The sequence below is a fragment of the Rhinolophus hipposideros genome (genome assembly GCF_964194185.1).
Source record: "Rhinolophus hipposideros genome assembly, chromosome: X".
In the NCBI taxonomy this organism is placed as follows: Eukaryota; Metazoa; Chordata; class Mammalia; order Chiroptera; family Rhinolophidae; genus Rhinolophus; species Rhinolophus hipposideros.
Genome location: NC_138046.1, coordinates 23,235,164 through 23,523,521, shown reverse-complemented (window position 1 = coordinate 23,523,521; position 288,358 = coordinate 23,235,164). Strand labels below are relative to the sequence as shown.

The following is a 288,358-nucleotide window of genomic DNA, read 5'->3' as shown; positions in this document are numbered from 1 at the left end:
TTGAAGAATGTCTCATCATGGCTGATGAGGTCCCGGTAGATAATCATGATGGTGGCTGGAAGGAGATGATGGCCGCACTGGCTTAGCAGGGGCTTGGAGCGAGTGCGATCAGTTGGAGTTGGCGCTTGAGGAGAGCGGGGAGCAGGTGAAAAAGATGGATTCTTTTTTGCTGTTCTGTTTGGGTGATTTCCGCTACCTTATCTTACAAATTGATGATTTGAACTTTTGCTTCATCTAATCAGTTGTCGATTCCCTTTAATGTATTCTTTATTTCACTTATCATATTCTTCATTTCTGACTCGTTCTTTTCTATGCTTTTTATCTCCATTTTTATGTTTTCTTTCTCTTTGTTGAAGTTCTCATTGAAATAATTGGGCATCCTTATGACCACTGTTTTGAACTCTGTGTCTGATAGATTGCTCATCTCCATTTTGTTTAGTTCTTTTTCTGGAGCTCTGTTCTGGCCTTTCATTTGGGACATGTTTCTTTATCTTCCCGTTTTGGCTGCCTCCCTGTGTTTGTTTCTATGCATTAAGGTAGAGCCAGCATGTCTTCTGGCCTCAGTAGCGTGGCCTTATATAGTAGGTGTCCTGCGGGGCCCAGAGGCACAGTCTCCCTTGTCACCTGAGCTGGGTGCTGCAAGTGTGTTCCTTGTGTAAGTTGTGTGTGCCCTTCTTTTGTAGTTGAGCCTTGATTGCTGTTTGCATGCTAATAGGAGGAATTGACCCTTGGGCTGATTGGTTATGAGAACTGGCCATGACTACAGTGGAGGAGCTGTTGTGCAGGGTCTAACCCTAGGGGGCAAGATTCAGTTTAGCAGGGCTCTGGTACCTGCCCAGTTGGCCCTTTGAGCATATTGTCTGTGGAGTTGGCCTAGTGATGCTCAGGTGCAGTTCGAAGTTGGCCACCAGGTGTGCCAGAGCTGGGGCCTCCTGGGAGGGTTTCTACCACAGGCCAAGTTCAGCCTCTGCTTCTGCTTTGTCTGGGGCCAATGGGCATGAGACACAAAACAATTTGCAGATGTCTTCCACCAACGCTGGGCTTGGAGGTGCCTGGAAGAGGCTAAGCTGCGAACCGAGGCTAGATTTCACTAGCACTGGACTTGGGGCTACTTAACAAGGAGTACAGGGAAGGCGGAGGCCAGGTGCTGCTTGTCTGTGGTTTGCGAACCTTTCAGAAATTTTAGGAAAGTCTTTAGCATGACCCAAGACAGGCCTTTTGTATAGAAAAACCACTGAAAGAGGCTTGGGTGGCCCCTTGCAAGTTGGGTGGGGCGAAGTCTCAGGGAATCACCAGGGTGAGGGTGAATGTTATTAGCTCAATTGATGGTGGTTGCCTGTGTCTCCATGCTGGAAGAGGGCTGGGCTCAACAAAGAAATAATGACTCTGTGGGAGAAAGCTGCCTCTCCAGCCCTTGACCTGAAGCCAGACAATTCAGTTCCTCCCTGTCACCTTTCAAGCTCTGCCCCAGTGAACCTGTCAGTAAGTAAATCCATGTGTGCTCCCTTTAAGAGAAGTGCCTAGGACTCCATCAGCCCTCCAGCTCACTCAGCCACAATCTGTGCTGTTTTTCACAACCAGAAGTTGTGGATGTGTCTCCTCCTGGCACTGGAACACTGGGCTGGGGAGCCTGGTATGGAGCTGGGACCAAGGGGTTCCTCCTCTGAGGAAACCTCTGAAGCTGAGATATCCCTCCTGATTATTAACTGCCATGCGTGAATGTGGGGCCAAACCATTCCATGTCTTTGCCCCTCCTACCATTCTCAACATTTTTTTTTACATTTCCTTAGTTATAGGGCTTCTGTTCAGCTAAACGTCAGGTGATTCTCGGGGATGGTTGTCTGTAGTTTAGATATACTTTTGATGTGGTTGTGAAAGGATGCAAGCACAGCATTTACCTACACTGCCATCTTGACCGCAAATTCCACAAGTTTTTTTAATTTTGATGAAGTCCAATTTATCTATGTTCATTTCTTTGTGTGCATTGTTTAAGTTCCATTTAAATAAAAATGGGTTATGCAAAACACTTAGAGAAGAATGATTACTGGTGGGAACAGGGAACAGCAGGGAACTGCATCCTGGGTATTGCATTAGAGGTTGTCTAGTCCTGACCTATGCCTGAGCTACAAATGAGACTTTCTTCTCTCAAGATGGATCCTTTGGCCTATTGCATCCGTTCATTCAACAAATATGCTCTAGTTACTACTACACACTCTGTGTTTTGCTAGGAGACGGGGCTGCAAAAAGGAAAGACAGTTCCTACCCTCCAGAAGTTAACAAAGTAAGAGATGTGTAACCTCATATCTGCAAAATTAGGTATCATGATGAGAACCATGTAAGGAGCTGTTGAGTTCAGATTATGGAGAGAACACATCTGGTTGGGGATTTTCATAAATGCTACTTTGGCTGAAAACATTTTATACTATGGGGAAAAAATAACCACCACTAAATCAAGAAAAATATCATAGCCACTGAATAAACAACAGTTAAAGGAATGCTGAAATGAAGGAAGGTGGGATTTCCTAGATTATCTGTCTAAATTCAAAAAATGCAGGGTTCTTTGATTCTTTCTTTCCTGAAACACACACTCTTCATTTTGATCCGTGTGGGGACAAAGTCCCAAAGGGCAGTTTCCAAGCTCTTGGCCTCGTGTGGGGAGGTCCTGGCTTAGGTAGTGAATGACCATCAACTTTGATTGGTTGGCCATCAGCTGTAATCGGTTAGCCAATTGGCTACTGATATAACTGTGGGGCTGCATTAATGGTTGGTTGGTTGGCAGGCAGAGAAGTGAATGGCGGACTGTGGATCGTGTGGTTACTACTACGTGTGTCTCGCCCTGGCGCCAGATAGAATATAGTGGTATGACTCCCCTATTTATGGCTCCGTGGGTGTTCCTTTTTGGCCTAGCCATATCCTGCGTTCTTATGTGGGGAGCGGGACCAGAGGCCCCGCAGGCCGCCCTGCACGACAAATGGTGTAGCGAGCAGGGTATGGTGCAGGCCAAAACCTACCGAAGCATGGTGGAGCAGTTTGTGCGTGTAAAAGTTCAGTTTCAGAAGGCCCCAGAGGAGTTGCGCCGGGAATGGGAGGCACGGTCTGCCTGGGAGATTCGAGCCTCCAGATGGTACACCTCTCTCCTGGCCATAGAAGGCGTCACCTTCCTTTTAGTAATGTGCTGCTGCTGTAGGCTCTGAGGATTGTGGACATTATACACAGAGGCCTCCACCCAATCGGATGCCTGGCATGGCGAGCAGGATTCCGACCAGGTAGGAATGGAGTCTGACTCCGGGCAGAAGGACATGTTGCCCCCACACAGTGTGTGGTGTACGGTGGCCACTGTTCTCAGGAGTTGGACCCCAAGGAGGGGTGGGAGGACATGGACGGCTCTCCGGCCAGCGTGGACAGGGCCCTGCAGGCTCTGGCTGAGCGGTTGCTGGAGGAGGTGAAGGCTACATCTGGTCGTGTGGGCTGGATGTTCCTCATGGCCTTGAGTCTCAACACGGAAAATGCGCCCAGTGAAATAGCCCAGGTGCCAGACCAGGTGTCCCAGTTGGAGGCGCTGGAAGCTCAGGTCCACCTGTTAGAAGAGGGGCCCCACAGTGGAGACTCTGAGGCAGAGGTGGAGGAAGCGAGTGGAGACAATGTAGCTCCCAACCCCCAAGCCCGGCCAATCTTGAAGCAAAAGGTAAAGCATGAGCAACATTTGGGCCCTGGGGGCGTTGCTGCCGGCAACCCAGCTGTGACTGAGTTCACAGCCTACACCCCATACACTCCCACTGAGTTGCAGGAGCTGAGGAGGCACTGCCGACAGCTCTCTGGAGAGCCAGTCTCGGCTTGGCTATTACGTTTATGGGATGAGGGAGCAGACAAAATTCTCTGCTCCCCAGGCGAGATGGAAAAGCTAGCCTTTGTGACAGTGCATCCGTCCCTGTGACAAAGGTTACAGAACTGCCATAGGTTGGCCCAAAACCAGGGCAACCATTCTCTAATGGAGTGGCTCACTGCTGCGGTACGCACAGTAGGGGGACAGGCTGGCGAGCTGCCAGAGACTGTGAGTCAATGGCAGTCATATACAGAACTTACTCAAATCATCCGTGAAATGGGTATGAAACATGCTATTTTCAACCCTAATATGCAGGGGCTGGATGATGAGCTTTTTACAGCCAGCATGAGAGATCTGGTTTTGGATACTGCACCTGCGAGTGCTTTTCGATCCTTGGTTGCCGTTCTTATGCCCTATATGGGGTGGCGGATCCATGAAGTTACAACTGCCATGGCCACCCTATGGGATGTTGAAAGCCAGAGGTGAAGGAAGTTAAGACAGGAGGTCCGCGCAGTTGAGACCTGGATGCCCAAATTAAAAGTAAAGGGGCAAGGTCGCAGGCCTCAGAGAGTAACATGCGCACAGATGTGGCGTGATCTCGTGGCAGCAGAGGTCGATTGGGAGAAAATAGACCGACAACCCAATGCACTCTTGTTGGAACTTTAGAAACAGTTGCGTACGGAACAGCAATTCTGGAGAAGCCGAAAGGAGAAGTCTGGGAAAGCACAACCTGTGTGCCTCCAGGACTTCATGCGGCTGCTTGAGGCTAACTCCTTTCAGCTTGATTAGGGATGGGGCCAAGGTACCCGGTCAAAGGGGACAAGCAGGGACCGGAGGCCCCAAGTGAAACTGTCCGTACATTGGTCTCCTTCTAATGTACAGAGGGTTTTAGCCCTAGTTGACACTGGCGCAGACTTCAGTCTTGTTTATGGGAACCCAGAACTGTACCCTGGACCAGCAATCTGCATTGATGGCTACGGGGGAAAGACTGTGACTGTGAAAGCTGTTTCCTTACCAATGGGTAAGGAAACATAGAAAGGCTTCCCCCTCGTACCTGCAAGGTTTATGTCTCCCCCGTTCCAGAGTATATTCTAAGGGTGGACGTGCTACATGGCCTCAGCTTACAGATGTCGGTAGGAGAGTTCCATCTCCGGATCCGGGTGGTGAAAGCAGTGACACGCAGGCATGCTCACCACCCTCCTCAAGTGTTGCCACAGCCCTGGCATGTGGTTACAGTGCGACAGTACCGCCTGCAAGGAGGGCAGGAGGAGATTGGTCGTACAATATTGGAATTGGAGAAGGCACATATTGTGAGGCCAACGCACAGTCCCTTTAACTCCCCAGTATGGCCTGTCAAGAAGCCAGATGGGACCTGGCGAATGACTGTGGACTATAGGGAGTTAAATAAGGTGACACCACTCTTGCATGCTGCAGTGCTTTCAATTCACGATTTTTTGTTATTATTTATTTATTTTTTTAATTGATTGGGGTGACAATTGTTAGTAAAATTACATAGATTTCAGGTGTACAATTCTGTATTACATCACCTATAAATCCCATTGAGTGTTCACCACCCAGAGTCAGTTCTTCTTCCATCACCATATATTTGATCCCCCTTACCCTCATCTCCCTCCCCCCAACCCCCTAACCCTCTGGTAACCACTAAACTATTGTCTGTGTCTATGAGTTTTTCTTTCTCATTTGTTTGTCTTGTTCTTTTGTTGCAGTGTGGAGGTTCCTCAAAAAATTACGAATAGAATTACCATATGACCCAGCAATCCCTCTCCTGGGTATCTACCCAAAAAATCTGAAAATATTTATACATAAAGACACATGTGCTCCAATGTTCATTGCAGCTTTGTTTATGGAGGCCAAGACATGGAAACAACCAAAATGTCCTTCGATGGATGAATGGATAAAGAAGTTGTGGTATATATACACAATGGAATACTATTCAGTGATAAGAAAAGATATTATAGGAACATTCGTGACAATATGGATGGATCTTGAGAGTATGATGCTAAGCGAAATAAGTCAGACAGAAAAAGCAGAGAACCGTATGATTTCACTGATCTGTGGTATGTAAACCAAAAACATCAATTCACTCTTTGATGCATCGTCTGACTGTCAGCCTGGGAACATATCACTGTGTAGTGGACTTGGCCAATGCTTTTTTCTATGCTTGTCACATAGATTGTGACGCAAGACCCTGGAGAGGTGGAGTGTGGGGACCGAGCCCCAGAGGGTAGTTTCCAGGCTCTCGGCCTCGTGTGGGGAAGTGCTGGCTCGGGTAGTGAATGACCATCAACTGTGATTCATTGGCCATCAGCTGTAATCGGTTAGCCAATTGGCTACTGATATAACTGCGGGGCTGCATTGATTGTTTGGTTGGTTGGCAGGCAGAGAAGTGAATGGCGGACTGCCAATCGTGTGGCTACTACTGCGTGTGTCTCGCCCGGCCGCCAGAGAGAGTATAGTGGTATGACTCCCCTATCTATGGTTCTGTGGGTGTTCCTTTTTGGCCTAGCCATATCCTGCATTCTTATGTGGGGAGCGGGATCAGAGGCCCTGCAGGCCGCTCTGCATGACATCTGTATATATGAATTGCTGTAGCTAGGTATACATCATTATACTCACTGATGAGAGTTCACAGTCTGGTGGAGGAGACAGAGATATAAACGGACAATTGCAATTTCTAAGAGAAGCATCTAGCCTGAACTTATGGTTGATTTAGGATACCGGAAAATGTAACATACAAACTAAGACCTGAAAAATGAATAAGAGTTATCCACTTATAGGCAGGAACTGACAGGAAGAAATTCTAAGCAGAAAGAAAGTATGAGAAAAGAGAGAGAATATAAGGTCCTTAAGGAAAGGAAAGATTAGGCACTGCAGAATAGGAAAGTGGGGTAGCGGGGAGTGAGAGATGAAACTGGAACAGAAACCGAACATGAAGTCATGGCAATGGGGTGTGACATGATCAGTTTTCTATTTTAGATTACATGGTAGCTGTGAGGAGACTATGTAGGAAGGAAGGAAGACAGGAGGCTGAGAAACTTTTTTTAAATTGAATTTCTATTGAATTCTAAGCAACATGACAATACTGTAGGGAGGCAGTCAGGGAAATAGAGAGAAATGGGTAGTAGATTAGAGAGGTTGTTTAAGAGGTAGAATCAACAAGACAGAGTGATTAATTAGACATGGTGGGTGAGAAAGTGTATTAGGCTTCTCCAGAGAAACAGAACCAATAGTATACACATAGATATATAAGAGGAGATTTATTATAGAAATTGGCTAACATGATTATGGAGGCTTAGATATGCTGTCTGCAAGCTAGAGAAACAGGAAAGCTGGTGGCGTAATTCAGTCAGAGTCTGAATGCCTAAGAATCAAGAGCTCTAATGTCTGAGGACAGGAGAAGATGGACATCATAGCTCAAGAAAAGAGAGAATTTGCCTTCCATCTGCCTTTTTATTCTGTTGGATTGGATGGATTGGATTGTATGGAACGGATTGGATGATCCCTGCTCACATTGGTGAGGATGGTTTTTCTTTACTCAGTCTACTGATTCTGTTGACTCTAAACAAACAGACAGCCAGATGTTTCTCCAACAAAATGAGTTTATTCTGGAAAACAAACAATTGCAATTCTGGATATGTGGTTTAATGAGAACTATGTGCAAGTCCAGAGAACAAAGAAGAGGGATGCTCTTTCATCGAGGAAAGGGGGAGTTCAGAGAGGTTGTTGTAAACAGTCCATTGGATGAAATTGGGAGTTTGAAATGTAGTGGTTTTTCATTGGCTGAATTATAACAGTCTTTCATTGACTGAGTGGTTGCTCGATGAGGAGATCTCCTTCCTGCTGGAGTAGCAGAATAGAAAAACATCTTCTTGCTAGTGGTGGAAAATATAGGTCTTTTCTTGTTTAGGGTAATTGATGATGAGTGGTAGGGTGTGTGAATTCCTCCTACAGACCCTCCCAACTCCAATGTAAATGATGTTTCTGTTTATTAATCTTCACAATTCAAATGGTAATCTCTTCCAGAAACACCCTCACTTGCCCCTGCCATTCTTCAGGTAAATCAGTTTGGTATTTCCACCCCAGTTTAGGGGCTGAAACAATTTGAAGAGTCATTTGGAAGGATGAGGACAGGGGGAGGGACTTGAAAGTGGAGATAATAAAAAACGCCTAACTTTAATTTCACTATCACACTTCCAAGTTGGTTTTCATATCATTCGTTATTGCAGCAGATGGAAAATTTGGCAATATTAAGAGTTCCCAATCAACGGCCTCAATCTTAGAAACAATTTTAGCCAAGATTAGACATGATAAAATGCAGATGATTTCCTAGGCCTTATCTTCTATCTCTAAAGGGTGATAAAGAATAATAAATACCATTTTTAACTGACAAGCCAATATAATAATAGTAACCTAATGAACACTTAATCTGGGTTCTTTTTCTTTTGGGGCTCCTATAGCTCTTACAGAGAAAAAGGTTCACCTGTTCGAAACTTACTATTTCTAGCATAGCTTTAATGTTATTTAGAATAATAACACCTCTTTAGTTCTATATACTGCTTTTCAGTTCACAAAGCACATTGATATACATTTATCACATTAAATTCAAAACACTTAATTTTTTTAAATTAAAGTTTATTGGGGTGACAATTGTTAGTAAAGTTACATAGATTTCAGGTGTACAGTTCTGTATTACATCATCTATAAATCCCATTGTGTGTTCACCACCCAGAGTCAGTTCTCCTTCCATCACCATATATTTGATCCCCCTTACCCTCATCTCCCACCTCCCACCCCCCTTACCCTCTGGTAACCCCTAAACTATTGTCTGTGTCTATGAGGTTTTGTTTCTCATTTGTTTGTCTTGTTCTTTTGTTGTTTTTGGCAAAACACTTAATTTTTCAGGTAATTTTAAAGTTTTTAATTATTATTATTAAGTTTAATTTTGAAGTTTTTAATTATTATTATTATTCCCATTTTAGGGTCGAGGAAACTGAGTCTCAGAAAGTTTAACTGACATTCCAAAGGCCACATAGCTAGTAAGCAGAAGTAGTATTCAACACCTGATTTTCTGGTTGTAAGTTGAATACCTGTTCCCTCAAACCCCAGACGCCTGTTCACATCTCCCTGCTTCCCTCTCCAACACATGCACAATGTCTGTAAACTTCTGAAGAGCGGGGGCTACATCTCATGCTTCCTGCTATTTCCAAAAATCACTAGTCAGTCATGAAATTCATTATACTGTATTATGAATATTTTAAATTTTGTGTATATTATGATGTTCTGACATTTTGAAAAACCTTTCCGGCTGGTGAGAATCTGCCCCTCCTGGGGCTAGCCAATTCTTAGAAATAGCAAAAGACCTTGCCAGGAGCGTGCCTTTGAAATATAAATTAAACAATCTAAAGCCATATCTCCTCTGTCTGGCCCCAATACCCCAGAAGTCAATATTCCTCTTCCTAAATTATCCCAGAGCCAGGTGCCAGACAACTAGGGACCACCAGTATAGCCCAAAGCCCATTCAAACTAGCCAATCTGAAATTCTTTACCCTATCCTGCCTTGCCTTTCCAGCCAAAAACCAAAATAAAGGCCACAGCCTAAACCTTTCCCTTGCTCCTGTTGTTTGCCTCCTGACCACCCTGGTCTCTTTCTCATGTGACCCTGTGGGGTGTGCAGTGCCTCCTGTACTCGTGAGCATAATAAACTTTGTTTTCCTCAGCCTCTCCTCTGCCTCTTCTTGTGACCACATATCACTAATCATCTCACAAAAGAATATAAAACATCTACATATATTTCTTGAGCAACTACTATATCCTAAACCATGTACTAGGGCCTGTGATTACGATGGTGAACAAGTCACACATAGCCCCTGCCCTCATAATATAATCAAGGAAAAAGACAAGTGAACAACCTATTACTTAGCACGGTATCTTACACATGCTAATAATAGTGGTTACCACTTATTACTCTATTAGTGTCTGTCAGATATTATGCTGAGCACTAGGTATTACCTCAGATAATACTCAAAACAACTCTATGAGGTAGGCTCTATTACTTTTCCCTTTTTACAGATGAGAATACTGAGGTATAGAAAGGTGAAGTAACTTGCCAAGGTCACACAGTTAGTAAATGTGGTACCAGGATAGAGGTTTGGTCTGTGTGACTCTTAGCCAATACATCATGCTAGGTCTAATGGTCGACCATATTTGTTGGATGAGAAATGAACCCTGAGCAAAAATGGTACCTCTGTACTGCTTATCTCAGACTTGAGGCAGTCCCATTAGTAAACAGGGATTGTGCCTCAAGAGCTTACCACACATCACACCAAGGTGACAGTATAATTGAAGTTTTGTTTGTGCAACTATGTCATCCCAACAACTTAAGATAAACAAAATCTTTTTCTCCTTCTCTTCCACATTTGTCTATCAGCAGCAGCCCATTATCAAAATCAAGACTTCAATTTATATTAATGTCATCACATAAATTAAAAAGAAATACACTCAGTATCTTACTTTGGTCCCAGGAGAAAGGCACTTTGAAAATAGAATGCCTGTCACTTGTTAGTTCTCTTATTCCAAATCCATGGCTTCATAAACATCAGCAAATATTTGACAGCAATGTGATTTCTGTTGTACCTCACGATGAAATCAAGACCGCTCAAACATGTGCAAAAAAAAAAAACAATTCTTAACTTACTTTCGTTACCCAGAGACTGATTCTGAGTTGGCTAAGACAGAATGGACCACACAATATTTTCCATATCCGATCCATTTTAAAAGGAATCTCAAATTTTCCAGTGAAAATGACTATTTGAAACAAGTAAAAGTTACTTTAAAACCAGGGGAAAAGGCTTGATGTTTCTTTTGAAATTTCCCTTTTTTACAGTAAAAAATAAAATAATATTAAATAACATTCTGAAAAAAAGAAAAATAAACTCTTGCCTTTGATTTCACAGCCTGAGCATGCTCTGCATAATTGCACTCAGAGTTAATATATAGCGTGGTATTTTGTTTTTATCACTTGGCATCATACCATATGTATTTTTGATGTTACTACATAGTCTTCTTAGTTATTATTTAAATTTTTTCAGTGGTTGCATTAATATTCTATAGAGTAAGAGACCATATTTTATTTAACCATTCACCTGTTTAAGGACTTTATATACATTATTTCATTTAATCAAGTTGTTAAACATATAGGTTGTTTCCAATTGTTCAGTATTATAAATAATAGAGAAATGAACACTCCCATTCATGCAGGTTTTTTAATTTCCTTATTTTGGATATTTCCTTGAGATAAATTCCCTCAAGTGGAGTTACTGGGTCAAATCATGGGGAAAAAATTTAAAGGTATAGAACCTAATGGATTGTTGTGGGGCATATCTCTTCCTCATCCTTCAAAATCCAGTTGTTTCCCTCCTCCTACCTGCACTCTAAGCATAGTGAATTACTCTCTTATTTGTACAAGAACTGTACCTTGTGGATACCTCAATTATGGCATTCGTGGTGCAACTTATTTAATTTATCAACATTTAATTTCTCTAAACTACAGCTTCCTTATCTGTTAAACGGGGATAACTATGCCTAACTCACAGGGCTATGGCAAGGATTAAATAAAATAATGTATATAAAATTCTTAGCACTGACAAGTCAGTGCTTAAAAAATGAAGACCATTAGTTTCATCACATCCTATTGCAACTTTGTGTTTACCCGGCTACGGGACTGTGAGATTTTGAGGGAAGGGGATCATGTCTTCATCATCTCTGTGTTCCCAGCACATAGCACATTGCCTGGCACACAGTAAGTATTCAACTAAAACATTTATTGAATAATATGGATAAATTAATGCTTGAATGAATGAATTTACGTTGCCACCACACTATTTGAAAATACTATTTTTTCACTAATCTTACCAGCATTGAGTATTTATGCTTGATATTTACAAAGAAAAGTAAATTCATTTTTTTGCATATACAAGGCTATTTCCCTTCACCAAAGTGAAAAATAAATACTATTATAACTGTGGTAGCCACCAGCCACATGTGGATATTCAAATTTAAATTTTATTTTTAATAAAAATTAATTAAAATTAAATTTAAAATTTATTTCCTCAGCCTCACTAGTCACATTTTAAGTGCTCAATAGTCACATGTGCCTAATGGCTACCATACTGGACAATGCCAAAAGTTCTGGTAGGTAATGTTGGTCTGTAATCTAAAAATAATTTCCTGTTTGATTTTGAAAACATTTCATGATCAATTTGCAGTAAAACTTGCTTGAAAAGTTGCATTCGATTAATTTTAGACTAAATAGACTAATTTTAAAACCAATTAATGTCCCCTGAATATCTACTAGCTGTGGAGTGGAAGAATATTGCCATGGAGATTGAGAAGTGGTCAAGAAATGTCAGGATATTAAAAATTTGTCACACAATACCTCAAAAATTTGAACAGAATTACCATATGACCCAGCAATTCCACTCCTAGATATATACTCCAAAGAAGTGAAAACAGGTACTTAAACACATGTACACACATCTTCATAAGCAGTACTATTTACAATAGTCAAAAGATGGAAATAGCCCAAAGGTCCATCAGTGTATGACTGACTAAACAAATTGTGGTACACCTAGGTACACCTAGGAAATATTATTCAGCCATAAAAAAGAATGAAGTACTGATATGTGCAACAACTTGGGTGAACCTTGAAGACTTTATGCTAAGTGAAAGACATCAGACACCAGAGGTCCCATATTGTATGATTCCATTTATATGAACTATCTAGAACAGGTAAATTAATAAAGAAGGAATGAAAATTGGTGGTTGCCAGGAGCTGGGAGGAATTGGGGATCAGGAATTACTTAATGTGTTTTGGGATGGTGAAACTGTTTTGTAACTATATAGACGTAGTGGTTACACGACATCATGTATGTACTAAATGACACTTCAGCTGTGGTTTTGCAGAGCAAGAAAGTTGCAGACTAGAGGAGGTGGTTCTTGGAGGGTCTCTGCATAATCTGTGGAAGACAGCACTCCCCAGGAGATATAGCCCAAGGTATTGCATATGGTTGGGCTGAGCTCGGCCCCTGGGTTCAAGGAAACCCATTCTCTCCCTCTCCCATTTCTCCTTTTCTTTCTCTACCCAGTTCACTCCAGGCATAACTTCTGTGAATTTCAGGGAACCAACATAGTGTCTGGTATAAAAGTTTAGAGGACTGAAAGCAATAATGGGAAGAGAGAGTAACAAGAGTTTTCCACAAGGGACTATCGTTTAGCTATAACCAAAGAGACCAGGTAGTAGGACTGAACCTGATTGGAACGAAGAGATCTTTTCTTGCTCGAGTTTCCTGTACCAGATGGGGCCCTTTAGAAGCTCAGATTAGAAAGCAATAATGAGATGTCCTTGGTCCTGGGTTTGATCTCTGTGTGAGCCAGTTAGCTTTATTTCATTGCCTTAATTTGTTCTCCAAAGCTCTTTACCCGGCACCCAGGCAGTCTGGAGGCTAGTCCTGGCCCTGTTAGTGATTTGTTAAATGACTTGGATAAGTTCCTTCCCTTATATTGGCCTCAGTTTCCTCATTTGCAAGAATATTGGTCTAAAAGGCCGAATTTTCAGGATTAGCTGAAAGTGCACCATATTCTTCATGAATTTGCGGAAGCTAAAACATTTAATCTTTTGCTCCTAAAAATTTTTTGAAAAGGCCGAAAGGCATATATGGCCATTCAAGACTCCTTCACAGAAGAAAGCCTTTCATATGATTGAGATACTTCCCTAATGCTTTTAGAGTGCCCTCCTTAAAGGACATGAATAAAGTTCTGCAAAGAAATTCTGTCTATTGAGACCTAAATATGCTACTTCATCAATAGGCGCGGGGCTCCTTGTTCCCCCAGAAGTAGCTCAATTTGCACTGAGCAGTCCAGACTTTCCCGCCTAGCCTTATCTGTAACCAACATTGCACTCACAGATAGAAGGCACAGCTTATCCTGCCAATCAATGATAAGCAAGGAGTATCTTTCAGATTTGAAAACCAGAACAGCGATTTGAGGGAGGAAAAAAAAGATTGGACCATGAAAAAGAGCTCTTCCCCTTTTGGGCTGGATAGGAAGATGAATGGGTGCTCATACTCTCTGGTAACCGCCGTGTGGAGACTAACAGGGAGCTAGCAGGACCAAAAAGCAGCTAAGATTCTGGTGAAACTAGACCAGTTATGTGGGACTACAAATAAATTATGGCAGCATCAGGAAAATATCTACTCAGGAAGACTATTTTGAGTGCTGCCTGTATTGTTTGTAAAGCATTTCCTTTTGGTTCTCAACCTTCATGTAGAGAAAAAATAATTTTGAAAAATATCTGCCTATTTCATTTAGATCTAGAGGAACTCCCCAAAGAAGTGCTCTGCTCACACTAGGCCCAGACCATTAAAGGAGGAACATGTATAGGGCTTGGGATGCTCACAGCAGTAAGATTTGAAGTGAGAGGCCCTCTGGGGAAAAAAACCCAAGGGGACTGACTCCATTCACTGGGGCAGCCTCCTTTGTTCCTTCCTAAAAGATCTGTCTGTACCTTGTTTTGCTTGCCTACAACCCTAGAGGAGTCTGTGCTTTGTTTTAATAAAAGTTCCCCACTCCCAGTGCCTTCCTGCCTCTTCTAACTACAAAGTCCTTTTCAGAAGTCAAGGAAGGCGTTGCATTTCTAGATGGAGTCAGACTTCCATAGGTTAATACCCTAAATAATGTCTCTCTTTATCTCTGGGTGCAATCTGCATTTACAAAGATGGCTCTATCTCTTTTAAAGACATATCATTCTTTGCTTTCAAATAATTCTTCCCTACGAATTCAAGTATTTCAGCCTTGCTCCCAATTGAAGTTATGTCTCTCTGCCCACCAACACCCCACTCCCCATCACCCGGAAACATATTCCTGGGCCTCGCCACCATGTAAACCTGTAATCTTTTTATGCCACTATCCATACTGGTTTATAAAACAGAGGTATGCAACACATTGGAAAGAAAAATGGCACCTGTCAAATACCAAACCCTATGAAATGCCTGTGCAATTTCACTTTTCAACTAATAAATTTCCAATTATTTTCCAGAATAGCTCTTTCCAGAATTCAAATCTGTTTCCATTAATATTAAAAGTTTAGAGGTCTGGGAGAACAGGAAGGGGCTGATTAAAAGCAGACGAGGTTCATTATCTGGTTAATCACAATCCAGCATTTCCCACCCCCACTTACCACTCTCCTTCCTCTGCCCCCCAACATAATGTTCTGTCTCAGAAAAGGTCACACTAAAATTCTGCAAATAAAATCTTATCCTACAATATATCCAAGGGTGGAGCTCTGTTTTGGAGGGTTTGAGACTGGTGTTATTCATTATAAAAGAAAATTTTTATATACCATTTCACCGGGGAAAGAAAATGCCTTGCAAAGTAATGCCTACCATTCTACTGCACACAGTCAATGTACAATATGTTAGAGCCAGCCTCTGTCTGAATGTTAATCGTAGACTATTTGGAGTTGGAAGGGCTACTTGGAGATTCCCTGCTTGTTTAGTACATAGGGAAACTAAGCAGAGAGAGGGGAAGGGATTTGCTAAAATTGCCCCTCCACTTAGTAGTAGAGTTGGAACTAGGACACATATCAGTGCAGGCAATGCTTGTGTGTGGGAAAAATTGCCAAAAGGCCCTGAATTGAATGAACTGTAATCATTTCTCAATTCACTACATCTCCATGGGACACATGTTAATGGCTCATCTTTTATTGCTCCCCTGAGAACTGACTCAGGCAAAGCCAAAATGAGCATGCTCTCACATAAAGCATATTAGGAATCCATATGGTAGGAAGAGGTGTCTTCTAGGGATACCTGACTGCTCTTGGCTGGGAAAGCTTTGCTTCGGGCCTTGGGAGACTGCTCATTCAGATGCTGTCACTGCCACTGCCAAGGGAAGTGAGGTGAAAGGCTGAACACACAGCAGTGCGTGCCCTTTCCTTGAGTCCAAGTGTAACAAGTAGGGTCAGTGGAGTTATGTGACATGGCCCCAGGAGGTGTGGAGCAGCTTCCTTCACACCATGAGATTCCTCAGAAATCTTTTAGGGATTGAATGGCTTCCAAGGTGGGGCCATCATGGTAAGATTTGATAAAAACATAAAAAGGAATTGTTGGGAGATCCATGATGGTGGAGTAGATAAACACTGTGTGTGCTTCCTTCCATTGACACATTAAAATTACAACTAAATTATAGAACAATCAATCTGGAGAACCACCTGAAGTCTAGCTGATCAGAAGTTTTATAACTAAGGATATAAAAAGAAGCCACATTGAGACTAGTAGGAGGGGGGGAGACATGAAACGGGCTGGCCCCAAACCTCTGTGTGGTGGTTGAGAATTAGGAGGGATATCTCAGCTGCAGAGGTTTGCCCCAAAGAAGTGAGGGACCGCAGTCCTACACCAGGCTCCCCAGTCCGAGTACGGGTGCCAGGAAGAGGAACCCCACAACGTCTGGCTGTGAAAAACAGTGGCTATTCTGACCATCCAGGTGGGATGGAAGGCTGCAACGTCCTTCCAGAGGAAACCCAAACGTCCTCTTAACGGGCCTGTACACAGACTCACTCACTTGCATGCACTCACCCTGGGCTCCAGTGGAGGGACAGTGACTCAGGGGGTGTCAGAGGCATACAAGGGACAGACTGAGGTGTGTGGTTTGGGGCAAGGGCTGGAGGACAATCATCATTTTCCCTGTGCGAGGTCCTCTTCTTGAGCAGCCGGAAAGTGGGCACCATCTATCCTATGTTATGCCCTCCCCCACATGGCCAAATCTGAATCTGAACTAGTCTGGTGAGTTCCGCAGGGACCTCAGTTCACCCAACCCTCCCCCAATGCCAGAGGCACTTTCTTGGCAAAGAGCCAGCCCAGCTCCCGCAGCACTCTTTCTTAGAAAATTATCGAAGTCCACAGGCCCCAGCCAAGTGTTAACTGGCCTCGGGGTGCTCTGAGACTTTTGCTGAATAGCTCCAGGCTCAGCACTGGCACCAAACCAGAATCTACATTAAGGTGGTGAGCATAACTCTTCCCACTCTAGTGACTTCCTGAGATTCTGCCTCGGCCAACTTGAGTACCACACAAGGTTTTCTTAGTGGTTGAACCTTAAGGGAGCTAGCAGGTGGCAGCAGGACTTATGGTGTCCTGGCTTTTTGTGGTGCTACCTCAGGCCCAGTAATGGTGGCAGCCATCCTCAGTTCACAGTGTGGCCTCTCCCATGCACCACCAATTTTAGCACAGGCAATGAACAACCACAAACTGTTTTGTAGCTCTGACCAGGTAGTCTACAGCCAGTCAGTGGGTAACCTGGGTCTACAACTGAGACCCTTTCAAGAGGCCCCAATCAGCATACTTGGAGGTTGGCTTCAGACCACAGCAAAGCACAGCCCAAGTAGCCTGACAAGCAGCACACAAAAAGTGTGGTCTAAACAGGCACCAAAACCCACTGGGGAAAATCCCAATCAGTGGGGTAAGCCCCCCACACAGCAACCCATAAGCTGTGGATGGCACAAACCTCACAACCAATCAGCCTGAGGGACAATCCCACCCACTGATATGCCAATAGCAGTCAAGGCTCACCTATAACAGGAGGGCACACACAACCCACAGAAAGGACACTCTTGGAGCACCCAGAGCAGGTAACCAGGGAGATTATGCCAGAGCCCCATGGGGCACCCACTACATAAGGATACCCAACCAAGACTGGGGGATATAGCAGATGTACCTAGTGCATAGAAACAAACACAGACAGATAGCCAAAATGAGGAAACAAGCAAATACATTCCAACTGAAAGAACAGAAGAAAACTCCAGAAAAGGAACTAAATGAAATGGAGGCAAGAAACTTACCAGATACAGAGTTTAAAACAATGATTATAAGGATGCTCAAGGAACTTACTGAGAACTTCAACAAAGAGATAGCAAGCATGAGAAAGAACATAGAAACCATAAAATAGAACTGAAGAATACAATAACTGAAATGAAGACTGCACTAGAAAGAATCACCAGCAGATTAGATGAAGCAGAGGATTGAATCAGTGATTTGGAAGACAGTGAAGCAGAAAGCACCCAAATGGAACAGCCAAAAGAAAAAAAGAAAATTGAAAAAAAATGAGGATAGTTTAAGAGACCTCTGGGATAACATCAAGCATAACAACATTCACATGATAAAGGTACCAGAAGGAGAAGAAAGAAATCAAGGGATTGAGAACCTATTTGAAGGAATAACGACTGAAAACTTTCTGAACCTGATGAAAGAAATAGACATACAAGTCCAGAAAGCACAGAAAATCCCAAACAAGATGAACCCAAACAGGCTCACACCAAGATACATTATAATTAGCATGGCAAAAGTTCAAGTCAAAAAGAGAATTCTGAAAGCAGCAAGAGAAAGGCTACTGGTAACTTATAAGGGAGTTCCCATAAGACTGTCAGCTAATTTCTCAACAGAAACTTTGCAGGACAGAAGGGATTGGCAAGAAATATTCGAAGTGATGTAAAGCAAGGACCTACAACAAAGATTACTCTACCCAGTAAGGCTATCATTTAAAATCTAAGGACAGATAAAGAGCTTCCCAGACAAGAAATAGCTAAAGGAGTTTATCATCACCAAACCAGTATTACAAATAATTTTATAGGGACTTCTTAAAGATGAAAAAAAGTCAAAATTATGAATAATAACATGGCAATATCCACATACATATCTATCAACAATCATTTTCAATGTAAATAGATTAAATACTCCAATCAAAAGACATAAGAATGTTGAATAGATAAGTAAACAACACTCTTACTCTTGCATATGCTGCCTACAAGAAACTCACTTCAGACTGAAAGACACACAGAAACAAAACGTAATGGGATGGAAAAAGATATTTCATGAAAATGGAAATGAAACAAAGAAAAAAAATCTGGGGTAGCAATACTTATACCAGACAAAATAGACTTTAAAACAAAGGCTATAACAGGAGACAAAGAAGGATCCAGCAATCCTACTTCTGGATATTTAACCAAGAAACCCAACACACTACTTCAAGGGGTCATGTGCATCCACATGTTTATTGCAGTATTGTTTACAATGGCCAAGATGTGGAGGCAGCCTGGGTATCCGTTGATGGATACATGGATAAAGAGGAGGTGGTACATATATACAATAGAATATTGTTTGGCCATGGAAGGGAATGGGTGCCTGCCATCTGTGGCAGCATGGATGGACCTATAGGGTACTTTGCTGAGTGGAGTGTAAGACAGAGCAAGATAGATGCAATGTGATTTTGCTTATATGTGGACTCTAAATAAAAAATGAACAAACAAAACAGAAACAAACTCATAGATACAGAAAACATTATGATGGTTGCCAGATGGGAGGGGGTTTGAGGTGTGGGTGAAAAAGGGGAAAGGATTAAGAAATACAAATTTGTTGTTACAAAGTAGTCATGGTGATGTAGAGTACAAAATACAGAATATAGTCAATAATATTGTAACAACTATGTATGGTGTCAGATGGGTCCTAGATTTGTTGGGGTGATAGATGGGAGAGGGTTGGGGGCAGGATAAAAATGGTGAAAGGATTCAGAGGTACAAATTGGTAGTTACAACATAGTCATGGGGATGTAAAGCATAAGGAATATAGTCAATAATATGGTAATAACTATGTATCTTGCCAGGTGGTTACTAGACTAGTCAGAGGGATTACTTCTTACATTATATAAACGTCTAACCATGATGCTGTACATCTGAAATTAATATAAAATAATACTGAATGTAAAAAAAAAAGGATTTGTTTTTCAGCACAATTCATAAAAACAGAACACAAGTGGAACAGGCTCAAAAATAAGTACCAGCCAGCACATTCCCTATCCACAGGTGACCTTGGTAGTGTCTCTTTTCCTCCCTGGAATAATCAAAGTCATCTTCTAGGCCCCTCATACATTACTGGTGAGACTGTTAAACGGTGCAACCTATGTGGAAAACAGCATGGTGGTTCCTCAAATAGTATAATGTAAAGTTACTATGTGAGTCAACAATTCCACTCAGATATATATCTAAAAGAATTAAAAGGAGACATGAACAGATATTTGTATGCCCATGTTCATTACAGCATTATTCACAATAGCCAAAATGTAGAAGCAATCCAAGTGTCCATTGATGGATAAATGGATAAAAATGTGGTACATTCATACAATAGAATATTATTTGATCATAAAAGGGAATGAAGAGCTGATACATGCTACAATGCAGATGAAGCTTGAAAATGTTTTGTTGAGTGAAATAAGCCAGACACAAAAGCAAAGATGTTATATGTTTCCACATATATGAAATATCTAGCATAGGCAAATTCAATAGAGACAGAAAGTAGAATGGTGGTTGTCAGGGACTGGGGGAAGGGATGAGTGGGGAGTTACTTCTGTTGGGTAACTCTAGGGGGTCTCCTTTTGGGGTGATGGAAAAGCTCTAGAACTAGATAGTTGGTGATAGTTCCACACACTGCAAATGTGCTTTGTGCCATTGAATTGTACACTTTAAAATTGTTTAAATGGTAAGTATTATGTACGGATAATTTGCCACAAAATATTTTCCTACACTTGCATGGGTCTGCAGAGAGTGTCTAAGGCACTGGCTCTCCATCCTGGCTGCACATGAGAATCACCTAGGAGGCTTTTAAAAGCATCAATATTCAGGTGGCCAAATCCAGAGATTCTGATTTAATAATCACTATTATTTTTAAAAGTTACACAGGTGATTATAATCAGGGTCCAACTCAGAGATTTCAGCAGTTTCTAACATTAAGAGAAGCCAGCTAAAGAATGTCGCATGGCATATGAAAAGGGCACTTTCCTCAGCTTGCCCACTTTTCCTTTAATTTTTTTAAAAAATTGTAGTAAAATATACGTAGCATAAATTTTTCTTAATTAAAATTTATAGAGACATCATCAAAATGGCAGCGTGAGGTGAGCCTCTGTAAATCTTCCCTGGAATTTACAACAAATCGAACAACTATAACTCCACAAAGGACTCCCTGCACAATAGACAGGCAAGATGAAGAGTCACACTACTGAATTCACATAAAGGTGGGTAAATTGCGCGAGCAGGGGAGGAGGGAAGGGAAAAGTGTGGAGACGGAGCTGCGCAGACTCAGTGCTCGGAGCTCGCTGCATCCCGGAACAACCGCAGCTGCAGGAGAGGAAAGAACTCGGACTGTTAGGGCTCTGTTTATGGCACACAGGGCTAAGGGGATAGCATATAACACGGCTGAACCCAACACTCACAGCAGAGACCTTGGAGCAATGACTGAGGGAAGAAGACTGAAAACGGTGGTTTAAGCCCTCACTGATGCAGAGAACAGAAGCCGTAGGCACTGAGACTAGCCGCCCTCTCCCTACCCTCCCAGAGCTCGACCCGCCCCCACCTGCCCAGTGCAAGAAGCAGAAGACTAGCAGTGTCAGATCAAAAGAACAGAATATTTGCTGTTCTGACAACTGTGGTCCACGAACACAGATTCGCAGCCCAACTAGTTCCGGCAAAACAGAGGGAGCTGTGGAAGCAGGACTGGCTGTGGTGGTGGTTGCAGCCATTGCTCTAGACCACTTCTCACAACTCACCCCGTCCCTGTTCCCACCTATCTGGATGGATCTCTGCAGGAGTACACAGAACTGCTGAAACACACAGGCTCTGAATCTGCCCCAGGAAGAGCTTTGGAACTTCAAAAGCTCTCAGCATCCCCACAGGGATGCGGTGTCCTATGACCCAGATGAACTGTTAACATAGGAGAAGCCCGTCTCCCAGGAAATCCCCCCATTGTGTGAGAAGCTGGAATAGTGCAGAGAAAACATAACACTACAGTGTGAGAGAGAAAAAAAGGCTGCAGTCGGAGAGAAAATGAAACTTTCTACAAACACGTACTGGAAAACAAAAGAAAGACCTCTTCCTATCAACCTGTAGCAGAAGCCACTCCTGTAGATATCTAGGAGATAAATAATAAATCAGTAATTGCGATGAATAACCAAGGCAACAAGACAGCTCAGAAAGAAAGTGAAAAGTCTCCAGAAAAGGAACTTAAAGATATGGAAATATATGACTTAAATGACAGAAAATTCAAGATTACAGTTCTGAAAAATCTCAACGACATGCAAGAAAACACAGAAAGTAGTTTAATGAACTAAGAAGCACAATCAAAGAACAACATGAACATTTTACCAAAGAGATTGAAATTTTAAAAAAGAACCAAATATGGGAATGCAGACTGGTGCAGCCGTTATGGAAGGCAGTGTGGAGGTTTCTCAAAAAACTATGAATAGAATTACCATATAACCCCGCAATCCCTCTCCTGGGTATCTACCCAAAAAATCTGAAAACATTTATACATAAAGACACATGTGCTCCAATGTTCTTTGCAGCTTTGTTTACGGTGGCCAAGACATGGAAACAACCAAAATGTCCTTCAATAGATGAATGGATAAAGAAGTTGTGGTATATATACACAATGGAATACTATTCGGCGTTAAGGAAAGATGATATAGGAACATTTGTGACAACATGGATGGATCTTGAGAGTATAATGCTAAGCGAAATAAGTCAGACAGAAAAAGCAGAGAACCCTATGATTTCACTGATATGTGGTATATAAACCAAAAACAACAAAAGAACAAGACAAACAAATGAGAAACAAAAACTCATAGACACAGACAATAGTTTAGTGGTTACCAGAGGGTAAGGGGTGTGGGAGGTGGAAGATGAGGGTAAGGGGGATCAAATATATGGTGATGGAAGGAGAACTGACTCTGGGTGGTGAACACACAATGGGATTTATAGATGATGTAATACAGAATTGTACACCTGAAATCTATGTTATTTTACTAACAATTGACACCCCAATACATTTTTTAACAAAGAGTATAAAACCATCACTTTACACATATTCATTGATTTTGTTGTTATACAGGTATAGTCATCAAAGTAGGAGATAGAACATATTTTAATAGTTTGTTGCCTTTGCTTGTAATTTCTTAAATTAAAGTTTATTGGGGGCACGCTCCCCCCCCAACGGCTGGCCGGCGACCGCCGCTGTGGCGCCCAGGACGGAGCGCAGACTCGTGGAAGATGCATCTGAGAGTTACCAAAAAAATGGCGGCGTGAGGTGAGCCTCTATAACGCTCCCCTGGAATTTACAACGAATCGGACAACAATAACTCCACAAAGGACTCCTTGCACAGCAGACAGGCAAGACGAAGAGGCCGACTACTGAATTCACCTCCAGGTGGGTGAAACTCGCGAGCGGGGGAGGAGGGAGAGGAGAAGTGCGGAGACGGAGCCACGCGGGCGCAGGACACAGACCTAGCTCAGTGCTCTGAGCCCGCTGATCTTCTGCAGCTGCGGGAGAGGGAAGGACTCGGACTACTAGAGCTCCGCTTACGGCCCACAGGGCTGACGGGGCAGCATATAGCACGGCTGAACGCAACGCTCCCGGCAGCAAAGACTGAGGGAAGAGGGCTGAAATCGGTGGTTTAAGCCCTCACTGCCGAGCGGAGAACAGAAGCCCTAGGCACGGAGACTAGCCACCCCCTCCCTACCCACCCAGAGCTCGCCCCGCCCCCACCTGCCCGGTGCTAGAAGCGATAAAATAGCAGTGTCGGATCAAAGGACAGAATATTTGCTGCTCTGAGAACTGTGGACCGCAGACACAGATTCGCAGCTCAACTAGTTCCGGCAAAGGGGAGGGAGCTGTGGAAGCAGGACTGGCTGTGGTGGTGATCGCCGCCATTGCTCTGGGCCACCTCTCACAACTCACCCCGCCCCTGGCCCCACCTATCTGGGCGGATCCCTGCAGGAGTAAACAGAACTGCTGAAACATAGGGGCTCTGAATCTGGTGCAGAAACAGCTTTGGAACTTCAAAAGCTCTTTGCATACCTATCAACCTGTTGCAGAAGCCACTCCTGTAGATGTCTAGGAAGAGAAATAGTAAATCAGTGATTGCCATGAATAACCAAGGCAACAAGATAGCTCAGAAAGAAAGTGAAAAGTCTCCAGAAAAGGAACTTAGAGATATGGACATTTGTGATTTAAATGACAGAGAATTCAAGCTTGTAATTCTGAAAAAAACTGAAAGAGATGCAAGAAAACACAGAAAGGCAGTTTAATGAACTCAGAAACACAATCAAAGAACACCATGAGCATTTTACAAAAGAGATTGAAATCTTGAAAAAGAACCAAATAGAATTTCTGGAGATTAAAAACTCAATAGAAGAAATTAACAATAAAATATCCAGCTTAGGTAGTAGAGTTGACCAGAAGGAGGAAAGAATCAGTGACATCGAAGATAGGATCCTGGAATTTACACAGATGGAAGAAGAAAGAGACTTGAGACTTAAACGAAATGAAAGAACTCTACAAGAACTTTCTGACTCTATCAGAAAGAGCAATATAAGAATAATGGGCATACCAGAAGGAGAAGAAAGAGGGAAGGGAACAGAGAATATATTCAAACAAATCGTCGATGAGAACTTCCCAAACTTGTGGAAAGAACTGGATCCTCGAATCCAAGAAGCAAATAGAACACCTAATTACCTCAATCCCAGCAGGCCTTCACCAAGGCACATTGTATTGAAGCTGTCTAAAATCAATGATAAAGAAAGAATCCTCAAGGCAGCCAGGGAAAAGAAGACGGTAACTTACAAAGGAAAGCCCATTAGATTATCATCAGATTTTTCAGCAGAAACTCTACAAGCTAGGAGGGAATGGAACCAAATATTCAAACTATTGAAAGAGAGAAATTATGAGCCAAGAATAATATATCCAGCAAAGATCTCCTTTAGATATGAAGGAGGAATAAAGACCTTTCCTGACATCCAGAAGCTGAGGGAATTTTCTAATACACGACCTGCACTACAACAACTACTAAAGGAGGCTATTAGACCACCATCAACAGGGACAACTTGTGGCAACCGAAACATAAAAAGGGGGAGCGTAAAGGCCTGAACTGGAATATGGGAATAGAGAAAGTAAGCGTACTGAAGAAACTGGAATACTCTAAATATCAAACTTTCTTTTACATAAACTCAAGGGTAACCACTCAAAAAACATCCACAACTAAAATATATACTGTAATAAAAAAAGAAACAGAGGAAAACATCATAGAATACCATCACACAGAAATAATAGACAACAACAAACAGACAAAGAAACAATGGAGACACAGCCTTACCAAAAAACTAAAGACAGAATGACAGGAAATCCTCACACATCAATAATCACCCTAAATGTAAATGGACTGAACTCACCAATAAAGAGACACAGAGTAGCAGATTGGATCAAAAAACTAAACCCAACCATATGCTGTCTACAAGAGACACATCTCAGCTACAAGGACAAGCATAGACTCAAAGTGAAAGGGTGGAAATTGACACTCCAAGCAAATGGTACCCAGAGATAATCAGGTGTAGCCATAATGATTTCCGATGAAACAGACTTCAGGATGAAAAAGATAACAAGAGACAAAGATGGACATTTCATAATGGTAAAGGGGACTATACAACAAGAAGACATAACAGTCATCAATATTTATGCCCCCAATCAGGGAGCATCGAAATATACCAAGCAACTACTAACAGAACTAAAGGGAGAAATTGACCAAAACACAATTATACTAGGGGACTTAAATACATCATTGACAGCTATGGATAGATCATCCAAACAGAAGATAAATAACGAAATAGCAGCCCTAAATGACACATTAGATGAAATGGACATAATTGACATATATAGAGCACTTCATCCTAAAACATCAGACTATACATTCTTTTCGAGTGTACATGGAACATTCTCAAGGATAGACCATATATTGGGACACAAAATCAGCCTCAGCAAATTTAAGAAGATTGAAATCATACCAAGTATATTCTCTGATCACAAAGCTTTGAAATTGGATATCAACTGCAAAAAGAAAGCAGGAAAAAACACAAATACATGGAGATTAAACAACATACTTTTAAAGAACGACTGGGTTAAAGAAGAAATTAGAGGAGAGCTCAAAAGATACATAGAAACAAATGACAATGAAAATACATCCTACCAAAATTTTTGGGATGCCGCGAAAGCAGTTTTAAGAGGGAAATTTATATCATTACAGGCCTATCTCAAGAAACAAGAAAAATCCCAAATAAATAACCTCATGTTACACCTTAAAAAACTAGAAAAAGAAGAACAAGCGAATCCGTCCCTCTCTTTCTCCCTCCCTCCCTTGTGAGGACAGTGTGAGAATGCACCTTGGTCTTGAACTTCCCAACCTCCAGAACTGTGAAAAAATAGCTTTTCGTTTTTTAAGCCACCCAGTCTATTGTGTTTTTTTTTTGTTATGGGAGCATAAGCTGACTAGGACAACCCTTCTGTTTGTGTGAGGCTGAGGTGTATGCACATGTGCACACATGCGTACATTGCCAGAGCTCAGATATTAGAGGAAGATGGTGCAGAGTAGAGGAGCAGGCCTGAAGAGTAAGAACCTGTACACATGATTATTAGATTATTACCACTCTGGGTGAGTGTGCGGAGTTGAGACTAGAGGTGGGAGGGAGAGAAGCTGACACTGAGCCTCTGCTAACTGCTTGGCTTTGTCTTGTTCTCTCTCTAGTTCTCTTTCTCACTGGCGATGTGTGTAGCCTCCAAAGTGAGGTGTCAATTGTGGCCTTAGTCTATTGATTGTCTTACAGCCCAACAAACAAATGATACTGTATGTTGTTAACTCCTTTTTCCCATCTCCACTCCATCCCTCCAGGAAGCCTTAGTACAGGTGTTTGGGGGCAGAGAGGAAAACTGGACTCCTCCAAAGAAAGCTTCATGACAAGAAGATGAAGAAAGAATCCTTGCAAGGAGTCCACATCCAGCTTTTACTTGTGGGACAATGGTTGTGAAGAAATGATAGATTGGCCTATGGGGCAAACACATCTGCCTCTCATCAGTTCCCTACAGATGGCTGGAGGCTCCTAGCTCCCAGTCAGGGCTTGTCTACAGAAACCATTTACTGCCTGGAAGAAAGAAGAATATGTTTGATTTTTTTCAAAGTAGTAGGAGAGAGCAATAATGGAGCCTATGCAGATGTAATGGTGTGGTGAGAAGAAAGTGGGTCAGAATCCATGTGGGGAGATCTTGGTTCATCAATAGGAGAAGGTTGCACCCAAAGTATGGCAGGGGGCAGCACAGGGAGCTGTTGCTTTCTTCAAGCACAGTCTCTCAAAGGGGCATCTCTCCAACCTTGTGTTGACTTGTCAGCAGTTAAAACTATGAGAAAGGACAATAATCAGTGTGAAAACAAGACCATGATACCCATAAGAAAGGGCAGGCAGGTAATCACAATGAACAATGACATACCACTTAATATCCAGTAAGACAGCAATTATCTAAATTAAAAAAAAAACAGAAAATAATACATGTTGACAATGATGTGTAGAAATTTTACAGTTGGCATGAATGTAAACTGGTGTAGATACTCTGGAAAACAGTATGGTGGTTCCTCAAAAACTTAAAATTAGAATTACCATATGATCCAAATGTTCAACTTCTGGGTATGTATCCGAAATAACTGAAAGCCAAGATTCAAATAGATATTTGTACAGCCATGTTCATAGCCTCATTACTCGCAACAGCCAAAAGGTGGAAGCAACCCAAGTATCTATCCACAAATGAATGGGTAAGCAAAATGTGGTATATGCATACACATACAATGGAATGTTATTCAGCCTTAAAAAGAAAGGAAATTCTGACATGCTACATAAGGATGAACCTTGGAGATATTATGTTAAGTAAAATAAGCCAGACACAAAAGGACAAACACTATGACTTTACTTATGTGAGATACCTAGAGTAGTGAAACGCATAGACACAGAAACTAGAATGGAGGCTGCCAGGGTCTGAGGGGAAAGTCAATGGGGAATTACTGTTAAGGGGTACAGAGTTTCAGTTTTACAAGATGGAAAATATTTTGTGAATGGATGATGGTGATGGCTGCACAACGATGTAAATGTACTCAATGCCACTGAACTGTATGCACTTTAAAATGATTAAAACCGTAAATTTTATATTACATCCTCATAAACTCTTGGTGGGAATGCAGATTGGTGCAGCCACTATGGAAGGCAGTGTGGAGGTTTCTCAAAAAATTACGAATAGAATTACCATATGACCCAGCAATCCCTCTTCTGTGTATATACTCCAAAAATCTGAAAACATGTATCTGTAAGATATATGTGCTCTGATGTTCATTGCAGCTTTATTTATAGTGGACAAAACACAGAAAAAGACAAAGTGTCCTTTGATAGGTGATTGGAAAAAGATGTGGTATACATACACAATGGAATACTATACTGCCATAAGAAAAGATGAAACACTGCCATTTGCAACAAAATAGATGGATCTTGAGAATATTATGCTAAGCGAAATAAGTCACATAGAAAAAATCCAGAACCACCTGATTTCAATGATAGTAGTATTTAAAACTAAAAGCAACAAAGGAACAACACAAAGAAACAAACAATAGTTTGTAAAAAATAATTTTTTTTTGGTTTTATTTTATTTTATTTTTTTAATTAAACTTTATTGGGGTAACAATTGTTAGTAAACTTACATAGATTTCAGGTGTACAATTCTGTATTACATCATCTATAAATCCCATTGTGTGCTCACCACCCAGAGTCAGTTCTTCTTCCATCACCATATATTTGATCCCCTTTACCCTCATCTACCGCCCCCCTCTCCTCTTACCCTCTGGTGAACACTAAACTAGTACCTGTGTCTATGAGTTTTTGTTTCTCATTTGTTTCTCTTGATTTCTGCTGTTTTTGGTTGATATACCACATATCAGTGAAATCACATGGTTCTCTCCTTTTTCTGTCTGACTTATTTCGCTTAACATTATACTATCAAGATACATCCATGTTGTCACAAATGTTCCTATCTCATCTTTTCTTACTGCCGAATAGTATTCCACTGTGTATATATAACACAACTTCTTTACCCATTAATCTATCGAAGGACATTTTGGTTGTTTCCATGTCTTGGCCACTGTAAAAAAAGCTGCAATGAACATTGGAGCACACGTGTCTTTATGGATAAATGTTTTCAGATTTTTTGGGTAGATACCCAGGAGAGAAATTGCTGGGTCATATGGTAATCTTATTCGTAATTTTTTGAGGAACCTCCACACTGCCTTCCATAGCAGCTGCACCAGTCTGCATTCCCACCAAGTGTATGAAGGTTCCTTTTTCTCCACAGCCTCTCCAACACTTGTTACTATTTGTCTTGTGGATGATATCCATTCTGACTGGGGTGAGGTGGTATCTCATGTGGTTTTTATTTGCATTTCTCTGATGATTAGTGATGTTTGGCATTTATTCATATGTCTATTTGCCATTTGTATGTCCTCTTTGGAGAAATGTCTCTTCAGGTCCTCTGCCCATTTTTCAATTGGGTTTTTTGTTTCTTGTTGTTGAGTTTCATGAGTTCCTTGTATATTTTGTATATTAGCCCCTTATCAGACAAACTGTTTGCAAAAATCTTCTCCCATTCAGCTGGTGGCCTCTTTATTTTGTCGATGGTTTCTTTTTCTGTGCAGAAGTTTTAAGTTTCACATAGTCCCATTTGTTTATTTTAGCTTTTACTTCCATTGCCTTAGGAGTCAAATTCATAAAATGCTCTTTGAACCCAAGGTCCATAAGTTTACTACCTATGTTTTCTTCTATGCAGTTTATTGTGTCAGGTCTTAGGCTTAAGTCTTTGATCCATTTTGAATTAATTTTGGTACATGGTGACAGATAACAGTTCAGTTTCATTTTTCTGCACGTGGCTATCCAATTCTCTCAGCACCATTTATTGAAGAGACTGTCTTTCCTCCATTGTATGTTTTTACCTTCTTTGTCAAGTATTATCTGTCCATATTAATGTGATTTTATTTCTGGTTTCTCAATTCTATTCCAATGGTCTATGTGTCTGTTTTTCTGCCAATACCAAGCTGTTTTGATTATTGTAGCCCTGTAGTACAAGCTAAAGTCAGGGAGTGTGATACCCCCAGTATTGTTCTTTTTTCTTAAGATTGCTTTGGCTATTCAGGGTCTTTTGTGTTTCCAAATAAATCTGATGATTTTTTGTTCTATTTCTTTAAAAAATGCCATTCAGATTTTGATGGGGATTGCATTAAATCTGTATATTGCTTTGGGTAATATGGCAATTTTAACTATGTTGATTCTTCCAATCCACGAGCACGGAATGTCTTTCCATTTCTTTGTGTCTTCTTCAATTTCTTTCAAAAATGTCTTATAGTTTTCAGCATATAGGTCTTTCACATCCTTGGTTAAGTTTATTCCTAGGTATTTTATTCTTTTTGCTGCAATTGCAAAAGGAATTGTTTTTCGTATTTCTTTTTCTGAGATTTCATTGTTAGTATATAGGAATGCTATGAACATATGTACGTTGATTTAGTAGCCAGCAATTTTACTTTATTCGTTGATTGTTTCTCATAGCTTTTTGGTGGAGTCTTTAGGGTTTTCTATGTATAGCATCGTGTCATCTGCAAAGACAGATAATTTAACTTCTTCATTCCCAATTGGGATGCCTCTTATTTCTTTCTCTTTTCTGATTGCTCTCGCAAGGACTTCCAACACTATGTTGGAAAGCAGAGGTGATAGGGGACAGCCCTGTCGTGTTCCTAAATGTAGAGCAAAGGGCTTGAGTTTTTCACCGTTAATTATGAGATTAGCTGAGGGCTTGTCATATAAGGCCTTTATTATGTTAAGGAGTTTTCCTTCTATACCAATTTTATTAAGTATTTTAATCATAAAAAGATGTTGTATCTTGTCAAATGCTTTTTCTGCATCAATTGATATAATCATATGATTTTTGTCCTTTATTTTGTTTATGTGATGTATCACATTGATGGATTTGCAGATGTTGGACCATTCTTGTGCCCCGGGGATAAACCCCACTTGGTCGTGATGAATAATCTTTTTAATGCATTGTTGTATTCGATTTGCTAGAATATTGTTTAGGATTTTTGCATCTGTATTCATCAGAGATATTGGTCTGTAGTTTTTCTTTTATTCTGTTGTCCTTACCACGTTTTGGTATCAGAGTAATGTTGGCCTCATAAAAAGAGTTAGGGAGTACTGTCTCTTCTTCAATTTTTGGAAAAGTTTGAGCAGGATTGGTATTAAATCCTATTTGAAGCTTTTGTAGAATTCACTGGTGAAGCCATATGGTCCAGGACTTTTGCTTTTGGGAAGGTTTTCGATGACTCATTCAATTTTATTACTGGTGATCAGTCTGTTTAGATTTTCCAGTTCTTAATGGTTAAGCCTTTGAAGGCTATATGTTTTTAAGAACTTGTCCATTTTTTCCAGGTTATTGAATTTGGTGGCTTATAGTCCTTCATAGTATTTTTGGATGATCCTTTGTATTTCTGTGGTGTCCGTGATAAATTCCCCTCTTTCATTTCTGATTTTGTTAATTTGTGTCTTCTCTCTTTTTATCTTAGTGAGTCTAGCCAAGGGTTTGGCAATTTTGTAAATCTTTTCAAATAACCAGCTCTTTGTCACATTAATTTTTTCTATTGTCTTTTTTTCTCTCTATTTCATTTAGTTCTGCTCTGATTTTTGTTATTTCCTTTCTTCCGCTGACCTTGGGTTTCATTTGTTCTTCTTTTTCTAGTTCTTTAAGGAGTAACATGAAGTTGCTTATTTGGGATTTTTCTTGTTTCTTGAGATAGGCCTGTAATGATATAAATTTCTCTCTTAAAACTGCTTTTGCTGAATCCCCCAAATTTTAGTAGGATGTATTTTCATTGTCATTTGTTTCTATGTATCTTTTGATCTCGCCTATAATTTCTTCTTTGACCCAGTCGTTCTTTAAAAGTATGTTGTTTAATCTCCATGTATTTGTGTTTTTCCTGCTTTCGTTTTGCAGTTGATATCCAATTTCAAAGCCTTGTGATCAGAGAATATGCTTGGTATGATTTCAATCTTCTTAAATTTGCTGAGGCTGATTTTATATCCCAATATATGGTCTATCCTTGAGAATGTTCCATGTATACTAGAAAAGAATGTATAATCTGATGTTTTAGGATGAAGTGCTCTATATATGTCAATTATGTCCATTTCATCTAATGTGTCATTTAGGGCTGTTATTTCGTTATTTATTTTCTGTTTTGATGATCTGTCCATAGCTGTCAATGATGTATTTAAGTCCCCTAGTATAATTGTATTTTGCTCAATTTCTCCCTTTAGTTCTGTTAGCAGTTGCTTGGTATATTTCCGTGCTCCCTGATTGGGGGCATAAATATTGATGACTGTTATGTCTTCTTGTTGTATAGTCTTTGTCTCTTGTTACCTTTTTCACCCTGAAGTCTGTTTTATCTGATATCAGTATAGCTACACCTGATTTTCTCTGGATACCATTTACTTAGAGAGTCAATTTCCAACCTTCCACTTTGAGTCTATGCTTATCCTTGTAGCTGAGATGTGTCTCTTGGAGACAGCATATTTTTGGGTTTAGTTTTTTGATCCAATCTGCTACTCTGTGCTGTTTTATTGGTGAGTGAAGTCCATTTACATTTATGGTGATCATTGATATGTGAGGATTTCCTGTCATTCTAAGTTTAGTTTTCTTTTAAGGCTGTGTCTCCATGGTTTCTTTCCTGTTTTGTTGTTTTCTATTATTTCTGTGTGGTCGTATTCTATGATGTTTCCCTCTGTTTCTTCTTTTATTACAGTATATATTTCAGTTCTGGATTTTATTTGAGTGGTTACCCTTAAGTTTATGTAAACGAAAGTTAGATATTTAGAGTATTCCATTTTCTTCAGCACACTTACTTTCTCCATTACCATATTCCATTTCAGGCCTTTACTCTCCCCCTTTTTATGTTTTGGTTGCCACAAATTGTCCCTTTTAAGAGTGGTCGAATAGCCTCCTTTAGTATTTCTTGTAGTGCAGGTCGTGTATTAGAAAATTCCCTCAGCTTCTGTATGTCTGGAAAGGTCATTATTCCTCCTTCATATCTAAAAGATATCTTTGCTGGATATATTATTCTTGGCTCATATTTTCTCTTTCAATAGCTTGAATATTTGGTTCCACTCCCTCCTGACTTGTGGATTTTCTGCTAAAAAATCTGATGATAATCTAATGAGCTTTCCTTTGTAGGTTACCGTCTTCTTTTCCCTGGCTACCTTGAGGATTCTTTCTTTGTCGTTGATTTTATATAACTTCAATACAGTGTGCCTTGGAGACGGCCTGTTGGGATTGAGGTAATTAGGTGTTCTATTTGCTTCTTGGATTCAAGGATCCAGTTCTGTCCACAAGTTTAGGAAGTTCTCATCGACAATTTGTTTGAATATATTCTCTGTTCCCTTCTCTCTTTCTTCTCCTTCTGGTATGCCCATTACTATTATATTGCTCTTTCTGATGGAGTCAGAAAGTTCTTGTAGAGTTCTTTCATTTCTTTGAAGTCTCAAGTCTCTCTCTTCTTCCATCTGTGTCATTTCCAGGTTTCTGTCTTTGACGTCACTGATTCTTTCCTCCATCTGGTCAACTCTACTACCTAAGCTGGCTATTTCATTCTTCATTTCTTCTATTGAGTTCTTAATCTCCAGAAATTCCATTTGGTTCTTTTTCGAAATTTCAATCTCTTTTGTAAAATGCTCATGTTGTTTTTTGATTTTGTTTCTGGGTTCATTAAACTGCCTTTTTTTGTTTTCTTGCATCTTGTTGAGTTTTGTCAGAACTGCAATCTTGAATTCTCTGTCATTTAAGTCACATATTTCCATATCTTTAAGTTTATTTTCCGGAGACTTTTCCCTTTCTTTCTGAGCTGTCTTGTTGCCTTGGTTATTCATGGCAATTACTGATTTATTATTTCTCTTCCTAGACATCTACAGGAGTGGCTTCTGTAACAGGTTGATAGGAAGAGGTTTTTCTTTTGTTTTCCAGTACTTGTTGCTAGAATGTTTTATTTTCTCTCCGACTGCAGCCTTTTTTTCACTCTCACACTATAGTGCTACGTTTTCTCTGCACTATTCTAGCTTCTCAACACAATGGGGGGATTCCCTGGGAGACAGGATTCTCCTCTATTAATAGTTCTCTTGGGTCACAGGGTGCAGTGTCCAGGTGGGTATGAGGAGATCTTTTGAAGTTCCACAGCTTTTCCTGCACCAGATTCAGAGCCCGTGTGTTTCAGCTGTTCTGTTTACTCCTGCAGGGATCCACCAAGATAGGTGGAGACAGGGGCAGGGTGAGTTGTGATAGGTGGCCCAGAGCAATGCTGGCACCCGCCACCACAGCCAGTCTTGCTTCCACAGCTCCCTCCCTTTTCCGGAACTAGTTGGGCTGCGAATCTGTGTCTGCAGTCCACAGTTCTCAGAACAGCAAATATTCTGTTTTATTGATCTGTCACTGCTACTGTTCCGCTTCTAGCACCGGGAAGGTGGGGGCGTGGCGATCTCTGGGAGGGTAGGGAGGAGGCGGCTAGTCTCAGTGCCTAAGGCTTCCGTTCTCTGCTGGGCAGTGAGGGCTGAAACCACCGTTTTCAGCTTTTTTTCCCTCAGTCTTTCGTCTGAGGTCTCTGCCGTGAGCCTTGGGTTCAACTTAGTTATATGTTGTCTTCTCAGCCTTGTGGGCGATAAATGGGGTCCTAGCAGTCAGAGTTCTTCCCTTTCCTGCAGCTGCGGTAGTTCCAGGATGCAGCGAGCTCGGAGCACTGAGCTAGGTCTGCGTCCTGGCCCCGGGGGGCTCCGTCTCCACACTTCTTCCTTCCCTCCTCCCCCACTCACACGATTCGCCCACATTTAGGTGAATTCAGTAGTGGGTCTCTTCTTCTTGCCTGTCTGTTGTGCAGGGAGTCCTGTGTGGAGTTATGGTTGTTCGATTTGTTTGAAATTCCAGGGGAGTTTACAGAGGCTCACTTCACATCGCCATTTTGATGACATCTCTTTTTTATACCCTTGAAAGTCAGCACAATATCAAAAATGACTATATTTAATTATGATTGTGGCTGTCTGGATGTTCTTTTGATGGGTCAACAATATTTGGATGAGTAATAACTTAAGGACATACATAATTCAGTAATTTTCTTGTTCTTATTCCACACAATTTATTTTTCTTGCCTTTATTGCAGCAAAATCATCATTTATATTATGTGTCATAATCAAGAATTTTTATATGACTTCTGGAATTTTCAGTTATGATGTAATGCAGGGGTCAGCAAAGATTTTCTGTTAAGTCTAGATAGCAAACATTTCAGGCTTTGCAGACTATAATGTGTGTGTCTTAACTGCTTACAAAAACAAGCAGCTTGGCCATGGGCAATAGTTTGCTAATCCCTGACAAAAGATTAAAAAATGAAATGTAATTGCACTAAATATATAAAATTTGAACTTTTTTATCAAAAACATAAAGGAAATATAAAAGTACTTTAAAACGTTTTAATATTTTCAAAAAAGCTATTGCTCTTAAATATTTTTTAAAAAATTAATTTAAAACAAAATATAAATGATAAATATCATATTTTAAATTAAAATTGTTTTACTAGAGCTGAGTTGTCATTTGATTCAATCTTATTACATATGCTTATAAAAATAAAACTCTTTGCAATCCTAGCATTCATTATCCATAGGAATTATGTTACACATTGCACCTAGACCTACATATGCACAAGTCCAAGAGAGATAGGAATTGTTTAATATTGCAAAGTGTTCCTCAGCCACCAAGTACAACTGTTGTCAGTTCAGTGCTAATTTGTGAACACCTTCAGAGGCCCAAACTGAAAGCAAGGAAATGCAGTACTGGGAAATGAAATTTGTTATTTAAGAATCTGTTACATTTATGCTATCAGAAAATAAATATTTGATATATTAATTTGTCTTTTTTTCAATCTTAGCACTCAAATTCTTTATGGATTCCAGAGTAGTGTTCATCTTGACATCAGCAGCTTCACAACCCAGAAACTTTCATGATATTCAGACATTTTGTTATTGGTGTTGGAGAGGGAAATGAGCCAAAACATATGAAGAAGTAGTTCCCTGAAATATGAACAGAGTTATTTATAAGAATAGATGTTTAGAGTTATAGGTCCCGAGTTACAAAAGCACCCATGTGTTCTTATATTTGCTTATTCATTCACTCACTCATGCATTCATTTGGTATTTTTTAGATATGTCATGGTGATGTACTAGAACTAGCTCATAAGGCTGTGAGAACCAATTGGGGGCATCTCTTCTTAACTGTGGGTTTGGTGACCTCATCACATTGGTAGGTTGAAATTAGCTGTGGTAGAATTATTTACAACATGGAAATCAACAAAGGCTACAAATCAAGGTTTTCCCTTGCCCACCATGACTGCCACTCCCTCACACACGAGACAGCCATTTGTCAAACTTTTACAATCCCACCTCTAGTTAGGTGGAGCCTTTTAAAGTATAAGGCCCATGGCAGAGCCCCTTCCTGCCCAAGTATATCATAGTGCCTTTATCAGGACTGACTACATAATTTGTGGGGCTTCTGCAAAAGAAAAATGTGGAGTCTTTTATTCAAATTTTCAAGAATTTTAAAGTGGTGTTAGTGGAGCATTAAAACTAGTGCTGGGGGAGCGAGGTGCGCCTGGATGGCTCAGTTGGTTAGAGCGCGAGCTCTCAACAACAAGGTTGCCAGTTCAATTCCTTCCATGGGATGGTGGGCTGTGCCCCCTGCAACTAAAGATTGAAAATGGCGACTGGACTTGGAGCTGAGCTGTGCCCTCCACAACTAGATTGAAGGAAAACAACTTGGAGCTGATGGGCCCCAGAAAAACACACTGTTCTCCAACATCCCTCCCCCCCCCAAAAAAAAAATCTAGTGCTGGGTCCTTCTGAGTGCAAGGACTTGTGAGCCATGGACCTCACCAATGGTTTTTAAAGTTCTGGTTGATACCCAAGCCCTCTCAAGAGATCCTGGCCCCTGTGTGTTTGTTTGCTTTGCTCAGGATGTAAGTGAAGCTTTCCAGTCCTTGGTGACATCTTGTTTCTCAGCATAAGGGGGCGGGGAGGCAGGTGTAGATTTCTGAGGGGATCCAGGAGTTTGCCCCGGGGCTCGGGAAAGTAAAGGTGCATCCAGGGCTTCTACAGAGCAAAGCAACATGGGATCGCCTGGAGGAAGAGGGGAGGACACTTAGGAAGAAGTTTTTCCTAACCTCTCACAGAAGAGAAGTCACACACATTTTAGCCACATAAGAGGGAAGGCTGCTTGGCCAAGTAGAGCAAATGGAGGTCTGGGAAACAGACAGGTTCCCGGTCCTTGCTACGTGACTTGAGGAAAGTCACTTAAGTTGTCTGTGCCTCAGTGTCTTCACTTAGAAAATGTTGAGCCTTGCAGGTGCTCAACAAATATCTACCCCGTCATTTGCATGAAAAGATTGGCCGTCATTTGGTTATCAATTTAGCTTTTGTTTTGTTTAATATCTGCTAATAACAGTTTCTCCTCAGAAGAACTTCAAGACCTCCCAGTAATCCACAGGATTCAAACAGAATGTAAGCTGTCAACACAAAACCCTCCTGGCCCTTCAGGGTACATGAGGGAGAACTGAAGGAAGTTCTGCAGGGTGGCTTATCTTCTGGTTCCCTTGGCTCAGGACTGTATATATGGGATTATTTGGATGACATTCCTGAGCTCCCCTTGGGTGATATCAGGGAACATGCCCAATGTCCCCCGAGTCTTACCATTATCCTCTCAGCAAGAGTTTCTGGGATGAGGGTAGAATTTGATGCTATGGAAAATAACTTTTATCTGGGGAAGAAGAGACATGATGAGAGCTGTCTTCAAATATCTGAAGAGCCAGACCGTGGAAGACGGCATAAACTTGATCTTTGTGACTTCAGAGGAAAGAATTAGGAGCAGCAGGCAGAAGTTACGCAGACATGTATTCCAGCTTAATTTAAGAAAGACATGGCTAATGATAAAGTGGTTCAACAAAGAAAAGCACCATTCAGGCAGTAAACAGCCTGAGCAGGTAGTATTCAAGCAGAGGCCTTGTGTCTATCTGTTAGGAGACTACTAAAAAAATTATTGTCCAGATGGACAGTTGGGATAGGTGGTCTGTCTAAAGATCCTTCTAATACCATAGGAGTCTATAAGAATGCATGGGACACAATCAAATTTAAGTAGGCTCAGTCTCATAGGGCCTAACTCACTTTATGGAATTAAAAAAAAAATCTTAATTACTGTCATGGTGTGCCACTTTCAAGTTATGTGATTCTCTTTCTTTCCCTCAGTAAGCTCAAAACATTTTGCACATTTCTATAATCTGATGTTGTCAGCAAGGCATGGTTCTCTACTGATGGTGAAACAAATGCTCCCCAAAAGTTGTGACTTCCCAGAGGTCATCCTGAGTGTGCAGGGGAATTAGAAGAAGAACATGAATTTCCTGACTCACAGCCCAGCTCCAGTGACAGCTAACACAATGCAAACCATGCTCCATTGCTCTGGGAGAGAAGGGGCTCACTTGACCAATTTGAAAATCCTCTCACTGTGTTGAGATGAGTAGAAAACAGAATATGAACTTTCCAAATTCAAAGTCTATTTCCTACTGGGAAAATGAGACATCTGGTTCAGAGTTAAATAAGATGGATCCTAAGGGATCTTTGACAATGAATTTCTTTTCTAAATCTGCCTTTTAGTAAATGCACATACATCAGAAACATGTGGATCAAATGTACTAAAGGCTAGGGATGCTGGGTTGGCAAACAATGAGAGAATCTTGGTATAATGAAGTAGAAGGGATTTCCAAAGGATTGACAGTCTATTGTGTTTTTCTCTTTGCCTAGATATTTTTGTCTCCACCAAGCAAGAAGTGTGTAGTGAGGGCCTACTGTGTTTTCAGCATCTATTGTTGGGTGGCCGTTAACAACAACAACAACAACCAAAAACAAACAAACAAACAAACAAAAAACAGGCCAGAAATGAGTAGGTTTTCAGTGAGATAGTCATATGATTCTGAAGTAGAAATTATCGTATGGGCTAACCCTGTTCTGGTGACATGCAATTATGAAGAGTATCAATGGACCAAAGCCTTACCTGTGAACCCAACTGTCTTCTGGGAAATGGAGGAAACTTCCATTGTGCACACTGAGGATTACAATATAGGGTTAGCATGGGGAAGGTAAGTGTGGGAGGTACACAAAATACAGAGCTAAGAACCCCTCAGTTAAATGGCTTGCCATTAATTGAATCTTCTGATTAAGCTTCTGTGGATAATCAATTTTTGCATTAAAGCTACCTGAAGCAAAGATGTTTCTGCACTGGAGGCCTCATAAGTTCAGGTTCAGTCTCTCTAAGTGTTTGTACATATATGCACTGTGTGTGTGCACATGCATGTGACGGTTGATCACTCATCAATGGATGTTTATAAACACAACCCTTTACCAACCGCAAGTTGTAGGTGTTGTAGCCACATTGTCAGTCCTTTCTGATGGCCCTGGCTGAGCAGAAACAGGCTTCGTAAAAATCAGACATTTTTTCTTACATTTCAATGGGGCAGAAAGTAGACTGGCTTTCAAAATCCAGGAGGAATGAAAGGAATTTCAATAAGAAAATTTGATTGGAAATGTAAGCGGTTATGTAACTGTTTCTTAAAAACAATGAAGCAATTGGGAATTATGAACCAAGATTTTAAAAGGCACTGATAAAATGTAAATCTGAAGTACGACTAGATCTTTTAATTCAAAGAAATAAATATAGATCACAGGTTAAGTATATATTTTGCTTAAATTTCTATAATAGAAAATAAATTAAACAGCTTTAAGTGTTTGGGGGAAATTAGAGGTAAATATTTTTTTAAATATTTATAATGGAATATTATATAGCTATTTTTTTAAAAAAAGAATGAAATCTGAGTGAAGAATATGCAGGAATGCTTTGAAATATTTTTGCATTCAAATCTGAAATCATTTCAAAATTTAAAAAAAATGTAAAGAATGATATAAATTCTCACCAAAATACATGAAAAAGTAAGTTCATAGCAGCACTACCTCATACTAGGCCCAAACTGAAAACAACCCAAATTTCCACTAACAGTAAAATGGATAAATAAAATGTTGTATTTTAATAACATGAAATGCTACACAGCAGTGAAAAAGAACAAACTACAGCTTCACAAAACAACATGGATGGATTTCACAGACATACTGTTGAGTGAAAAAACCCCAGACAAAGATACATATTGTATAATTGCATTTGTATGAGGTACAAAAAGAGACAGAACTAATTTACAGCCATAGAGATCAGAATGGTGGTTACCTTTGAGCAGGGGTTTTTGACTGGCAAGGGGCAGGGCATAAGCCTGTGTGCTAGAATTGTAACAATCCATGGAGCTGTAAAGTGGAATTTGAGCTCTCCTCTGATGTAAATTGCACCTCAATGAACAAAAGTTAAACATTTTTAAAAAGAAACAAAAGGCATGACATTTGATATCTCCCTCTGGCTCATCTTCCTCTATTTGCCACTCCTTAGATCCATTATCTACTGTATCCTTTTCTGTATTCCTGATTTCAGCAAACAGCATGTATTTATCCTACTACATTAGAGCAGTCTATGTACCTGTCTGTCTGTTTCACCAGGTTGTAAGTTCCTGGAGGACAAGGATTATATTTTAATCATCTTACCCCCAGTACATGTCAGGTACCTGATCTCACACTTTAGGATTCTTATTCTGGCCTTCCTCTGGCTGTACCCCTCCCAATAGCAAGAATCCAGTGGACCAAAGAAACGTGCCCAACCAGAGTCCATGTCCTTCCCTTCTAATCCATTCTATGGATACCCAGGGCCCAGAAATTTCCTGCCTATATGACCTTGTGCCTGCTTCCAGGACCTGTGCAGGCCTGTTCCCAGTCCATCCTCCTAAGGGTAGAACACACCACCAGTGTGCAAAACACTTAAACATTAGGGCCAGGAAGTCCACCCACATGTTTGAGGCCCCTCATGGTATAGGACGGAGATGGGGATGGAAGAGAAGGGAGTCAGGAGGTCAGACTATGGTTTGGGGGGACCACAACTGACCTATCTGTGATGTCATGTTTGGTGTAAAACACTGAAGAACTGAATAACTTTAAACTTGAAACTGAGCATCCAGATCATTATGAAGATATGCTTTAATTTTCAAGGTAAGTCAACAGAACACATTTTATTAAACAATGTTAGCTTAGTCTATAACTTGTAGCTCTTTAGACATCTGGAATGTGGGACATTTGTATACAAATTTGTACATTTGCCCTGGGCCCCACATGTTAGGGGCTGGCTTGTATGACATATAGTAGCTATTCAATACATAATTAGCTGAATAAATATCATGTGTTGTTGTTTTCTTTTTTTCCCAAATGTTTCCTTTTTTATTAGTTTCAGGTGTACAAAACAATGTAATAGTTAGACATTTACACCCCTCACAAAGTGGTAACCTCCCTCCCCCAATCTACTTACCCTCTGACATCATATATAGCTGTTACAATTCCATTGACTCTATTCCCTACGCTGTACTCCACATCCCATGACTGTACTGTATATATTAAATTATAGTCGACATTCAATATTATTCAGCTTCAGCTTCAGGTGTACAGTGCAGTGATCAGGGGTAGATGCCTGACATGTGCCCATCTGACACCATACAGAATCTTTACAACATTATTGATTATATTCCCCAAACTGTCTTTCATATCCCTATGGCAATATTGTGGCTACCAATTTTTGCTTTTTAATCCCCTCACTTTCTCCCTCATCCCCACCCCCTCCCATTTAGCAATCCACAGTTTTTTTCTCTATATCTCTGAGACGGTTTCTGATTAGTTTAGTCATTTATTCTGTTCTTTAGATTCCACATATAAGTGAGATCATATGGTATTTGTCTTTCTCCATCTGACTTATTTCACTTAGCTTAATGTTCTCTATGTCCATCCCTATTGTTGCAAATGGTAGGATTTCATTCTTCTCTACGGCCGAGTAACACTCCATTGTATAAATGTACCACAGTTTCTTAATATAGTCATCTACTGATGGGCATTTTGGTTGTTTCCATGTCTTGGCTATTGTAAATATCATGTGCTGTTGTTTTCATTTCAGGTTTAAATTTCTAAAACAGCCTAAATGTGATTACATTAATAAGTCTTAACCACTTATTCCAAAGCAATTCATGTCACTAATATGGCATACCAAAGATGGCTAAAGTTTTGGTGAACCAATCTAACTCACATATCCCTATTACTAACCCCAAAATATACACAAAACCCATCATAAAAAAATTTTGCAGTGCTTTCTGTCACCTTCAGTTATTGTTCTAGCTGAAACTGGGTTTCTCATCCCCACTTTATGACCCTTTACTAAATCAATTAGCACTTGTAATGTCTTTGAAAGTTTTTTTTTCTTTTACTTGCACACTAAAGTTTTAGACATATGGTTTGTGACTACAGATCTTTTAGCCTTCTGTGAAAGGCAGACCCTCCTGGGCTCCTGCTTTCTATTTCTAGGTGTGGGGCATGTGTGAGAAGCTAATAGAGGCATTCTAATAGAGGTTTTAGAGGTGGTGAGAAGCAGACATTGGCAGAGAGGAGAAGGGAAGACGTTTCTATAGAGTACCAGCAGTATGGACAACTGCAGTGGCAGAATGAGCAGGTACCGAGTGAAGGTCAAGAAGCAAAGAGCTTGATTATTAAAGCAGCAGGTCTGTGAGGACATCAGACTGGTTCACAAGCATGTCCCCAGCACCTATCTCAGTGCCAGGCACATAGTAGGTGCACAATAAATATGAACTGGATGGAAAAAATTAATGAATTAGTTGGTGAGGTCGGGAAGTACAGTTGTGAAAAAGAGACAGCCTAAGGTATTTGGACTTGGTGCTTAAGGCAACAGGGAGCCACTGAAAGTTCTTGAACAGAAGAGTGACTTGGTGAATGAAGAGTTTTAGGAAGATGTACCTGACATAAAGGAGAGACTAGTCAGAAGGAGGAAACAAGGAGTGGAAGGAGGTCATAAATGAAATGTTTCAATGATTCACTCTGCTTTGTCCAGTGTCATGTATCACTATAACGTTTTCCATCATGTGAAATCTTAATGCTGAATGGAAAGGTGTGACTGTGAGTCTTCATTCCATATTCCAAGTAGTTATACATGGAGTTTTTACTGCACAGGAGGTTGGCACCCCAATCCCCTCATTGTTCAAAGGTCAACTGTACTAGATTTTGCATTAGCTCCTCGTTGTATGTCCATACATACAACTGGAGACAAGCGATATAGGTCACATTACAGGTTTTTCATGATGGAGTGAGACATAGGCCTATTACTGTGGGGACCAGGAGCTGGCCATCAAAGCAACCAAACCTGTTATATAAAAAGGCATTTATGTTTGATTGCAAGGGACACTTTCTTGCCTGCAATCTGAATTACCAAATGCACTTTAGAGCCCAGTGTCTTTTGTAGCAACCATTGGATTCCTGAAGAAACAATATTCCCATAGGACCAATTTGCAAACATGCAACAAATTCCAATAGGAATATTACATGAATGCCTTGAATTGTCAAGAGCTCCCCAACCAATTTACCCAAGCTAATAGAATTGGCACACATACCAGTGTTTGCACTGGAGCATGCATACTGCTTGATCAAATGAAGGAGATACAAACAGATTTGCATTCCAGCAGCTCAGCGAAACCTGCAAGAGATCAGCATAGAAACAACTGCGACACTAGGTCTCTAAACCTGGGGGTCAGGTTCCTAATAAGAGCAGCTACCATTTACTAAGTACTTACTATATGCCAGGCTCCATGAGACACTTGGCAAATGTTCTCTAATTCCATCTTCATAGCCACTTTGTGAGGTAGGGGCTCTATTATGCAATTTTGCAGAAAAGGGGATGAAGCTGTTACGTAAATTGGAAAGACCGAGCTAAGACTCAGACCCAAAATGTGACCAACCACCAGAAGGACTGCTACTTACTAGCTATAAGAACTTCAGCAAGTAATCTAGCCTCCCTGACTCTAAGTTTCCCTACATATAAAAAGAGGATAATGATGGTACCTAGTTCACAGAGTTGTTCAAAAGGTCAGATTAGCTGACAGCCTGTCGCCATGTAAGCATTCAATAAGTGGTAGCTATCATTAGTTTATTAACATGACAGAACTCTCCACACTAGGCCTCATGGCTTCCACCTTCAGAAGTCATCAATAGATCCTGGCTTCCTTGTGCAGGTTGGATAGCTAAAAATCAATGGGCACAATCAGTAGATGAATGGATAAAGAAGGTGTGGTACATATATACAATCGAATATTACTCAGCCATAAAAAAGAATGAAATCTCACCATTTACAGCAATGTGGATGGACTTGGAAGGTATTATGGTAAGTGAGATAAATCATACTGAGAAAGACAAATACCACATCATCTCACTTATACGTGGAATTTGAAGGACAGAATAAATGAACAAACAAAACAGAAACAGACTCACAGATACAGAGAACAAACTAATGGTTGCTAGGTGGGTGGGGGTTGAGGGGCTAGGTGAAAAAGGTAAAGGGATTAAGAAGTAGAAATTGGTAGTTACTAAATATCAAGGGGATGTAAAGTACACCATAGGGAATATAGTCAATAATAGTGTAATAACTTTTATCATGCCAATAACTATTATTGTAATTATGTATAGTGCCAAGTGGGTACTAGACTAATCGGAGGGTAACACTTCGTAAATTATGTAAATGTGTAATCACTGTGTTGTACAACTGAAACTAATATAAAATAATATTGAATGTCAACTATAATTGAAAATACATACATACATACATACATACATACATACATACATACATACATAAAATTTAAAAAAAAAAACAGGCACAAATACTAACAGTACTTATACTGATGAGCTACCTCTACTCTCTTGACTTTGTTATCCTAGATACCATCCAGAGAACCTGGATTTCCAAAAGTATCTTCTAGGAAAGAACTAGGAAAGAAACTAAAGGAATGGTATCAGTTAACATAAGAATAGAAGTAGGAATCCTGTCCACTCTCAGTATCCTGTTCTAATTAAAAGCAAAGATCCAACCTAATCTGAGAGACTAGATTGCTGTTTTTTGTTGAAAAACAGCTATAGCTGAGCTCACCAGACACAGCCACTGTACCCACATAGCTTGGAATCCCACAGAGAAACAACTTTACCAAGCAAACTGAAGCCGTTTGCTCTAGGTGTCTGACCCTTGTAGATATTTTTCTGCTCAATCTTGAAAAAGGTGCTCTAGTCACCTATACCTTCATAGCCTATCCAAGCTGGAAAAGGCCATCCATCTTTCTATGGCAACTTGGAATCATTTACATAAAGTAGAAGCAAATTAGGATTCAGGCCAATTGCTACTTTAGACCTAGGTTTCTCAGGAAATAGGGGATACTATTATTTTGCAGATTAGAGTTCACTTATTACATAGAATGTATAAACATTTAAGATTGTTTTTTAAAATTTATTGGGGTGACAATTATTAGTAAAATTACGTAGATTTCAGGTGTACAATTCTGTATTACATCATCTATAAATCCCATTGTGTGTTCACCACCCAGAGTCAGTTCTCCTTCCATCACCATATATTTGATCTCCCTTACCCTCATCTCCCACCCCCCAAACCCCTTAGCCAATCTGGTAACCACTAAACTATTGTCTGTGTCTATGAGTTTTTCTTTCTCATTTGTTTGTCTTGTTCTTTTGTGTGTTTTTTTGGTTTATATACCACATATCAGTGAAATCATAGGGTTCTCTGCTTTTTCTGTTTGACTTATTTCTCTTAGTTTCATACTCTCAAGATCCATCCATGTTGTCACAAATGTCCCTATATCATCTTTTCTTACCGCCGAATAGTATTCCATTGTGTATATATACCACAAATTCTTTATCTATTCATCTATCAACGGACATTTTGGTTGTTTCCATGTCTTGGCCACCATAAACAAAGCTGCAATGAACATTGGAGCACATGTGTCTTTATGTATAAATATTTTCAGATTTTTTGGGTAGATACCCAGGAGAGGGACTGCTGGGTCATATGGTAATTCTATTCGTAATTTTTTGAGGAACCTCCACACTGCCTTCCATAATGGCTGCACCAGTCTGCATTCCCACCGACAGTTTATGAGGGTTCCTTCTTCTCCACAGCTTCTCCAACACTTGTTACTATTCGTCTTCTTGCTGATAGCCATTCTGACTGGGGTGAGGTGATATCTCATTGTGGTTTTTATTTGCATTTCTCTGATGATTAGTGATGTTGAGCATTTCTTCATATGTCTCTTTGCCATTTGCATGTCCTCTTTGGAGAAATGTCTCTTTAGGTCATCTGCCCATTTTTCAATTGGGTTGTTTGTTTTTTTGGTTGTTGAGTTTCATGATTCTATTCGTAATTTTTTGAGGAACCTCCACACTGCCTTCCATAATGGCTGCACCATTTTGGATATTAGCCCTTTATCAGAGGCACTCTTTACAAAAATTTTATCCCATTCAGTTGGTTGCCCCTTTATTTTGGCGATGGTTTCTTTTGCTGTGCAGAGGCTTTTAAGTTGTTGTTTTTTATTATTAAATTTATTGGGGTGACAATTGTTAGTAAATTTACATAGATTTCAGGTGTACAATTCTGTATTACATCGTCTATAAATCCCATTGTGTGTTCACCACCCAGAGTCAGTTCTCCTTCCATCACCATATATTTGATCCCCTTTACCCTCATCACCCACCCCCAACCCCATTACCCTCTGGTAACCACTAAATTATTGTCTGTGTCTATGAGTTTTTCTTTCTCATTTGTTTGTCTTGTTCTTTTTGGTTTATATACCACATATCAGTGAAATCATAGGGTTCTCTGCTTTGTCTGTCTGACTTATTTCACTTAGCATTATACTCTCAAGATCCATCCATGTTGTCACAAATGCTCCTATATAATCTTTTCTTAACGCGGAATAGTATTCCATTGTGTACATACAACTTCTTTATCCATTCATCTATTGAAGGACATTTTGGTTGTTTCCATGTCTTGGCCACCGTAAACAAAGCTGCAATGAACATTGGAGTACACGTGTCTCTATAGAGGAATGCTTTCATATTTTTTGGGTAGATACCCAGTAGAGCGATTGCTGGGTCATATGGTAATTCTATTCGTAATTTCTTGAGAAACCTCCACACTGCCTTCCATAACGGCTGCACCAGTCTGCACTCCCACCAACAGTGTATGAGAGTTCCTTTTTCTCCACAGTCTCTCCAACACTTGTTACTATTTGTCTTATTGATGAAAGCCATTCTGACTGGGGTGAGGTGATATCTCATTGTGGTTTTCATTTGCACATCTCTGATGATTAGCGATGTTGAGCATTTTTTCATATGTCTATTTGCCATTTGTATATCCTCTTTGGAGAAATGTCTCTTCAGATCCTCTGTCCATTTTTCAATTGGGTTGTTTGTTTTTTTGTTGTTGAGTTTCATGAGTTCCTTGTATATTTTGGATATTAGTCCCTTATCAGAGGCACTGTTTGCAAAAATCTTCTCCCATTCAGTTGGTTGCCTCATTATTTTGTCAATAGTTTTTTTTGCTGTGCAGAAGCTTTTCAGTTTCATATAATCCCATTCGTTTATGTTAGTTTTTACTTCCATTGCCTTTGGAGTCAAATTCATAAAATGCTCTTTGAACCCAAGGTCCATAAGTTTAGTACCTATGTTTTCTTCAATGCAGTTTATTGTGTCAGGTCTTATGCTTAAGTCTTTGATCCATTTTGAATTAATTTTGGTACATGGTGACAGATAGCAGTCCAGTTTCATTCTTTTGCACGTAGCTATCCAATTCTGCCAGCACCATTTATTGAAGAGGCTGTCTTTCCTCCATTGTATGTTTTTAGCTTCTTTGTCAAAAATTATCTGTCCATATTTATGTGGTTTTATTTCTGGGTTCTCAATTCTATTCCATTGGTCTATGTGTCTGTTTTTCCGCCAATACCAAGCTGTTTTGATTATTGTAGTCCTGTAGTACAAGCAAAAATCAGGGAGTGTGATACCTCCAGTATTGTTCTTTTCTTTTAATATTGCTTTGGCTATTCGGGGTCTTTTGTGGTTCCAAACAAATCTGATGATTTTGTGTTCTATTTCTTTAAAAACTGCCATTGGGATTTTAATGGGGATTGCATTAAATCTGTATATGGCTTTGAGTAATATGGCAATTTTAACTATGTTGATTCTTCCAATCCATGAGCACGGAATGTCTTTCCATTTCTTTGTGTCTTCTTCAATTTCTTTGAAAAATGTCTTATAGTTTTCAGCATATAAATCCTTCACATCCTTGGTTAAGTTTATTCCTAGGTATTTTATTCTTTTTGCTGCAATGGCAAAAGGAATTGTTTTTTCTATCTCTTTTTCTGAGATTTCATTGTTGGTATATAGGAAAGCAATGGATTTTGTACGTTGATTTTGTAGCCAGCAACTTTACTGTATTCATTGATTGTTTCTAATAGCTTTTTGGTGGAGTCTTTAGGGTTTTCTATATATAGCATCATGTCATCTGCAAAGAGTGACAATTTAACTTCTTCATTCCCAATTTGGATGCCTTTTATTTCTTTCTCTTGCCTGATATCTCTGGCGAGGACTTCCAACACTATGTTGAAAAGCAGAGGTGATTGGGGACAACCTTGTCGTGTTCCTGAGCGTAGAGCAAAGGGCTTCAGCTTTTCACCATTAATTATGAGATTAGCTGAGGGTTTGTTGTATATGGCCTTTATTATGTTGAGGTATTTTCCTTCAATACCAATTTTAGTAAGTGTTTTATCATAAATGGATGTTGTATCTTATCAAATGCTTTTTCTGCATCAATTGATAGAATCATATGATTTTTGTCCTTTATTTTGTTTATGTGATGTATCACATTGATGGATTTGCGAATGTTGAACCATCCTTGTGCCCCGGGGATGAACCCCACTTGGTCGTGATGAATAATCTTTTTAATGCATTGTTGTATTCGATTTGCTAGAATTTTGTTTAGGATTTTAGCATCTGTATTCATCAGAGATATAGGTCTGTAGTTTTCTTTTTTTGTGTTGTCCTTACCAGGTTTTGGTATCAGGGTAATGTTGGCCTCATAAAATGAGTTAGGGAGTACTGACTCTTCTTCAATTTTTTGGAAGAGTTTGAGCAGGATTGGTATTAGATCCTCTTTGAAGGTTTGGTAGAATTCACTGGTGAAGCCATCTGGTCCAGGACTTTTGATTTTGGGAAGGTTTTTGATGCTTGATTCAATTTCGTTACTGGTGATCGGCCTGTTAAGATTTTCCAGTTCTTCAAGATTCAGCCTTGGAAGGCTATGTTTCTAAGAACTTGTCCATTCCTTCTAAGTTATTAAATTTGGTGGCATATAGTCCTTCATAGTATTCTTAGATAATCATTTGTATTTCTGTGGTGTCCGTGATAACTACCCCTTTTTCATTTCTGATTTTGTTAATTAGTGTCTTCTCTCTTTTTATCTTAGTCTAGCCAAGGGTTTGTCAATTTTGTTAATCTTTTCAAAGAACCAGATCATTGTCACATTAATTTTTCTATTGTCTTTTTGTTCTCTATTTCATTTAGTTCTGCTCTGATTTTTGTTATTTCCTTTCTTCTGCTGACCTTGGGTTTCGCTTGTTCTTCTTTTTCTAGTTTTTTAAGGGCTTTTATGTTTTTTATATTCCCATTCATTTATTTTAGCTTTTACTTCCATTGCCTTTGGAGTCAAATTCATAAAATGCTCTTTGAACCCAAGGTCCATAAGTTTAGTACCTATGTTTTCTTCTATGCAGTTTATTGTATCAGGTCTTATGCTTAAGTCTTTGATCCATTTTGAATTAATTTTGGTACATGGTGACAGATAGCAGTCCAGTTTCATTCTTTTGCATGTGGCTATCCAATTCTCCCAGCACCATTTATTGAAGAGGCTGTCTTTCCTCCATTGTATGTTTTTTGCTTCTTTGTCAAAAATTTCCTGTCCATATTTATGGGGGTTATTTCTGGGTTCTCAACTCTATTCCCTTGGTCTATGTGTCTGTTTTTCTGCCAATACCATGCTGTTTTGATTATTGTAGCCCTGTATAAAAGCTAAAGTCAGGGAGTGTGATACCTCCAGTATTGTTCTTTTTTCTTAAGATTGCTTTGGCTATTCGGGGTCTTTTGTGGTTCCAAACAAATCTGATGATTTTGTGTTCTATTTCTTTAAAAAATGCCATTGGGATTTTTTTTGATGGGGATTGCATTAAATCTGTATATTGCTTTGGTAATAGGGCCATTTGAACTATGTTGACTCTTCCAATCCATGAGCATGGATTGTTTTTCCATTTCTTTGTGTCTTCTTCAATTTCTTCTTAAAATGTCTTGTACTTTTCAGCATATAGGTCTTTCACATCCTTGGTTTATTTCTAGGTATTTTATTCTTTTTGCTGCAATTGCAAAAGGAATTGGTTTTTTGTATTTCCTTTTCTGAGATTTCATTGTTAGTATATAGGAATGCAATGGACTTTTGTACGTAGATTTTGTAGCTGGCAACTTTACTGTATTTGGTGATTGTTTCTAATAGCTTTTTGGTGGAGTTTTTAGGGTTTTTTTATATACAGCATGATGTCATCTGCAAAGAGTGACAATTTCACTTCTTCATTCCATATTTGGATGCCTTTTATTTCTTTCTCTTGCCTGATTGCTCTCGCGAGGACTTCCAACACTATGTTGAAAAGCAGAGGTGATAGGGGACAGCCCTGTCACGTTCCTGAATGTAGAGCAAAGGGCTTCACTTTTTCACCATTAATTATGAAATTAGCTGAGGGCATGTCATATATGGCCTTTATTATGTTAAGGTATTTTCCGTCTATACCTATGTTATTAAGTGTTTTAATCATAAATGGATGTTGCATCTTGTCAAATGGTTTTTCTGCATCAATTGATAGAATCATATGAATTTGTCCTTTATTTTGTTTATGTCATGATTCACATTGATGGATTTGCGGATGTTGAACCATCCTTGTGCCCTGGGTATGAACCCCACTTGGTCGTGATGAATAGTCTTTTTAATGCATTGTTGTATTCAATTTGCTAGAATTTTGCTGAGGATTTGCATCTGTATTCATCAGAGGTATTGGTCTGTAGTTTCCTTTTTTTCTGTTGTCCTTACCAGGTTTTGGTATCAGAGTAATGTTGGCCTCATAAAATGAGTCAGGGAGTACTGTCCCTTCAGTTTTTCGGAAGAATTTGAGCATGATTGGTATTAGATCCTCTTTGAAAGTTTGGTAGAATTCAATGGTGAAGCCATCTGGTCCCGGACTTTTGCTTTTGGGAAGGTTTTGGATGACTGATTCAATTTTATTACTGGTGATCAGTCTGTTTAGATTTTCCAGTTCTTCATGGTTCAGCCTTGGAAGGCTATATGTTTCTAAGAACTTGTCCATTTCTTCCAGGTTATTGAATTTGGTGAAATATAGTCCTTCACAGTATTTTTGGATGATCCTTTGTATTTCTGTGGCGTCCATGATAACTTCCCCTTTTTCATTTCTGATTTTGTTATTAGTGTCTTCTCTCTTTTTATCTTAGTGAGTCTAGCCAAGGGTTTGTCAATTTTGTTAATCTTTTCAAAGAACCAGCTCTTCGTCACCTTAATTATTTCTATTGTCTTTTTTTCTCTGTTTCATTTAGTTCTGCTCTGATTTTTGTTATTTCCTTTCTTCTGCTGACCTTGGGTTTCATTTGTTTTTCTTTTTCTAGTTCTTTAAGGAGTAACATGAAGTTACTTATTTGGGATTTTTCTTGTTTCTTGAGATAGGCCTGTAAAGATATACATTTCCCTCTTAAAAGTGCTTTTGCTGCACGACAAAAATTTTGGTAGGATGTATTTTCATTGTCATTTGTTTCTATGTATCTTTTGATCTCTCCTCTAATTTCTTCTTTAACCCAGTCGTTCTTTAAAAGTATGTTGTTTAATCTCCATGTATTTGTGTTTTTCCTGCTTTCTTTGCGCAGTTGATATCCAATTTCAAAGCCTTGTGATCAGAAAATATGCTTGGTATGATTTCAATCTTCTTAAATTTGCTGAGGCTGATTTTATGTCCCAATATATGGTCTATCCTTGAGAATGTTCCATGTGCACTAGAAAAAAATGTATAGTCTGGTGTTTTAAGATGAAGTGCTCTATATATGTCAATTATGTCCATTTCATCTAATGTGTCATTTAGGGCTGTTATTTCGTTATTTATTTTCTGTTTGGATGATCTATCCATAGCTGTCAATGATGTGTTTAAGTCCCCTAGTATAATTGTGTTTTGGTCAATCTCCATTTAGTTATGTTAGTAGGTGCTTGGTACATTTCGGTGCTCCCTGATTGGGGGCATAAATATTGATGACTGTTATGTCCTCTCGTTGTATAGTCCCCTTTACCATTATGAAATGTCCATCTTTGTCTCTTGTTATCATTTTTACACCCTGAAGTCTGTTTCATCTGATATCAGTATGGCTACACCTGATTTTCTCTGGATATCATTTGTTGGAGTGTCAATATCCACCTTTCATTTTGAGTCTATGCTTGTCCTTGTAGCTGAGATGTGTCTCTTGTAGACAGCATATGGTTGGGTTTAGTTTTTTGAACCAATCTGCTACTCTGTGCCTTTTTACTGGTGAGTGCTGTCCATTTACATTTAGGGTGATTATTGATATGTGAGGATTTCCTGTCATTCTATCTTTAGTTTTCTGGTAAGGGTGTTTCTCCATTGTTTCTTTGCCTTTTTGTTGTTGTCTATTATTGCTGTGTGGTGGTATTCTATGATGTTTTCCTCTGTTTCTTCTTTTATTACAGTATATGTTTCATTTCTGGATTTTATTTGAGTGGTTACCTTAAGTTTATGTACATGAAAGTTTGATATTTAAAGTATTCCATTTTCATTATTCGGCGTTAAGGAAAGATGATATAGGAGCATTTGTGACAACATGGATGGATCTCGAGAGAATAATGCTAAGTAAAATAAGTCAGACAGAAAAAGCAGAGAACCCTATGATTTCACTGATATGTGGTATATAAACCAAAAAGAACAAGACAAACAAATGAGAAAGAAAAACTCATAGACACAGACAATAATTTAGTGGTTACCAGAGGGTAAGGGGGTGGGGGGTGGGTGATGAGGGTAAAGGGGATCAAATATATGGTGATGGAAGGAGAACTAACTCTGGGTGGTGAACACACAATGGGATTTATAGACGATGTAATACAGAATTGTACACCTGAAATCTATGTAAATTTACTAACAATTGTCACCCCAATAAAATTAATTAAAAAAAAAAAGTATTCCATTTTCTTCAGCACGCTTACTTACTCCATTCCCATATTCCAGTTCAGGCCTTTACTCTCCCCCTTTTTATGTTTTGGTTGCCACAAATTGTCCCTGTTGATGGTGGTCTAATAGCCTCCTTTAGTATTTCTTGTAGTGCAGGTCGTGTATTAGAAAATTCCCTCAGCTTCTGTATGTCTGGAAAGGTCATTATTCCTCCTTCATATCTAAAAGATATCTTTGCTGGATATATTATTCTTGGCTCATATTTTCTCTTTCAATAGCTTGAATATTTGGTTCCACTCCCTCCTGACTTGTGGAGTTTCTGCTGAAAAATCTGATGATAATCTAATGGGCTTTCCTTTGTAGGTTACCGTCTTCTTTTCCCTGGCTGCCTTGAGGATCTCTTTATGTGTCATTGATTTTAGACAGGTTCAATACAACTTGCCTTGGAGAAGGCCCATTGGGATTGAGGTAATTAGGTGGTCTATTTGCTTCTTGGATTCAAGGATCCAGTTCTGTCCACAAGTTTGGAAAGTTCTCATCGACAATTTGTTTGAATATATTCTCTGTTCCCTTCTTTCTTTCTTCTCTTTCTCGTATGTCCATTATTCTTGTATTGCTCTTTCTGATTGAGTCAGAAAGTTCTTGTAGAGTTTTTTCATTTTTTTTACGTCTCAAGTCTCTTTCTTCTTCCATCTGTGTAATTTACAGGTTTTTATCTTCAATGTCACTGATTCTTTCCTCCATCTGGTCAACTCTACTACCTAAGCTGGTGATTTTATTCTTCATTTCTTCTATTCAGTTCTTAATGTCCAGAAATTCTATTTGGTTCTGTTTTAAAATTTCAGTCTCTTTCGTAAAATGCTCATTTTGTTCTTTGATTGTGCTTCTGAGTTCATTAAATTGCCTGTCTGTGTTTTTTTGCATCTCGTTGTGTTTTTTCAGAACTACAATCTTGAATTCTCTGTCATTTAAGTCACATATTTCCATATCTTTAAGTTCCTTTCCTGGAGACTTTTCACTTTCTTTCTGAGCTGTCTTGTTGATTTGGTTATTCATGGCAATTACTGATTTATTATTTCTCTTCCTAGACATCTACAGGAGTGGCTTCTGCAACAGGTAGGGAGAGGTCTTTGTTTTGTTTTCTAGTACTTGTTGGTAGAATGTTTTATTTTGTCTCTGACTGCAGCCTTTTGTTTCCTCTCACACAGAGTAGTGCTATGTTTTGTGTGCACTATTCCAGCTTCTCACACAACTTGGGTATTCCCTGGGAGATGGGCTTCTCATCTGTGAACAGTTCACCTGGGTCATAGGGCGCCGTGTCCTTGTGGTGATGTGGAGAGCTTTTGAAGTTCCAAAGCTCTTTCTGCACCAGATTCAGAGCCCGTATGTTTCAGCAGTTCTGTTTACTCCTGCAGGGATCTGCCCAGATAGGTGGGGCCAGGGGCAGGGTGAGTTGTGAGAGATGGCCCAGAGTAATGGCAGTGACCACCACCACAGCTGGCCATGCTTCCACAGCTTCCTCACCTTTGCCAGAACTAGTTGGGCTGCGAATCTGTGTCTGCGGTCCACAGTTCTCAGAACAGCAAATATTCTGTTATTTTGATCTGACACTGCTACTGTTCCACTTCTAGCACCGGGCAGGTGGGGGCGGGCCGAGCTCTGGGAGGGTAGGGACAGGGCGGCTTGTCTCAGTGCCTAAGGCTTCTGTTTTCTGCTCGGCAGTGAAGGCTTAAACCTCCGTTTCCAGCCTTCACACTTCAGTCTTTGCTCTGAGTTGTCTTCTGTGAGCGTTGGGTTCAGCGTGTTATATGCTGTTCCCTCAGCCCTGTGGGCCATAAACGAAGCCCTAGCAGTCTGAGTTTGTGGTAGTTCCGGGATGCAGTGAGCTCGGAGCGCTGAGCTATGTCTGTGTCTTGGGCCCGCGCTGCTCTGTCTCTACACTTGACCCTTCCCTCCTCCCCCTCTCGCGCAATTTACCCACCTTTAGGTGAATTCAGTAGTGAGTCTGTGGGGACAGAGCCAGGAGTGCAGTTTCCAGGCTCTCATCCTCAGGTGGAAAGGTGCCCGCTCAGGTAGTAAATGGCCATCAAATGTGTTTGGATGGCACTCAGCTGTGGCTAGTTGGCTGTCAGCTGTAACCAGTGAGCCATTGGCCACTAATATAACTTCTACGGCTATGCTAGCAGCAAATGGGGGCTAGCAAGAAGATGGTGGCTCAGCTAGCAAGCGCGAAATACAGTTAGCAGGGCGGATTGCAGCTAACGAGGGGAGTCGGTCAGTTGGCAGAAAAGGAGACAGCAGGTCGCACGTCGTGTAAACCTAGCCTCCAGTGAGACCATAGTGGTATGACTTCCCTACCTATGGCTCCGTGGGTGTTCCTTTTTGGCCTAGCCATATCCTGTGTTCTTATGTGGGGAGCGGGACCAGAGACCCCGCAGGCCGCCCTGCACGACTGGGTCTCTTCGTCTTGCCTGTCTGCTGTGCAGGGAGTCCTTTGTGGAGTTATATTTGTTTGATTAGTTGTAAATTCCAGGGCAGATTTACAGAGGCTCACCTCATGCCGCCATTTTGATGACGTCTGTGGGGACAAAACCCCAAAAAGCAGTTTCCAGGCTCTCGGCCTCACATAGAAAGGTGCTGGCTCGGGTAGTAAATGGCCATCAACTGTGATCAGATGGCCAGCAGCTGTGGCTAGTTGGCCGTCAGCTGTAACCCGTAGGCCATTGGCCACTAATATAACAGCTGTGGCTATGCTAGCAGGAAAAAGGAATGGGGGCTAGCAAGAAGATGGTGGCTGGCAAGCGCGGACTGCTGTTAGGCAGATTATGTAGATCCTGCTTCCTGTGTCTCCAGCCCAGCTGCCAGCGAGAATATATTGGTTTGACTCACCTACTTATGGCTCCGTGGGTGTTCCTTTTTGGCCTTACCGTGTCCTGCGTTCTTGGGCGGGGAGTGGGAGCAGAGACCCTGCACGACAAATGGCGCAGCGAGCAGGGTCCCCTGCGTGACACATGGCGTAGTCGGCAGGATACGGTGCTGGCCAAAGCTTTCCGAAGGGCAGTGGAGCAGTTTGTGCGTATGAAAGCTCAGTCTGAGGAAGACCAGGAGGAGCAGCTGCCGGAGAGCTCGATTCCCGTGGAGGGGTGGAAAGATGTGGATGGTTCCCCAACCAGCAGAGGCCGGAGAAAGCGGAGAAAGCGGAGAAAGCGGAGAAAGCGGAGAAAGCGAAGGTTGTTGCCGCCCTGTGGGCTGGGAACTGCTTGCTGAGGCAGCCCGGATGCAGGACTTTTAGTCCCAGGAGGAAACGCTTGCTGAGTCCTCCTTGGGAGATGAGGGTGAGGTCAAGGTCATCCCTCACCCCCAGGACATCCCTGGTGAATGACTATGGACTATGGGGAATTGCCTTCTATCCCTAATTTAATGGACGCTTGACTGTTTGGGAACATACCATCATGTGTGGGACTGGCGAGAATGTTTGCTTTTGTGTCTTGACTGGCCGCCATTGATAATATGTAAGCACCTTGATGTGAGCCGCTGTTGTTCCAGCACGGTACCCCGAGAGGCACAGAGAGAGAGTGGCAGTGCCCTGAGAGCCCTGGCTGTGTCCAGGAAGTCTGGCTGTGTCCAGAGAGAGTGGCAGTGCCCTGAGGCCCTGGCTGTGTCCAGGAAGTCTGGCTGTGTCCAGAGAGTGGCAGTGCCCTGAGAGGCCCTGGCTGTGTCCAGGAAGTCTGGCTGTGCCCAGAGAGAGTGGCAGTGCCCTGAGGCCCTGGCTGAGTCCAGGAAGTCTGGCTGTGTCCAGAGAGAGTGGCAGTGCCCTGAGAAACTCTGGCTGTGCCCGCGGAGACAGGTGGTACCCTAAGAAGCCCAGGAAGTCTGGCTGTGACCAGAAGTACTGTGGTGGTCCCCTGAGAAAACCTGGCTGTGCCCGGGGAGACAGGTGGTACCCTAAGAAGCCCAGGATGTCTGGCTGTGCCCAGAAGTACTGTGGTGGTGCCCTGAGAAACCCTGGCTGTGCCCAGAGAGCCTGGCTGTGTTCAGGATAGTGCATTCACCTCCAGGCTCCTTGCACAGGGCCCCTCGCAGAAGACACTTGTCGCGTAGATTGTGAGGCGAGACCCTGTAGGGGTGGAGTGTGGGGACAAAACCCCAAAAAGCAGTTTCCAGGCTCTCGGCCTCACATAGAAAGGTGCTGGCTCGGGTAGTAAATGGCCATCAACTGTGATCAGATGGCCAGCAGCTGTGGCTAGTTGGCCGTCAGCTGTAACCCGTAGGCCATTGGCCACTAATATAACAGCTGTGGCTATGCTAGCAGGAAAAAGGAATGGGGGCTAGCAAGAAGATGGTGGCTGGCAAGCGCGGACTGCTGTTAGGCAGATTATGTAGATCCTGCTTCCTGTGTCTCCAGCCCAGCTGCCAGCGAGAATATATTGGTTTGACTCCCCTACTTATGGCTCCGTGGGTGTTCCTTTTTGGCCTTACCGTGTCCTGCGTTCTTGGGCGGGGAGTGGGAGCAGAGACCCTGCACGACAACGTCTAACCCTTAAGATTTTAGAGAATGGAAGTATTACAAATGTTAGGATAACTTTGGGCCATGGATCATAATGGCAGAGAGACGGCAGGACTGGCTAGCATGAATGATTTAGCATACATTGTTCTTAGGAGCGATCATCTCAGAAGGATTGGCATTTTGCTCTCTTGTTTTTGCTTTCTTCCTCTCTGCCTTTTCATATATTTCAAGGCCCAACCTGATTCTCGCTACTGCTAGGAAGCTTCCCCTGACCAACTGCTGTAGTCTGAATTATTTGAACAACTTACCAAGCATGTCATCATTCACTGCACTGTGCTGTTTCTACTACAATTGTTTAGGACTGATAGTAACACTGATCCTTATTTCATTAGCTGTTCATATATGTATGTGTGTTTTCTCACCCCATTTAATCCCTAAACACTGGGATTGTACAGTTCTAAAAAATTATGATTTATCCCACATGTTTCCAAAAAGGCTTCAGGATGGATGGACCTATGTCACGCAGGGGACCCTGCTCGCTGCGCCATTTGTCGTGCAGGGTCTCTGCTCCCACTCGCCGCCCAAGGACGCAGGACACGGTAAGGCCAAAAAGGAACACCCATGGAGCCATAGGTAGGGGAGTCAAACCAATATATTCTCGCTGGCTGCTGGGCTGGAGACACAGGAAGCAGGATCTACATAATCTGCCTAACAGCAGTCCGCGCTTGCCAGCCACCATCCTCTTGCTAGCCCCCATTCCCTCTCTGCTAGCGTAGCCACAGCCGTTATATTAGTGGCCAATGGCCTACAGGTTACAGCTGACGGCCAACTAGCCACAGCTGCTGGCATCTGATCACAGTTGATGGCCATTTACTACCCGAGCCAGCACCTTTCTATGTGAGGCCGAGAGCCTGGAAACTGTTTTTTGGGGTTTTGTCCCCACACTCCACCCCTACAGGGTCTCGCCTCACAATCTACGCGACAAGCGTCTTCTGCGAGGGGCCCTGTGCAAGGAGCCTGGAGGTGAATGCACTATCCTGAACACAGCCAGGCTCTCTGGGCACAGCCAGGGTTTCTCAGGGCACCACCAGTACTTCTGGGCACAGCCAGACTTCTTGGGCTTCTTAAGGTACCACCAGTCTCCCCGGGCACAGCCAGGGTTTCTCAGGGCACCACCCCAGTACTTCTGGGCACAGCCAGACATCCTGGGCTTCTTAGGGTACCACCTGTTTCCCCGGGCACAGCCAGGTTTTCTCAGGGCACCACCACAGTACTTCTGGGCACAGCCAGACTTCCTGGGCTTCTTAGGGTACCACCAGTCTCCCCGGGCACAGCCAGAGTTTCTCAGGGCACTGCCACTCTCTCTGGACACAGCCAGACTTCCTGGACACAGCCAGGGCCTCAGGGCACTGCCACTCTCTCTGGACACAGCCAGACTTCCTGGACACAGCCAGGGCCTCTCAGGGCACTGCCACTCTCTCTGGACACAGCCAGACTTCCTGGACACAGCCAGGGCCTCTCAGGGCACTGCCACTCTCTCTGGACACAGCCAGACTTCCTGGACACAGCCAGGGCTCTCAGGGCACTGCCACTCTCTGGACACAGCCAGGGCCTCAGGGCACTGCCACTCTCTCTCTGGGCCTCTCGGGGTACTGTGCTGGAACAACAGCGGCTCACATCAAGGTGCTTACATATTATCAATGGCGGCCAGTCAAGACACAAAAGCAAACATCAAACCAGTCCCACTACATGGTGGTATGTTCCCAAACAGTCAAGCGTCCATTAAATCAGGGATGGAAGGCAATTCCCCATAGTCCATAGTCATTTGCCAGGGCTGTCCTGGGGGTGAGGGATGACCTTGACCTCACCCTCATCTCCCACGGAGGACTCAGCAAGCGTTTCCTCCTGGGACTAAAAGTCCTGCATCCGGGCTGCCTCAGCAAGCAGTTCCCAGCCCAGAGGGCAGCAACAACCTTCGCTTTCTCCGCTTTCTCCGGCCTCTGCTGGTTGGGGAACCGTCCACATCTTTCCACCCCTCCACGGGAATCGAGCTCTCTGGCAGCTGCTCCTCCTGGTCTTCCTCAGACTGAGCTTTCATACGCACAAACTGCTCCACTGCCCTTCGGAAAGCTTTGGCCAGCACCGTATCCTGCCGACTACGCCATGTGTCGCGCAGGGGACCCTGCTCGCTGCGCCATTTGTCGTGCAGGGTCTCTGCTCCCACTCCCCGCCCAAGAACGCAGGACACGGTAAGGCCAAAAAGGAACACCCATGGAGCCATAGGTAGGGGAGTCAAACCAATATATTCTCGCTGGCTGCTGGGCTGGAGACACAGGAAGCAGGATCTACATAATCTGCCTAACAGCAGTCCGCGCTTGCCAGCCACCATCCTCTTGCTAGCCCCCATTCCCTCTCTGCTAGCATAGCCACAGCCGTTATATCAGTGGCCAATGGCCTACAGGTTACAGCTGACGGCCAACTAGCCACAGCTGCTGGCATCTGATCACAGTTGATGGCCATTTACTACCCGAGCCAGCACCTTTCTATGTGAGGCCGAGAGCCTGGAAACTGTTTTTTGGGGTTTTGTCCCCACAACCTATTATCTTAGAATTATTTGTATCTTTCACAGAATTTAGCATAGTTATACCTAACGAAAGTAAGTTATAAATACTTGTTGGGTGGAGGAATGAATAAAGGAATGAGTCATGAATCCATAAAAATGCAATACATGAATTTGATTCTTTAGCCTCGTAGTAAAAGCCAAAGGAAAACTTCCCATTTTCCATGGGTACTCTAGGCTAAATGCATGCAGCAAAACCTGCCATGACTCAAAGGTCGATGGCACAGGAAAGGAGCATTATGCCAGAGACTGAAGATTCATCCGACTTCACAATTAGCTTTCTTCTTCATGATTTTCAGTATTCAGGACTTTCAAATAAACATACAGATATTGACAGCCTTGTGTGTCCCTTTAAGCAAATACTTGGGTTTACAAAACTAATAAGGCCTCCTTACTGTTCCTCAAATACACTAAGCACTTTTCAGCTTCAGGGTCTTGCACTTGCTCTTCCTTCTGCCTGGAAAGCTCTGTCACCAAATACCCACATGACTCATTCTCACTCTTGATTGCTTTTACGTCTCTGCTCAATTGATGATGCTTCCTGTGTGAGGCTTTCCCTGACCACTTGACACCCCACTCCCAAAACTTCCCATCTACCCAAGCCTGCTTGAGTTTTTCCTTCAAACTTGTTGCCACTTGACTTAGTGTATATTTACTGGTTTGTTTATTGACTCTCTCTCTGTCTTTTAAAATGTAAACTTCATGTGGGTGGAGGGTGGTACTTTGTCTTGTCCACCATGTTCCAAGCAATTACCATGATCCCTGGCATCTTATAGGTGCTCAATAAATATTTGTAGAATAAATAAATGAAGTGACAACTTAGTTATCAGAAGAGTTGACCCTTGGAGTCCTCAAAACTGCTCCCTAACTTCATTTAAAGGATTTGAAATTATTTTTCTAATAATTTTTCAGAGTAATGTCAGCTTTTATTCATGCATTCATCTCATATTGTAAAAATTTAATAGTAAAAGTTATAATATAGTGAGATAATATGGTAAGACTTTACCATGTTCTAGGTGTGATGCTAAGAATTTCATACATGGCATTTTATTTAATCCCTCCAACAACCTTATAAGGGAGTATTTTTAATCTCTCTATTTTACAAATAAGGAAACTGAGGCTCATAGAAGTTAAGCAGCTTACCCAAGGCTTCACAGCTAGTAAGTCATGGTTTGGCTGTTTTACCATATGCCATAAGTGAGATATGGGAAGGGGGTTGTGCAGCTATTGAAGACTAGGTACACAGAATGGGAAACTATCTAACTGAGTATAGGCAGTTAGGAGACTGCAACAGGAAGGGTAGGTGTGGGGTAAGAGAGGACTGAGGGATGTGGTCATGGAAAGAACTAGGAAATGGCCAGACTAGTTCGAGCCCATGTCCCTCTGACACCAAAGTCCATGATTTAGGCCTGTATACTAAAGTAATCACGCCTTTTATGTGGTTACCTCTTGCTGGAATGGCCTTTCCCTCCAATGCCTGCCCTCTGGGCTCAGCTCAAATACAGCCTCCTGCATGAAGCCTCCCTGATCCCCTTTTCCCACTCCAACAGGTAATGGGCTCTCTCCTGCTGCTATGGGGTGGGGAATATAGGAAAACATCAGAGCTGTGGTGCAGGACAATGTTTGGGTGCTAGGATCAGTTAGCTACTGAGCTGGACATGACAGGAAGGACTGAAGGCTTGTACTGGAAGGTTTTTCATTTGTGTCAAGGTTATCGACATTCTGGAAAGTCCAGACTAAACAGACAAAGTAACCCATACCTGCATCCTGATTGGTCAGAGGACACAAAATGCAAACTGCAAGTTGAAAACAAATTTGGTGAACAACAAAGCAATTCACAGCAGGCACAAGGATTGGTCCCAGCATCAATTTGAAACAATACAGCAACCATCCTCTCCAGCTTTTCGCATATCGTTGCCTCCTTCTAGAAAATTGTTTCCTTCTATCTGCCAATGGAAATCCTGCCTCGCCTTTCAAGGCCCAAGCATATGTAACCTCCTCTCTGAAATTTTCCCTGATTTCATGCTCCCTCACCCCAACAGTGGTGACCAACAGAGGTATTAATATAGGATGTGGGATAAAAGGAGGCCACACTCTTCTTAAGTGGTAGAGGTGGGATTGGGGCTCTAGTCTAACTGCAAAATCCATGCTCTTTCCTTGTAACAATTTGCTTCTTACCTGACATCAACAGCTGTATATTCCAATTCCATATCAGCCCAACCTATGGAATGAGCAGTAAAGTACACCGAATGGACAACTATCTAACTGAGCATAGGCATCCAGGAGATACACTTGGGATCTCTTTCTTGTGGCTATGCTTCCTTCCACTCCATTTCTTTCCTTTTGTAGTAACTCAGCAGCAGCAATACTCTATTAGACTTTTCCCCTGGAGGTTAGCAAAACATAAGGCTGGGCAAGAAAACACTGGTAGGGGCTATACAAGGAGGTGTTTACGGCAGAGCTGGATACAGCTTGGACCAACTCAGGAGTCAGACTCAGGAACCATTGGTCTGGTGTCTTTGTCTAGGCCCAGGTTAAGTATATCCTACCTTTTAGGGGATGTGTTGCAAGGCTCATCTTTCCAATGCTGACTATCTAAGAGATTAACTTCTGAACTCCAAATATGGGTTCCCTATCCAGCACTTACCAGACTAGAGCCAACCCCTTTTCTCTCTTTGTGCTATGTCCACCTCCACCCTGTGCCTCAGCACCCCTTTGCTTTATTGACTTGGTCCTTCTAAAAGTGACAACGTGGAGTGTCTGAATCGATCAGCCTGATTACTACTAGGTATGTGCTGGCAGAAGAGGGAGCTATATGAGAGGAAAGGACCATTATGAAATTAAATAATAAAAGAGGCATGAGAAACATGCAAACTCCAAGGTAGAATTCTCTAGCTAGTGTTCTCAACATGTGGTCCATGGACCACCTGCCTTAGAACCACCTAGGAGCTTTAAAAAATACAGAGTCTCAGGTCCTAAATCCAGACCTACTGAATCTGCAAAATAACAAGCTCCCTAGGTGGTCCCAGTATGCACCAGAGTTAGAGACCTTTGTCAGCCTTAACTGCTTAAAGCAGTGGTTCGCAATTTTGGCTACCATCACAATGACCTGGGGAGCTCAGAAAAAATTCTCACTCCTGGGTCCCACCCTAGCAATTGTGATTCAATTGGTGTGGGGTGGGCCTGGGTGTTTGGGAATTTTAAAAGTTTCCCAGCTGATTTTAATGTGCAGCCATAATTGTAAACCATTGGCTTAGGACAAATCTACCTAGGAAAGAGCTCCTCCATCCAAGGGTGTGTGTGTGTGTGTGTGTGCGCGCGCGCATTTAAATATATATAAAATTTTAAGTTTTCTATTGGGCCTTAGGTATAAAGCAACATTTTCTGAGCAGATTTGGGATTCCCTTGGGGGGTGACGACCGGCTCCTTCAGGAAACATAAGGGGCCAATGAGGGAAATGATCATATCTCATCACTCAATTGCCTAATAACCCTCAAAGATTAGGGCCACAACTACATCCCTGGCACAGATGACCTGGCAGTGTCCAACCTTAGCACCATAGCATGTGGCATTTGTACAATTCAAGCTTTATCCTCTCTGTTGGGCTCATTTGAAGCTCTCTTAAGATCTGGTGATCAATGTAAAGGTGAAAATCCAAAGAGCTGATTTTTGTTTTTCTAGTCCCTTCCCCCCTCTAAAGAAACATGATTTGCCTGAAGTAGCCCCAAGTTCAAGCCTTGCAAAAGGCTCCAGTTCCATTTATGTGTCTCAGCTGTGACTGATGAATAGCCATCCATCCTCCTGTGACTGGAGTTGCTGCCTATTGTCATAGTAGGTAAGCAGTTGTATAAATTACCTCTCATCCAAGTTACAAAACATGTTTGCCAAAATGATTTCTTTTATTATAGGATTGTAGAAGTGGAAACAGAGTACACAGAAAGAAATTGAGTTTGCGCCAAGGGGCTATGAATATACCATTAAGGAAGCCTTGAAAAGAGATTAGCAGTCCATCTGGTGTGTTTGCACATCATTTAGTGCCATTTTGGGGGCATTTCTGAAGCAATGGCAGTTATGGTGGAGAGGAAGAGGAGGAGGCTCCACTGGCCATGAAGACCATATAGTAAGAGGCTGTGGTTATTAGGGCATACAGCCAGGCAGCACTCCGCCAGCTCTGACCTCAGCTCAGCGAGAACTGCCAGCGCTCCAAAGTTTAATAAAAATCAATGCTTAGATTCCAATGCCAGGAGATTTGTTAAGGCATTGTTATATGCTTCAGGCTTTTCTCTAAACAAAATGATTCTCCATGTCCTTCTCTCTCTCTCTGTCTCTCTCTCTCTTTCTCTCTCTCTCTCTCTCTGACACACACACACGTGCGTGAAAGCACCCACATGCATGCACACCCTCACCAAAGAAAATTCGTCAGTGGATGGACCTATATCTTCTTTCATCCTTTTAAAATATTTTTATTAAAATATAACCAACAAAATATCACATTAATTTCAGGTGTACATCATAGTTATTCAGTACCCATTTGGCACTATACATAGTTATTACCTATTATTGATTATATTCCCTATGCTAAAGAAGTGATCACCATGATGAATCCACCAGCCATCTGACACTGTACCACAATAGCACAATATTATTGACTATATTCCCTATGCTGCACATTACATCCTCATTACCTATTTGTTTTATACCTAAAACTTTGAACCTCTTATTCTTCTTTATCTTCCCCCCTTTTTAAAATTTTCAGAGTTGACATTCAATATTATTTTATATTAGTTTTAGATTTACAGTATATTGGTTAGACATTTATATAATTTAGGAAGTGATCCCTCTGACTAGTACCCACCTGGCACTATACACAGTTATTACCATATCATTGATTACATCCTCATGACTATTTTGTAACAACCAATTTGTGTTTCTTAATCCCTTCACCTTTTTCACCCTTCCCCCAATCCCCCTCCCATCCATCACCCCGATAGATCTAGCACCCATCTGACACCATACATAGATATTATAATACTATTGACTATATTTCTTATGTTATACCCTACATTTCCATGACTACTGTGTAACAACCAATGTATACTTCTTAATCCCTTTCCCTTTTTCAACGACTCGTATCAAAATGTTCTCTGTATCTATGAATTTGTTTCTGTTTTGTTTGTTTGTTTATTTTGTTCTTCAGATTCCACTTATAAATGAAATCATGATATTTGTCTTTTGCTGTCTGACTTACTCCACTTAGTAAAATGCCTCTAGGTCCATACACGTTGTCACAGATGGCAAGACTTCATTCTTTTTTATGGCTCAGTAATATCACATTGTGTATATGTACCATCTCTTCTTTATCCATTCATCCATTCAGGAACACCCAAGTTGCCTTCATATCTTAGCTATTGTAAACAATACTGCAATAAACACATGGATGAGCATGTTCTCTCAAAATAGCATTTTGGCTTTCTTCAGATAAATACCCATAGTGGAATCACTAGGTCCTTCCTTGTCTCTTGTTATAGTCTTTGTTTTAAAGTATATTTTGTCTGGTATAAGTATTGCTACTCCAGATTTTCATTTGTTTCCATTTTCATGAAATATCTTTCTCCATTCCCTTATTTTCAGTCTGTGTGTGTCTTTCGATCTGAAGTCAGCCTCTTTTTTAAAAAAAATAAAGTTTATTGGAGTGACAATGGTTAATAAAGTTACATAGGTTTCAGGTGTACAATTCCATAATACATCATCTATATATGACATTGTGTGTTCACCACCCAGAGTCAGTTCTCTTTCCATTGAAATGAGTCTCTTATAGGCAGCATATATAACAGTCTTGTTTTCTTATTCATTCAGCCACCCAATTGTTTGATTGGAGCATTTAATCCATTTACATTGGAAGTAATTGTTGATAGGTATGTAGCTATTGCCATTTTATTATTCATATTTTTTATTTTTTTTCACCTTAAAAGACTCCCTCTAAGATTCCTTGTAATATTGGTTTGGTGGTGATGAACTCCTTTAGCTTTTTCTTATCTGGGAAGCTCTTTATCTGTCCTTCAATTCCAAATGATAATTCTACTGGGTAGAGTAATCTTGCTTGTAGGTCCTTGTTTTCGTCACTTTGAATATTTCCTGCCAATCCCTTCTGGCCTGCAAATTTTCTGTTGAGAAATCAGCTGACAATCTTATGTGAGCTCCCTTATGGGTAACTAGCTGCTTTTCTCTTGCTGCTTTTAAGATACTTTCCTTGTCTTTAACCTTTGGCATTTTCATTATGATGTGTCTTAGTGTGGGCCTCTTTGGGTTCATCTTGTTTGGGACTCTCTGTGCTTCCTGGGCTTGTATGTCTATTTCCTTTGCCAGGTTAGGGAAGTTTTCCATCACTATTTCTTCAAATAGGTTTTCAATTCCTTGCTCTCTCTCTTCTCCTTCTGGTACTCCTATAATGTGAACGTTGGTATGCTTGATGTTGTCCCAGAGACCCCTTAAACTCTCCTCATATTTTTGGATTATTTTTTTCATTTTGCTGTTCTCATTGGGTGTTTTCTGCTACCTTATCTTCTAAATTGCTGATTCAATCCTCTGCTTCATCTAATCTACTGTTGATTCCCTCTAACATATTCTTCATTGCTGTTATTGTTCTCTTTTCTATCTCCATTTTTATGTTTCCTATCTCTTTGTTGAAGTTCTCCCTGAGATCATGGAGCATCAGTTTAATCAGTGTTTGGAACTCTGCATCTGGCAAGATTATTTGTCTTTGTTTCGTTTAGTTCTTTTCCTGGAGCTTTGCTCGGGTCTTTTATTTGGGACACGTTTCTTTGTCTCCTCATTTTGGATGCCTCCCTGTGCTTGTTTCTATGTAGTAGGTAGAGCTGCTATGTCTCCTGGTCTTAGTAGAGTGGCCTTATGTAGTAGGTGTGCTATGGAGCTCAGTGGCACAGTATCCCTGGTCACTTGAGCTGCACACTCCAGGTGTGTCTCTTGTGTCGGTTTTCTGTGCCCTCCTCTTGTAGTTGAGCCTTGGTTGCTATTTTCACCTCAATAGGATACATTGACCCTCGGACTCATTGGTTGTGAGGACTGGCTGTGACTACAGGGGAGAAGTTGTGATGGAGGGGCTGACTCTTCAGAGCAGGATCTGCCTCAGCAAGGCTCTTGTGCCTGCCCAATCTACCCCTTGTGTGTGTCATCCTTGGAGTCAGCTGCGTGATGCCCCAGGTCATGTCAAAGCTGGCCACTGGACATACCAACCTCAGAGCCACCTTGGAGGGGACCTGCTGCAGGTCAAATTGAGCCACAACCTGTGACCCACCCAGGGCCACCCAGCAGGGGCTCCAAAGCAATTCACAGATGGCCATCACTCATGCTGAGCTTGGAAGTACATGTAGAGGCCAAGGCATGAACCAAGGCCAGCTGCTGCTAGTACCAGGCTTAGGGCTTCTCAGCCAGAGCTACAAGACATGCTCATCCAGATGCTGATTTTCTGGGTTCCACAAACCTTTGAGAGACCCTAGGAAAGTCTGCAGCATGAGCGAAGGCAGGTGGTTTGTACAAAAAAGTCACTGGAAGCAGCTTAAGTGTGCCCGAATGTTGGGTGGGGCTGGGATTCAAATCACCAGGGTGTGGCAAACAAACAGCATTAGCCAGCTTGATGGAAACTCAGATATGGCAGCCCCCTGTGTCTGCACACTGGGAAGGTAAAGAGCTTGACAAAGAAACAATGGCCTCTGCCATCTCTTCCATGCACTAGCCCCATCCAGAAGCCAGACAACTCAGTTCCCCACCACATGTCCCTGAAGCCTCTTCAGCTGCTGCCCCAGCACTGGAACTCAGAGCCAGTGATTCCGTTGGTGAATAAGTCCATGTGTGGTCCCTTTAAGAGGAGTGTCTGGGACTCCAGCTACCCATCATCTTTTTTATTTTTTAATTAAAGTTTACTGGGGTGACAATTGTTAGTAAAGTTACATAGATTTCAGGTGTACAATTCTGTAATACATCATCTATATACCACATTGTGTGTTCACCACCCAGAGTCAGTTCTCCTTCCATCACCATATATTTGATCCCCTTTACCTTCATCTACCACTCCTCCTCTCCCCCTTTACCCTCTGGTAACCACTAAACTATTGTCTGTGTCTATGAAGTTTTGTTTCTCTGTTTGTTTGTCTTGTTCCTTTGTATTTTTCAGTTTTATATACCACATATCAGTGCAATCACATGGTTCTCGACTTTTTCTGTCTGACTTATTTCGCTCAGCATAATAATCTCAAGATCCATCCATGTTGTCACAAAAGGCACTATTTGATCTTTCTTATGGCAGAATAGTATTCCATTGTGTATATATACCACAACTTCTTTACCCATTCATCTATCTAAGGACATTTTGGTTGTTTCCATGTCTTGGCCACCATAAATAAAGTTGCAATGAACATTGGAGCATATATATCTTTACCAATAAATGTTTTCAGATTTTTTTGGTAGATACCCAGGAGAGGGATTGCTGGGTCACATGGTAATTCTATTCGTAATTTTTTGAGGAACCTCCACACTGCCTTCCATAGCAGCTGCACCAATCTGCTTTCCCACCAACAGTGTAGGAGGGTTGCTTTTTCTCCACAGCCTCTCCAACACTTCTTACTATTTGTCTGGTTGATGATAGCCATTTTAACTGGTGTGAGGTGATATCTCATTCAGCTGCCCACCATCTCACTCAGTCACAATCTCTGCTGATTTTCACAACCAGAAATTATGAGTACTTCTCTCCCCAGCCCCAGAACCTTGGACTGGGGAGGGTTTGGGACTCTTCACTACTCCAGGGGGACCTCTGCAACTGAGATATCCTTCCCAATTTTAAATGATCACATGCAGGTGTGGGACTAGCCCATCCTGTGTCTCTGCCCCTCCTGCCAGTCTCGAGGTGACTTCTTCTGCATGTCTTTAGATGTAGGGCTCCAGTTCAGCAAGATTTTAGGCAATTCTCAATGATGGTGGTTTTGTAGTTTAGTTGTAATTTTGATGTGGTCATGACAGAAGGTAAGCACAGCACTAATCTACTGTGCCATCTTGACCAGAACCTAGACCTATACCTTTTGATCCACCATTTTTCAAGCCAAACTGTGAATGATCTTGGCTAAATACAGGTAATCTTAGCAAATTTTCACTGAAAACTCCCACTCTTTAGGAATCTTAAAATCAAGATATAAATGTAGTCAGACCATTATGTAAGAATCATGTTTATCATCATCACATTTTATATAAAATACTTCTTCTTTAGTAGGTAATATATCTTCTTCTATGGCATTCTCTTTTACTGTTATTAGAAAACTACTCCCTGCAGTATACCTATATACATAGTAAGATGGACTACACTTTAATTTACCTCATCATGAAAATTAGGAATTCTGTTTACCCCCAGTGTTCACCCTTGTTCCAAAAGCTGAATTCTTGGCCTCTGGATGTATTTTCTGAAATGATCATGCAGAGTAGATTAAAGCAAGTTTTAATAATGAAAATGCTTATTTCCTGGCAGAAACACAATCCGAATGAAACAAGAAGATAAAGCCCCAGAGATCTGCCACTCCACTGAGAAATGTGGAATGTAGTCCGTTGGTTCTTAATCCAGAGTTCATCTATCTTTTTTCTCCTTTGATTGGAATTGGAAAGGCATCATCAGGTTTGAGAGAGTCTCTCCAGTGAGTATATAAATTCGATGAGGGAAGGAAGTTTTTATCTGTTTTGCTCATAGGTTAACTCCATGGCATAAATAAGCATCTGACACATAGTAAGCACTCAATAAATATTTTCTGTTCTTTTTGTTGTTAACTGGAAAGCCATATGGGTTTAAAATCCAGGTGATGCCTGTAAGCATATGCTTAGCTGTTTTGAAAACCAACAGAGAAAACAACAAGACTTCTCTAATCCTGTGTCTCCTGGCCTTGGTCCTACTTACTTCTTTACCTCTGCTGTAAATCCAGGTCATGTGATCACATGGGATGTGATTCCAAGCTCCATATCCCAGTCCTGTGCTGGTCACCATGATGAGGTGGCATGGAGAGAGAGGCATGCCTAGGACAGGAAATTTGCTGAGAGAAGAGATGATGAGTACTGACAGCCCTGGTAGGATCTGTGCTTGTAGTCTTACAGGAGAACCCAAATGGGCTTATGCACACAAGTGGAGCAACCACCCTGGCCATCAGGACAAGAGCTTGTTAATTTGCAGAGCCAGAGAACAATTCCAAAAATCTTGGCAGGATCCACATGACACTGAATACCAGAGTCAAAATAATTGAGGTCCACCAGAAAGAAACTAGTTAGCAATTGGTCAAGATATAGACAGTCTATTGTATATATTTAGGTAATTCTAGAAGCTGAAGGTTTCCTTCTCAGAATACTGCTTATCAAGAATAGCCTAATCATGTATTGACCAGAAGTGAATTTGACCAGCATAAAAGCATAGAAATGATTTAGAAAATTATTTCTATAAACAAAAACTTTATTTTAAAGATAGTGAGGACAAAAAGAAAATTTGGGAGAGAAGAAAGCACCTATAGCCCACAACCCCATTTTTGTTTTCATTTTTGTATTTTTCCTACCTCCCAGCCCTGATCTATATTCATACTTTTATTATATATGTGGTATGATCCAACAATATGGTGAATGTTTAAATTTAAAAAAAAATTACAGTAAAAGACACATTGCCATTAATCCCCTTCAAAACACTCCCCCTCCCTTTGAACACACTTATCCCATTGTTCTTGCCACTTTCTGAAGCAGTTCTGGAAGTCCTCTTTCATGAGTGTCTGTAGTTGCACTGTCGTGGCTGCCTCTATGTCCTGAATTGATTCAAAACGTTTACCTTTCATGGTCATTTTCACTTTGGGAAGAGCCAGAAATTGCACAGTGCCAGATCTGGTGAATAAGGTGGAGGAGGACACACCATAATGTTTTTATTTGACAGAAATTGCCGCACCAGAAGTGATGTGTGACACGGAGCCTTTTCGTTGTGATCAAAACATGCGGTGAATGCTGCTGCCAAGTGCCATCCAACAGAAAGGTAGGGATCTTCAATATGGTAAATGGTGCCTTGAACCTTAGTAACAGTGTGTGACAAGTTTCAACTTGTTCAGTGCAGTCAGCTGTGTGTGAACTACGGTTGAGAGAAGGTGTGTTTTAAAGTGTGCCGTAAATCATCCTCCATCATGACAATTCTCCTTGTCACACATCGTTTATGGTATACGGCAATTTCTGTCAAATAAAAACATTATGGTGTGTCCTCATCAACCTTATTCACCGGATGGCACCATGCGACTTCTGACTCTTCCCCAAAGTCAAAATGATTCAGGACATGGAGGCAGCCACAACAGTGCAACTAAAGACACTCACGAAAGAGGACTGCTTCAGAATGTGGCAAGAACAATGGGATAAGTGTGTTTGAAGTGAGGGGGAATATTTTGAGGGGGATTAATGGCAATGTGTCTTTTACTGTAATAATTTTTAAAAATTTAACCATTCACCATATTTTTATCACACCTCGTACATATATGATATTTTAAAAATCATTTATGTCTTTATTTGTATAACCAAAATAGAAGAATTAATATAGATAAGCAAACATAAAATGAAAACTGTCTATAATCTTACCGATCAGAGATAACCACTGTTAACATTTTAGTTAGCATTTTGGTGTGTACTTCTCAATTTAAGAAACTACTACTACTACTACTACTACTACTACTACTACTACACACACACACACACACACACACACACACACACACACACACACTGGCATACAGGCCCCAAACATTCAATTTAAGAAACTGCCTTTTTGGTTTAATGATAGTGAACATATTTCCATATCAATAAATACCTTATAATAAGATTATTTCTTATAACCTTTCCCAGCTTTATAACTCTAGAATTATTATTTTATTATTCAATTCCCAGGGATACTGCATTAAAAATAATTAATCTAGTCAAGGTCCATTACTTATTCTGTACTCTGCACTGAGTAGGATATTGCGGAGAAGTACATACATAGCTACAATTCACCATTGTTGCATTGCAAACATTCTCATACACACCTTTGAAATAGATACCATCTTTCCTGTTAGATCAAGAAACTGACAAAAGCTTGGAGAGGTATTTAAACTGTTCTCACAGCTAGAAAGTGGAGAGGTCCCAAGTTGAAGATACATCCATTTGACTTTCAAGCCCACTCTTACTCTCTGAAAGACTAACTTGGGAGTTGAGCTGTGGCAGTTGTGAAATGATTAGAGAGTGGACTGGAGCAGATTGGGTAGGGACAGCAAGAGTGACAAAGAGTCTCAACTTGTGTGATATAGATGATAAATCCCATGAGCTAGTAGAAATTGGAGAGATCCCTATTGGCTGGAGTAGTCAAAGAGAGCTTCATCAGAAAGTGGAATTAGAGATTGATCTTAAAAGATAAACTAGGAAGGCGCTCTGTATGCGTCAGGGGGGACCAGCAAGGGCAAAGGCTTGGTGGTAGAAATTTAACATTCAATGGTCTTGGAGTATTAAGACACTAGTCTTATGAGAGGAAAGGGTTCACCCGAGAAAAGGGTGTGGCTGAAGAGGGATGACTGCCTGCATGTATGGTCCTGCACAGTGTCAACGAGAGTCACTCATACTGTGACAATATTCAGGAAGCCAAGATATGTAGAACATTCTGTTTCCATATGGTTAGTTAGTTATGAATTCCAGAACTTGGAAACCTTGCAAACTTTGCAAAGAACCAGACTACATATTAAGGGATTAAAGTTTGAAATGCCATTTTCTGTTTCTGTCCAAATGAGGTTGAAGCAGTTTTTGATGAAAAAAATATTAAGTATTCCATGACAGTTTCTTGCACGGTATCTGAATGATTTGGATCACCAGGTGACTGGATGGTAGCCACTAAACACTGAGACACAAATCAACTCTGATCATGTAGATTTTAAACATCAAAGAGATCTTGATGTTGATTGGCAGGAGTTGGATTTCAGAGTTGAGCATGATGCTTAAATCTCTTCTTTTGATTAGCTTTGATAACGCCATCTCTAAAAACAAGTCTTCTTCTTAAGTTTGATCGATCATTTGTGTCTGACCCACCCCTAAAGGAGTAAATTTCGTTTAAACATGTTATTTGATGGACTATACACATTCTAAAATTAGGCTGCATCTCACGATATCAACCAGTTCTCTGATTCTGTATGCCGGTACAGAGTGTTTCCATGCATTTTTGGACAGGTGACACCAAGAAAAAAAACTGCTTTAGCTGCATATTTTTTGCATTTCAACCAATTAATTTGATGACAAGTAGATCCAGCCTGAAGATAAGCAATACTTGTATTTTTTCCACTTCAACTACCCAACAGTGGAGAATGGTTCAAAGGTCATCAGTAAGAGATTGAGCTTGGTTTTAAAGTTCCCTTTGAAACCACAGTAAACACAGTGTTACATTAGGTCATGCTGTAATGTTTGGCTTGGATGCAGGTGAGATGCTCTTGGGAAGGTAAGATGCAATAGTCTTCAGTGAAGACTTTGGAAATTGGCACTTCCCCAATTTGCTTTCAGCATCCAACTTCTGTCACTGATCAGAGTTGGCACTTACTCCAAGAGAAGATAGAAAGAATGCAAACCCTCAGGCTTGCTAAGACGGGTGGAGGGATTGGTCTGAAAGATTCACAAGGTGAACCAAGTTGAGTTACTTCAGCCAAGTGTCTTGGACTGCTATTAATCCTTGCTGTCTTCAGACGTGCAGTAGTGAGTCATCTGCTGGAATATGATTAATCCTGTTTTGTAGGAGTAAACAGCACAAAGATTCCACCCAGATCTCATATAACACACTGGCTCTGGAGCTCAACAAACTCTTTCTGTAATAATTCTACTGAGTTTTAATAATTATTAAGCCCAGTTCTTGAGGAAGAACAAAAGCATCACCACCCGAAGCTCAATCTTAGAGACAATATACCAACCGCCTCCAAGTCAAATCTTTCCATTTCATACAAACAATACTCTCAGAAGTTGGCTTTCTTTATCAACACAATCAGTATGGTCCTATAACCTAGGAGTTAGAAGATCTAAAATCAAGTTCTGACCCTCATTATCTGTGTGACTTACAGCAACTCATCTGTTCTCTGGGCCTCTATTTTCTCATCTATAAAGTGCTTATTCATCAGTGCAGCTGATTACACATAAAAGTGCTTTGAACACCATATATTATAACAAGTAAAGGAGATTATTATAATTATTTGGTTTTGTAAGGTATCTTATGGTTATGTTGTCAATAAAACTTCCTAATACAGAAATAATATTTTTTAAAAAAGACAAGCATTTGGTGCACTGTGAAGGTTTGGAAATTTGGGCAGAAAGTTTGAGCACTATATGGGGATCTATACTCCGAAAAGTTCATTTGAGATCAACCAATAAAAGAGAGCCTTTTATACTTTAGGAGTTTCCAAAGGCCCACCCTGGCAGATGGCCCCCAGCTGTCAGTGACAATGGGACCCTTGAAGCATTGCCAAGAGCCTACCACTTAGATGTTCTGTGCATCTGTTCCATGTTTAGAAAACTCCCAAACTTTCCAGGAACTACCTAAGACACTTTAAGATGTTATTTAGTCAAGGCAGTGTGGTACAGGAAACGAGCTCAAATCAAAAGGAGAAGTGTGCCTTTTGCACTGAAGGTCTAAAGCCAGGGTTGGCAACTTCTCTGAAGAGAGAGTCAGGCGTAACAAATTCTTGTTTTGTGTACACGGGTGAAGGAAACCAAAGGAGTACAAGTCTGTAAGTAGACAAGGGTCACTAGGACTGGCCTCATGACGATATCCCACATCACTACTATTTCAAGATTCATTTGAACTAATAAGCAACCTCTTTCTTTCAAAATGCAATTAATCTCTGGGAGGATAACAGTCTGTCAGCCACTCACCCCTTAGTACTAATATCTTTAATCAATCCTTAGTCATGTTCTCCTAGCTGAGATCTATTACAATGTGACTATCAAAACTTTTATTGAGAAGTACTTTTAGAATACTTTTAGAATATTTGGGGGAAGAATAGCTGTGAGTAGATAGAGGAGGCATAATAATTTTCTGTGGGTGAGACAAAGAAAGGCCACTAGAAAGCAAGATAAAAGCATAAAAACTGAGGATGATGGGCACTCAGAGATCCGGGATAGACTGTCAGCTATCCTTTTAAGCCAGAGAAAAATCATAAAACCCTGACATTTTTGGCATGCAAGCTGTGGATGGCCCATGCCTAATCTAGAGATGTGATGATGGGGTTGAAGATGAATTCGACTTCAAGGAGAACAGAGTGGAAGGAGAGGAGGCACACCGTGCAAACCCTAGTCACTCACGGTAATCTAAGTCACCAGAGCCCCAGAAAACCATTCATTTAGTCTGAGCCACAGGCACAGCACAGAATTGGGGCAGTTTGACCTTGGGCTCACTGAGCCGTGGCTAACAGTCCATCAGCAGAGTCACACTTCATCCTTTGACCTAGGCAGCACAAGGGCACTGGATTTGTATCTATGAGTAGGCAGGGCAAGCTCACCAGGGAAAATAAAGTCTTCAGGTGAACATCAAGTTTTCCTTTTAAGTAAGTAGAAAAAGCTTTGCAAGGGTCCCAACAGATGGATATCATTTTGAGCAAATTCAATAGGCCAAAACCCACATTTGTACTTCAAGAAAATAAGATGGATTAGTGCATGGTAGAGAAAGGGACAGATCCATAGATAAGTGATAAAACAAATATAGTTCAGTGTTGGTGATACGCATATGGGTGCTCACAGTAAAAATATTTTAAGAGTGTTGTATGTTTAAATTTTTTCATAATAGAATGTTGGCGGGGAGAGGAGAAGGAGAACCTCTCAGGAAAAAAATCCACATTTACAAAACTGATCCTGTGGGGCATGGCAATTATTGCAGAAAAGGATTTGCCTGATTAATTTTTAAGCAAGTTCATCACTTCTGAGGAGTGCAGTACAATAACAAAATCAACGTGACTTTTGTTGAAATTGTGTTAGCAGACTTCATTCCCAGGGAAAAAAGGAACATGAAAAACAGAGATGTCCAAAATTCCAGGTTATAATGGTTTTAAATACAATGTCCCAAAAACCCTCAAGAAAGAACATATCCCTTCAGTTTAAAATGCCTGATAAATTCTCTCTCTCTCTGAAATCCTCTTCTGTGGAAATTAGCCTGATTTATGACAAAAAGTAGATTGATACAAATCTGCACATTAAAGTGGGTTGAAAAGAGGTCTTGTATGCAGTATTTCCTTTTGAAGGAACAAGAATGAGAGACTTAAAAACGCAGAACTTTAGGCGAGGAAACGCCTCCGAAACGCAGGGTGGAAGGGCAGTCCTTTAGATTCACGCTGCTGGGATCAGTCTGCAAAACTGAACGGACTTGTTCTCGCTGCCTCTGCTCAAATTTAGTGCAATCTGGTTCTCCCTACCCTCCTTAGATAACAACACTGTGGTAGGGCAAGGTCTCCACAGTGCCTTCCCATTTGATCTGAACCTCCTTACAACCCTCTTCTAATTCCCATTTCACAGATTAGGACGCAGAGGCGCAGCCAGAGTCAGAGAGGTCGCGTAGCCACAGAGTCACATTGCCTGGCACCTGACCACTATCTCTATGAAGACTGGATCTGAGCGTCTTCGTTATTTACTGTAGGTCCTCTGGCTAGGCATGAGGTCTCAAGCTATTTCAGCAGAGCTTTCATCTCTGACAAGACAGCTCTCCTTAACATAGCTGAAGCCTTTCGTGCCTGACTCTTGTTCTTCGAAATTATACCTGGAAGGCGCTGCTCTCTACTGCTCTAAGTAACAACAACATGTACAAGTATCTCTGCATTTACCAGTCTGTTCCCTGTCTAGCAGGGGCAAGGCCATTGTTACCTGGCTGGGAACTCTGTGTGTTTTAGGATTTCCAACTACCAGGCTAGAAGAGGCCCTTAAAGAGGCCACACTCGAACAAGCAGTACCTGTTGGTCCGAGAATGTGTTTCTGTGATGGCGCTTGGCTTTTCCCTAGAGGATTTGCTAAGCAAAGGAGAGGGTACGATATTGTCAGAGGTGATCGAGTAGGTGTCCTGTAGCTAGACCACCTGCTCTGTATGTTTTCATCCTTGGCATTATGGGAAAGATACTCACCCCTCTTTCTAGCCCTGAATACAGGGAAGCAAACATGTTGCGAATTTCAAAATGGCAGGGGAAATCTTGCCTTTTTAACCAAAGGGATGTTTGGAGAAGAGTGAACAGAGTCTGCTTTGTTTCCCCCCACCCCCTGCCCCCTTGGCTGATTTCATAAAGGAAAAGAGGGAGGAGAAAAATCTGTCAGGATTTCTCAAATGAAAAACACGTCCACACTGACAGAAATAGACTGTTTTCTATTAAGAAATCTGGTCATGGTAACAATTATATTTTTGAATTTATCATCATGTTTATAGAGTGATATTCAAGAAAAGATTATAACAGGAGATTTTGTGAACAAATCCCTCCAGCCCAGTTCTCTTTGGGAATGCCTCAATAAGCAGCATTAGGCATATTGCTGATGTTTTTTCTGTTGAACTTTGATAGGAAGATTTTACAGTTGCTGCAAATTGAAGGAGAGGGTCATCCTCTATTTTCCAATTTGTGATATTAGTGTTTTCTATTTATTAAGTTCTCCATGCCACCTAGTGTTTATCTGAAGAAATAACCAGATTCTTAGGAAGTATCCCCAATCCTCCATAGGACTGCAAGTTCATGTTACTTGTGCTATGTGTGACAGCACGATTGGATGAAAAGTTTGCAATAGTCTTCCTAATTTCACAATTAAACATTAAGACAAATGACTATATTCTTCTCTCTCAAGAAAATATTGGCGTTTTTCTTCTGCAGGATACACGAACATCAAAAAATCCTGAAATGGTCCTGGTGGAAGAGACTTTCTAGACCTTCGGTCTAGACCAGGAAGCCCTGGTCTACAACTCCGTGTCTCACAAGAGCTTCTCTGGAACTTCAACTTTGCTCTTTAATTTTTTTTTCTTTTAAAGTAAACTACATGGCAAGAAAGCCAGGAAGGGCCTGAAAACCATTCAGAATCTTTATGTTTGCCTCTGTGTGATTGCAGCGGGTACCAGGAAGCAGTGGGCAGAGAAAGCCCAAGAAAGAAAGGGCCTGCTTTAGCTCTGGCAGATGCTGGCCCAGCCCCAGAATCCAGGTCTTGAGGCTGGAAGGGTTTGATCAAATTCCTCCTCCTCCGTCCTATCCCTGTCCAAAAACAACAAACTCTAACAAACAATGCCCATGATGTTGGCAACAACAAAGCTGTCCATTTCAAAATCTGTGTTCTATCATTTGTTGTCAGTGATTACCAAGGCCTTCTAAATGCTACCAAAAGCTGCATTAGGATTGGCGGGCTATAGGGCTGGGAACAGAGCTGTAGGAACTAAAACCAGGTTTCTAAAGGGACCTTGGCAATACTGCTGAGGCCCTTCTCTGGGTTTACAGAAAGTAGTGGTTGTCATAATTCTGGCAAACACATGTCCTGTATTTTATACAACAGTCCCGATTTCAAACATTTCCCCTTGTCGTTCATGTAAGCACATTTGGCCTGGTCACAACATGGATCCTGATTGCTTTTGAGGGGATTGCTCAGAAATATACTCACCATCTCTTTAGGCTGGAGGTCTCATAAAGTACAGTCGTGTTTCTGCCACCGTTAGCAAACTTACTCACTTACAGTTGTCACCTCCCGCAGGGGCCTGAAGGGTCATGGTGTGCTGAGGATTGGGGCTTAGGAAGTCAGCTAGAGGCATGAAGAGATGGCAACCTCGATCTACACATTTGGAGTCTATAAAGTACATTCACTTTGGGCTAGTAAACATAAAGTGGATCTTAATTTGTTTTTGTTTTGTTTTGTTTTGTTCCCCTATGTTTGCTGATCTGGGCAGTCCACAAATCTTACTGCAACAGATAAAATACCATTAGCGTGACCATGTTAGAACCCATCTGCAGTGAGACAGGGAGCCAATTGTCAGAAGTGTCTCCATGCAAGGCCCCAGAGGATAGCAAGGCAAGAGCTACGTTTGACAAACTCCTCAGGCTCTGGAGTTCTAGTCAGTTCTTCTGGGAAAGGCCAACATACCTGCTGACCACACAACATATTTGATGTCCTTAATTGTAAATTTGTCAATATAACAGGAAGCCTCTCAGGTCCTGCCTAATCCTCAGTTTTGTTGGAGGCACTAAAAATGGGGGACCTCAAGCCCGCTTGAGGGGGAGGTGTCTGGCAAAGTAGACGAAAAAGCCAAAGAAGGTGAGAGAAGAGGAGGAAGAGGGAATGAGCCAGAAGTGGAGGAGGGCCAGAGGAAGGACATGCGGTGCACTGGAGCAGGAAGGCAGAACTGAGAAAACCCTCCAAGCAAAGCCTCAGGGTCGGGGCAGCTCTCGGAAAGATGGAGAAGGAGGCCAGTGACAGCCAGTCCTCCCAGGCCTTCAAGCTACACTCCCAGTCAAGTCTTTCCAGCCCAATCTAAGGAAAAAGATAAATGAGTCTGCTCTTATTTCCAATATTTTAATTTCTCTGAGCTGCATCACCACCCCCTTCTGTCTCACTTTCTCTTTCTCTCCTTGTGAATCTTTCTTGCTCTTGCTCCTGCAGTCTCATCTCATTAGCATACCTGCCACCCCATACATCTCTTCATTTGTTTCTTCTTTCCTTCTCTGGCAGCTTCTCAAATACTACCTGATCCATGGAGTTTCTAGTTGCCACTCCCTTATTGCTCTGGGATCAGGTAGGTATGCCAGGGCCCTTTGATCGTCATCGCTGCTTCTTGAGACTACTCACTTTCCTCCTCTTGGCCTCACCTTTCCTGTGGCCATCATGCCCCGGACAGCAGAGCCTCCTCTAAAGACAGCTTCCACTGGTGAGTACAGGTGGCTTAGGCAGGTCTCCATCTTTTGAATCATGGTGTCATCGGGGGGCGGGGTTGGGGGGGAGTCCCGGCCTCCCACTTTGGCAGGAGCAAGGTTTGGAGCTCCACAATCCAGGGCTTTTGGCATCCCTTCCTCAATTTCACGGTGTAGATTCCATGGCCTATGTGGAATGTGGGTCATGCTGATGACCCTCACCATTGCCTGCCGACTCTGGACTAAGTGACATTAAAATAAAAAGCAGAACATTCCAAACTTATTATTATTTTTTTAACTCCACCTGGCTCTGGACCCTTCCTCATGAGCCAGGAGCTCTGTCGGCCCTCTGGAACCCCACCCAGGGCCCCAAACTTATTTAAAAAAAAAAACATGATGCAAAAATTGAAAACCTCTAAAATCTGTTTCCCAAACTTATATTCCCTGCACTCATCTTCTGTGGCAGGGGTGGGCGCTCTAGATTCCTTCAGTTTCTCTGCTCCATTATGCTGACATAATAGGATCATTTAATGTTACCTTAGATTTATCTGGAGTGGAGAGAACTAGATCCGACTCTGTAGCCATCTCTTATTATTGTGGAACATTCAAGGGAAAAATTCATTGAAAGTAGGGATTTTTACACCACTGGGAGCAAATTAGTCCAAAATGGAAAAACTTGAAATATGCTGAAATTTGACCACCAGATTTGCTGACCTATTCTGTAGGATTCTGCCTGGAATGAAGCCTGGTCCTCCAGAGTCAGGAACAAAGTAAAGAAGGCAATTAGATGAGAGGCTCTCTTGGGTCCAAGGATCCAGCTGACTGTCATCACACAGTCCCTAAAGGGTGGGGAAGAGCCATTGAATAGGGCCTCGTTTTGCGGCCCTTATTCAGCAGTACCATTTAGGCCCTGTCTCCAGCTGGTGGGAACAGGGGAAGTCCCAGACAGCTGCACTTTGCAACTGGTGAATAAAGCTCTGATGCTTTGATCTTTTCTGCTTGTTCCTTCATGTTTAATCTTGTGTTTCTAATTTCCTTCTTCGTTGCATATTTGACAAACCTAACTACCTCAGAATCTAGGGAATCTTATAAATAATGTACTATATTTCCTCTTCCAAAGCCAAGAGGTTTGGGTCCATTTGACCTTCGTGGTTTGCATAAAATCACCACGGGCTCCAGAGGAATATCTACATTTGCAAAAGTCATATAATCATTGAATCTCACGCTGAAAGGGGCAGTGGGGATCACCTAGTCCAGCCTCGTCGTTTTATAGATGAGGAAGCTGCTGTCCAGAGAGGTTGGAAAGCATGTGAAATGTCACAGGCAGAGACCCAGGATCCCAACTCCCAATCCAGGTTAATGGCACCATACTTCAAGTGGTTTGAATCCATACCTGACTATGGGGAAATACGATTAATGGGCCACAGTCATGCAATGAACTTTCAGAGAATATATCTATCTATATCCATGGATATGTAACTTCCATTTAGGATCCAAAGAGAAACATCAGACCTCCTTGTCAGGTTAGTGATTCATGAAAACCCAGCCAAATGCCCATGGGTGCTGTTATGCAAGACCTCAACAAGTGATAACTCCCTAGCTAAAAGTTACTCTTCTAGGGGTAAAACCACAGGCTATTCTCTGGGCTAGCTACCCAAAGTCCATAGCCACTCCTATCTACACAACATCAAAAAGGCAACCCTGTCACTGAAGATGGTGTCTTTGACCCTGACATCAGCTCTGCCCCCACGGACTCCCCTGGCTCTCCCACTTTCCTGATAGAGCTGTTCCTATTTGTGTCCCTCCCAGTGATGGAGGAAATAGAGGCTTAATAGGGGTTTTCTCACTCTTTGTCAGCCTTAGAGAAAGCTGATACTATAATTTCCTGTGGGGGCCTGTACTGGGAAGGTCCAATGCCACCCAAGCTTCTCCTCACTTTTTCCTACATGCGTCAACTCACCCCTCTTTCTCAGTTCAACCTGCCATGCAGCTACACATCCTGTAATTACTTATGACAATCTGTATGACAAGATATAGGCAGTGGTATGCATATGGTTTGATCCACACTAAGCACTTGGCACCTCATCTCTCAAACCCTTCCCTTAGGAGAAGGGCATTTGCCTGTGAGCTTCAAAGCTTCAAATTATCCAACAGCAAAAATCCTGGTATTTAAAGTTGATTCACATAGGCCCCTTCTTGTGTTAGAGCCGCATCTAACCTTGGCACATCTGGTCTTGCCCACCCCATGACCCATCTTTGGCAGACAGTTAACTCTCTATAGACAGCTATAGCCACATAGAGCTACATACACTATGGAATGATAAACAGATGTTCATACCAGAAAACAACTTCCTTCTATGTATTCACTTTGTCAACATTTTATTTACTTATTCATTCATTCAACAAATATTTATATGTCACATGGATGGCTTCTTGAAGACTTCCTTAACCAACTCAAGAACCCCCCAACCTCCAGGCCATGTCAACATATGACCCTTTTATTTCCCTCATAGCATTTACCATAATCAGAAATTATCTTACAGATTGCATTACTGTCTCTTTCAACTAGAACGCAAGCTTCCTAAGGGAGCTATGACATTATGACAGCTACTGTATCAGTAGGTGATAGGAATTTTTCAGCTCCACTGTAATCTTATGGGACCACTATTGTATATATGGTTTATCATTAACCGAAATGTCCTTATGTGGCACATGACTGTATTCGCAATAGCCAAGAAATGGAAGCCACCCAAATGTTCATCAATGGATGAATGAATAAACAAAATATGGCGCAGCCATATAATGAAATATCATTCAGCTTTAAATAGGAATGAAATTTGAACACATGGTAAACATGGATGAACCTTGAAGTTGCTATGCTAAGTGACATAACGCAGTCACGAAAGGAAAAATACTGTATAATTTTATTTATGTGAGGTACCTGCCCTGGAGGCATTAGGAATTTAGTGAAGGAGACAGACATGTATACAAAGCAGGTGCTGGGTGATGTGGTGGGTGCTGTGACAGAAATCGGCGTCAGGTGCAGCGAGTACGTGGGAGAGCAGCCCGTTCCTCCTGGCCAGTCGAAGGAGGAGTGGCCATTGGGTGGCTGGCTCCAAAGACAAGGTAGATATTTGTCTGGGGGAAGGCCATTCTAAGCCCCAGAGACCACACCATTCAAAACCTTCCACTTTATTTTCAGACACTCAGCTGCAATAGATTCAAAACACGCTTAGCTCAAATAATGCCATGAAATATGGGGTGGTGGGGGGAGAAGTCTTTTAAAGACCCCTTTGAAAACAGTTGATAAAATAACTAAACTAAATGTCAAGGAATGCTAAAGCCCTAAAGCTTATTATATGCACACACAAAGTGATCTAAAGCAGAGACGGGGTGTGCCAGACCCCACAAGCTGGCTCCAAGGTTTTCATAGTCATTAGGTTTAGCCTAACAAAACGATTACACAGAACTCCTTGGAGGATCTGCTGAATGAGTAAGAATAATTTTTAATGAGCATATTATTTTTTTATGTCAGTGTATATGTCTGCAGTGCTTGAGGGGGGTTGAGACATTTGTTCTCTTTAATTCATCGAGGCATTTGGGTTTGCACCATTAATTTGCTCAGCAAACCATTTATTCATAGCTAGAGCAAAAGAAGCTTTAACTCAACCCATGTCTAAAATTCAAATGGATGGCGTTTAGAGGGTCCAGCATTCACTCAAGATATTTATCTAATCAACTCTTCGTTAACCCCCTAACGAGAAAAGTCTTCACAGAATGCTAAAAGCACTTTGCTTTCTTTCAGGAACACAGTCAGTGATTTTTTTTCTTTTCATCATCCCATTTGCAGTTCTTCAGGGGCTAGAGTAACAGATGAAAACATCCGAGTTCCAGGGCCTAACATTCCCCAGAGGCTACAATTGTTCACAGGAATCCTGTGTTCCTCGCTGCCTCAAACATATCCAGGGCTAGCAAGGGAACACCAGCTCCCACCAATTGGTCAGGGACTCTGCAGTCAGAGGCAGCTCTACTTTAGTGTGGAGATCTACCTCAGTAATTCCAGCCCCCTGGGAGCCAACCAGTAGCATCTTCACTTAGAAAACATTATAACTGTGATGAAAAGCATGGTCTTTGAAGCCAGTCTGCCTGGATCCCAGCTCTGCTCCCGTCAGTTGTGTGACCTTGGACAAGTCACTGAACTTCTGTGTGCCTCGGTCTTCTCATCTGTTAAATGGGTATAATGGTAGTTACGCGGATTAAATGAGTTCACATATGTAAAGTGAAACGATGTCAGGATGTCAGCCCTCAAACCTGCCTGACCGACTCTCTCTTTCCTATATAAGAAAAAGCGAACCTCAAGTTAGGTGCAGCTGCCCACTGGAGACTCTGCCCCCCGGCAGCCTCTCTGCCGGCACCTTTATTCTTAAATAAGCTTTCTAACTTCTATTCCTTTTGAGTCTGTGAATGCTTTCACCTTCTGCCAATGACCAGGGGTTAACTCTACACCAGAACATAAATTGCTTAGATTAATTTTAAAGCTCTCAAAGTATGTTAGTTCTTTATTGGTTTTTCCAATAAAGCGGGATAGCTCAGCACCCCCAGGCCTCCCCAAGGGCTTCATGGAGGCTTCAACCTTCTGGGGGCTACATAGCCTTGGGAACACTATCACATAGGATTGCACTGGTAATGTGTCTGCCTTCCCCACTATATCTGTGAGCATCTTGATGGCAGGACCAACGCTTATTCATAGTTATATGAATAAGCACCTAGCACCTAGCCTAGTCCCTGGCCAAAAGAAAAAAAAAAGCAGCTTAGCAAGTCTTTTGAGGTTCTCTTAATTCTGAGGTCAGCAGCAGCCCAGTCAGGGCCCCGAAGTGGCTCATTTTTGAAGTCAGTGACCATGTCTCATTGTCAGGGGGAGAGTCATAGAGAGTACCACTATTAGCCCACATGATACCTCCATTAGAAGTTCACCAAGTCCCAGGATGAAAACCTAAATAGCTATAGCCGATGGACACCTCTTTTCCTGTAAGGTGCTTGAGAAAAAGATGCTTTAAAGACAAAGAAGGCTATATAATGCCTTCTCCAAAGATGCCCACTTCCTGATCCCCACAGCCTGTTGCCTTACATGACACAAGGGACTTTGCAGATGTGATTAGGGATCCTGAGTTACGGTGATTACCCTAGATTGTCCAGGTGGACCCAATGTCACCACTAGGTTTTTATAATTGGGAGGCATGAAGGTGGAGGAAGGTGCTGTCCACCAAGACATGTTGGCAGCCTCTAGAAGCTGGAAAAGGGAAGGAAAGAGATTACCTGGTGAAGCCTCCAGAAGGAACACAGCCCTGCTTTCCCCAGCCTCTTCTACACATTTCTTTAGAAAGCATAGCACCTCACATCATTCTCTTATTCTCTTCAAAATAGTTCAATAGTTCCCCATCACCTACAGGATAAAAATTAAATTATTCAGCCTTCCATTCAAACAGCTGGATCTAAATTGCCTTTCTGGACTCATCTTTCTCTGTTTCAAGTCTCGCAACCTATGTTCCAGTCACATGGAGCTTCCTGCTTTTCCCTGATTTTGCTCCGTGCGGTCCCATGCACCCCTTCCCACCCCGTTGTTGCTTAGGCTACTTCCAGGAAGGAGATTATTCCCTCTTCCCCTTTCTGAATTAAGTGGAGGCACTCGATCCCTCAGTAGATTGCCAATACATTCCTTGAGTCCTTTTGCATTTTACCTCTTTAGACATTTATGCATTTACTTGTCACCCTAGAGCATAAACAATGAGGACAGGAACAATATCTTAAATGTCTTCAAGATATTTTCTTTCACCTCTCATCATCACCATCTCCCCTACACACACATACACATAGCCATACACATAGTGGTCACACACAGCCATACATGTAGTAGTCATTCAGTACATGCTGAAAGAATGAATATGTATTGGGATCACACATGACAGAGCTGCAATAGACCAGTATCCACATTTCTCAAATGCTCTTTCCACTCTGCTAAGGAGACAAGGTGATAGGAGCCATGATTAGGAGTTGGAGAGGTTTGCATTCAAATGCATGCTCTGGGGCAGATGGGTGGCTCAGTTGGTTATAGCGCGAGCTCTGGGCAACGAAGTTGTGGGTTCGAGTCCCACGTGGGCCAGCGAGCTGCGTCCTCTGCAACTAGAATGAAGTCAATGAGCTGCTGCTCAGCTCCTGGGTAGCCAGATGGCTCAGTTGGTTGGAGCGTCGGCTCTCAACCACAAGGTTGCGGGCTCGACTCCTGCAAGGGATGGTGGGCTGTGCCCCCTGCAACTAACAATGGCAACTAGACCTGGAGCTGAGCTGCGCCCTCCACAACTAAGACTGAAAGGACAACAACTTGACTTGGAAAAGTCCTGGAAGTACACACTGTTCCCCAATAAAGTCCTGTTCCTCTTCCCCAATAAAATCTTACCAAAAAAGGGGGGGCGGGCATTGTTAAAAAACAAAAACAAAAAACAAATGCATGCTCTGATACATGCTAGCTGTGTAACTTTAGGCAAGGTACTGAATATCCCTGTGCTTTGGTGTCCTCATTTATAAATTAGGAAGTATAATAACGCCTTCCTTCATAGGACTGTGGTTAGTGTAATAAGAAAATATGTTCAAAGCCCTTAGCACAAAGGAAGCACTATATATATATCAGCTATTATAATAGATGATGATAATGATGAGTGTATTATTAACACTCTTTATCATATAAAGCCTTGTTAGCAATGGGCTAGTTCCTTCACCTCCTAGCGGCCTCAGTTTCCACATCTGACCATAGTAACAGCCTGTACCTCTTATGTTATTTCCAGGGTTATACTTTATTTGAATACATGAAAAAACGACTTTATTTTAAAACGTTTATAGACTGTAAAGTATTAGGCAAGTGTTAGGCAGTCTAGTTCTGATTTTATTTTACCTCATGCTTCTCCCCTGTGCACTCCCTATGCACACACCAAAATGGGATCTCCTCAAGTCAATGAAAATTCATAATAATGACAACTAAAAATAATTTTCTAAATAAGAATATAATTTTCTAAAAAATAGTAATTTCTAAATATTTTCCTTACACTGTATATCTCAGTGGACATATCCTTATAAGGATACCCATTTTGCAAAGAGCCCAAGGGTTTTTGTCATTATTAATTTTTTTAACATGAGATTTGACATCAGGTTCAAAATTGAGACAGGGTGGGGACTTTGTCAAGTTCAAGTAATCTCTGTAGCACCGCTGCTTTGCTCTGTTTTTAATGAGCTGGCGTTCTCCCTTTGAGACAGACTGAAGTGAACTTGGATCAGACCCTTAGTCCTGAAACAATGCGTCCTACCTTTGTTGAAGCCCAAAGAGCTTTTCTGTGCAAAGGCCAGAGTGTCTTAACAAATGGCATTCCGCACATTTTCTCGGGCAGTGGCTCCAGCCTCAGCGGGATTCCACTGCATTCTTGGCAGTTCGGCTCCTCTCCTCTGGCAGGGGGTCAGCCGGGGGCCACTGGGGTCAAGGAACTTCCACAGGCTGCCCCTGCTCCGGAGGGGGACAATGCAAGCCCCCACCGCAGCACTTCCTGCTTCAGCAGGTTGGAGTCCTATGCACAGCTGCCCAGTGAGAGTGGTTCCGGGCTTGCGGAGGAGGGGACTGCCTCAGGCCGCACTGGAGACGGCAAGAAGGAAGCACAGTGGGATAGTTTCACTCTGACTTCATCTTTTTAAGGACAGATCCTGTGGGAAGGGGCTGGGAGGGTTACACTTGCAAGCAGCCTGTGCTGTGGGAAATGCACCAGGTGAGCATTACTGCCCCTGGGCCCAATCACAGCTGGATCTCCTTGTAAGTGTATGAGGCCCATGAAAAGGCCTCCCGCAGGAAGGAAATACTAGGAGCAGAGCCTATGTTTAGGCAGAGGGATTTGAGGTGAGTTTCCTTTTCTTCCTTATAGTCACTGTGTTTTCTCATTTATTTGAACAATGACTATTCATGCTCCTGTAATAGTATTTAACAACTGCACCCTTAAGGCAACTTCCCACTGCTGAAGCCCCAGTGTGTAAAATTTCCCACAGTCAGGAGTTGGGATCCGCTCCGATTTCCAGAAGGCCTCTTTTTTTTTTTTAATTTATTTATTGGGGTGACAATTGTTAATGAAATTACATAATTTCAGGTGTACAATTCTATATAACATCATCTATAAATCCCATTGTGTGTTCACCACCCAGAGTCAGTTCTCCTTCCATCACCATATATTTGATCCCCCTAACCCTCATCTCCCTCCCCCCACCCCCCTTACCCTGTGGTAACCACTAAACTATTGTCTGTGTCTATGAGTTTTTGTTTCTCATTTGTTTGTCTTGTTTTTGGTTTATATACCACATATCAGTGAAATCATAGGGTTCTCTGCTTTTTCTGTCTGACTTATTTCGCTTAGCATTATACTCTCAAGATCCATCCATGTTGTCACAAATGTTCCTATATCATCTTTCCTTAACGCCGAATAGTATTCCATTGTGTATATGTACCACAACTTCTTTATCCATTCATCTATTGAAGGACATGTGTGCTCCAATCTTCATTTCAGCTTTGTTTACGGTGGCCAAGACATGGAAACAACCAGAAGGCCTCTTAAAATGTGTGTGGAGTGAGCTGAAGTGGAAATGGAGGCGGGTTTCACACGTGAATCCATTAGCACCATTAATTTCTGACCAGGGGTTATATTGTGTGGTCTGTAAGTCTGGAAAGCTGGACCCTGGGCAACAGGCCACAGGATAGAGCATTTTGGTTTGTGTGGGGCTTGGAAGGTGGTGCTGAAGGGAGTGTGGAAAGTAAATGGCAAAGCATATGAGCAAATACTAAGTGTATGCATGTGTGTGTGTCTGTCTATCTGTCTGCCTGCCTGCCTGCCTGCCTCTCAAAGTAAAAGAAAGTTCACACCATAAAGGAAGAGAAAAGAGCTGGGAGTAGAATCTGATTTGTGGGGAAAGTTTAGGCAGGCAGACCAGAAGCTGTAACCTCAGGGCATGGCCTTATTTCCTCATTTATAAAATCAGCAGGTGAGGCCAGCACTGCCTGATAGAGTGGCCACTGGCCACACATGGCTATTGAGCACTGGAAATGTGGCTAGTCTGGATTGAGATGTGTGGTGAGTATAATACACTTCAGATTTCAGAAAGTTAGTATGAAAAAAACATGTGAACTATCTCATTAATAAGTTCTAACAGTACTGATTACACTGATTGAAATGACAATATTTTGGCTATATCGGATTAAAATGTATTAGTAAAATTAAGCTCACCTGATCCTTTTTCCTTTTTTATGTGGCTACTAGAAAATTTAAATTATGCATGTGGCACACATTGTATTCTATCGGACAGCACTGGGTTGCACAGTTGTCTCAGAGCTTCGTAAATTTTCCCTTTGAAATATCTCTCAAGGTTTATACAAGTGCCACTGAAGGGGGTAGGGGAGGCTGGTCTGAGCAGGTTTCTTTGAAATCTCATGTTTTCAGTTTTAAAATGCACATGTGCTTAATATGAAAATAACAGATCCAAAAGAAAAAGAAAAGTTCTCTCCCTGCCTCCCCGTTCTAATCAATATCTTTATGTAAGAAGACATAATGTTTGCCCACTCCACCCAACCAGCACACTGTCTTAGAGTTCTGGGGGTCTGCGGACCTCAGTTTGGGAAGCACAGGTGGCGACCTCTAAAAGGGCCCCTCCATCTTTCAGTGTCCATCTTTTCAGTGTCCTGAGTTCCTAGTAATTGCCATATGGACCTCTTTGTTCTGAGGTTCTCACCTTTGTTTCCAACCCCTTAAAGTTTCCAATGCCCTGGAGTAGACCGGGCCAAGTAGAAAGGACAGTGAAAGCCTTCCTCTCCCTTTTGTTGCCCCACATGGCTACGCATACAGGTGCCCCATAAATACTTGTCTTATTGAATAGTTCAGTAACCAGAACTGGGGGCCCGGTGCTTCTCCAGCAGCAGGGCCGGCTCCTGAGGCTGGCAGCAGTGTGAAACAGTCTTTCAACATGTTCCTGCTTTGAAACTTAGGGAAGAAACCACTTCCAATCCTTTGGGAGAAGCGGATGGGGTAGAAAATGAAAATAAGCAAATGAGGTAAGAAATCAATTTGAAACCAGCACAATTCAGAAAATCATGTGATGCTCTATCACCAAACTAGAAGGTAAGCTGTATCAAAGTTACACCCCAATCAGTGGGTAAGGCAGGATTGATCGCTGAGTAGATTTCACATTTTCTCTCTCCTAACCTTGTATTTGCTCTCCAGTGAAATTTTGCCACTTCATGTTGACACTTTTTTTCCACTTTAATAAGGGAACTCCTTAGACTAACAATTCTAACTGCCCTTGACTCTCAAAGATGCCAATGGTGTCTAGTTCTGGGCCACTTGCTCAGATGTGTAGACTCTTCAAGCCTTGGACTCTTCAAGCCTTGGTGTGAAGGGATCTCACAACACATTCTAGAACTTGGGAGTTACAAATCTATTTTGTTTTCTGAGTGACTTGATTACTGGCCTTGAATAAGCCTCCACATGGGGTGCAGTTAAACCACCATCACCAAAGGATGTCCTTGTTCCCTCAAGGAGTCTGCTTAGATCGCTGTGCTCTCCTCCAGCTCCCAGCCCATGATTGAACAGGGGCTAGGAGCTGGTGCCTGGCTTGGGTGGAAGGGTTCCACAATTGGGAAAACCAAGACTGCTTGCCCTGCCTATGCCACAGGCCTTTGTGGTCCTCACTCTTCTTTGGGAGTTCATCTGATTGGAGACCCTGGGAGCTGCTGCTGGGTACAGAGCTGGATTTAGGACTTGAGGCTCAGATAAGGAAATCCCTGTGAGCATGCTCCCTGGGTCAGAAAGAACCTGCTCAGCATTTCAGAAGTTCTGGAAACTCTGATAGACTGCCCTTGGTTTTAATGAGCTCCAGCCAGCTCACACTGCCCAGGCAAATGACAGTTCAACATTCACTCAGCTGGCTCCCTGGAGGGTGGGGGGAACAAACTGAAATGCCTCTGGGTCAGTGTAGTCCCTTTCTAACAGAAAGAAAACTCACAATTCGCAAGAAAACCCAAGTTCCATCAGTGCACAATGATTGAACAAAGGCAGTTGTCTTTCTCCCTCAGTCAAGGAAGATTGTTTAATGGTGTAACGCAGGAAGTGTCATAGCGTTCATGTAACAAATAATTCCCATGGATCGATCTAGGGTTAATCTTGGTCAAATTTCTGGGAAATGGAGTGCTTCTTCTCTAATCACAGAATATGTGAACTGGAAGGGGATTTTCTTAGCAACAGGCCCAATCCCTTCATTGCACGTGCGAAGAAATGGAAGCTTAGTGAAGGAGCAATACTATGCCCATCTCACAGCAAGTTACTGGCACAAGCAGGGTGAGAATCTGGCTTTCCCAGCCCAGCACATACAGAGGGTGCCAAAAAAATGTATACATATTTTAAGAATGGAAAAAACTGTATTAAAATTGTAATACTCAATATATACCGATAACAAAAGATGAATACAAGTCATGTGTACACATTCTTTTGGCACCCCCGGTATTTTAGAGCACTTGGCTATGTGCCTCACATTGTTCCTAGGCACTGGGGAGACAGCAGCGAATAAGGTAAATGTGGTCTCTTCTCTCTTCAACCTACCCATCTATTTTTTACAGCTTTGAAATGGAGCATTTACGAATTCCATCAAGCCTGGCAGAATATTCGGAGCCCTATTTCGACCAGCAGGTGGGAACTAAAATTAGTCCTGCTGGCCTGTGGTTTGGGCCAGTCCCTGGGCACAGGCATGCCTGTCAAGCTGCAGCTTCCCTTCAACTTCCCACCATTCATTCATCAACAAATATTTCTTTTTAAAAATAACGTATTTGTTCAAATCAGGATCAAACTCAAATTCATTCATCATTAATTAGTCAATAAATTTCTCAAGCCTTCGTACATCTGTAAGGTTCCCCTCCCCCTTTCCTCTTCCTCTTTCTCTCCTTTTTTCTTCTTGTGTTTGTCCAGTTTCCCACAGTCTGGATTTTACTAATTGCAACATATTCCTTTATTTTCTAGATTTCCTGTTAATTGGAAGTAAGAATTAGAAGCTTGATCAGGTTCAGGTTCAATTATTTTGGCCAAATTACTTCATAGATGGTGGTGTGTAGGTCATCAGGAAGCACACATTGTCTGGTTGTCACTTTTCTTATGATGTTACCACAATTGATGATCAATGCCTAGAACCATTGATTTCTGTGGGGATGCAAAATGTAGGCATCCCAAACCTGTCAGTCTTTCTGCATTTATTAGCTAGGCTGCCTTCTGTACAATGAATCCTCCCCCATAATATATTTGGTCCCCCTTTGGTGTATGATTTATGTAGACAAGGAAGATAAATGCTTGGTTCTTTCTTTTCATTCACCACTCTTTAAATGTTATTTATGTAACATCTTCAAAGGGAATCAATAAGTTCATTAATTTTCTGTTCTTGTTTTGTTCTTTAAGCAACATTATGATACTACTTATTGTCATGGATTTAAACAAATAATTTTTGATCTCCTACTGTGTGTCAGGCATTGTTCCAGGCACTTGGGGCCACAATTGTGAACAAAACAGACACCGGCCCTCCTTCCTGGAGTTTACAATCCAGCGCTCGCTCCATTACACACTCTCCTACTCTGCTGCTTAAACAGGGAATACTACACCAGATGCTAACATATGACTGTCCAAATGCAGAGCTCTGTAAATAAGCTGAGAATTCCATCGTCATGCTGTTATCCTCAGGCCCTTTTCAACACACTGCCCTTGAAGGTGCACCTTTTGTAACATCCCCTTTCCCTGTTAATCTGCCCTGTGTATTCATGTGCATAGACTTTATGGAGGAAGTTATTAAATAACATGAATCTACACAGTATAATTTCCTCGCCCTTCTGGGTCTCCCAGGAATAGACCCCGACACCAATCTCTTTCCCACTCAAGCAATTACAGGGTTGGGCTTTTTCTAGAAAGCTGTAACCCAGGCATTCGTGACCAGTCCCCAACCCACAGCCTGCGCCCCTTCCAGTGTGGATGGGGCCCTGTTCTGCATCTGTGAGGGAGCAGTTGTGCTGAGGGGCTAAAACCTAAGCAGTAGGTGCGAGACCCTTAGCCACCCAGAAGCCACTGGCTAACTTGCTGCCCATCAGACATTTAGGAGAGGAACTGTTCCTCTCTCTAGTATGCCTCGCTTGAGTCCCATTGTTAGCTGAAATGAAGTAGGTTGAAGAGGTTGCTGACTGCAATGAACAGGTGATCTTTTAATTATTTATTTTGGGTCCCATGCATGCTTAGAACTTCCCTGCAAAGTCAAAGCAACAGACCACACAAAAGTTGGCTAAACATGTAAGAGGTGGAAAATGTTGATGGTGGCAACTAAATATAGACACACATATGGGTGGATTCCGGAAACTGCCAAGCAGTGAACCTGACACTGTGCCCCAGCAATAGTCTGGACCACATTATCAAACAGGTGGTTTTTGCATATTTAGAAAAGAATGTGGAGCCCACACTATTGGACTTGAAAAGGTTAAAGAGGAAACAACCTATGAGCAGCTCCAGGCAAGGAGAGATTTTCTTTTTATTTTAAGTGTGTTTTTCCAGGACCCATCAGCTCCAAGTCAAGTAGTTGTTGCAATCTAGTTGTGGAGGGCGCTTCTCAGAGTGGCCCATGCGGGGATCGAACCGGCAACCTTGTTGTTAAGAGCACCGCGCTGTAACCAACTGAGCTAACCGGCCGCTCCCCAAGGTGAGATTTTTGATGATGGGAAGCAAGAAAGGCCATAGTGTTCTTGTTTCTATAACAACACCTGGAGGAGGTTTTAAATACAGGATGCCATGAAGATAATAGCAAGTACTGAGAATGACTGAACCTATGGCAAGGATTAGATTTTGCAACAGTATATTTAAACAAAAATACAAATGACAGCCTAGAATAGTGGGTTTCTGATACTGACCTCGAATTCCTTCCTCTCTCACAAAACGGTGAAGCCCTTTCTCCAGATTTTCTGGTCCAATAAATACCTTTCTTAACCTGCCTGTTCTAAATTGTGCTGATCTTCTGTGTGTTCTAAATTGTGCTGTCTTTGATGATAGTCTCATCAATAAATTGATGATGTGTGGGCTGGATGATAATGTTTTTGAAAGTTTGCAACTGGTAGACTAATTCTACCCAGGGCATTGATTAATGGTGGCTCCAGAACTCCAGCCCTGTACTGCTAAACATTCTTTGTCAAGGGAAGATACAAGTAAAGAGTCCCTGGATCAAATTTGTTCATGACCCCAGGCCAAGAGAGCAGACTTGTCCAATTCTATACACATAAATACACACAAACTCTTACCCCAAACCCTAAGACCTTAGGGTATCAAGAGCTGGAAGAACTGACCCGCTCACATTCCTGCTCTGAAGGGGAGTCTCTCCTGGTTGAAGATCCCTCGCTCTTATCTACTTGATCTCTCCTCCAAAGAAAGAGCACACACTTCTATAGCCCCTCTGTTCTCCCTCCAGGTAAGCCCTGGGAGAAAACAATAGGGGATAGATATCCATTTCATTCAAAGATCCTGGGAAAATGAAATTCTTTGCTGAGATCATTTCATGTTAAAGCTGTACATACCATACTTTAGGTCTGAAGGAAGTCGGTGTAACAAAATATAACTTGAGCACAAATCTTACCATTCTTACTATAATTGTTTGTTCAGTAACAAGGTGTTGCTCTTAGGAAATTCTTTAGCTCAATCCTGTCATTGACAAATTTCATTACTGAGGAGGTAGGCATAGGAGGGCAAGGGAACTGTGAATGCAAAATGCTAGCTTCTCTAAAAAGGACTCAACTTCAGGGACCTTACAGCCCAAATGCCCTAGGTTTATACAATTTAGATATTACATCCTTCCTTTGTGTTAGAAACTACTTCAGTGACATTGATAAATCTTCTTGAAGCTTTGGCCTACTCAGCACTTTTTGAAGAACATTCAGGCAACACATTCATTTCACTTTTACGAACTAATCCATGAACAATGCCCATCCAAACCAAGAAGTATTGCCCACTGCTTGGTTGCAACCTCTTGCTAAAAGAGCAGCAAACTTTATAAATAGATTGAATGGGACTCACCCACTTTTAGTAACTCAGGTATTTGGACTAGGGAAGTCCTTGGGTTAAACACACAGGAACACATACATTCTCTTCCCCTCTGGAACCCCTTATTGAACATGTGGTTATATTTTTATTCCTGTATCTTATCAGCACCTTATTTGCCATGGAACGAAGGTGGCATTTGTTCAAACATTTTTGTATATACTGATCAGTTACAAGGAAAGTTGTGCCTTAAAATACTGTGCCTGGAAAACACTCTCTAAGTCCAAGAAGATGAGGTTGGCCTCAATTTAAATTCTAGCTTACAAATGGGAAGGAAAAACCCAGTGTATCCTGTTCTGAAAACAGAAAATCTAATAAACTTGGTAAATGCAAATCTTCATTTCTTTTTTCAAAATCTCAGGAGAAAAAATTGAAACACATGTACCCTGTCTGTACCTGATATTTTTCTACCCTTTCCTTTAACTCTTTATTTCTCAAAATTTTCACCTACAAATATGAAAAATTTCTCCTAGACTTAAAAATGAATGGCTAATTATACAGAGATTTCAACAAAGCATATATAAACCAGAAAAGGTCTCAAATGGTCTCTATTTAGTGCATTACTTAGATTACTTTGGTAAGTTCATATGTATATGTATATGTATGTATATATATATATATATATGTGTGTGTGTGTGTGTATATATATATATATATATATATATATATATATATATATATATATATATATATAATTTTTTATTTTGGGGAATATTGGGGAACAGTGTATTTTTCCAGGGCGCATGAGCTCCAAGTCATTGTTCTTTCAATCTAGTTGTGGAGAGCACAGCTCAGTTCCAAGTCCAGTCGCCATTTCCAATCTTAGTTGCAGGGGGCGCAGCCCACCATCCCATGTGGGAACTGAATCGGCAACCTTGTTGTTGAGAGCTGGCACTCTAACCAACTGAGCCATCCAGCCGCCCTCACAATATATATTTTTACACTCACATATTTGCAGAGAGAAATCTTCCCAAAAGGTAGATGAAACACCTCCCACCCCATCTCCCTCTGGTCACATACATACAGTGTAGACTACCTTCAGACCTTTAGTCCTTTCTTAATAAGTGTCCTCCAGTAACCATTTTCGGTGCGATTCACAGGACAATCTATTGAAAGATTCATGACAGTGATCAAAATCCCCCCTTCATCAGTCACTGATGAGGAGTGGGACTTTTCAGTTGTTTAACTGGTATCAGAGAACATGGCCAAAGAATGGTCCCCTAGGGGAAACAGTGATTAGCACCTTTATAGGATTAAAGTGAGAAAATCAAGTACAGTCCTCAAGAAACAAAAACAAGAGCTTGAGTCCTGAGCCAGAACAAAATTGAATTTGAAGCAATTACCCAACTAACTCAGCAACAAAATTAAAAAGACCCCTTCAATTTCATGAGCGTTTAAGACCCCCAAATGGTCATAAACTATATGGCCTCCAATTTCAGATTCTCTTTGGCTAAAAAGCAATGCTGTACAACTTCAGGCTCTGGCCCACAGACTGCAGAGAGGCAGAAAGGGTGCAGGGCATTTTGATGGGAACCAGAAAGCCATACTAAGTGTCCCCCACACACACACCATGTTTACATGAATCGAAGTGCTAGGGTTCAACTATGCAGTTTTGGAACTGAATTCAGAGAATTGCCTAGCTCAGTGCTGGACGCCCAGCAGATACCCACCTGCCAATCTGTTAAGATTTGTACATGTCAATGATTCTGTATTCATTGCATTCTAGTAAGCATTTGATACCAATAACCATGTAAAATCTTACAGGTAGCTTTGCAAGAAATTCCTTTCAACTCAACAGATAGCCAAATGTGGCCAAACACGTTGGTAAATATCACGGTAAATTTATTTTCATCATTGTACCCAAAGTCTTTTAAAATAACCATAATGAAAGTAATGCTAACAATAAGGACTACTCTTTTAAAAAAATTAATTACGGTATAGTTGGCATACAGTATTATATTAGTTTTAGGTATAGTGTACAACATAGTAATTCAACATTTATATACCTTATTGTGTGATCACCAAGGTAAGTCTAGTAACCATCTGTCACTGTGCAAAGTTATGATATTATTGACATATTCCCTATGCTGGGCACTACATCTCCATGGCTTATGTATTTTATAACTGGAAGTTTGTACTTCAGTAAGGGCTACTCTTAAGCCCTTGTCTACCCTCCCCCAACTGTGTAGAACTAATGTAATCTACTGAAATTTAGGGCAGGTAGAAACTTTAGAAATCATATTCAAACACCCAGGCATCACCTAAATTTAATAATCCTTCTGATCCAAATGAGGTTTCCAGAGCGGGTTGATGCTGCTGCGAGTCCCACCACTCCGTCCTTTCACTCTGTCTGAGCCCTACCCCCACACCCATGGAACCAGCACATCAATTGCACCAACCCACAAAGACTCCAATTAAGCCCTATATTGACCTGTTGTAATCAATATACACTGGTCAGTGTTTTTTCTTTTAAAAAATGATAAGATATAAAAGTAGCTCACTTATGGGCGGCCAGATGGCTCAGTTGGTTAGAGCGTGAGCTCTGTGCAACGGGGTTGCTGGTTCGATTCCCACATGGGTGAGTGAGCTGCGCCCTTCACAACTAGATTGAAGACAATGAGCCGCCACTGAGCTGCCAGAGGGTTGACTGGATGGCTCAGTTGGTTATAGCGCGAGCTCTCAACGACAAGGTTGCTGGTTCAATTCCTTAATTGGGGATGGTGGGCTGTGCCCCCTGCAACTAAAGATTGAAAACGGCAACTGGACTTGGAGCTGAGCTGTGCCCTCCACAACTAGATTGAAGGACAATGACTTGGAGCTGATGGGCCCTGGAGAAGCACACTGTTCCCCAATATTCCCCAATTAAAAAAAAAAAAAAGTAGCTCAGTTAGCCAGCAGAGGGTATTGTGGCTTATTGGGCATACAGATGAAATAAACTTTCTGTTTACACATAAAAATACTTGGACAGATCACTTTCTGACTTATTCTGGACTGCAGATAAAAACAAACACTATATGACAAAGATGAGAGTAGGGTCTATAGAGAGAAAAGAAAGGAAATGCATTATTTAAATAAAAACCAGCCCTCACTTAGAAAAAAAAAACCACAAACCCACACCCATATCTGATTGACATCTCTCTCCATGGAAGAAGAGTTTATGGAATGAATGAATAAATGGATCAAGGAATGCACAAATGAATGGATTCTATTTGTAAAACACCCCCATTGCACTGTAGCAAGCTTCTAGAGAACAGTCTGAAAAACCTACTCATTACCATTTGGTTGGCAGTTGTGCTACCTTCTATTGTTCTCGTTTTCAGTACAGCTTACGTCTTCCATTAGCATGTTAAGACCCAGCTTTCTCTCTCCCACATGCCTACCCAGTGCCTGGCATATAGTTGGGGCTCTAAGTAATTTTTGCGGCTGCTTAGTAACTTGGCCCCAGCAAGCTCAGGGCACACGAGTTGACTAACAGGACAAAACTTGAGCTTCCTGCTGCTCATACAGGCAGCCCCCATTTCTTTTCCTTCTCTTCACCATTAGGTGAGGTCTGCAATTCGACAATGCCATATCCTTGGTGATCTTCAAGGAGCCCCTTCAGAACAGAGGCTCCAACAGGCCTTACTCTTAGTGCAGATCCAAACCCACAGTAGGCTGAGACTTTGGAGCCAGAAATGCATTGTGGGCCGCAGACGATCCATTTTAAAAAGTAGGCAAAAGCCCAAACACCACCTGTTTTCAATATGAGTGTCTTCATTACCAAGCACACATTTTTACTTAGGCCTCAAATTAGGTCGAATGCTGAACCAGCCTCCAATTCCCCACCCGCCCAGCCCTCCCCAGAGTAGGGTTCTGCCTGTATAATCAGCTTTGCCTGGGCCATGGTGGTCTGGCTGGCATCCACTCATGGTGCCCTCAACCCTGAGTGCTCACTCAGCTTATCTGCTATCCACATAGCCACAGACAAGTTTTGCCACGTCACCAGACAGGCTCCTGTTTGTTATTAAAGCAGTGAATGGGATGAGCCATGCCTTCCCTCAGGGGAACAGCCAAAAGTATAGACTAAATGGAAACCATCTTCCTCTTGGCCAGTCATGACAAGGTTCTGGAGACCATCTTGGTGGCACGTTCTCTTGAGGATGCGAAACAGTCCAGAGGCTGGTGTTTTTCAGAGCTAATGAGTGATTTGGGAAACTTGGAAGCAGCCTCCCGCACCCTGCCCTTCCTCTCCACCCTTGCCTCAAATCCCTAAATGACAATGTCATTGCTTCGGCTGAAAACTTTTCTCCCTGTCAAAAAAATGCAGATGCTCCAGAAGAGAAAACCTACGGTAAGCCTCTGGGGCTTGGGGGTTGGGCGGTAGGAAGAGGCTACTACCTGGGTAGCTGAGGCGGCCTGGAATAAACCTGGCTTTCCTCACATTTTTCCCCCCAGAATTTCAGAATCTGTCAGTGGGAGATCACACAGATTGTGGCTCTGACTGGTCTGAGCATGCCAGTGGTGACTGCTGGAGAAGCAAGTCATGGGTGACACAATGACAGAGCCCGATCTTTAAAGAAGCTGGATAAGAGCTAATGAAGCTTGCCACCAAGCGGCTAGGACTTCCTGATGCAGCCTTGCATCAGCCAGTATGTGTGATACAGTCACAAAACCAATAACTTAGTAAAAGAGCAGAACTTGCACTTCCAAAGAGTGCTGGCTTCTTCCAAGTACACAGTTTCCTTGGGAGGCCATCAACTATTAGGTCCAGTCATGTCGTCACACTCACGTGACTTGAAGTACTAGTCACGTGACCTGCCTTCAGAACCCATTTCTGAGCTATGTGAGAAAATCCTTCTCTTTCATAATCACATCTCATTTCTGAGGAAAATTACTTACCGTGAGCATGAGGGAAACCCATGAGAATTCGGCTTCTTGGCACCTATATTACATGTAGAGGGATCTGTTGATGACAGAACCCTTTGCCCAGTGCTTCAGATGTGGCCTTTACTAACTTCTAGCTATTTAAAAAAAATTATATTCATTATCAGAGGCAAGAGATATGCCCCCAAGTGTGCAGCAGGCTGGAAAGGCATTCCCTAGTTGCAGGAGCAGTGGCTAACCTCTCGAGGGAACAACCTAAACAGACACCATTGGAAAAATGAGGGCAAGTCCGTTAAAGCAGAAGAAAGGCCAAGTGTGACTATTGGGAAGTGGGTGCAATTTTCTGAAGGGTGATTCCACAGGCTACGTCAAGCTCTTGGCCACAGCTAGCGAAGTATGAATGTGCATTAACCATATTTCTACAAAGCCAAAACCAAATCCAAAGCCCATGTCTAAACATGGGGTGGCCAAGTCCAAAGAAGGGAGATGGAGAGAAGAGTGGGGCTGCTGCAAGGATAGTGGCTTCAGAGTTGGTGATGGAGGAAGGGAAGATGAATCAGGAAAGTGGTGGAGGGTGGGGGGGTGGCAACATTATAGATGGAATCAACCTTGAAATAAAAAGTAATATCATGTCTCTGACAATGCATTAAATGTTCTGACTGCAGGAATACTTATTGGCACTCTTCCCAGCTGGTAATAGAAAAAAAAAATTCTTTCCATAGCATCATACTGAGATTTGAAAACAATTGACTGGTATCTATGATTCTGGTGAACCTGGGGAACTCCCTTTGGTGTGGTCAGGCAGTGGTGATCCACATGGAGAACAGAGTCACTGGGACACAAATGGTCTCTTGATCTCTACCCTAGGTCCTTCCTGAGATGCCGCCCCCAGCCCCGACCCACTGCAGCACAGCGGTCAATGCTACCAAGCCCCTGAACTGTCTTGGGCAAGGTGGGAGCCATTGGTATTCCCCATTCATCTGGATTCATGTGAACACACCACATCCATTCATCTGGATTCATGCGAACACACCACATCCACCATCCTATTCTTGCTGTGTGAGGTGACATCAAGGGAAATGATCCCTTTCTCCCACAGGGACAACCAATAATTCAGCTAGGCTTCTTCAACCTAATTGAAGAAGGAGCAACATGGGGCCCATGTACAATGACTACTTTCAAAGCTAATACCGCAAGGCATTTCCTCAAAACATTCCCCTCCTCAAATGTTAGTTATTAGCTTATGCTATGGTCTAATCTGTTGCTAAAATTTAAGTCTTTCAGACCAAAAAAAGGTTTGAATTATGAAAAATATCTTAAGATCTTAACACAGACAAGCCAAAATTTCCCAGAATTATTTGGTTGTTTATTTTTTTAAGTATCTCTTGGCAATACATATGAATCTGCAAGGAAATTTTAGTTAGAAACATCTGAAAACTTCCATTTCCAGTGGAAACAGTGACAGCAACTTCAAAGGCCCTACCACCTAATCACTGAGCAAACAGTACATGTGTGTATACTTTGGAGATGGCAGAGAACTCTTCCTAATGTTTACTGCTGCCTAGAGATAGAAAACCATCAGAAGTAGTGAGATCCTTGTCACTGGAGGTGTTCAAGAAATAGCTGAGCACCACTTGGCAGGACTATTGTAGAGGACCATCACACATCAAGGATTCAAGATTGACTTGGATGAATTTTAAGGGACCTAGATATTGAGTTGAGTTGGCGATGAACTGATTTCTGTGGAGCTCTGGAATCCCTGAAGCTCAATTAAGTTCCCTATCCCTGCCAAAGTTGCTGATGGCTAATACACTGACACAGTGTTCCACTTCTTCATCCCAGATGTAGCAAGAGTGCCCTATACTCCTACTAGTGTTAGTCTCTGGTAGCTCACAGGTATAGCCAACCCACTTTTTTGCCTACCCAATAGTCATTCCTCCTTTCTTCCTTGTCAGTCATCCCCTAATTTGTTCAGTGTCTGTCCTCCTCTCTGCAGCCATGTCTTTCAGATAGGGCTGGCCTCAGACCAGGACATGAATCTTGGTTAGCTTTTATACTCAACAGCTTAGGGCATGTGAGCTGATTCTAGGCAGTGGGAGGCGAGGGAATATTTACTGGAAGAGGGTACCTTCTAGGAAAGATTTCTTAGCTCTTCAAAAAGAAGAGACTTGAGGAAAAAATAATCTCTTGCTACCAACAGAAACTGGCATGGGAAGATGTATTGATACTACAACTGTTACAGCCATCTTTTTTTTTTCAGTTTTATTGAGGTTTTGCAGCCATCTTTCAATCATGAGGGAAGCTATCTAACATGCTGAACTTGGCAAAGTTGAAAAATGGAAAGAATCTGGATCCTCGGTAATAACATTGAGGAATAATTGTCCCTGGAGCTTCCCTACATCGTGGCTTCTTGGTATATGAGGTGAAAGTCATCCGTTATTGTTTAAATAATTTTGAGTTGAATTTCTCCTTACTGGGAGCCAAGAGCATCTTAACTAATACCACAGTCTTCGATGGGATCTTGTTTCTCAACATGTTACAGAGAGGTGGTGAAAGCACTGTTTCATGCATGTGGTCTGGGCCAGAAAATTGTAGGCAAGACATACAAGGGGGGTACTCAGAACCACCTTAACTTCAGCACTGGTCTATAAGCATGCCCTGTATCCTTCCTCCAGCTTCCTTGTGGTATGATCATGCTCAGGTAACTCCTTGATCCCTTGTAAAATGAGACCTCTACTAGGCCCACCTCACTGACTCTCCACACTTACCTGGCCTTTTCTGGAGTCTGGGATATGGTGGACAGATCTTGGGCCCCATTTAGGGGTACTAAAACCTAACCTGTCAGGATGGCAAGATGATTGCAGTCTAAGGCAATTTATCTGATTGTTTTTTCCCCCAGTATTTTTCTAGCGGTGCCTCTGACTGATGGCCCAACAGGGCTGGATGTCCCGCATCAAAGATCAGGCTCAAAATCCCTTTGCTTAGGCTAATGAGTTTCAAAGTGTGGTCTCCAGACCAGCAGCATCAGCATCACCTGGGAACTCCGTAGACATGCAGATTCTTAGGCCCACCCCAGGTTGACTGAATCAGAAATTTTGGGGGTGGGGCATAGCCATCTGTGGCTTATCAATCCCCCCCCCCAGAAGATTCTGACACATGTCAAACTGGAGAACCACTGCCTTAGAACTTGGTTATTGCCATGACTGGTAACTGGGTGTGGGGGAGCTTCCCAAGGCTCTAACTTGATTATTTGATACTGCACAGACTCCCTCTCACTCTGTAATTATACTTTCACTGCTGTGACTCTTTGTCTAGCTCCCTCACTAGTGATGAGCTGTACCAGAGTGGACACCAAATCTATTTTGCTTGTATATTGTATCCTCAGTGCCTAGCACAATGCCTGGCACATAGTATGTACTCACTCAACATTTGTGGAATTTGTGGACCACAGAAATCATTGGATGGCATATTTTGAGCCCTACAAAATTCAGCACATTCCTAAGGTATTTATCTGTCACGATGTTGAAATTATACAATGTTTTCTCTCTCAGCTGGGCACAACTGGCAAATTGATTTTCACATTTTCCCAAGTGGAAATCAGCAACAAAGACAACTTCAAATTAGTCCAGAATGTGACTTCCACTCAGCAAGCCAGCACACTAAAGAGCCATGGGTATTGGCTATTGCTCATTACAGGTTATGTTTCGAAGTAAACTTTCCTTTACTCACTTTTTGACTTGACTCTGCGAAACACTAATGACCCCAGGGCCAGTCTAAGGAAACATACAAAGTGCCTAAAAGGCCCTTGGCACCAGCCCACCCCTACGCAATCCCTGTCCTTCCAAGACCACTTTGGATTCTTCGGGGAAAATACAGATGGAAATTCGACCCTGGGAAACACTTCTGCATAGCTTGCTACTTTCTCCCTGTCATCTCTGGAACCAGAGAAGCTGCTGCAGCTTCACTATGTGACCAGGAGAGAAGAGCTTTCATTTACGAAGGAGATGTAAACTCCCCAGAAATTCAGAGACTGACTAGAAATTGGCAAGAGAGGTGGGCTAGGTGAGGTGGGGGTGGGGTGGGCAATCAAGAGAATGGACAGGTGCTCACCTGAGCATTCTGCCCGCCCGCCTTCTAGGAAAAAGGCTTAGCGCATGGAATTCTCCTTCCCTAGCTGCATTGGTGTGTTTTAGGAATGGAGGACAGTGAAAGGGCAAGGTAAAGGGGCCATTGGGAGCTTTTCCTGTTTTGAACCCTTAAATTATGTCATTATTAGAGACTTACAATCTTTTCTTGCCAGGAAGAACTCAGTTTTATACTCTCATCTGCTTGTTTCCTATAAAACTTCAGCCACAAAGTTTTGATCGAAGAGCAGCTTTCCTGCTTTTACTTGGAAATAGCAGGTGTATAAGGCAGCTCCACTCTAAATGTGCAGCCCGCAGAGAGGGCACTGAGAGAGCAGATGGGGCCAGGGTTCGTCTCCGAGTTCCTGCAGCTGGAGCCTCATCCTGTGCAGGCTCCATCCCAGGCCCACTACCACATTGGGGCTCACTGGCTGGGCCTCAAAAATGCAGTCATCCCTCATCCAGGAGCCTGAGTGGATATGGAGCCTGGTGAGCCAAGCCCTGTGATGGAGCTGGCACCCTAGTCCCCTAGAAGGTTACTCCTTATCTTGGAACGCCATTGCGCTTTCCAACTCCCAAAATCCTGGTGTGTGCATCTTCCAGTATTTCCTCATAACCACTGCAGTAGACAGGGAAGGGACTGAGCTCTTAAATAAGAGAAAAGCCCAGAAAGAAGTCAAGCGGCTGCTTCACAGTTTACAAACTGTGATCTAGGTCACCCAGGAGTAACATGACATAGCCACTTTGGGTGGCAGGAGGCAAGCAGGCAAAGGTTTCTCTGCCCTTTCCAACCCTCTCATCACAGTAGCTCCTCCTTAATTTGATATATATTTGGCCCACTCATCCCACTAGCTGGCTGCCTAATGCTTGAAGAGGTTTTTCAACACCCCTGTAATCCAGCTCTCTGCAGGACGGTGACTGGGAAACCAGACTCCGGTGACTCTTCTCCGAGTTTCTTTCCAGAGACAGGAAGCCAGAACAGGATAGAGTGGCCGGAGATGCCTGAGAGCTCTGGAATGCCTGTGGGGGCAGGGACGTATAGGTGAGCTGGAAGCAGTGCTTGAAGAAATTTGAAGATAATGCATGTGGCTTGTCAGAATTCAAGGGCGTGATGGGGTGGGAGGCTGGGAGGACCACGTTAAATGTGTCTGACTGCATTGAGCCTGGACATCCAGAAAGTACCCCTTGTGTAGAACTAGGTTATGTTCACCAGAAAGCTCCAAATGAATATCATCTGGAGGAGGCGAGAGTATCAAATGCAAAGGGAGCTGAACCCCTTCACTTTGCACAGTGCAATGCAATAGCAAACCCAAAGACAACTCCATACAATCCATGCTGCATACTTCTACTTATACATTTATACACTCTGGGCAGCACGTCAAGTCCTATTCAGGAATTTGCATTAGATCGTGCCCACTTGAATTTTAAATTGCCTTGCGTGGCTTTTGAGGGCTTCAGACTCTGAACCCACCCTTCCCTAGTCTTTTACTAGCAAACCCATCGCCTCTGCTTTTTAGACACATTTCCTTTCTACTGTTTCACTACCAACTACCAGACCGCATTTCATCCCACCTCCCTACCCTTACTCCTGCAATTCCAAACCAGCCAGTACTTTACTGAGTGTATGGGGCAACCTGTAGCACCTATAGAGTACAAAGAACCAATGATGAGTCCTGTGCACAAGCTTACAAGAGAATTCTCTCCTCCCCTCCCGGCAAACGCAGCTAGAGTCCTGCCTCCTCCCGGAAATCACTCTGACCACTGCAGTGTGCACTGTTCTCCCTTGATCTGTAGATCAGCTAAGAGTTTATGTATTCACTGGCATGTTTCCTGGGTGAACCTTGTATCCCCAATGGAATTATGGGTTTCCTGAGGATGAGGACCCCAACTTACTTTACATCCTCCCTTTTGTCCTCCCATGCAGAGACCAAGGTCAGACGTGTCATAAATCATATTACTGCCTCAAATTCCATGTGGTTTTGGAGGCCCACACATCCAGAGCCAGAGTGACTGCCATTAGAGACCTCTGCTAACCAAGAGCCTCTCTAGGTACTTCATCTTTGGAGTGTTTCAGTATGATAAGGACCTTCAAATTCTTTGGTTTGCCTTACAGTTCTTCAAAAGGGAACTTAGTAGACAAATTGTGCAATGTGGAGCATACAACCCAGCAGCCACGTCAGATGCTGCTTCACTCCTCCATACCACTATGCTCCACCTCTGAAGTTCAGGGCTTTTGATCACCATCAGCTGGTCACTATCAGCCAATAGCAACTTTGGTTTAACCAATTATATAAGTCACTACTCTGAGTAGAGGTAGAACTACTTTGTTCAAGTTTATTGGGGTGACTGACGCTGGGTGGTGAACACACAATGGGATTTATAGATGATGTCATACAGAATTGTACACCTGACATCTATGGAACTTGACTACCATTTACTCATTCTAAGGGGCCAGTTTGCCTTTAGTTCTAGGAATTCACCCTTCCCACAGCCCGCAGTTCATAGATTTGAATTACCCTGCCTCTCAGCTTCTCTTTGCAGACTAGTGAGGAGCCATCACTTGCCTTTCACTTGGAGGCAGAGCCTCAGTCCCTGCAGGTCTTAGGTGTTTCTCTCTGGACCCTGTGTCGGTTATGGCCAAAAGACGGAGTCTGAGGACCCCTAGATCAAGACCTTGCCATCCCACGCCCCCCCCCCCCCCCGCAAATACTGCTTGATGGGCATGCTGGGACATGTGTTCAGGAAACCAACAAAAGTGCCCCCGGTTCCCTCCCTGGGTAGAAAATGTCAAAATCTCTTGTCCCTAATGCAGGTTTTTTTTTTTTTAAATCTGATTTTGACTTTTCTAATGGACACTAAGACCAGTCCAGCGAGCGAAATACCTGTCTACAGCAGTGCCTGTTATCTGGGTTCTGTGTGTCCAATCTCTGCCTCAGGTGTAATTGTTAAGGTGGAATCTTGTCCAGAGATCCTTAAGCTGAGATTATATCCACTGGGACCCATTTATCCCAAGATATATTCACCTCACAAAGCTCCAGCTGATGAAGCAGGTATGAATTTTCCATATATAAACCAAGGTATTTTTCTCAACGGATTGTGTTTGCCTAAGTGCTCAGTAAGTTGACCCTCCCCAACAATGCAGCTGTCAGGGTATCCCTAGGGCCCTTTCACACAGGGTTGTATGAGGCTGTCCTGGAGAGGAAGGACAGGATCACTGGACTTAATGTCGCTTCTTCCAAAACTACAACATAAGGGCCACATGGTCTCCATGCACAATCATTCGAGCTCTTTCGGCATTGAAGTGCACCGAGCAAGAAGCCACTGTGTGAGCTTAGGAAACCTTTTCGTCATCAAGATTTCCATGTGGTCCTTGACTCCTCCTGTATGCAGCTCAGCCGAGTCAACCAGTATCTGCCATAACCCTTAATTTAGCCACTCTGCAGGGCTAACACAGCTGACATGCGGCAAGCCTGACAAGCTTGTCCCTTCCTGTTTATTTAGATTCTCTGGAATAAAGGGAAAGGATAATAGAAGGGAAAATAGCACCTGAAATAAATAGGCTCTGGCGGCAGACCAATAGGCTCTGTTCTAAATCTGCTTCCTGCATTTCTTGCCTGTCTCCCCTTGTACAAGTTACCTAACTTGTTCAAGTCCTTTCATGCATCTGTAAAATGGAACAATTTCTACTCTGCAGGATCTTCTGAGATAATCGACCTAGCCTGGTCTTAGTGCCAGGCACACAGTTCTATCCCATCTCACGGCTCAGTCAAGAGATTACAGGTGAACAAACAGCAAATAACTACTTTTCTTTTTACAGTAAACGTGTCCAAATAATGGTTTGTTGGTGCTGCAAGAGTTTGTTCCAAACTATTCATAACTGAAAGTGTAATCATTTTTCATTATAGTTTAAAAGTGAGAGCAAGGGCATTGAAGACCTTTATAGGCAAATTCAGTGAAAGAGGTTTGAGATCCTAACGGGTGTTCAGAAAACCACCCACTGACCATGAGTATTTATTTGTGACCAACCTGGTACCAACTGCCCTGAACAGTGAGTCACCAAGAACGGTGGGTATTGTCCATTTTAGGTTATGGATGCTGACGAAGAAAAGCAAATCCCAGGCAGTGGTAAATCTAAGAAATTCTATCCGGAATGCATTTTATATGTGCACGTGTGTATTTTTTTCTTGGCAGGAGACTTACCTTCCTAATTACGTTTCCCTTAAGCTATCATTAAAATTAGTCTGCATTCCCCAAGCACACACTTCTGACAGCAGGGGGAAGGCAGCCCATAAGGGACAAGGTAAGGTCTACCTTGCATTAAGTGTTTGAAAATATACAGATATGAGAACATCTGTGTATAGATATGATTGTGTACACACACACACACACACAAGACTTCCCAAACTGTCATGTAAGAAACACAGTAACACAGAGTGGCAAGGAAGTTGTTGCAAAACTTCCCCAAAGCTCATAGAACAAGACCATACAACCCTTTAGAAAAGCACCTTGGGCCATCACTCACGTGCCTTATTAACCACACTATCAACTTTTACCTGGTAGGATTAATGCATGAAAACCTTTCCCCCAAAAAAATCCTGTGCTTTTTTTCAGAATTCCTAACATTTCTTTAAGAAAAGTCAAAAGCAGATTAAACTGTGCATTTAATTTCACACATGGACACTCATGCTGAGAAATGGATTTCTATTTCTGCAGATTTTACTGATTAATGCTGAACTTTTAGAAGTTTCTTTAAACACTGATGAGCAGAAATTCAACCCTATCTGAAAAATGAATTTGCACAATTATTTACATATTCTAATGACTCCTTTACCATTGGACAGATACTTTATGCAGTAACCAAAAAGATCTAGTGACACGTTTTCCTAATACTACTTTCATCTTTATTCTGTGTGGCAGTTGATGCTGCTTCAAGGAATTTAGGATTGAGTGCACATTAAAAGTACTTCACTCTAATAGGATGAGGAAATTCCAGAGCACATTTCCTTTGAACCATCCCCAAGCATTAACAGTGTATTAACGTGCTGTGCTCTAAGAGGACCTTCCCAGTTGCTTTGGCCAATGTCTTCTTCACTGGTGAAAATATGGAAACCAACTACCAAAAATTAACCTTAACATGAACAGAGAGCATCCTGATTGTTCACTTCAGGATTATAGTACTCTAATGCCAAACTGCTCCTGGTTCAAGTCAATGTTGGTTCTTTGAAAAAATACGTAATCTGGGCCAGAATGCAGTAAAAATCCAAAATGTGGTACCACTGACAAGTAATGCCTTTAGAATAGAAATCTGTATCTTTAGGGACCTCTCCTCTCTATACTTTTTAAGTTAACCTAAAACAGTAAGACATTATAGGGCATACTATGCTACATTTCATGCAAAAAAGAGGGAAAAGAAAAACGTCTAACTGCATTTGCTTGTACATACTGGGAGTACAAAAACAAAACGTGTCCTCATTTTAAACGATGTTATCTATGCTCAAGCAGTAGTTCGCCGTAATCAGGATTGTCTGGACGCTGAGGGTAACCACTTTGAGCACCTCTTGTAATTGCAGAAGTCAAACGTGACTTGTATTCATCTTCTGTTATCAGTATATATTGAGTATTACAATTAACACAGTTTTTTCCTTTCTTAAAATGTGTATACATTTTTTTGGCACCCTCTGTGTATAAAGAAACTTTGGAAGAAGATATATGTACATCTCTTCTAATAATAAGTTTACCTAGGGCATGGGGGTATCTGGGCAGATGGGCAGGACTGGGAGGAGAACTTTCACTCTGTACCAATATATGTTTTGGTTTTTAAATCCTGGCAATGTATTACCTATTTAAAATCCAAATCAGACAACTAAATCTATAGTATTGGTCTTACTGATGGACTTGAATTCCTATGTTACTATATGTCATCTTTCAGATAGTTTTCACATATATAAAAATGATTTTTTAGAACAAAATAATTAGGAGTTTAAAAGTAGAAACTGAATTTGTAAAGTATATCACGAATGCAGAGTTATGTTTTTTCTACTAAGTTCTAAGCTGGATGAATTATCTCGGTGCTTTTTTTCTTACTTCTAAAAAGACAGAAAGTTCTATTTGGTAACTTGGCATTTGCTTGAGTGAGAACACATATGCACAAGCCTCTTGTAGTAGATATTGTTATTAACATACTACTTTTTAGCTGTGCAAATAGACACATCCTGCCAACAACAGAAGAGAAAGTAGAATTTTGTGCAGCACCATCTATACCTACTTTTATTTTGGTTCTGTAATCACAAATGATAATTTTTACTTCATGTAAACTGTTAGATTTCTAATACCCAGTAACTAAAGTTTAAAAATGCAAGTCAATTTTTGCACTTTTTCTTTTATCAAGATAATAGGTGCTAATTACTGATTGTTTTTGAAATAAAATATAAATCTAAGAGTCACAAAACATTTTTCCTTAAGATAGCGAGTGGGTAAAGTGTTTGAAAGAATAATTTAAAAATGACTTTGTAAAACACAAACCCTTCACATGCTATTAACTGAGTCTTTGAAAAAGTCAGTTCTCTTAACAGAGCTTTTATTCTACCTCATACTGTGAACTCTTAAGGTTTTAAAATATTCAACTTGCCTTTATTCTTTTTTTAGGGGGTGGAGGGAGCCTGCCAGCTGGTTAGAAGCCAAGAGTTATCCAGTCAGACCTGAATGGAAAAATCTAGGATTTGTTTATTTCATAGTTCAAGTTCAAAAGCAAGAGACAATTTAAATAATAAAAGAGTAACAGAAAAAAAAAATGCAAGGAAAGAAAACAAATCAGTAAGAGTCCAGAAGAACCTTCAAGAATATTTAATTCGGAAAATGTTATTGGTTTAGAGAACTTGACTGAAGGAAAACAGCTGGGCAGAGTTCAAGGTTTTAAATTAAAAACAATCTAACAAGGTCTATGGGGATAACTCTTTGAGCCACATTTTGCAGACCAGATTCATTTCTACCAAGTAAAAGTAATAGCAGTCTAAGCGAAAAAGGAAATTCCTCACAACTGAGGTAGTTACTAAGTATCAGCACATTTTCCAAGTTCTCACAAGGCAGCTTAGCTATTTACAATCCATTTTTCCTCAAACATAAATGGAGTGCCTTTTCAATTTTATGTCTTCTATGATTTGTTTTTTTTTAAAAAAAGAAACCACTTATACACATCAGCCAGAATATGCCTATTTTATTAACATCATGCTTTAATAAATAACTGGCTACTTCTAATAAAATTAAGCCTCTGTTTACAACAGCCTCCAATATGCCATTTTGACCATTCTGCAGAATTTGGTGTAAAAAGTTGAATGAATTGTAGACCCTGAGCTATCAAGTAATTAATTGTTTCAATATAAAAATAGAGAATTACTCTTACAACTGAAGATTGAACAATAACACAAACAACCTCTGTGTGGGTTTTAATGTCTGTAGAATTGGTTGGGATCTTAATGGCTGTCTAAAGCAGGAAGAGACTTGCAGAATTTTATTTTTTCTGAAGACTTGGGAACTCCTTTAAAAGTGATTTGTTACATTCTCATAGTTTTATAAGCTGTCATTTGGTAAGGACACAAGGAAAGGGCTTCTAAGGGGCTAAGGCAGTTGTTAGTCTTTGGCCTGGGACAACAGATATGGCCTTTGCCAGGTCACCCACATGGCTAAGGGTCACCGCTAAGATGTCATCTTCTCGGCTGTACCTACTCCCACTCTTCCCACCAAAACAAAACAAAACAAAACAAAAAACAAAACAAAAAAAGACCCACAGCACATGGAAAAAAATCTGGACACCCAGATCTACCCCAAGTGGGTTTCTTGGCTGATGGGATAGCACGCTGCTGTGAAACCGCTGCAAGCCCTTTGCCTTTATGATCAGAGGAGGCTGAGCAAGAAATAGACTCAAATAAGACACCTTAGAATCTTTTATAAAACCGGGATCCCAAAATGAATGCAAATACAAATACACAGACAAAAACTTTGCTCAGAGTGTCGATGCTATTCCCTGAGCCCAGGCTGTACCCACCCTGATTCTAGCTAGCCCCAGACAGCTCCCTCTGTATAGCTGGGTTTGAAATCTGGAACATTGTAACAAGAGGGACCAAATGAGATAGTCGATCGCTTATTTCTGCCATCGGGATATCAATTCAAAGAGGGTCAAGTATGGACACAAAGACCAGCACACAGTGGCTAAACAAACAAACAAAACAAACAAACAAAAAATCCCACCCCTAAACTCAGTGTGAACATGTGATAACTGGGACATCCTGAATGGCCTTCTATCTTTCTAGGGAAAATGTACCAAGAATCTTCTAAATGAGTTACACTTTAAGCGGGTTCAAGGACTGGACCTATAGGTGATCTTAGTTTATGGAATTCAACTCAACCAAAGTGAGTGAGTCTGCAGTCTCTTCCAGTCACCAGCTATAAATGAAATGTAACATTCTTCTTGTACTGATGCTTGAATACACCTTGACAAGTGGCTTAGAAGCCCCCTTGTGACTTCACATTCTGTCCTCACTTAATAACAAAAAAATAAAATCTCCTCCTCTTCTCTCCAGGTAAGGCAACTAAAACGACAGGGATAAATGGAAATTTTACTGCTTGTTGGGCTTTTTCTTTTAATAAGATAACGTGATAAATAAAACCTGCTTCTGTACAGCTATTTAATATTTCAGAAATACGTACATGTTACATGCCAAGAAACGACCCTGGTTTTCTTGTAAGAAACAAGGTGAGATCATAATTGAAGAAAAGAAACCCACAAACACAAACAAAAACAAAACAAAACAACAACAACAAAAAAACCAAGAGTGAGAAAAATCACAAATGCACAACTAACTACAGTTCTGTACCTACACTGCTAGCCACGTTTAAACATGATCTGGGGAAGCAGAACTGACTTTACATACGAGTCCCCTTTTCCAGCAAAACTGAATGAAAAAACAAGGTCAGCATTTTTTAAACCAGTGGCCACACAGTAAAAACTGTACATCGTTGTCCATTCATTTAAAAAGCAAAGTCACTAGGATGGTGGTGTAAAAGTGATAACCGGTGCCTTTTTACTTTTTGATGAACACTTTTTCCTCTCTGATTGAGAATTATCTCCACTCTCTCTGCATAACCAGGAACAAGATGCAGAAGATAGTGAGGAGGTAGGGCTGTGCCCTAACACGGGCACCAGCACGGCTAGCTTTATCGTTGGCATTCTTCCCAGAGTGGTCAGTTGCATTGTATTCAAGCTCCGAAGGGCAATGCTGATACTCACATCCACTTCCACTTCCTTCTCCACTGTTTTCATCACCTATTAAAAAGCAACAAAAACAAAACAAAAATGAATAGAGATTTCATTCCGCTTGTTCTCATCACAAGACATACAAGAACAATTTGTACTTTAGAACCACAAGTGCTTACTGATATCAAAGAAGTCCACATCATTCCCATTGTAAGCATTCTTCATTTTACTGGTCATGACCCGAAGAGCCATGATTTGACGAAGGATCAGTATGTCGGGTTTGCTGGTGTCAACCTGGACCTCGGGATTACTGACCTGGTTGGCCAGTCCATTTCCTGTCACTGCAAACAGGTACCTGAAATGAGAATGACCCCACTGAGACAGACGAACAGTAAAATAAAAAGTTACAGAAGATCAAAGATTTTGGCCTAGATGTTAGTATTTCCATTGTTTACAATTAACTGGAAGTCCTTCCATTTCTTGTGAACTCGAATTTCTCCTTTTCCTGGGTATTTACCTTGTTTCTCCAATGTGACCATGACTTTTGTGCAGAGGTTGGCAGGTCAAGAGTAAAGTGCTGATAAAGTGGGTACTTATTTAAGTTACTGAGTGTGCAGGGGAGGGATACAGGGCAACATTAAATAAGAGAACGAGACCTTTTAAGAGCTGGTACTTTATGGGGCGAGGCAATTGGGCAAAGAAACACAGGTATTAAATATTTTTTAACTGACACTACTGAAAACAGCTTTGTCCCTGGTTGGAGCACGAATGCCAGAATATGACTACTACCACAAACTTCTTCCCCAGTACGAGTATTAAGACCTGGGTGCTTTCCCAACACTTGTACCGCAAAGCCTGTTACTATGTCTAGAAATTTCCACGTTGTTGCTATCCACTGTGAATTGCTTCATGATGCCTCCCTCGATTGACAACTGAGAAAACCCTCTTTGAAGGTTACCAGCCATCTAGGAAGGGAGAGATTACAAATCCATGCAACAGAGGCCAACCTGCTTTTGCCTTTTCCATTCCAGCAGTCATCTTCATTGCCATTTCCTGCAGCCATCCTCTCATCATTGCAAACATTGCTAGGAAGAGAGGACCAGAACTTCTTGGCCTGTTTCAGTTTCTCCTTGACATCAGTAACCTAATTAAGAAAAAAAGAGAGAGAACCCTGTAAAACAACACAAAACCACCTTACAGATAGGCCTTTTGATCATTTCTAAAGTATATTCAGAGTGATAAGCAAGTCACTTTCGACTTGAGTCACTACAAAAAAATGAAAATCAAATTTATTTTTGTAAGTATAAAATCCACTCAAATGAATTAATAGTTGAAATGTTCTGAATGAATTGCTGGGTCCATTGTCCACTCTACCTCTCCATTATAACTACCATCCGAGGCCCACCAGGTTCCATGCCCTGCAGATACAATGAGACACAGTCTCTTCTTGCAAGCCTTTTATATTCAGGATCAAGCGTATTATATATCATTCACTCTGAAACTTGCCTGTCACTGCACTCCGTCCCCTCCTCTCTGTTCCCCCCTACTACTATGTTTGCAACATGTTACTGTGTATAAAGCAGTTTGCTTACATTTCCTTGTCCTTCTCCCATCCCACCATTTACTAAACATCACCTTACTTAGTATGCTGGAATGTCTGCATTTTCCGCTCTGTTGGGGCTTATTGAGAACAAGGGTCTGTCTTATTCCTGAGCCACCCTATAACCAGCAGTGATGGGCTCACAGTAGATGTTTAGTAAATACATGGTAAAACAACAGGGAGTTTTTGAGATAAGACTTATCGCGTCACATTTCCTAAACTACGTATGAACTTTCTGAGCTAGAAAATGAGAGGCAGATTTACATGCAATTTGCTTGAAAAGTTTCACCCGAAAGACCCACGTTTGTAAGTCTTCCCTAAAATTGCATTTTCAGCAAATGTTTTCAGTTCTTTGTCATTAAACACGGCCATTTCTGCCAAAGTGCTCACCAGTCGGTCCAAACTAGTGCCAGCTGCTGTGGTTGGGCGTTCCTCAGGGTGATATGGTCTGAAGCGAGCACTGAAAGCACTTTCAGAGATGGAACGGGAAATTCGTCCAGCTGGGAGAGGTTTGGGGGGTCCACATCCCTGGAAAACCTGCATTGGAGCAAGTGTGATCATATTAGGGAAGTCACATCATGAGCTGCAGGGGGCCCCTGGCGCTCGTTTCCAGTATCCTGCCTTCATTACCTTCTGAGACACTTGCACACTGTTCTCCTGCATGTTCATAATAGCATCAGAAATCTTCACATCGATAGGATCCATGACTGACTCGATGTTAAAAGGGCCCTCCAGCCTCTCCGCCACCATCAGCATAGCATCTGACATGAAGTTTGGGGAAGAATAGCACAGCATAGAAAGTAAATCATTAGTTCAGCCTTGGGTAATCGGCCTGATTATTTTACTGTCTTTGTTTCCTGTGGGGGTGAGGGGAAGGCACTCATAATGAATTCATGTTTTCATACCTATTTCTATTACACCAAACTGCAATAAGTATTGCTAGCTCTCTAAAGTGTGAAGTGGCCAGATGAATGATTCATTCCACAGCAAGGAAACCCAATGAGGAATCTTCTATTAGACTGATTATTCATTCCTTCGTGTGTCAAAGGCTGTCACTGGAAGGCTCTAAGCTAGCTCCCAGCTGACAATCTAAGGCTGGAGGCTGAATAACATGCCAGTTCTTCCAGACTTCCCAGGATCTTTTCATTTCAGGTTCCATTTACAAGAGTCAAATACACATCTGTTAAAATCCTGGCATACCAACTCTTTATTATTATTTTTTAATGAAACCCTTGCACATCGTTGAGTGTGCAGTTAGAAAATGCAAATAAAAGTATTTCTAGGAATTCTAATGACGTCAAATAATGAAATTTTGAACAATGCAATTTATGGAGTAAGAAAAACTTCACGTTTCAAATATAAGGGCCTCAATTTATTTTAAAGCAAAAGACGTATCTCTTTGTATTTGAGTGAAAAGACAACACAGGACACACAAGCCATGTACTCACAGTGTGTCTTCACTAATAATTCTGCAAGTCACTTTTACATGCTGGAAGAGTCTCGAACTTTTTTAGTACACATTGAATCTCTTAAACAAAATACGCTATACTTGTTTTCTTGCCATATATGTTTGTTGGGATTATGAGATTTTGTATTTTGGTCTGATACTCATTGGAGAAAATTAGAAATGTAATCATGTTCTCTCCCCTTTACACTCTAGTGCTTAAAGCACAGCAGGAAAAGGAGAGTTAGGCTCACATTATCCACAGCATTCGGGTAGTCTAAGGACAGCTGCTAGAAAGAAGGACTACAGTTTCCAGAAGATTGTGTGTCCTTCTCAGAGAACACTGCAGGCCACAGCTGAACTTCTACCTAAGCTTTCTAGTGAAAAGAAGTTTCAGCATCAGCATATCAATGAAACCAAATTTGGTCATCAACCTTTCACCTTCAACCTAGAACAAATGCAACACAGCATTTTAAAGCACAGGGTCATTTCTCTAAACTGCAATTCCGATGTCACAAACCACAAATAGATTTCCGTGAAATGCAATTTTTTTAAAGTAATAACAAATGAAGTTTCAGATTGCATTGTGGTAAGCGCCAATAAAGTGACGCTTCCAACCTCTAAGTAAAGGCTGCCAGCATGAATATACCATTGTACTAGAGGAGAGAAAAAATGCTTTTGATGTGCTAGCAAAAGGAGACTTTTGTAAACAAGTGGAGCACAACTTAAATGTGTTCATCATTGTCAAAGCAGCAGGGTTGCCACGTACATAAAGCACATTCCTTCATAGATGAGAAGTCGGCCCTTGCTCCAAATAAAAATATTATGAATAGACAGATAATAAACATCCAAAATGCAGATTTTAAGCAAGAGAAAACAGCACATTTTGTAACTACTTATTCCCCTAGTGGCAAGGAGAGGCCAGATCACTAATGTGTTTGTGAAAGACTGAAAGGAAACATAAACCCCAATTCTTCTGGCTGTTTGGCGTCTTTGTAAACTCTGAGCCGGCTGGCCATACACAAGGGCCTGGGAATGGAGAGCGAAGCCGGGCCTTTGTTGGGGCCGGTGCCATGGCGTTGCGTGTTGCGTGGCTGAAGAATGCGAATGAGGGCGCACTCTGCCTATGGCCGGCAGCCCAGAAGCCAAAGCTGCCCCTAACCCCTGGGGGAAGAAGTCATGATTGGCTATCAACTGGGCTCTTCCTTGCAGCAGCCAGCCCTGATTAGATGCGCCAAGCGAAATCCAAAGATGGTTGGTTTGGAGTTTGGGTTTTCTTCTGGTTGATCTAGGCCACGGGGCTCTTGTTTATGGGTTACTTGACTGACTGCCTCCTGCGGGGAACTGGCTGGTGTCCCCACCAGCAATCTCAATACCCCAATACTAAATTCCTACTGGCAGCAACCTGTGACATTAGTATAATTGGCTAGGAGTCAAACAACGTTAACACTACTACAGCATGTGATGGAGAACAAGGGGCTCCTAGCTAAACATCCTTTATGGCTCTCCAGAAACTGGCTTTTCTGATGGTGGGAGTATAGGGGCAGTATTTGGTTTAGTTTTCAAACTGAGGGTTTCATATCACCACCCTTTTACAGAACCAAGTCCAGAGTGTTTCAAATATTTGTATCTACCTTGATAAAGGGCAACAATACCTTAACAGATGCAATTAAAGAGAGGAAAAGGGAGGGCATGGCAGCCAGAAGGCAGGTTTGGAAAACTCATCCTTGGTCTCTTAGAAGGCCTGGTCCAACTGTAGGATTTCGGTGCCCAGGATACCATTGAGTCGCTCCCCGCTCCCAAGCAACAAAGCACCCCCTTCTCATTATGGAGAGTGATTCCTTTTGCATGGTGCCACCAATAATCAAAAACCCACATCTTCAGCCTCATGACCTGACTGGAAGAACAAAAGGCAGTTTCCCGATTTAACCCGAAGATCTGATTTAAAGAAGGGTGTGTGTGTGGGGGGGGAGCCCTTGATCATTCATTAACTGCAATCATTTAAAGGGGAAAGAAAAACTCCTTGCAAAGAAAAAAAAAGAACTTATAGCAGAGGCATGTAAATTGGGACTGAATTCTGCAACCACAGAGCAAATTAATTAAACCCTTGTGAAAATTCATGAAAAAGCACTGGAGATTAACAATGTCTATTATTCTTGGCCTTTTCTATCAGCTTATGAAAAATAAAGAATAAAATATCCATTAAAAATGAAGTTTAGATACAATTAGACACCTCATCCCTCCAAAAAGTGTAATTTAAAATAACTGACAACAATTGATTTAGAAATCCTATCCATTTCTACTTGGGTTTAATTTTGTTTCTTGAAAGATAACAAATGTAACTTTTAAAACACCCCAGAACAGTAACTGAAGTCCTCCTTGTTGTCGAGTTCCTGGTTGGAAACATTTATTAAGCAAGCCAGAGGATGGTTTTGCTTTTTGATATGGCCCTTCAAAGTCTTGGAAAAATATGTAGAAGAATTTGCATTTTGATATAGGATATGAGTTACCATTTTGTCCAGAACATGAGAACAACAGAATAGTGCAAGGGACATGTCACTGCACCTTATACCTAATGTGTCTGTAGAACAGTTAGCAAAACTACATCAGTCACCATACATTTCTTTTTGTACTGTGTGGCAAATTCTACGCTGTCCAGGGAATTAGAACGTTAGAGGCTATAGGGAAAAATGAAAAGGGCTAACCAACTTAAAAAAAAAAAAATTAGCAAAAGTGAACTGCAGACTTGACATGTGGGTGTGGGGGTGACAGTGGGATTAAAAAAAGAGAAAAAAAACCACATCAACTTTAGATCTGCAAATGCCATGGGCTTTTATTTCCATGGGAAATATTTTAAAGCAACAATCTCTCCCATAGCTTCATTCTGGGCATGATGTGTCATTTGTGCGTATGTGTCTTTGCTGGTCTTACCCCTTCTCTTTCATGGGATTCTGCTTTTCTGTGTGTAGAAGATTTTTTCAGGTCTTCTAGCTTTGAGCTATTTAGGCTACAATTGTGTTGAAGTGCTTAATATTCACATCTTTTTTTTTTTCCTGTGTCAGTGTTCTCAAGAATCTGTTGGAGCCAATTTATTGATGCACTTTCAAAAAGAGTTAATATGGTAATTAGCTCTCATGCAGACTAAAAAGCATTCCCCACCGCCAATCACCCCCCCTGCAAAAAAAAAAAAGCCAGCAAATTGCATACATGCTCCCATGATGTGAACAAATAAGTGAAAAATAGGTGCTTATAAAGACACACAAATTCCGCAATTATGCAAACGTGACTGGGGGGGTGGGAAAAAAATCTGAGTTTGTTTTTGTGAGCTATTAGTACATGTGCCTGGCCCCTGCCTAGCACTCAGCATTAGGAGCTTCAACATTGATGTTTCAGGACGAACATACGCATTAAGTAGGCATCAAGGGAGTTGATCACTGGACCTTTAAATTATCCTGAATTTGTCCTTTCCCCAAATCATCATTAACCCTCTGAGAAACTGGCCACTTCACTTACATTGCTGAGTTCCAGTAAGGATTTTGCAGGTTTTAAGTATATGTGAGAATACTCACCAGAGTGGTCCGTTATTGTCAAATCCTCTATAGAAACAGAATCCCTAAATTTCCACAATCAGATTTCATCTGAGCAAAATATCCAATGAGTATCCGGCCAGTTTGCAGATTTGGGTGCAGTGTAATAGATACAACATATAACATTTTAAAAGCCCCTTCAGCGGTGTAGCGATGACTACACACTAGCATTTACATGGATACAGAACCTATGATACATAACTAAAACTGGCCATTGCGGGAAAATGTCAGAAAGTCACTTTCTTGGTATTTAAACTTGGTATTCACTGTGTCTAATGTTTTCAGAAATGTCACCATTAGTTCAAGGGAACATTTACTTGTAGCATGGTATGAACTCTGAGTATAGTTCAAACTCTGGCAAACATTAAATAATGAACAAAATTTCATAGCTAACAATTACAATATTCCTTATAGCCAGAAGCTGGGCTATTTCCAGCAACACACATACATGAATCACTTGCTCACCTATGAAATTGTTCCACTCAAAATCAAGATCTCCTTGGTTGGCCAAACAGCCTCTCATGATGTTCGAGCAGTAGTTGTAACACGGCTTCACAGTCACTAGGCCCTGGCAGTGGGAGCAGTAGATCATCTTCAGCAGGGCGTGGGTACACTGGGCTGTAGGAGTCACCTAATTTGGGAGAAGAAAGAGACAACGGTGGGGCAAAGATAGGCACAGAAATTGCAAGTCTATCAAGCTGACCTTGAAGGCTTGGCCATGAATTTAACTTAAGAATGATCTGTGATGGATCACATTTAGCAGGATCAGCCTATTTCCTGAAGAGGTGAAGGAGCACATGATTAGACAAAAGAAAGGGGTGTTTTGGGAAGGAGGTGGGGGGCATAGGTATGAATATTGCATTATCTGAAGTAACCAAACTCCATGTACTTCCCATTCATCCACCCTGTCTCTTTCTCACATACGCACTCTCACTCACGTTAAATGGCTCTATTATTTCAAAGTCCTTTTACAAATTTCTTTCCAGGATCAGCCATGAGACAAAGTAGTAGAGGATACCTTTACCTGCCCACCGTGCATGGCCTGCTATGGCCACTACCATCACTGTGTTTGCCTTACCAGACTGGAACACAAGCAGGTTTCTTTTCAAAAACACACACTACAAGACTGCATGTGGTTTATACACCACATATCAGTGAAATTACATGGTTCTCTGCTTTTTCTATCAGACTTATTTCGCTTAGCATTATACTCTCAAGATCCATCCATGTTGTCACAAATGTTCCTATATCATCTGTTCTTACCGCTGAATAGTATTCCATTGTGTATGTATACCACAACTTCTTTATCCATTCATCTATTGAAGGACATTTTGGTTGTTTCCATGTCTTGGCCACCGTAAACAAAGCTGCAATGAACACTGGAGCACACTTGTCTTTATAGATCAATGTTTTCAGATATTTTGGGTAGACACCCAGGAGAGGGATTGCTGGGACATATGGTAATTCTATTCGTAATTTCTTGAGGAACCTCCACACTGCCTTCCATAGCGGCTGCACCAGTCTGCATTCCCACCAACAGTGTATGAGGGTTCCTTTCACACAATATGATTTATAGATGATTGTGTTTCCAGGCTCTCGGCCTCACATAAAAAGGTGCTGGCTCAGGTAGTAAATGGCCATCAACTGTGATTGGATGGCCATCAGCTGTGGCTAGTTGGCCGTCAGCTGTAACCAGTGAGCCATTGGCCACTAATATAACTGCCGTGGTTACGCCAGCAGAAAAAATGGGGGCTAGGAAGATGGTGGCTGAGCTAGCAAGCGGCAGAGTGTGGATTGCAGTTAGCAAGTGAGGTTGGTTGCCAGAGAGAAGTGAACGGCAAGTTGTGGATAGTGTGGCTCCTTCTTCCTGTGTCTCCAACCCAGCCGCCAGCAAGAATATAGTGGTATGACTCCCCTATCTATGGCTCCGTGGGTGTTCCTTTTTGGCCTCACCATGTCCTGCGTTCTTATGTGGGGAGCGGGACTAGAGGCCCCGCAGGCCGCCTTGCACGACAAATGGCGCAGCGAGCAAGGTCTCCCGCACAACAATGATGTAATACAGAATTGTACATCTGAAATCTGTGTAACTTTACTAACAACTGTCACCCCAATAAACTTTAATTTAAAAAAATAAAAAGGGCCGGCCCGGTGTTTCAGGCGGTTGGAGCTCCGTGCTCCTAACTCCAAAGGCTGCCGGTTCGATTCCCACATGGGCCAGTAGGCTCTCAACCACAAGGTTGCCAGATCAATTCCTCGAGTCCCGCAAGGGATGGTGGGCAGCGCCCCCTGCAACTAAGATTGAACACGGCACCTTGAGCTGAGCTGCCGCTGAGCTCCCGGATGGCTCAGTCAGTTGGAGCGCGTCCTCTCAGCCACAAGTTTGCCAATCTCGACTCCTGCAAGGGATGGTGGGTTGCGCCCCCTGCAACTAACAACGGCAACTGGACCTGGAGCTGAGCTGCACCCTCCACAACTAAGATTGAAAGAACAACAACTTGACTTCGAAAAAGTCCTGGAAGTACACGCTGTTCCCCAATACAGTCCTGTTAGCCTTCCCCAATTAAAAAAACAAAAAATCTGAAAATAAACCCCTCATTTCCACACCACCCAATGCTGCCTCAAAAAAAAGAAACAAAAAAAAAAAAACAGAGAAAGACTGCATGTAAAACTTAACCCCCCAATCAGGGCTTAGATGGGTACCTAGCATGTACTCCATTCCATGTCTATAGCTGTGTAGAAGGCAACATTAATGCATTCTACAAGAAAGCATATGAATACATTTAAAGGAAAGCATATGAATACATTTAAACTTGGGGTTACTAGAAGAAGGCCTTCCAAGGTGTGGAAGTAGTAAAGCGTGGAGTCCTCAGGGAACACTTCATGGAAGAGATGGGACTTCATCTAAATTCTGAAGAAGTTGGATTTAAGTTGTCGAATTGAGGGAGAACATCCAGTTAGGAAGAATAAAAAGAACAAAAGCTGTAAGAGAACGTACCAAGCAAATTGTGGCATCTTAGAATGGGGTTGAAGAATTGTGCGAAGTAAGGTTGGATGCATACCGTGTTTCCCCGAATATAAGACCTAGCCGGACCATCAGCTCCAGTGCGTCTTCTGGAGCAAAAATTAATATAAGACTGGGTCTTATATTAATTTTTGCTCCAGAAGACGCATTAGAGCTGATGGTCCGGCTAGGTCTTATTTTAGGGAAACATGGTAGGAAGGAGCATGTGCATGGCCAGAATTTAAAGGGGCTTCAACACCAGGCAGAAACTGAGACACCACACGCAGGACACTGGGGTCTACTACAAGTTCATGAGGAAAGGAAGCCGCAAGTACTGAAACTATTACTGAAACTAGATTTGGGTTGGCCATCCTCTGAAGAGAAATTAGACTTAGATTCATCTTCCTACTTCCATAAGGTGAAACTGTCTTGGGCATAGAAGAGCTGATCCCATCCTGTCACTCATTTCCATCAGTGCTTAGAAAGGATCATGGCTAGGTATCACATGCTGGCAGCTAACCTAAAATTGCAGTCTTCTCATTCTCTCTGCCCCACCCTCCTCTTCTGGAGTGAGTATCAGAAGATTAGTGCATTCCTCTCTATCAGTACCAACCAGTTCCGCAAACATGGTTTTGAAAGCAGATACCACTGCAGGGAACAGATGCTAGGATACAGGGTAGTCCAGCAGTGCACTTCACCCACTCTGGGTGTGACTTTGGATACACTTATCAACAGTACCCTGAGGAACAGAGGATTAGTACTCTCAGGACAAACACTTAACCCTGTTAGGCTACTATGTGATGCATACACATACACCCTCTTATCACAAACAGAACTCTAGCCTAAAAGGGGGAAGAGAAAATATCCAAAACGTTGGTAATTATACATACTAAAGTCAACATTCCCCACAAAGTATTACGACTTTTTCACAGTTTTAACCAGTCCCATGTTTTGCTAAGCACTAAATTAGTCCTTTTGACTATGTATTAATGTACACTAAAATCTTGACTAACCAATACCTTGGAGGAATGGCCATTCTAGGTAGCTAGGTTTTCTGGAGAGCTAAACATTCATTCTTTAAAACAAGTTAGGATTTTGATACTTCTCCACCCCCTCATTTTACAGATGAGCAAAAAGGCCTGAAGAGAGGAGGTGCCTGGAGAATAACAGGATCACAGAAGTCTTAGAGTTGGAAGGGTCTTAGAGATCACTGAGTACAGCTCTCACATTTAAGAGAGAAGAAGGCCAAAGCCAAAGAGATGAATCGATTTGCTGACAGTCACCCTGATACATTTGATTCTAGTACTACACCTTAGCAAACATTTGTGACGAAAAGATTTCCCAGATATATCATGTTTCCCTGCCTTCTTAAACAGAATTTATTAAACTCTAATAGTAGCCAGCAGTTGTTTTCTTTGTTATTTTGTTAGGTTCCACATTGGTGAGACAGCTAAATGGCTGGATTTTAGAGAGGTAAAGGGTAATTATGTAAATATCTATGAAAAATCATAGAATAGCACGTGGCATTTGTTGAATATTATACTTAAGAGAAAGCAGCACCCTAGTAAAAAGAAACGTAGAAAGCTAAAGAGTGTGAACAAATAGTTATTGAGTACTCCAGGGATTATTCTGAAATATATGTGATTAGGTAACAAGGCAAGTAGGAAATTTCTATGTTAGAAGATGAAATCTGTTCTAGAAAAACACAAAGAAATTCCAAAATGTTATAGATCTTTAGAAAATAAGCAAAAGTTTAAAACTCAATAGTTATATTCGAGAAACATTTTTTTCAAGTAAGTCCTTTCCCCTTCTTTTTTTGTTTAACTCTAGGAAATGGCCCACTGTATTCTTAGTTCAATTGTAAGTCTAAATCACTTATGCAGTAGACCTTATAGTACCCTCTCCTAACATAGGCTTTAAAAACAGAGACCAAGCTAAATGACGCAGTAGGGTTTTATTAAAAGAAGATTATGAAGCTGGGTTTGGTGGAGTTTTTCCACTTCATTCTTTGGCTAAGTACTGGCTCATGCTCTGCACATGGCTTGTTGGGTAACTACTAAAAATGATCACAAGGAACTCGGCTCTAACAGGCTATGGAAACACTAAATAATACCAGAACTGAGGAGAGAGATGGGGAAGATATAAGGAAACTGGGACAAGAAAGGACATATGAAATACCAAAGTTGGAGAAAATCTGTCTTTCGTCTCACAAGCACTAATCAGACCACCATGCAGTGTTTTACATGAAGGGAATTCAGAACCTGAAAAATAAACCCTTTGTGTGGGATGAGGCCCTAGTATAGAGAGAAGAGTTTTAAAAGGGTCCCCTGCAATGCTCATCCCCCCAGAGAAAGTGCCAATAATGTGCCACTCCTCAGGCCTTGGTTCCCCACTCTCGCTGACCTGCCCAAGCTCAGGATGGTGAACCCCGTGTCCCAAGGACCAGCTCTACCTTCTCACTGTGGACTACCCTAGTGGATAAACCAAATGGCTGCCTCTCTTTTGAAGGGGCTTCTTGGTAAGAAGCGATGTAGATTGGTAAAAGAGCCGAAGGGGTACCATTGCCACAGGGAAGAAAAAGCCAAACAGTATATGGCACTTCATTTTAAATTCTCTAGTGGAGTTTCTGGTAAAAGTCCAGGATCTCCTTGTCCAATGATGGCTCCTGCTGTCATGTCCTGATATACCAGGCCCTGGTGAGTGTCCCTTCACAAGCTCTCAGTGGTCTCTCCACCATACCAGGGGCAAACCTTTCACCCATAAGCAAATATAATAGTGGACTAAGTTATACCTTGTTCTGGGAATTTATTAATTTTTGATAGAAACCCAAGTTCATCCACATTCCACTTCCTTGTAATACTCAACATCAATTACTTCTCATGAGTCCCCAAATAACTTATTTATGGAAGTAGTTTCACTCCAAAAAACCAAGACCAAGTGGTAGATCATGCCACATGGGGATTGACAAAAGGGGTAACCACATTCCAAGGCCTTCCTTTAACACTCAGTTATGTATTGATTCTCTATGGCATGTAATGCCACTGAAAATGATCAATCTGATTGTTCCTCTGGGTTATAGCTCTTGACTAACATTTGATATATTTTCCTTTTGTTTAGAAGGGTCTGTTAAGCCCAGATGTCAGTGACTTCATGAATCCTTGGGGCTGGGGTATGAGTCAGGTGAGGTTACGACTGCTTTTATAAAAGTCATGTTTTTCAGACTTCTCGCGGAGATTAAATAGTTTCTCAAAATGATTACTGAAAGAGAACAGGGAAAGGAAAACTTTACACTCCTCCCTTCCCCCTTTGAACCACTAACACAAAGAATGAATTAATAGTCTTAGAAAATGCTTATTTAATTTCTATGGTTTCATGATTATGAAAGTCTTGATGTCAAGATTAAAAGAAAAATGTTCTGTTCTTTGTCAGAATAACTTGTGTACTGATAGCTTTTATTGGGCTTTCTTGATTTATATGATATACAAGTGCTTATACTTACTATGTGCCAGGTTCTAAGTGCTTTACATGTATTAACTCATTTAGGTTTCAAAATAATCATACGATATGAGTATTATAATTTCATTTCATAGATGGAGAAGCAGAAGCCCAAAGAGACTAAGGGACTCACACAAGATCTTCCAACAAATGGCCAAGATCGGAACCCTGGCAGTTTGGTTCTATAGCAGGTACACTGGACTCCCTTGATGGTTATCTGAATGGCTTCTTTTCAGTAATAGATGGTACGAAACTTGAGGGCAGGCAGCATGGAGTTGGCCCTTCTCCAAAGCTCCCAGACCTCGTACAGGGTATCCATACACAGTGAACACTCAGCTATGAGGCTGGGACGTTTTCCTAAGATGTTTGCAGTTTTCAAATTTGTTGACCAAATGAATCACTTTTTACATTGGCGGGTAAGTGAGGATGCAGCTGTTCTGTGTGGAATAACATTGACTAGATATCTGGATGGGATTACCTATTGTTTAATAAACAATAATCACTTACTCCGCCAATGCTACATCCTTAGAATGGTTCAGTGTACCGGGATGAGAAAAATGCATGCCTATATATCACTCATCAGCCCCATGGCGTGCATGCGTGCACACACGCATACACACACACACACACACACACACACACAATTCAAAGGTTCAAGTAAACACTGCTGGACATGGAGAGAGGCGATTTCACTTGAGCAAAACAAAACAGAAAACAACACATTTGACTAAGTTTTAACATTTTGAAAGTTTCAGCTAAATGTAGTAGATTATCAATTTCTACTAGAAAGTGGGGCATTATTTATAGAAGGAAAAGGTTTTGAGGCTCTGTATATAAGAATGAGGTGGTTTGATTTGTTTACTTTTGGGGGAGGCTATGATAGAAAGGGATCAACTGTACTTCCTGTAGCAAATCAAAATCATTCTGAGTTATTGACCCATGATGACAATACATTAGTAATCAATTTTCAAGCCTTATAAAATCTTTCAAGACTTACCCAGGTCTTTCTAAATGTTAAGGTAAGTCTAGGAGGTGCCTTAGAATTTAGATTTTAGGAGCCAGTTTATGTTTCTTGGTAAAAGTAGAAGAATCCTCATTTCCTTTCTAACTTGTTAAGACTCTTTAAAATACTCATTCCTGCCTTTCTCAGGATATACATTTAACATGACATCTGCACACCATTTCTGCTATTAAAAAAAAAAAAAAAAAAAAAAAAAAAACAAACCTTTGCGGAAAAGTCCCTTTCTCTGCAAGGACTCTTCTAATATAGACTAAGACTTTCTACAAAATAACCTGCATTTTCCAAACACCACATTAAAAACTACTGCAAGCAGCCTAAAAAAAAGAAAACACTGGAGCAGTGCTCCTCACGCAGCCTGGATTTCATTTCAGTAATTCAGAACGAGCCTAAAGCCACATTCACAGAGATGGAAGTCAACATGCTGCACTGAAGTTAAAAACACATTTCCTTTTAGTTTATTCTAGTTCCTAACATACATTCGCAGCAACATTTTTTTTTCTTGCACAGCCAATAGTACCAAACAAACAGAAAAGGTCTAGATTTTATCTGTTGCTTGGTCACATAAGCTCCCAACAAAAATAACAGGAAATAGTTCCCAAAATTATGGTAAAAGAGGTAGGGAACCCAAATACGTGCTGAGATGGGATGAGTTTATTCAACAACTCCCTAACTAGTTTTGAAGTCAATGCACACACAAAGAAAGGAGGATGAGATATTCTTCACAATTTCCCCGATAATGGAACATTAAAGACATGAACAAAACATACGGAATAAGCTAGGATTCATTCCGGAATATTTGTAGATACATTGTAGATACAACTGAAGCTGCATAAATGCTTGAAAGTGTCTCTTGTTTTGTTTTAAATTATTGGACTCAATTATAACCTAGAAGTCAAAGCATCCTTGTATTAACCACCACTCCACTTGTAGAAGACTCTTATGTTGGTTTCGAGAGTATATAATCTCTACTAATTCAGTCCTTGATACTTCCCACACTCCTACCATCACCATCTCCACCGCACTATAGCTAGAATCCCACTTTCCTCTTGCAATTCCAGTTCTTAGGTTGTGAGTGAAAAAGAATTATTAAGGGTTAAATAAATGTCTACACTTTGCTTCTTAAAAGCTTTTTATATTGACCATTTATAAAATTTGTATTTATAATGGTTCCAGAAAATGGCAAAATAATTTGTGTAGTACTCTTGTAGGTGTTGGGGCATTGTGAATAGACAGAAATGAAGGGGGAGACATGGAAATATTTTCAAGGCAGGACAGTAATCCAGACATCACAATGGTAAGGCACTGATTTCTAATTATAGTCCCTATAGTTTGAGGTGGGGGTGTAGACATAGTCCCATTATGTCAGTGTTAATTGAAACCATGAGAATGCAACTCTCTTTGGCATAGGAGCTATTAATTTTCATGGTGCATGTAACCACTTGTGCATTTTTGAAAGACCACAACAGACTTCACCCTTCCAGGCAAAACTGCTGCTACAAGCAGGTAAATAAGAAATGTACCATGAACCATGACAAGTAAAGATGGAATAAGTAATACAAAGATTTGTAGCACCAGGGTATTCTTGAACCATCTGTTACTAATTAAAGAGACTTTTCTGTAGTTTGAATTGTAAAGCTCAATGGAGTAAGCCGAAATCACTCGATGTTTTGGGCCCAGAGAAACTTTAAAAAGGCAAGTATACTTCAACTAAGAAGTGACTTTCTCTTTAAGTAAATTAAACTTGCTGGTGCTAACCGCCTTTAAAAAGCTTAATGATAATCAAGTCATTGCTCAACGTATAACCACAACCCTTTTGTTGCAACAGTAAACTGGAAAAGCAGGGGATCCACTCATGAAGAGAAAGTGGAAACATCTCTGAGTTAAGTATCCAATAACTAGTCCCAAGACCAGGATGCTTTTCATATTTGAAATTAAAGACCTCTTTGTAGATGAAGCAGGTGAGGTGGCTCTCTTTAATTAGGAAATACATTCTCCACTCTCAAAGGTCTTTTTCAGGCCCAAGGTAATTAATTCTACTGGACACCAAAAGAAGGAACGTTTATTTATTTCTTAGGTTTCTCTAGTTTCACCTGCAAACTACATACACTTGGGACAGCACCTGACAGGAGTGGAAACACATATGAAAAAACATTGCGTGGGTACCCAAACTGGGAGAAATGCTTACTTATTTTATTAATCAAATGTAGATTTTTCAACGTGTTCAATTTGAAATGTTTTTGAAAGCCAGATCATTTATCATCTTCCCCATACCACTGTACCTTAAATTAAAATCTGTTTCACTGGCAGTCATACCCCAAAAATTAATGTAAGGAGTATTTCTCAAATGTGCAAGTATTCCTTGCATACTTCTTCTAAACAGAAACATCACATAAATGATAGATTTTTGTGTTTTAGCACCTTTAAAAACTGATGTGATGCTTCCGTATCTTATTATGTACTTTTCATAACTTAACTTAGTTGAAGAGTTTGATTTCAAGTCAGTCCTTAAGTCTAGAAGAAACTCAGTAGTGAAGCAAAACATTTTTAAGTTTCCAGCTACAATACTTAAAGCAGTCATAAAACTGTTTTCAACTAAACAATTGGCACATAATGTTTACTCAAGGTAAATTAAGCTCTGCAGCTTGTATCCATTGTATTCTCATATAACTATGCAAATATCTCTTAGGCAGATATGAAAATACAATGAATATAGAGATCAATTCTAAAAAAATTTTTAGGGCTACATTTAGAAAATAACTTTCTCAAACAATTTGGCAATATTAAGGTACACAGGAAAATCTCTTTCTTGCTTAAAAAAAAAATCATACCTAAAGGAACATCAGAAATTGTGACAATTTCATTTTGGGTCCCATACTCTTTATTGCATAGGGAAAGGCGTTTGAATCGTAAACACAAACGTCAATCTTACTGATTTCCCACAGTTCATTTTGAAAACCATGTGAAGAAGAACACAACACAGGGAAGTCACAACTGCTTTCTTCTGCCTCATCTTTGGAGGTGGGGTGATGTGGATAATGGCCTCTACCCTGTGATCTTTTAACCTGTAGTAAATTGTTTCTAAACTACTTCCTTGCTTCACCCACCACCCTCTACCCCAAATTGGGGTTTCTGGACTCTCAGTTCCCTAACGGGGGTTGCCAAACTTGCAAAGTAAGGTTAGCAACAAGACAAGGTTGAGCCAGCTGCCTGGTCCTTCCTAAGAATCAACTGAAATGAAGGTGGGTGGTTAATGTAAATAAACCACTTTTCAAACATTTGCAAGGGGCTTTCTCCTTGCCTTTCCCCTACGCACTTGTGTGCATACACATACACGCACACACAGACAAGCAAACCACACAGCAACGCCTTTCTGCCTATTCAGCTTAGGACGAACGCAAGGAATTGTTGAAGGAGGGCAAATGTGTTCGGTGGAGTACACTGTAAATTACCTTCATCTAGATTAACTGTGAATTGTTTAGGAACCCTGACATCAGCATGTCCAAGATTAATAATGCTTTTGCTGAGGTTGGCAGAAGTTCAGGAACCAGATTATTCCTTCAATTATAATCATCATCTCCCCACTTGTTCCCACCCACCCTCCCTCATATGCCCAACAGTGCTTTGCAATTTACAATGAAAATATCAGGAGGAAAAAGAGCGAACAAAAACATGCTGGAAAAAAGTTGTTTTCTGACAGTTTCTGGCCCAGAGATGAGAGAACAAACAAAACTATAATAATGAATGCAAGCAATCAACAAATCCTTATTATCACCCAATTCTAACATGAAATATCCCATAAGCACTTATTTTTTTTATAACACACAATTCTTTACAATCTCTACCTTCACTCTGATAAATCTAAGTTTCCCCTCTAACTAGGGTGATCACGCATCATGCTCTGCCCAGGAGAGTACTGGTTGCTTATTAAAACTTAGTGGCACATGTTGTCTGGTTATGATTGTTAATAAGCACCTCCTGATTTAGACAATAAGCGTTCCGGTTTGGACAATACATTATATATATGGTCACCTTAACTCTAAAAGAAATCTGTTGCAGTCAATCAGATTAATATTTTAATGTTTGTATTGCTGTCCAGCTTTTATTTTGACCACTCTTCTAGTCCTCAAAATAACCAAATGACCTAACTAGAAGCTGATGTAGTTGCATTTCCAGACTTTTCAGAAATGGACTAATTTGGCTTTCCCTTTGAGGGCCTAAAGGTAATAGGACTTGTAATGATAACTTTGCCCCAGTACATTCTATTTATTCACTGATATTGAGCCAGGGAAAGAAAGGTAGACGTGGAAAGTCCTTCAAGAAGTTTTCAAATTTCATCTTTGGGAGAGGGGGTGGAGTGTGAGGAGGGACAGTAAGAGAGCCAGAGAACTTTCCCCCCTTGAAATCTCTCAAAACCCTATTGCATAAAACTGAGGAAAGCAAAGCTTCTCTGGTGGAGCCAGGAAGTCAAGTCACAGATACACAGTCTTACCCACAACATAGAAGACGCACGGCTCCCTTAACCGCTCCTCAAGGAGAGGAGAGGCCCCTGAAAGACCTCCTGCGTTGGCTCCAAAGAACACAGTCTGAAAAATATCAGTCTAGTCTGATTCCTTTAATTTACAAATGAGGAAAATGAGGCTCATTTCATCTACTCTTGCCCACAAATTGCAATTTCATTTTCTCTACTGGCAATTATATAAACAAAGCCGTAAGTCAAGAGCAGGTGGTCCACATTAATTATTATAGAAAGCTCCATCTTCTTAAGAGCTCTGGGTACACCTTATAACAAGGAAACATACAGTAATGGATGTTAAATGCTTTTCTAGACTATAACTAATAGACTCAAACACAGTCACTCAAAACAACCTAATGTGGAGCCTGTGTGTATGTTTCTTCCTCTGGAGGGGAAGTGGAACAGGAGCTGAAGCAGAGTATGGAGGTATTAAACCCATTTTAAATTAAGGTTCCAAAGTGAGCAGGCATCCTGCTTGTAAGAATAGCTACCCAAAAACTCCACTGAAAAGATTGCTAATGACATATGAAGATGTTCATCATAGTATTGTTTATAACTATAGAATGTACATGGATAAAAATAAAGTATAGAAGAGGGAAAACAAAGAATTGAAGAGAGAAGATTGCTACTGAGCCAAAGGAATTCTACTGATTTATTTCTCTAACTCTTCCAAACGTTCTTTTAAAATGAAACAAAACAAAGATACAAAATGCAAACAGTGCTTACCACGGAGACTTTGCTTACTACGTCTCTTGCAACCGCTAAGCCTTGAGCAAAAGTGCGGGCTGCCACAAATGCACGAGTAACCTGTAGCTTCAGTTTCCGAGGGACGTCTCCAAAGGGCTTCAGCTGCTCGGTGTACTTGCTCACACACTCCAGATACTCATCTGTGAAGTGGTACTGGGAATTCACCAGGCGGAACATGCGCTCCAGAAGGCGAGCCCAGAAATCATTTAGCATTTCCTCCAGGTTCACATTTCCCACCACATAGTAGCGCTTCAACTCTTCGAAGAGATCTTTAAATAGCTCAGAATTTTGCATGTATAAGCGGCCATATGTCTTCACAAACATGTCATTCAGGGATTTCTCTGCATTTTCAAGTAGTTCTTTGAAGAATTCTAAAAAGAAAACAAAAACAAAAAAAGAAGACGAAAGGGTTTTCAGTAATTAAATAACCGAGTGCTTTTCAGGCAAATTTGAAAACGGGAAAAAAAAATCACGAAATTAAATCAGAAAACATGCTTCTATATAGAGTGGATTTCTTCTGGGGAATTTGGCATCTCTGATCATTTGTCAATGAAAAGAAATCTATGTCACAAAGTAAATCACGTGTGTCTATGTCAAAGGTGGAGAAATAAAATTTTAAACCAACGACTTATCAGGAGTCCATAGAAAACACATGCACATACTAACTCTTCTCATTGAGTCACAAGGTAAATAAAAAACTGAATAAAAATGGGTACATGAAGTCTAAAAAATGAGTTTTCCCCGAACTTTATGCTGAAAGGACTCTAAACCAATGTTAATAATGCCTCTTAATTGTAACCTGACACCAAGACAGATGTTTTCAAAAGGTAGTTTTACTTGGACACCATTTTTTTTTCTGTTCTCCTCCCTACATCTACATGACATACAAGAAAACTGCCTGGAAAATACTTGAGGCCAATAAACATAATGAAACACCCCAAGAAGCAAGCATATTAAGTTTTCTGAAAATAAGTTCCCAGGTGTCCTCTGTGACATTGGTACACATTGGACTGTCCAAGATGACCTAGAGTTCGTAAAGGATTCATACAGTAACATCATGAGACTTTTTTTCTGTGTGGAGAGGGAGAGAGACGGGGAGGGATGAAGGGAGAGAGAGAGAGAGAGACAGAGAGAGAAAGAGAGAGTATAACAGACTCAACCACATATTTGGTATATTTATAAGACAACACAGAAAAATAACTGAAAAAACATAAACATGAAAGAATACCAGGTTATTTCAGGTTTACTTTTTGGCTACCACATACCCACAGCTTAAGTGTTGAAGATTTTAATCTCTTAAATACAAATGGCAAATTAGTTTTTCCTGATGCTTTCCTCAGGAAGTTCAATGAAGACAGGAGTTAACGGTGTATGTGTAACATTAATCATTCTTTAAAAATCTATGCCTGGTATAAAAATAAACACTTCATAATATGATGTATTTTAAGTAGGAAACGTAATAAATATCAAAGCAAAATATAAGGACCACATCAAATAAGAAACTGCCTCCAACTGAACATGGAGCAGAAAAGAAAATATGACGTCTCCTTTACAAAGAACATTAGCGAGCTTATCAAAATGCAGTAGTGCTACAAAAACATTCTCTTTTTATGTTGGGTGGGCAAGCTGGAGGCTGAAAACTAATTCCAAACATTTTTTCAAAACCTGGACTGAAAATACTGAAGCCTTTCGGAGGGAATGTGTGTGACTTTCCTCACTTCCAAGAGATTCCAAGGCCGTGTCCTATCTCATCACCATGTGGGGCTCAAGTCATAGTCCTTTGGGTTCCAGCTTTTCAAACTATGTGTGTTTTGTTTGTGGGTGTTTGTGGTGGGGGGGGTCCTCTACTTTTATTTTTGTGTAGTTTTTCTTTCTACTACCACTTGCCTTTTATTTCCTGGGCTTTCTTTAGAGAAAGGGAAATGGATTCCCTCTGAGGAGTGAAAAAGAAACACACACAAAAATGGGCAAGTCAACTCCCTCAGCCCCATTACAAATGCACAGCCTGACATTTTTACCAATGTTCTCTCCCTGGAAAAAGGCCAGAGAGTTACGAGAAGCTAGGGGAACCATACAAAAATCATTACTCAAATCCGGTACCCGGGAAGGTCTCTGATTCTCTCCAAAATCCCAAGTGGTTATCAAGTGTGGTCCCACGACAGACACGCATCAACATCACTGGGGCACTTGTTAGAAATTCAAGTTCTTGGGTCTCTGCCTAAACCTACTGGGGAATCAGAAACCCTGGGGTTGGGCCGAGCCACCTGTGACTCTGCTGTACCCTAAAATCTGAAACTAGCCACTGAAACTTCTCTCATTTTAACTCTCACCAGCAATGAACACCAGCTCAGGGACTGTGTTGAATGTGAAGCCTTCAGATAAGCACATATGCTTTAGTTAGGGGGCAATGTCTTTCCAATGAATTGGGTTTCTTTAATTTTTTTATTGCATTCTCAGGTGTGATTTCTTTATGATGTTTTGGGGACCCATTTTCTTGTGTGGAAGTATCTCTCAACTAAGTGTCAAGATGCAGGCGGCCCATCTTTAGAATTCAAAGTTGGGGAGTCTCAGGGTGAGAAGAGATCTGGAAAGCCATCTGCTCCACTTGCCAAACCTTGCTTGAATCACTACCACCTTTGCTAAGTGGTGCTGACTCATCGGAGCCATAAAAGAAAGCACACTGGGTTACTATTACATGTCCAGGGTATTGTACACATAGATAGCTCTTGCATATTGGAAAAATAAATTGTGGTCATTGAGATCAACTGGCAAGCTTTGTTTCAATCCAGTGCTATTAATACTTCACAATCCAAAGAGCAGATTCCAAGGGTAACCATAGGTCCTTCCCTATACAGCTTGTCCCTGACTTACGACTGACTGACTGCAGTGGTGCGAAAGCAACATGCATTCAGGAGAAACTATACCTCAAATTGTGAATTGTGGTCTTTTCCCATGCTCGTGATATATAGTACAATACTCTCTTGTGATGCTGAGCAATGGCAACAAAATGATTTTGCCCAACTGTAGGCTAATGTAAGTGTTCTGAGCACATTTAAGATAGGCTAGGCTAAGCCACGATGTTCAATACGTTAGGTGTATTAAATGCATTATAAGCTTACAAGACTTTTCACTTACAATTGGTTTATCCGGACATAAGTTACCCCATCATAAGTTGAGGAGTACCTGTACTAGATTTTTATTATACTGCTCATAAAATTGGCACACATCATTTAGTGTAGATATTGAGAATTATTTCACTTGTATTTCCGTGACTCATTTAATAAGTAATGCTGAATACTCTCTTGCATGTCTCATGAATGGCACCGACAGTAGCACTGGTTTTAAGGGTGGGAGCAGAGTGGCATGTCAAGCTTAGTTTTAATTTAAAACATCTATGAAAAGTCAGAGTTCAACCTTTAGGCTTCAAAGGCCCCCGGTGAAAGAAACATTAAGACACTGAACACTTTATGGAAAAAATAGTTTTCTTAGAGGCTCTCATTCAGGTCAAGAACCTATGAGGTACAAGAGAAATAATCTAATAAAGAGGAACCTTTTGTTTCCCATGACACAAATTCTGTCTAGGAAGGGTATGGGGGACGGGGGAGGTATTTATACTTCAAGAGGTTAGCCTAGTGCTACACACATACTAAATTCTAATTAATTTAATCACTCAGAAAATTGGTTTCCCCTCCTTCACATTTTCAAACTCTTTAATGGGGCCATAGAAATTGCAAATATAAAGATCGTTTGGGTGGACTATACATAGAAATTCTGTAAAACTGATACAACAATTTAAAATCTGATAATTTAATCTCTCCAAATGGGTGTACAATTTGTTAAGTATGTACTGAGAGGCTATTAATGGCTCAAAGCACAGTTTTACCATGCACCTTAACCTTCCTCCCCAATCAGACTGTAATGAAAATTTCTAGAAAGACAAACTTCCTCCATCTAATTCCCTTTTACCATACCGTTCTTCTCCACACACAGTTTTATGAGTGCACTAGAAATTTTTGAAACACCTAAAATCCTTAATCCTTCATGACCATTCCGTATAGCAAGTTTTAAATATTCATCTATACCACCCATGGAAGTCAACAGAACAAAAGTCAAAAGATCCAAAGGACTCACTCATTTCTCCTCAGACTTATTCTTACTGGACCTGTTAAATGGGACTATTCCACCTGTGCTTTTTGCCTCCAAGAGAACTTTTAAGGATGAAAGACATAATTTAAGTTCTAAAATCCATACCAGTTAGGTACAATATCAACCAAAGCATAGTAATTAGCTGTAAGGAAAAAAGAAAAAAAAAACCCTTTTGCATCTATTCTTCTTATCAAACAAGCACCTCTCCTATGTTCTTGTACAATGCTTCCACATCGCACTCTCCCATTTCTTCCTATCATATTTCCTTCGACAATGAGCAATAGAACACAAATGAGACATTCATGTTGCAGTCCACGGCCATCAATAGCAACTTCATTAATCGTTACATTAATGCTCACATCCACTTTCCCCCGTCATTCAGAATTCCAGATCAGAGTCAGATCTTAACTGAACAAGAATTGTGTAGGCCTGAGACACCTACCGTAGCAATCATCCCTTCATAATCATTATGCCTGAAGCCAATTATAAGACACTTGGTGGCTAAGAGAGAACTCAGCCAGGAGCAGTGTAAACCAGAGGTCTACATGAGTTAATTGGAAATTAGATCTCCCTAGCAGCAACGGCTTGTATTCATAAAAAATGCTGTTCAGGGAGTCTGTTTTAAGTAATATCACTGGTGTCTAAAAAGAGAGTCAGAAAGGAGATACCGTGTTTCCCTAAAATTAACACCAACAGTCTAAAAAAAAAAAAAAAGAAAAGAAATACTGGACACTCACAAAGGCTAAAAAAAAAATTAACACCAAGTCTTATATTAATTTTTTAAAAATTTATTGGGGTGACAATTATTAGTAATATTACATAGATTTCAAGCATACAATTCTGTAATACATCATCTATAAATCCCATTGTGTGTTCACCACCCAGAGTCAGTTCTCTTTCCATCACCATATATTTGATTCCCCTTACCCTCATCTCCCACCCCCCACCCCCTCTTACACTCTGGTAATCACAAACCTATTGTTCGTGTCTATGAGTTTTTGTTTCTCATTTGTTTGTCTTGTTCTTTTGTTGTTTTTGGTTTCTATACCACATATCAATGAAATCATAGGGTTCTCTGCTTTTTCTGTCGGACTTATTTAAATTAGCATTATACTCTCAAGATCCATCCATGTTGTCACAAATGTTCCTATATCATCTTTTCTTACCCCCGAATAGTATTCCGTTATGTATATATACCACAACTTCTTTATCCATTCATCTATCGAAGGACATTTTAGTTGTTTCCATCTCTTGGCCATCGTAAACAAAGCTGCAATGAACATTGGAGCACACGTGTCTTTATGTATAAATGTTTTCAGATTTTTTGGGTAGATACCCAGGAGAAAGATTGCTGGGTCATATGGTATTTCTATTCGTACTTTTTTGAGGAACCTCCACACTGCCTTCCATAACGGCGGCACCAGTCTGCATTCCCACCAAAAGTGTATGAGGGTTCCTTTTTCTCCACAGCCTCTCCAACACTTGTTACTATTTGTCTTGTTGATGATAGCCATTCTGATTGGGGTGAGATATCTCATTGTGGTTTTTATTTGCACTTCTCTGATGATTAGTGATGTTGAGCATTTTTACACGTCTTTTTGCCATTTCTATATCCTCTTTAGAGAAATGTCCTTTCAAGATCTCTGCCCATTTTTCAATTGGGTTTTTTGTTTTTCTGTTGTTGAGTTTCATGAGTTCCTTATATATTTTGGATATTAACCCCTTATCGGAGACACTGTTTGCAAAAATCTTCCCCCATTCAGTTAGTTACCTCTTTATTTTGTAAATGGTTTCTTTTGCTGTGCACAGGCTTTTAAGTTTCATATAGTCCCATTCGTTTATTTTAGCTTTCACTTCCATTGCCTTTGGAGTCAAATTCATAAAATGCTCTTTGAACCCAAGGTCCATAAGTTTAGTACCTATGTTTTCTTCTATGCAGTTTATTTTGTCAGGTCTTATGCTTAAGTCTTTGATCCATTTTTAATTAATTGTGGTATATGGTGACAGATAGTAGTCCAGTTTCATTCTGTTGCACGTGGCTATCCAATTCTCCCAGCACCATTTGTTGAAGAGGCTGTCTTTCCTCCATTGTATGTTTTTAGCTTCTTTGTCAAAGAAGCTAAATTATCTGTCCATATTTATCGTTTTATTTCTGGGTTCTCAATTCTACTCCATTGGTCTATGTGTTTGTTTTTCTGCCAATACCATGCTGTTTTGATTACTGTAGCCCTGTAGTACAAGCTAAAGTCAGGGAGGGTGATACCTCCAGTATTGTTCTTTATTCTTAACATTGCTTTGGCTATTCGGGATCTTTTGTGTTTCTGAACAAATCTGATGATTTTTTGTTCTATTTTTTGAAAAAATGCCATTGGGATATTCATGGGGATTGCATTAAATCTGTACATTACTTTGGGTAATATGGCCATTATAACTATGTTGATTCTTCCAATCCATGAGTATGGAATGTCTTTCCATTTTTTGTGTCTTCTTCAATTTCTTTTAAAAATGTTTTATAGTTTTCAGCATATAGGTCCTTCACATCCTTGGTTGTTTATTCCTATGTATTTTATTCTTTTTGCTGCAATTTCAAAATGAATTGCTTTTTTGTTTTGTTTTTCTTTTGAATTGTTCATTTCTTTTTCTGAGATTTCATTGTTTGTATATAGGAATGCGATGGACTTTTGTACGCTGATTTTGTAGCCAGTAACTTTACTGTATTTGTTGATTGTTTCTAATAGCTTTTTGGTGGAGTCTTTAGGGTTTTCTATATATAGCATCATGTCATCTGCAAAGAGTGACAATTTAACTTCTTCATTCCCAATTTGGATGCCTTTTATTTCTTTCTCTTCCCTGATTGCTCTGGCAAGGACTTCCAACACTATGTTAAAAAGTAGAGATGATAGGGCACAGCCCTATCCTGTTCCTGAACATAGAGAAAAGGGCTTCAGTTTTTCACCATTAATTATGAGATTAGCTGAGGGCTTGTCGTATATGGCCTTTATTATGTTAAGGTATTTTCCTTCTATACCTATTTTATTAACTGTCTTAATCATAAATGGATGTTGTATCTTGTCAAATGCTTTTTCTGCATCAATTGAAATAATCATGATTTTTGTCGTTTATTTTGTTTATGTGATGTATCACACTGATGGATTTGCGGATGTTAAGCCATCTTTCTGCCCCGGGGATGAACCCCACTTGGTCGTGATGAATAATCTTTTTTTTTTATTAGTTTCAGGTGTACAAGACAAGGTAATACGTAGACGTTCATCATTTATATCCCTCACACTGTGAACCCTCCTGCCCCCATCCACTATCCCTCCGACCTCACACCGAGCCATCACATTACATATATAAAATTATAGTTGGCATTCATTAATGTTTAGCTTCTGGTGTACAATGCCATGATCAGGCATCCACAGTATCTCTGAGGTGGTCTCCCAAATAGGACGCATGTCCATCGGATACCCAACAAAATCTTTACAACCTTATTGAATAAGTTCCCCAAATTAATTTTTAAAAAACCCTGAGGCCATCTTGTGGTTACCAACTGCTTCCTAATCCTTTCACCTTTCGCCTTATCCCCCCCCCCCCCGCCCATCTAACAACTCTCGGTTTATTCTTTGTGTCCCCAAAACTGTTTCTGATTAGTTCATTCACATATTCTTTTCTTTAGATTCCGCATATAAGTATGATCATATGGTACTTGTCTTTCTCTTTCTGACTTATTTCACTTAACATAATGTTCTCTAGATCCATCCATGTTGTTGCAAATAATAAGATTTCTTTCTTCTTTATGGCTGCATAATACTCCATTGTATAAATGTACCACAGGTTCTTAATCCAGTCATCTACCGATGGGCATTTCGGTTGTTTCCATATCTTGGCTATTGTGTAAAGTGCTGCAATAAACATAGGAGTGAATACTGATTTTTGAACTGGAGTTTTGGATTTCTCTGGGTAGATGCCTAGGAGTGGAATTACTGGATCATAGGGTAGTTCCATTTCAGATTCCTGAGATACCTCCATACTGTTTTCCACAGTGATGAATAATCTTTTTAATGCATTGTTGTCTTCGATTTACTAGAATTTTGTTTAGGATTTTTGCATCTGTATTCATCAGAGATATTGGTCTGTAGTTTTCTTTTCCTGTGTTGTCCTTACCAGGTTTTGGTATCAGGGTAATGTTGGCCTCATAAAATGAGTTAGGGAGTACTGTCTCTTCTTCAATTTTTGGGAAGAGTTTGAGCAGGATTGGTATTAGATCCTCTTTGCATGTTTGGTAGAATTCACCAGTGAGGCCATCTGGTCCCGGACTTTTGCATTTGGGAAGTTTATGAATGACTGATTCAATTTTGTTACTGGTGATCGGTCTGTTTAGATTTTCCAGTTCTTCATGGTTCAGCCTTGGAAGGCTATATGTTTCTAAGAATTTGTCCATTTCTTCCAGGTTATTGAATTTGGTGGCATATAGTCCTTCATAGTATTCTTGTATAATCCTTTGTATTTCTGTGGCGTCCATGATAACTTCCCCTTTTTCATTTCTGATTTTGTTAAGTAGTGTCTTCTCTCTTTTTATCTTACAGAGTCCAGCCAAGGGTGTGTCGATTTCGTTAATCTTTTCAAAAAACCAGCTCTTTGTCACATTAATTTTTTGTATTGTCTTTTTGTTCTCTATTTCATTTAGTTCTGCTCTGATTTTTGTTATTTCCTTTCTTCTGCTGACCTTGGGTTTCACTTGTTCTTTTTCTAGTTCTTTAAGGTGTAACACGAGGTTAATTATTTGGGATTTTTCTTGTTTCTTGAGATAGGCCTGTATTGATATAAATTTCCCTCCTAAAACTGCTTTCGCTGCATCCTAAAAATTTCGGTAGGATGTATTTGCATTGTCACTTGTTTCTATGTATCTTTTGATCTCTCCTCTAATTTCTTCTTTCACCCAGTCGTTCTTTAAAAGTATGTTGTTTACTCTCCATGTATTTGTGTTTTTTCCTGCTTTCTTTTCACAGTTGATATCCAATTTCAAAGCCTTGTGATCAGAGAATATGCTTGGTATGATTTCAATCTTCTTCAATTTGCTGAGGCTGATTTTGTGTCCCAATATATGGTCTATCCTTGAGAATGTTCCATGTACACTAGAAAAAAATGTATAGTCGAATGTTTTAGGATGAAGTGCTCCATATACGTCAATTATGTCCATTATATCTAATGTGTCATTTAGGGCTGCTATTTCGTTATTTATTTTCTGTTTGGATGATCTATCCAAAGCTGTCAATGATGTATTTAAGTCCCCTAGTATAACTGTGTTTTGGTCAATTTTTCCCTTTAGTTCTGTTAGTAGTTGCTTGGTATATTTCGGTGCTCCCTGATTGGGGGCATAAATATTGATGACTATTATATCTTCGTGTTGTATAGTCCCCTTTACCATTACGAAATGTCCATCTTTGTCTCTTGTTATCTTTTTCACCCTGAAGTCTTTTTCATTTGATATCATTGTGGCTACACCTGATATTCTCTGGATATCATTTGCTTGGAGTGTCAATTTCCACCCTTTCACTTTGAGTCTATGCTTGTCCTTGTAGCTGAGATGTGTCTCTTGGAGACAGCATATGGTTGGGTTTAGTTTTTTGATCCAATCTGCTACTCTGTGCCTTTTTATTGGTGAGGTCAGTTCATGTACATTTAGGGTGATTATTGAAATGTGAGGATTTCCTGTCATTCTATCTTTAGTTTTCTGGTAAGCCTGTGTCTCCGTTGTTTCTTTGCCTTTTTGTCGTTGTCTATTATTTCTGTGTGGTGGTATTCTATGATATTTCCCTCTGTTTCTTCTTTTATTACAGTATATATTTCAGTTCTGGATTTTTTTGAGTGGTTACCCTTAAGTTTATGTAAAAGAAAGTTTGATATTTAGAGTATTCCATTTTCTTCAGCACGCTTACTTTCTCCAATCCCATATTCCAGTTCAGGCCTTTACTCTCCCCCTTTTCATGTTTTGGTAACCACAAATTGTCCCTGTTGATGGTGGTCGAATAATCTCCTTTAGTAGTTCTTGTAGTGCAGGTCGTGTATTAGAAAATTCCCTCAGCTTCTGTATGACTGAAAGTGTCTTTATTCCTCCTTCATATCTAAAGGATGGCTTTGCTGGATATATTATTCTTGGCTCATAATTTCTCTCTTTCAATAGTTTGAATATTTGGTTCCACTCCCTCCTGGTTTGTAGAGTTTCTGCTGAAAAATCTGATGATAATCTAATGGGCTTTCCTTTGTAGGTTACCGTCTTCTTTTCCCTGGCTGCCTTGAGGATTCTTTGTTTGTTGTTGATTTTAGACAGCACCAATGCAATATGCCTTGGAGAAGGCCTGTTGGGATTGAGGTAATTAGGTGTTCTATTTGCTTCTTGGATTCAAGGATCCAGTTCTGTCCACAAATTTGGGAAGTTCTCATTAACAATTTCTTTGAGTATATTCTCTGTTCCCTTCTCTCTTTCTTCTCCTTCTGGTATGCCCATTACTCTTATATTGCTCTTTCTGATGGAGTCAGAAAGTTCTTGTAGAGTTCTTTCATTTCTTTTAAGTTTCAAGTCTCTCTCTTCTTCCATCTGTGTCATTTCCAGGTTTCTGTCTTTGATGTCACTGATTCTTTCCTCCATCTGGTCAACTCTATTACCTAAGCTGGCTATTTCCTTCTTCATTTCTTCTATTGAGTTCTTAATCTCCAGAAATTCCATTGAGTTCTTTTTTAAAATTTCAATCTCTTTTGTAAAATGCTCATGTTGTTCTTTGGTTGCGTTTCTAAGTTCATTAAATTTACTTTCTGTGTTTTCTTGCGTCTCTTTGAGTTTTTTTCAGAACTGCAATCTTGAACTCTCTGTCATTTAACTCACATATTTCCATATGTTTGAATTCCTTTTCTGGAGACTTCACTTTCTTTCTGAGCTGTCTTGTTGTCTTAGTTATTCATGGCAATTACTGATTCATTATTTCTCTTCCTAAACATCTACAGGAGTGGATTCTACAACAGGTAAATAGGAAGAGGTCTTTCTTTTCTTTTCCAGTATTTGTTGGTAGAATGTTTTATTTTCTCTCTGACTGCAGCCTTTTTTTCTCTGTCACACAGTAATGGTACGTTTTCTCTGCACTATTCCAGCTTCTCAACACAATGGGGGGATTCCTTGGGAGACAGGCTTCTCCTCTGTTAATAGTTCGCCTGGGTCACAGGTCGCAGTGTCCGTGTGGGTAGGTGGAGAGCTTTTGAAGTTCCAAAGCTCTTCCTGCACCAGATTCAGAGCCCGTATGTTTCAGCAGTTCTGTTTACTCCTGCGGGGATGCACCCAGATAGGTGGGGCCAGGGGCGGGGTGAGTTGTGAGAGGTGGCCCAGAGCAATGGCAGCGACCACCACCATAGTCGGTCCTGCTTCCATTAAAGCTGTTCCATTAAAACAGCTCCCTCCCCTTTGCCGGAACTAGTTGGGGTACGAATTTGTGCCTGCGGTCCATAGTTCTCAGAGCTGCAAATATTCTGTTCTTTAGATCTGACACTACTACGGTTCAGCTTCTAGCACTGGGCAGGTGGCGGCGGGGCGAGCTCTGGGAGGGTAGGGAGGGGCGGCTATCTCAGTACCTAAGGCTTCAGTTCTCTGCTCGGCAGTGAGGGCTGAAACCACTGTTTTCAGCCTTCTTCCCTCAGTCTTTTCTCTGAGGTCTCTGCCGTGAGCATTGGGTTTAGCTGTGTTATATGCTGCCCCCTCACCCCTGTGAGCCATAAGCGGAGCCCTAGCAGTCTGAGTTCTTCCCTCTCCTGCATCTGCGGTCGTTCTGGGATGCAGCGAGCTCGAAAAACCGAGCTAGGTCTTCGTCCGGTGCCCGCGAGGCTCCGTCTCCGCACTTCTCCCTTCCCTGCTCCCCCGCTCGCACAATTCGCCCATCTGTAGGTGAATTCAGTGGTGGGCCTCTTTGTCTTGCCTGTCTGCTGTGCAGGGAGTCCTTTGCGGAGTTATTGTTGTTCGATTAGTTGTAAATTCCAGGGGAGATTTACAGAGGCTCACCTCACACTGCCATTTTGATGACGTTAATCCAAGACCTAGTCTTATATTAATTTTTGCTCCAAAACACGCATTAGGGCTTATGTTCAGGGGGTGTCATCGTGAAAAATCAAGCTAGGGCTTATTTTACAGTTAGGTCTTATTTTCGGGGAAACACGGTAGTTTATAAGCATTTGAAATACAGTGTCTGTGATCAGGGTTTATTTCTGTTTCAATTTTCAGTTTTGAGGTTTAAGTATTTATGCTCTAAGGATCAAGCAACTGCTACTTCTAGGGTTCATGAATGAGCACTTAACGTAGGGATGGAAATAAACCTGCTAAAGTGGCATGACACAGTGGGAAAGCATGGGATCTCTTATTAACGAGCTGTATGACCTTGACTGGACAAAAGATCTAACCTCTCTGACCCTCTGATGCCTCTTCCATTAAATGGGGCTATTACTAAATCACCTGACATGGACAATGCCTGGCACACAACAGATGTTCAATAAATGGACACTATTCATAATATGTGAGGTGCTATTGTCCACTTTAGCTTCTTTCTATCTACAATCATTTAAAAAATCCTTTAAGGCTGGTTTTTAATCTTTCCTGACAGGGTCAAATATTATCTGGAGGAACATAAATGAAGACCAAGCTGCAGGAGACTGATTAAGACCCAAGGCCTTATAAAACTAGGAGCAATTTAGCCAAAGGAAATGCTTAATGGCTCTTGCTTCCAATGCTGTGAAATGTCCCAGACATCTATGACAGTAGGAGCACCTACTGAGTGAAAAACATGGAATGGAGAAACATTAACCCAGGGAAGAGATTTTACATTATATTAAAAGAGATATTATCATACTCATATCTCTCTCTCTCTCTCTCTCTCTCTCTCTCTCTCTCTCTCTCTCTCTCTCTCTCTCACACACACACACACACACACACACACACGCACACACTAAAAGATGAGGGCAAAGAATTAGGGAAAAGAAAATTAAGAATTAAACAGCAGGTCAATCCCCAATCCCAGCCACACATTTCATTTGCACATTACTTTCTTTACCAAAAGTCAACTCAGTACAAGTGTTGAACTAAGGGATTGTAAGTATTTTCCAGTTCTAAAAGGTGATTATTCTTAATGTCAATAGTACCAATTGAACATGGGAAAAACTAGGGTGAAAATGCAAAACTTTTCCATGTGAAAAGTTGTCTATATAAATATCCTGTCTTTTAAAAAAAGAACATCATGTAGTTTTGGAACTTCTATCCCCAGCCACTTGTCTTGCATCAAATCAACATTCAAAATTATTGAAATAGGTCAAAAGGACCCCAGTTCTTGCTATTAAATACCATTAGTTACTCTTTTATAAACAACAGACTGGCCATTGATTAATATGCTAGAATGCATTCTAAAATTAACCTATGACCTTAAGAGATTGGAAGCTCTTTCTATTTAATCCATTTGCTTGGTGCTATGAATTACCACCTTGTCTTTATAACATTTGGAAGCTTCCTTTTACATATAAGATTAATTTCCTCTTTACTTATTGTAAAGGCTGTATTTCACAGCCCTGGTGTATTTAGCATGCAAACATTAAGTTACCACATCAACAAAATTCCTGAGAAAAGCAGCTTCCTTATAAATGCTACAAATCATACTTTTCACACTGTTAAGAAAACTCAAAAGAGTTATAACTATACATTCTTTCACCCAAGATCAAGTACTTAATGAAGAACAGGTAACATAAGCATCTACAAATGTCTTGCTTTTTGGGTAAAGTCTGTATATGTTTTTAACCACACACTTTACTTCATCTGGGCATAATCTCACTCCTGAAGAGTGCCCACTAGGGCATGGTGTACTAAAAGGACATGTACTTGACTAATGTTCATCAGCTTATCAATAGACCTCTCCTAGGAAGACAAGACAATTGCCAGCTGCCGCCCTTATTAGTGGCTGTTAACATATCAAAGTATGCTAGAGGATCCTGCCAAACGAGGAACTAGCCCTTTCTTCCCAAGGTTAATTTTATTAGTTAATGCATTTTGCCTGTTAAAGCTCCTATTGAGTAAATACAATGTTTATCTCTCATGGCCCCTGTCTCTAGATAATGTGGCCAGGAACACAGGGTCAGTACTGAAAGGTCCCTTCCACTGGGCACCATTCCATTTCTACTAAAGATACTCCCAGCACCAGCTAGCCAATTCACTTCAGCACACCCATATTCCCTTTCATTCAGAAGTGCTCAGAGAAGGCTGAGGGCATGTTTAAGTAAGCTAGGAAGCTGGAGCAGGCACTGCAAGTGTTCCACACACCAACCTCTATGTGGATCTATTATAGGGCCTCATACACAAACCTAATAATCTATCTGTGCTCTACAATCTATCTGTGCTCATGATGCAACATTAAGAGAAAAATCAGGATACAAAATAGCATATGATTCCAACTGGCATGTATATATAGGCTTATCTACATGCACATACACAAAAAAAAGATGAGGTAAAGACAATGGTGATGGATTGAGAGTTGGGGACCAAGAGTGATTTTTTCCAACATATTTCTTAATTTTGTTCACTCAAATTTTTCAGTTATATTTCATAGTCAAAAAAATATGGGGCAGCCGGATGGCTCAGTCGGTTAGAGCGCGAGCTCTCAACAACAAGGTTGCCCGTTCAATTCCCGCATGGGATGGTGGGCTGTGCCCCTTGCAACTAAAGATTGAAAACGACAACTGGACTTGGAGCTGATGGGTCCTGGAAAAAAAACACTGTTCCCCAATTTAAAAAATTCTTTTTAAAAATAATAACTTTATTTCCCTTTATTCTATTCATTCAACTTAATTGTTGGAGGCTCCAATGCATTTTTCTGCTTTTTCTAAATTGTCCTCAGTGTGCACTGTAATACTTAAGAAAAAAATTTTTTAAACCCACCAAAGCAGTTCTTACATTTTTTGTTAAAAAATACAAGTTTTTACATTAAGTATTCCTTTCAAATTGTAGCAATTTGAAAAATATGCAAAGGTATGAAAAAATGGAAATTATCCCTAAATCCCTCCATTAAAAGAGAGCAACAATGGTTTATAGAATTTTCTTCCTGTCTTTTTCCTATGAAGAAATATTCTGTCACATGATTGAGATCATACTGTATTTATACCCTGTTCTCACGTAACACTGGATGGTTAGCATTTCCTGTGTGATTACAAATTCTTCAGAAACATCATTTTAACAACTGCATACTATGAAACTGTAGGGACAGATCATAATGTAATCAATCACCATGGGACATTTAGGCTGATTTCCTATTTTTCATTATACATAACGCTGTGATAATAAACATTACTGTACATAAATCTGTATGCAGATCTTTCTTTCCTTGACTTAAGTACCTAGAAGTAGAATTACTAAATCAAAGGGTATGAACGTATTCAAAACTTCTCACACATTGCCAAATTGACCTCCAGAAAAGGTATAGCCCACATAGCACTCTCCCTGTTTTGAGTTATATTATTACAAGCATTTCAACTGCTCTGCTAATTCTTTCAAGAGACAAGTGATGGAGATGGGCAGGGACAATGAATAAGAAAGGCCTGACTGGCTTGGGAATTCTCTCAATCAGTTGGAATCAGTGCTAGATCAAATAAGCCCTTTTCTTTGGCTGGACAGACAGACTCATGGAAAGAGGGTAGGCAGAGATGAACAACAACGTTCTGAACTCCCAGGCTCAAAGTGCAACGAACCAACAAAGTAGATAAAAGCAATTCAGCCAAAGCTCTTCCATTTATTTACTTGCCTCCAAACAGATCAGCTGCTTCTTGCTGATGCCATGTCTTCTTAAGAAGTCAAAGCTAATAGCAGAGGCCCAAAGTGCAAGTGTGCAGGGCTCTTTGGAAGCTGCACAAGCATTTTCAATCCGATGAAATAGCCAACGCTAGAGCTACAATTGGTCACACTTCAGATAACTCAAAAGGCAGAAAACCTTTGTCAATAAAGAAATGTGTGTTTTGTCTGCGCTCTTGATTTTATTACAGTAAGTTGGCAGTGGCTCATTCTCATCAAGTTTCAGAGACATTATAAAAAGAATTAGCAAAAATACCCAGCATTTTAGTCTCCTTCACATGGAAGGAAAAGAAAATAGAATTGTAGAGGAAAGAGTAGCAGTGCTTTCCAACTAAATCAAAGAACATTAGCATGATCTGGAAAGAACACTGCATTTGCTGGAAGGCCAGAAGGCCTTATGTCTTTTTCTGTACTTTCTTAGCTACTCAGTCCTGTGAAATGTTGCCTGCTGCACTGGAGCAGAGGTTTTTAAAAAGCAACAACTTTTAAACGCTGTCTTAATGAATGAAACCTGATGTGAGGATTAAAAACCAATCCTATGTTGTATGTATGTTATACATTTCTATGAGACATTTATTTTAAGACTTTTTAAAATGTGAAAACCTCCCAGGAGGTCTTTAATAAGTCAGTATGGCCATGCAAAGGACAATAATAAAAACGTGTAGCTAAAAAAAAAATAGTTAAGGTCAGGAGTCAGGAAAATTCCAGAAATTTCAGCTTAGCTAATGACCTTAAAGCTTAGTTGGATATATATTTGTCTTTTAAGGTGAGTGGCCAGCTCACTCCCACTGATGTCATTACTTTCAGGGGCATGTGAATTCTAATGACTTCAACTCACTGAGCCTCCACACTAGTTTTCCTACTGGTATAATGAAGTAATGGCCAGTATGAAGTATGGAAATTTTTCAATCAGTGATTAAAACACAGATTTGGGTAAATCTGAAGAGTGCTTCATGTCTTGCCTTTGTGAAATGAGAGAAGACAAGGGGGCTTTAAGGAATGGGTGGGCCACTCTGATTTACACTCGGCCCATGCAGACAGACAGAACAGACAATTCTTTCTTTTATGTGCGTTTTAAGCTAATTCAGAAAATTTGTACTATTATTCGAGTTAACAAGCTTCAGGCTCATGGGAGTGTTTTCAAAGACCTGGTGAAAGTAGTGGAGAGTTCAGAAATGATAGGAGGAAAATAGAGGGTACCATACAGACGGCTAATTAACATCTTGTAAGACCTTTTACTAAAGCAGCTGGTCTAAGTCACATGTTTAGAAGATTCACAGAATTTTTTAGAATTGAAAAGGTCTTTAGAGAGCATCTAGCTCAATCCCCTCATTTTATGGATGGGAACACTGAGACCAGTTAATTGCCCCAGGTCACAGTGGGTTCACAGCAGAACCAGACTGACAATTTAGTGTGCTCTGCCTTCAGTCCAAAGTTGCAACATTTGCTCCTAAAATGACAAATTAAAGTTTTCCCAGTGGACTAGCATCAGACAGTATCTCTATTTTCTTAAGATTTCTTTTAAGATGCAAAATATCAAGCAAACAATTTGATTCGGGGAGTTGTTAAAAGCAATAATATATCCTCGTAGTTGTTGAATCACTTTTACTATGTAGTTCAGAAATATATTTAACATGGGGCAGCTCTAATCTTAATCTATTTGGGCTGTTTGATGTAACTATGCTTCTTTTAAAAACAACTATTCTGTCACAGAATGTGACATTTTGGGGTGGGTCTTTATATTGTGGTGCCGAAACATGGATTATGCCGCACTTCCATTATTTCTATTCCCTTTGCCAAGCAATTCTTGCAAAGTCCCCTGAACGGAGTATCTGATTAGCATATTCATGAGATAACTGTTTCAGCTATGTTAATTAGAAGTTCTACTTCAAAAGAAATCCCAGAACTGGCCAAGAGGGGGAGCAGCTAGCTCTGTCACTACCATTTCCTGGTTCTATGGCTAGCCTAGGATGGTAGATTTCTGGTATTGGACACCTAAGTTCAAGCGTGGATCCAGACAATTATTGTGTAGGAAAATAAAGAGGTGCGTCCTTAAACTCAGAGGTACAGGTTTAAAATATGAGAAACCTGAGAAATTTGTTGCTGCCCAAGGAAGTGTTCTTCTGTACTTCACACAGTTCACGCGCGCGCGCGCGCGCGCACACACACACACACACACACACCTCTTTACAACGTAAAAACGGATTTATTGACTTACAGTCTTTTTATGTGTGCAAACAATAGAAAATTAAACGTATAGAACAAAAAAGGACCTCAGAGATAAGGGAGATAAGGCATCTGGCTCAAAAATGCCAGAGTTAACACTTGAACTCTGACTGGAGCTCATGGAGGCAGAATGATGGAAAACTGGGAAAATCGGATGATTTCAGGTTTAAAAAGGTTAATCCCCTGAAAGCCTCCAAATCTCATTTTATTTAAAAGTTCAAAAAAGCAATTGTTCTTGCCTTAGAAAGAAGTGGAATATCATAAACATGACTAAAGTTTGAAGGCAAAGGAAATTGCCTGGGCTCAGGGTCATCGCTTTGAATTTATACTGGAGATGGCAAAACATACTCCTTTGAAGCTGCCTGACACCATAGCTTCCCATGTGTCCCTTTGTTATTTCCTCAGTACTTGTCTTCAGCCTTCTTCATGCCACCTCACTGTCCCGATCTTAGTTCTCCAGCCGTCATCTTGTTACGCTACCTAACTTCCTCTCTTTTCATTCACATCAATAAACTGGAGTTTGGCTTTTATAATGGCTTGGATAATTCTCTGACCAAAGCACCTTATCCTTGGATTTCTAAGAGTCAAGACAGCCCTTATACAATTCCACTCAACATCCTCTTTAAGCCTTGAAGAGTGTTGGCATGTCCTAATTGCCATCCTTAAAAAAAAAAATCAATAAATAAATACAGTACCCACTAGAGAATTATAGTTTGCTGGATACAAGTCAACTGAGGCTTTACCATAAAAGTATTTAATTGTCTCAGAAAACCTAATTTGGAGGAAACATACGACATATCCCAGCTCTTTTCTGATCTCTAGAACAAACACATTTCAGCAACTACTTCAAAAAAATTAATCTGTGCTCAATACCTTTATTGTCTATGCCATATTTTAATTTGATGTCTTAAGAAACAAACTGGCATTTCATAATCATTTTTTGTGACCAGTTTTGAAAGTGATAAAGAAACAGTGCTAACACATTTATTGAATGTGAAGGCTGGTAGGAAAAGGGCAAGAGAAACAGTTTTTCTGTCCTTTTTCAAAAACATATGTTAACACTTACTGATAAAGTGTTGTTTTTTTTCTGTAAGGCTTTTTAAAAACTACACATTGGAATCGTACGAGTAATGCTGTAAAGCCATGGGGAGCGAGAAGGGGAAAGGACAGCTAAACCAGCAGGCTCACAGACAAGAAAGGTCATTGTGGGCTCCACACTAGAAGACATGTCTAACAAGAAATGGGGGTAACTTGCAAGAGGTGGCCTTGGAACCTGGGAACAGTTATCTGCATGCAAGCTAGCCATGTCTAAAGAGCAGCATTTTTACTTTCTAAATTCCATTATTAATTACGCAAGTAATTTTTAAATGTCAGTATCTCAAGTTTTCAAAGATGACCATGTGATAATCTTTCTAAGTTTTCTCCTCAAAGTAAAAGAAAATGCTTTGGTTATTGTCTTGAATGAGAAATGTCATCGTCAAGAGAACAGCATTCTTTTAAATAATCATACCCATGATTTACTGACCAAGAGAGACAGAGGTGATCTAATGATATCTTTTGCCAATGACACCATTTTCCATGTGGTGTAAACATATTGTTAAATACGCTTTACAGCTACAGCATGTGTGTTGGAGGGCATGGGAAAATTATTTCCATCCATCCAGGGAAAGGAGGAGATAACATCAAAACTAAACACAACTCTGCATACAAATCTGCATACAAAATGTTGGGAAAAATGGGTACAATATACGGTATGCTACATAGAAAAAAAATTTAGTTCAACCACATTACAAATAAAATACACTTTCGTGGTGTAGCCTGGGAACCCAACTAACACTTATTAAATCGGTTATAAGTTTCAAATAACAAATCTCAAAGCCAATATTTGAAATACAACCTGTTCTTTAGCTGACGACTGCCTTCTATATCAAATCTAATTTAGTCCAGCTTCTCACCATGGTAACGAGCCCTTTGCAGAAATACTCAAAGACATTTCGCATCTCGAAAATTTGCCTTGTACTTCTTCACCACACATAATGTCATGAAAAGCATGCTTCAAAGATGCTATGTAATTAGAATGGCCTTTAAAACAGGCACAAAGAAAATCATTCCTATTAAAATTAAATCTACTTCATAACAATCTTCAAACTGACTGAACGGCAACAAAGAAAGGAATCCTGAGGTGTTTTGGACCCCATACTCTAGTTTTTAAAATCTGTTATCTGTAACATTGCTTCAGATACGATTGAAGTGCCTCTCATTTGGCTCATATTGACTATTTGTTCACTGATAAAAGAAAGTGTGCATGTGAGAATCCATGTTTGGCGCATGGGGATTGAAATGAGTTTGGTCATGACTTTACATGGATAGACTAAGCCAGAGCCCCCGCTAAAATGAGACCAGCTTTAATGAAGACTATAGTATAGTAGCTACTTGTGGCTTGCTGCTGCATGGAAACTCAAGAACTGTGCTGTAATCCTGTCTGTGTTCTACAGAGCTTCTAGAAATTCTAGTTGTCTTTGGGGAATCCATTTTGAAATTTAATTTGAAGTCCAGCATCTGCAGAATCTCTACGGTTATTTTGACTAAGTTTTCAGATGCCTGTTTTTTATTATGAAGATTTTTTTAAGTGACTTGCGTCAACAACACTATTCTGTGTTCACCCAAGAAATGAAAGCATTTAAATTAAACCACTTTAATCTATTTTTTGGCTCCTTGTGACCATATTTCCATAATGCCTACCATACAGATTCTAGTGCATCCAGAAGGATTCTAGCAGTAATGCTGTAGGGCTAATTTATCCCTGGGATCCAACAAGAAGAAACATCTTAGGGGAAAACTTGATCACTGAGAGAACAGAGGTGCTCTCAAAAAAAAGCAATTGTACAAATTGAACTGTCAGCTCTTACACATGACTTGAATAAAAGGTTTAAAACAATTTCAGGAACAGAACAAAGACTGATGCTTACTTGGACCACAGTTCCAATACATACCATCAAACTTCTTGTAACGGGAAGCGAAGACAGCTTGCAAATGATTGCACTGCTCGCTGACCACACTTTTGAACTCATCTTTACTTTGCAGGCTGTACTTCTCCTCCATCTCTTGAGAGCAGCAGGTATAACCCTGAGGGCAGATCTTCAAATGGTCACCTGGAAGATAAAATGTAGGATAATCAACCTCTATCACCATTCACCAAGTCCAAGAGGGAGCAGGTGGACTTAAGGTTTACATACTCTGCTTCACTGCCATCTGTGAGGTTGCTGCAAAGGCCTAGGTAGGCATCATGTGCATGGAAATTTTCATTAAACTAAAAACGCGTATTCCCTTCTTGGAAAAATAAAATACTAAAGCCACCTCCAAAAGACAAAAGAACTTTCCAATCAGAAAGTCTGCTACACCACAGGAAAATCAGTCAGTGTCATTCAACATCAACCCAAGTCTCTTTTGTAATTATTTGACATTCTCTGCAAGTCAGACAAATGAGATATAGTTTTTCTAGCTTTGGGAGTTTACACTCCAAGAGAGGGTAACTTAATGAGCAACAATTTATAAAATGTGACAACAACCAAAAACTGAACAAGTCTAGGAGCACTAATTATACTGGGAGGAAGCAAAGAGGCAAATGCATTTTAAGGAGTAGTCAGCCAAAAGGAAACAATGCGAGTTCACGCTGGATAATTTGAGTCAAAGGGTGATGTTAAACGATCCTCAATTCTAAGATTTTCTCATCCAGCGTCTTCTGTGCAGATGTTATAGACACTGTACAGACCTTATGATTCTCTGCAGTGTAGCCACTCATCCCAGTAAAGGCCAATGACTTCCAATAAATGTAATCTTCATGTAGTGAAGAAACTCTTAAGAGTCAAGAGAAACGTCAAAGACATATTACTCCACAGCAGCTCCACCCACAAAGTATCTCCCTCCCCTACACCAACTGCATTTTCCTTGTGGTTTGGCCATGAATATTGGGGTTTTTCTTTCTTTCTTTTTTATACTAGATCCCAAAGTTCACCCACACCCTGCTCCTCCTATCACAGAACAAAAGTGTGCTTTGAAGAGACGACACGGCTCCCTCATATAGACTAGTGATGTGGTTCCACTCAAAAATAAAACATTAGGTCCCTATCACTTTAGTCACTCCAATGTTTAACTGATGTGGTGCAGGTACCCTCGTATAATTTTGTACACATTTACAAGGAGTCACTTCCACGGTTCCCTCTGTTATTGCTAGCCATGTCCAATAAAGACAACAGGTGTCTGAAAAGAATCAAGATCTCAACAACTCAGGAATGAGCATGTTCAAGCCATATGAGCCTGTCAATGGTACGCGTGCACAATAAGTAAAGGGATGCAGAATGAAGGGCAAATCTTCCTAACAACACTAATTATGGGATATGAACTAGACTATAAGCTGGTCGTTGCTGCTTCTTGTGTATGTGTGCTTAGAGGAAATAAGCCTTCACCTAAGATAGGTATCAAAGTAGCTTTGGGGAGGGGGGTGGCTATTTCAAAATTGGGTTGGCAACTTACTTGACTAGCACTAGGATTGTCAACTGAACATATGCAAATAATTACATAATCATACATTTTCCTATCATTCTTCCTTCCTGGCAATTGAAAAGTGGGGCGAGTGTTACTGCCAGACAAAAAGGGGTACGCAGCATTAAAGGACTACTTAAAGAAGGGGGGAAGGGAAACAATCTTCAAGTAACTTCATCCAGAACTGAGGCAAGTTTTTTTGGCATTTTTGAAACCCTCGGTCGACAGATAATTCTAACAACAACAACAAACAAACAAACAAACAAAACGGTGGTGGTCGTGTGTAAAAGAGTTTAGGAGCTGTGGAACTGCGGAGTATCTTCGATTTCATCAGTGAAAAAAAAATAAGATTGCTAAGGCTCAGGTTTCTGGAAACACCTTTGTTGTAACCAAAAACAAAACTCCCTCTTCACTGGCTTCATAAGTTCGTGGAAGGCATTCCAAACTGGCACATAAGTTGACAGATATCCAGTTGTCTCCTGGTTTCAGAGTTAAGGATTTCCTGCAATACAGTCTTAACACATGAAATATTATGAAGGACCCAAACTAGTGCAGTGTTTGCTGCAGCTGTATTAAATAATCTGTATCACACTCACATCCCATTTAAAAATTAACTGGAATGCTCAGAATAGGGACTTAAAACACACAGAGCTTATTCAAATGAATTATAAGAGCGCAGCTACTTTTTAAGGTTGTCACAGGCTGTTTTTCAAGCCCCTAAAAAGATTCAGTTGTAGAATTCATTGACTTTCTAAGGCAAAACAATTCATAAATTTGGAAAATGATCTGTGTTCACCTAGTCTTAGCAGGGTTTTTCCCACCCTCAATGCATACATGCACAGACATACACACAACCTGAAGCCAGAAAATTCTAAGAAACAGCAGGAAAAAATAGTGTTCTACATTTAAGAAGGTGCTAGACATTGAGTGGTTTAAACTTACCCACAGAAATTTTATACCAAGGAGACAACCTCCAAAAACAGGTAACAGCAATAAAAGTTTTACTGGTAACCTGCTGAAAGTACACAGCACCATTTACACTGGCACATATAAAAGGCTCAGCAGGGCCCATGTACTCCGCCCTTTTCATATCCACCAGGGGCCCTCAGCAGGACCTTATGGAGCCCTGAATACTGCAGTACATCGTTGCTTTGGCAATGCCCAATAAAAAAGAAATAAAGGACTCTATTTTCATTTTAAAGAGAAGAACGTTCCAAGAAGACTGTCTAATGGTAAAAGATTTGCCTTGTGTAAAAGATGACAACAGGGTAGATACTTGGCTAACATTTCCGTTGGCAAAGTCATCTTCCTCTCAGTGAAAACAAGCCGACTCCAACACGCCAGTTTTGTCCATGTAGCCTTGAACACAGCAGTTATTCTGTCTGCATTTCTAAAAAGCATTACTTGAAAATATGATTTGGCATTCTAGCCAAAAAGCCCTGCCTGAGACCCATGAATTCCAAGACACACTTTCAAATTAAATCCCAGGACACATTTAGGTTACTGGAGACTGAGTGCCACAACCAGTTTCTGACAATGAGAACTACAAGGAGGGAAAAGGGGAACAATTACGGTGCATTTGAAAATGGAATTATAACTGCATTCTGGTAAGCACTAGAGCAACTCATTTGATTTGTAAACCTTGACTATTTCTACTTTAAGCACTCAGAATGATTTATATTAAAAGGCAGGGCATATATATTATTTGAAGGACATTAATATGTATGTTTGAGACTGTTATTAAAATGCTGTGTCTGTCACAAAAGACCCCAAATAGCTACAGTAATCCTGAGAAAAAAGAAAAAGGCTGAAGGTGTCATACTCCCTGACTTCAAATTATACTACAAAGTAACAATAATCAAAACACCATAGTACTGGCAGACAAACAGACACATAGACCAACAGAACAGAACTGAGAACCCAGAAATAAACCCAATACATGTGGGCTGAAAATTTTCGACAGGAGGCAAAAACATACAATGGAGAAAAGAAACCTTCCTCAATAAATAGTGCTGGAAAAATTGGAAAGCTACATGCAAAAGAATGAAACTAGATGATATCGGTCACCCTACACCAGAATTAACTCAAAATGGACCAAAGACATAAGACCTGAAACAATAAATTGCATACAAGAAAGCATAGGTACTAAATGTATGAACCTTGGTTTCAAAAAGGATTTTTTTTTTTAATTGGGGAATACTAGGGAACAGTATGTTTCTCCAGGGCCCATCAGCTCCAAGTTGTCCTCCAATCTAGCTGTGGAGGGCGCAGCTCAACTCCAAGACCAGTTTCCGTTTTCAATCATAGTTGCAGGGGAGCCCAGCCCACCATCCTATGTGGGAATTGAACCACCAAACTTGTTGCTAAGAGCTCCCACTTTAACGAACTTACCATCCGGCTGCCCTCAAAATGGATTTTATTAATTTGACATCAAAGGCAAGGGAAATAAAAACAAAAATAAATGAATGGGACTATATACAACTAAAAAGCTTCTGCACAGCAAAAGAAACCATCAACAAAACAAAAAGGTAACCAACCAAATGGGAGAAGATATTTGTAAACAATGCATCTGATAAGGTGGTAATATCCAAAATATATAAAGAACTACTACAACTCAACAACAAAAAACAAACTACCCAAGGAAAAAAAAATGGGCAGAGGACCTGAACAGACATTCTCCCAGGAAAACATAAAAACTACCAACAGATATACGTATAAAAATATGCTCAACTTCACTAGCTCCTAGGGAAATGCAAATCAAAACCACAATGAGATATCACCTCAACCCAGTTAGAAAGGCTATCATCAAAAAGACAAATAGTAACAAGTGTTGGAGAGGCTATGGAGAAAAAGGAACCCTCATACACTGTTGGTGGAAATGCAGACTAGTGCAGCCGTTATGGAAGGCAGTGTGGAGGTTCCTCAAAAAATTAAGAATGGAATTACAATACGATCCAGCAATCCCTCTCCTGGGTATCTACCAAAAAAAATCTGAAAACATTTATCCATAATGTTATATGTGCTACGATATTCACTACAGCATTATTTATGGTGGCAAAGACATAGAAAAAACCAAAGTGTCCTTTGATAGATGATTGGATAAAGATGATGTGGTACATATATAGAATGGAATGTTAATCAGCCATAAGAAAAGATTAAACAGTGTCATTTGTGACAACATGGATGGATATGGAGACTGTTGTGATAAGCGAAATAAGTCAGAAAAAGTAGAGAACCAGAGAAAGACAAATACCATATGATCTCACTTATATGCGGAATCTAAAGAAAAGAATAAGTGAATGAACTAATCAGAAACAGTTTGAGACAAAGAAGAAAAACTGAGGGTTGCTAGATGGGCGGGGGGGTGGGGTTAAGGGAGAAGGTGAGGGGACAAGAAAACAGTCGGTAACCACAAGATGGCCACGGGGTTTTGAAAATTAATTTGGGGAACGTAGTCAGTAATGTTGTAAAGATTTTGTACGGTATCCGATAGACACGTGTCCCATTTGGGAGATCACCTCAGGGATGATGTAGATGCCTGATCACTGCACTGTACACCGGAAGCTGAATAATAATGAATGCCAACTATAATTTTATACATATATATACATATATATACATATATATATGTATATACATGTATGTATGTACTTACAAGAAGCAGAGTACAGCATTAGGAATAGAGACAGTGAAAATCTAATGGCTCTTTGCGATGACAGAGGGATAGTTGATGGGGAAGGGGGGTTCACACAGTGTAAGGGATATAAATGATAAACCTCTAAGTATTACTTTGTCTTGTGCACCTGAAACTAATAAAAAATAAAATAAAATAAAACAAAATACTAAAAAAAAGAAAAAGTAGAGAACCATATGATTTCACTCATAGGTGGGATATAAAACTGAAAGGAACAAATGAACCAGACAGACCTCCAAAAAACTCAAGACTGTTTAGTGGTTACCAGAGCCTAAGGGGGGAGGGGTGATGGTGGAAGAGAGTAAAGGAGGTCAAAGATAAGGTGATGGGAGAAGAACTGACTGGCTGGTGAGGACACAATGTAATATATAGATGACGTATTACAGAACTATACACTTGAAACTTAAAATTTTACTAAGCAATGTCACCTCAATAAATTTTTAAAAATTAAATAAAATGCTGTGTCTGAATGAGAAATGCCTTTTCTTTCTGGAGACCTACTTTCTAAACCTGGTGATCCTGTACACTTTTCATTTAAGAAAGATGTCACACTTTTCTGTCCTTTAGTCTGAGAGGCGGAAAACAAGGACAACAGAATGCAGTATAGAACAGGTAGACAGCTACTGCACAGCTGGAGCTTCGCACATGCATTTATTTATTTATTTATTTATTTATCTATCTATCTATCTATTTATAAGTTTATTGGGGTGACAACTGTTACTAAAGTTACATAGATTTGAGGTGTACAATCCTGTAATACATTATCTATATCTCACATTATATGTTCACCACCGAGAGTCACTTCTCTTTCCATCACCATATATTAGGCCACATTTACTCTCTTCTAGAGCCCCTTCCCCTGCTTACCCTTTGGTAACCCCTAAACTATTGTCTATGTATATGAGTTTTCATTCCTTCATTTGTTTGTCTTTTTCTTTTGCTGTCACCACATATATCAGTGAAATCAAACGATTCTCCACTTTTTCTGTCTGACTTATTTCACTTAGCATTATACTCTCAAGATCCATCCATGTTGTCACAAATGTTCCTGTATCATCTTTTCTTACCGCCGAACAGTATTCCATTGTGTATATATACCACAACTTCTTTATCCATTCATCTATCGAAGGACATTTTGATTGTTTCCATGTGTTGACCATGGAAAATAAAGCTGCAATGAACACTGGAGCACACATGATTTTATGGACAAATGTTTTCAGATTTTTTGGGTAGATACCCAGGAGAGGGATTGCTGGGTCATATGGTAATTCTACTCGTAATTTTTTGAGGAATCTACACACTGCCTTCCATAGCGGCTGCATCAACATGCATTCCCATCAACAGTGTATGAGGGTTCCTTTTTCTCCACAGCCTCTCCAACACTTGTTACTATTTGTCCTGTTGATGAAAGCCATTCTGACTGGGGTGAGGTGATATCTCATTGTGGTTTTTGTTTGCATTTCTCTGATGATTAGTGATGTTGAGCATTTTTTCAAATGTCTATTGGCCATTTGTATGTTCTCTTTGGAGAAATGTCTCTTCAGGTCCTCTGCCCATTTTTGAATTGGGTTGTTTGTTGTTTTGTTGTCGAGTTGTAGGAGTTCCTTGTATATTTTGGATATTAGCCCTTTATTGGAGGCACTATTCGCAAAAATTTCCAATTCAGTTGGTTGCCGCTTTATTTTGTCGATGGTTTCTTTTGCTGTGCAGAAGCTTTTAAGATTGATATAATCCCACTCAGTTATTTCAGCTTTTACTTCCATTGCCTCTGGAGTCAAATTCATAAACTGATCTTTGAACCTAAGGACCATAAATTTAGTACCTATGTTTTCTTTTATGCACTTTTTTGTTTCAGGTCTTACGCTTAAATATCTGATCCATTTTGAATAAATTTTGGTACATAGTGACAGATAACAATCCAGATTCATTCTTTTGCACGTGGCTATCCAATTCTCCCAGCACCATTTACTGAAGAGGCTGTCTTTTCTCCATTGAAGGTTTTTGGCTTCTTTGTAAAAAGATCTGTCCATATTAAAGTGGGTTTATTTCTGGGTTCTCAATTCAATTCCGATTGGTCTGTGTGCCTTTTTCTGCCAATACCATGCTGTTTTGATTATTGTTGCCCTGTAGCACAAGCTAAAGTCAGGCAGTGTAATACCTCCAGCATTGTTCTTTTTTCTTAGCATTGCGTTGGCTATTCAAGGTCTTTTGTGGTTCCATACAAATCTGATGATTTTTTTGTTCTATTTCTTTAAAAAACACCATTGGTGTTTTGATGGGGATTGTAGTAAATCTGTATATTGCTTTGGGTAATATGGCCATTTTACCTATGTTGATTCTTCCAATCCATGAGCACGGAATGTCTTTCCATTTCTTTGCGTCTTCTTCAATTTCTTTCAAAAATGTCTTATAGTTTTCAGCATATAGTTCCTTCACATCCTTGGTTAAGTTTATTCCTAGGTATATTACTCTTTTTGTTGCAATTGCAAAAGGAATTGTTATTTTTACTTCTTTTTCTGAGACTTCATTGTAAGTATACAGATATGCAATGGACTTTTGTAAGGCGACTTTACTATATTCATTTATTGTTTCTAACAGCTTTTTGTGAAGTCTTTATAGGGTTCTCTATATATAGCATCATGTCATCTGCAAAGAGTGACAATTTAACTTCTTCATTCCCAATTTGGATGCCTTTTATTTCTTTCTCTGGCCGGATTGCTCTGGCAAGGACTTCCAACACTATGTTGAAAAGAAGAGGTGATGGGGACAGCCCTGTCGTGTTCCTGAACGTAGAGCAAAGGACTTCAGTTTTTCACCATTAATCATGATATTAGCTGAGGGTTTGTCATATACAGCCTTTATTATGCTAAGGTATTTTCCTTCTATACCTATTTATTAAGTGTTTTAATCATAAATGGATGTTGTATCTTGTCAAATGCTTTTTCTTCATCAATTGATATAATCATGTGATTTTGTCCTTTATTTTGTTTATGTGATGTATCACATTGATGGATTTGCGGATGTTGAATGATCCTTGTGCCACTGGGACGAAAGCCACTTGGTCGTGATGAATAATCTTTTTAATGCATTGTTGCAGTCGATTTGCTAGAATTTTGTTTAGGATTTTTGCATCTGTACTCATCAGAGATATTGGTCTGTAGTTTTCTTTTTTCTGTTATTCTTACCAGGTTTTGTTATCAGGGTAATGTTGGACTCATAAAATGAGTTAGGGAGTATTGTGTCTTCTTCAATTTTTTGGAAGAATTTGAGTAGAGCAGGTAGGAGATCCTCTTTGAATGTTTGGTAGAATTCACTAGTGAAGCCATCTGGTCCCAGACTTTTGCTTTTGGGAAGGTTTCGGGTGACTGATTTCAATTTCCTTACAGTTGATCAGTCTATTTAGATTTCCAAATTCTTCGTGATTAAGCCTAGGAAGGCTATATGTTTCTAAGAACTTGTCCATTTCTTCCAGGTTATTGAATTTGGTGGCATGTAGTCCTTCATAGTACTCTTGGATGATCCTTTGTATTTCTGTGGTGTCCGTCATAACTTCCCCTATTTCATTTCTGATTTTGTTAATTAGTGTCTTCTCTCTTTTTATCTTAGTGAGTCTAGGCAAGGGTTTGTCAATTTTGTTAGTCTTTTCAAACAACCAGCTCTTTGTCACGTTAATTTTTTCTATTGTCTTTTTGTTCTCTAGTTCATTTAGTTCTGCTCTGATTTTTGTTATTTCCTTTCTTCTGTTGACCTTGGGTTTCATTTGTTCTTACTCTAGTTCTTTAAGGTGCAACGAGAGGTTATTTATCTGGGATTTTTCTTGTTTCTTGATATACGCCTGTAATAATATAAATTATTCTCTTAAAACTGCTTTCACTGCATCCCCCAAAATTTGGTAGGATGTAGTTTCATTCTCATTTGTATCTATGTATCTTTCGATCTCTCCTGTTTATTATTTTATCTCGTCATTCTTTAAAAGTATGTTTAATCTACACACATTTGTGGTTTTTCTTGCCTTCTTTTTGCAGTTGATATACAATTGCAAAGCTTTGTGATCAGAGAATACGCTTGTTATAATTTCAATTTTCTTAAATTTGCTGAGGCTAGTTTTATTTCCCAATGTGTGGTCTATCCTTGAGAGTGTTCCATGTACACTAGAAAAAAAATGTATAGTCTGATGTTCTAGAATTAAGGGCTCTATAAATATCAATTATGTCCATTTCATCTAATGTGTCATTTAGGGCTGCTATTTCTTTATTTTCTGTTTGGATGATCTATCCATAGGTGTCAAAGATGTATTTAGGTCCCCTACTCTAATTGTATTTCGGTCAATTTCTCCCTTTCGTTCTGTTAGTAGTTGCTTGGTATATTTTGGTGCTCCCTGTCTGGGGGCATAAATATTGATGACTTTCATGTCTTCTTGTTGTAGAGTCCCCTTTATCATTATGAAATACCCAGCTTTGTCTCTTTTTACCTTTTTTCCCCTGAAGTCTTTTTCATCTGATATCATTATGGCTACACCTGATTTTCTCTGGGTACCATTTGCTTGGAGTGTCAATTTCCACCCTTTCACTTTGAGTCTAGGTTTGTCCTTGTAGCTGAGATGTGGCTCTTGGAGGCAGCATATAATTGTATTTACTTTTTTGATTCAATCTGCTACTCTGTGCCTTTTTATTGGTGAGCTCAGTCCATTTACATTTAGGGTGATTATTGATATATGAGGATTTCCTATCATTCTATCTTTAGTTTTCTGGTAAGACTTGATTTTCCATTGTTCTTCGCCTTTTTGTTGTCTATTATTTCTATGTGGTGATATTCTATGATTTTTCCCTCTTATTTTCTAATGTATTTCAAGTCTGCATTTTTTTTTTTGTGGTTACCATTAACTTTATGTAAAAGAAATTTTCATATTTAGAGTATTCCATTTTCTTCAGCACACTTACTTTCTCCATTCTCATATTCTGGTTCAGGCCTTTACTCTCCCCCTTTTGATGTTGCCACATATTGTCCCTGTTGATGGTGGTTGAATAGGCTCCTTTAGTATTTCTTGTAGTGCAGGTCATGTATTAGAAAATTCCCTCAGCTTCTCTATGTCTGGAAAGATCTTTATTCCTCCTTCATATCTAAAGGATATCTTTACTGGATATATTATTCTTGGCTCATAATTTCTCTCTTTCAATAGTTTGAATATTTGGTTCCACTCCCTCCTGGCTTGTAGAGTTTCTGCTGAAAAATCGGATGATAATCTAATGAGCTTTCCTTTGTAAGATACTGTCTGTCTTCTTTTCCATGCTGCCTTGAGGATTCTTTCTTTGTCCTTAATTTTTGACAGCTTCAATGTGCCTTGGAGAAGGCCTGTTGGGATTGAGGTAATTAGGTGTTCTATTTGCTTCTTGGATTCGAGGATCCAGTTCTTTCTACAAATTTGGGAAGTTCTCATTAACTATTTGTTTGAATATACTCTCTGTTTCCTTCTCTCTTTCTTCTCCTTCTGGTATGCCCATTCTTAGTTCTCTTTCTGATGGAGTCAGAAAGTTATTGTAGAGTTCTTTCATTTCTTTTAAGTCTCAAGTCTCTTTCTTCTTCCATCTGTGTCACTTCCAGATTTCTGTCTTCAATATTACTGATTCTCTCCTCCATTTGGTGAACTCTAGTATATAAGCTGGCTATTTCATTCCTCATTTCTTTTATTGAGTTCTTAATCTCCAGAAATTCTATTTGGTTCTTTTCTAAAATTTCAATCTGTTTGGTAAAATGTTAATTTCGGTCTTTGATTGTGTTTCTGAGTTCATTATACTGCCTGTCTGTGTTTTCTCACATCTCGTTGAGTTTTTTAAGAACTGCAATCTCGAATTCTCTGTCATTTATATCACATATTTCCATATCTTTAAGTTCCTTTTTTGGAGACTTTTCACTTTCTTCCTGAGCTGTCTTGTTACCTTGGTTATTCATGGCAATTAATGAATTATTATTTCTCTTCCTAGACATCTACAGGAGTGATTTCTGCAACAGGTCCATAGAAAGAGGTCTTTCTTTTGTTTTCCAGTAGGAGTTGGGAGGACTTTATTTTTCTCTCCGACTGCAGCTTTTTTTTCTCTCTCACACTGTAGTGTTATATTTTCTCTGCACTTTTCAGGTTCTCACACAATGTGGGGATTCCTTGGAAGGCGGGCTTCTCCTCTGTGAATAGTTTCCCTCTGTCATAGGGGCTGCCTCCGTGGGGATATCGGAGAGCTTCTGAAGTTCCAAAGCTCTTCCTGCACCAGATTCGGAGCCTATCTGTTTCAGCAGTTTTTTGCTCTGCAGGGATCTGCCGAGAAAGGTAGGGAGAGGGGCAGGGTGGGTTGTGAGAGGTGACCTAGAGCAATGGTGACGACCACCAGCACAGTACCGCACAGCCAGTCCTGCTTCCATGGCTCCCTCCCCTTTGCCGGAACTCGTTTGGCTGTGAGTCCGTGTCTGCAGACCACAGTTATCAGAACTGTAAATATTGTGTTCGTTTGATCTGACACTGCTACTATTCGGCTTCTACCACTGGGAAGGTGGGTGGCAAGCTCTGGGAGGGTAAGGAGGGGGTGGCCATGTTCAGTGCCTAATGCTTCCGTTCTCTGTTCGGCAGTGAGGGCTTAAACCACCATTTTCAGCCTTCTTCCCTCAGTCTTTGCTCCAAGGTCTCTGTCGTGAGCTTTGGGTTCAGCCGTGTTATATGCTGCCCCCTCAGACCTGTGGGCCATAATCGGAGCCCTAGCAGTCCAATTTCTTCCCTCTCCCACAGCTGCGGTAGTTCCGGGATGCAGCGAGCTCGGAGCACTGAGCTAGGTCTGCGTCCTGCGCCTGCACGGCTCTGTCCCTGCACTTCTCCCTTCCTTCCTCCCCCGCTTGCGCAATTTTCCCACCTTTAGATGATTTCAGTAGTGGGCTTCTTTGTCTTGTCTGTCTAATGTGCAGGGAGTCCTTTGTGGAGTTACAGTTGTTTAATTTGTTGTAAATTCCAGGAGAGACTTCCAAGAGGTTCACCTCACGCCACTATTTTTTATCAGTTCTCCTTCCATCACCATATATTTGATCCCTTTGAGCCTCATCTATCACCCCCTCCCCACAACCTGTGGTAACCACTAACCTATCGTCTGTGTCTATGAGTTTTTATTTCTTCATTTGTTTATCTTATTCTTTTGTTGTTTTCAGTTTTATATACCACATTTCTGTGAAAGCATATGGTTCTTAACTTTTTCTGTCTGACTTATTTGGTTAGCATTTTAATCTCATGATCCATCCATGTTGTCACAGATGGCACTATTTCATCTTTTCTTATGGAAGAACAGTATTGCATTGTGTGTATATATCACATTCTCTTTATCCAATCATTTATTGAAGGATACTTTGGTTGTTTCCATGTCTTGGCCACAATAAAAAAAGCTGCAATGAACATCGAAGCACATATATCTTTACAGATAAATGTTGTTGTTTTTGTTCACATGCATTTTTTTAAAGGGCCCTAGTTTATACTGATACATCCATTTGATAAGAATTATTGCTTGACGGGCTTAAGCATTAGAGCCACAGAAGAGATGGGAGTAGTAAACTAGTTATTTCAATAGCTGAACAGTCGGTTATGATCCACAACTATCACTTGTCTCCTGTATTCCCTAAGTCAACTTCCTGCTTCCATGGCCCTTGTTATATACAGGTTCTTCTCCATGTATCTCTTCTAGTCTCTTAAAACTCTGTCTGCTTTCCTCTCTTTTACTCTATCCATATTGTTGTTCTTTATCCCACTCCACTTCTTTTAACTGCACATAACATGAAACCAAATGATTTTTTTAGTTTGTTGTACTTGTTGAGAGTTCCGTGTTCTTAATTTTAAAAGCAGGAGAATTGAATGCTTTATAGTTTTCTAAGGAAGCACCTAAATTACATTGCTTTTTGTACATGGCTCTTGATTAGATTTTTCTCTTTGTGGGTCAGTAGCCCTCAAAAGAAAAAAGGTCCCGTAGCTCTGTCCTAGGAGGCTTGGATGAGATGCAATGAAGCGTGTTTTTAAAAGCTTAACTCTATGGCATTAAAAACAAAAAAATCACTCGAAAGACCGAAACTTTTTTCCATCACACCAGCTCTATGTAATTTCTCCTTAGTCTTAGTATCAATGCTTGGGTTTTCAAAGCTGAACAAAGACAATCACAATAAATTACTACTCAATCCTGCTGAGTGTGTATTGGTTCTTTTTTTTAAGCATTTCAAATCAATGGTTAAAGTAGGCATTAAATATGAGGAGTCTCATCCATCCTTTAACAGGACTTTGCGATACTGCACTTTCTAATTTTACTTCATTAGGTTGGTGCAAAAGTAATTACGGTTTTTGCAATTATTTTTAACTTTTTAAACTGCAATTACTTTTGCACCAACCTAATACTTTTCTCACCAAAGGTTGGCTCTGATTGTACAAATGGGGTGCAGCTGATGTCTGTTTATTTCCAGTTGCTCATAACCCACTTTCCCATAGAAAATGATGTGGATGATGGTTAGGTTCTTAGGCTGGTCCTCCGCTTTTTACCATCAACTTGATCCTTGTTAACTATGCCTTACAACCTTTTCATACATCTCTCTCAGAAAATTCATTTTGAAGTCCAACTAGATGATAAGAAAATGTATCTCAGATTCTCACACATTTTGGAGGGATGGTGATAGAGGAATACTTGCAGTTCTCACTAAGGTGTTAGCTTTCTGTACCTATAGGAGACAAAGTTAATCACTAGTGATTACTCCCCCAGAGTCCTAAATATAGGAAACAAGGCCAGAAACCTTTATGGGACACAATGGTAGAAAACCAAGGTTTGCTTGCACCAGCATAATTAAGGCAGACATTCTCTGTATCCCAACTGATTTTATCAATAAAGCAACCAAATACCTTTGGTAAAATCTCCCAGCAAATAATACCTTAATGTAGCTCCCCAATATTAGCATTACATCAAGTATTTATGATATTTTTAAAAGACTGATGAAGCTCCCCCACACACATATTTATTCCTTTTACTTTGAAAACTTTTTAAAAAATAAACTTTATTCTAGAAATGTTATATTCACAGAAGTTGGGAGGATGGCACAGTGTTTTCCTATACCCTACACACCCAGTTTTCCCTATTATTAACGATCTTACATTAGTGTGGTACATTGTCACAATGGAGAAATCAATATTGATGCATTATCATCAACTGAAGTCCATACCTTATTCTGATTTCCTTAATTTTTTTTACTAACAGTATTATTGAGATATAATTCATACCTCAAACAATTCAGCCATTTAAAGTGTACGATGGCTTAAATGTACTCATAGAATTGTGCATCCTCACCAAAATCAATTTTAGAACATAGTCATCATTCCAGAAAGAGATCTCATACTTCTAGATGTTAACTACCCCCCTTACTACCCATTCCCAGGTCCCACCCTCCCCTTGAGCCCCAGGCAACCACTAATCCACTTTCTGTCTCTATAGACTGACCTGTGCCGAACATATAAATAAATGGAATCATACGCTATGTGGACTTGTGATGGGTTCTTTCATTTAGCATAGTGTTTTTGAGATTCAGCCATGTGGTAACATATATCTGAACTTCATTCCTTCTAACGGCTGAATAATATTCCACTGTATGAATATACAACATTTTATCCATCCATTGTTGGGCATTTGGCTATTATGAATAATGCTGGAATGAACATTTTCATGTACGTTTTTGTGTGATTTCCTTCAGTTTCCTCTAATGTCTTTTTTCTGTTCCAGAGTCCCATCCAGGATACCACATTATATTTTGTCATCATGTCTTAGGCTCCCAAGTTTTTGCTTCTGACAGGCCTTGTTACATAAGTGCCTTGCCTAGTTGTCATCATTTCACTATCACTTATGCATGCCACTCAGCTCCTAATTGATAATGCTCTCTTTTCGGGCTATCTTTACTCCTCTAAATTCTACCTCCAATAAGATATGTTCCTGAACTAACTGGAAAAGGGAAGATGTTGCACTCCTGGCCCCTCTTCCACACTTAGTACAAGTTGTCAGAAAAGTCTCTTCATGGAGAACTTCAGTAGTTTATCAGAGTATAATAGATGGTCTTCATTTCTGTCTTTGTTTTGCAATTGCAGTGTTTTACATTTACGTAATACCTCCTTGTTTACATAGGGCTTTTCAGACTCCACTGGGTAAGTGACTTTCCCAAGAGCCTGCAGTGAGGCATGTAGAGCTGGGACTCAACCCCACATTCCCAACTCTCCACATCAGTCTTCTTATCCCTAGACTTCCATTAGCCCTGCAGCAGGAAAGATCCAAATCTTTCTGTTAAGTATTTGGAAACTTTTAAATTTACTTCTTAAAAACCCTTCATAAAGACCTAAACTTGCTTCAAAACCCAAGTGAGGCACTCAGTTTCTGGAAGAAAGGCCGATGCAAAATCATAGCATCTTACATTTGCAATTTACAAGGGCTGTCAGAAGCAAAAACTTGGGAGCCTAAGACATGATGACAAAATATAATGTGGTATCCTGGATGGGACTCTGGAACAGAAAAAAGACATTAGAGGAAACTGAAGGAAATCACACAAAAACTTACATGAAAATGTTCATTCCAGCATTATTCATAATAGCCAAATGTCCAACAATGGATGGATAAAATGTGGTATATTCATACAGTGGAATATTATTCAGCCGTATGAAGGAATGAAGTTCAGATATATGTTACCACATGGCTGAATCTCAAAAACACTATGCTAAATGAAAGAACCCATCACAAAAGTCCACATAGTGTATGATTCCATTTATTTATATGTTCGGCACAGGTCAGTCTATAGAGACAGAAAGTGGATTAGTGGTTGCCTGGGGCTCAGGGGGAGGGTGGGACCTGGGAATGGGAAGTAAGGGGGGTTGTTAACATCTAAAAGTATGAGATCTCTTTCTGGAATGATGACTATGTTCTAAAATTGATTTTGGTGAGGATGCACAATTCTATGAGTACATTTAAACCATTGTACACTCTAAATGGCTGAATTGTTTGAGGTATGAATTATATCTCAATAATACTGTTAGTAAAAAAAATTAAGGAAATCAGAATAAGGTATGGACTTCAGTTGATGATAATGCATCAATATTGATTTCTCCATTGTGACAATGTACCACACTAATGTAAGATCGTTAATAATAGGGAAAACTGGGTGTAGGGTATAGGAAAACACTGTGCTATCCTCCCAACTTCTGTGAATATAACATTTCTAGAATAAAGTTTATTTTTTAAAAAGTTTTCAAAGTAAAAGGAATAAATATGTGTGGGGTGAGCTTCATCAGTTTTTTAAAAATATTATAAATACTTGATGTAATGCTAATATTGGGGAGCTACATTAAGCTATTATTTGCTGGGTGATTCTCCTAATCATTCAACTGGTAGTTTAATTCTTATCTGTTCTAAAAGTAAAACAATTCTTTGTCATTGGCCTAAAAGAATTATCAAAATAATTTCTGTTCACTTTCTAGATCTAAATTTACATAGCCACAAAGTGAGCTAAAACACAGGTTGCTGTCAAACTCCAGCTCCTCCCAGTTACCTAAGAACCCCAGGAGGAACACACAATGTTCCACGTTTCATGGGAACAAAGAAAGAAAATCTCTAAAGGTTTTTAATAATCCCAGGAGGATGGGAGAATGCATACATTAACCCGTCCTCCCTCCTTGCAAAAAGGAATGAAATTATTGCATATAATGCACTATACACACTGAAAGCCTAAAGTCATTTGACCTAAAACCTTAATAATAAAGCACATAAATTACAGTCATTATGCACATGTATGATTTGAGATCACCTAGCAATCATTAAGAGAAATTCAGCTAGTTAGCGTTTTGCAAAACCTTGCCAAAATTTAGCTCTGGAGGGCTTAAGACTGCCAATTATTTTTAGGTACACTAATCCTGCAACGTAGGGTAGAGAAGGCCAATCAGAAACACGTATTTTGAAAATTGGTTTTATATTTTTCTAAGAATACCCTTTGTGTAAGTATAGTTGGAAAAGTTAGGGTTGCTACTTTGAAAACTCCATACTTCACTTCAGTGAGTTTCCAACAGCTTTAAAACCCACTCCAGAGAGAAACGAAGCCGGGCTTTTTATTGAGTTTTAAATAAGCAAATTATGAACCAAAGTTTGTATCTGGCAATCTTAGAACCCCATTTGAACTGTGCCAAAGGTTTACTGAAGTATGGCACATCACCCAAAATGAGTCAATGGCCTCAAATGCACACTCTGACCTTCTGTTACCATCACTTTAGAGCAGCTAGAGCAACTGCATCTATTTTGCATATTTTCAACCACCTTTGTCCACATAAAGAAAAAGGGCTCAACAGGAATAATAATACTCACGATTAACCCCAAACTCTTCAACAAATCTGAGGATCCAATAAATACTACCCCAGCAATCAGTCCTAATAAAAAGTTCCAGAAATGTGTTAGGGAACCTTGCGGGGTAGGCAGGAAAGATGGAGTGTTCTTGTTTTACAACTAACAAAGGAGATCTTTCCTGTCAATGTTTTAGGTACACATGCTGTGGCGACATCATTTGACACTTTCTCTCAAATACTAACTTACGATTTTCATAGGGTTCATAATTTAACAGAATGTCCAGGGATAAAAAAATTATTCTAAATGCCTCCGTTACATATTTATCTACAAATAAAAAGTAGCTTAGGAGGAATCACCATTGGCTACAGCATGTTTTTCTTTGGTGCCCAACAGTACTTCTGGAACCTGTGTACCCAAGCTATGGATCATAATCCCTGGTAGACCAGGGAGTTGGTAGGACCATCTCTAAGACAGCTAATCAGACCACACTTGGAGGGTTACAGGGATTCCCAGGGTGGGAGCATGCTGGCCACCAGCCTCACCTTGCCCTTTCTCCACACCCCGAGTGTGCTGAGGTCTTCTGACTGCCCCTGTGCACAGTCTCCTGTGGGCAATCACAGAAGACCTTGGAGAAAGGGAAAGGAGGAAGAAGGTACCCTTAGAGAAAAATTGGAGACATGCCTTTCCTCGTCCTCCCAGGACAGGGCATTGACTGAATATCAGGACTTCCAACAGGGAGTAATTTTCCTTCTTATTTCCAAATCATCTGTGAAGAAACCCCCCCAGGAATCCAATTCTCAGATAACCTGCCATAGCCATTTAGGTTTCACAGCAAGATCAGAAAAGGTCAGCAGTTGACGACTACTTTATCTCAAATGTAGAAGGAAAGGCAGTCGGGGGTGGGGGGAGGCTTACGGATAACAGACACTTGCTCAAATACAAATATTAATACCTCTCATTTTAAATAAATTTCATGGGTTGTGTGGGTCATGAACATTTTTAACATTCTTTTTAATGATTTGTTTTCACCTTGGGTAACTAGAAAACTAAAAACCCTCAACTTCCTTTTACTCTCCCTTTCATAACATACGTCAAGTTCCTCCCCCCAAAATACAGTGTGAGAATAGGTTTTCAGTTAATCTACTTTCTAGGAAAAAATGTACCTAAAGAACAACACATCCATTTGAGTCCTTCCAAAGATATTTCTCCAAATGGCTGTCGAGAAAGGCTTTTACACGAAAGTGATAGTAAAGTCTGCTGCTTCACTTAAAGAAAAATGGCTCTCTGCCATCAGATTTCAAGCCACACAAAATGAAACATCAATGAAATGGCAAAGAGGAAAGACATTCATATTTTCAATGTTTGTACTTAATTACATCCCTTAAAAATTCACTTGCACAAAATTCTTATTAAAGGTCAGGGTAAATTACTGCTTACTCTAATACAGATCTGCATTTAAGGACTTAGTCTTACTTCCAGTGGACATGGACATGAGCCACAGATGACCAGAGGCTAATCTTTATGACACGTGAGAAAAATTTATCTGAACCTCAGCACAAGCAGATGGAGGAGGGATAGCTGAATTTCCCCAACCCTCAAAAAAGCTCCTTCTCACCATTATCTAGTACCCTAACACTTGGGCCTGCCAACGTTGGTACATACATCCTAGAATTTATTTTAATTTAATGGGCATTTTGCTATTTAGAAAACTTCTGTTGACAAAAGTAAAGTTTTCAATGTACACTTCCTCTTTTAAGTCATTTATTGGAGCTTTAAGTAAAATTTGTCGCAGTCCTAATTTTGGAGAGAATGCCACTGTTGATCTATCTGGAGAATTATCTTATTTATCCCTATCCTCTGCTTCCTGCCTCAAAATCAATTATAATATTGGACGAAACAGTCCCACAATTCTGTGGTGATGTCAGTTAAGTTTCCTTGGCTTGGTGTGCAATCCCATGAATTGCTTTTCAAAGCCTAAGTAGATCACATTTGCTGGTTTCCCTTTGTCCACATAAGCTTTAGTCCCTTGAGAAACACAAGGTCATTAGCCAAGCACAGATTCCCCATATGGAAATGATGCCCCCTTTCCCAGAAGACTGAGTTTCCATTATTCTTCAGTGTTCCCACTCTATTATAGATTCTAGCCTGCTTTTTTTATAAATGAGACTTCCCAGGTCTGACTGGGATTTATCCTAATGGAAATCTACTAGCTTGTTGGCACCATTCCGCTTCCCAAAATCACCTTTCCGAATCTTTCCTTCAGGATCAGACCTGTTGATTAATTACATTTGATCTGTTCATTAGGATTAGGAAATCCAGTATATTTGCCATTTCTTGACCTACTTACTTCAACCAGTCTACCTCAAGAGATTATGTGGGAATGGAACTCTGCCCAAAATTTTCCCAAGTCTAAATCGAAGAATTGATTAACTTCTCCCAAATTAACCTTTGACCCAATTAGGCAACACAAAAACATTGTTGGCACTTAATGCAGTATTTATCAAGTGCCTCTTATGTGCCAGATGCCATCCATCAGTGCACAAATATAAAAGACTTGGTTTCTGCCCTCTTGAAAATTATAAGATGAACAGACAGTGATTTTAATGTTGATCTATAGGCTTTTTATCTCTCCCTCTTATTCTATAATCTGAATTCTCTCTCTCTCTCCCCTTCTCTCCTCTCCCCACTTACTCAAGTTCAAAAGACAGGAGGAGAAGTGATAGTATCCCAGGCAAACCAACCTAACACATGCTTCTCACTTTGGGACTTCCGACACATGTGCCTTAGCAGGTGCCTTTGGACAAAGTGGGAGGAATTCACATGCTCAAATATAACCTATATATCGCAAGATATGCCGTGTCCCTTTTTTGAGTCATCCAAAATGACAGAAGACACTAGCTTGGTCTCAAAGCAGAATCGTGAAACGAGGGGAATAAGCAAACTCCTTGGGGACCTAGTTCTATGGCTTTTGTTGCTCCACAAAGCAAAATCTTCTCACCCAAACGCTTTTTAGTTACTTGGGTTGACAAATCAGGTCACTAAACATTCAAATTAATTTTTTTAAAGTGACCTTTCAAGTGATGTTAATGCTTTATTTATTTATTTATTTATTTTGGGGAACAGTGTGTTTCTCCAGGACCCATCAGCTCGAAGTCAAGTCGTTGTCCTTCAATCCAGTTGTGGAGGGTGCAGCTCAGCTCCAAGTCCAGTCACCGCTTTCAACCTAGTTGCAGGGGGTGCAGCCCACCATCCCATGTGGGAATCAAATGGGCAAACTTGTTGCTATGAGCACGCGCTCTAACCAACTGAGCCATCCGGCCACCCAGGGGCAGCTCAGCAGCAGCTTAGCTCAAGTTATTGTCTTCAATCTAGTTGTGGAGGGTGCAGCTCACTGGCCCATGTGGGAATCGAACCAGCAACCTTGTTGTTAAGAGCTCATGCTCTAACCAACTGAGCCATCCGGTTGCCCCAATTTATTTTTTAAGAAAATTCTTTTTTCAGTTACATTTGACATTCAATATTATCTTATATTAGTTTCAAGTTTACAGCATAGTGGGTAGGTATTTATACAATTTATTCAGTGATCCCCGATTAGTCTAGTACCCACCTGGCACTACACAGTTATTACCATATTATTGATTACATTCCCTATGCTGTACTTTACATCGCCATGACTATTTTGTAACTACCCATGCTTTAATTTTTTTTAAGTCTCTAAATCTGGTCACTTGATAAAAAGCTTCCCTAAACTTATATTCACTTCAATAGTCAATAAATCACTGGCATGACTCCATTCAACATTTGTAGCTGAGGTCTCACGAAAGGAGCTTCTATGCCCTCAAGTGACTGGCATACCACACAACGGAGAAATTGAGATACAACACAATTCCTCTTTGCCACACTAGAGATAATCTCTGTTTATTCTGAGCTCTGAAACTCAGATAAAAAGGTACCTGAAGTTAAATGTAAGGTATCACTTAGGGAATTCTTCAGTAGGGATGCTATGCCATCCACCTACCACTTTCCTCTGTTTTTTTTTTTTAGTATCAGAGGAAAAAAGAGGCAGGTCTTGGGCAGTAAATAAACTATTAATGTGATAAATTACTTCTGACACAAAAAAATTTACTTCCTTACAGAAGAAGATGGAAAAATGATTGCCTCTGCCAACAAGCGACAAGGAAAAGAGAGAAACAAGTCATTTGCTCTGCATTTCAAGTCCCTACAAGCCCTGACCATCCTGAGATACAGGTCTGCCAGATAAGAGGCCTCTTAGTCACCCCAGGGCCACAGAGATAGATGTGAATGCTCCAGAAAGCAACTAGTGCATTGGAGCTAGCCTGGCCCTCTTTACTGCAGAACTATCAGATAAACCAAGAATGAAGGGGCTGCCTGTTCCCATTTTTGCTTTGGGTAGGGATGAAAGGAAAGAGGTCATTCTAATTTGAGCCTCTAAGAAGAAATGAAGTTTGCTGCCATGGGGCTAACAATGGAGTCACTGTAGAATGGTGTTGTCTGTCACAGGACCTAAGAGAGGTACCAGAGCTTCAGAAATCTGGCCAAGAGACAAGCTTGAGATTTGATGTTCACAAATGCAAAGTATCAGACAGCTTTTTAAAGCCTGAAGCAACTAGGTAAGTGGGTGCTTATTTCATTATTGCAATATCCAACTTGCCTTCCATAAATCTTTGGGTTATGAGTCAACTGCTCACTCATAAAGCAATTTGGTCAAATATCTGATCCTAAAGAAGTTCCAATTTCTCCTCCAGTCCCAGAAAATGACCCATCATCAAGCCCCATCAGCTATTTTCGGATGAACAACAACCACTGAGGTTGGGAAGATTCAGGACTACAGCCATTAAAGGCACAGGAGTGACAGAAAAAGAACTGAAGAGAAATGGGCCAGGGGAGAGAGAGAGAAAAGATGGTACATGACTGAGTAGGGCTGAGTAGTGAGTGGGTGGGCCACCTACAAGTGACACAAGTGGCAATCAGGCACCAGAGATTCAGATTCCACAGTAACTCCCATCAAGCAAAGAGACATGTTTTTTTCTCTCTAGTTTCCATTACACAGGGACTGTGGATGGCACACAGCATTACTACTGCAATTATTGACTATAATTATCATGAAAAGTCTTTGATGTGATAGCAAAAATTATCAAAATGGCCCTTCTTAGAAAAGAAGGGTGATAAATAGTCTCCTTTGAAAAATTCAAGGACTCAATTTCATACCAGGACCTTCTGCCAGAAAAGAAGAAGTCACTTTAATATACTTGTTATCGGTTCCTCTCACTGAAGATGTTTCATCCTATATGGAAAACAAATAATCATATGTGGTTCAGGATATATTTAAAAGTATACTTAAATGTACTTCAAAGAAAAATAAAAAATAAACTTTCTCCTTGCAGACACACATATATTTGCACAAGCTGCTAGTTTTTTCCTGATCCCATAGTAACTGATAAGAGGCAATTCTTATTAATTTTTATTAAAATTCCAGGTGTATAACAGTGATTTCACATTTACATACCTTAAGATGTGATAACCACACTAAGAAATGCTCAGTAACACAAGTCTGAGCTTCCATTTGGCCCAATGACCAGTGGGTATGGGTAAGTGTGTGGCATGCTCTATTTAAAAAAAAAAAAAAAGGCATTGTTTCATTATTGTAAGATGAACCTCCATGATGTCATGATTTGTGGCTGAAAACATAAATAGAAATTATGTCAAGAATTATTACAAAATGAGCTTATGTTAAGAAAAAACCATGATGCATTTTGCTAATTGGTTAAAACTCTTAAAACAGCATTGATAAATTTGGTAGCCCTGGGATAGCATACAGAACCCAAGCTTTTTAGCCCACTAGTGAATAACAACTCAGAACAGGAAGGATCATATTCTTCAAGAACCAATCACCAAGGTTCCTCAGTCTCAACAAGCAGAAAACTCAAAGAGTACAGAAGAGGTTACTACACACAGTACTTGTTCTTAGTCTTTGCGGCGGGGAGGCACCATGTTACATGGAAAGCATAAAGGCTTTGGGGTTACATAGGTCTGAGTTTGAACTGAGTTCTCTTCCTTACTAGCTGTGCAAATTTGAGTCAGTCTCTTCACTTCTGAGACTACTTCGTCTTCTATAAAATGGGGACAAAAACAGAACCTACCTCAGAGTTGTTGGAAGCATTCAATGTATATAGTGCCTGACTCAATAGTAACTATTATTATGAATGCTAATATCAGAAGCTGCTAGGTATTACGCAGAAGGGGGATCCTTTCTATTCTTCAGGATTCAGCCATATTTAATCAAAGGAAGAATGTTTTCATTTTCTTGTTATTATTACTGCTATCATTAGCATTAACACTATTAGTCTTAGGGAGCATTTATTTCTAAAATTTATAGACCAAATAGAAGTTCAGTTTTATTTAGCCAAAACACAAACTATTCTTTGGTAAAAATTCAGGCCATAGCAATATCACTTTGGGATTTGTCTAGAAAATCTTTTCTTTACTTCTGAAATGACTCTGATATGACCTTGGATATTAATAAAAAACAAAGTAGTAAAGGTTGATTCATAGGAAATTGTCATTAGTTTAAGTCAAAAAGGTCTATTATCAGCATAGTCCAGCGTACTATTTTCATGAATCAACTTTGCATCAACATCCAAATATTTCTACATGTAAACTATGAATAATTTGTGTTCTAGAATTGCTGCACTCATGAACATAATCCAAAAGACTGAAATAAGACACTCCTATTTTACTTACTTAAATAGGTATCTTAATTTTTTTTAAGTTTGTATGCCTAGAGTATGCATTAAATCAACTGCACTATCCTGACAAATGATCGGTTCCTTCCTAACTGCCAATCATGTTATTGAAAGCACACTCTGCTCTATAAAATAAAGGTAGATGACTCAGAAATTTAGAATATCTGAGGATAAATGTATGTCAAATAAAAACAAACAAACAAACCAAAAAAACCCACCCTGAGATGAAGGGAGTTTGTTCCCTATCACATCAAAGGAAGGGAGAACAAAGATGGAAATGACAGCTCCTTGCATAATTGTGATGCATTTACATGCTGAGTTTTTGATGTTGCTGATGAGAGTATATCAACTTCAGATGGTTTCTCAGTTTATGACCTGATCACCTCCTCATACTCTATTTCTTAAATATTTCCGTCCAAGAGGTCTTCCTCTACTAGGCTTTAGACTGGTACCATAGATTTCCCTTAATTTCCCCCTTCAAATTGCACATAAGATTCACAGGCATGAATAAGAAAATTCATCAACATAATACGTCCCTGCCTAGATGTGTAGACAAGGTTTGGAGATGAAAAATGACTGCTTCCAGAACAAGTGTTTCTATGAGGGGGATGGGGGATATGCAGGAAGGAACAGGTGCCCAGGGAGATACCCTGGCCTTGGTCCTGAGTAGTAATATAGGACTTAAGGCACCAAGTAACTGGATAAAAGTATGTAATGGTGATCACAGCACTATTAAATTTAACAACATGATGGGAAAGAAAAAGAAAAGTTCAAAATCCATTACATGTGTTATTTCTATTTGAGAGTAAGAAGCTATGACAAAACTAGGCATTATTGGGGGAGAAAGAAAGAGTTCTACAAATAAATAACATGCGAAGATGCCTGGAGATTGGTTTAAAAATAGAGGGGGGATAACCTTACTTATTGTTACCTCAGAGTAAGTGCTCCCAAGTACTTAGATTTCGAGGAAAGGGCTGGGAGGGGGGAGGAAAGGGAAGGAGTGAGAGAGGGAGTGAGGGAATTGGTGGGGGCCGGGGGGAGAGAGGGAGAGAGAGAGAGAGAGAGAGAGAGAGAGAGAGAGAGAGAGAGAGAGAGAGAAAGAAACTTCAGTGTGGCTAAAAGGCAGATTGACAAAAAAAAGCTAGTCCAGACTGGGAACAGAGAAAAGCCCATAAGACATACTAGCAGGTTAGACACAAAATAAAAATTAGGCAGGAGCAACTTGCAAGAGATTGCAAAGCCAATAGAGTAAGAGGCTCTTTCGAGCTATCAAAGGGAGGAAGCCATTTACAGCATCCGAGGACCCACTTAATCACAGTCACAAGGCTAAAAAGGAGATGGACCACTGACTGAATGAATTCTTTGTCTTCTATGGATATTCACATTCCCAAACCAGAACACTAAAGTCTACAGGTCAGAGGTACTAGATCAAATAGTGGTAAACATGATGCTCTGCATCTAATCAACAAACCAGGAGTAGATAAATCACTGGGACCAGATGGTATCCACCAGCCAGTTTTGAAGTAACTCAAGGGTGAAATTGTTTTCGCCAACATGTGTAGGCCGTCTTTACAAACAGCCACTGTGCCCGAGAGACTGGTGCTTGTCAGTGAGATTCCTATTCATAAGAAGGGTTCCAAAAGGGACCCTGGGAAGCAAAAACCAGTAAGACTCATTTCCATACCAAGTAGGCTGGCCAACTTCACAACAAAGGTGAAATTACTGCACATTTACAAAAATAATGCCTATGGATGAGAGAGAAAACCAAACATTTTGGCAAAGGAGAACAACCATATTAATATAAACAGAACTTTTGTGGGGTGAGTATGTAAGGAGAATATGCATTTGAATAAAGGGAACCCTGAAGATAAAATTTAGAGAGGGTGCTAAAAACAACAGAATGTGTCATCACGTACCTATGTCACTGTGTGCTGTCACTGAATCTTAAAAGATACAAAGGAGGGTGGCCAGTTAGCTCAGTCGGTTAGAGCACGGTGCTAATAACACCAAGGTTGCCTCGAAGAAGAAAAAAAAAATCACACACAAAACAAGACACAAAGGAGGTGAGCAAAATTCAGCTGTTAGATAAAAAGATCAGGGTAATTGTTTAAAAGAGGTGGGGGAGACAAAGGAAAATAAATTAAGGTTCAGTGTGGAAAGATGGGAAAATTTCTTTTAATCAAGCATATGGAAAGGCTTTAAAAGTGTTCCTTCTATAGCCTCCTGATACACTTAACATACTCAATAAACAACCTTAGAACCTTACAAGGATAGCAATGGCTCATTTATACATTGCTTCAACTTTTGGGACAATCCAATAAGCAAAGGACACCTTGGTCTAAGGAGAGAGGGGGGATACGGGAGGGAGGAGGGGGAGAGAAGAAACATTTAAAGTCTGTGAAATTTACTGTACAATATTGGAGCCACCCTCTGGGACACAGCCTTTATTTTGCACACAAATACTCCAGTTGCATATTTAACCAACTCTGCTGTCTGATTTCTAGACATTCAATTCTGCCCTGGGTTAAAAAGGACAAAGAGTGAACCCAAATCAATGACAGCAGAAGTGACAGCTGAAAAGGAAGGCAGAAGCAACAGCAGCAGAACAGTCTGAGGCCATTTAGCTTAGGGGCAAATAGTTCCTCATACTTCAAAGAGCCCCCAGGACATTACTGCATTACAGCACCGTTTATTAAATGATTTTCATGATGGTGACCCTGGGTCTTCTTTAACTGATTAATTATGGTTTTAATCCTTCTGTTTAATAAGGCAGGGAATAAATATTTCAGAAATATTTTCACCGAAATGTTTAGAACATTTTTAAAAGTTTACTTGATATGTGAAAGGGCAATTATGTGGAAAAATTTCTTACTCAAAATAGTTCCTTTTCAAGAAAGATAACTAAAACATTTTAAAGCCACAAGTTTTAGCTCGACAGTTGCTACAGGTTGTAACTGAAGGGCTTCACAAAAGTTCCAGAGACATTCAGAGAGAGCAGATCAATTTATTAAGGGAAACTGGCTTGTTTTATATACATTTAGGTCCTTTGAGCTTGTGTTCCAAAAGAGAACATTCATTTCCCTTCCACCTGAGTGGGGTGCCCTTGCCTGAGACACAACTGGGGAGAAAGCTGACCCACGCAGCAAGGCTGTCTTTCCTTTCAAAGGACAAACAGATGATTCATATTACCCAAACCGTTAATCCCAGAAGATTTGGAAAAAAAAGAGTTAAGCAAACATGAAAATAAGGTTTAGTTCTTAGAATGGGCTTATTTTATTTATTTCTTCAAACACATTATCTTCTCATTTGGGAAGAGAGACTCTGCTAACTACACTTCACACCATTCCTTATTTCTCTCAACACAACTTGTGCTTGGTCAAAGAAACAGATCTGAAACATCCAGGGAGAAGGCCATGCCTTAGTACAAGCCACTGCACACACCAGACAGGGACCACCGCTGGTCTTAAAGTACTCCAGGGAAATGAAATGGGACAACTCCTGGGTAACATCAAAGTTTCAAAATAACAACGTTTTCTGGAAAACAAAACTGCATAAGTTATACCATTCGTTGTCCGGTAAATTACAGTACCCAAATGCAAAAGTTGCTTATCTCTCACAAAAGAGAACAAGTGACAAGATTCTGAGTGAGGGAAAAAGCCCAAAACAAATTACACACAATAATGGGTGAGAGAGGGGAACAACCCTTAAAGAAAACTGACGAAGAAGGGAATAGAAGAGGTAGGAAAAAAAACAGTGGCTCACTTTTTCATTCCAAAAATGCCAGTGTGCCCAATGTCACATGCCATACCAGTACCACACATGTAACACAAACACAATACAAATGTGAAATACATTTGAAAGCACAAGGGCGGTTTCACAATTTTAATGACTTGATTTGGAGATTGAACTTTGATATAAACCCATCGCTGCTCCCAGTCTCATAGGACATTTTATAAATGGACATGTGTGTGGTCATAGATGGCACTTAGCACTGATATTCGGAGATCATTTCTTTAGAACAATGCCCTCTTAACATTTCCTACTTCCTAGCAGGATCAGACACTAAAAGCACCGGAGTAATGCCTTGCTAAAGAACGGATAAAAAGCTTACAATATTGCCAGCATTTCTGAGAAGAACAAACATCCTCTGTGAGGACTGTCCTGAAAACAGCCCTCTGTGATGGCTTAGACAATCTTTATTTCATGAAAACCGACACAAAGATGACTTTTCAGTGAAAGCTTGTAAACTCCTTGTTTCCTCTCAGAGTGATGAATAAGTGTTGCTATGGTTCTGGACCCCCTCAAACTGCTGTCCATTGCACAGCTGTCTCCCACTACAAAGAACAGGTAAGTCAAGTCAGGACAGTCAGGCTAAGGGCAGAAGGGGGTTGATTCCTTCCAGTAAAACAAATGGTGGTGATGGTTTACTATTCTGACAGAAATCTGGGACATGACTGAGTGCTGGGAATGCCATGGCAGAGAGGCCAAGGGGTGCCTGGGTATGTTGTCAATACCTGGCCTGATTCAAGACCAGGAATTCACCACACATGCATACTCTCACCCAATGGTTTGAGAAATGCTTGTTTTTAAACGTTATGGCTCTGCTATAGATTGAATGTTTGTGTTCCCCCAAAATTCAGCATGTTGAAACCTAATGCCCAATGTGATGGTATTTGGAGGTGGGGCCTTTGAGTAGTGATTAGGTCCCAAGGGGGAGGGAAACTCTCATAAATGGGAAGAGTGACCTTATAAAAGAGACTTTAAAGGCCTTCACCAGACACTGGACCTGTCAGCACCTTGATCTTCGACTTCCTAGCCTCCAGAACTGGAGAAATAACTTTGTCCAAGATAGAACAGTAGTAACTTATTAGGTCAGGACTAGAACCCTGGTCTCCTGTGGTCCAGCTTGTGATTTTTCTGTCCCTTATCAGTCAGGTGAGCCCTGACATTAACCATCAGAGAACCGCAAATTGGAAATGCATGAGATCAACACGCTGCTAGACATGCTACTTATCCCCCGCACACAAAGGCATTTTCCCCAACATTTTAAAAATCAAAATATAACCTACATACCATATAATTCACCCATTTAAAGTGCACAATTCATTGGGTTTTAGTATATTCAAAGAGTTGTGAAAAATAGTTGTGCGACCATCACCACTGTCTAATTCCACATTTCTATCACCCCAAACAGAAATTTCATTCCTATTACAGTCACTGTGAGTCCCTCCCTCCACCCACTCGCACAAATCAGCCCTAGGGAACCATGAATCTATTTTCTCTCTGGATGGATTTGCGTATGCTGCACATCTCCTATAAAAGGAATCATACGACATGCAGTCCTTCTATACTGGCTTTTTTCACGAAGCATAGTTTTCAAGGTTCATCCATGTCGTAGTATCAGTGCTCCATTCCTCTTTATGGCTGTATAATATTCCATCATATGGATATGCCATGTTTTCTTTATCCTTTCATCAGTTGGTAAACATTTAGGCTGTTTCTGCCTTTTGGCAACTGTGAATAATGCTGCTACAAACATACTTAAATTATGTTATTTATTATATTATTTTAATTTTGATGCTGGGTACACATTGATAGGAAACCCTCTTTACAACACTAAAATTTCAGTAATCTCCAAATTTACAATTTTTTGATTGTTTGTTTTTTGCCCAAAGGGTTTCTATTCTCTTAGGGATATTACCTAGGAGTGAAACTGTTGGGTCATATAGGCCAAAAGGTCTATACTGAACTTTCTGAGAATCTGCAACCCATAGATAGTTTAAGTGTTAATAATTCCATCTAACTGTCCTCAGATACAAGCTTAACACAAGTTATCGGTCTCTACAAGCTGCTCTGGCCATGAGAAACAATGACATTTAAATTGGGAGTGATGACCAAAACAAAACAAACTCCAAAACATGGGTTTTGATCCTCAAATAAAGAAACACACTTATATTTAGTCACTATTTCCTGTTTTCATCCTAAAATTTAGACAAAGCACTCTGAACTTCAACACACACATAATTGTAAAAGAGGAATGAAATAGTAAATAAGAATCAGGTACCCCCTATCCTTTATAAGTATCATGTGAATTACAGCTTTCAGAAACAGTTAAAGGAATACATAATCAACTTTCTGGATCAGAAAACAAACTATCCTGAAGACACCTAACAATGAAGGCTGCTGAAAATCTTACACTATCCACTGTTCCTAAAAAAGCTAAAAATAAAGATTAAAAAAGAGCTTCCTAGAGTAACTAAGCCGTTTAAGACCGTCTCATTCTCTATCAAGAGAACCTAACTAATTGCAAACAGTATCCACTCATTTTAGTAGAATGGGTGGGTAAAATGTCATTCTTGCAAAAATGGTGGGAAGTAGCAATTGGCCTTTCTGTAGAGAGTCACACAGCTTGTTGATTTCTTTTCATTCTGAAAATTCTTTTTATTCATTACTCAGGCTGCTGGGCAGAACATTTTCCCTGATCACAGCTGCAGAATTTTAGCCCCAAAGCCAAATAAGTAATTTTTTACAACTTCCCTCAATTTCTTTTTTATTAATGTTTTATTCTATTTCAACTGTAGTTTTGATGGCTGCCTGTGGATACACTCTGTGGTTTCTACCTAATTTTTAAAACTTCACCTTTTTTATCCCAGTTTCATTAACCTTTCACCACTACCATGCTTGTTCTACTTATGGCCCCACCAGCTATCTTTTCTTTCGCTAATCACTCAATGAACATTTCTTGAATACTTAGTATACGTCAGGCATAGTGCCAAATGCTGAAGATAAAAAATAAGCACACTTTCTGCCCTCCAGGAGCTCGGAGTCTAGTATGGATTATTCTGCCAACCCACCCCTTCCCGTTTCCATTTGCCTCCCAGTATGAAGATAACTTACCAAGCTTCAATGTCCAGCCTATCTGTTTAAACGCCTGCTGAGTTTGAGATCTGGCTATCTTGACCTTCCGTGTCCCCAGGAGACCCTCTGACGAACAGTTGTAACACACTCAAATTATTCCATTTTTATTGATGCTGGATACAAACATTGATAGGGAAATCGCTTCAACAAGAAAATCTTAAGAATCTCCACCCTCAATTAATAAACCAAAGGTAGAATGATCTTCCAAACCTACAGACTGTGATTTTTTTTTCTTTAGTTTTGGGTACAAAAGGAAACATGCCTGTTAAAACCTGCAAATATGCACTGTTTTCTGCATTACTCATCCTTCCTAAATAGGTGCAGCTGTTTCACATGTTTTCCCCCCCCCCTGTGAAAAGATGGAGCAACATCCTATACTGGATGTTAGGTTAGAGGGCATACCTTTTAAACAGTAAGACCAAAAATGGCAAATGACTAAATAATGAAATGTTAATAAGCAATCCCTCAAGAGCTGGGCAGAAAGGATGTAATTAATACTATGTAGCCCTCCCAGTGTTTACATGCTATCAGAGAAGCCTTCTCAAGACCTTATCGGCTTCATGGATTTCAGGTCAAAAGTATGTAGTGAAAGCATGAATCAGGTATGCACTGAGATGATTTAAGTTTAAAAGCATTTCAATCATAATATCAAGTTCCAAGACCAAAGCTCCAAATGTTACCATTACACAAAGGCACACACATATGTTTTCAATGGTTCAGTTCAGTGGTTCCCAACCTGTGGATCTTAGAGATACTTCCAAAAGTCTATGGATTTATAGATCTGCCAAGGACTTTCTGTCTCACTTCTAGAACCTACCAGGTTTCTTAGACTACAAAAGGTTGGGATCCACTGTAGCTAACGCTAAGCACTACTGTGCATGGATCACCAGCGACTAGAACATGGGCCAGTTTACGAGACTGTGGGCAGAGCTGGTGCACTTTAGACAACTCATCGAAATGATTCATAAAAGGATGGTGGAACCTTCTCACTTACGTGCTCAGCAAATGGTCCCCACAGATGACACCAAACCCAAACCAATAATCTCTTGTGGCCAAAAAGAAAGTACAACATTGCACAGTATCATGTAAAGAGCAATGATGAAAAAGATCAGAAACCTTGGTCCTCAAACTGACTGCCACCAAGCAGCTTGGTGATTTGGGGCAAGCATCCCCTTCTCTGGGTCTCAATGACCCCATCTGTAAAATGTCTTCTGACTTCCCCTCTGGCTCCAACATTCACAAGAGCTCTAAGATCATATGCTCCTATGATTGCTTCTCAGGGGCATCCAGGGGCAGCCTGTGGGCGGGCAGGGCTGACGAACATCAGCCCCCAAATGAGGTCCTAGACTGGGTGCTCTGCCACAGTCACATTTATTTTATTCACCTGAGCATGCTCAGACTCACTGTACCTGGTGGAGTTGCTTTCAATAAAGACTTGTCAGATGAATGTGAAGGCTGGAAAGGGTCTTCAAAGCCAACAGATGTCGACCCAAACCTCTCATTTCTTAGTCAACTGAAGTCCTTGGAGGTTCTTAGGAAGATCCTCTGATCATTTCTTATTCCTTCTGCAGTGTACTTTCTCTTCCGTAACCCTGTCTCTCCGAGTTCAAAGGCAATTTCTACATTCTGCATTTAATAGCAGTCCAAATAAAGTATTTGTTGTATTTTTTATAAATTATGAGATTAATGCTCCATTTACCTCTGCGGGGTGGTTCAGTTTGGACATTCCACTCTGAATGCCGAAAGCTGGGGACCAGCAGAGTTTTCAGTCCATTACGTCTGTAGGGCTGGAAGCCTGCCAAAGCCAATGGGGGGGGGGAGCATTTGCAGAGATAATAAAAAGGGCCCCTTTGCAGATTTTGGCTTTGGAAGCCAATTTAAACTTCCACCACTGACAAACAGAATATGACTCCCATTCTATCAAAAGCTGAAGGACTGAAAAGCAGTAACGAATTAAACAGTAATAAATGAAAACAAAACATCCTTCCCATGGCCACTACCAGAGTCACCTACTCTCAGTGTAGACCTGGCAGAACAGAGTTTAGGCCATAGGAACAACTTCATAAATTGTATTCAAGCAAAGCACTTACCTTTTTCTACAATCTCAGTTTCCCCTATCAAAATGAATGTCTCATGGGCTACTTCCAGCTCTAATGTACTATGGTCTTTCTCTATTTTTCCTTTTCAAGAATCCTGGGGAAATTACTTGCAATTGATTAAGATAATACAATCCTAAGCAGTAAGTGTTCTAAATAGCCACTGAAACTGAAAGTCTGCAAGACTAACATAACCTGTTCGCATTCCCTCTTACCATGAATTGCACGGGCACAGTGCTCCATGAAAAGCATGCTGAGATGGTTCAGACGCTTTTGGATACCAAATCTGGACTTTATGAGCTAAGGTACTTACAAAACACGGGGTATCTACAGTTCTATCCTTGGTATGTGCCCTATTCTCCTCTCTATCATGGTTGCTTAAGAAACACTTACCAACTGCTACAAGGTAATCCAGTTATCTCAACTGAGATATTCTACTATTAAGTAACTTTCAATTGTTCTACCCACTAGTGCCCAAATAAGTAAGTTTTACTATCATCGGGCGGGATGGACTGGGACCCCAACCTGGCTCGACTTAAAGGTGGTCAGATACCTCAGCTGGTTTGAGCGCGAGCTCTGAACAACAGGGTTGCGGTTCAATTCTCACATGGGCCAGTGAGCTGCGCCCTCCACCAACTACACTGAAGACAACGAGCTGTCACTGAGCTGCGGGAGGGGCGGCCGGATGGCTCAGTTGGTTGGAACGCGAGCTCTCAGCAACAAGGTTTCTGGTTCAATTTCCACACAGGATGGCAGGCTGTGCCCCCTGCAACTAAATTGAAAACTGTGACTGGCCTTGGAGCTGAGCTGAGGGCTCCACAACCAGATTGAAGGACAACAACTTGGAGCTGATGGGCCCTGGAAAAACTCATATTCCCCAATAAAATAAAATTTTAAAAAAAGCTTCACCAGAAGGGCCTTCCACTCAAGGCTGCAGTTTACAACAGTGCCCTGGAAAGGGAGCTGACCCATCCCGCTGACCCACTGCAGTGCCCCCGTAACTAAAATACTTCAGGCTGACCAGCTCCAGCCAGGAGAAAGAAGCAAGTGTTCCAGCCTTCTTACTTCCCACTACACTTAGGCTGCACATTCTTGTCAAGAACTTGCCACATTCTGAATCTCATTATGCTAGGAGCAGGGCAGGGGTTGGAGCTGAAGGCACTCCGAAAGCCCTCCATGACCTCTCCTATTTTAGCAAGTGACACCCAAGGCTGAGTGAAGCCTGCAGTTCAATTCTTTAGCCACAGAAGAGAATTTCTGTAGCCTTGTTAAGCCTCAGAAAGTAGAAAAGGGACCTAAGGCACAGAGGGATTAAGTGACGTATCCAAGGTCATTCCATACAGCCCAGGAATCAGTCTCCTAGCTCCACGTCCACTAAACCACATGCCATAATAATAAACACATAAATTTGATTCCAAAACACCTATTCTACATTAGTTGGACACTTCTGTACAACTTGGGCATTATGATGTCCCCTAGGCTGATGATATCTGATCACTGGGCACAAAGTCATAATTCATACTTTAGCCCAAAACACTGCAGCCAGTTTAAAAAAAAAAAACACCAAAATGCACAAATAAAACAGAAAAGAGCGTTCCTTTGCTGCTCTTTGTTGCTCCCTGGAAAGAGGTTCAAAAAGAATAAAAGATTTGCTTTATTGGTCTTTTCAAAAACAAAAACATTGACAGGCCCTAGAGGAATGCAGTTGCGTTTTTCGCATTCAACGTACATGCAGAAGCTCTGTGAAGAGAGGCAGATATTTGAGAGTGAGTCCACAAAACTCCTCTGAGAGTGTGAGCCCTGATTCTTGTCGAATCTGCATGTGTAGCCAAGGCAATGAGAAGCGATGTTCGTTACGATGGCCCTGGGTGCAGGCAGAATCAGATTCAATTCTATTTTGTGTGATTCTTCTTAGATATCAGTATACATATGGCTTTCTTGCCCCTTTGAAAAGTGCTCTTCCAACGTGTGCAGAACCTGCTTAGCCAGGAGATCAAGCTGATGGTGCCTCATTGTTCAACCTTAGGCTAAGTTATATCTAGCAAGGAATTTAAAGTTCACTTAAGCTTTTTTTAAAGCAAAACTATTTTAAATCATTTTTAATTATCAAGTTCTTTTTGTGAATATACTGTTTCCTGTCCTTAGGGTGACCATAAATTATAGTCCACACCAGGATACACTTGAGAGTGAAAGGAGGTGCTATTAACAATTATGCTGGGACAACAGGTGTGAACCTGGACTGTGCTGGGCAAACCGGAACAATGGGCCCCTCCCCTTACATATAATCTTTCAAGAAAAGCATTTTCCAAGATTCTTCTGAATAAAAGGGTACAAAAAAATGTGTAACTGTTAAACTCCATGTCATCTATCTTCCAACTGTGAATCATCTTGAAGCAGTACTGGAGATAAACTAGATGTTTTTTATTTTTCTCCTGGCAGCATGTGCAGTCTCAATTTAATCTCAATTATCTGGATGACCACTGCAGGCCCTTCCACAAGGATGCAAGAGGGGTCCCTGAACGAGCTATTCTGGAGATGGCAGCACATTTTACACTACTCCAAATATCTGAACTGACTATAGACTTCACTCTTTTCATCCTCCACACCGAAGTCTAAGGGGATGTTTTCAATTCATAAAAGCACTGTTAATAAAATTAACCATCTTTCAACATATTTGGTACTCTCATGACAGCATCTAAAAGGTTCCATTGATTCATTTAGAGCTTCATTCTCGTAAGATTTTGAAGAGCATGGTGATTTTTCTAAGAAAATACTGAGAAAATTACTTCAACATAAAGTAATATATTAGGTGAATGACACACTTTTATACTTTGACATGGCTTCTTGATTTTGTTCATTGTTTCCAAGGGTAGATCCTACCTTATACACACAGAAGTACACGTGGAAGATGTCATAAATTACAGTACCTTACAATAGGCAAAACTAGGAAATTAATTTTATCCTATTTGCAATGAAATAATTTTATATAAAACCACATCCTTTAATCGCCCCCCCCAAAAGCAGGACATAGTTAACTTAGTCATTATTCATGCTGTATATTTGCTTTCAATCCCGTTACTGCATTCCTTTATGTAATCAAATGCTCTTTAAAAACTAGTATATCAGTTACATTTGCCTTCTCTAAGAAAGGTTATGACCCTTTTATACCCTGTGGGGCTTTTGACCCTAGTTCCTGTTTTTCTTATATTTTTGTTAAGTTACAGTTCTCAGAGAAGCACTGTCACTTACATAGGATAACTAGAGTCTGTCTTAAATAATATTAAACTTGTACCCATTAGACAGTGTGAGCTAAGCAAATAAAACTAATATAGTATTACAACACAGTTGATAAAGAATGACATGGGAACCTAGTCAAGGAATGTCAAAACATTTTAAATGCTTTGCTTGCGTGGTGAATTATATAATACAGTTACTCAATTCATGGTACTATTCTCTTCAAAATGAATTTAAATTGAATTAAACACCCCAGCATTTACAAAGCGTCCTTTCCAGGATAAATAATTCTTTCTGCATATAATATGAATATTTAAATGATTCTTGAAGAGCAAGTAACTAGTTAGAGGTACAGCCCTGGGCATTTAATTATTCTAAGGGATGGGGATAGAGAGAGGTCGAGAATTACAGTTTAAATAAATCATTTTCATCAGAAAACTGTTTAGTGACCTATGAAGCATTCAACCAAGGAATCTGAAGTCAAGCACTCATAGACCAGCTGTGACTAATATTACTATTAACAACCCACCATTCAAAAGACAGATCAAAATAATTAACGCACAACTTAATAAATAAAAAAAGGCCAAATTACTCCTATACAATTGCTTTTAAAATAAACAAGTTATGTCAACTAGTTGAGTACTTAGTTAAAAATGAAAGTTGACAAGTTAGATTGAATGGAGGTGGGAGGTCAGCTCTCTCAAGCCAGTACATATGAAAATAAAATTTCAAAGTCAAGTGTCTTTTTTATCAAATGCTTTAAAACAAAACCAGAAAAGTTCCTCACAACCCACCCACATTACTCTAAAAATAAATTGTTGTCCTGTGAATAGATGATATGCAATCTGAGGTTTTTGTTCACCTCAGCAGCAAAATCTGTCCCCAAAATTTCTGGTAAAATCAACAATCTGTTTTGTCTTTTACTGTCAACCCAAAACAAAACATGGTTGGAAGGGAGGGAGGAGGTAGTTATTTTGCAAGAGATGGTTTAAGAGTTCCGGGGTTGTTTTATTTGATGGAGAAAAGCAATTTTCTAGACAACCACTTGAAATAAAAAAGCAAACAACTAGATGTGGAACATTGGGAAACCTCATCATTTTGGCTAATCTGTGTCAACTGGCAGTTCCTACACCTATGTAAACTTCTTCAGGTTTTTTCCTTTCTTTCTTTTTTTTTTTTTTTTCAGATTAAGGACTATTTTTTCATACCTTCATTGTTCCAGGAGGACAGTTCCATCATCTCTACTTTTCAACCTGGATCACATTTCCAGGCTTAGAAGCGATGCTTTAAACGCTCCAGTTGTAATAAGCCTCTTTTCTCCTTGGATGTTCTTCAGCCTCTAGAAGCCACTTACAGATTTAACTAATTTCCCTTCCAAGGATTGAATGACCACTAGCTCAGTAACTATTTGGGGACCCAGTTCTACATTCAGAAAAATTCCACAGACTTGTTAACCAAAGAGATGTTCTTTTAAGACTGGGGAGGGGGGCCTCGAAGCGAAAAGGAAGTTTCAATTACTTTGTGAAGTGAAGCAGAAAAATTAAGTGAGATCCAAGCAAACTTTATTAGCTATGACAAGCAATCCTTAATGCTTTTGTTTCATGAGTGCTCTGAAACCTTTGCTACAGCATTTGAAAAATTCATCAAATTATAGCATCCCAATACAGTTGCTGTGTGTCTGTGTATGCACACATATGAAATTAATCTTTAAGTAAATTCCCCTTCAGTGTGTTTTATGAGCACCTTTAGGAAATTAAGAAAAGTCTCATGCCTTCTTCCTGTTCAAATATAAACATAATTGGAAACTATGGCAAATTTAAAAACTGTTAATTAAAAGCCTACTTTAATTCTTGACTTCTCGGTCTAGACTAGCCTCAGTATTTCTTCTCTCAGAGTCTGTCATGACCACTGGAACAAACAAGATATAACTACAAATTGCTAAGAAACAACTTGTACTCAGCTATGTTCCTAAAGCCAATATGTAGTCCTTTGAATCAGTGTTCATTATTTAAATTACTTTCAGTTTCAGTACTAAAAACTCACATACACATACATAACCACAAACTCATGCTTTACTCAATCACTATTATCTTTTGGGGGAAGTCAAGAGCCTCCCTGCCCCAATGCAGAAACACGTCATTTTGTAATCTAAACAAACTCATCAAATAAAAGCCTGCAGCCATCAGTTCTAAATATGAACAAAGTCACCTTTATACACAAAGCTTGTCCTTAATGGGCATGCCATTTCTTTGACAGAAAACAATATGCTTGAGTTGATTTCTCTTTTTCCAAATTGGTTAATATAAGAAACCTTAGGCCATTACGCCCGTTATGACATTTCTCACAGCGAGACGCAGTTAACTAACCCAACAGAAACTGAGACCCCACAATAGCAAATTTAGTTTCCAGAACATTCTAAAAGTCATTCTAAAATTGAGCCAAGGACTGCAGGTGATTTCATAGCAATGAGTGCTGCTCCTACCCTAAATGAGCACATTCATTCCTTCAACAAGCAGCCCAAACACCAAGCCACTCCACCCAGACCCTGTCTCAACAGCTTGAAAGGTTATATGAAACCCAAATTTTGCTTTTAAATTTCAGAAAGTCTTTTTGTCTTGTAAGGCGGCACCAAGGGTATAAACTAGAGGTAATCATAACATGCTGGTGTTCATTTTCCAGAAAGAAATCTCCTGACCCCATCTAAAGCTTAACACTTAGAGCCCTCTCTAGAATCATCTAAACCTATTTGTGACCAAGGACACCCACAGCCAATCAGCTTCAGGGTTACTCCTGACAACTACAACTCAGATGTTCACAGAGAAAACACCAGAAAATATAGTTTCTGGTTCAATAAGAACATCGACTTACTAGCTCCTTCAAAATTCTTCCAGTTTTTAACATTTTCTGGAAATGATTAAAAATCGAGACACATGGCATAAAGGGGGAATGGAATGTGTGCGTTCTCCTTCTCTCTCTCTCTCTCTCTCTCTCTCTCTCTCTCTCTCTCTCTCTCTCTCTCTCTCTCTCTCCCTTCCGCCCCCAAAGTAAATTGTAACAGTTTTCCTAAATGCTGAAATACAGTAAAATATTTTTTACTCCATTGCCACGTGTTAAAGAAAAACAGCTGTGATCTCCACTTACTGACAAAGAAACCACTATCCCTTCATGTTTCCTGAGAGGACTGCATTACTTAAAAATCCTGGTTGCTGACAGTTATATTTACAAAATTAGGTACTTTGCATCTCCTAAAATACTTCTCTGACCCTCTATTTTACAATCTACAGTTAAGTTTTTGGGGAGTCAAGTTATATGGAGATTTTCGATTGTCTATGGGTGGTGCCCCAACCCCCACATTGTTAAAGGGTAAAGTGTACTTAAAAGCTTCTCAAGAAACACAGATCCTAATTCTAGGAAAAGAAGTTATTACTTAAAGGTCACAGACACCAAAGTATATGTCACTTATTGTCCTAACACGGAGTTTGTCTTCTGGGCTCTTAAAATTCTTTATAAGAATTAAAAACAAAAGCAATTTTGTTTTTGTGTTTTTTAATTAAAGTTTATTGGGGTGACAATTGTTAGTCAAGTTACACAGATTTCAGGTGTACTATTCTGTATTACATCATCTATATCTCACATTATGTGTTCACCTCCCAGAGTCAGTTCTCCTTCCATCACCATATATTTGACCCCATTTACCCTCTTCTAGAACAAAAGCAATTTTTTAAGCCTTGATTCCTAGTTGTATGCCATAGGCCTGAAGGTGGGAGCAGAGAAAATTCAAAGCTTAACATGAAGCCAGTTTTCACTAATGGGGTTAACATTTTTATTAAGAACTCTCAAGGACCTGCTACCGTAACACCAAAAAGAGGATCCTCTCAATTTCCTTCTCTTATCAATTTCTTATTCCACTAGCCCACTATCTCCTCTTAGAATAAGTCCACCTGCCTAGATAGCTGAAAGTAGAATGAAATGATAATTCCCCATTCCCCACCCTATGACTCAGAGGTTAAGCTGAACTAATACTCATAATTGCCGAACTGGAAGTTTTGCAAAGCCCTTTGATAAGGTCTCTGGTACAAATTAGGAGCATTTTAGGCGTTTGCTTAAGAGCAAGCACATGTCTTACGAACTGCTGCACTTCCTGCTTATCACTTTTTGAAAGTTGCTGTAATATTTTAGACAGCAAGCTTTGATAGTTCAAAGCCATTGTCAATATTGTGCTCCTTAGTGTGTGGCTTTTAACATCCTATTGTTGGACAACATTAAAACCAAATGACCCTTACAGGTTTCGCTTTTAAATTTTTATCGATACCAAAGGGATATGAACATGTGCTATGCCTCAAAACGCCCTTAACTCTTTGAATATCCCCATTAACATTTTACTGACACTTTCTCCACTTCTACACCAGGCTCACTGTTGCAGCAATCAAAGGAATTTGAGATAGAATCTCTACACTCCCACTTATTTTCTGACTGCACAACAAGCACGTACTGGATTGCAAGGGAAAGCATTCCTTACCAGATGCTCATCCTCAGATTGGAAAAAAAAAAAAAAAGCTAAAAAGAATCAAAGCAGCTACCTGGAGGACTGATTTCTATAGCATTAGTAAAAAAGAGTAAACATAATTATGTCCGCAAACCACTTATTTTTTCCCTTAAAACAAACAGAGCATCGTATTATTTTCCCCTGGACAGGAATCAGATTCACAAGACAAGAAACAAAAGGTAGAGAGAAAGCATACATTTCTGATTAGTACACAAAATGAGATACACCCAGAACCCAGGACACCCAGAATTTATTTTGACATCAGCTTTTCATGCTATTTTTCAAATGATTCTACAGTTGGGTTATTTAAACACACACACACACACACACACACACACACACACACACACCAGCATAAACGAGCTCAATTAGCTAACAGTGACAGGTATGTGTCAAAAAGCTACAGTAATTTAATCCTCATTAATATCGGTTATCAGTCCACTCATTCAGTGAACACTGAGTGCCTATTTACAAGGTGTGATCAAACAATATGGTGAATGCTTAAATCAAAAAAAAATTATTACAGTAAAAGCCACATTGCCATTAATCCCCCTCAAAATACTCCCCCTCGCTTCAAACTCACATACTTCATCATTCTTGCCACTTTCTGAAGCAGTTCTGGAGTTCTCTTTCGTGAGTGTCTTTAGTTGCACTGTCATGGCTGCCTCGATATCCTGAATCATTTTGACTTTGGGGTGAGAGCCTGAAGTCGCATGGTGCCAGATCCAGTGAATAAGGTAGATGAGGACACACTGTGATGTTTTTATGTGACAGACATTGCCATATACCAGAAGCGATGTGTGACACGGAGCATTGTCATGATGGAAGATGATTTACGGCACACTTGAAAACACACCTTCTCTCAACCATAGCTCACACACAGCTGACTGCACCGAACAAGTTGAAACTAGTCACATACTGTTACTAAGGTTCAATGCACCACTTCCCGTATTGAAGATCCCTTCCTTTCCCTTGGATGGCACTCGGCAGCAGCACTCACCGTATTTTTTTAATCACAACAGAAAGGTTCCGTGTCACACATCGCTTCTGGTACTGCAATTTCTGTCAAATAAAAAAATTACCGGGGCTGGCCCAGTGGCTCAGGTGGTTGGAGCTCCATGTTCCTAACTTTGAAGGCTGACGGTTCAATTCCCACATGAGCCAGTGGGATCTCAACCACAAGGTTGCCAGCTCGATTCCTCGACTCCAAGGGATGGTGGACAGCGCCCCCTGCAACTAAGATTGAACACAGCACCTTGAGCTGAGCTGCCGCTGAGCTCTCGGATGGCTCAGTTGGTTGGAGCGCCACCTCTCAGCCACACGGTTGACGGTTCAACTCCAACAAGGGATGGTGGGCTGTGCCCCCTGCAACTAGCAATGGCAACTGGACCTGGAGCTGAGCTGTGCCCTCCACAACTAAGATTGAAAGGACAACAACTTGAAGCTGAACGGCACCTTCTACAACTAAGATTGAAAGGACAAATGACTTGGAAAAAAGTCCTGGAAGTACACACTGTTCCCCAATAAAGTTCTGTTCCCTTTCCCCAATAAAAAAAAGTAATCTTAAAAAAAAACCCAAAACAAAGAAAACAAAAAAAAACATTACCGTTGTGTCCTCATCCACCTTATTCACCTGATCTGCCACCTTGCGACTTCTGGCTCTTCCCCAAAGTCAAAATGACAATGTAAAGGTAAATGTTTTGAATCGATTCAGGATATTGAGGCAGCCACAACAGCATAACTAAAGACACTCACGAAAGAGGACTTCCAGAACTGCTTCAGAAAGTGGCAAAGACAATGGATAATTGATTTTGAAGCAAGGGAGAGTAGTTTTAGAGGGATTAATGGCAATGTGTCTTTTACTATAATAATATTTTTAAACATTCACCACATTTTTTGAGCACACCAAGTATGTGGCAGTCAGGTACTAGGCTTGGAGCTGGGGTTACAAAGTCCCTGCCTTGAGGAAGCTTCTAATCATGTGGTTTCCCATCACCTGGGCTCAGGGGCAAAGAGGAAGCAATCATCTGCCAAAAATGAGGTTGCTGGAGGTCAGATATCAGAAAGGGAGTGAGTTGATATAGATGTTCCCCAAAGTCCCATTCTGGAGTCTACAGAATAGGAATGGCATGCACAGTACACTCATCTCCAAGTTTATCTGACTCTGAAGCAGTTAGTGACATATTAAGGTAATGAGGGAAAACATGCAAATATCAGTTAAGGCCACTGTAAAGGTAGGCAAGTAAGCAGCCAAATGACTCCTCTTATACAGGGAAGTGATGGTTGACTGGGCCCACAAGACATCAAGCTGTACACAGAAAGCAGATTAGTGGTTGTCTAGGGCTGTCATAGAGACGGATGAAGGAAGACAGACTGCAAAAAGGTACAGGGTTTCTTTTGGGGGTAACAAAAATGTTCTAAAATAGACTGGTGATAGTTGCACAACTCTGTGAATATACTAAAAACCACTGGATTATACACTTTAACAGGGTAAGTTCTATAATATATGACTTGTATCTCAACAAAGCTGGGGAAAAAAGACCTCAATCCATGATGCTGCTGTGGCTTCAAGTGTTTGGCATCATGGGGGAAGGGTTATAGAAACCAAAACAAACCTTCCCCACCATAGCCACCAAACAAAAAGCAGCCCTACTCTTTATACAAATGGGTAATTGACTTGTGCCTAGAATACCATATGCTATTCTAAAACTCATGAACACTACACCAAGAGATTTTTCTAGAGAAGAGCACCAAAAAAACAAACAAACAAAAACGTACAAACAAATAAACCCCCCCCAAACCCGAAAGAACAGGAAGGGAGAAGCCCAGAGAAACAGGCTAAAGGTGGAAGGTAGATGGGGGATAGAAAAGGGGAATACGCAAAGTCACAGAGTACGGTCAGAGTGAACCAAGAACTTCTTTGATTATGGAAACCTTCAAAAGCTTAAAAGTATCCAATTGAGAGAGTGGAGGAAAAAGGCAAAAGCAACCTACAGTGTGTTACACATGTTGAGAGGAAACAAGGCCTAGTGAGTCAATCTGACTCTGTGACCTTGCGAACAAATCAGTGACCCTTCTTGGGCTTCCACTTCCAGTCTTCAAACGAAATGTGATTTCCTAATTATGCTCAAATCCTCTCTCATTAATCAAGTAGAGCCCTTAAAGAACCAGGAGTTCCTTATAGCAGGCCTATCATATTCCACCCTGAGTTCACAATACAGAAATCTACTAAGAAACTCATTCAACAGGTACGTGGATGACATATAAATGTACTAGCATTTCATATGAGGTATCAAAACCCTCCGAGTATCCATAGGGCTTTAAGACCTTGGCAAAACCTTTGACAGCCTTGTTGGTTTGGGCTATAAAAACTCCCCAAGAACCTTCTGGTTTGTTATGCAATTGTTGCAGCCTATTATGAGACTGTATATTTTTTGCTGCCTGGTTGGCCAATATAGTCTAAAACAAGTAATATAAACACTTCCACTTCCACATACTGCATAATAAAGCATCTTCAAAGCTTCTGACCATTTCAGACCTCAATTTGTAAATATCATCTATCATGCATGACAAAGTATCTCACAGGATTAATACAATCATTGAAATCCTGCCAACATTTGTGTATTGTGGGATTACAGAAACTGAACTACGCACCCCTGGTATGTGTATATGTAGTAGTCTACAGTTTTCTGATTTGTTAATGTGTCCTCAAGGAAATAATTCAAATGGAAGTAGTTCACAGTATAAAGTTCCTCCCAAGCACCAAAAAACAAACCAAAACAAAACCATGGTAACAAGATGGATAGAGGCATTTGGTAGATTTACACCTAAAGACAGTATATGGAAAATGTAAAAATCTATCCATCTATTGTAATAGAATCAAATTCTCTAAAACAATTTATTTATAATCATGGAATACACAGTATTTTTAAAGGTAAAAGCCACCTACACTGAAAAGAAAAGCTTAATAGGAAACCACTTTACAACTGGGGCAATTTCTTTTTCTTAAGAATATTAAACTGGAGAAACTGCAAAGTAGTTACACATTCTTGAAAATGGCCCACTTGTACTTGGGAATACCATAACCTTTGGCTGTTTAGCAATCTTACTCTCAAACTCTGTTCAGGAAAGCCAAGCCTCCCTTCTTTCTTTTTCTTTCCAGCCACTGAAAAGCAGACCAAAAAAGAAAAAAAAGAAAAAAGAAGAAGAAGAAATGCTAACCCGGGAAAGCAAGCAGTGGTTCTAACTGGTGCAACTATCTAAAAACAAGCACCTAGATTTGAACTTTCTTTCATATTGTCCATTTGGACGGTCCTTAAAATATTTCATTGGCCCAGATACTGGACTAATCCCCCTCCAGAGCTGCAAAATCGCAAATTACACTCGGGGATTATCCTGTAGGGTTTGCAACAGTAAAAACACGTTTAGGAAGGGAGAGAAGAATGTAACTTGAAATACGACAGAGAGAAATGGCTCCTCTTCAAATTTCCCAGCACAGCTTTGAGAGCTGTCCTATAGCCAAGTCTCCCCGGGGTTCTCCTAATCCTCAGCAGCCACTGAAGAGAGCCAGGATGAAACCTTTTCTGAACAAAGAAAACTGAAAAGGGCCAAGTCTCAAAGTCACAGGCTCCCAGCTCGCCACTGGCTCGAAGCCAAGGAGCAGCCGTGTGCTCAGGCCAATGGCAGTGCAGCTGATGAACAGACAGCAGGCTCGGAAGGGGTGGGTAGGTGAGGAGAAGCCACACATCTGACCCCAGGCTCTCTCCTGCTGCCCAAAAGAACCTACCTCCCCAGGGCAACAGGGCTGCCTACTCTGGCCCTGTGTTCTTGCCAATGGCATTTGCATTTTACGTTCGAGGGACTTCTGGCAATAAAATCCCCATATCTGACATGATTGCCCAGGCATGTGTCGGGCACAGTGTGCATGTGTGCAGCTTCAACTGACATAAGAATTTCTACCTCCATGATGGAATCCAACACAAATATCCTCGTAGAAGCAGACATCAAGGCTGAAGATTCTCTCAGCAACAAATTATTTAACACATTGGTTGCTCAGGGTTTTCCAGCTATAAAACAGAATCAGTCCACACATTGCACCAGGTTACTTGAAAGGAGGCACAAAAACAACAGAAAAGCACTCTGAAAATAAATTGTGACCCATAGTGCCTCAGCACTTTACACACTTGGTTTACAGCCTGTCCACTTGCACTTTCGAGCTTGTTCCTGGAAGTGTTCTTCAGTCCCTTCATGTGTTTGCTTTGGGCCTATCTCCTCAGGTGATGGGGGTGGGGGGCCGACTATCTTGGCATTTGTCTGCCCCACACACGGGACATTGACAGGGCAACGTCCAGCAGATGCTCAATGCCTGGAGCCTGCAAGTAGGAACACAGACAACAGTAGGGACACTTTTTTCTAGAAGGCCTTCAACCTGAGAGCAATTGGACAAGCAGAGCAGCTTGGTGTTTTGGTCTTTCTTTTCATTCATAGATTCATATCCTCTAGACTCCTGCCTTCCAGCCCACCACAGATTTGTTCCTCCATTTCCTTTAAAAAGCTGCTAGTTTCCTTACTAGCATGAGCACCTACCTCCAGGTCCCTGGAGACGGAAGGTATTAGGGAAAGAGAAAAGAAAACATATCCAAGGAAGCTAATCGACACCAGGACTCCTCCAACTGTGGGATCGTGACCTCCCAAGGAACTGGAGAAAATTTCAAGGGGGTCAGAAGCCCTGGAGCCCAGAGCCCAAGACCTCCTAACATCTGTTGTCAGTGAGGGCAGAACAGCCTTTTTAATACAATTTCCTCTTCCACATCAGCACCAATATTCTTTTTCTAGCCCACAGGTCTACCCAACACCCCTGCCACATGACCTCCTCTCCCATTACTATCCAAATTGTTGCCTTGTTACATTGTCCTGTATTGCTCATTTCCCTCGGCAGCAGGGTTGAACTAAGAACTTAAATTTTAAGAGGAATTCTACCTATTTCCTGTCTTCCTTGCCCTATCATGAATACCATCTATTAGTAGGATCTTCAAAAAATATTTTATGATGCTAATATTAATAGTTAGCAACATGCATTGAGTACTTGTTAAGTGTCAAGCACCATGTGAAGCACTATATTATCTACATTAGCTCCTGTGGTCTTCACAACTCCGTGACGTAGGTAAAGAACTATTCTTTTACCCATCTTACCCCCTTTTATACACATGCACACTAGAGTAGAGTCACTAAGGAACTTGTCTAATATCAGAGTTGATGAGTGGCAAGAAGTCCCCAGGGCCTACACTGGTTTTTAATGTTTTAATGAGATATAATTCACATACTATACAATTCACTCATTTAAAGTGTGCCACACAATGGCTTTTAGTATAGTTTGAGTTGTACAATCATCACCACAACCAATCTTAGAACATTTCCATTAGTTTTACAAAGAAACCCCATACCCTAATCATCACTCCCTAAGCCCTAGCTAGGCAGCCACTGATCCTACTCCTCTCTACGGATTTGTCCATTCTGGACATTTCCTGGAATCAGAATCACACAATGTGTGGTTCCAGAGCCTATGCTCTTCAGCACTACCTGACCCTGAGGAAGAGGAGGGTGTCCGCTGACAAACCCCAAAGCCCTGTTTTTTCCCCAAGCCAAAGCCATATTAGCAACAACTTTCTCCTCACAACATGACAAACCCTGCAATGAGCTTCTGTTGTTGGCTGGAGGCAACACTTGGCAAGGGGTTGTTGGAGCCTGTGGGGAGTTATTAGAAGTATAGCCTAAGAAAATGAGCACAGCCCCTGGAGGCAGAGAGATCTGTGTTCGCCTCATACACTGCTGATGGGAACGTAAAATGGTGCAGCCACTGTCGAAACAGTGTGGCAGTTCCTCAAAAAGTTAAACACAGAATTACCATATGACCCAGCTACTCCACTCCCAGATATATACTCTCAAGAAAATTGAAAACAGGTGTCCAGACAAAAACTTAAACATGAATGTTGATAACAGTATATTATTCACAATAGCCAAAAGGTGGAAGCAACCCATGTCCATTAAATGACGAATGGATTTTTTAAAACAATGGTATGTCCATACAATGGAATATCATTCAGCCATGAAAAGAATGAAGTGCCAATAGATGCAACAGTGGGGACAAACCTTGGAAATGCCACGTTAAGTGAAAGAAGTCACACATGTATGATTCCGTTTCCTTTTTCACTTATCTTTTTTTTCAGTTTCAGTTGACAATATTATTTTATGTTAGTTTCAGGTGTACAGCATGGCGGTTAGACATTTATATAATTTATGCAGTGATTCTCCCCGACTAGTCTAGTACCCATCTGGCACTATACATAGTTACTACAATATCATTGACTGCATTCCCTATGCTATACTTGACATCGCCATGACTATTTTGTACCTACCAATTTGTACTCCTTAATCCTTTCCCTTTTTTCACCCAGCCCCCCAATCCCCCTCCGATCTGGTAACCATCAGTTTGTTCTCTGTATCTATGAGTCCATTTCTTAACATCACTAATCATCAGAGAAATGCAAATTAAAACAATGAAATACCACCTCACACTTGTCAAAATGACCATCATCAACAAATCAAAAAGCAAGTGTTGGCAAAGATGTGGAGAAAGGGAACCCTTGTGTATTGTTGGTGGGTTTGTAAATTGGTGCAGCCACTACAGAAGACAGCTTGGAGGTTCCTCAAAAAATTAAAAACAGAATTGCCTAGGACCCAGCAATTCTACTTCTGGGTATTTGTCCAAATAAATCCAAAACACTAAATTGAAAACATATATGCACCCTTATGTTCACTGTAGCACTATTTACAACAGCCAAGATAGGGAAGCAACCCAAGTACCCATCAATAGACAATCGAATAAAGAAGAGGTGGTACATTTATACAATGGAGTATTACTTGGCCATAAAAAAGAATGAAATCTTACCATTTGTGACACCATGGATGGACCTAGAGGGTATTATGCTGAGTGAAATAAGTCAGTCTGAGAGACAAATACCATATGATCTCACCTATACATGGAATCTAAACATCAAAATAAACAAACAAAACAGTATGATTCTATTTATATGAAATATCCAATGGGCAAGATCCACAGGGACAGAAAGCAGATGAATGACTGCCAAGGGCTGGGGGTGGGGGTGGCGGGCAGGGTGACATGAGGAGTAGTAGTTTAATGGGTATAGGACTTTACTTTTGAGATGATGAAAAGGTCCTAAAATTAGAGTGCTAATGGTTGCCAATATAGTGAACGTACTAAATTTTCAAATGGTTACAACGGTGAATTTTATGTGAAATTCACCTCAATTTAATAATGAAACAAAAGTTTTCAAATTTTTTTTCTTGGTTCACATTGCCTGCTACTTGACCCTGTGCAAGTGACTCTGAGAAGTCTCAGTTCCCTTAAGTGGAAAGTGGGGGAGGATGGAGGAATTTTACAATGTTTTTACAAGGATTAAAGAAGACATGAAAATCAGTGCTGCCACATAGAAGTTCTCAAGTAAGACGCAATCGGTGAGCCAAGGATCGAAACCACTGCCCTCACTCTCTCTAAGCAAAGATACCAAACCCTACTCTCCACCTGAACCAGTGACATGACATTTCTGTAGATAACAGTGTGCTCCTAAATAGCAAATGATAACAGAGAAATCTGGGGCTCCACGAAAACTGGACTGCTTTGACCTGGAGATGGGGGAGTCCTAAATTTTCTTTCTTTTTTTTTTTTTTAATAAAACCTTTTTAAAATGTCAGACCTAATTCGAAAGACCCATTCCCAATCAAGCCCAGCAGCCCCATAAATTCAGTGTAGCTCCAGGATGGTAAGAAATTTTAAGGCTAAGGATCTGTCTAGCTCAGCCAATCTATCTTAGAAAAACCCAAAGCTTTCCAAGAATGCCAACACCACTCTGAGTCCAAAGCACCTTTAGTGAGGGGGATTATAGGAAATGATACACGCAGAGCAGAGCATTTACATTTTGTGAAGCATCCCTCCCTCCAAACTGAATATACAATATTTATTTCCTAGAACAGAAGGGAAGCATTTTGTTGTTGTTATAGCACTTGTTTATATATTTATATGCAATATGAAGGTCTATTTTTGAAAATAAATTCCTCTCTAAGATGTTGTTTTCTTTCTAAAATGAGTCTTTAACATGACTGAAAGTTTCCCCAGTAAGAGATGGATTTTGTAATCCACAAGGGGAAAAGTGCACAGAAGAGATGCAGACACAACTGAACACAGTCCTGTTAAGATCCACGCCAGAGACTGGAAAGAAGACCTGCTTCCAATATGTTTTTAATTACTCTGTGAAGACAGCCCATTTGAGGGCTCAAACATGCAGCCAGCCCTGGTTAGACTGACTGGCTTTGGGGAAGCCTTCTCGCCACTCAGCCCTGGCCAATGCTTCATCCATACCAGCAACTCTGAGTAAGCAAGAGGTCTTCAACAACCCAGCGCTCCCCACTGAATATAAAATCAGAAGTCAACTCTGTGCATGCTAACTGGCCTTCCCAAGCAGCACAAGAGGCCCCTGGAGGAGGGGTGCACTGGTGGTAAGAGCGTTGGTCATTGGGCCCTCAATGGCAGCACTTTTGAGTAGCACATACAAGCCACGTCACATGTAGGCAGGTACTACGAGGATAAGAGGAACCTAAGTTCAAGAATGCAACAAAGAATGTCAGTTGTAGTCGGCTATGCTATAATGGTTATTTTGAAAAGATGAATTTGTTCTAATGCAATTGATATATTAGAAACAATTCCAGTATAATGTCAATTTCACGTTTGCTTACTGGTGATTTTGTCTTCAAGAAACACTAGGTAAAAGCAGAAAAGTGCAATTAGCTGAAACAAACCATGTAGGAATACACAAAATGCACACACATACACACACATCAAATATCCACAAGCTCCTTCACTTCACTGTTATGAGTCACAACCATTCACATTTAGTATTAACAATTTTCCATCTTATTCTCAGATAACTTTCCACCACTTCATTATAACTAATAAGCTGCAATCCTTCTGATACCCATGGCCACAAGAAAACTTCAGGTGTTTTTAAAGGTAAAGTGCCGTATTTATTGTAGTATTTATGTATTTCTTAACCACTTTGCATGCACAAAACTGTTATTGTTTTGATTAGGTCCCTTACTTTTTTAATATGCCACTGGCAAAGTTGTACCCTAACCCCAATTTTCCCATAGGGCCTGTGGTTTTACTTCATAACTTTGCATAGCACAGTGATTTTTAGGAATGAATATATTTTGTAATAGAACTTACTATAATTTCCTGCAAGGGTTGTACATTCAATAGGTTAATTGGCAGGTACACACCTAGTGGATCACCAACTTTTTGACCTTTCACCAGTATCCTGTTAATAAAAAGCGAATCCTTCCACAAACCCAGGGGAACATATACCAGGCATGATCTGCCTTAAGCCATGCATATCTAAGTGGAATATGTACCAAAATCAAAATGGCCAGCTGGTAGTTAGAAAAGACCAAAGTACATGTCATAGGATGGAAAAATGTTAATAAGACAACAAACAACCCGATGAAAAAATAGAGCAAAGACCTCAGCAGACATCTCACCAAAAAAGATACACAGATGACAAATAGGCATATGAAAAAATGTTTCACATCATTATGTCACTGGGGAATTGCAAATTAAAGCAGTGAGCTCTTCCTGTTTCTCATCATGGCGCAGGATCAAGGCAAAAAGGAGAAGCCCATGCTGGAGCTTCGCATCTGCAAGCTCTGCCTCAACATCTGTGTGGAGGAGAGACAGACTGATCCAGACAGCCACGGTCCTGGAGCAGCTCACAGGCCAGATCCCTGTGTTCTCCAAAGCTAGATACACCATCAGATCCTTTGGCATCAGGAGAAATGAAAAGATCGCCGTCCACTGCACAGTCCGTGGGGCCAAGGCAGAAGAACTCTTGGACAAAGCTCTAAAGATATGAGAGTACCAGTTACGAAAAAATAACTTCTCAGATACTAGAAACCTTGGTTTGGGGATTCAGGAACACACTGATCTGGGGATCAAATATGACCCAAGCATGGGTATCTATGGCCTGGAATTCTGTGTGGTACTGGGTAGGCCAGGTTTCAGCATCACAGATAAAAAAAACGCAGGACAGGCTACACTGGGCCCAAATACAGAATCAGCCAAGAGGAGGTCATGCTCTGGTTATAGCAGAAATATGATGGGATCATCCTTCCTGGCAAATAAACTCCCGTTTCTATCCAAAAGGCCAATAAAATGTTTTTAGTGAAAATAAATAAATAAAAATAAATAAATAAATAAATAAATAAATAAATAAATAAGAAAACAGTGAGATACCAGTGCATATCTATTTAAATAGCCAAAATCCAAAACACTGACATCACCAAATGCTGGTGAGAATGTCAAACAACAAGATTTCTCATTCATTGTTGGTGGGAATGCAAAATGGCACAGCGACTTTGGGACAAGTTGGAAGTTTCTTACAAAACTAAACATACATGACTACCAAAACCTGGAAGTAGCCAATCTGTCCTTCAGTAGGTGAATGGATAAACTGTGATACATCCAGACTATGGAATATTATTCAGTACTAAAAAAAAAAAAAGAAAAGAAAAGAAAAAGAAAAACAAAACAAACTACCTATCAAGCCACAAAAATACATGGAGGAAAGTTAAATGCATGAAAGCAGCCAAACTGAAAAGGTTACATACTGTATGATTCCAATTATATCACGTCCTAGAAAAGGCAAAACTATGGTGACAGTACAAAGATCAATCGTAGTCAAGGGTTAAAGGGAGGCATGAATAGGTGCAGCACAGAGGACGTTTAGGGCAGTGAAACTACACTGTATGACACTATAATGGTGGGTACATGTCATTATATACTAGGGGTGCCAAAAATGTACACAAGTGGACACTTTGGTCATCGTTGCTCAAGCAGTAGTTCACCGTAATCAGAAGTGTCTGGACACCGATGAGAACCACTTTGAGCACCTCTTGTAATTGAAGAAGTCAAACGTGACTTGTATTCATCTTTTGTTATCGGTATACATTGAGTATTACAATTTTAATAGTTTTCCTTTCTTAAAATGTGTATACATTTTTTTTGGCACCCCCTATATATTTGTCCAAACCCACAGAATGTACAACACCAAGAGCGAACCATAACGTCAATAATGGATTTGGGGCGATAATGATGTGTCGATGGAGGTTCATCGACTGTAACAAATGCAGCCCTCTGGTGCAGGGCATTAGTAATGGGGAAGACTGTGCATTGGCCGGGGGTAGGGGAGGGCACTCTGTACTTAAATAAGTTAAAAAGCCCTTTCAAAAACATCTGGGTGGTGAACACGCAATGCAATATATTGATGATTTCTGTGTTATACAATGTATAATACACTTGAAACCTGTAATTTTACTAGCCAATGTCATCCCAATAAATAAAATTAAAAAAACACCAAAAAACCTTTATGTCTATTATTGTGGCAATACAACATGAGAATTTTCTTCGCAGAACTAAAATGCAGAGAGAATTGCAGCTCTAATGTGTCCAAATGAACCCACTCAGCGGAGCAAATGGCCATGCACAAGATGAAAATGGAAAAGGCCTAACTAATTGTGACACTTGACTCTTTTCTAATAAAAAGGAGTCATACAACCTTTTTTCCTGAAAGGAATAGTGCTATCAATTTTTTCAAAGTTAATACGTCTCAAGGATCTCTGTCAAACAAAGCCATGTTCTTCAGCTAAAAATGGGAGCGGGGACATACCCTGTCGTTAAATCTTCAGTGAATTCATTTCTTTAAAAAAAAAAAGTTTTTCTTTTCTGAAGATCTCAAAGTTCAAACTTTGAAAGAAGAAAGAGTAAAGAGAGGAGATGAGAGGAACTTTCGGATTGCTATAAATGTCTCAGTCTTCAGTTTGAAAGGTTACTTAGGGACGCACAATTACCTGAGTAGGAGTGAGAGCCCAAGCCAAAAGCAGACTCTGGGCATGGTCTTTGGCACATGTAAAGTGTTTCCGAAAGGCTTCAGACCTTGGGCTATCTAACTAACACGTACAAACAGACTTTCCAAGGTCCCAGGTCAGGAATCACTCCCCAAGGGTGTCAAAGACCTTAAGAGTAACCAGAAGCCCTAAGAAACCACCAGTACAGATGTCAGATCTTACACACACTCACCGGTCATCCTCACACCCCTGCAAATCTCTTACTCGCCAGCATTCCCCTCAACCCACTTCTGACAAAACAAAGAATACCTGTGCTAGCTGTCAAACTGAACTCAACTTGAAAGCTAAGGCCCTCTCTCTGCATAGTCTCCAACCCTGCCCGGAAGCGCTGCCCTTCAGGATCCCCCTAAAAGCCCTTTTGGACTCAATGAGGCCTCAGACCAGGACCAGAGAACCCTAAGCCAGGACTCATAATAATAAATACACATCCGTTTGCATAAGAATATTTAAATGCATCTTAAAAACCATAACGGATGCCTGAAAGAGCCTGGTATTACCTCCTTACCATTTCCCTGCACCTTTCCTACTGGTGGGTGAATAAACTAAATGTATTTATGGGCCACACAGCCTCTGCCTCACAGGAACATGTCCATTTTGACTTTGCAGTGCAGCGTTTAAGTTCAAGGACTCAGTATGTCTTACAAATGGGGTGACCTGCAGTGACGTTTGCAAATCAATTTTTATGGGGTGGCAGGTCTGGGAAAAAAGAGTATAAAAATGTTCAATCAAGATGGTCTTAGGAGAAATGTCAAACTCTAAAGAATTCAGTTGTTAAACATCAAGATCAGTTCAAAGATTGGGCTCATTCATTTGATTTTTATTTTTACTTGCAAGTATTTAGAATCAGAACAGAAGTAATCGTCTTAATGGTAACACCTCACGTTCATACGGTGCTTAAAGAATATTCACGTTATTTTATTCTGTCCTCATCATAAGCCCTGAAGGTATTAACCTATTTTATAGTTACAGAAACTGAGGCTTAGTTTCTGACCAGAAAAATGAAGATAAAATTCCTCTTCCGAGATGCTTGTGAAGTCAATGCAAGATTCATTGAAATAAGTACATGAAGTACCTGTCCCGGAGTTTAACCCAGAACAGATAACCCAGCACTAGTGAAAGAAAACGCAGGCCACCTAACTTCCTTCTGCTGGCTTACATCTACATCCCGAAAAACAGGCAGACAAAAGTAATGTTTGATTTGTGGATGGATTATCTATGTGTATGTACTATTAAGCTAATGCTAAAATTAAAGGCCATTCCTAAAAGAATGCCAGCTTGGCAGAGGGAGAGGACCGGGATTTCGACTTCACCGAGGACACTGACACTTTTCTTTGTGCATCAGCTTTCCTGTGTGGGCACCTTGCGGGTGGGGGTGGTGGGGAGGCTGTTAAATAGCACGAAGGGCACTGAAGTCCATTTTACTTGGTTTTTTTTCTGTGTGTGTGTGTGTGTGTGTGTGTGTGTGTGTGTTGTTTTTTTTTTTTCTTAATCTAAGCAGTTCTTTCAGAGGATTCTACCAGGGACACAAATAGAATTGGAAAATATTTAAATGAAGAATACATATTTGCTTGTTCAAATTAAAATTACTTCTAGGCACATCATCAAGAAACTTTGTCTGGAAAGTAATTGGGCAAAAAAAGAACAAGGGCTCTTAATTTTAACACGTAATGTTTCAGAGAGAATGAAAGGGACATGATTTTATTCCCTTTCAAAGAACAGCAATAAAGACCCTGATGATCCTGTATTACATACAATATGCAACTCTTAATGGCATTAATGGAAATGCGAGGCAGGTGCATATACTCAGAGTCTAAAACAACCTGAGAAGTGGCTATTAAGTCAGAAATCTGTCTATTCAGATCCCTTTGCCTCCCTTGTTTTAAGGACCGACTCAGTAACTAGCAGAGTTATTAAAGTATTAATAGTCCTAATTCACTCTGACACACTTGAAGTAAAAAGTACCTATTCTCTGAGTACAAAGGACTCCTCCCTTGCCGCTCCAGTTTCTAGTCCATTCAGTTTGTTTTTGAGACTAGACCTAATTTTATGCAGAATTAGATTTTAGAAAGAAATCACTCATATGTTAATCCACTCAGTGCTTCTGGACCCCAAGCTAATTCTCATGGCCATTAGAGACCCAATTCTGTCTTAATTAATACTTGAGGAGGCAGCAGCCAGAAGCCCCATACCTCTCTCTGAGAATTCAATCAGGGAATTTCATGCAACTCGGAATGTTGGTGATCGCAGAACTTGGGGTCTGCGGTCCACAGAGAAGGAATACCTGCACCACTGGTGGACAAGCCCTTTAAATCTGCTCGATGACTTAAGATCAGCTGTATCCTGAGAGAATCCCGTTTTCACACGTGTCCACTAAATCTTACCTGGCCCTAACACATCCGCCTCAGTTCACAAGAGCACAATGGCTTTATGGACAAAGGCCTACAGTTATCCACGGAGTGGGTTGAAAGTCTCTCCTTTGGTCTCCCAGTATTTCCTGTTGTTGTAGAATCTTGCATGCAAGACAGCAGTGGGTTTCAATTATATGCTGCAAATAATTGTCCCGAAGCATTTTGTAGTGATACTAATTCCTTGTTATTTATAGTTGTCTGCCAGAATGGAAACAGAGGAGAATTGGAAGCAATTCTGGTGAGCAAAGGTTAATATGTAAACATCAAATACATAAACAAACAAACAAATAAATAAATACACAAGCACAGAAGACTAAATGATATTTCCACCTTGTTAGTGAATTATAATAGCTTATGGGTTCAAAATATTGTTCTCAAATTCTTTCCTGAGAGGTTTAGGAATAATTACATAGCACTTAAAGGACAGGCATTGCCAGGTAAACCTAATAAGTCTATAATTTGTACTAGAGGCAAGGTTTCCTGTTAGAGCTGGATTTAGTTTTATCATTGTACTTCCAAATGTTTGCTGATTATTAATCACATGGTATGTTGGACTTGCGAGTTTGCAGTCCTTCGTCTTCTTAGCTCTAGTGCAGCACTGATACATAAAGGCTCAAATGTTTGAACTGAGTTCCCCCAGTAAGTTCTTTGGTTTCTAATTTTGAACATCCATTTATACTCAATGTAAACTATCTCCAGCTACATTACTTTCATGTTAGACTTAAGCTCATGAACCATATGATCAGAAAGCATGTCAACGTCTTGGTGTGGTCTAAAAGCCTTATTTTTCCTGGGACAAGTCTTCTGCTGGACTCTCCTAAAGCTGAGTAGATGGCATCCAATCTTTTCACTAGGTACACAGGTTTGTTGATAAAGCCACTTTAACAACTCTGGGCATAACAAGATAGATGGCAGGCTGGAATGTGCATGTTTCTGCACACTATCTGCACTTATTAGCACAAATGGGCAGAAGTCCTTACTTTTGAGGTTTCACGGTGAAAAAAAGACCCTTCCTATACCTTGCAGTGACCAGGTAAAGTCTGGACCCTCTGTGTTTTCAGTCCACTTGACATGGAGGGAAGAATGTGCTTCAAAGTGTAACATCCCCACTGTTGTTAGATCAAAGTTCTATGCCAAAGGCGAGACTTTGGAAAGGGCTTCTGAGAGTGTATGCTCTGTTTTTATCACGGGAAAGAAGTTGGGTGTATTTCGAATCAAACTAATAAACATTTACTGAGACCCTGTATTGTGTGTAAGGCATGATGGGAGATTATAAAACTGAGCAAGACATGATACCTGACTTCAAGGAGCTTACAGCCCTGCAGAGGTAATAAAACCAAGACCCAATTTTAATATAAGGTGAGTATTACTTCCCTGAAGACTTGAGACTGTATCTGTCTTATTCATTTTTATATCTCTAGTAACTGACACTTAGACAGAAGATGTTTAATAAATGCTTACGGTATAAATAAACAATTCACTATTCTAATCTCCATATTCATTCGTCCATTTGTACTCATAGTAATATGTTAGGGGGAGAAGGGGAGATGTCCAACCACAGTGTTAAGAGAAAACAGACACAAAGCTCTATGAGAAATGAGCAGAATTTTTATCAGCAGAAGCACGGAGGGGTTTCTGCTGATAAAATTTAAGCAGTAAAAAGAACACGTTGGGGGGGGGGGTACAACAATCGGGGCTGTTGTTGGGGAATGAGTAGTCTGATTTGCCTATATAGAGAAGGAGTACAGGGTGTGTGAAGAAGAGGACAGAAAGCTGGGAACGTAGAAAGGTGTGGGGGGACATGGAGAAAAAGGTCTCTACCCCAGATAACCGTGTGGTGACCACAAAATACACATGTGGCCAGTGCTGCAAATTGAGGGTATGTACTACTATTGGCTTGATGGTCAGAGACTACAGCTAACCCTTGAACAACAGTTTTGAACTGCGCAGGTACATCTATACGTGGATTTTTTAAAATAAATACTGTAAATGTATTTTCTCTTCCTTATGATTTTTAATAACATTTTCTTTTCTCTAGCTTACTTTATTATATGAATATAGTATATAATGCATATAACACACAAAATATGTGTTAATCAACCATCTATGTTATCGGTAAGGCTTCCCGGTCAACAGCAGACTATTAATAGTTAAGTTTTGAGGGAGTCAAAAGTTACACTTGGATTTGACAGCACGGGGGTGGTTGGTGCCCCCAGCCCCCCGACCACCGCATTGTTCAAGGGTCAACTATTCTGAACATAATGATCGATCCTTTTAATTATATTTCATGCAGGAGCAGTTTAAAGGAAATTTGGAAGAAGCATATTTGGATGTTAATGCCTTATCATTTAACTTTCTGAAGGAAGAATAGCTTGGTTCAAATTCCTACTCTGGGAATATGCACTGAGACAATGGGGAGCAGGATCTCCACAGCCTTTCAGAAGTTCATGTGCAACATTCCAGGCACCAGCCAGACAAGCAAACCATAAACACACACACACACTGGCTGAGGCAGTTTGCGCTTACCAGCAGCCTACTTCAAACAGACAGGCAGACCCAATCCAGCTTGTTCTTTAGAATCCGAGTAACAAGGGTAACTCCAGCTTTCTCAAAAAGCTCCTGAACCTAGCTTTTCATCTCAAACTGCTGTTTTGATCTCTAATGACATGAGGTCTCATCTGACAAATGTCTAGCTATTTGGCTAGACACTGGGCTACACTGGCTGCCTCCCTGAGTCCCTCCCCAGTGTAAGCGCTTCCTTGCCTCCTCTCACCCACCTACTCTTCCTTCTTCATTAATTAGCACAGAAAGAAATGTGCTTATTAACTATACTGATGTCTAGCCTAAGCAAACGGGGATATAGTGACACATCGCCTATCTGGCATCTAAAAATAAACCCCAAAAGGCCCTGATCGCCAAAGTCCATGAGCTGGAGTCACAGGAGAGGCCTTCTCCTCTCCTCACAACTCATATACGCTTACTTGCTGCAGAGTTCTGGTGAGCTTACTTAGTGCTATGGTTTCTAAGACCACAAGGGAAGCAGCCAAGAAGAAGGGACAGGAGTTGCTAAGACCGGGCATGCTGACAGCAGTACAGAATGACAGCTGACAGCAAGGAAGGAGACAAAAACCATTCAGAAAGCTCAGTTACCCAGAACTGCTCATTTCAAGGTTTTATTGTATCCAAGAATACATATGCAATGAGGAAAGTGCTTTCCTCATATTCCTCTTATCTTTCCAGATCATCTCATCAGCTCTCAACACATTTGCCATGAAACACAGAATATCAGCAAGCTGGAAAGGATCTTAGTGATAATGGAATTCAACGCCCTCATTTTATGAACACCAGGAATAAGGCCCTGATATGACGACTCACTGAATGCCCATCACCCAGCTGGCCGGTGGCAGAGCAGGGAGCAGCATCCAAGGCTCTTTCTCCTGCCTGGCAGCGACATGTTTATGTGCTTACGTTATAGCTTATGTCCACTGAGAGAACAGAGAAAACAAAACAAAACCAAAAAAAACAGCTTAGTCTAATATAAATACTGAAATCTACTAACATCAAACTAGAAAGTAGCTTAGAACTTCTGTACAATTAAAAGCTATGCCTATTATCAAGTTCCTAGAAACCCCTCCCTAAATAAAAAATTTTGATTGATAGTGTTGTTGTTATTGCTATCACCCGCTTTCACTTATGAGACTAAGATATCATCTATAATATCAGGGCTCTGTAAGTTACAGTGAATCCCTCAAACACCATGCAACAAGCACCCCTTCATCACAAAGCTTTCTCTGCCTCAGCAGATGGCCCTCTCTCCAAGCAGTCTTTGTTACAATAGAGTTCTAGTACAAAAAGGCAATGTGGACCGCTTGCTGCTCTCTGCTTTCACCCTTACTGATCACGCAGCTTCCTCCCAAGAGGCCACTTGAGATCCAGGATTGAGACAGCGCAAGAAAGGGGGGTCTGGAAAAGAACAGCCTGGATCCCAAATCCCGTCAGCTATGTACTATCGTAGTTTCACTTGTTTCTACTGGTTAATTCTTTAAGTCGGTTTCAACCTTACATCTTGTTTTTTATTAACAGGCTTTAATCTATTAAACATACTGCAGTCAACAATAACAAAAAAAAAAAAAAACAGGTTCACGTACAGAGGGAGGGCATGAGCATCTGAAGAGAAAACTTTCTTCTACATTTCTTCAAACCACCTGGAATATTATTGTATAATGCTGGGTTGGTTGTGCATGAAGCAAAAGAGAAATTGAACTGAAGACACGGGACAGGGCAGCTGCAATTACAGAGCGTCAGAGGGTAGGGTGGGATGAGGAGTGAGAGGAGTGTTATACAGCAGAGAAGATTGAAAGGGATACCTACACAGTTCCAACTCTTCGGACATCATGAATGCCCATTAACCTTAGAAGTGACAATCTCAGGAAGCTACCAGCAACCAAAGGCTCAAAGAGGTGGGGAGTTATTTCGGTTATAACAAAGAAGCACTAGTTTATCCATCAGGCAGTCAACAGTAGATGTGCTATCCTGACTAATGGTATAAACTAAAGCAAATCAGGGCTATTGGGAGATATCCCTGAACACCAGGGTCCCTGGGATCATCTGAGATCCCACGCTGGCCTGGACTCTGTGGCTGATCCAAAGGGAAAGCTCCTCCTGGAAGAATACCTCAGCTTGTGAATGATTTAGCACTCCCGTTGATTACGGGAAATTAATCTACAATTATGTCTTCTATATCCTAATCTGTTCCCATAGAGAGTACCCCAGTAAAAGGCAAAGACCCAGAAATGGTCATAAAAAGGGTACAGCTGTCTTCCAACTGCAGGCCTTGTTGGCAAACTCTTCTTTCAAGGCCCTAGTGAGGGAAAAGAATAATCACTCACCATTTGTCAGATAGTCCCAAAAGAAGCAGCTAACCTCTCTCCTCTCCCTCCACTTACATGCCCCTCCTCCTTTACCCCACCCCTTAAGCACCTCTTTCACCAGCCACCTGTCAAAATAAAGCAAGCCACGGATCTTTCAAAAACTGACACCGGAAAAAAGCCGTTGGATGATTTCTTTCCAGGACCTGTTGAAAGATAAAAGATGAAGCAGACAATTTAAAAGGCGAGACTGTACCCTCCCGATCACAAAGCTGAAAGCAGACAAACCGTGGAAGCCAATGACACAGGAAACGCCCTTTGACCAGAGACAGACATTAGGCATAGCAAAGTTATTTTCCATAAAGAATAAGAAGCTGAATTAAGCCATTTCACACTAATAGTCATAAAATCATTTCATTGTAAAAAAGTGGGAGAGGAGGGAGAATGAAGGGTTATTACAAGCCCCTCCTTTCAGAAACAATGACATTGCTTTCTAGGAAGTTCTGTTCAGATGACAAATGTTTTAGGAAGGGTTTTGTTTGGGTTTTTTCTCCCCCTTTGTTTTGTTTTGATTTTTTTTCCTAAGTGAGACACACAGACACGTGGGAAACTCCTCCAATCGAACAGCAGAAGAACCACAGAAAAAAGCATGCCCTTCAAGCAACTAATTTGTACTGCCTTCAGGTTTAACACCCCCTCCCATCAGCCAACATTTTAACTGTTTCTGGGAATATTGGCTGAATTAGTTTTTTAGGAACCAAAGTAGGATGCAGGTTCCTGGCAAGAGCTCCGAGAGGGTACATCTGGGAAATGCTAAAGGGGAAAAAAAAAACTGAACTCTTGGAACTAACCAACTCCCTGGGTTAAGCCTTATATTTCCTCCTCTTTCCCTTCCATGCGTACCTGGAACAGAGAAGCCTGGCATGTGCGGCAGTTAGACTAGGCTTTAAGGCACAAAGAGAATCAATGTTTCCTTCTTTTAAACCTTGTGAAAGTTTAAAAATAAACAAATAAATAAAACTTAACTTAAGGGAATTATTCAACATAAGCCAAACACATAGGAACGAAGATGATCATTGTTGTGCTCAGTATAAAACTTCACACACACACCACCAAGAATAACCTAAACGTCCATGTGGGGTATGCATAATACATTATGGTACATCAGCTTCAGGGAATACTATGCAGTCATTTGAAAAATTTAACTGTAGAGAACTATAGAAACATTTTTATAATTGCATGTTAAAATAGCAGATATACCAAATGGTACATACTGCAATGTAAGCCACGTAAAAATGTATACACATGAGTTTTGGTTTCTCATTTGTTTGTCTTGTTCTTTTTGGTTTATATACCACCTATCAGTGAAATCATAGGGTTCTCTGCTTTTTCTGTCTGACTTATTTCACTTAGCATTATACTCTCAAGATCCATCCATGTTGTAATACAGAATTGTACACCTGAAATCTATGTAAATTTACTAACAATTGTCACCCCAATAAATTTAATTTAAAAAAATGTATACACATAAACAGAGATTGGACTGTGATATGGAAATGATGTAGAAGTTACTCATTTGTTGTCATATCATCTTTTCAATTAGAAAAAAATTAACCTACCATATACCATAATCTCTGGAGGCCAAATGACACTGACAACTGAGCGCCAGGGACAAAGTCCTGATAGCAGAGTTAGGGCAGGGAGAATAAAAATGGTTAAAGATGCAAAGATGCTGTCCAGAGCCCCCAAATGGTTTCAATTCCTAGAGCTAAAGTGGCTGCAGCCCACTGGTTCTCACTTCCCCTGGTACGCAAGTCTTCCTGGTTTCCTGGCCATTGCAGGTGGCTATATTTGCTGTTCTCATGGTATCGGTTAGCTACTACTTACCACAAGAGCTCTTACTCAGAGACCAAGAGATATGAATTCATATACAAAAAGGAAAGCAGTTACCCATAAATAGTTTGATGCTTTAGAATGAAGACAGTCCCATGGACCTGAAAGCCTGACTGAATTTCTCAAATGTTTCTTTGGGTTTTATGGGAGAACAGTACAAGAAATGAAATCCTGTTGTCGACACTGACTATTACAGTTTAATGTCTTTTACATAAGAACCCATATAATAAATTCTCTCCAGATTTAGCAACAGCAAGAAAATGTATTGCCTGAAGAACTGCTATGTTTCTTTTATCAGATAAACGAGAAATGCATAACCAAACCAGTTCGGTATCCTGTTTTACCTCAGCTATCTGGAAGCTTACTGGCCAACTGATGATGGCTCCTTCATTGTAATAGCCTTGCTTTCAAAATTCTTTATTCCATCCTTCTTCCATGAACCTTTCTATTCTGTTTATATGAATGGGTTAATCTACAGAATGTGGTCAAAAAAAGACCCACAGTGAGTGTTCGATAAATGCTATCTATTGCTATTAAATGATGGTAGGAATTAAAGGAATGATTGTAATAATCTTATTGAATATGGATTAAATAATTTTAAGTAGGGCTTATATTACAATATAGTTTTTAAAACCTTGGAAGAAAATGACTTCTTCAGTTTCAGGCTTAAAAAATTAAAGACATATGGTTAAAGAATCGCTCACTAGGTCCTTTTAAAACTGCACCCTTGATGTTTAAGCGATCAACAGATTTCCATTAGTAAAGCAATTAGAGGGCTGATGAAATCAGGCTAGTCTCTTCTTGGTTTTCTTTTTTAATGGAAAAAATTATCAATATTGACTGATTAAACAAAACAAATATTAGGAAAAGAGGCGAGAGAGGAGATGTGAAAGGTCCAGTCAAGGTTACAATAAATTGTTTAAAAAGGAACATGAACATAAAGTCAACTGTTTCAGAAGACAAAATTCAATACAGCTAAGAAATATGTACTTAAGGTATGTGATATTTGAAGAAATCTTCAACATTTTACATTTACCTGGAATAAAATGCCCTGCTAGTCTTCCTTATTTAAATTAATGATCAAAATTTACCTTAATTTCATAAAGAATGACTATCACAATTGAAATACTTTAAGTACATTTTAATAGTCCCTTGAAAACTGTTCAGTTGGGGTTATACTTTCTTCAACAAGAGCATATACTACTATAAGTAAACATACAATATTACAAAAATTTAAGGTTTGACATAACTCTCTGATCACACATCAAGTAACAGTTTAAAATGGTGAAGAATTCCTTTACGACCAATTTTTGTTAAGAAAAATACTTAATACTTGAGGCAATTTATATTTGGAAAACTGTAGGATCTAAATCTACATTTCTTAAATGTCACCCCAGGAAGCCACAAAGCACTGGCATAACACTCAAGCACATAGCACAGATTCAACGACATTTCTGAGATTAATAACTGTGCCAAATGCAATCATTTCCCTTTATTCTTAGTAATCAGCTTGCATTCCTCTCACATTAAAAACACATCTCAATTTTGGGGGGTTGTTTTTCCTTTCTGCAAAATATGAGGATACAAGAGGGACTGGGACTTCAAGAAGGAAAACAAATATCCTGTCCTAACAGCAGAGCTGCCATTAATCTCTCATGTTAACATGATCAATTACAGAAATATGGCCTATAAGTTTGACTCATTGGAGGGAATATGGGCTGAATTATACAGCATTTGTAAAGAAATGCAAACTTATCACTTTCAAACACAAAGTTGTCCCCCCTGCCGGAAGTACTGGAAACTAAAGCAACTTAGAGACCTACTTCAATGAACAGATTATTTGTAATTAACACAATGGTTTCAATTAAAATGGCTTTTCCTGAGGTGTGTGGAAATATTCTCTTCCCTTATGTAAGTGTTAAACAGCTCCTAATATCATATCTACACCATTCATTTGCTCAGCAAACCCTTCTATCTCAGACCTAGCAGAGATAAACAAGCTCAGCCCCAGCCTCCATTAACCCAGAATCTCATTGTATTTGACTTCATTCTTGACCTTAAAGCAACCAAGAAAATCTCAGGCCTCCAAAAAGGAATATTAAGAGGTTACTGGTGAAAATGGTACACGTATCTGTTTTAAAAATAAAAGCAAAGACAAATTAATCACTTCCCCCTAAACTTAAAGCTATGTTTAGATATCTAAGGATTGGTTTGTCCTTTCATGAACTCACATGTCTTAGTCCACACCGTGAGTACTTCATAACACATGGACCATTAGATCAATTAGACAACAAGAAACAAAATGAATGTTTATTCCTATTCTTAATCAGGCAATTTATTCTTATAATAGCAAGTCTGTAGTATTTAAAAACAGGCCACAAGCCATAATCTTCATATTGAAATTCGTGTTTAAAGTAAGACACACCTTGGAGCTGGCCCGGTAGCTCAGGCAGTTAGAGCTCCATGCTCCTAACTCCGAAGGCTGCCGGTTCGATTCCCACATGGGCCAGTGGGCTCTCAACCACAAGGTTGCCAGTTCAATTCCTCAACTCCCGCAAGGGATGGTGGGCTCCGCCCCCTGCAACTAAGATTGAACAGGGCACCTGGAGCTGAGCTGCCACTGAGCTCCCAGATGGCTCAGTTGGTTGAAGCACGTCCTCTCAACCACAAGGTTGCCGGTATCCTCCACAACTAAGATTGAAAGGATAACAACTTGACTTGGAAAAAAAAAAGTCCGAAGTACTACACACTGTTCCCCAATAAAGTCCTGATCCCCTTCCCCAATAAAATCTTTAAAAAAAAAAAAAAGAAGAAAAGTAAGACACACCTTAATCTGCATATCTAAGGCAAGACTTGACCCTAGCAAAGAAACATGTACCAGGGCTGGCCTGGTGGCTCAAGTGGTTAGAGCTCCATGCTCCTAACTCCGAAGGCTGCCAGTTCGATTCCCACATGGGCCAGTGGGCTCTCAACCACAAGGTTGTCAGTTCAATTCCTTGAGTCCTGCAAAGGATGGTGGGCAGCGCCCCCTGCAACTAAGATTGAACACAGCACCTTGAGCTGAGGGGCCGCTGAGCTCCCGGGTGGCTCAGTTGGTTGGAGTGTGTCCTCTCAACCACAAGGTTGCCGGTTCGACTCCCACAAGGGATGGTGGGCTGCGCCCCCTGCAGCTAGCAACGGCAACTGGACCTGGAGCTGAGCTGTGCCCTCCCCAACTAAGAATGAAAGGACAACAACTTGACTTGGGAAAAAGTCCTGGAAATACACATTGTTCCCCTTCCCCAATAAAATCGTTAAAAAAAAAAAAAAAGAAACATGTACCAAACTTACTACAAATGCAGTCAGTTCACTCCTTTAAATGGGGAACTTGAGGTTTTAGCCTTTGTCATTGAATTGTAGTCTGCCCATGGTGTAACAGGAGAGGTCTGGATTAGAAGATGGCTAAAACACTGGTTTGTAACCAGAAAACACTGGGAACACTGGGATCTCATGACTAGTCACGTACCGCTAGGTAAAAGTGCCAGGCATGCAAGTTGGTGCCTGTATATACTGCAGCCTCATCAGGGTCCCTCATCAGAGCTTTGAATTTCTGAACAAGCTAACAAAAACAGGGCCCTATTTTTATCTACAGTATTCATCTAAAATTCTGGAAAACATCAATTACATTTCCATTTAAAAAAAAACAAAAACAAAATTCTGGGGGTGGCCGGATGGCTCAGTTGGTTAGAGCACGAGCTCTCAATAACAAGGCTGCCGGTTCAATTCCTGCATGAGATGGTGGGCTGCGCCCCCGGCAACTAAAGACTGAAAACGGCAACTGGACTTGGAGCTGAGCTGTGCCCTCCACAACTACACTGAAGGACAATGACTTGGAGCTGATGGGCCCTAGGGAAACACAGTTCCCCAATATTCCCCAATAAAACTTAAAAATTTTTTAAAAAATTCTGAAAATCTTATTTGAAATAGGGGAAAACCCTGTTCTTGGAGCCGCAGCACAGGGCAGGGAAGGCTCCTTCCCATCCTGTTATGATAACCACTAGAACACTTATCGCTCAGGCTGCAGGTGCTTACACCCCCTATCTCCCGGGCCAGTCTCTGCACTTGCTCCCCACATCCAGGGTCCTCCTCCTGGCAACCTGCTCACATGGTCACCGTTAATAAAGGCTTGGGAAAGAGAAGGAATCCCAATTGACAGGTGCATCTGGTCCATATTTTGCTGAACCAGAGTTCTACTGTAACAATCACTGCCGGGATAGAGGGTTTTGTTTTGAGCCAGTCACCATTCCAAAAAAAAAAAAAAAAAGTTAGTACTTCCGTGGTCTCCATGGAAATGAGAGTGGACGCCAACCTTTCACAAAAGCCAAAAGGCTTTTGTACTCATAGTACTGTGATGCTTCCTCCACAGACCACTCCGAGAACAGAAAACAATAGTGCAAGTGCAAGAGGCACAAGGGTTTACTTTGCATTGTCTGGTGTAAGCCCAATTCCTAAAATGATGGCCAAGGTCTCTAACCAGAGAAGAGTATTCCACGTAAACCTCACTAACTTAGGCCTATCTCCCCTGAAATACTACACCAAGTACTCTAGAATTCAGGCCAGGATCCACTGTCAGAAACAGACGCTGGTGATTCAAGTGCCATGTAAGACATACTATTCCTGGGAAATGAGAATCACCGCACTGGCCTAAATGAGGAATCTATATGTTCAAAACACTATGCTACACCCTGATTATCATTCATTAAGTACTGCTCCTTGGAAGTGGTTATCACAACTGTTAACTAAATACTGAGTTGTAGAATTCCTGAGTCAATACCTGTCTCACCATTTGAACTGTGAACTCCATGAGTGTGAGCCCTGGCCTATGCCCTTTTTGATCGGCGCATTATCCCCAGTGCCTAGCACAATGCCTGTCAATTAGGAGGTACTCAGTAAGTAGTTGCTGAACAAATGAACGAATGAGTGAATGAATCTTCATCCTAGGTACCCTCTCTCTACAAATGGAGGTTCAAATGTGTAGCCTCATACTCACAAGTCCTAAAGAGTCAACTGTGCCCTCTGAAAGCTTCTTTCTAACTAGGTGCATCCTATTTGCAAGGAGTACACTTTCGTGCATTCATTCAACTAAAATTTTTGAGTGCCAGGCAATGTGCTGTAATTAGGTATAGGGCAGTGAATAAGAGGCAAAGTCCATGCCCTCGGGTCCGATGGGAGAACTGCAAAACAGCATAAAGCGAGAAGGAGAGGGGCAAAGTGTACATAGAGATCAGGAAAGGCTTCTCCACTAAGGCGATGGGTGAGCAACACTCTGAAACATGTGATGTAGTGAGCCATGCTGCTTGCTATCTGGGAGGAGAGTGTTCTAGGTCCTGAGAATAAGTGCAAGGGCCCTGTAAGTGTACCTGGTGTGCTTGAGGAACCGAGAGACCCCCATGTGGGGTAGACTAGGGGAAAAAATGGTGTAAGCTGCCATAGGAGGAGGCAACAGACAGATCGTGTAAGGACTCATAAGCTCTGGCTTTCACTCTGGGTAGCAAGAGGAGCCACTGGAGCGTTTTGAGCACAGAAGTGATATGATCTGAGTCAGGTTTAAGATTTTAACAGAGTAGGATCATACTGGCTGAGGTGCTGAGAATATAGCCTGGGGTGGGAAAGCAAGAGGCAAAGCAGAGAGAGCTAGTTAGAGGCAACTGCAGTAATCCAAGCAAGACGTTCAAGGGGTTGAGGCCAGGCGACTAGTTGTCGAGATGGGAAGAGGAGGACAGATTCTGGGTACATCTTGAAAGCAGAGCCCAAAGGCAGACATTATGAAAGAGCACCTACACAGAACATTTCCCACCCAGTCACCTAAATCTTTGTTCAGATCACAAGAAAACTGATACAATCCCTTATTTTGGAAGGTGGTGATGTCTTCATTTGCCCTCCAACTTGAAGGATACAAGACCATCTTCTAAGGTTGCCACACAGCTTAATGATCAATTGACCTCCCACCACTAGAACTTTTTCCCCAGTGTGCCCAGGCCCATTGGACCTGAAGGGGCAGGGGGGAAAAAGTTAATTCCAAACCTGGGATAAACAAGGCAGAATATTAGCCACCCAGCCCAGCTGGGGGCACTTAGTTCAAATTCAGTTCAAAGTGAACCCACTGTACTCCTCCTCCTCTTAAAAAACTTCTCCCCATAAACACACAAAAAAAACTATTCCTCATCATAGCGTCCAACATCCTAGGCAGGGAGTGATTTTTAAGGACTATTTCTAAAGTACTCCAGTGAAAAGTTGTCTTGTTTTGCTTTTTAAAATCTTAGCATGGGGAAATATTCTATAATTAAGGCAATTTTAACAATAGTAGATAATAATTTGACTATAAATTGTAAGGAATGTAATGACTGCTTATTCTGGCACCAAAGAATCAGGACTTGCTGTGAAGTGAGTGCCAAGAAAAATGATACTCCCACTCAGACTGGACCACTGCAAGTAGTAACTGTTAACCACATGCTTTACACTACAGTTTGCAAGGACACAGTGCTTTGTTTTCATCTCTAACCAAACACCAGACTGAAAACTCAATGGAGACAAACCGAGTGGTGGAATACAAACAATAACTGAAGGGAAAAAATATTCTGTGGCTCAGTGCTTGCTGGAATGCCAACATCAAGGGTTTGGAGAACTAAGAAAACCTCTGCAGTCCAACAGAAACCACCGCCAGTCTGCTCCTGTAGACAGAAGCCCAGCATGTAAGAAAGAAGCCAGGCTGAAGGAGGCTTGCGAAGCCGCTGTGAGAAGAAAAGACTAGCATGAAAACAATGGCTGGGATGAAGCTGAGACCAGGTGACCTTGAGCTAGACTAGACAAAGACAGCAATCCTGCCTGGGGGAGTGAGCACCTGGTAGAAAGGCTGAAGCAAGAAGCCAGAGCAGAGGCGGCCTCTCTTTTCTGAAAGCACCTCTGCAGGTACAGCTAAGTTCCTGTTAATGTCTGGAACAGACAATGTAAGAAGAAACCATTTGTCCACCAGGGATTAAAACAAACCACATGAAATACTCAGATACTACTTCCAAGCAAGCCAAGAAATAAATAACAATCTCGGTTTAAAAAAAAAAATAGATTCTTTTTCCCTTTCTGACTTAGGCATCTAGGACTAGATGCCTAGTTTTAGAAAACTTAAAGTAAATAGCTTAAAAATTAATTCATTAAATTGAAAAGGGATAAATAGAAATATCCATTCCTAAAACGAATACAAAAGTCAAAAATCACGCTTGAATTTATTTGTGAACCAAACATTTCTGGAACACCTACCACGTGCCATACTGTGTGGCAGAAATTGGAGATACATGGTCTCTCAGATCAGGCATGAGGGGCTTCCTTTTTTTTTTTTTTTTTTTTTTTTTTTTTTTTAAGGCTCAAATAGCCACAAGGCCAGAGGCAAGGACCGTCAAATATATCCTCATTCTTGATACAGCACTCTTATCCTTAACTTCTAGTGTTTAATTATGATTATACATTGACTTAATTTGGTAAGTGTTTAAAAGGGAAACCAATATTCAAATATTTAAACTTGTTAGCTCTAACTAAAAGCTAACTCTTGTCTATTGTGACTTCAGGTCAGAATGTCAAGTTTCCCAAGCCAAGCACAGCAGACAGTAACAGTATTAGGAACTAAATATAACTTAAGATGTACTGCAAGGCTTAGAAGAAAAGGTGCAGAAGAAAAACATCACCAACCAAAAGCTCTGAAGTGAATAAGCCACTGAATTAATAATATACAGTCTTTAACCTATTTGTTTTTTAAAGAAAAGGACAAAACGGCACATAGAATTGATTCCTTATTGATTCGGTACTGGTGGGGAACTGGGTACTCTACACAGGTAAACAGGTAAATGTGTAAGTTAACTGAACTTTCCTTACTTCGAGTATGTCCACTCTTTCCAAAATAAAACTTTCTGAACTTTGAAATCAGAATATGCCAACCACAATTCTTTCATACTGCCCTGAAATGTAGTAGTGCCCTCAAGGATTACAGAGGTGCCTCTGAGCATTCACCCATTCTAAAATGTCTCAAAACTGCCAAGATCATCAAGTTCTGGGTCTACTGTTCAGTTTCTGGCCTCCCCACCCTGTTCCACACTGGCATCACTCACTTCTCCCAGATGTCGCCTTGCCTTCCTCTAAAAATCATCCCTACCTGTTGCCCCTTCACTCCCCAACCATCACTACTTGTCACTTCTCATCAGCCACGGACTGGGCATTTTATCTTCTCACATTTAAACCCTATCTACTTGTGCAAGCTTCAGCAGCACATACACTAAACCCTATCTACCTAATTTGAATGTAAGCGCCTCAAAAGCTTGGTTCCTGTTTTAAACCTCTTTGAATCCCCAGCACCTAGAATTCTGCTATTGATACAAGAGCTATTCAATCAATGATTGCAGACGATAAATTTCTGAAGGCCTTTTCTCCGAGTAGATAGAATGCATGGGCTTTATGACAGCTGTTTCCATCATTTAGCTTCCCTGCTCACTTCCACATTCCCAGCTGTGTTCTGGATGGCTGTGTCGGCCAGAAGCCTAGGGATTTACCGTACTTCTATTTCTTGATAAGATACTTGAAGGGAATAAACACATGGCAAAGAGGACATTAAAGTAAGGGATAAAGAGATTGTTTTTATTTTACCAATAAAGAGAAAGGGAAGAAATATCACCTAGCACACTGACACCTAATCAATAAGTGACAAGACTGCATTCCTTTCTAATTCTCTCCGTAGCACTCTCAATGCCCTAGTCTTATTTCTCTACCCTCAGCAAAGCGTCACTAGCTACGACACAGACTGAACCATAGACTGGACCTTGATTTAAAAAACATTTTTTCCAAGTTTAATCAAGCTTCCTCTAAAATCCAAGTTAGCCAAAATTAACACAAGCATGCACTGACTCTAAATTAAAGTTCTCTGAGACAACACTTTGTGATGAATTTCATTGGAAAATTTAGAATCAAAATCTCAGAGATGGAAGGGACCTCAGAGATCCTCCAGGGCAGTGGTTCTGAACCACGGCTGCTCATCAGAACCACTTGGGGAGCTTTTAAAAAATTACCATGACCTAGTCCCACTGCCAGAATGCATGATTTAATTAGTCTGGGGTGGTGCCCAGGCATTGGATTTTAAAAGCTCTCCAGATGGTTCTAATGTGTAGCCAGGGTTGAGAATCCCTGACCTAATCCAGCACTCTAACACCCCACTCCCATTTTTCAGACAAAGGAGAAAGAACCTCACCAGTGGTACCAGACAACTAATTTGTCACAGAGCTAGACTAGAACTTATCTTTCCAAGAAAACATGTCCTTTCCATGTAAACTGTTCCATCTAGGACAGTGACGTTTCTCCTATTATTTTCTCTCCTCAATAAACCAACGTTCCCACCTATCCCAAAGTAAATGCATTTTCTGAATATTCTTTGCCTTGGAATCCCATTGCATAATTCTTGAAAACTTAAACTATGTACGTCTGTTTCCCTCTACTATCCACTTCTTTTCTCTCAAAGAACTCTGGGAGGTTAATCAGGCATAGTTTCCCCTTCTAAAAAAAAAAAACACACCTCTATTGCTTTTCCTCTGATAGGTTGGACTCACTTAGTCCACCCTTTTCACCATTATCATCACATGAGCCTACTTTCAAATCCCTTGCAGGTTCACCTCCAATTTTTTCAGCCCACTTAATTTCTATCACCTCCAATTCTCCTTTGGCTCACTTAATGTCTAGTTTGTACCTGCCCTGCCATACTTTGTGGACTTCCCTCTTCTCTTGGCTTAAACTCTTTCCATTTTGTGAAAGATGCCTTTTTCCCTGAAGCAGCCTCTTTTACTCTGCCAGTTAGTCATGCCGGGTTCTTTTTTTCTTCCCCCAAGCAGCTGGTCTTTTTGATGTCTGGCACACATTTATCTGGGCTTCCAATAAGATGTTTTTACATAGTTTCCAGGCTTCCTGGAGGTTATTGACTTTTTTAACTCTTCCATTCAATTTTTTTCCTAATTTCTAACATTTGTTAGAGTTTCTTTTTCAAAAGTTGAATACCTGGCTGATGGATCTCTTTGATTTTTCTCTCCCACCAGATTGCTGAATTAAATGCATCAGAACTTAAATATAATATTTCAAATTACCTCCAGGATGGAATCGCTCCATGAATTTTCTGCACTTTCATGTTCTCTATAGTAAGCAACAGATGTTTAACCAAGTGGAACTGAAAATGTTAGTTCTTACCTGTTCATATTTTAGTGTGTCTGCTTATATAAGATATTCTGATATCCATAAGCTTGTGTTCCTCTGTTTAGTAAAGACAATAAAATCAAGATTTTATTTTTTAAAAGGTAACTGATATGCACTGAACAGTTCTGTATCTTGAATCGAATGTGTTAAATTACTTCTCAATTGCCTAATCACAAAAGTCTCAACTGTTTGTCCCTTAAAGTATAACTCAAAAAGGGAAGAAAAACAGAATTCTGAATCTTTCTGAAAAATTGCTATAGCACTAGGTTATTAATAAAGTGGTAAAAACAAGTACTCCCCCCCAAAGAATAAAAAACATTCTCCATGTTATACCAACATATCATAGAGATTCACTCTAAATTTATTTCACTTCAGAAGTTTAGATCCAAATGATTCCCAGTAGAGTAAGACACCATGGGAAGACAATCTTTCATCAAAGCAGTATAATCCCATCGTAGCACTGGTGTCCTGGCAGAGAAGGCGACAGAATCGTATTATGTCATCCCCCCACTTGTTCAACTATCACACTTGGTACTGTTGGGCACACAAAACACCAGGAGCTGCCATCTCTGTCCTCAACTTGCTTACAGTTAAGGAGAGAAGACACACATGTGCCGGCACACACAATTAACTATAATATAATACAGTTATGGGCAAAGACCATGGATGTGATTCAAGCAGGGGATTAGGAGGAAGAGTGTACATTACCCTGGGGAGTTCAGAAATGACTCAACTCAATGAAAGTATCATTTGAAATACCTGGAGCCAATAAAGCTCAAAGCAGAGAAATGACTCCATTCAAAATACTGGTGTCAGGAAATGAAGCTGGCAATATTCAGGATGGAATGGGACAGTAACAGACAAGAGGCAGGTAGACCAGTTAATAACTATTTAAAACAGCTTTCTAACAGCTCCCCCTGCCGTTATTCCCCCCTTGCCTAAGCAACACTTAAATAGCAGTGCCACTAACTATCTTCCCAAAACAGCCTAATGACATTTACCTATTCAGAAACCATCACTGGCTCCACATGGCCCAGGAATTACAACTTATATTGCTTCTACTGTTAGCACTAGATTGTCTACATCTGGGTGTAACATATAACACTTTGCCTGCAAAGGACATGATTGGATCCTCTGGTCCTCTCACAGCTCATACTTCTAAAACCAGTCCTTATGGAAGTTGGGGAGCTATTGTCTTGTCTTACTATCTGTATAACATAGCACAAACTATGCTCAGGTTCAGATAAGACCTGGGTTCAAAGCCCACTTCTACCATTCACTATCTGTGGGACTGAATATATTTCTAAATCCCTTTGGATCTCAATTTCTTTGCCTATAATATGGGGATGATGAAGATAATAATTCTGACTTCATATGGTTGTTGTGGATTTTAAATGAGACAATCATGTAAAGCCCTGAGTGTAGGACCAGGCCCAGAGAAAGCACTCAGTAGCTACTAGCTCTTTTCATGAGACAAGAATGCATTTTTGGGAATATATATGGAAACAACCTCAGTGGTACAACAGTTAATGTTATTGGGGAGCCAGAGACTCACTTCCAACTGATTTAGGTTAACACTGAGGTTGCTTCCCTCATAAAGACAACAAAAACTTCCTTTTTCCATTTCTCAGTCTAGTCTGTAGCTAATCCTGAAATTGCATGCAAGCCAACGTGAGTTGAATAAAAAAGGAAAATAGTAATTATGCTGAATGAATCAAACATGTTATATTTGTATGTTCTAGAGATTGAGATGCATAAGCCAGAACTTTTACTAAGTTCTTTTATGAGCATGTCCAGGAGGTAGTTCCTGTACCACCTGAGACAATTTCTATACTGACAGGCCCTGTGGCTCAATTAGACCCTCTTTCTCAAGTGAAACAGAGCCAAACTGATGATCCCAACAGAATAGAAAATCACAAGTTCATTGCAAAATCCAACCCTCTACTTAAAGTGGGGAAGAGGGAATAAACCTTGAAGACATATGCTATGTCTTACATGCAATAATCAATTCAGTAAGTATTCCTACCTCTCCCCCCACACACACTTTTCCGCCATGTAATCCTAACATAGCTTACATAATTCCCAGAATCCTCTGGGGTATATAGCAATGTGTGTGCACACACCCACACATATTCACAGGTGCGTTTCTCATGAACATAAATGGGAACAGGAAACAAAAACTGCAAAATCACAACTACGATAAAAAGTTCTCCTTGGTATCATTCAGTGTCACTATGGAAGGGGTCTTTGGCAAGCCTAAGAACATTTCTAACCAACTGCCTCACTCTTAAAAACAATTTCAGGGAAGATTAGATTACTAATAAAACGCCAATGGCTGCATATCCTTTATCCTGTCTTTATGGAGGAAGGCACAATGAAAATGATTAGATTTTAAATTTTCTTACTAGCTTTTATTAGTAAACTAGCATTACCTAGCTAATGCTTTAGTCTCAAATCCCTTCTCCATTAGAACTTCCTGCGGCTCCTTTTTCATCTGTACCACTCATATGGTACTTATCACACACCATATTGTATTGCAATCATGTGTGTACATGGCTTATCGCTCTACTACCTGGAAAGGTCCTGGTGGCAGAGGCCCTTCCTGCCCTTCTTGCTGCCTCCATGATGCCGAGCACAGAATGGTGCACATAGTAGGTGTTCCAAAATGGTATGCCTATTGAAAGTTGAACAAAACCTATCCTTTGTGTCCAAGATCCCTTGTGATCATGGCATCTGGGCTACTCATTATTTGATAAGTACAGCGGTCAGTGCAGGACCTCAGTTGGAAACCCTGTCAGCATGATGTACTCCTAGACACCCTTGAGAGCACATCAAATTATCTTAATTATGATCTAAAAAGACAGAGAGTCTTTAAGAATATGAGAGTATTCTTAAACCCTGTTCAAACCTCTAGAAGGCAAGTGCAAGGCCCTCCGGAATAAAACCTTAAACTTGGGCCAAGTCTGGGGCTAGGCACCCAGACGTTGTGACCCTTTGCCTAGAAAACAATTCTGGACTGTTTGCATTAAAAATACACACACACACACACACACCCCACTAGGGAAACTGCCTGGCAATTAATTCATTCAGACACAAGCTGAACACACGTGACTGTATTAACTATGCTCTCCAAAATGACCAAAATTATCTGAGTGTAGCCCAGGGAAGACAAGGCTAATAATGCATGTATCTGGAGAGGCCACGCTGATGGTAAAGATTACCCCTGTTTCTATACTGGCCGACTAAAGGTATTTACTTGGGTCTGTCTGTGTTGTGACAGTGTCCTAGACTCAAATGAATGCCTCTAACACTCCACATTTTTGAGCCATTCAGTCATGCATTTTTGTTATTGTTGAAAGTGGTGCGAAATTGCACGGCATGAGCTAAAGTCCTTGGTGGTCTTCCAAGGATTCCAGCTAAAAAGGCACTTCCTTTGTTCCTCAGGAGAATGCAGTCCAGTAGGTCATTCAAAAGGGGAAATAAAAGCAGCAGCCCTGGGAGGGAGATGAAGGACAAGACAAAAAGAATAAAATGTTTTGGGTGTGAGCACATTAGCTTCCATTTCCTGCTGCTGGTCACTAATAACTCTCCTATCTTTGGGGGGAAAATGTCCAGATAGACATTCATGCAAAAATATTCCTCAGGTGTTTTCTGGGGATCATGACAATCAAATGGAACGCCTTGCACAGCCCCTGAGCACCCTTCAAACTTCCTTTTTCCGGAGATGCTGGCTCGGGAAGATGTCCTGCCTCTGCAAGACTGCACAGAGCAAGGTTGGAGAAAGTGGGGAGGGCCATTTCACAACCCACTCCCTGAATGCCTCCAGTCCATCTCAAAGGCACATATTGTTTGCATGAACAGAAGATGAAAACTTGTCACATTCCCATTAAGTGCATCGCTGCATCTATCCCTTCAAAATGTGGGAATGACAAGTGTAACCTTCACGCCAATCATCTCCGCTGGGCCCAGGCCCAAACCGTGCAGGGCACAAAGACCCCAGGTCTGACCTGCGGAGCCCCCAAGCTTCAGTGTCGGCTGGTTCACTTCACTTTTTCTGCTGGGGCGGGGTGGGGGGGAGAGGGCTTTTCAGGGCTCTACAGCCAATAGAATCATGCCGCTCTGAGGACATACTTGAGCTCCCCAAAAGACAGGCAGCTCAAGGGCAAACAGTCTCTAATCGGTGGTGTGCGAGTTATTTGATAACTGCCAAGGTGTAGTGGGTTCCTAGGCTGCTCCAACAATTTCTTGGGTTCTATTTCTAGTCAGATGCCGGTTATACTCGGAAAGTGCTCAGAAACTTCCCTCAATTACCTTTGTAATTTATATGTAATTGATGACTGCACTTAATCTCCAATGTTATTAATAGCCCTTCCAAAAAAATGACCCCAAGTCTTCCTAAGCCTTTGGAAGCGCCTGGTTGAAATTACAGTATTTCCTTTGCTGGCTGCCGGCCCCCTGCCCGCCCCACCCGGGTGACCAACACCGTGAGTCAAAGGCGCGCTCTGCTCATTTCCATGAAAGGTTCGGAATGGAGGCTTGGCCCCCGGGCTCGAATCGCTCACCTCTCCGTTAGGTTACGCTGGCCACCAGCCAGCTAGATTCGTGCGTGTTTCTTTCTGAACCCTCCGGGAGAACAGGCTACCTGCGCCGCCGATGGCACCAGCGCGGCCCGCGGGGCTGCGCGCAACAGTTGGCCTCTGCGAATGAAAGTGCTACCCGGAGGGGACGGGCCCGGCCACTGCCGCGGGCCTCGCGAAGAGGGGTGAAGGGCGCAGGACCGAAAGTTGCCTCACCAGCATTCCAAGGACTTTCACAAATACCCCCCACGAAACCCCCCAGCGGCGAAATCCGGTGAACTTTTTCACCGGCTAAACCGTCTCCATTTGCATAACCATCCCCAAGCTGAGATTCAGGTTTCCTGTAATCAGTCCTTTCAAAGGTTTGTAATTCAATATGCAATTAACCCTTAAAATGAGGTGACAAAAAAGAAAGGGAGTAAAATATCCTTCCAGTCCAACACCTTCCGGAAAACAGGAGAGTTCCCAATACTCAGGGTTCGGAGGGGTGGAGAGGCGTTTGCTTTTTAATAGGCGACTTCTATAACCACTGTAGCTACTAAAAGTCCTAATCCGTGTCAGCCGTGGGAGAGAGGCGGGGAGAGAGATGTTAAGAGAATATCAATGAAACATCAGTTCAGGTTCCACGTTTCGCGACCCCCGGATTCTGGCAACCTCCAGAAGGTTCTCCCACCCCACCCCACTGGCAACCTCCACCCCCCACCCGGCCTCTCAAAACATCCACAAAACAAAGCGGGGAGTCCGGTAAGTTCAACCCGGAAAAGGCGAGGGAGCCGGTGACACGCACTCTGCGGGCCAGAGTCCTCTGGAGCTTCCTGGGACCCGGAAGGCTGCGGAGTGGAGGGCAGACCGCGGGAGTGGCATCGGGGAATTCGGCGGCGCCCCACCACTCGCAACGCCCCGAGGGCCGCCGCCTCCGCGGGAACCTTCTACGCCGGGGCTCACTCTCGCGCTCTCCCTCTGGGCTACCTGCATCCGGCGCAGGGGGTGGCAGAACGAGGGGGCTTCCGCGGCCCCTTCTCCGTAGTGCCCGTCTCTGTGCTCGCCCCCGAGGGTTCCCACCTACCGTTGATCTCGTGCGTGGGGGCATCGTTCTTGTTGAAGCCTTTAGACACGTAGAGACGTCGCACTTCCGAGCAACTTTTCGACTTGAGCTCGGCAGCCAGCAGCACGGCGCTGAGCACAGCCAGAGTGCAGAGAAGCGCGGGCAAGCCGAACCGTGCCATGGTGCGGGCCGGACAGACGCACTCCCACCTTCGGGACGCGACAGAAAGTTGCGGGCGCGGGCCGAGGGGCGAGGAGTCGGGGGCTCGCGAGTGGAGCGAGAGGGCGAGGGAGTTGAAGTAGGAGTTGGAGGGGGAGAGCGGCAGGAGGAGGAAACGCAAGGCGAAGAAAAGTGGAGCTGGGCCTCGCGCGTCAGGCAACGGTCCCCAGTGCCAGGCGCCCGGCCGGGGGAGGCGGAGAAAGAGGGCGTAGAGGTGGTGCGCCGCCCAAGGGAGCGGAGGCGCTGACCGGTGACCTCGAGGCTCCCGACGGCAGCGAACGGGGCGAGCTGGCCGGCCGGTGGGACTAGGGCGCGGAAAAGGAGGGGAAGGTGGCAGGCGCCGCGGGGGCCGCGGAGGGTATGGGCGGCGGCGGCTGGCGCTCACTGCGCGCGGATCGGGCTGCCCGGCACTGCTCCGCTCTCCTGGCTCCTCTCGACTCGCTCACTCTGCCCTCGGCCGCGCGGCTGCACCCTCCTCACCTCCGCCGCTGATTGACTGGCCGGCGTGCACCGCGACGCTCGGCAAACTTGGCCCAGCGGGCGGCACACGGGGAGGGGGTGGGCGGCGGGGGGGCCGGAGACGGGCGGGAGCTTGCAGGGCCGGGACGGGAGAAAACCTGGAAGCGGGGTTGGATCCGGAGCAACTAAATCCACTTCCTAGGGGGCCGCACCGGGCGCGCGGGCGCTCCCTCACGAGACACGCCCCGCCGGGCTCCTCCCTCCTCCCCTCCTCCGGGAAGGCAGGGAGCCTGCCCGCCGCCCCACATCCATAGAGGAAAGGCTAATTTCTCCAGGGTATAGGGCCCAAGTCCTAGGGGACCAAGCGGCTGGGGACTTGTCCCGAAACCCATGTCCGAGCCCTAGGATTTCTGTGCGCGGCCACCTGACCCGCTGCCTGCGGGGCCAAAGCTGAGGGAAACCCTCCGGCTCGATTCCTGCCCCCCTCCCTCGCTGCCGCCCTCCACTCCTCCCACCCCCCCGCTGCCGCCCCGCAGCCCAAGGACGCTCCTAATCGCCCAGTTCCTGGGCCAGGAGGGGAAGGCACTGGCATTACTCGCATTGTTTCCTTGCAAGCACCAGGGGGACTTGAGACTCCGAGCTGGCCCTAAGAGCCTCACCTGGCCTCCTCAGACCTGCTTCTCATCAAACGCTGCTCATAGAGCACTGCCTCGTTCGGAACCCTGACAGGCATTCTCCTCCCGCCTCCACTCCTCCCTACCTCGCCTGGTTCTGCTACCAGTCTAACCAAACCCTGAAGTGGGAGAAAGCCCCCCCGATGGCGAGGCGAAGGGACAAAGTCAGGGTTGACTTTAGAAACCTCCTAGCCCCAACCCTCCTTTTGCACGTAGGGAAACTGAGGCCCAGAGAAGGGAAGCGACTTGCTAATAGCATGCAGCTGGGGGGGGGGTGAGTCCAGAACCGGGGACTTGACTCCTTGGTCACATGGAATAAAGGTAGCACAAGACCCCCAACTCTCCACCCTCACCTTTCTGGGACCTAGTCTCCTCTTAGCCACCAGAGAACTGGAAATGCGCAAGTCTTCCCACCTTCGAAGCTTTGTCAGATTCCATTAATGAGTGTTTTTGAAGCTCCCAGGGCTCCTTTAATGAAGGGAACTGTGCAGATTGGGAACTTGTCATTACCGTTGTTATTGTTACAATCTGCTTTAAGAGGTTACAGTGAGAAGTGCCTCAGACACCTCGGGACTGTGCTGGGAACTGGGCAGATAAAAGCGGTTGGAACTTATTATTTGGCTAGACTCTCAATTCCCATAAAATTACATAGGGTGAAGATATGAACCATCATTACAATTATCACCCTCATAGGGTTTGTTGAGACTTCCTCCACTGTTGTTTGCAAACCACTTTGACATGGTTGGCTATGAGGAGCTGTAGAAAGCAACTAGCTGTTTTGAATGCCACTGCAGACTCTTCTACATTTTATTAACTCTTGGAGATCATCAGCATAAACAGACAGATTGTGACCCGTCTAAAAATGGGACTTACAATTTCTGTGGGTTGGCAGAACATTCAACTCTGCAACTAGGAGAGGAATTTTTCTAAATATGCAAACTCAACTACAAATGAATTTCCTGCCATTTTCAAGGGACTTTCAAATAGTACAAGTTTTCCTCAAACTGATAAACATCAGGTCCTCAAGGCATTGCTAGGGCTTAGCCCAGCACTTTTAACTTTCCATGATTGATGCATTTACTTAAAGATGTTCTTCACCAAACAGAATATAATCTGAGATGCAGCCAACATTAATAATGAAATAAAATCCAGTGACCATAAGTGAGAAAAAGACACTCCCAAACCATGAAGCCCCAATCAGAAAGCTTCTTTTCACACCAACTCCACGGGGAACTCATTCCTTGCTCCCAGTTTACTCCTGCTCTTCCTGTTCATGTATTAGTAACCAAAACTTGAGCCCTTTCCACCAGAAACAGTAACCTCTGGCTAAAAACGGATCTGGACAAGTCTGAACTTTACCACACAAGGCAGGAACCCCAAGCCCTGCTCAGAGGCGGCTCCCACTTCAAAGCCTCCTTTCATTTAAATACAAACAGGGTGAACAACTGGCAATCTACAAAACAAATACCATCCAGCTTCCCTTTTCAGATGGGCCATAGCTCCTCCTTCCCTCCCCCATCCCCACTCCAGCTCTTCTCTTCCAAAGAGGCTCCTTAGTGGAGATGTACCCACTCTAAGTTTTCTGGGCGCCAAAAAATGGATTGGGACTGCATGTAGAATGCAAGAACCAACAACTTCTCAGGATGATTAACCCTCATCTAGCACTTTTTTTTTCTCTTTTTATTGTGGTAAAATACACAAACATAACATTTAGCATTTTAATCATTTCGAAGTGTACAACTCAATGGCATTTAGTACATTCGCAGTGATATACAACCATCACCACTCTAGTTCTAGAATATTTTCATCATCCTGAAAGGAAACCTTGTACCCATACAGTAATCAAAGTCTATTCCCTTCTTCCCCAGCCCCTGGAAACCACTAATCTGCTTCTGTATCTGTTGATTTGCCTGTTCCTGACATTTCATACAAATGGAATCATGCAATATGTGAACGTTTGTGTCTGGCTTCTTTCACTTAGCATCATGTTTTTAAGATCCGTCCTTGTGGTAGCATGTATGAGAACTTTCTTTATTCAGCTGAATAATATTCCATTTTATGGATAGACCACTTTGGGTCACATACTGCTTTACAGTTTGCAAAGTGCTTCCAGGTATACTCTCAGAAACTTTTAGTGTTTTTTTTTTTTTAAATAGATAAGCTAATTGAGTCTCGGGTTATGTGGCTTGTCTATAGCCACAGGGCTTTTGAGTGGCTGAACCAAGACTGAAAAATGTGAGGCCTTTGACTGAATCGCATGCAATTTTTTTGTTAGAAAACACAGTACTCTGGGTCTCATTTAGGGTAGGAAGTGAATGTGCAACTGCCCAGATCCTGTAGAAGTGTCCCTGCTTCAGATTAATAAATGGTCATTGAGCACCTACTATGTACCAGATGGTGCTCAGTCCTGGGAAGGAAGACGTACAAGCCAAAAGGAGTTTACAGTTTCATGTACTGCCTAAGACCTATATGCAAAGGCTTGCTTAGGTAGAATGCATTTATGGTATACTTGGTTTTCCCAAATGAGGTGTTTCTCCTGATGTGGCATTGGTGTGCATTCGCTGGTGGGCAGACAGAACAAAGTCTTCACCTAGTACCACTGTCCTCCAAATGAAGTACTAGTTGAATCAGGTCCATTGTCTCCGCTTTGGCTACACTTCTCTTGGCCTGCTGGGGAGCTACCTTAGTTGCCAAATATGGGGATGTGGAGTAGAATGTGACTTCCTCCCTTAGGACGGTAGGTGGTTGTCCTGCAGCCCTCTAGTTTCTCCCCCTAGCCAGCCCATCCTTCCCATAGCCATCAGAGTAAGCCTTTGACAACATGACCTGAAAAATGTCCCTCCCCTTCTTAACCCTGCCCCCTGCCCCATGGTACCCCACTGCTTTCCAGATCCAGTCCCAAGTTGTTCAACAAATCTGGATCTTTGCTATTGGGCCATAGTCTACATTACCAGCTTTCTTACTGGCACTTCCCAACCCCGTGTATTGTGCTCGGTCCCACAAGAACATGTCATCATTCTCCATCATGCCATGCACTTCCTTGCAACCTTACCCTGCCCCTGCTAGGAGTACCTTTTCCTTCCCCTCTATCCTTTGGAAAACTCCTCTGTACTCATCTATCAGGACTTAGCTGAGATAGCATGTCTTCTGCAAAACCTTCCTGGATCTCCCCCAAGCAGAACTAATGGCTCCAGGCCTCTAAAGCACTGTCTACACAGAAGGATTACCACACTTGCCCCTCAGCAGAGGTCATACTTTCTCTTGAAGTCTCCTCCATGCCTAGCCTCCAAGAGCTCTCCTAGACTTTATTTTGTTTGAATGTCTATTGCCTCCCAGAGTACAGGTTCACATGGAATTATATCTGAAATCTCCTGATTTTTAAATGTTAGTGACTACTTCAGAACACTTAAAAGTTTACTGGACAAACTCAGTCTGTCTTCAGCTTAGATTTTGCCAAGTAACTTTCCCCTCTCACCCCAAGCCTCTCCTTTTCAAGCAACCAAGCAAGTAGGGTCTTCTGACCACTTAACTGTGTGCAAAGGTTGGCTCTGTGGAGACTCTAGAAACCTGAAAGACCAGAGGCCTTTGAAGATCTAGTAAACTGCTTGGGGCAGTAGAAGCCATATCTACATGGAGGAAAGCACTAGAAAAGATAACACAAGACAATGCATGTCCCTCCGGACAGTCCAGTCGTCCTAATGTGCCCTTTGTTTCATATCATCAGAGTCCTGTTGGTTCCTCTGGAAATTTATAGATGTTCGGGTGCTGTAAGGATCAGCCACTTCAAAGGAATTGGTATGTGTAGTCTGTTTCTGTCTCCTAATTTCATATATCCCTCTAGTATTCTTTCTCTAATTCCTGAAGTTCACCTTATATCTTTTTATCTCCCTCAGAGAGCTCATCTGTGTTTATAGCTTTAACCACCAGCTCCAGGTACCCAGTCACCATACTTTCCTGTTTGTGTCAGTGTTGCCCACTGTTTTCCCAGTGCCATAGTCACCACACTCCCTCTCTCTTCATTAATCACCTGGACCAATTGAGTCCTCTTTCCACTCCACAGCCACCAACCCTTGTCCGGGTTTCATTGCCTCTTGTCTGGACCATAGAACCAGCCTCCTCGCAGGTCTTCTAGCCTTCGACCTCTATCTCCATTCATCCACCCAAGGACTATCGCAAAATCAATGTTTCTATAGCATCATTTGCAAGTGTCATGCTCCTTGCTTAAAAAGTCTTCCATGAGAAGACAATCTCAGAATAATAACTGGTATACGTTTGACACTGCAGAGTTTAGGAATTGCTTCCACATGTATTATCTATGAAGTATCTATTATTTTCTGTAATAGGGGTGAGGAAACTGGTTTAATCTTAAATCGAGGACTTCTGAGTCCAAGTTCAGCAACATAGCCACTTCTCACTATGCCCCAAACCCAAAACACACCCAGGAAAACTTCGAAGATGGTACAAGCCTTCTGTGTAAAGGAGTGGAAAAGGTAGAACTTCCTTTGGGGCATGAACGACAAAGAGGTATCACTAGGCAGAGAGGATGTATGAGGCCAGTGGAGGCCAGTGAAGACACTGTCTTGACTTGAGTACAGGTTCATCTGGGAGACCATCACGAAATAAGATGCCACATAATGGGGGCACATTACCCTGAGATGACAGTGCCATCTTGACCCTATCAACACTGAAAATATGTAAGCAGAGAGTGAAAAGATGAAAGCAGTACGTTAGAAAGAATGATCTGGGGAGATGAGGAGGCATAGGATAGGCTGAAAAGAGGCAAGTTAGGCCACTGCAGTCTTCTCAACAAAGTAATGAGGACCCAACGTTCATCCAAGAATTCTGTACGAAGAGCAGAAAATAAGTAAATTAAAGACAGACAGGATGAAGAAAGGCAGTGTTTCTCAGTGAAAGAGGCTAAGTAATGGGGTCAAGCCAACTGAGAGTTGAATCCTGGCTCTGCCATTTACTGACTGTGTGTCCTTAGGTAAGTAACTTACCCTCTCTGAGCCTCACTTTTCTGGTGTGTCGTGCCTACACTGTGAGGATTACAAGAGAAAATATATGAAAAGCATTCCTCTTGGCCTGGAGCACGTCAAATTCATTTTTCTGCCCTTGGGACCAGGTATGGACACACTGAAGTAATCAGAAAGCGTTTAGCGTGATGCCTGGTACCAAGCATTCATTTATTTATACACTCACTCATTCCTTCAGTCAACAAGTAGTTATTGAGGATCAACACTCTTCTAGGCTTTGGGAATATAGAGGTGAAAAAGACAATATCCCTTCTCTCATAGAGCCCAAAAGTTGGGGCTCAAGAAATCTTAGCTAATGCTGTTGTTATTATAGTTATTATAAATTCCATCCACTTCACTATTTGCTCAGACCCAACCCTGCTGGAATTGAAATGCTTTTTAGTATGATAGTATATTGGTCTAATAATCTTGCACTGGGACACATGAATTGTATCTGTATTGGTTCATAATTAGCATTGAATTGTACGAATTGTAGAGCAGAGAGGGATCTAAGTTGCTTTCATACAATATGGCTCTCTCACTGCAGGGAAGGTGATTCTTATCCCCATTTCCCTGATGAGATAACTGAAGCCCAAAGAGTAACATGGACATTCTTATGCAATAATCACATATCTACTGGTACTGATATTTTCTCATACTTTACTGCTGGGGCAAAGGTTTCATGAAGTATGCAGCTTCTGTAAAAATTACAACTCATGTGTCATACTCATAGGGGAACCAAGACCAAAAGCTATACAGAAAGAAAGCCAATTAGTCTTCTCTATACCTCAGCTTTTACTTACAGTCTGATTTATGAAGACCATTTCTAACTACTAAAAAAAAGAACCCAACTTTTCATTGATTACACTTCCCTGTGATGGCAACAGTTGCCAGAGATATTCATTATTCTAGCTTGTTGCACATGATTTGACCTACAGCTTTAGATGTAAAATGTGAATTTCGATGTAATTGGGAGAGAGTTCCTTCTCTAATTTGCCCACTGGACATAAATGGTTCATTCATGGAAATAAAATTATTTCTTCATATGTTTTTGATTAAATAAAAACACTGATACTTTGTGTTTGGCACTAAGATTGTGAAGGCACTTCTGGAACATTCATTTTTCAAAATTGTTTTGTATTACTCTTCCACATCTCACCCAGCTGATGAGAAAATCACAGGCAGAAAGACAGGGTGGAGGCAGGGAATCTAGCATTGTCTGAGCAGAGGCTATTAGAATGTGAAATCTAGAAGAAACCTTGGCATTTGTCTAGTCAATCCACCTCAAACTTGACCTTTCCTTTTTCGTTTGAAATTTCAAGCCTGTGAAAGACTGTTAGAGGCAAAACATAGGTCTGACTAGAACAGTAGCTGTAGTGATGGTGTTTTTCCAACCTTGCTGCTTATGATCAGGATTTCAACTGAGAACAAGGGCTTCTAGGTATCAGGCATATTGTGGCTCAAGGTTGTAGAGTATACCAAGTGACATGTGGTACCGAATATTGTATTTTATATTTATCCTCTACCTTGTTTGGAAAAACAAACAAGTTATCTGGTGTCAGCTTCACTCTCACAGGGCTCCAAGGAGCTGAAGAGCACCCTCCGTAACTCGGGCCATAAACATTATGAAATCTGTTCCTCCTCTGTGAGGATTAGGAAATTGAGCTGCAAAACCAAGGCCCAGTGAAAAAAGCAACAAAATGTTTTAAGTGACATAAGAAAGTTCTTAATGAAGTACCAATTTAGCCCAACAGGTTTCTGGACTTGCACTTCAAACCTGAGAAGTTGGAATGAATTCCTTTTTTTCTTTTTTCTCCTCCTCTTCTTTTTTCCATAGCACCATCATTCCTGCCTTTATGTGAAGAGACAATGGGCATTTTTAAGAAGACCCAGCAGGGAGTGGGCATTTTTAATCCAAAGAGATACCACAGATAAAAAGAGTTGAAGAGAGTCAAGGTCAGACATAGTTTGACATTTGTCATTTTCTAACCACTGATGGGTGATGTCAACGGAACTGCTGGTGTTACTGTTGCTATAACAATAACACATTCAGATGATGAAGGAAACTATTAAACCTGAGGAGACATTCCAGGCATCTAGCTGAATCCAAGCTGCACACCCAGCACAGGGGGCTTAGCCTTTCCCATATCCCTCTCTGCTGGCATATACAAGCTTCCCCCAACCCAGACTGACTTTCCATGATTCTAACCGACATTTTCTTAATTCTCAGAGTACACAGAGTATTCCAGCATGCACAAGGCTTGTGGGGGCTGAGGGAGGAGTACACAAGTTGGCAGAAACAAGGAAGAGTCTCCTCCCTGCTCCTGCAATCCCACCACCTCCAAGAGGACCTTGCCTTTTTTCCCTTGATTTCTCAGGGTTAAAGTAAGGAGGTGCTGAAAAATGTATCAAGAAAAATTTGTTTTCCTAAGTCAGATTTCCAATTTTAAATGAGCTAATGTAATTTCTGTGACTCCTAAGTTTATTTCCTTTCAAGTATGGATTCATATGAGTTTATCTATATGTAATAAATATGCACAGATGACGTGATTTTGAAAAATGTTGCAGGTTTTAGTCAATGTTTTAGTTACTACTGTGTTTCCCTGAAAATAAGATTCAACCAGAAAATAAGCCCAGCATGATTTTTCAGGATGACATCCCTTAAACATAAGCCCTAATGCGTCTTTTGGAGCAAAACTTAATATAAGACCCGGTCTTGTTTTCGGGGAAACATGGCATGAATAAAGGATTTTGAGAAAACTTTCTGGGAGTGCTAGCATATTCTGTATTTTGATCTAATGGTGGTTACATGAGTGTATACATATGTAAAAATTCATCTGACTACATACTTCAGATTTACGCACTCTACTGTGTATGTGTGTTATACAGAAAGGGGGATACAACAAACCACAGCCATAATTTTTTGCAGTGGAAGGATTAGGGGTAGTGTATGGTGTGTGTGTGTGTGTGTGTGTGTGTGTGTGTGTACTCGTATGTAATATATACGTATATATATGAATATATGTAAAATTTGGAGACTTTATTGTGTTCTACGGTAAATATATGTGACTTTTACAATCTCAAAAATAAAAAGTATTTTTTTAAATGAACATCATTGTCCTGGTGAAAAGAAGCTTTCATTTTTCTTACTTGCTTTTTTCTTTCCTCCCTGATGTTCTCTGTCTTTTACTTACAACATATGTCAGCTCACTTAAATAAAGGCCTTCTTTTCTTTCTTCTTTTTTTTAAGGAGGGTGCAGCTCACAGTGGCCCATGCGGGGATCAAACTGGCAACCCCTTGGTGCTACCAGCAGCACGCTCTATCCAACTAAGCTAACCAGCCATCCCATCTTTTCTTTCTTCTTGCACTATTCTCAAACATTTACCAAGCAGCTACTCTCCAAATTCGTCACCTTGGGGCTCTCAGGTGTATTCAGGTGGCATGGGGGTGGTTGATGATTAGAATGCAGTGCTGAATTATCAAGGCCTGCCCAGGATGCTCAGAAGCTAGAAACGCTGGAAGTGTGAATGCAACTACGTCCTGGAGGGAGCTCTGAGGATGAAGAATGGGACCGAACAGCTACAGAGCTGCAGGTGGAAAACCAAGTAAAAACTACAGAAGTGTGAAATGTAGTTGGAACCCAGTGAGGAGAGTCAAGGGTAACAGTTATGAAATACGTTGAGGTGCATGTCCCATCTTTGTTAATCAGGAGAAACTGGGTGCCTGACTGTCAGACTGCGTAAAAGTAATAGGGTGAGACGGTCACCTATTCTGAATTGAATACTGAACTGAATAGATTTTGCGCTTTTAAGGTCTAATACTTGCTTGGCTTCTTCATTGTTTCTTTCAGGCTGCTGCCCTACCCTAGATAATAGCTACTATTTATTGAGCTCTTCTTATCTATACACCTCTCCTAAAAGTATTATTTATTACCTTTTGAACACTTACTGTGTGTTATTTAATCTTTGTGGCAACCCCATGGGGTAAGTTCTAAAGTTATCTCCATTTCACAGGTGAGGAAACTGAGGCTCAGAAAGATTAAATCACTTGCCCAAGGGCACTCAGATGATCAGTGGCAGAGCTGAAAGTTGTGCCCAATTCTGATCCTAAAGCCCTTGTTCTTAATCTCCACGCTCGCCATATGAGACTGTTTGCATGCCACTGAGACCCTGTTTGGGGTTGGGGCAGCTAGCGGTCAGCCATGGCCTAGACCCATGAGCTAAGATGCTGAAACGCTTTCTTTCCTTATTTTTTGAATTCAGTTGAACTTCATACAACATTAACAATTTAACAATTAACAAATTAACAATTTTAAAGTCAACAGTTGAGTGGCATTTGGTGCATTCACAATGTTGTGGAACAACCTCTAATTAGGTCCCGAACTTTTAATCACTCCCCAAAGAAACTCTACGCCAATTAAGCAATAACTCCCTACTTCCCCCTCTACCAGCCCCTGGTAACCTCTAATATACTTCAGGTCTCTGTAAATTTGCCTGTTCTGGACATGTCATGTAAGTGGAATCATACAATATTGGTCTTTTTGTGTCTGGCTCATTTCACTGAGCATAATGTTTTTGAAGTTCATCCATGTTGTAGCTTATATCAGTACTTCATTCCTTTTCATGGCTGAATAATATTCTATTGTATGGTTATACATATTTTATTTGTCCGTTTATCAATTGGTGGGCATTTGCACTGTTTCCAGGTTTTGCATGCCCAGGAATTTATCCTTAGGAAGTATCCAAGGAGATGCATAAAGAATTAGTTATAAGGATAGTCATTGTGTATACTATATGCCACAATTTATTAATTCATTCATTCTCTGATGGATATTTGGGCTTTTTCCACCTTTTAACTGTTGTAAATAATACTGCTATGAACATGTATGCACATGTATTTCGGTACCAGCTTCCAATTCTTTTGGGTATTGACATACTCTCTTTATCATGGATTATGGCTGGGTATTATAAGGGAAGGCTCTATCCTGTTGCCCTCTGTGGGGTAGTAATCTGTCTTTGGCAGATCTTGGAATATGACATGATGAGATGTCATTGGGCTGTGAATCTGGAGGCCGCTGACGGAGTCCTAACTCTGTCACTTAGCAGTATCTTGACCGTAATTTTCTCATCTCTGATATTTGAGGTCTGGAGTTCTTTCCAGCTCTGGCACTTGGTTTATACCCTAGACGTGATCCTGGCCCTCAAGAAACTTACAATTTTCCTGGGCAGACAAGACATGTCCCCCAAGAGACAATTGATGGCCCACAACAGCATGTGTGAAACACTAATAATAAGTCTTATAGGTGTTTGGAGAAAGGAGTTTTTCTTTGAGTCTACCTATTACACTCAACATGAGGAAGACTTTTTGATAATTTTCAAATTTCTTACTGCAACAGCTGCTGCTGCTGCCATTAATTTAGACATTTTGGGCACTGCTCAGGCGAGATGTTACCCACAGGGACCCAGGGTAGCAGTGAGAACAGAAATGTTATAAAGGTTGAAGCGCTGAGCTGTCAGCAATGCCCAAGTCTGGCTGCATGGATCGAGCCCTTTGCTAGGAAATGAGGAGCAGCTGGCTGCAGTCCTCCCCCAACCTGGAGAATGGCTGCTTCCCTAACTTGAAGGAAGAGCAGCAAAAACTCCAACTCCACCCCAGACCTGTGAAGAAACACGGCTCTCCCACCTGCATTGCAGCCTCTCCATTCATTCCGTGAAGAAATACAGCTACAAACTGCCTCAGCTTCTTCATTCATTGCCCTGTCCCTTCTTTGGGTTCTATTTTAAATGTTACTTGACAATTGGATAAAATCATATTTCAAAGAATGCACTGGACAACATGCAGCAGGGACCCATTAAAACACTGCTTTGGTATATACAAAAATATACTCATTTTCACAGATTTAAATACTTCACAGCTGTCTCCAAAGGACTGCATGACAGATGGTTTCAAAGCGAGTCACATTTACAAACAGCAGACAAAAATATTATTTAGCAGATTCTCTAAGTGTTTTTCTGAGCCTTCCAGAACCAATCTTTTTCCATGGGCTCTTTTATTTTTTATTTGTGGAGGCCCAACGAAAAATCTCTCTACCGCCTAGGCAACCTGTGTGCATATATTTCCTAGGCTTATAAAATATAAGAGCAGAAACTAGTTCTAGAGCTATGGAGCTGGGTCTTGTGTTATTTTAGAAAATACTACTTTTGCTTTAAAAATATGAATTATTATCCCATCACAAACACTAAACCAAAAACTGGGGTGGACGAGAGGAGAGGGCTTGTGCAGAGGAAAGAGGAATAAGTGAAGAAAGAACTGATAGAAGAATTGTCACAGGAGTTATGAATCATGTACATAGCTATTTAATAAAGTAAATTATACTTTGTTTAAAGTCAGCAAAACAAGGACCACCTCCTGGATAACTCCTCTGCTACTAAAATTTTGAAAAAAGTCACATGTCAAGTAGACCGGGGATGCCAAAAAAATGTATACAAGTGGACACTTTGGTCAACGTTGCTCAAGCAGTAGTTTGTCGTGATCAGAAGTGTCTGGATGCTGATGGGAACCACTTTGAGCACCTCTTGTCATTGCAGAAGTCAAACCTGACTTGTATTCATCTTTTGCTATGTGTATATATTGAGTACTATAATTTTAATAGATTTTTCCTTTCCTAAAATGTGTATACATTTTTTTGGCACCCTCTGTATATGATGAACAGGGAATAAACCATGGCCCTGGCCTGTTCTTTAGGAACGTCCACTGTTGGCAGGGACCGAAACGGTAAGTCACAAGGCAGGCTGTGTGTGTTTGGTTCAGATAGCCAACGGTCCTCATGATCAGAGGAGGGGTAAGGTCACTGTGTCTTCTGGGGGTGGGTCAGGCAAGAGGAGATATCCACACCAGAGAGACCTCAAGGGGATAGGAGGAGGGCCGAGGGCATGTCAGATAAATAGAATACCTTGAACAAAGGCCTAGAATATGAGCATTTGGGGACGGGCAGAGGGTAGAGAGTGGGGGACATTTCAGCTTGGGGGAAAAGTGGAAACAGATAGGGAGGAGCAAGTGAGCTGAACCTATGGGGTTGGCAGCATGGAGCTCTGTCTGGCTGGAAGGAAAGGATGCTTGACAATGTAAGTGTGATCCATCAGGTTGTTCTCTTACTGTACCTATAAAGACTATCTTTTTCCTCTCACTGTTAGCCTTACCTTGAAAACCAACAGTATTTACACCTTCTTTAATATGTATTGACAAGGAGAAGAAGAAAAAGCCTGAGCAAAGCAACTATGTATCTAGCTCCATGTCTGATTAATAGCACAATTGTGGGTTGTCAGAGTGAAACCATCCTGCAAGGAGTTGGTGCATTCTCATCTCTCACAGTGAAATTTTCCTGTGTATTCCTCCCACTCATGTTCTAGGATTTTATTTATAACACTTTTTGGTCTGCTCTTTAAAGTGTGTGTGTACGTGCCTCTGTGTGTGAGAGACTGACTGAGAAACTAAAGTACTCTCTTCGGCTTTGAGCTTCTGGAAAGCAGACCCCACATAAGTTCCAAGTTTTATAATTATGATCCATTATGCATAAGGAGAAGCAATATAGACGGTGCCCCTCTCTTCTGGTTATACTGTTTTGCATAGCTACCTCCTTGGCTAATATCCGTGGTCCCAGCAAAGCTGCCTGAACCCCAGGGCCTTGGGGCCCTCTGAGAGTCTGAATTACTGCACTGGAAGGGGCCTCAGAGAGTCACCAGGGCCAGTCCCCTGCTACCAGGTAGGTCCAGGACCAGACCACTCAGAGAGGTGGCTAAAGGTGTCAAGAGAGAGGTCACCAGCCCTGCTTGGCACCCACCCAGAGTTGAACCAGCTTGCCAGGCAGTAAGTACTTCCGCAGATCCAACAGGAAGGAGTGGGCCTCCTTGTCTTTATTTGTGGCCCAGTGGTGGTGGTAGCGCAGACTGCAGAGGGACTGGAAGAAGAGTTGGCCTGGACCACATTGAGGTCAAAATGAGCCTGGGCATCTTTCCTGGGACAAGGTTATCTTTTCAGCCCCGGCCCAAGCCTGGACAGTCACTTGCCCTCTCACTGGGGTGAGGCTCAGAGATAGGAATCCCTTCCTCCCGCTGCAGTTCAGGGTGGTGGGGGGAGAGGGAGTAGGGGTGGAAGGGGGTGGGGGAGTGGGGGAGTTCTTCCTCTGGCCCACAGGGAGACACAGAGAGCCCAGTGCTTTGTGTGGAGCTGGACAGACACGACTGAGATATGCCCTCTGTTGTCTCATAGTCTAGGTTAACACATTCATTGCTAGAGGGCAATAAAATGTAGTGGAAAGAATCCTTGATTTGGAATTGGATACACTTGTGTCCTTGCTCAGCCATTTTGTTCACTTGTGATCTTGGGAAAGTTATTTAATCTTTCTAGGCTTTAGTTGCTCACCTGGAAAATGGGAATTAAAATGGTGCCTTTCTTAAAGGATGGTTGTGAAGATTAAAAGTATCTTGAATATAATATACAGATGACAAATATTAGCTCCCTTCATTTTTTACCTCAATGTACCATATTGATTTTAAAAAATCCATTTTTTTAATTAAAGTTTATTGGGGTGGCAATTGTTGCTAAAGTTACATAAATTTCAGGTATACAATTCTGTATTACATCATCTATATATCACATGTGTGTTCACCACCCAGAGTCAGTTCTCCTTCCATCACCATATATTTGATCCCCTTTACCCTCATCTACCATCCCCCTCCCCCCTTACCCTCTGGTAACCACTAAACTATTGTCTGTGTCTGAGTTTTTATTTCTCAGTTGCTTGTCTTGTCCTTTTGTTGGTTTTGGTTTATATACCACATATCTGTGAAATCACATGGTTGTCTACTTTTTCTGTCTAACTTATTTCGCTTAGCATTATAATCTCAAGATCCATCCATGTTGACACAAGTGATCCTATTTTATCTTTTGTGACCGCTGAATAGTATTCCATTATGTATATATACCACAACTTCTTTATCTATTCATCTATCGAAGGACATTTTGGTTGTTTCCATGTCTTGGCCACCGTAAAAATATCCATTTCAGATACCATGAAAAATCCACCTCAATTTGTGTTGATCTAAATATTGCTTTAGGGATGGCCAGTTGGCTCAGTTGATTAGAGCACAGTGCTCCTAACACCAAGGTCGCTGGTTTGATTCCCACACGGGCCAATGAGCTGCACCCTCCACAACTACATTGAAAACAATGACTTGACTTGGAGCTGATGGATCCTGGAAAAACACACAGTTCCCCAGTATTCCCCAATCAAAATTTAAAAATAAATAAATAAATATTGCTTTAAATAAATGTACCACCACCTAGATGTTTAGCCAGCATTTTGCTATAGAGAGATATGACTGTGATAGCATGGTGTTTTTTTACAGATTTTATTGGGGAAGGAGGACAGGACTTTATTGGGGAACAGTGTGTACTTCCAGGACTTTTCTCCAAGTCAAGTTGTTGTCCTTTCAGTCTTAGTTGTGGAGGGTGCAGCTCAGCTCCGGGTCCAATTGCCGTTACTAGTTTCAGGGGGCGCAGCCCACCATCCCTTGCGGGACTAGAGGAGTCGAACCAGGCAACCTTGTGGTTGAAGAGCCCACTGGTCCATGTGGGAATCAAACGGGCAGCCTTCAGAGTTAGGAGCACGGAGCTCTAACTGCCTGAGCCACTGGGCCGGCCCCGTTGTTGTTGTTGTTGTTTTTTATTGGTTTCAGGTGCACAAAACGATGTAATAGTTAGACATTTATCATTTATATCCCTCACACAGTGACAACCCCCCGCCCCCTGATAGCATGTTTTATAGTAGGATCTCATCTGTATATTTGGAACTTTTTATTCCTTTGGTGTTTTTCTGTGTCTTCCTCAAATTCATTTTTCACCATCCCGCAGAAGAACTCCAGGTTGAACCCAAGCCTCTGAGTAAGGCTACTCCTTGCCAACTGGAGTAGAAAAATGCCTTCTTGTTTTTACAAAGTAATGTTTTTGAACAAATAAAGGATTGACAGTACTACTTGTCTTAACTTAAAATAATCCTTTCTATTGTATTAAATGAAATAACATATGTAAGGTGTCTGACATAGAGTCGGTATTCAATAATTAGCAGCAGCTGCCATTATTATAATATTATTTCTTCTATTATTGTAAAGCAGGTGATGACAGGGGAAGACACTCAAGAGGAGATCTTTATCATTCCTATCATTGACAGAAATGCTGGGTTCCAAATGGATATACATGACATCAGAGGCCTATTCAGTCATCTCAGCAAGATATTGACATACCCTTTCTGATGTCAATGAAGTCCCCATAGTTGTCAGCTTGATCCTTGAGCCTGAGACCAGAAAGAGGAGGCTGGCCAGCCTAAAATTCCTTTTAATTGTTCCAAACATAAGTAATAAGAATGTAGAGAGGCCCTTGGAGGGGGGATTACAAAGGCAGGACCCACCCCTCAAGGAACTTAGAATCTCCCCTGGGCTCACTTCTCTCCTTATTATACCCACTTGTATGTTGTTTTGTAAATGACCGTAAGTCTTTTCTCAAGAGAGTCACTTAGAGATCACTAATTAGGCCTGTAAACGCACCGGAGACAAGGGCCCCTGCCTTTTATTTCTTTTGTTTCCCCTCTCCCTCTCACAGAGACTAGAATAGTACTCAGCACATAGTGTAGCCTCAATAGAAGTTGCTGACTGTCTGACCTTGGGAACTTGGTCAACAGGCTAGTTAGAAGCCCCAGCTTAAGTTGTGTTAAGTGGCATTCACTGGTGGCTGGGCCTGACTGGCTGGCTCAGACAGAGCAAAAGGAAGCACAAAGGTCAAGCATGCCAAGGGCAGTTCAGTCAGGAAAGCCAAGCCATGAACAGATGGGGGTGGGGGAGATGGCCAAGGGGGGTGGCCCAGTCATCTCCTTCAGTGGATTAGATATAATTACCCCTATAGCATGTGCCTAGATTACCTTCTGTGGAATTGAGTCTGATAGCAAATTGCCTGTTAAAATTGATAGAAGCCAAAGGGAGTGGGGGGCAGGAAGAGGTGAGGTGGGGGGATTTTGAAAATCGTGACCTTTTAAGATATGTTTAATCTGTAAACATCTGATACTTTTGGCTTCTATTATACTACCACTACCACAGTAAAAGTACTAGTTCTGTGGGATTTTGTGTGATACTTGCTTCTGTTGGCTAAGAATTCATTGACCATATATGCCAAACCACAACACTCTGGTTGATAATGGACATTCAGGGCAGCCTTTTGTCTCCAGGGGGTAGAGGAAGCACATCTGGAGTCAGGAAGGATTCCTAATGGAACCACTGAGATATTATGTGACTTAGGGACTGTCATGTCTCCTAAAATAAGATCAATTTCCTCCCCACATAGATCATAAGAATGGAAAGGCATGTAACACGCCAAATATCACTATAGCTAGTGCTCTGCCAAATCTGAGAGTCCAGGAACAAAGTTCCTAAGGCCTGTTGGGGAAAGAGAGCAGATTTAATCCATGTGGTTCCTGAAGGAGGAGCTAGGAACGAAGGGTAGAAGATACAAGGAGGCAGATTTCAATATAAGGTAGAACTTTCTAATCCTTTGAGCCATGAAAATCTAAATGGGTTGTCTGCTAAGGTAATCAGTTCTCCAGTGGTTAAGTGGTTAAGTTTCTGATTTCGTCCTCCTAACCACATAACCTGCTTCTCTGCCCATGTTTGCAAAACCAAGGCCCTAACTGCCAATGACCCAAAGCGACTAAATATGACACTCTCGCATCCTAACCTCAGTGGCTGTTGTGTCCAGGTCCACTGCCAGTCCCAGCTGGTACAATCCATATTTCTTCCCCTGGAAATCGAATTAGGGTCCCCCAAGCCAGATTTCTGGAGTGGGCGTGGCTCCAGACCAAGCACTTCCTGGTTGAGTTAAGATGTTCCTGCCTTGACCCTAGGGAAGTTGTGCACTCCAGGTGTTTGGCTTTCCTTCTGTTATTGGGGTTTCCAGGTGCCAGGCCGGCCCTCAGGGCTGGGCCAACCTGGCCAGGCACAGCTGTAGCATTCCACCTGTTCAGCCACTGTTCCAGGCAAGTCCTTTCTTCTGCCCCGAGGAAGAGCTGCCACCAAGCAAGCATGGCAAGTAAATACAAGACATTTACAAACTTCAAACCGTTTTTCACTAGTTTGCTAGTCCCCTAAAGGTACTCTAAGAGTAAAAGACATGAAATTAGCATTCTTCACCTTTGACCCCACACAAATCATCATTCCCCTGAAAGAGTGACTATTCACAAAGCAGAATTCAGCCATTCAGGCCTGAGAGACTGAACCTGGAGATATGCACTTTAAGAGGCAGATTTAGAGTTCTATCCTCAGTTCCATTTAAGTTTTAAGTGTATTCAGCCCTTAAATGAATATTCATTTTAAAGAAAGCATTGGAGACTTTTAAGTGCTACTTTCAATAGTAATACTTTACATTTTGGGGGATTATCCATTTACAATTTGCAAAGCATTTTCCGGAACCTGCATTGAAAGGAGCGAATAGCAAACCCTGGAACATATGTGCTCAATGAATGTTAAGATCATAACCAAAAATTCATGGCACTGTCCCACTGGGATGCAAGCAGATTAGTATTGTCACCCACCCTCAGTTTACAGATGAGGAATCTGAGGCCTACAGATGTTCAGTGAGTTGTCCTCTCACCTCATCAGTCAGTCTTTTGCTAAACAGAGAAAGCAGAAACCATGAAAATGAACTGGCTGTTCTGCGTAAGGCAGATATTCTGTGGGGCATGCCAGGCTTCACCACAATCCCTTGAGGTAGAGCTTTGACCCTGCCTCAATCTGAGCTACAGAGTTGTGGCTGTCCAGAAGGTTTGGGGTTTGAAATATCTTCTGCCACCTTCAAATCTTACCATAAAGGTAAAAGAAACGCTTTTCATTATTTTAGTAACTCAGTAACCCATATATTTTCCTGAGCTTCTTTGCTGTTTTTGTTAGATTTGAGAAAGACTTTATTACTATTGTCAGGTTCTTTTCGTTTTGAAAATTTTTTAAGGTGTTATTTTTAAATTTTTTATTTCCTTCTCTTCCTCCTCCTCCTCCTTTTTTTTTTTTTTTTCCAAGAAGGAAGACTCTAAAGCTGGTGAAGTCCCAACTTCTCTTTTAAATAAGCCTGTCACCTGGACCGTTGATTATTTACTTCCTCTCTGGCTGGCTCAGGGCCCACTTCAATGCACTCCCATGAGTGGATACAAAGTCCCCTCCCAGCCGCCACCACCTCCCCTATGGCCCCTGAGGACATGAAGCACTTCCTTTCTAGGAGTTCCTGTGAGAGTAGCAGGGCTGAGCTGATCACCAACTTGGGCCAACTGCATCCCAGGGCTGAGCTAGCCTTTTGAAGGAGAGCTGTGAGGGTGGCTTCAACCACCTCTACTCTGCTCCATATATACCAATGGGCAAGAAGACGGAACAGTAATGGGACAACTTTCTCAGGGCATAGCTGGAAACAGTCAAAGACGAGAATCAGTGGAGAACCTACTAAGGAAATTCTTGCCAATGTGGGTGGAGAGAGGATGTTTGAGAGTCAGGCATTACCATTTGTTGAGGGCCAGTTAAGGTGTTTCTTATTTGTTTTCTAGGTGCTTTCTTCTGTTATCTCATTTAATCCCTCCTAACAACTTCCTGAGATAGATGTTACTATCCTCTATTGTACAAATGAAGAAACAGAGGCCCTGAGAGGTGCAGGCACCTGCCCTAGGTCACACAGCTAGCTCTCCGGGTACTTCAGTGCATCTAGCTTCAGTGCTCATGTTCTCAAGGCTTCGCTGCAGCACGCCAGCTGCTCTGACACTACCTGACAGGGAAGAAGGAGGACCCAGGAGATAAGAGAAGATGCTTTTCCATCCTGGGGTTCTGCAGTTTCTATGTACAACATGAAGCCAGGGAGGGTCTGGAGCTGCTCAGGTCCTCTGACTGGTGCCTATCGGCCTCTTCCCTTGTTGATCCCCCCAGACACCCCAGGAACACAGTCTTTAGTGCAGATGTCTCCCCTCTTCCCTTCCCCCTCTCCTACAAGCTGGAGCTCTTATCCTAGAATTCAACCCTCCCCGGAAACAGGAATCTATGTGCTAATGTGTTAATCCTCCTATTCAAAAGGTCGCTACTTCCCTACTGTGGGGACCAGCAGCAGTCTATAACCCGCCTCATACAGTATTTCTGTCCTGGGGTGAGCCTTGTTCCAGCCTAATTATAGCACAAAGGGGAGTTTAGACCCACTCATGCAGTTGTTTAAATTTACTGGGAGCAAATGGGGCTAAGGGATTTGGAAGGTAGCAATAGGGTTCCGACTTTCAAGTTACTGGAGACCATGTGATAGCCAGGGCTCTTAGAGAAACTAAGAAGGCATAGAGAGGAGAGTCATGTGTGCCCTAGCTAGAGGGATCCCCATAATGGGCAGGAGAGTGTGGACAAATTACCCTGCCTAGGGCCAGGACTGGCTCTCCCTCTGGTGTGTCACGGGAGCCTGTAAAAAGATTGCCTCCACTTGGAAACCTTTCTTTCCTGTGTGGTACAGAACTGAGTTCAACCAGGCTTCAACCACGCTGTTCTGAGAAGGCCCAGAAAGAAGGGAATGGTGGGAACGGCCAACCAGGGCCTTTCATAATGGTGGCAGGCACTGAGGAGAGGTGGTGTTGGCCTCCCCATCTGGCGGGGGGGCTTCCTGAAGGACATAGGCTAGGTATAGTTATGGGCACTTGCTCCTACTTTGCTGAGCAAATGACACAAAGGAGAAGAGCTGAGAGAGGATTCGTGTATCACACTCTGCCCCTCTCTTGCCTCTCCTCAGCAGCTGTGGCACAGCAGTATTGAGGAGGAAGAGAAGTGGGTTCTGGTTACTGGACCTGGGAGGCTGATGAAAAAATCAGTGATTGAGGGAAAGGAGCACTGGACTTGGAGTCGAGGATCCGATCTCTCTCAGTCTCTGGCTCTGTCTTTGTTCATCTATGCTCCAAGTGGGTTGGACTACGGTAGCTCATTCCTAGGGACTTTTCCAGCTCCAATATTCCAGAATTTACCTCCTGAGGAGAGTTTCTAGAAGTTAAAAGATAGGACAGGACATGAGATTGGAATACACAAAGGACCCTTCCCTGGTGAGTCAAAACTGGGATGCCGTGGTGGTTGTTGTTGCCATGGTGAGCAGTTTTACCCCCATTGCTCATCCCTCCTGAAGCACTCATGTGAGGCCTTGGCTGCCCCTGAGGGTCCCTGGAGCCCGCTGAAGAACACGAATCTATTGTTGCCCTGTAAAGACTTTCTGTCTGACAAAAGGCCCAAGATCCTAATGAGCAAGCTGGGCAGAGTGGGGGAAAAATGTACCCAAATGTGTCAATGGTTGTAATAATTCTGAGATTAGGGATAATGAATTTTTCCCCTTTTTTTGAACTTTTCAGGAAGGTGGTTATATTAATTTTTCTAAAAATTGCTTTGTCAAAAGAAAGTTTGCCAGGGGCTATGATCTATAGATGGCAAGGTGATTGGGGTCTTGAGTGGGCTGAGGTTTACTTTGAAATTGTACTGTTCAATATGCTAACCATTAGCCACACGTAGCTGGTAGCTAGTATAAATTCATTGAAATTAAGAGAAATAAAAAATTCACTTCATCAATTTACCACATCCCAAGTGCTTAGCAGCCACATGTGCTGGTGGCTACCATACTGGACAGTGTAAATACAGAATATTTTCATCATCTCAGAAAGCTCTACTGGATAGTGCTGTTTTGGAACATCTATAAAAATGGACTTGAAAGTCAAAGTTATATCAAATGTGTGCTAATGGTACATTGGCTTTAAAGCACCTATTTGGAAGCCTTTGCTTATGGTAACGTGATTGGCCCACTTTGTTTTCTTATATTCATTCAGAGGTAAACCCAACCTCTTTGGGCAACACCTTGTTAATTATTACTGTTATTACGTGATTGAAAGTAATAAAACCATATTTCCTGAAAGCTTGATCTCCCTGCTTTTAAGGTAGTAACTGACCTTGGCTCATATTTCTGGATCCCAGTTTTCCCATCATTCTATAAGACAACCAGTCCATTTGAGAGGCTGCTGTTTTGCAGGATGAGTGAGATCTCCTGGTAGATCTTGAAATGCCTGACAGGATTCCAAAACTAGTTGTTGCCCCCATACCTTACTTACAGAACACTAGGCCTTATAGTGGGGAGTAGGGGTATAAGGCAGAGTGGAGGTGGAGCAGGAAGTGGGGAGAAACTCAGACAACAGTGGCATTTGACTATTTTCTTAATGCTTTTAGGAAATGAAAAAAATCCTTCTTATCAGAAGTTTGGGAGCCCCCAGATATCTTAGTCTTTCCCTCTGATCCTTCCCACAGCTAAGAGAATACCTTTGCTGGATTTTGCTGTGGTCTCACCATTAAAACTCCTTAGGGCAATTTAAACATCATTAAATGGGCTAGGCTACTTTGGCCAGGCCCCGTACTAGGCACAATGGACTCAGAAATGAGCAAGATCCAGTCCCTGCCCTCAAGTAGATCATACTTCAGTAGGGACACAGACATCTAAGCAATGCATTTTGACCCAGTGTGGTAGGTGCTATGCACAGACATGGACAGGGTGTTGTGGGAGCACAGAAAAGGGAATGCTGCACCCTGAATGTAGAAATAAGGGAAGATGCCTGGAAGAGATGACATGAGAACGAAATAAAAGACAAGTAGAAATTCACTAGTGAAGAATGGGTGAGAGTTTGGTGTTCAAGGGAGAAATATGGAGGTAAGTAATAGTCTGGCCTTGGGGTGGAGGAGCAAAGACTGAACACAGTTTGCTGTAGTTCCAGCACAGGGTGGAGGTGGGTGGGATTGGGGGACACCTGGGCGATGGGGTTGGCTTGGCAGGCCAAAGAGGAACACACTGGAAGGTATACTGGTCAGAATAGACTAGAGGGGAGTAAGTCCAGATGGAAAACGTGTGTGGAGTGTCAGAGGCCCTGTTTCTACTCTCAAGACACTTCCTGGAATCACTCATTTAAAGTCACTCAGCTGCTAACCCAGTTCTATCTGTCTCTACAGTATATTCCATTGTCTCTGAGAATGTACCTCAGGTAACAACCTAGGGATTAGCCAATAGGCTAATTTGCATTCATTTAACTGGTTTATATGAATGACACAAGGTACAAGGCACAGTGCTACACAGTCTGGGAAGTATAAAGAAGAATTAAGGCATGGCCACTGCCCTCAACTCTCCTGATGTTATTTATTTATTTATTTATTTATTTATTTATTTATTTATTTATTTATTTATTTATTTTTAAGGAGGATGCAGCTCAGTGGCCCAGGCGGGGATCGAACCGGCAACCTTGGTGCTACCAGCACTATGCTCTAAACAACTGAACTAATTGGCCACCCCGTCAACTCTCCTGATTTTTGAATAATCTAGAAATATATCAGAGGATTTGAGTGTAATTTAAACAGTAGCGAATGTAACACTACTCTAAGACATCTAAATATGTTTAGAATTGTAGCGATGTCAAGTAATAACTTTAGCAACACAAATGCTTTTACCAGGAAAAAGTATGAGTTTACGCAGAAATTTGTTCTGCCAAGACTAAAATATGGTATTTATGAGGTATGACAATTAAGTTCGGAACTCTTCCTAGAAAAAGTGCTACATACTTCATTGCCGAATGTCACTACGGTCACCTTCGAAGTACTCCCCTTGGGAAGATGCACTGACACCAGTGCCTACTCCACCCTTCAAAGCAATTTGGAACTCTTTCTGGAATGGCCATCAGAGCTGTCATCATATTACCCTTGATGTCCTGAATGTCATCAAAATGTCTTCCTTTCCATATTTCCTTTCTCTTCGGGTAAAGAAAGAAGTCATTGGGGGCCAGATCAGGTGAGTAGGGAGGGTGCTCCAATACAGTTATTTGTTGACTGGCTAAAAACTCCCTCAAAGACAGTGTACTGTGAGCTGGTGCATTGTTGTCATGCAAGAGCCATAAACCGTTGGTGAAAAGCTCTGGTCGTCTAACTTTTCCACGCAGTCTTTTCAGCACTTCCAAATAATAAACTTGGTTAATTGTTTGTCCAGTTGGTACAAATTCATAATGAATAATCCTTCTGATATATAAAAAAAAGGTTAGCGACATTGTTGCAATAAGTTCGGGAACTTAATTGTCAGACCTGGTAGATCTTCTGATTTCCCCAGAGAAGTGAGATGCTGAGTCCAAGTTCAAGTTAGCCAGTTCTTTTTAAGGCCTTGAGTATTTTTACTCTGGGGAAAAATTACTATTTTTTCTCTGCACACCAGTTTGTTCTTCTGAAAATGAGGACAGGTCTAACAGTGCTTCTATATCTGACAAGGCTATGTCAAGAAAATTTACTATCAAGTCCCATTAACTATTTCATTGTACATTTATACATGTAAGACATTTCCTTTTATATTCTTTTAAAAAAAATTTCCCCTTACTCTATTTCTCAGGAAGATTCGGTTCTCTTTCCCCATATGATTTCCAGAACATTTCAAAACTCTTCTAATGAAAATATGCGAGTCATGACTTGTGGGTAGCAAGTTAGGACTAGTAGCAAGTTGGGGGGAGGGCAAACTCTGAGATCTGCCAGCAATTGTTTTCACCCTTGATTCAAACGAAGGAAAAGATCATGTTATTTATACAGCAGAAGGTTCCAGATTTTCAGGAATGAAATCTGAGCCTAGCATGTCAACATATTGGTCTGGTCTGTCTTGGAATCTACAGTAGATGGATTTCTTTGTGCTGGGAAACATTAGGAAGGTCAATATTCTTTTCTGATTTTTTTTCTTTTAAAAAAAGGGTTCATTCTCACACTCTAAAGTGGTGGTATTAGATATCACCCAGATAATATACTCAATGGTTGAGCAGACTTCAGTTTCAAACATAAAGCCCCAGGGCAAACAGCTTTTATGTATTCAGTTACATGTTCTTTACTTCACAGATAATGTTTTTCCACAAATACTCCCAGCCGGGGAGGAAATACAGAAGTGAACAATCAAATGAAATAAAAATAATAGTGATGTTAATAACTATGAGTCCCAAATTGCAAAGAACCCAGAAAGACATCAACCTGGGCTTTCCAATCACTCATGACTTGCCTCAGAAAAGGAATCCTTCATAGAAGCAGCAGCTCCTGTCAAAGGTGAGCTCTGGAGTAGGACAGCAAGAGGTCTGCCTTCTGCTTCTGCCACTGGCCAGTGTGTAACCTTGGACAGTTATTCTCTGAACCTCAGTTCCCTCCCTGTGAAGTCAAGGACAATAATACCTTCCTCCCTGCGCTATCCTGAGTATTACAAAAGGATAATGTTTTTAAAGTTCCTGGCACACAGTAGGCAGCACTCAGGAAACTTGAGCTCCTTTCGGGCTTCTTTAACTCTCTTACAGCCCTAAAACCCCCTGGCCCCGATCCAGTTCCTTTGTCTCCAGAATCCAGTCCATGCCTTAGAAAAATCCCCAATTCCCAATCACTGCAGGAGCACACACACCTGAATTGCTTCTTTCAGTTTTCCAAATTGCCACTAAAACTTGCTTCCTGGGAAGTATTTGCCCCAATTCACCGACTCTTTAAGTGTGTAGCCATAGTTTTTCTTTCCTGACTGTATTCCGACTTCCCTCCCCCCCATTCCCACCCCCGGAGGTGTCGGAGCTTTGGGCGAAAGGGACTGCCCCAGGACATAGCTCCTCTTAGCCTCGGATTTCCGATCCTCCAGGTGTTTCGTTGCAAGCCCGAGATTTAGCAAGTGTTTCCCACGTAGGAAGGGCTCATGCACGCTCATCTTCCAGACTCTGGCTTTGGGATTAGTGGATCCAAAAATAGGGTCCCTTGGGGGTATTGGTTTCTTGGTGGTTTGATGACTGTGGCATGGGTAGAGGGCTGCTGCTGCGTGGTGGTCCTTCTCTGGCAAGGGAACTCCTTAATTCCAGGCAGGTTTCAGATATATATTTATAAAAGTAACATATATAATTTATATATATTTATAACAGTAATACAACCACATTACAGAACCTTTGAAAAGTAGAGAAAAAGACAAAACTCTTCCGAATTGATAATTAGAACTGCTAAACACAGACACTGGTAGTATTTTGCTTGGGTTTTTTTTTTTTTTTTTTTTTGTCTTCTTAGTCCTCTCCCATTGCTGGCTTGCTTTTTCTCCCTCCCCTTACCTCTGCTTTCCTTTGCTTCCCTTCCCTTCCCCACGCTTTGTGGTACCTTGTTTTTCACACCATAAATTTTTCTAGATAGATACTTCATAGTTATTATTTTAGTAACTGCAGACTACACCTAGTGGATTCAGTATCACTTATTTTACAATTTTCTAGTTGGCCCTTCAGTTCGTTTCCAATTATAATTCACACTACCATGAATCCATATTAGCATAATGCCGTTTCACCCATATTTCTTACTACTTCCTTAAAGCCATCTCCTAGAAATTGAAGTATGGGGTTAATGAGTATGAACATGTTTATGGTTCCATAAATCTTGCCCAAATTCTTCCCAAAGGGTTGAACCAACATACACTCTTACCTGCAGCGGATAAGAGTGTCCTTTTATTACACCCTTTCCAGAGCAGGCTATCATCTTTAAAAAATGCTGGGTTTTTTTTTTTTTTTTTTTTTTTTTTGGTCAGGGTAACTATGCTTTGATTTACAGTGAGAGGAATAAGGAATGCTTCCCCCCACTCCTTGAGTTTGATTACTAGTATTTGCTGTTTTTGTTTTTTTAAGCAAGCCTTTTAAAGTGAGTGAGATTTGAATGAAGAAAGATGGCTTGGTGACTAAAAACTGGGAGGTTTTCCCAGTAATGAAGTTAAAGGAGAAATGGTGAACTGGAAGAAGTGAATGAAAGTTCTCCATGGAAAGGAAAAGAAAACGGAAGTTGGGGATGAGTTTGGGAGGGGCTAAATGGTAGAGCTGAGCCCCTTGATGTGGTCCAAGCAGCAGGTGTGAGAAAGATGTATTTAGAAGCAGCAGTTTGGACCAATTGAAAGCAAAAAAGGCTGGACTCCAGACACGAAATCAGCATCAAGGATTTGGCGAAGAGATGAAAGAGAAGTGAATTTTGGATTAAAGAAATGACAGAGTCTATCAGGTATAGGAGGGAAGAATCCTCCACTCTGACACTTATTTATTGAACACCTTCCCTGTGCCCAGTCACTTTTTGGACCCTATCGCATGAATCCTCACAATAACCAAAGGAGAGTCGTAAAATCCTCATGGTGCAGGTATCGAAACTGAGAATGCGAAGGGTTCAGTGTTGCAGCCAAGGCCTCATATATATTGCAAGTGACAAAGAGAAGGATTTGAAACCATGCCTTCCTACTTCAAACTTAGCACCTTCAGGATCAAGAACAAGATTTGGGCAAAAGAGGGAGAGAAATAGCATTTATCTAGATAATGAAAGCCTGGGGGGTCAGGCCTCGGCAGAAAAAGACAGGAGAGACCAATAGCCCACATGCCCAAATTATTTGGGAATAGGAAGCTGAGGGCTCCCAGAATCCACTCTGAATCTGAATAGATTCTCCCTGACGGGTGCTAAGGGACGCCTAACAAGCATTCTGATCTCTACATTCCCAGCTATTTGAAGGCCCTGTATTTTAGAGCTTTATCACTGCCTCCTCCAGGATAATAACGCCTCTTAAGACCAGCATAGTGAGTGTGAGACTGCAAGGATTTCTGTTTGCCTAAACACGCTCTTCTCTCCCTTAGATCAATGAAAGAATGTGTCTCCTGCTCAATTTCAAGTACCTCGTCTCTCTCTCCCAATTAAAGTGGAAACTCTGCCAGGCTTAGAAGGTTTGTGGTAGACAAAGCCAGAGTTAAGTTTTCAAAGGAGCTTGTCTCCTAGCCCCTTATTTCAACTCCTCATTATTTCACTAAAAAAAATGTTGGATTTGAAATGTAGATTATGTTTGACTGGTCACCAATACAAATGTGTTCTTATTTCACCACTTTCAATTCTGCACAGAATCTTCAAAAGTGTAGTTGTGCAGCACACTTCATTTGGAGATGTGAGTCACAGAGGTGAGTCATGGAACCACAAAAATATCTTAGTTTGGCTGGTTTCAAGGCCTGGGTTTCCAGAAGCCCCATACTCTGCACTCAGCAAGGAAGGAAACCCAGTTGGCCTGTTGTCTTCAGAGACAGTAACAACATAACTATTATGATCTTCAAATCCGTATTCTCTTTCTCTGATATATACATATATATATATATATATATATGCTGGGGATGCCAAAAAATTGTATACACGGCTTGTATTCATCTTTTGTCGGTGTATATTGAACATTACAATTTCAATAGTTTTTTTCTTTCTTAAAATGTGCATACAGGGGTGGCCAGATAGGTCAGTTGGTTAGAGTGTGAGCTCTGAAGACAGGCTAGCCAGTTCGAGTCCCACATGGGCCAGTGAGCTGCGCCTCCTGCAACTAGATTAAAGGCAATGAGCTGCCAGAGGGGCGGCCTGATGGCTCAGTTGGTTAGAGCACGAGCTCCCAACAAGGTTGTCGGTTCAGTTCCCACATGGGTTGGAGGGCTGCGCCTCCTGCAACTAAAGACTGAAAATGGTGACTGGACTTGGAGCTGAGCTGCGCCCTCCACAACTAGATTGAAGGACAACGACTTGGAGCTGATGGGCCCTGGGGAAACACACTGTTCCCCAATATTTCCCAATAAAAATATTGGATTAAAATGAATATATTTAAATAAAAGTTTTTTAAAAATGTGTATACATTTTTTGGCTATACTGTATACATATGTATCCTGGAATGAAATATTGCAAAATGCTAGTATCAACGTTATGTTGCTGAGTGATGGTATTATAGCATATTTTTCAGACTTTTTTTTTTTAGGAACAAAAGCCCGGTTTTTCATTTGTTCATTTCTTACATTTGAAGTACTTTTGATGACATCCCTAGCCTGAGACTCTGTCGTAGTCCTTAACTGCCACACAACTGCCACCAACCACTTCACGGGGTTTTCCCTGTCTCAGTTTTACAGAGGCCTACTCATTCCCCTAATTTCTTGTTGTCATCAACCTTAATTAGGTTGATTTGGAGTTCAGCACCGAGGGCCTCCACCAACTTGATGTACATAGGCTCATCACAGTTGGATGCCAGCACACACAGATGGGCTTGGCGCTGGTCTGAGGCTTTGGCAGCTTGGCGATTTCCCCATGTTAGGCTCTCATGGATGACGGTGTTACCTCTTGTAAAGCAGTATAAACTTCCATTACACCTGTAGAAGCAACGCCTTTCTCAGCCATGGCTGGCGGTGGGTCACAGGTGGAGCTGAACCTTGAATGCACCCGAGCCTCTGCCTCATGCCACTTGGTGATGGAAAGGGAAATGCTAGATATTTCCTTGTATGTACCTTCCTGTGTTTTCCAAAAATTTCCATAACAAGGATTATTTGGGGGGAAAAAATGGTAAGAAAACGTTCAGAGTCGTTTCTTTAAAATTCTTTTAAATAAATGATCGATCACGTAGTATATTTTATTTAGTATTTAAAACGTGCTGGCTAGAGATGAGGGGTAGGGGAGGGGATGGGTAGGGAGATTCAAAGGGAAAGATGGGATTGTTTGTTTCATGGAGAGCCTATTATTCACCAGGTACCTTTCTGCTGTTTACTCATTTTGTCCTCCAACAATGTTGGGAGGTAGGTTTTCACTACACTAGTACTACTGATGAATAAACTGAGGCTCTGAAAAACCATTTGTCATGGCTAAGAACACACAGTAAATCTGTGGAAATTCTGGGTGCAGAAGGCAGGTCAACCTACTTCAGTTAGTGCTAATTAATTATATACAATTTTTCTCCCATAATATGTACACTGATACATATACAATATGATTCCTGGCCTTTTAAACCTTACAGGGTAGTTGAGAAGATAAATATAAACACAAATACACACAAAGGCAGTAATACCTGATTTATGAACACTCATCACAGACAGAAGTCCTGTGTATCCCAGCTGGAAACGACTCCTCTTGGGCATTTGGGAAGGTTGGGCTGGGCTGCAAGAAATGGGGCTTTTATCCATACCAGCCTTGCCTCTGAAGATTTTATGCTTTGACTGTGGTTGGAATCTGCCATTGCTTTCCCAATTCATCAGATTGCAAATCTAGGTCTCATTCCATTCTGCCTTTAACCTTTAAGGCAGTGCTTTTCAAACTTTAATGCGCTTAGGAATTGCCTGGGGATCTTATTAAAATGCAGATTCTGAAGGAGAAGGTGTTGGGGTGGGGGCTAAGAGCCTGCAGTTCTAATAAGCTCCCAGGTGATGCTGATCGTGCTAGTTTGAGGATTGAGTAGCAGGCACGAAGGAGTTAAAAGAGCTAACCAAGACCCAAACCTTAGTTGTGTGTATCCCAGTCAAAGTGCTGAGCTGCTCTCTGTCTCCCTGTGGGCCAGAGGAAGAGCCCTCCCTCCCCTCGCCCTGAACTGCAGCGGGAGGGGAGGGAGGGATTCCTATCTCTGAGCCTCACCCCAGTGAGAGGGCAAGTGACTGTCCAGGCTTGGGCCGGGGCTGAAAAGATAACCTTGTCCCAGGAAAGATGCCCAGGCTCATTTTGACCTCAATGTGGTCCAGGCCTCCTCTTCTTCCAGTCCCTCTGCAGTCTGCTGCCGCCATGACAACCACTGGGCCACAAACAAGGGCAAGGAGGCCCACTCCTTCCTGTTGGATCTGGGGAAGTACTGTTTGCCTGTCAGGCTCCTTTAGCTCAGGCCAGGCTCCTGGCTGGGCTTGTGACCTCTCTCTTGAAAACTTTAACCACCTGTCTGGGTAATCTGCTCCTGTACCTGCCTGGCAGCAGGGTATTGGCCCTGGTGACTCTCTGAGGCCTTTTCCAGTGCAGTAATTCAGACTCTCAGAGGGCCCCAAGGCCCTGGGGTTCAGGCAGGTTTGCTGGGAACACAGATATTAGCTGAGAAGGTAGCTATCCAAGACAGTGCAGCCAGAACAGAGGGGCACCGTCTATATTGCTTCTCCTTACACATAATGCATCATAATTATAATACTTGGAACTTGTGTGGGGTCTGCTTTCCAGAAGCTCAAAGCCAAGTAGAGTATCAAGCACACTTTATGCTAGTCTGACTACCATCCATAGCATTGTTTCTATGGGAAATGATTTCCAGTTCCCAAACAGTGCCTAATTGCATGCTGTGAGCTGGTTGCACAGAGAGGAGGAGAAGCAATGTAAGGCAGTACTGTACTCACTAAGAGTCAGAGGAACTGTTCGGGAAATGTGTTCAGAGGAGGGAGGGAGGACCATGGGCTGGGTGTTGACAGAAGACTTCCTGGAGCAGGGAAGCATGAGCTGTGCCTTTCAGGAGGAATGGGATTTTGGTAGGTGGGATAAAGGGGTACAAAACACCGAGGCAGGAGTGGGTTGCTCACTACACATGCTAAGGGAAATGGATTAAAGCTTTCTGGTTAGAGTCAAAGGGTATCAAGCCAGATGGGACTGGAAGAATTGTCTACAGAGCTTTCATATGAGGAGAAGTGGTGGTGGGGGAAGGGGAGAGTGAAAGGAGAAGAAGAGACACAATTTATCATCACTTCTGTGGACCAAGCACTTTACCTACATTATCTCTATTCACAGGACCTCAGAAAGATAGAGGTATTCTCATTGCTTAGCTTCATAGAAGTTAAGTGAATTTCTTGAGTCTACCCAGCTGGTAAGTGCTACAATCAGAATTTGAATCCAAGTCTGTTTGGGTGTTTCCATGACACTGTTCTTTTGTACTCCAACATATGTCCCTGACTCATATGCTGGGCTTAAAATATGCAGGGAAGTCCACGTTTCTGAAAATGTTCCAAATGTCACCTGGCCCAGGTCCTTGAAAAGTCAGAGGCCACAGTGACTGTCTTAGTTTCCTTAGCTGCCATAAGAAATTACCACAAGCTAGATGGTTTAAAACAATGGAAATATATTCTCTCACAGTTCTGAAGGGCAGGAGTCTGACATCAAGGTGTTGGCAGGGCCATGCTCCCTTTGAAGCCTCTAGAGGAGGATCTTCTGTGCAGTCAGGCTTCTCCAGAGATACAAAACCAATATATGTTTCTCTGAACAAATACAATATGCTGGTGGTGCCAAAAAAATGTATACCAGTGGACACTTTTGTCAACGTGCTCAAGCAGTAGTTCCCTGTCATTAGAAGTGTCTGGATGCTGGTGGTAACCACTTTGAGTACCTCTTATAACTGCAGAAGTCATACGTGACTTGTATTCATCTTTTGTTATTGGTATATATCGAGTATCACAATTTTAACACAGTTTTTTCTTCCTTAAAATGTGTATACATTTTTGGCACCCTTTGTGTACACACACACACACACACACACACACACACACACACACGGTCTGACAATTACGTTAGTGAACTCATCCTAGAAAAAGTGCTACATAACTCATTGCTGAATATCACTACGGTCACCTTCGAAGTACTCCCCTTGGGAAGCTATGCACCTACACCAGCGCCTAGTCCACCCTTCAAAGCAATTTTGGAACTCTTTTTCTGGAATGGCCATCAGAGCTGTCGTCGCATTACACTTGATGTCCTGAATGTCATCCAAACGTCTTCCTTTCAATATTGCCTTTCTCTTTGGGTAAAGAAAGAAGTCATTGGGGGCCAGATCAGGTGAGTAGGGAGGGTGTTCCAATACAGTCATTTGTTGACTGACTAATAACTCCCTCACAGACAGTGCCGTGTGAGCTGGTGCATTGTCGTGATGCAAGAGGCATGAATTGTTGGTGAAAAGTTCAGGTTGTGTAACTTTTTCATGCAGCCTTTTCAGCACTTCCAAATAGTAAACTTGGTTAACTGTTTGTCCAGTTGGTATAAATTCATAATGAATAATCCCTCTGATATCAAAAAAGGTTAGCAACATCGTTGCAACAAAGTTTGTGAACTTAATTGTCAGACTTCACGCCTGTGTGTGTGTGGCGAGAGCGAGAGCGAGAGCGAGAGCGAGAGCGAGCGAGCAAGAGAGAGAGAGAGAGAGAGAGAGAGAGAGAGAGAGAGAGAGAGAGAGAGAGAGAGAAGGAAAGAGATAAAGAGATTTATTATAAGGAATATGGAGCCTTGCAAGTCCAAAAATTGCAGGGTGGGCCTGTAGGTTGAAGATCCACAAGAGCCAGTGTTCCCATCTATATTATGGAACCACGAAGAGCCAATGTCTCAGATCAAGGTGGAAAGCCATCTGCTGTAAAATTCTCTCTTGCTGGGGGGCGGAGGGGATTGTCTTTTTGTTTTATTCAGGCCTTCAACTGATTCAATGAAACCCACCTACATTATGTAGGATACTCTGCTTTACTCACTCAAAATCCACCCACTTAAATGTTAATCTTAGCCAAAACACCCTCACAGAAACACGCAAAATAATGTTTCAACAAATATCGGGGCATCTTGTGACCAAGCCAAGATGACACTTAAAATAAACCATAAAACCTTCCTTGCCTCTTTCAGCTTCTGGTGGCTTCAGGAGTCCTTGTTTTGGGGCTGCATGATTCTAATGTGTGCCTCCATCTTCACATGCTTTTCTCCCCTATGTGTTTGTGTCCCAAATCTTTCTCTTATAAAACCACCCATCATTGGATTCAGGGCCCATCCTTAATCTACGATGATCTCATCTTAAGATCCTTAATGTACTTATATATACAAAGACCATTTTTCCAAATAAGATTACAATCATAGTTTCTGGACATTAGGACATAGACATATATTTTGGCGGGGAGACACCATTCAACGCACTGAAGTGGTATCCCTCTGTGGGGATCTGAGGAGTTCTGCTAGAATGGCCACTTCCTAGTTTCAGGTTAAAAAAAAAAAGACTCCAGACTATCAATAATTATCCCTTTGCAAAGGGTAAGTCAGCCACCATCTGGGGTGGTTATTTTAAGTGTGGTGTCATAACGGGGGGCCAGGAGATGCTGCTTCCCACTCGGGAACTGCCTGGCCCATCCCTAAGTGAAATTGGAGGGGAGGATGCCCAGAGAGCCATTTTTATTTTCGTTAAAAATTTATTTTCTTTGTTCTTACAATATATTTGTGGTTTATTTCATATAAAGCTTTTCCACAGTGGCCAGATATAGGTTTCATTTATACATATTCAATTTTTAATTATAAAAACCGTTTAACATTATAAGAAATTTGAAAGTGCAAAGATAAATGTCTCCTGATCTGTCTACCCTAGTACAGCTGATTTCTTCATATTCCCTTTCGTTATTACCCACACGTGTCTCAGCCCCTTTGTGAAGTCTTTCCTCACTTCTTCAGCAGGCTTTAATGTTCCTTCCACCCTCCAAAAACATTTTGTGAATTACAACACCTTTCACTTTGTTTGCATGACTTCCACTTAGAGTGACCCTTCTCCAGAGCAGAGTACCATGTATGTTCACCTTTGTTTCTTCTGTACATAGTACAACACCTGGTACATAGGTTACTCAAATGAATTAATGCACATATATGCATAGTCATAATCATGATAAACATGTAATTTTGTGATTTGCTTTTGTTGCTGAGCATCAGAGTACATACATTTTTACATGCCATTATTTTTCACATATATTTCAAATATATTTCAAATAGCTTCCTAATAGTCTATCGCATAAATGGACAGTCATTTGCTTAATCATTCCCCTCTTACTAGAAATGGTTGTTTTCAGCTTCACACTGTTCAGAGTTATACTGAATTGAATACCTTCAAATGCATTGCTTCTTGTGAGTTATTCCAATCAATCAACTTTCCAGGAGTGGATGAACATTTTTTTATTTCCCAATAATATTTTGTTCTTATAACATTTTATCTTGATAATATCAAGAACATTTTGTTCTTTTTGTTGTTGTTGTTGTTAAAGATTTCATTGCAGAAGGGGAACAGGACTTTATTGGGGAAGAGTGTGTACTTCCAGGACTTTTCCAAGTCAAGTTGTTGTCCTTTCAATCTTAGTTGCGGAGGGTGCAGCTCAGCTCCAGGTCCAGTTGCTGTTGTTAGTTGCAGCGGGCACAGCCCACCATCCCTTGCGAGAGTCAAACCGGCAACCTTATGGTTGAGAGGACACGCTCCAACCAACTGAGCCATCCGGGAGCTCAGTGGCAGCTCAGCTCAAGGTGCCGTATTCAATCTTAGTTGTGGGGCGTGGAGCCCACCATCCCTTGCGAGAGTTGAGGAGTCGAACTGGCAACCTTGTGGTTGAGATCTGGCCCTCCAACCAACTGAGCCATCTGGCCACCCCGGAGCTGAGCGGCAGCTCATTGACTTCGTTCTAGTTGCAGAGCACGCAGCTCGCTGGCCCATGTGGTAATCGAACTGGTGGCCCCGTTGCCCAGAGCCCGCGCTCTAACCAACTGAGCCACCCGTCCGCCCAAGAACATTTAGTTCTTGATAACATTTTGCTTCTCAAGAAGGTTAAACCAATTTGTGTTAACATTGTATAGACATAACATTTTAACCATAGTTCTGTCAATATTGTATTTTTAAATTATTTTTGTAATTGTTTTCAAATATTCTCATTATAATTTTTACTTCTTCCATTCAAATTCAATAAAATTTAACAAACATATTCAAGTTGAATTCTATATGTAATGCACACTTCAAAACCTAAATACAGTGGTACCTCGGTTTTCGAATGTAATCCGTTCTGGAAGACCATACGAGTTCTGAAATGTTGGAAAACAGCCGACAGCTAGGCCTCAGGATCTTGCACTCCATGGAAGCAGCGTGACATGTTCGAATTCCGACATGTGTTCAAAAACCGAAGCATTTACTTCTGGGTTTACGGCGTTCGTAAACTGAAATGTTTGTCAATGGAAACGTTCAAAAACTGAGGTACTACTGTATATCTAGAGTTTTATAGGTATCCAGGGGTGCATGTGTACCCCCTATGAACAGATATAAAAGCAAAATTTAATATTTAGTAAAGAAAATATAATGGCCCTGAAGAGAGAAGTCGCCATCCCATTACAGACCAGACATCACAAGGCAAGACCTGAGGCACATAGGAAATGATCCATGTGGACCAACTCTGAGGCACCTCCTTTAGCCACGCTGGTTAAAGCCCCCACATATTTATAGTGAAGAAGAAGAGAGACTTCAATAGTAGGAAACTGTTTTATGGCCTTACTGAAAATATGTGAGCTCTATCTTTTCAATAAATTCTTTTGCTCCCTTCTTGAAGAACTGTAAGCCACTTTCAGTATTTTATATGTAGACATTTGACTAAATGAATACTGACTACTGAGTTTATATTTGGGTGCTAGTGTTGATGGTCTGCATTCCTTCCTGAATATCTGCATTTTCCCTCTGATATTATTTCCCTCTGTCTAAATAACGTTTTTTTTTGTTTTGTTTTGTTTTTTTTTTTTGTTTTTTTTTTAGTGCAGGTCTACTGACAATGAGTTTTCTTAGTTTTCTTTATCTGAAAATGTCTTTGTTTCATCTTCACTCTTTAAAGATCTTTTCACTGGCTACAGAATTTGGGGTTGACAATTTTTCTTTTGGCGTCTTAAGAATGTTGTTCCACTGTCTTCTAGCCTTCGTGCTTTCTGGTAAGACCATGGTCAGTTGACTCACTATTCCCCTATACATAATATTTTGTTTCTCTCTGGCTACCTGCAATATTTACTTTTTTTTATTAGTTTCAGGTGTACAAGACAATGTAATACTTAGACGTTCATCATTTATATCCCTCACACTGTGAACCCCCTTCCCCCCATCCATTATCCCTCCGACCTCACACTGAGCCATCACATTATATATATAAAATTATAGTTGGCATTCATTAATGTTTAGCTTCTGGTGTACAATGCCATGATCAGGCATCCACATTATCTCTGAGGTGGTCTCCCAAATAGGACGCATGACCATCGGATACCCAACAAAATCTTTACAACATTATTGAATAAGTTCCCCAAATTAATTTTCAGAAAACCCTGAGGCCATCTTGTGGTTACCAGCTGCTTCCTAATCCCTTCACCTTTCCCCTTATCCCCAACCCTCCCCGCCCCCGCCCATCTAACAACTCTCGGTTTTTTCTTTGTGTCCTCAAAACTGTCTCTGATTAGTTCATTCACATATTCTTTTCTTTAGATTCTGCATACAAGTGAGATCATATGGTACTTGTCTTTCTCTTTCTGACTTATTTCACTTAACATAATGTTCTCTAGATCCATCCATGTTGTTGCAAATGGTAAGATTTCTTTCTTCTTTATGGCTGCGTAATACTCCATTGTATAAATGTACCACAGCTTCTTAATCCAGTCGTCTACCGATGGGCATTTCGGTTGTTTCCATGTCTTGGCTATTGTGTAAAGTGCTGCAATAAACATAGGAGTGCATACTGATTTTTGAATTGGAGTTTTGGATTTCTCCGGGTAGATGCCTAGGAGTGGAATTACTGGATCATAGGGTAGTTCCATTTTCAGATTCCTGAGATACCTCCATACTGTTTTCCATAGTGGCTGCACTAATCTGCAATCCCACCAACAGTGCACTAGCGTTCCCTTTTCTCCACATCCGCGCCAGCATTTGTTGTTTGTTGATTTATGCAATATTTACTTTTGATCCTTGGTTTTAATCTACTTCATTATGATGTATTAGGCATGGTTTTCTTCATATTTACCCTGTTTGGGGTTCACCCAATTTTGGAATTTTTTAGCCATTATTATTATTTTTTTTCTTCTCTCCTTCTATGACAATTACCTGTGTGTTAGATCTTTTGATGTTGTCCCTCGGATCCCCAAGGCTCTGCTCATTTTATTTTCTGTTCTTTGTTCTCTCTCGTTTACACTGGAGAATTTCTATTGATCTTTCTTCATGTTCACTGACTTTTTCTTTTTTTCCATTCTGCTCTTGAGTCCATTCAGTTTTTCCCCCCAGATACTATATTTTTCAGTTTTAGAATTTCATTAATTTTTTTATAGTTTCTATTTCATTTCTTGAGTTTCCTTTTTCTCCCATTCATTATAAGCATATTTTCCTTTACCTCATTTACTATAGTTATCATAACTCTTTTAAAGTCCTTGTCTGATAATTCCAACATTTGGGTCATCCCTGTGTTGAACTCAACTGATTGTCTTTTCTCTTGAGAATGGGTGGGCTGCATTTCCCTGTTTGTTTGTTTGTTTGTTTATGTTGGCTAATTTTGGATTGTATACTGGGCATGCTACTTGTTAGACTGTGGAGAATCTGGATTCCAGTATATTTCTCCAAAAAGTGTTGATTTTTTTGTTGTTGTTTTGTTTTAGCAAGCAGTTAGCTTGGTTAGTCACGGACTGCAAACTCTGTCTCACCAATGGAGGATATCAGCTCAATTTATCAGTTAATATCTTTTTAGCCCTAGCTGTAACGTGCTTTGAGTCCACCTCAGGCATGCATGGTGCAAGGGCCCAGCAGTCAACAAGAGACCATGGCTAAGTCTATGCATAGAGTATGGGGGCTTTCCTCTTCTGCTTCTCTCCTTTCCAGGAATTCCCTGGCATTTATAAGTGGCTGTAGTTACCCTGGGTTCTTCTATCTGGTTCTTCAAGCCAGACAAATGACAGGTTTTTCATTGGAGCTTTAGATGTCTTGTGCTAGGCTGCAACAGTAGTCTGTGCTCAGGCTAAAACTGAAAAAAACAGGAAACTCACCCCATGCCACTCCTTCTGCCCTGTTTCAGCTCCCATCCAAAATCTGCATATATATATATATTATATATCTATATAATATATATTATATATATAATATATGTAATTATATATATCATATATATATATATATATATATATATATATATATGCAGAAAGTACTTTTCGTATTTTCCTCAGAGTTTATAGTTGCTACCTTCAGGGAAGTTGTTCTGTTAAAAACTTATTCCACCATACTGGAAATGGAAACTCTTTTCTATTTTTGCATTAAAAAAAAACAAACAAACAAAAAATGGGGGAGGGGCCAGCCGGTTCGCTCAATTGGTTCCAGTGCAGTACTCATAACACCAAGGTCGCTGGTTGTGTTTCCACATGGGCCAGTGAGCTGCGCCCTCCACAACTAGAGTGTAAACAACGACTTGACTTGGAGCTGATGGGTCCTGGAAAAACACATTCTTCCCCAATAAAAATTGAAAAAAAAACAACATTGGGGGATTTAGCCCTTGTTAAAAAATTAATACATATACGTTTAAAAATAATATGACATACAAAAACACAAAGAAGAAAACAAAACTACCCACAATCTCATTTCTAAAAGATATTTACTGCTAACATTTTGGTATATTTCCTTCTCGTTTTTTAAATTTGTTATTATTATTATTATTATTTTTAAGAAGAGTGCAGCTCACAGTGACCCATGTGGGTATCGAACCAGCAACCTTGGTGCTACAAGCACCATGCTCTTACCAACTGAGCTAACCGGCCACCCCCAGTTTTGTTTTTTTTAATGTATGTATATCCAAAAGTGCTTATAGAAGCATGGAAATATATATATATAAATGCAAAAAATTTGTATGCATTTTAAGAAAGGAAAAAACTATCAAAATTGTAATACTCAATATATACGGATAACAAAAGATGACTACAATTCATGTGTATACATTTTTTTGGCACCCATGGTATATATATACAGAGGGTGCCCCAAAACATGTATACACATTTTAACAAAGGAAACAACTATTAAAGTTACGCTAATGGTAACCACTATGAGCCCCTCTTGTAATTGCAAAAGTCAGAAGTGACTTGTATTCATCTTTTATTATCAGTATATATTGAATATTACAATTTTAACAATTTTTGCCTTTCTTAAAATGTGTATATCTTGTTTTGGCACCCTCTGTGTGTATTTATATTTATTATTATAACTAAAACAGGAACATATTATAGATGTATTATAACCTGCTTCTCCCTAACCCAATTTAGCAATATATAATAAACACTGGACAAGAGCTATTCTGGGTTTGAGAATAAAGGGTTGGAAAGCTTACTGAAGACAGATTGAAAAATGAGAGCTTGGGTCTAAAGCGGATGGGGCTGAGCAGTGGTATATTTGAGGGTTAGGGCCACAGAAGAGCCTCAGGACCCTGCCCTTGCTGGCATTATAGAGGAGAGGGAACAGTGTCTTTTTTTTTTTTAAGTGCTAAATACCTGGGGAGGAGCTGAGGATTTGGAATGGGGCTATGGTTCCTTCTGCTGCCTCCTGGCTATTAGAGACTCTGACGGGAGGAAGTCCCAGCCCTAGAGTCTGTGGTGGATTAGGCAGACCACACAGACAGCTCTGCTGGACACTGGGAGTCACTGTGTCTTCTGGGTGGCTCCTCTAGCTGCAGATCCTGACCAGTACTGCATGCACGTGGAAGAGGTGAAGAGTGGGAAACTGAGTTAGTGGAACACAGCTAATAATTGCTGCATTAATTTGAGTTTTTAGGTGTTATCAAATACAGTGAGGGATACCTTCCTTCAGAGTCAAATCACCTGATGAGAATTCACTCCTTGTTCTTTATAATCAATCTCTCTTTGCATAGGTTTGACCTAAGGTATTCACTATGCTTCCCTACTTATTATCCATTTTTTCCAGTATGTTAAATCTTGGATTAGATCTTTAGAACTGAATCCTCCACCCAATTTTGTCAACCACTGACTTCAAACGCAGTATGTTCTAATCTGAGCTCATTATTTCCCTTTAGGGCTTACTCATCTTCCTCTCTCTCTCTCTCTCTCTCTCTCTCTCTCTCTCTCTCTCTCTCTCTCTCTCTCTCTCTGTCTCCCCCTCCCTCTCTCTCAGACTTCTGTCTTCTAATCAGTTGCTACATTTTGGTGACTTTTGTTCTACGAAGAGGAGCCACTAAAGGATTTTGAATGTAGGAATAGGATGTGATCAGATGTGGGCTTTAGTATAGAGAATGAAGTGATTGTGAAAGAATGAGACAGGTGAAAGGCAGAGAGGCCAGTTTGTAGAACAGCAATAGACGATGCAAGAAATGAAAGCAGTAATTCTGAAGTGGAGGAAAGAATTTTAAGAGACAACTGATAAATGGAATACCTAAAAATTTTCAAAAGCAGAGGATCTCTTAAAAGTTGAAAAGATGGGAAAGAGAACTGACTCTGGATGGTGAACACACAATGGGATTTATAGATGACGTATTACGGAATTGTACACCTGAAATCTATGTAAGTTTACCAACAATTGTCACCCCAATAAACTTTAATTTAAAAAAAAGTTGGAAAGATGGGTAATGGTGTTCAAGATATACTTTTAAAAAGCAAACTTTTTAATGAAGTACGTAATATACACATAAAAAGTACACTAATCATAAGTGTCAGCTTAGTGAATTTGTACAATCTGAACACACCTATGCAGGTAGCATCCTATAAGCCGCCTTTAATGTCCCCTCCCAGTCATTTATTCCCCTACAAGGGTTGTCACTAACCTGACAACAAATGCCATAGATTAAGTTTGCCTGTCTTTTAACTTCATATGAATGAAATTCTATAGTATATATTCTTTTGCATCTGGCTTCTTTCATTCAACATATGTTTGTGAGATTTATACATGTTGTGTTTTTTTTATAGAAATAGTTCTTTCCTTCTCAGTGCTGTGTAGTATTAATTCTATTGTTAATGGACATTCATGTTGTTTCCATTTGGGAATTATCATGAATAGTGTTGCGTGAATGTTCTTGGTATATTTGTGTATACATTTAGGTTGGGGATATAGCTAAGAGTGAATTTTGCTTGTTTCTAGGATATCTATCTCTATTTTCTTTCTTTCTTTCTCCCTTTCTTTCTCCCTCTCTTTCTCCCTCTCTTTCTCTCTCTCTCTTCTTTCTTTCTTTCTTTCTTTCTTTCTTTCTTTCTTTCTTTCTTTCTTTCTTTCTTTCTTTCTTTCTTTCAGTAGTTTTCCAATGTGTTTGTACCAATTTACAATCTGTTTAGCAATGTAAGATAATTCCAGTTGTTCCAACACCTGGTATTATCTGCTTTTTAAAATTTAAGCCATTCTGGATAAAGAAGTTGTGGTACATATACACAATGGAATACTATTCGGCGTTAAGGAAAGATGATATAGGAGCATTTGTGACAACATGGATGGATCTTGAGAGTATAATGCTAAGTGAAATAAGTCAGACAGAAGAAGCAGAGAACCCTATGATTTCACTGATATGTGGTATATAAACCAAAAAGAACAAGACAAACAAATGAGAAACAAAAACTCATAGACACAGACAATAATTTAGTGGTTACCAGAGGGTAAGGGGGTGGGGGGTGGGTGATGAGGGTAAAGGGGATCAAATATATGGTGATTGAAGGAGAACTGACTCTGGGTGGTGAACACACAATGGGATTTATAGACGATGTAATACAGAATTGTATACCTGAAATCTATGTAAATTTACTAACAATTGTCACCCCAATAAATTTAATTAAAAAAAAATTTAAGCCATTCTGATAGGTATGGTGATAGTGTCTTTTGCTGCCCTTCTATTAGATGCAACCAAACAGAATCATATACATTAATTTACTCTGAATTAAAAGTGAGTCAAATTGAAGAGTGAGCCTGCCCTCAAGCAGCTGTGAATCCAGTGGGAGATTCACTGACATGTAAACAGATGATTACAACATATGATATGTGCTATTATAAGTATTAACATATAATAGCGGAGAGCTAATGTGCTAGGTTAGTCCAGAGGAAGGTGTAGTCTGCTCTGTCTATAGTATGGGACACAGACTAGAGAGGCCTAGAGAAAGCAAGGACACCAGTTAGGAGACTGTTAAAATAGCACAATTGGGAGGTGAATAAAGAACAAAGTCCTGGAATTGTTAAGCAATTAGTATTGACATGACATAACTAAATGACTACTAAAATATGGAGAGAAAGAATGAAATTACCAGATGGTGACATTAAGGAAGTAGAATGAACAGGTAGACATCCGATGTAATGTGGAAAATCAGAGAGTTAACAATGGTGACTCCCAGGTTTTGGACCCAGGTGTTTGGGTGTCTGTTTCTGTTATCAATTGAGAGAGGGAAAACAGGTAAAGGAACAGGTTGAGAGTGGGAGGTGGGAAAGATGTCTTCAATTTGGACATGCGAAGTTTGAAAGTCCTATGGGATATTTAGGTGGAGCTATCATCAGTAGGCATTTGGAAATATAGGCCTGGAACGCATAAGAAAGAGATGGGAGAAAGCTGTGGATATTATTTGAAGGATATTTGGTGTCTGGGAGGTGTCTGAATAATGATAATGCCTGAGATCAATAAGGAGATTGTGAGCAAGCTTAGGACAGATCCCTGCAGAACCCCACATTTAAAGGGCAAGTAGAGGAAGATGCCCAAACTGAGACTTAAGCATAATTATAGATTGTAGGGTAGGGGAGAGAAGCAAGCAGAGAGAAAAAGGTTGAAGACATAGGAGGTAGACATTATGAGCCATGTAGCAAGGACTCAGAAGTAGGGAGAAATTGGTATTAAGACCCTGCAGATGTGGAAGAACACCCCTTGCTAACACTGGAGAAAAATGGAAAAAAGGATAATTTGGGAAACACATACATATAGATATATTTGAAGACAGGAAGGAAGTCAAAAGTTCACACTTGCTGGCATGTATTCCTGTAAGGACATTTGCAAGGCATCCTACTAAGAGTGAGTGAGGCAAAGGCAGGGCTGGGGATTTGAAAAGTGGTAAGGCTTGGATCAGTCATTGTGGTAAATGGGAGCCGCAGATGATTAGGGGCAAAAGTAAGATTGCAGAGCAGCACTGAAGTCTTTACTAAGTCAGCTACCAAGTAAGTCAAGATTCCCCAAGAGAGGGAGAGCCATAGTAAAAACAAACAAACAAGCAAATCCAGCAATTCCCCTGGGGCCAACCACTAGTAATTCACTTCATGTTTAACTTTCAGAGCCTTGCCATTTTGTTGAAGTGGTGTCAGGGAAAGTGACTTTAGGTGGGGAGTATGGCAGACTGGGGGAATTCTCAATGTGTTTTTAATTGAATGATGAAAAGGGGAAACTAGGCCATGTCAAATGTGATGTCCTTCAGCTAGCTTTCTCATCTCTTCCCCCTGGGGTCACTTCTTCCTTCTTTTATTTGTGACTGGATTCCCTTACCTTGCCTTAGGTCTTGGGATCCAGCTGTACCCCTTTTTGCCCAGGTTGGTGGCAACAGTGCTATAGTAGAACTCCCAGTTCTCTTAGTTGACATCTGGGGAATTTTTAGCAGTCAAGTCAAAATGAATTCGGTTAGCCTTTGCTTCCACTTTCTATTTGCTTCTTGTGCTGGCTGGAATCTTCACCCAGCCATCAGCACATCCTGTTCTTGCATTTTAAACTAGCCAGTGGTAAAATGAGGGCACCTTACATACCATAGATTACACTTGAGAAGCACAGGCCTAGAAGCATCATCTTTCCAATTAGGTGGGGGAAGAGGAGAGATTTTGATCCAATGGGACCTCCAATGAAGATCCTATTACAGTGTTAGCAAAATTTTGGATGTTAACCAAAAACTGTCCATCAACTTGCAATCTAGCAATTATAGATTCCGCATGGGAATTTTAATCTAGATGAGACTACATTTCATCCAGGGAGAGCTATCTGGATGGCTCTTATTCAGGATGCAGGTGTGCTGGGAGATTTAAGTAGTTAACATTTGTGAAACATACTGCACTCTATCATGAAAGGTGTTTTGAGAATTGTCCACTATTGTTAACATCATCTTCTGTCTGAAACACTCCAGGAGTCAAAGTGCTTGTTTTCATACTAGTTTTCGGAAAGGAAGGTGTTGGACGGTACTGAGTTAATCCATTTCTGCAAAATGCCTAAGGAGCCAGCATGAATTAGAAAGTGAGTGACAAAAGGGACCATCTGAAGATTCAAAGACCGCTCAGCACCAATTATGCCAAGAAATGCTAAGCAAATTAGCACTTTGGCTAATTAAAAAATAAATACTTGAAGTAGTCAGTGAAAATGGCCCATCACCTTGATAAACAGTCAATCTGTTTGAGTAGCATTTCCAGTGTTAATTGAGGTCTGCGTGACTCAGTGCCCCGTAGCCAAAAATCAATCCTGAAAAAAATAAAAAAATAAAGAGAAGGTACTCAGAGGCCAGGCCATGGATTTTCACATCTGCACACAGCCCTCAGGCCAGCCCTTTAGAACACCAGATGTTTACACTTCACTTCCTGACCTCCCTTCCAAATGGCAGCTCTTGGAGTCCCACTGAAGGGCTTTGCAGGCTGTTTGTTATTTGTGTGGAGTGCTGTGGATTTGATTTTTGCCTGAAATGACTTCCTGACAGTCTTGTTTCCCAAAATGATGATATTTCACTAAGACAAGGTTTGAAAACAAGGACCAAGATGTGGACATGGAGTCTAATGTTCTCTGCAGGACTAAGACCCCAAAGAGTGGCCTGGGCGGGTGGCCAGGGGTGTGGGTGGAGATTTATATGAATCAAAGAAAATCTTAAGTTTAAGGCAAGGTATTTTTTAGAGTCCCTAGGGAGATGTGAGCCTGGGAGAGTTCTGCCTTTCCCAGTGTGGAAACCATGCCAAGGGTAACTAGAGGAGTAAACCAAAATGTTGAGCCTGGCAGCATGAAAGATTGAGTAAACCCATAATTCAGTCATTTGCAAAGTGGCTGGAGACATCGCCCTCTTGTTGGCAGAGAAGCCCCATGTAGGCGATGACATGTCCGTAATGAAGTACCTGTCACTCTCATTTGTGCCAGGCCTTTGGTTCTAGATGCCACAAGGAAGAAGGGACTGCTTAACTTAAGGGTCCAAATAGACCAAATCATTTGATGGAAAGGCCTGATCCAGTGTTTTTACCTCTCTGAACAGCCAGCTCTGACTGTTGTTGAGATGATGGCATTGCTGTGAACAGTGTAGTTGCTTATACATGAGCCACATCCCTTCCCTTAAGCCCTCCTCTCTGGGAAACCCCATTGGCATGGCACGTTAGAGAATTAAGTCAAAATAGGCCAGAAATGGCTGACCACCTATTCTGGGCTCAATATGGTGTCAGGCACCAGAGGAGAAGTAAGTAGTACATTCCTTTGTGGCAATGGAGAAGAGACACACAACACAAGTAGAAAATGTTATGAGAGAACAGAAACTCAAACAGTGGATTTTATAGTGGGAGAGGGCTCACATCCCTGTGGAGTTGTTGGGGAAGGTTTGGGAGACAGATGAAGAGGGTAGAAGGTGTTCCAGGTGGAGGACTACAGCCAGAGCAAAGATGTCAAGGCCGAATGAGCAAGGCTGGTGCAGTGTCCGTGAAGACGATGTGACGGAGGGTATTCTTTGGAGAAAAGTTGGAGATAGAAGTGAACTCAGGGAGTATGTTCAATGCCACCATGAAGACTTTGGAATATGATCCCCAGGCAATACAGAGGAGCATAGAACAACAGGGATGTCAAGAAAGAAAGCATTTGTGGCAGATGCCTGTGGCTATGTGTGCAGCAGTTGGATTTGTTGGGCTGAGCCTGTTGCAGCATTACAGACATTTGGTGGTTAACACTGAGCCTCGGCTGGGGACTGGGGAAATGGAGAGGAAGTACAGCCTATGGCATAAGCAAGGGTTTGGAGCCAGACACACGTGGCTTCAAATACCCCCATTTACTATTTATGAGCTGAGTAACCTTGAGCAAGAAACCTCACCTCTTTGAGCCTGTTTCCTTCTCTGTGAACTGGGACTAATCCTTTTGCTCGCCTCATGGAGAAGTGGTGTAGATGAAAGGAAGTGTGTCTGTAGCAATAGGTGGCCCCACTAAGCAGTAGCTTCTCATGTTCGTATCATTGGAAGAGACTTTTTGAGAAAGAACCAACAGGATTTTGTACGAAGTAGGACTAGAGTTATAGGAGACTGATAATTTCCATGGTTTAAGATGGGAACAAGAGTGGCCCAAATGTCCAAGCCTGGGAAACAAGCTGGTCCTGGGTGGCGTGGAGACAAGCCAAGCTCTATTTTAGTCAGTATTTGTGAGGACAAGAGAAACTGCCTCCCAGTCATTTGTTTTACACACACACACACACACACACACACACACACACACACACACACACATATTCATCTTCGTCTGTGCTCAGGCTCTAAGACGGCCTTGTTTAGAGAAATGCTGCAGCAAAGCAGAGAAGGTATATTTTAAAGTGACAGGTCTAAAAATACTGCTCTCTCCTTGCCCTTTCACAGCTGCAGATTCCCAATCCTGATCCTCACTGGGAGAAATAATAAAATGCATATGTTTATAATAAAAATCATATTTCCCTCTTCCTGTGATGTCTCCCAGTTGTAGGTTCCCATCCGTTTGCTGTTTTACCTATCATTTAACAAATGTATTTTAAGAAAAGTAATCTTTTCCACTGACATGTCCTATAAACGTCACATCCTCAGCTTTGGTTCTCATTGAGGAACGGAGATGCATGTTTTGAATATTTCCAAAAATGCTTTTCACTCCTTTCCCAGGCAAGGATTTTTAAATCTTTCGCTAGAGACAAAATATACAGAGAATGCACTACACAGTGATGTGTGTCCCTTGGGCTGTATTATCAGAAGGCAAGATGAGAGTTTGAGTTCTGGGAAATTAACTATAATTGGCAGCTGAAATCTAGGCCTGGCTTCTTCTATGGGTCATCACTGAGGTGTGCTCAGTGCAAGGCATTCTGGGAAGTCGGAACTTGGGTAGTACAAATGAGTGGAGTGAGATGGACTCTGGGTGGTTTTCCTCATGCAGTACCGCGGAATGCAAGGCCAGGGTTAGACAGTTGGGCATCTTAACAGTCGTTGTACAAAGGGTAGAGAAAGCACTCCCTCCCTTGGTCTGAGGAAGGAGGCCCAATTTGAGGGCATGTGGAGAGTAGATGGCTTTGTTTGGAGATATCTATCCATGTGTTGTTCTATGGGTTAAATAAAATGTGTATAATGCATTTAGTATGGCACCGGACAAATAGTAGGTACTCAAGTCAGCAGGTTATGAGGGCTGTTGTCAAGACCCCTGCCAACTCTGCTGGAAGTCTTGGCAAGGCTTGGGTTAGGGAGTGATAATAAGGAGTAGGCATGGAAAAGGTGTAGTACGAGGCAGAACACAGACAAAAGAGAGTTGAGGGAGCCAGGCCAGGGAGAACCAACAGGATGGGGGAGAAAAGTGTAAGAAGATCTACGATTAGGAGGCAGGCAAGTAACAAGTTCACTCCAGTGTACTTGGTCATTTCACTGGTTCCTTCATTCACTCAACACACATTTATTAAGCATTTACTATGTTCTTAGCACTGATTAGGTGCTAGGGATACAGCAGTGAACAAAACAGAAAAAGAGCCTTCTCCAACAGAATTTACAGATGCATGGCAAAAGCAACAAAGGAGACTTGGGCGTGAGCCAGTAGTTTTGGAGCCCAGAGTTGGCTTACCCAAACCCCAGAACATACTGAATGGGAACCCAGAAGTTGTTCATCTCAGTTCTTCACAGTTGTGATTTGTCCTGAATAGTGGTGGCCAACCCTCACCCCATCCCAAACTTCTTGACAGTGCTAGCTTCACAGTAGACACCTGGCACTGAGGAATATTTCAGGAGGAAAAGGTAGGTCTTCCTGCCCCTATTTCCTGTTTACAGTGGCCAGAAATGCCTTTCGCAGAGAAGGAAACCTAACTTTTCCCATCTCAAGGCTCAGATACTCTAGAGGAATGAAAGCTAAACTAAATGATAAATGACAATCACTATGGAGAAAAATAAAGCAGGAACTAGGGAAAGGGAATCTTTGTGACAGAGTTGTAAATTTAAACAAGGGAGTTATTTAAATAAGGTACCATTTGAGTGGAGAACTGAAGGAGGAGACAAGGTAAGCCACGCAGACCTGGGGTGAGGGAGAAAATTTCAGAAAGAAGGAACAGCCTGAGCAAAAGCTCTAAAGTAAGAGTGTGCCTGGCATTTTCAAGGAACAATATAGTGTCTGGAGTAGAATTATGAGGTAGGAAGTAGTATGAGATGGCACAGTGGGAGGCCAGATCATGTGGGGGCCTTTTGGACCATGGTTAGGACTTTGGCTTTGATTCTGAATAAAATGGCGAGCCATGGAAGGGTGCTGAGCAGAGGCGTGATATGATCTGACCTACAATTTAAATGGATCAGTCTGGCTGCTGTGTTTAGAATACAGTGTAGGAGAATAAAGGGAGAAGCATGGAGGGAAATATTGCCATAATCCAGGCTAGAGATGATGGTGATTTAGGCCAGGGTGGTTGAGGTAGAAAAGATGAAAAGTGGTCAGATTCTGGATATAGTTTGAAGGTGGAACAAACAGTATTTTCTGATGGATTGGAAGTAGGATTTAAGAGAAAATGAGGAGTCAAGAATAATGCCCAGTTCTTTGAGCTATGCAATTGGTCCTATGCAATTGGCTCCCTGTGCTACTTTGGTCGCTCAGAGTTGCCCATCTCTAGACCCCTCTCACATGTACTTTTCCTTTAGGAAGCCCTAGGAGAGAAGGAGCAAGTGGGACTCCAAAGCTGGGTGGAAGGTGGTTGCAGTTAACTTTGAGCTCCGTCAGGCTCACTAGCTATTGGCATGACTCTCAGAAACAACTTGTAGGAATAAACTGCTGGGCATACTGCAATTAGTGTGTTCTTTGAACCTATATGTACAATTAACATCTCCTTTGGAGGTCACATTTCTCATGTTTACAGAAGGGATTTTTTCCCCCTGTGATGTGTAGCAACATGTAGAAGTCAAGTAAAATAGTATATGAATACTGGAGTCTTCCTTATACATTTGACTGAGGCTTCTTTTCTGAGCCTCTATTTTCTATCATGGTGCTGTGAAGTCCCACTGAGCACTACCTGTTCTGAGTTATTCCTCATGCAGTGGTCACTTGGTTTTTCCACATCCAGAAAACTCCAGATGGCTTACCTCTATCATTTTTAAGCAGCCCAACTTGATACCAAGGGGTTGGAGAACGAACTGCTGTTTCCTAGGTGTGTTGCAACATCACAAATGCTCTTGCCGTGTGGCTAGCTGTCAATCACAGAGCAAGTCAAGTGGGGGTGCCATGGTGCACATGGAGAGGCTCTAGTTATTAATCAGAATAAACCGCTTTCTTTCCTTGACAACCAACACTCTTCCTTAACCCTGCTCTTATGGAGTACACAGTGTGTACACAGATACACTTGTAGGAAACATGGAATTATTTATTTTCTCATCAAGTTTTTCTGACATAATTGCATAGAAACCTTATGGAGCTTTGGCGATCTTCTGTTTATGAGTCACAGAAATTAACTTTCTTTTCATAGAAGCTCTTTATAAAAAGAAAAAATAGAGCCAAATGCCTATTCTTTGAACTTAAGTTGCCTTTCTGTGACTCACTGAAACTTGAACCTGGATGTCTGTTAGTCTTAGCCTTGCTTTAGCTTTAAACTTTAATTATTCAACCTCTGCACCCAAGAGAAGTCTTGAAGAAAATGCCCCAACCTGGACCTGACTAATTTCAGAACTCGATTTTTTTCCTCCCTTCTCCCCACTGCCAAGGTGGCCCCAAAAGGGACTACGGGGAATCCATTGAACTGTATAACAAAGTGGCCATCAGGTTTTTATAAAAACCCTTAGAGACCCTAGGTATGGAGGAGCTTATGATGTCTCCTGACATTGTATGTAAATCAACTAAAAACAATATTAGACTGACAGTAAGTGTAAGGAAGCCCAACAAAGTTCTGTTTTGTCCACAGTGACTAACTTCAACTCTATTTTTGAAATACCAAATCTCAAAGGTTTTCAACTACTTTTTCTGAGGTGCCTAGCTTCACAGGAGTCCTAAGCATGAGTTGAATTTGTTTATTGGGTAAACAATCTCTGTTGCCAGTGAATATTTGGTGACCATGTTTAGCTTCAAAGGTAACTGGGGGTAAAACGTGTTCTTGGGATGGTCATCATCACTACAATTTTAGGCTCCCTGGAAAAACCTTTAAGAGATCCATTTTCTATATAAAAGAACCGAGCTTATAGCTTGGTTTCACTGCCACTATGAGTAACAAGGTGTCTTCTATTATAGGTAGGACCACAGGAAACGCTGATCATTGAGTGGGTTGGGAGAGATGAAACTTTCAGTCAAATTGGAGCTGGGATTCTGAAGCATGTATGTGGGCTAGAGTAAAGAAACCCAGGGCAATACGTATACATAAAGCAGCGGGGAAAATCCCAGAGAGCCCAGATCAGGGTCCACATCAACCTGGTGGTGAGGGTAAGCAGTGAGACTGAGAGCTGGTGGGCATACGGGAACTCTTCCCAAAACTGAAAAGGAGAAGGAAATGGAAAGTGGTTCCATGGGCACCACAAGGTAGGATAAGGGAGGAGTTCAGGAAACCAGGCAAGCATTTGGCTCAGCAAACCCAAGACTCAAATTAGAAGGCCTAGGGAGTGCAGACCAAATGTCAGTTTGGTCTAAGAGTTTGTTATATTCCGTGGTATTACAAGAACCAGTCCCAGGATGTGGACAGCCCCAAACAGGCAGGTGCACGGAGCTAAGTGGTGAAATCTGGCCGATAGTGAAACTGAGGGGCTGGGAGAGGAGGACATACTGACTCTGATTCACTTAGTCTCATGAGCCAAATACAAAGTACACGTTTCATCTGAAATACAGATGGGAATGAATACAGTAATTCTTGTTTGTCCAAGCCACCTTAGACCATGGTATAGTCCAGGGCCTGAGTGGTAACCAGGTGCTAAACATGTTCACAAAACATCCACTGTCAATGGTGCTGTGGCTTATCCAGTACATAGACTCAATCCATGCTTAGAACATATAGTAAGTATAGAACTCTGAGCCCCACCCAGGCTCATATCTGGATCTCCAACCCCTCAGCTTCTCATTGTCCCACGGCGCCTGGGTGGTTTGGATTCCTCTTTGGTATCCGTAGAATTTAGTGTCCTCTGCAGTTCAGTTTTCTCACTGTATCTCCTGCCAATGCTTTCTTGTGTGGCTCCTGAGATCATGTAAGAGTGGGTTCCTCAGATGATTACTGATAGCTCTTGGCCATCTTTTATTGGTCTGGCCTTACAAGTCTTGTCTGGGCTTAACGGTAGCTTTAATTTTTAAGTTTTGTGGGCCCCTCTGTCAAAACAACTGAGGGCAAGGTCCTCAGAGACTGGACTGGGAGCACTTGAGGGATTCCCTGCTGTGTTTGTTGTACTTGAAGTTCTTCCTCCAGACTGATGGTCAGCGGGGGTGCCAGACAAGCAATGTCTTCTGTTCTCTCCTTCTGTAGATGGAATTCTTGTTTTCCTGATGTATACTACTCATAATTAGGATCACCTTCCTCTCCTTTCTTTGTTCAGAAACTCTTAATCCATTTGACCCAGGGACTTGCCCATTAACCCCTCAAATCCTCTTCACCATTATTACACTCACTACATGTGGGTTAAAGATAATACATCTTTTTACTATTTTTACTGTGATAAAAAATAACATAAATATTGCCATTTTAGCCATTCTAAGTGTACAACTCAGTAGCATTAATTACATTCACAATGTACTACTACTACCACTCTCACTTCCAGAATATTTCATCATCCCAAACAGAAACTCTGTACCCATTAAGCAATAACACCTCACTCTCTCCAATCCCTGGTAACCTGTAATCTACTTTCTGTCCCTGTGAGTTGGTCTATTCTAGATGCCTGATATAAGCAGAATCATACAAACCTTCTGTATCTGGCATATGCAATTTAGTATAATGTTTTCAAAGTTCATCCAAAGTTGTAGCATGTATTAGGACTTCATTTCTTTTTAAGGCTAACAACGTTCCATTTTATTGCTTTTGTTTATTCATTCACCTGTTAATGGACACTTGGGTTATTTCCACCTTTAGGCTATTGTGAATAATGCTGCTATAAATAGGGGTTTGTAAATACCTGTTTGAGTCCCTGTTTTCAATTCTTTAGGGTATATACCTAGCAGGGGAATTACTGGATCATATGGTGATACTATATTTAACATTTGAGGAAGGACCAAACTGTTTTCTACCAAGTCTACACCATTTTATATTCCCACCAGCAATGTATGAGGATTCCAATTTCTCTACATCCTTTCAGACACTTATTATTTCCCATTTTTAAAATTATAACCATACTACTGAGTATGATGTGGCATCTTCTGTGGTTTTTGAATTGCATTTCCCTGATGACTCATGATGTTGAGCATCTTTTCATGCACTCATAAGCCATTTGTATATCTTCTTTGGAGCAATGTCTACTCAAACCCTTTGCTCATTTCAATTGGGATGTTTGTCTTTTTGTTGTTGTGTTATAGGAGTTCCTTATATCCTTCTGGATGTTAAAATCTTATTGGATAAATGGTTTACAAATATCTTCTCCCATATGTGGATTGTTTTTCATTCATTAGTGTCCTTTGATGCACAAATTTTAAATATTGCTGTTCAATTTGTCTATTTTTTCTTTCGTTGCCTATGATTTTGGTGTCATTTTTAAAGAATCCACTGTCAAGTCTAAGGTTATGCATTGGATTTCTTCTAAGGGTTTTGTAGCTTTAGTTTTTAAATTTAGGTCTTTGATCTGTTTAATTTTTTTGTATATGATATAAGGTAAGGGTCCAACTTCAGTCTTTTGCATGTGGATATCCCATTTTCCCAGGATCATTTGTTGACTAGACTATTTGAAGACTCTTCATTGAATTGTCTTGGCATCCTCATCAAACATCAATTGACTGTAGATGTGAGGACTTATTTTTAGACAAATATGATACTTCTGTAGAAAGATTAACAGAGACAAACCTAAACTCAAGGTATGGTTTGTAGTGTTTTTTTCATGAACAAATACTTCTCAAATTGCTTATTCGTTTTTTTGAAATTTATTGGGGTGACAATTGTTAGTGATATTACATAGATTACATAGATTACATAGATTTCAGGTGTACAATTCTGTATTACATCATCTATAAATCCCATTGTGTGTTCATCACCAGAGTCAGTTCTCCCTCCATCACCATATATTTGATCCCCCTCACCCTCATCTCCCTCCCTCCACCCCCGTTACCCTCTGGTAACCACTAAACGATTGTCTGTGTCTATGAGTTTTTGTTTCTCATTTGTTTGTCCTGTTCTTTTGTTGTTTGTGGTATATATACCACATATCAGTGAAATCATAGGGTTCTCTGCTTCTTCTGTCTGACTTATTTCGCTTACAATTATACTATCAAGATCCATCCATGTTGTCACAAATTTTCCTATATCATCTTTTCTTAACGCCGAATAGTATTCCATTGTGTATATATACCACAACTTCTGTATCCATTCATCTATCGCAGGACATTTTGGTTGTTTCCATGTCTTGGCCACCGTAAACAAAGCTGCAATGAACATTGGAGCACATGTGTCTTTATGGATAAATGTTTTCAAATTTTTTGCGTGGATACCCAGGAGAGGGATTGCTGGGTCGTATGGTAATTCTATTCGTAATTTTTTGAG

General features: G+C 41.0%; 2 protein-coding genes and 2 pseudogenes across 4 annotated transcripts in view; 1 reads left to right on the top strand and 3 right to left on the bottom strand.

Annotated features, from left to right (window-relative positions):
- Window positions 1–47, bottom strand: part of LOC308495289 (translationally-controlled tumor protein-like) — a gene marked incomplete at both ends in the record, with an annotated part of 468 nt that extends 421 nt beyond the window's left edge. Inside the window, one exon of the mRNA XM_081043206.1 lies at window positions 1–47. This exon is cut by the window's left edge and continues 421 nt beyond it. Within this exon, the coding sequence (XP_080899332.1) occupies window positions 1–47 (47 nt within the window).
- Window positions 48–110,648: 110,601 nt separating this feature from the next.
- GPC4 (glypican 4) lies at window positions 110,649–234,417 on the bottom strand. The gene is made up of 9 exons (XM_081043267.1): window positions 233,551–234,417; window positions 154,287–154,445; window positions 133,041–133,432; window positions 120,750–120,915; window positions 115,884–116,014; window positions 115,644–115,790; window positions 114,661–114,797; window positions 113,833–114,008; window positions 110,649–113,722 (listed from the first exon to the last, which is right to left on the bottom strand). The coding sequence occupies exons 1-9, from the start codon at window positions 233,708–233,710 to the stop codon at window positions 113,520–113,522; spliced, it is 1,671 nt and encodes a 556-aa protein (XP_080899393.1). The 5' UTR covers window positions 233,711–234,417; the 3' UTR covers window positions 110,649–113,519.
- LOC308495314 (large ribosomal subunit protein uL5-like) lies at window positions 206,170–206,703 on the top strand (annotated as a pseudogene). Its single transcript has one exon. The product of its transcript is annotated as a large ribosomal subunit protein uL5-like (transcript).
- Window positions 234,418–262,810: 28,393 nt separating the features above from the next.
- Window positions 262,811–263,197, bottom strand: LOC308494627 (small ribosomal subunit protein eS12-like; annotated as a pseudogene). Its single transcript has one exon. The product of its transcript is annotated as a small ribosomal subunit protein eS12-like (transcript).
- Window positions 263,198–288,358: the final 25,161 nt, after the last annotated feature.

Coding starts and splice junctions, on each gene's coding strand:
- GPC4 (XM_081043267.1), bottom strand. CDS start 233,710: ATGGCACGGTTCGGCTTGCCCGCGCTTCTCTGCACTCTGGCTGTGCTC. Junction 116,015..120,749: donor TGAGTGGAACAATTTCATAG/GTGAGCAAGTGA, acceptor ACTTCATGTCAG/ATGCTATGCTGATGGTGGCG. Junction 114,798..115,643: donor GCACTAGTTTGGACCGACTG/GTGAGCACTTTG, acceptor TTTCTTAATTAG/GTTACTGATGTCAAGGAGAA.